Source organism: Rutilus rutilus (assembly GCF_951802725.1).
Source record: "Rutilus rutilus genome assembly, chromosome: 15".
In the NCBI taxonomy this organism is placed as follows: Eukaryota; Metazoa; Chordata; class Actinopteri; order Cypriniformes; family Leuciscidae; genus Rutilus; species Rutilus rutilus.
In genome coordinates, this window is record NC_140220.1 from 11,690,586 (window position 1) to 11,968,638 (window position 278,053).

A 278,053-nucleotide genomic window follows, 5' to 3' on the forward strand; every position below is an offset into this window, starting at 1 on the left:
AATTCAGGTGTTCGATTGCTGTTGACTGGTGCGCAACCAATACTTATTTGTGCTTGCAGTTTGTGTCATTGTCATTTATTTTGAAACAATCCTTTTTTATTGCAGGGTACTGTACTTCCATTCAATATTTGACCCTAATGTAGATATTTACAAATTAATGGATAGAACGATCAAACATAGTTCCTCTGATTTTTAAGGAATTTTGTTTTGTAAGTCACGGAAAGTCATGTTATCATGACAATTTCTGCTGATTTGTGACTAATAACACGAAAAGTTGTCTGTTTTGAGCACTGAACATTACAAAAGACCTTAAACATCTTTAATCAAAATGTAGTCTTATCATTGTCCACTGATTATCTATGACAGAATTTCCTATTTTACAGATATAAGGTGTCTGGATGAGCCATATAATTGCCTTTTGTTCTGAAGAAATATGTTGAAGTGATTTTGACTTAACACACATCATTGAGAAACATGGCCGGTCAAGGTACGATCAGCTAAATTATTTTTGGTTCACTGTAACTACGTTTGTCACAAAAATGCTGTAATGCAAGTCATTGTAGTCAATTATCTCTAACCACTTGAGCCTTTAGGTTTTAGATCTTTTATAATGCCAAATATTTTCTGGGTTTGTTTACGATATCTCACTAAAACATTGATCGAATTTAGTGCTCTTACCCTGCAAAAATGCTCACTGTTGAAACTATCAGTTTACATACTTGCATTGAAGACAGAATTCATGCAGTAAATTTTATTATCTTTTCCGAGACTGTGCTAATAAATGTTTGGTTTATCTGATATCTGTTTATATGCTATATATTTATGTGTATGTTTTATTTCTCAGGTACAGGAAAAATATTAAAGTACTTTGCAGGAATCATAATGACGCTCCTGCTGACCCATGAATGTGTTGTGGAAACACTTGATTTCCCAGAAACAAGTATAGATTTAGAGGTAGGGGAAGGTTCTATTTTTTCACTGCGGGAACATAAACACAAATCATGTACTGTATGGAAAAACAACAGATTCCTATCTTTTTAAGATTAACTTGCTATAATATAGTTTTCACTAATAATTATATATATTTTAACCATTAAAAGCACATTTTAAATGTTTAACATGTTTAAAAATTTTCAATTGGCCCAAATGAAATTCTGTAAATTATAATTGATTTATTTTAGTTCAGATTTAGTTTTATTTTGTGTTAGTTTTTATTTATTTCTAGCTAATAATTTTAGTACTTCAACCTAAACTTGTGTCAGATTATTGCCACGGCAACATTTCTAGTGTCCGTTTAGTTTGTTTTTCAACTAATTAATATTTGATTTTATTTCATTTAGTTAATGTTATTAACCGTGCCATGATCGCATGATCAACTCGCATGCTAAAAGTTTATATATAAATAGATAAATGTATTTTTGTGTTGTTTTTATTTTTACAGTTTAGCTACATTGATGGGCAACTGCATCATAGATTACCAAGAAGCGCAGGTCGGATTCACTGTTTTGTCCTCTTCTTACACACTGTTATAATAGTTGTTTGATGTTATTTATATAAGAATCAAGACACATTACCTTAATATGCTTTGTTATTTTTGTCTGGGATTTTGTCTGTCAATGGTTTTGTCTTGTCCTTTTATTCAAGAGGCCTCCTTATGACCGCATGATGATTAAAATCTCATTCATTTTCTCATGTATAGAGCTATTGGAGTTCATTGTGGTTGTGGAAGTGAATGCATCCCAAGCTGTGGTGATTGAACAGATCAGAGCGTCATTGGCCTCCATGACATTCCCTCTTCAGTTGGACAACAGTACTGAAATTACTGCTGCGAACATCACAACAGGTGAGCCTGTTAAACCGGTCATCAAAAGCTATTTACGTAATTCTTACTGCTTAATTTTCATCTTTAATGTTGTGCAAACATTCTGTTATAACCAGTTCTGTTATATTTACATTAGTGTGCCAGCCAATTGTGACCGAATACCAGTGTGTATGTGAAGATGGTTATGCATGGACATACAACAACTGCAAGACGTATGAGGCCTGTGATGACATCAGTTTGGGCTCATGTGGATGTATCAGTGGTATTCCGAGTGATGGAGAGATGTGTGTGCTGGAGAGTGGTAAGAATCATGACCAAACAAGCCAACTGCAAATTTACTCTTAAAAAGCTGTATTAATGTTTGTTAAAAATGCTACAGTAAAAAAAATGTTAAATGGTATACTGTAAGGTACCTTAACATATACAGTAAAAAGTATGATATTTATATCTTTATATAAATATATAATATATAATTATATTTGCATATAATTTAGTGAAAATCTATATTTTATTTAACAAGACAATATACTGTGTGCATGTTTACGTTAAATATATTTTTAAGTAAAAAATTGAGTCACCTTATCATTTATGGTGAAAAGCAATTTAAGAATGTTCCCAAAAGTCCCTGTGTCATGCATCATTTCAATATAATTTTTTTAAATAGTTCTGATCAATTATGTAAACCTTGATAGTGTTATGGTGGTTTTTAAGGTAAAAAAATAGACTAAATAAAAAAAATTACTGTAGGTTGTACATTAACATATCAGTTAACAAAATGTACAAATATATACTGTGAAATATATGGACACCAAAATGCCTCTCATGATGCTTAGAAAGTTTTAAAGTGAAATTGCACAGTCGCTAGTTTAAGTTTTGTGCTTTAAATTGAACAAAGAAATGTAGTCTATTAACATCTGTTGGAACTACTTTAGATTTATTATTATTATTTTTTTTTTTTTATGTATTACACATTGCTATTGATAATATAATTAATTACATAATCATGTATATTGTAATAAAACATACAAAGTACAATAATATGCTTGTTGTCTCTGTCACAGAAATTCCCTTCACAGACTTATTGTTTGAAATTGAGATGGAATCATCAAGCATCTCTGTGATCGATGAGATGAGGAGATATTTTCAGAACATCACATTTCCACTTAAGTTAGATGAGCTGGTTGAAGTATTAGATGTGGACATCACGACAGGTTAAGAATATCACATGACCTTCATGAGCTTCTGAACACAAACGTTCTGATCTGTTAAAAATGACCATATGTTTACGTTTTATTCTTTCTTAGTGTGCAATTTCAATGACAGTGGATACAAGTGTGTATGTGAGGATCAGTATTTCTGGCCGTGTGAAAAGTGCACAGAATATGGGAGCTGTGATGACATCACTAACAACACATGCAGCTGCATCAATGATATTCCAAGTGATAGACAGTTCTGTCAACCAGTCAACGAGATAACAAGTAAAATAGTTTTACACATTTCTGTTTGCAATCTCACAGAAGACCTCAGTTATTGTTACAGATTATTTCTAATCCATTCTCATCCTTTTCTTGGAAGATAACACTGCATGTGTGCAACCATCAACAGGTACGTAAAAACATATGACACATTTACATCCCAAAGTACATATAAATGCTGCATTTTCATGAATATTGGAAGAGAAGAGTGAATATTCCTAACTCTTTTTATCTTTCCTACACTCATTCCAGTTCCAGCTGAATATCTAACTGAAATTCAGATAGATGCCGAGAATACTTCCATCATTGATCAGCTGATGAGCTATTTGATGTCTTTCAGTTTGCCCTACAAAATCAGTGACAGCACTAACATCACAGAAATCAACATAACTACTGGTATGAGCTCTGTCTCTGCTTTGACTTGTACTTTATACATCATATATACTGCTATAAATGAATGATAAACTTGTTGATTCTGCTTTCCAGTGTGTTCATTGAACCAAACTCAGTATCAGTGTAAATGTGAGGGTCTTTTTGTTTGGCCAAATGACACGTGTCACTCATATGAGGCCTGTGATGACATCATTGATGGTTCATGTACATGTATCAATGCCCTTCCAGTGGATGGACAGTTCTGCCAGTTAAAAGAAGGTGAGCCATTACATTCATAAATCTGAAAAACAACAGAACAACAAAATATAACTTTTTATATTTGACATTTGACTTGTAGCAACCCAATGCAATTAAATATCATGGACAGTGATTTCACACTTTTAATTTAAGCACACTTTTAATCTTAAACTTAATTGGTTATCTTTTCTTTATATCTGGTATACCGATAATTGTAACTATTTTAGTGAGTCTCTAAAGAAAAGTTTCCAACAACAGTTTTTTTAATGAAGTGTTTCTCGACTTGAAAAAAAACAAATACAATGTTATAACCAAAAACATATATGAAAATGAATTCATTAATAAAATATTGGTAATGGATATAATGTGTTTTTTTTATATTGGTAGTCAAATGATCATTTCATATTCAAGCAGAAATCACATACAAATTTAATCAGAATCGGCTGATCTCCATTGCAGAGTAAGAACTTTCATAAAAATACAGCAACACAACAACATTCCAAAAGCAGGCCGTGGCATCAAGAAAAACCTGTTTTTGACAGTGAGGGTACATAGTTTTACTTTTGTTCTGCTATACTTGCTTCTGTTCTTTTTTTTTTTTTTTTTAGCACCACCTTCTAACTACGAGATTGACATTGATGTGAGATTCTTTGACTTGTTCCTGGTGAACTACTTAAGAAGTCTAATCAGGAACATCAGCCTGCCTCTCATTCTGAGCAACAGCATAAATATCACAGATGTTGACGTGACTACTGGTGAGAGCAGAAAGCTTTGTTACGTCAGTGTTTGCACAAATATTAGTAATTTTAATACGATTAGTTTTATATTTCTTATCAGGTATGTTAGATAGACTTCATAAAATCATCAAATGTGGGGTATTTTGAGCTGAGACTGTACATTTCCTTCTGCGCCTTGGATATAAACCTGCAAATAAACACAAATTTACTCCCATAATATATTTTTACCTACAAATGCAAAGATTCAGAAATGCTTTCTTGGTTTTACACTTAACACTAATAATTTTAAGTGACTTCTATTGATTGTATGAATATAGCCAAAAAGTTGCCATAATTTCTTTTTTTCACAGTGTGTGGGTTAAATGGAACACAATATGAGTGCAAGTGTGAGGAGCGTCATGTTTGGCCCAATGACACCTGCAGGGCCTATCATGAGTGTGATGAGATTGTGGGAGGCACTTGTGGATGTATTCAAGCTCTCCCTTCAGAGGGTTCGCTTTGCCAGAGAGGTAAGAAATCACATTAGATCACAAATGTACTGATTGTAATTGTAGTAACATGACCAGTATGGTTTTACTCAGTGACACTTGACACATTTGGTGGTTTGGAAACCTGTGTTGAAAATCAAGTTTTTAAAGTTGTTAAATTGTCTATTAAGTGTTCCCTATCGATACGGTTCACTCGTATTGTGTCGCTAGACACTATGGGAAAAACTCATTTTTCTCTGAATATTGAAGCCTTTTATTGAATAATGCAGTGAAACTGCACAAGCCATAATAATAGTGCAGGGATATGCATGAGCTTATTGGCTGAATACAAACCTATGGTGATGTGGCATATCTGCACAAACCAATCGGCACGCATCCCGTTGAATCCAGCGCAGAGCCCGCTAGAATAAGCGGGGCATCTGCCTATATAACTTACATAATTCGTTATCGCCATCGGATTAGACCGCCATAGGATTAGACCGATTCACGAACGCGCCCGAAAACAAGAGGCAGGATTTTTCACACAAACCAATCATATCCAATCATAACCAATCACATCCAATCATAGCACGATGGTAGCGTTGCCTCCTCTCACGTGATTTTCCACCAATTCATTCTCAATTACCCCCCACCAAATCCACTGCATGCTTTAGGGCAGGGGTGTCAAACTCATTTTCACAGAGGGCCTCTTCAGCATTATGGCTGCCCTCAAAGGGCCGGTTGTAACTGTAAGACTTTTAAAATGTTAATATATTGTCTCTTTATTTGATTACTTAAGTTACAAATATTGTATATGCATTTGCAGGGGTGTTTCTAGGTTTTAAAAACATCAGGGGATGAGCCCGAAACATCAGGGGCTGGGTAATAATGATTTGATACAGAGAATAATGTATATTGTATATAAGCAGGGGCAAACTGGCTCAAAAATTCAGCCTAGGCACTGTAGCCACACCAGCACACAGTCATGCGTATTCAAATGTGAGGTAGTTAGGGGGTTCGGGGACATGCTCCCCGATAAAATTTGGATTTCTCGGACCTACATATGTGCATTTTAAGGTGTTTAAAGGCCAAACAATTTGGATAACAATAGCTTTAAAAGCATGTCAGTGGGCAGCAGCATAAATTATTTGTCAAGATAACAGATTCTTAAAAATGAAAATGAGGATAAATGTTGCAATGAATGATCCACACTACAAAATCGAAATGCAGAATGTTTCTGCTTATTGTTGACAATACACAATCACATATTCCAAACAGGAATGGCCTTAAATGAGAAATCTTTCAAGAATTATTTTGCATAGATGTTACATTTCAATCAAAAACCAGTGCAATCTTTGTGTGTCCAGAGGCAAATGAGCAATTTATATTAGCATTAAAGATTGGTTTCAGCAACTTGTTTCTTTCCTGAGTTAATCAATGTTTTTGGCACTAATCAGTTTAAAGTTCAATTGTTCACTCATAAAGACAGTCACTTGTCGCCACCTACTGGTTTAATGATGCAAGTGGCGCAAACACAGACAAGCGGAGTGATACAAATGGTGAAAAGGCTAATACTGGTACCTATATTAAAATAATATAAAATATCAATATTATTCTTCAATCAGTTCTATGCAGCAGAATCAGATTTAACAGATTTTTTTTTTTTTTGACCAAATGTCAAAATAAAGTAGGCTATTCCTACAAAGCTATTTTTATCAGTGTATGAGCAGAGCAGGGAGAGGACCAGTGAACGAGAGGATCGTGATTCGTGTAATTTTACCAGTGTTGCCCAGCATGGCTATACACACCATGTTACAGCACAGTAGTGCTATTGCAAAAAGAAACAAGTCCAGAGAAATTTCATGTCGGCACGTTTTTTTTTTTAGCGGACTTTGCCTTTCCGGTGAGCGTGAGCAGAGCTCGCAACACAAACACACACACACACACGGAGGTTGCTTGCGGAACATTGAGCAGAACGCGCTGTGAACACGGAGCGGAGAGCACAGCGCACACACACAGCGGAACGCGCTTCGAAGTTATATGCATCTTCGGAAGCGGACTCGCACGCAAAGTCATAAAACATGCTGAGCCAGAGTCAAACCATCGCCGAATACGGAGGGGCGCGGCGGCTTTTTAGTATCTTTCGGCCAAAAACCGAAAATTTTCGCCAGCCTAAATTTCGTTGCATCCCTAATTTTAAGACACCCATATGCTCTCGCGGGCCATATAAAATAATGTGGCGGGCCGGAATAGGCCTGCGGGCCTTGAGTTTGACACATGTGCTTTAGGGGGTCTGTTAAAACTCAATGGGCTCAGGGGAGGCAAGAGAAATGCAGCGTCCCGCTGTAACTTTATCCACTGGTGTCGCTGTTGGACAGTGTTACTTTTGAAATACTAGTTATTTATACACTTTTTAATGTAATATTTTGTAATATATGTGTGGTTTTATTATTGTAATATAGATTCTTTTCTTTTGCAATTTTTTGAGGAGGTACTGCCTCCCTTGCCTTCTCTGGAGAAACACCTCTATTTTATTTTATTTGCTCAACATGCTAATGAGAGGCTGTCAATCAAAAAATCATTCTGTAGGTGGGATTCATAACACCATTGGCTTATCATTGTAAAAGTACTGTGCTGGACTGATTGCCTGCAAAACAGAACGTTTTCTTCTGATTAAATGCTGGGCCTAAATATATATATATTGTATATATAAAAGCTTTAAAGATTACAATGTAGTTTTGACTTAATACTGATTGGCTGAGCTCTGTCGCAACTTGCGTTACGCAACGTTGCTTGGCAACTGTAAACTGCCATATGCGAACATACCTGAATGTAAGAGTGATATTTCAACACCTAATTCTCTGATAAATGTCAGGTAAAGTGGATATTTTCATTCCAATAAAAACCATTTACAGAATGATGTTAGTCCTTTGAACAGATACAAACAGGTTAGTCAGATGTTCCCTCAAAAACTCAAGCAGCGTAACAAAATTACAAAAAAGGAGATGGCAAAAAGCCAAAGTACACAGAAACCAACAAAAAAGCAACAGTGGTCAGAAAAGTCAGAACGACTCCCCCTGTGGACAAAATCGCAATTGTCTGAAAGAGAACTTTAATCAAATATTGTTTCTACTGGAAGCTGTATCTAAGATTTGGATTTTAGTCAATATATATGCGACAAATGAGCAATTAAGTATTTGCCTAGGGCCTAACAAATGTGAAAAGATCTACTATTGGTGGTTTGAAAATCTTTGATTTTAGCATTAATGCAAAACCATCTCCCTCTTTTCAGACATCAATGAATGTGAAGATGCGGTGTCAGTTTGTGGTCAATACTCAGATTGTATTAACATCATTGGGAGTCACATGTGTTCATGCTGGAGTGGATTTAATACCTCCAATAAAGACAATCCTGTGAGCCGCAACAATTCATGTCAGGGTGAGTATTATCAACTGATTTTGTTTTCTGTTTTTGTCTCATAAAATTGAGTGTACAGAGCTGTTATATCTTTACAGTTTGTGTGAATACTATTGTGAGCTATTATACCTATAATATTTTTCATTTGTTTTTGTCATAGATATAAATGAATGTGTGTTCAGTCCATCTGTATGTGGTCCAAATTCCGACTGTGCAAATCAATTAGGAAGTTACAATTGTTCATGTTTGGATGGATTCACTTCAGCAAACTCAAGTCTCCCCGTTAGCATCAATAACCCATGTACAGGTAAATCATGGAATTTAGTGTGAAAATCATTTTTGAAGTTAACAGCATGTTTTTTTTCCAGCCATTTAATTTTTCAAATTGTATTTAACACAGTTTATTATTTAATGTCTTTGAAAAGTAACGTATAGGTGCACATAATTGACAATTAATATGCATCATCTAATTTTAAAGTTTGGCACCCATACAAAAAAAAAAAAAGATTTACATTTAAAATTAAATCTTCACATTAGCATGAAAGTTCCTGATTGCAGCAATACGTTGTTGTTGTTTTTTCAACTCTTCTTTTCATAAAGACGTGCATGAATGTCTAAAGTCATCAGAGTTTTGTGGTCCAAACTCTCGTTGCACCAACTCAATTGGGAGTTACAACTGTTCCTGCTTGAGTGGGTTTACTGTAACAAATATGAATCAACCAATCAGCATCAGTAACCCATGCAATGGTAAGCAATTGTGAAGTTTGATTGATTTGATATCAGTTTTGATATCAGTTTTGATATCAGTTGATGACAGTTGAACCAAACCTGTCTGTCACGTGACAAATCTTGGTCTTTGAGAACCAAGTTTTGACAAATGGTGTTGCAGGGTATCAGTCATAATTTCTGGATTTTTTTCTACAGTGACTCTACCTTTGACTGAATATCTGATTGAAATTCAGATAAATAGTGTGGATAGTAGCGTCACTGATCAGCTGAGGACCCTTCTGATGTCTTTTAATTTGCCCTACATAATCAGTGACAGCACTAACATTACAGAAATCAACATAACTACTGGTACGAGCTCTGTCTCTGCTTTGTAATCTTAAATAGCTAAGAATAAACTCTATACATCATGAATACTGACATAAATTATTTAATGTTTGGACTCTTCTTGTGCTTTTCAGTGTGTTCATTGAATCAAACGCAGTATCAGTGTAAATGTGAGGGTCTGTTTGTTTGGCCAAATGACACGTGTCACTCATACGAGGCCTGTGATGTCATCACTGATGGATCATGTACATGTATCAATGCCCTTCCAGTGGATGGACAGTTCTGTCAAGGTGAGACACTGGTGTCAATCTACAACATCAGTTTCATCCCTTTAATTAATTTGATCTGGTTTTCTTGCTTTTATGTTCCTGCATTTTGCTACTAGGATTGACAGACTGATTATGTGCTTGTTTTTGATTGCAAATAACTCTATTAACAACACATTAATGTTCTTTTAAATTTTACACCACAGGCTACAAAGGTCATTTAAAAAAAATATATATATATATATATATTTGTAGTTATTTTAAGAATTGAATTACTTGGACTAATTGTTCGGCTCAACCTGCTTCTGTTTTTTTTTTGTTTTTTTTGCAGTACTGCCTTCTAACTACATGGTTGACATTGATGTGAGATTCTTTGACTTGTTCCTGGTGAACTACTTACGAAATCTCATCAGAAATATCAGCCTGCCTTTGAGTCTGAGCAACAGCATAAATATCACAGATATCGACATGACTACTGGTGAGAGCTGAATGTTTTATCATGTCACATACTAAGATGAGTTCAGTATTAGGACAAATTGACAGTTTGAACACAGATTAATAAATCCTATTGTATTACAGTGTGTGGGTTAAATGGAACACAATATGAGTGCAAGTGTGAGGAGCGTCATGTTTGGCCCAATGACACCTGCAGGGCCTATCATGAGTGTGATGAGATTGTGGGAGGCACTTGTGGATGTATTCAAGCTCTCCCTTCAGAGGGTTCGCTTTGCCAGAGAGGTAAGAAATCACATTAGATCACAAATGTACTGATTGTAATTGTAGTAACATGACCAGTATAGTTTTACTCAGTGACACTTGACACGTTTTGGTGGTTTAGAAATCTTAACATTATTGCAATAGCTTCTCACTCTTTTGTTTTTTTTTCCAGACATCAATGAATGTGAAGATGCAGTGTCAGTTTGTGGTCACTACTCAGATTGTATTAATATCATTGGGAGTCACATGTGTTCATGCTGGAGTGGATTTAATACCTCCAATAAAGACAGTCCTGTGAGCCGCAACAATTCATGTCAGGGTGAGTATTATCAACTGATTTTGTTTTCTGTTTTTGTCTCATAAAATTGAGAGTACAGAGCTGTTCCCTTTCAAGGGAACTCGAGCTGCGTCGAGACGCGGTGGGAACGCTCTGCGTGATTGCGTCGTGAAGCACGTGTATAATCAGTCCAATGGAAAGACGAGACGTCATAGGCGGGTGACGTCATCGACCAGGAAGCTATAAAGCACCCCTGAAAACAGACCGCGACAGCTTCTGTGCCTTCAGCAAGCGATCTGTGTATTCTGTCCTTGTCATATTTATTGTTGTCTGTCAAGTTGCAATATATATATATATTATGGCAAAAGAGAGCAAGCAAGCATTGTGTTGTTCCCTGCCCGCGTTATATCACGGGTGGGGACACACACTCCAGAGTAAAAGCTTTGTGTTGCTTGTTTGGGAGTGGAGCATGCCAACAGTCAGTTCTCGAGGGGGCTGACTGTGAGCATTGCGAGAAGCTGTCCGTGAGGACGCTCCGCTCCCGCCGGCCGTTCTTCGAGGAGGACGGTTCGGTGCGCGCGCCCCGAGGCGCGGGTCCCGCTGCTGCCGAGGCACGGCGTCGACGCGCATCTTGGGGATCGCAAATGGTTCTTACAAACACCTGTTAGATCCAGTGTTTTATCTCGGGGAGAAGCACGCTCTGCGGTTTCTCCTCCCCGGGATGAGGCATTCATCCTGCGATTTCCAGTTCCGAGGAATTGGTATCGTTAGTGTGTTTTAAAAAAAAAAAAGAGAAAAAGAAAATAAGGCAGATGTTTTTGAGTTTTAATAATAAATAAATAAATAAATAAGTGAGCTCATAACTCTGTTGAATAAAGAGGAGCTTATAAAGGAGGTTTTATCCTGTGCTGTTGCTAAGTTAAATATTTCTGGCCAGCCAAACATATATGAGAGGGAAAACTCTACATCTCAGCCTCCTCGTCGGGGAGTGCCGTTTTTTCCCTATCTCCACACTGAGGTGTCGAGATCGTGGAATAAACCGGTTTCTATTTGTGTTTATCCCTAAACTTCTACTATAGTAATGTTATGGGTATAAAGTATCATGGTATGACAGTGCCTCGGGTTAAAGAGACGCTTGCGAGCTATCTCTCTCCCGGGTCGTCATCATAACCCCGATGTTACCCACCAGCCATCATAAATATTAGATAAATATTATTAGGTAGCACTGGTAGGTAAAGTATATAAGGACATGGATGAATGCGAGGATGTAACAGCACTGACGCTATTCGAGAATTGCGTAGTGCAACAGATAAACTATACCGGGGAGGGACGGTTTCGAGAAATCGTTTCTTCTCGGCGTCCTCTGGGTGGCGACTCTCTGAGGAGGGTCGCAGCGCTGTCAGTTCGGTTGTTTCCTGCTGGTGGCCACGGAGTGATATATATTTATATGTATATATATATATATATATATATGTATAGTTTTTTCTGATGTAAAGAGAAATTAAAATATGTCTGTTCTTCTGGACGCTCCGCTTTCAAAAAAACGAAGAAATAACTCTTCAGCGGCGTTCCAGAGGTTTCTTCCTCACCGATCTAATGTTCCTGAGACTGCTGGGCGGGAGCAGTCTCAACCTACTAAAGCTCCTCGCAGCATAGAGTGCTGCAAAACAGAGATTCGCCATTCGGGTTCATCCACAATCGAAGGTGACTTGGGTGGCGGTCGCAGTCTAGCCAGTTAGAGATATGCAAGATCTGAGGACTGTTTTATCTCTAAAATATCTTGGAAGAAGAAGCCCTGACGCTGAGGCTGCAGGCTTCTGAGGGTGGTCCCCTCCGGGGTAGGGACGGTTTTGAGAAATCGTTTCTCCTCGGCGCCCTCTGGGGTGCGACTCTCTGAGGAGGGTCGCAATGTTGCCAGTTCGGTTTTCCTGCCGGTTCGCCGTTTCAGGATACCGAGGTGTCAGCATCCCCAAACGATCCTCCGAGGAGGGTCGTAGAGCAGTCAGTTCGGTTTCCCTGTCGGTTCGCCGTTTCAGGGCACTGAGGTGCCTGCTTTTTCCAACGATCCTCCGAGGAGGGTCGTAGGAACAAAGCTAGTTAGAGGTAGGCAAGATCTGAGGACTGTCGTTATCTCTAATAAAACTTAGACTAGAAGTCGTGACGCTGAGGCTATCAGGCTTCTGAAGGTTCCTCCGGGGCAGGGACGGTTTTGAGAAATCGTTTCTCCTCGGCACCCTCTGGGGTGCGACTCTCTGAGGAGGGTCGCAGCGCTGCCAGTTCGGTTGTTCCCTGCCGGTTTTCCGTTCAGGGCACCGAGGTGTCAGCGTCCCCATACGATCCTCCGAGGAGGGGCGTAGAGCGGTCAGTTCGGTTGTTCCCTGCCGGTTCGCCGCTTCAGGGCACCAAAGTGACTGTTCAACCAAATCCAGAGGCCAGTCTTGAGAGACTGGTTCCCCTATTAGAATTTCTGGCAGCGTGGAAACTACTGCCATATATTTCTCAGTGGGTCCTGCACACTATAGAAAAGGGCTTCAGAATTCAGTTTGGTTCTCGTCCGCCCAGATTTCTAGAGGTCCTCCCCACAGTGGTGGACCCCGAGCAGGCTCTGGTTATGGAGCAGGAAGTACTGACACTTCTGCAAAAGGAGCTATAGAAGGGGTTCCTCCTCCCATCAGACAGTCAGGGTTTTACAGCCATTACTTCATTGTTCCGAAAGAGGATGAGGGGTTGCGTCCTATTCTAGACCTGCGTCAATTAAACAACAGGCTTCAGAATCTCAAGTTCAAAGTATGCTTACGCTATATATGATTGTGTCACAGTCTCAGTCCGAGGACTTGTTTGTCACAATAGACTTGAAGGACGTGTACTTCCATGTATCTATCCATCCTCATCACAGGAGGTTCCTGAGGTTTGCTTTCGGGGGCGAAGCATACCAGTATCAGGTTCTTCCCTTCGGCCTAGGTTTATCACCCCGCACCTTTACAAAATGTGTGGATGCAGCTCTGGCTCCTCTGAGACTCCAGGGCATTCACGTATTGAATTATCTCGACAATTGGTTGATTTTAGCTCAGTCCGAGCAGATGGCAGTTCGGCATCGAGATGTCGTTCTGTCTCTATTAAAGAGGTTGGGGTTGTGGCTCAACGCCAAGAAGAGTGTGCTCCTCCCAGCTCAGAGGACCACTTTTCCGGGTGTTTTATCTCACAGCCATAAAGGGGGTAAAACTAGGCCAGTCACTCACTGTGAAACAGTTTCAGAGACTGTTGGGGCTCATGGCAGCTGCGTCCAACGTATCTCTTTTGGCCTTCTGTACATGAGACCTCTGCAGTGGTGGCTCAGGACCAAGGGGTTTTCTCCGAGGGGAAATCCGTTTCGCATGATCAAGGTCACGCGGCGATGCCTTCGTGCCTTGGTCATGTGGAAGAAACCTTGGTTCCTCGCCCAGGGCCCAGTGCTGGGGGCTTCTTATCGACGCGTATGCTTTCGACGGATGCTTCCCTCACGGGATGGGGGGCGGTCATGAGTGGCCGCTCGGCGAAAGGTCTTTGGGACCATCAACATTCTTGGCACATAAATCGGCTAGAAATGATGGCAGTATTTCGAGCTCTCAAATACTTCCTGCCAGACCTGAGAGGTCACCATGTGCTTGTCCTTCTGGACAACGCACTGATGGTCTCGTATTTCAGAGCAGATATCCTGTTGAGGCAGGGGCTGAGGCCCGGGGAATGGAGACTTCACCCCGAGGTGGTGGAGCTCCTTTGGGAGAACTTCGGTCAAGACTCAAGTCTACTTTTCGCATCGTTTTATACAACGCATTCCTCTACGTGGTTCTCCCTGACGCGTCCAGCTCTGCTTGAACTGGATGCAACGTATTAGGTGTGGTTGAGGCTTCACCTGTACGCATTTCCCGATATCTTTGCTCCCGGGAGTTACACTCATCTAGAGTTATGGATACTGTGGGCTCGGTCTCTGAGGGGGCCCAGCTCATAGATTCAGGTCTCTCGACTGAGGTCTTGGAGACCATTCTCCAGTCTAGAGCTCCCTCCACGAGAAGACTGAATATGCATTGAAATGGAAACTGTTCTCTGCCTGGTGCGGAGAACGCCTTCTGAATCTTGCTATCTGCCCTATGGTACAGTACTTGATTTCTGCAATGAATGTTTCTTTGCTGGGTTATCTCTGAGGAGAGATCCTTATTTCATCTTCTCCGTGGTACATGAGGCTGAGGCCTGCACGTACTTGGATTTGCACCTGGTATGGTGGTAGTCTTTCCTCACCCCTTGCCGGGTTGTATTCCTAGGTCCCTATTAAATTTGTGGGTCTTTTGTGCTGCAGGCCTTCTGTCCTCCACCTTAATACCCCAGATCAGGAAAAACTTAATCTGTTATGCCCTGTCCTTTGGATGCTTATGTCCACAGAGCTCCCTGTGGCGTATATATAAGAGCAATTATTTGTTTGCTTCGGGTTACCTAAGTTGGGTTGCCCTGCATCTAAACAGATAATGAGCAAGTGAGTAGTTGAGGCTATCTCACTTGCTTATGAAGCGGCTGGACAGCCTTCACCTTTGGCTGTCCCGGCCCATTCTACCAGGAGTATGGCGGCCTCTAAGGCTTTATTATCAGGAGTTTCACTCTATGACATCTGTAATGCGGCAGGCTGGTCCTCACCGCATACATTTGTTAGATTTATAACTTGGACCTAGGCTCCACTCCAGGGTCTAGGGTGCTTGTTTCCTAGTGTGCGCATGGTCTTCATACAGAACAGGCATTTGTCATATGGCGTCGTGGGTATAGGGTTCCCACCGCGTCTCGACGCAGCTCGAGTTCCCTTGAAAGGGAACGTCTCAGGTTACGTATGTAACCCTGGTTCCCTGAGAGGGAACGAGACGCTGCGTCGCCTTGCCATACTCCCTGCATGCCTGTGATCGACTTGCTTCGGCTTTTCAGAAGCTGTCGCGGTCTGTTTTCAGGGGTGCTTTATAGCTTCCTGGTCGATGACGTCACCCGCCTATGACGTCTCGTCTTTCCATTGGACTGATTATACACGTGCTTCACGACGCAATCACGCAGAGCGTTCCCACCGCGTCTCGACGCAGCGTCTCGTTCCCTCTCAGGGAACCAGGGTTACATACGTAACCTGAGACGTTATATCTTTACAGTTTGTGTGAATACTAGTGCGAGTTTTAGCTGTTCCTGTTTGAGGTGTAACATCACCGAACAAATAATTATTTTTTCTTTTTTACCATCTTGGAATTATAATATCAATACTTTTGTTTAAATACCAGAAGTCTTTCATGTCTTTAGACTTTTTACCTCATTTAATACTGTAAACGTAATAGTTTTAATTATTTTATTTTTTTCTCCATAGATATAGATGAATGTCTGGTCAGTCCATCTGTATGTGGTCCAGATTCCAACTGCACAAATGAAATAGGAAGTTACAATTGCTCATGTTCGGATGGATTCACTGCAACAAATTCAAGTCTCACCATCAGCATCAATAACACATGTAGAGGTAAATCCTATAATCGCATTTATACAGAGTCTAATGTTTGGAAAATAACCTAGTTTTTTAGACTTAATTTTTTGCAATAAAATCATATTTAACACTGTTTGTTGTTTAATTAACAATTGGAAGCAATTAGGTGTTTTTTTAACTGTTGCATACTACATTTTATTCGTCCTCTATTTATACTTACCAAAACATAAGAAAACATAGATTTGCATTAAAGTGACATTCATATTTCAGTGTTCCTATAACAACAATACCTATTTTCATATCGTCTTGTAATATAGATGTTAATGAATGTCTAAAGTCATCAGAGTTCTGTGGTCCAAACTCTCGTTGCACCAACTCAATTGGGAGTTACAACTGTTCCTGCTTGAGTGGGTTTACTGTACCAAATATGAATCAACCAATCAGCATCAGTAACCCATGCAATGGTGAGCATGTAGAAAATATACTTCATGATGTATTTGATTTATATTGTAAGTAAATTTGACAGAAATATCAATTCAATCTATTATATGGTTTGGTGTGTGTTTCTGTCGTTTCTGTTTTCAGCCATGATAAAAGCTGCTTAAATACATAATCAAGTTGTTTTAAAAAAAACTGTTATATGAAATCCTATTGGTCTGAAAAAAAAAAATCATTGTCTGTTAATAATTTTATTTTGTGAACTTTGATTATTGTATTTGTAGGTAAAAGGGATTATCATGATTTCTTTTTTTTATCTTTTTTCTACAGTGACTCTACCTTTGACTGAATATCTGATTGAAATTCAGATCAATAGTGTGGATAGTAGCGTCACTGATCAGCTGAGGACCCTTCTGATGTCTTTTAATTTGCCCTACATAATCAGTGACAGCACTAACATTACAGAAATCAACATAACTACTGGTACGAGCTCTGTCTCTGCTTTGTAATCTTAAATAGCTAAGAATAAACTCTATACATCATGAATACTGACATAAATTATTTAATGTTTGGACTCTTCTTGTGCTTTTCAGTGTGTTCATTGAATCAAACGCAGTATCAGTGTAAATGTGAGGGTCTGTTTGTTTGGCCAAATGACACGTGTCACTCATACGAGGCCTGTGATGTCATCACTGATGGATCATGTACATGTATCAATGCCCTTCCAGTGGATGGACAGTTCTGTCAAGGTGAGACACTGGCGTCAATCTACAACAACATCAGTTTCATCCCTTTAATTTTTTTGTTCTGGTTGTTTTTCTGCTTTGATTTTACTGCATTTTGCTACTGGTATTTCAGACTGATTATGTGCTTGTGCATTATTATTATTATTATTATATGTATTATTAATATTTTCTTTTTCTTGCAAATAACTGTAAGACACATGGTCTATTATATGGAGTTTTTGTCATAAAAATATTAACATCACATTACACAACAACTCAACCTACTTTGTTTGTTCTTGCAGTACTGCCTTCTAACTACATGGTTGACATTGATGTGAGATTCTTTGACTTGTTCCTGGTGAACTACTTACGAAATCTCATCAGAAATATCAGCCTGCCTTTGAGTCTGAGCAACAGCATAAATATCACAGATATCGACATGACTACTGGTGAGAGCTGAATGTTTTATCATGTCACATACTAAGATGAGTTCAGTATTAGGACAAATTGACAGTTTGAACACAGATTAATAAATCCTATTGTATTACAGTGTGTGGGTTAAATGGAACACAATATGAGTGCAAGTGTGAGGAGCGTCATGTTTGGCCCAATGACACCTGCAGGGCCTATCATGAGTGTGATGAGATTGTGGGAGGCACTTGTGGATGTATTCAAGCTCTCCCTTCAGAGGGTTCGCTTTGCCAGAGAGGTAAGAAATCACATTAGATCACAAATGTACAGATTGCAATTGAAGTAACTAGGGATGCACCGAATATTCGGCCACCGAACATTTTCGGCCGAAAATGGCCCAAAAGTGCATTTTCGGTTTTCGGCCGAAAGACTTTTATCACCGAAACAATACGGCCGAAATGTCGTGATGACGCAAACAGCAGACACCGCGACCTGCACGTGCTTGTCTGAAGCAACATTACATATCTGCGGTGTGGACGTATTTAAATATATCTAAGAGTGACCCACGGACAGCGATTTTCAAAACACAGACATCCCAAGTCTTCCGGAAGTTCCGGGAGTCTCCCGCGTATTGATACCGGCTCCCTAATGCCCGCAAATTAGTTTAAATCTCCCGGAATCGCGAGCGAGCATGAGCGCGCATACGTAGCGCGCGCGGCAGAGAGAGGGAGCGAGAGACCTTTGCGTGTGTGTGCAGAGCAGCCGTCATTTCTCAGAGGTTTACCTGAGCTGTTTATGGTTTTTGCAACTCACGTCCATGAGCATATAACTGCAGATATTATTTTGGGCTATGGCAGTATTGACCTAAATGCACTTTGTTTTTATGAGAGAACATTTCATTTTTAAACCTTTCTCCAGGCCAGTAGGCTTTTACATTATTATTTAATGTACACATGAGTGGGGTCAAGTTAAACATTTAATTTTATACTTTGCAAATGCTAAATAAATATTTGCATAAAATTTTAATGGATTTATTCTTTGAAACTTTAATATTAATTTATGCAATTGCAATGCCTTGATTTTAGTAAACTTAGTACACAGTCATAGCCATAAATGCAATGGTACTAACAATAATTGGCATAATTTCTTTCGGTGTTTCGGTTTTCGGTTTTCGGCCTTGGTTTCCTCTTTTTCAGTTTTCGGTTTCGGCCAAGAATTTTCATTTCGGTGCATCCCTAGAAGTAACATGACCAGTATGGTTTTACTCAGTGACACTTGACACGTTAGGTGGTTTGGAAACCTATGTTGAAAATCAAGTTTTTAAAGTTGTTAAATTGTCTATTGAGTGTTCCCTATCGATCTATCGTGTCTATCGATACGGTTCACTCGTATTGTGGCACTAGACACTATGGGAAAAACTCCTTTTTCTCTGAATATTGAAGCCTTTTATTGAATCACGCAGTGAAACTGCACAAGCCATAATAATAGTGCTGGGATCTGCATGAGCTTATTGGCTGAGCAGTGTAAACTGCACAAACCAATGGTGATGCGGCATATCTGCCCGAACCAATCGGCACGCATCCCGCTGAATCCAGCGCAGAGCCCGCTAGAATAAGCGGGGCATCTGCCTATATAACTTACCCGTCTCGCCATAGGATTAGACCGATTCACGAATGCGCCCGAAAACAAGAGGCAGGATTTTTCACACAAACGAATCATATCCAATCAGGGGTGATTCTAGGATTTTTTCAACTGGGGGGCACAAGAGGGGCCACAATTAATACAGTGGGGCCAATCTTATGTTGTGTTTATATGTAAAACTGTAGATATCCAAATAATTTAAAGTTCAGCAAGCTTTAAAATCAGCAATAAACAGTGATACCTTATTTTCTTTTAATTGCATTTATTCACTGCTGTAAATAAGAAGAGTTAAATTAAATTAAATAATCCAATCTGTGAATAGAGTACAACTCACTAAAATAATAAATCTTAACATTAGGTTAAATAAACTTAACACAAATCCTCACAACCTTATACATGGGCAAAAATAAATAAATAGAACAGCATTATTTATACTCATGCATAAGTATATTATTCATATAATAAATACACAATTAATTAATATACCTTTATTAATTAAATACAATAATAACTTGTATCTACATCCTATTAAATTTGCATAGCAGCAGTTGCAGTAAATTTGCATTGATGAATAGACAAAAAATATAAATATGCGCAATATCATATATCCACTTTCTGTTAGATAGCTACTTTTTCAAAAGGGTGCCTTTAGTTTAACTATAAATTATATGAATCTTATAAAAAACTGTTTAAAATAGCTTAATTAGTCCAGTGTTATTTTAGTATTATTTATTTATATATAGGCTGTTATACATTTGAGTAATATTTTATTTACATTGCTATTTATATTTATGTTTTTTATTTGAGAATGTATCTGGAAGTCATGACTTTTTGTCACTAACTTCTGTGAATTCTATCTTTATAGAAAACATATACATTACACACTAAATTTAATTTGAGACTCATATTGTTCACTTTGCTTGACACAGAATTCAAGAAATTAGCCAGATTGTGCCACACAGCATTACAAAACTACAAGATATTTGAAGAAAAATACCATCTATTTTATGTTTCAGACAGCAAGAAAACTCAACGTCAAATATCTTAAGAGACAGTTACATACCATGTCCGGGTTGCAAATAGTGCATACACCATAATTATTTTTATGACGGCGCCACTGCTTCCTTGGCTTGCAGTTTGTAAATTAGCTAATGTCGCAATCATTTTTTATAGATTTTTTGAAGTTTAATTACAATTCTTATAAAGTCATTATCGAGTCATGCGGTACGACACTGGTTTAATTTAGAGTATTCACTCTCTCAAGTCAAAGTCAAGTATTTTATTAATTTATTAGAAATCTTTAAATTCACGTGCAGTCACGCAACTCAAGACATCCACTCCACCTCTGATATTTACAGCTTTCAAAGTGTTGAACGTGAGATTAACATCATACGATTTGATTCGGCATCTCGCTTGCAATATCACTTGTGTATTGACCAAAAACAAAAAAAATCACAGCACAGGAAAACGTACTCGGTTACTAACGTAACCTCGGTTCTCTCTAGAAGAGGGAACAAGTACTGTGTAAGTATCTTACGCTAGGGGAAAATCTCTTTTCCGCGAGATATTGAAGCCAAAAATTATCCTTAAATTTATAATAATGTAAAACGCGTTGCGGCAGCATGCAGACATAGGCAAGACAGCTCGCGTGCCTATTGGCTGACCTGCGGCAACTGCAGCAGCCTATCGAGAGAGGCCTCTCTTCGCGCCCACTGCGTCACGTCCCGCCGAAACAGGCGTGGCTTAGGCCTATAAATACTGCTCGACAGGCTGATATAATCTGGTTTTTCATCGCCGAAGCGAACCAGAGCATGTTGCGTGCACGGCTAAGATACGCAGTACTCATTCCCTCTTCTAGAGAGAACCGAGGTTATGTTAGTAACCGAGTACGTTCTCTTACGAGAGGTCTCTCGTACTGCGTAAGTATCTTACGCTAGGGGAACTCAATGTAAAATGCCGTGCGTGCTGAGATCCAACACCTCATATAGTGCACGATCACCAGGGAACTCACAGAGAGTCCGGGAAAAAAGGGGCTAGAACAGCATTTTTTCCCAGATTTAGTAGCATCCTATAAGGCGCAAATTACATTAATAGTATTCCATACAGACAGGGCGAAAAACTCGGCCTGAACTGATGAATATTGTGGGTCTTACACACTGCCCATAGAGTTATTCAGTCGATCAGCGAGCAGCGCTCAGCAGTTTCAGTATTCTGAGCCGATAGCATCAGAACAGACAATACTGATTTATTAGACCGACAGCAGCTTAGCCTGTAAGGCGGAAACCTCTAGGTTATAAAACCTTATAAATGTAGACGGGGAGGCCCAGCCTGCCGCCATACATATATCTTGCAAGGCAATCCCACTGGACCAGGCCCACGACGAGGCCATGCCTCTTGTGGAGTGCACTCTGACACCTAACGGGCATTGCAGGCCCTTAGAAGTGTAAGCCAGCGCTATAGCATCAACTATCCATCTGGATAGACTGTTTTGATGCAGCTAGTCCCTTAGAACGTCCGCTGAACGAAACAAAGAGCTGCTCCGTCTGTCTGAAGACAGTCGAGCGAGACACATAAGCCCTTAATGCCCTGACCGGGCAAAGGAAGCTCGCGTCCTTCTCCTCATTAGAGACCGGCAGGACCGACAGGGAAATCACCTGTGCCCTAAACGGTGTGTTGAGGGATTTTGGAACGTATCCGTGCCTTGGTTTGAGTATGACTTTCAAGTCATTTGGCCCAAATTCCATACACGTCGCGCTCACTGAGAGCGCTTGTAAGTCCCCTATGCGCTTCACTGAAGCGAGAGCCAGAAGAAACACTGTCTTGAAAGACAAGTGTTTAATATCTATCGTTTGGATTGGCTCGAATGGGGCACCTTTCATGGCTTCCAAAACCGTAGAAAGGTCCCACACGGGGACTGAAGGAGGTCTAGGAGGATTCAGCCTCTTAGCTCCCTTAACCCTCTGGGGTCTGAGCTGTTTTCTGGGCCCTGGAGGTGTTCTGACATGCTCTGACATTTGTGCTTATTTCTGTTACTTGTGACATTTTCATGGCTAAAGTCTAATTACACTGTATTCAGCACAAACTCTGCTACAATAATATATCAGCAGCATGTGTGTAAAAGTTTGTAGTTTTGAGATAATGACATTTATGCGTGGTTTGTAAAAAAAAAAAAAAAAAAATTCTCACTGAAATAAGGTCATGAAACCCATACTGATTATTTCTTCACAAGACTTTTGAAAATTGTATGACGTAGCCTAGAATATTTGCTCTACAACTATGTGAAAATCACCCTGACTGCTCATTCAGATAAGACAATATATTGATTTAAAATTTTTACGACGTGTTTTGTGCGACAAAGCTTTATGCGGGAGTTCATTAATATGTAAGCTTTTCACACCTGAGAAAGACAAAGACCCTCCCCTAACGGCCCTATTATGAGCTATCAGGCCCTATCATTCTGAGCAACCTTGCACAAAGAATGAGGAGATTTAAAAAAGAATGGCTTTTAGATTGTTTGATTTATTTACAACAAAACATAATCCAAAGATACACAACAAATGACAAAAAAGCACTCATTGAAACCAATGATCCAAAGACAGAGACCTTTGTGCCATTCCTAAAAACATTGTACATACCTTTCATTTCCAAGGTGTTTGATTTTCACTTTACCAGGTTCATGCACAGAGACTCATGTGAATGTTGAAGTCAACAGGACTCAGTGGCATCTGGGCCCTGAAAAAAAAAAAAAAGTGAACATACTGATATCAAGAGAAAGGCCTGCACGATTTTGGGAATACATTTTAGATTTTTCTGGTTAAAATTGCTTTTTAAAATTCACAGAATACACACACACACACACAAATGTTTCCAACAATATATAATATAATGAACACCAGGTTTGTTGTGCCTTGTAGGCATAGGCTATGCACAGTGCTGCATAAAATAATAATAACAATAACCATAGCAGCCTATAAATCTTCCAAAATATTTCAGTAACAACTAAGCTAGAGAAAAATATATTGATTATCATGTTACTTCAAATGTTTCCATTCGTTATGATGATATGAAATGAGATAATAGTAAAAACATGAAGCTGTTTGGTGCATTTTGCTTTTCGAATGTATAAAATATGATACATTGAAACGCGATCGCGATCCAAAATATGATACATTCAAACGCGATCGCGCTCAAATATAAAACATTATGGTTACCATATACATATCTACATTTGAGCAGATACCCACAAACACAGTAACAGTAAACACGGGTCTAAATATTATAATATTCACCATATATCTAGCAACAGTTCAACTGCAATGTGAAATTTATGCAACAATAACAAACTAATATGTAAGAATTTCTTACCTTACATCTTTCTTGTCTTCAAATCGCGTTCTTCTTCTTCTGAGGTAATTCCAATGTAAGCTCACGGCGCATCTTTCAAACTCGACGAAAAGCAGAGACTTGTGAAGTGTTTTGGTGTTTTGTTTTTGAGGTAATGAGCGCGTTCGCGTTCCATGTGGAGATTTGCATGTGAATCTCTTTTGCGCGAGTGGGCGTGTTCAAATTAAAAATAATTAGGAAGCGTTTGAGAAGCTGGACATCTTGTTGGTTTTATACAAATTACTTAAACAGAGAATATTTGTTTTCAGTTTGAATCCGATCATTTAAAAGTACACACTTAAATGTTTAAAAAGGTATATGGCTCATAAATGTGTGACAAGTATTCGCTGAGTTTTGTTTCAGTTTATAGACGTGCTCAAGAAAAAAAAGTTCACCGCGACGGAGAGGCAGAACGCACTCCCTGTTTATTTTCTTTATTTTACAAAAGCACAATGTTTTGATTTGATTGTAAGTGGACACATACAAAAGTAGAAATATCACAGATTCTTTTTTTATATTTCTTTTTTCTGTATGACCATAAATGACGGAGTAATTTAAGTTTATAGTTCTACAATGTGAAGAAAATCCAGCAAAACGCGGGGCACGTTTGCCGACCTCAGAGGGTTAAGGAAGCGGATGACTAAATCGTTCCTTCCAAGTGACTGGCCGAGCACCGGTTTAGTAAACGCTGCGATGGCCGCCACGTAAACCTTGAGCGTGGATGGGGTCCTGCCCTTATCCAGCAGCTCTTGTAGGAAGGAGAGAACTTCCGTCACCCCACAGTCTGGGGGTGATATGCCACGAGCTGTGCACCAGCTAGAGAACACCAGCCATTTTGAGGAATAGAGCCGTCTGGTAGACGGGGCCCTAGCCTGCGTGATCGTGTTTAACACTCCCACCTAGAGATGCACCGATTGATCGGCTGGTGACCGGAATTGGCCGATTTTCACGTGATCGGCCATGACCGGCCGGTCAGTCTGACATATGCCGATTTTATGCCGGTCAAATGCACATGTAGGAAACCTCGTGAATTACGGCCGTTTCGTGAGCAGCGAACGCATTCTGGCTGAGAGGGGAGCGTTCCATGACTTAGCGACTTCTTCATGAAGCTCAGGAAGAAAAGGCGCGGGTCTAGAAGTTGGTGAAGCGCGGTCCCCTTGCCGGTGGGGGCCATCCAGCCGGTTGTGCGCAGGCTGCTCAGGCGTTGAGCACTCTAGGCCGAGGCTTGCCGCGGCCTGTGTGAGTAGACACATCAGCTCTGCTTCGATGCTGGCTCTTTTTCCAGACGGCTCGCGAGCAGAGGGCGCGAGATCCACAGAGCTCGCCCAATCCTCACTGCCCTACGCCAGGATAGAGCAGGTATCATCCCCCACAGACGCAGCTTCTTCGTCGATATCCACGACGGAAGCGGCGGCAGATGGCGGCCGCTGTCCATCAGGAAAAGACTCTAGCGAAGCGGGTGAAGCAGGCGGGTGAACCGGCGAGCTTTTGCGGGTTGGGGGAGGTTCCGGGACCTGTTGAGCACGGCGCTTTTTATGGCGCGGTACCGCGGCGGGCGGAGGTGCAGTCTCAGAGAAGGATGCCAGGCGAGTCCTCAGAGTCACCATAGGCAGTAGCTCGCAGTGAGGGCAGCCGCCATCAGCGAGCGCGAGAGCTGCGTGATCCTCACCCAGGCAGGAAACGCAGATCACGTGGCGATCCCCGTCGCTGAGTGGGGCTCGAAACGAGCCACAGGAAAGGGGCATCTTGAAAAAGACGCCCGGCTCTTTTAGTGCAATGAGAGTGTGTGTCGCGGCGGCGAACACACACACACACACACACACACACACACACACACACACACAAAACACAGTAGCAGAGAAAAGGATATAACACCGGATAGCGCAGCAGGAACAGCGACTGAAGACAGCGCGGCCAGCGGCTTCAGGTGCAGTGGCTCGTCCCGCTGAAAAGGCTTTCTCAGATGGCGCGGCTTCTTTCTCTCCAGATCCAGTGATGCGTGAGCTTCGCTGAAGAGATGAAAAATCAGATTCTATCAGCCTGTCGAGCTGTATTTATAGGCCTAAGCCACGCCTGTTTCGGCCTCTCTCGATAGGCTGCTGCAGTTGCCGCAGGTCAGCCAATAGGCACCCGAGCTGTCTTGCCTATGTCTGCATGCTGCCGCAACGCGTTTTACATTATTACAAAATTAAGGATCATTTTTGGCTTCAATATCTCGCGGAAAAGAGATTTTCCCCTAGCGTAAGATACTTACGCAGTACGAGAGAGCTCTCGTAAGAGAACCCTGATTGTGTTATTATGTATTACATTAATTCAGCCACAGAGCATTGTAATGACATCAAACCTGGTCTGTCCTAACACTGGAAGATGGTACCAAAATCTTGCTAACTCGCTAATTAAAAATAAGCTCAACTTACCATGTGTTTTTTTTTTTTTTTTTTTGGAAAACAGAAGCTCGCTATTCTTAGCCCGGTTTTTGAGAAGCATCGCAGAATTGTTAATTATTCAAATGCAAGCCGAAATATGTCATTTGAATTTTTGAGTGACAGACAAGTAGAAGGGTGGGGGCACCTTGGGGGGCCAATCAGTTTTCAGGAGGGGCCAGTGCCCCCATGGCCCCTCCCCTGTCTACGCCACTGTATCCAATCATAACCAATCATATCCAATCATAGCACGATGGTAGCATCGCCTCCTCTCACGTGATTTTCCACCCATTCATTCTCAATTACCCCCCACCAAATCCACTGCATGCTTTAGGGGGTCTATTAAAACTCAATGGGCTCAGGGGAGGCAAGAGAAACGCAGCGTCCCGCTGTAACTTTATCCACTGGTGTCACTGTTGGACAGTGTTACTTTTGAAAAACTAATTATTAATACACTTTTTAATGTAATATTTTGTAATATATGTGTGGTTTTATTATTGTAATATGGATTATTTTCTCTTGCAATTTTTTGAGGGGGTACTGCCTCCCTTGCCTTCTCTGGAGAAACACCTCTATTTTATTTTATTTGCTCAACATGCTAATGAGAGGCTGTCAATCAAAAATCATTCTGTAGGTGGGATTCATAACACCATTGGCTTATCATTGTAAAAGTACTGTGCTGGACTGATTGCCTGCAAAACTGAACGTTTTCTTCTGATTAAATGCTGCGCCTAAATATATATATTGTATATATAAAAGTTTTAAAGATTACAATGTAGTTTTGACTTAATACTGATTGGCTGAGCTCTGTCGCAACTTGCGTTACGCAACGTTGCTTGGCAACTGTAAACTGCCATATGCGAACATACCTGAATGTGAGACTGTTATTTCAACACCTAATTCTCTGATAAATGTCAGGTAAAGTGGATATTTTCATTCCAATAAAAACCATTTACAGAATGATGTTAGTCCTTTGAACAGATACAAACAGGTTAGTCAGATGTTCCCTCAAAAACTCAAGCAGCGTAACAAAATTACAAAAAAGGAGATGGCAAAAAGCCAAAGTACACAGAAACCAACAAAAAAGCAACAGTGGTCAGAAAAGTCAGAACGACTCCCCCTGTGGACAAAATCGCAGTTGTCTGAAAGAGAACTTTAATCAAATATTGTTTCTACTGGAAGCTGTATCTAAGATTTGGATTTTAGTCAATATATGTGACAAACGAGCAATTAAGTATTTGCCTATGGCCTAACAAATCTGAAAAGATCTACTATTGGTGGTTTGAAAATCTTTGATTTTAGCATTAATGCAAAACCATCTCCCTCTTTTCAGACATCAATGAATGTGAAGATGCAGTGTCAGTTTGTGGTCAATACTCAGATTGTATTAACATCATTGGGAGTCACATGTGTTCATGCTGGAGTGGATTTAATACCTCCAATAAAGACAGTCTTGTGAGCCGCAACAATTCATGTCAGGGTGAGTATTATCAACTGATTTTGTTTTCTGTTTTAGTCTCATAAAATTGAGTTGTACAGAGCTGTTATATCTTTACAGTTTTTGTGAATACTAGTCTGAGCTATACCTATATTATTTTTCATTTGTTTTTGTCATAGATATAAATGAATGTGTGTTCAGTCCATCTGTATGTGGTCCAAATTCCGTCTGTGCAAATCAATTAGGAAGTTACAATTGTTCATGTTTGAATGGATTCACTTCAGCAAACTCAAGTCTCCCCGTTAGCATCAATAACCCATGTACAGGTAAATCATGGAATTTAGTGTGCAAATCATTTTTGAAGTTAACAGCATGTTTTTTTTTCCAGCCATTTCATTTTTTCAAATTGTACTTAACACAGTTTATTATTTAATGTCTTTGAAAAGTAACGTATAGGTGCACATAATTGACAATTAATATGCATCATCTAATTTTAAAGTTTGGCACCCATAAAAAAAAAAGAAAAAGATTTACATTTAAAATTAAATGTTCATATTAGCATGAAAGTTCCTGATTGCAGCAATACATTGTTTTGTTTTTTCAACTCTTCTTTTCATAAAGACGTGCATGAATGTCTAAAGTCATCAGAGTTTTGTGGTCCAAACTCTCGTTGCACCAACTCAATTGGGAGTTACAACTGTTCCTGCTTGAGTGGGTTTACTGTAACAAATATGAATCAACCAATCAGCATCAGTAACCCATGCAATGGTAAGCAATTTTGAAGTTTGATTGATTTGATATCAGTTTTCACACTTCTGCTTTTTTCAAAATCCGGGGACAGTTGAACCAAACCTGTCTGTCACGTGACAAATCTTGGTCTTCAAGAACCAAGTTTTGACAAATGGTGTTGCAGGGTATCAGTCATAATTTCTGGATTTTTTTTCTACAGTGACTCTACCTTTGACTGAATATCTGATTGAAATTCAGATCAATAGTGTGGATAGTAGCGTCACTGATCAGCTGAGGACCCTTCTGATGTCTTTTAATTTGCCCTACATAATCAGTGACAGCACTAACATTACAGAAATCAACATAACTACTGGTACGAGCTCTGTCTCTGCTTTGTAATCTTAAATAGCTAAGAATAAACTTTATACATCATGAATACTGACATAAATTATTTAATGTTTGGACTCTTCTTGTGCTTTTCAGTGTGTTCATTGAATCAAACGCAGTATCAGTGTAAATGTGAGGGTCTGTTTGTTTGGCCAAATGACACGTGTCACTCATACGAGGCCTGTGATGTCATCACTGATGGATCATGTACATGTATCAATGCCCTTCCAGTGGATGGACAGTTCTGTCAAGGTGAGACACTGGCGTCAGTCTACAACATCAGTTTTATCCCTTTAATTTATTTGATCTGTTTTTCTTGCTTTTATTTTCCTGCATTTTGCTACTAGGATTGACAGACTGATTATGTGCTTGTTTTTGATTGCAAATAACTCTATTAACAACACATTAATGTTCTTTTAAATTTTACACCACAGGCTACAAAGGTCATTTAAAAAAATATATATATATATATATTTGTAGTTATTTTAAGAATTTAATTACTTGGACTAATTGTTCGGCTCAACCTGCTTCTGTTTTTTTTTGTTTCTTTTTGCAGTACTGCCTTCTAACTACATGGTTGACATTGATGTGAGATTCTTTGACTTGTTCCTGGTGAACTACTTACGAAATCTCATCAGAAATCTCAGCCTGCCTTTGACTCTGAGCAACAGCATAAATATCACAGATATCGACATGACTACTGGTGAGAGCTGAATGTTTTATCATGTCACATACTAAGATGAGTTCAGTATTAGGACAAATTGACAGTTTGAACACAGATTAATAAATCCTATTGTATTACAGTGTGTGGGTTAAATGGAACACAATATGAGTGCAAGTGTGAGGAGCGTCATGTTTGGCCCAATGACACCTGCAGGGCCTATCATGAGTGTGATGAGATTGTGGGAGGCACTTGTGGATGTATTCAAGCTCTCCCTTCAGAGGGTTCGCTTTGCCAGAGAGGTAAGAAATCACATTAGATCACAAATGTACTGATTGTAATTGTAGTAACATGACCAGTATGGTTTTACTCAGTGACACTTGACACATTTGGTGGTTTGGAAACCTGTGTTGAAAATCAAGTTTTTAAAGTTGTTAAATTGTCTATTGAGTGTTCCCTATCGATACAGTTCACTCGTATTGTGTCGCTAGACACTATGGGAAAAACAAAATTTTCTCTGAATATTGAAGCCTTTTATTGAATAATGCCGTGAAACTGCGCAAGCCATAATAGTGCAGGGATATGTATGAGCTTATTGGCTGAGCAGTGTAAACTGCACAAACCTATGGTGATTCGGCATATCTGCCCGAACCAATCGGCGCGCATCCCGTTGAATCCAGCGCAGAGCCCGCTAGAATAAGCGGCGCATCTGCCTATATAACTTACCCGTCTCGCCATAGGATTAGACCGATTCACGAACGCGCCCGAAAACAAGAGGCAGGATTTTTCACACAAACCAATCATATCCAATCATAACCAATCACATCCAATCATAGCACGATGGTAGCATTGCCTCCTCTCACGTGATTTTCCACCCATTCATTCTCAATTACCCCCCACCAAATCCACTGCATGCTTTAGGGGGTCTGTTAAAACTCAATGAGCTCAGGGGAGGCAAGAGAAACGCAGCGTCCCGCTGTAACTTTATCCACTGGTGTCGCTGTTGGACAGTGTTACTTTTGAAAAACGAGTTATTTATACACTTTTTAATGTAATATTTTGTAATATATGTGTGGTTTTATTATTGTAATATAGATTCTTTTCTTTTGCAATTTTTTGAGGAGGTACTGCCTCCCTTGCCTTCTCTGGAGAAACACCTCTATTTTATTTTATTTGCTCAACATGCTAATGAGAGGCTGTCAATCAAAAATCATTCTGTAGGTGGGATTCATAACACCATTGGCTTATCATTGTAAAAGTACTGTGCTGGACTGATTGCCTGCAAAACAGAACGTTTTCTTCTGATTAAATGCTGCGCCTAAATATATATATTGTGTATATATAAAAGCTTTAAAGATTACAATGTAGTTTTGACTTAATACTGATTGGCTGAGCTCTGTCGCAACTTGCGTTACGCAACATTGCTTGGCAACTGTAAACTGCCATATGCGAACATACCTGAATGTAAGAGTGATATTTCAACACCTAATTCTCTGATAAATGTCAGGTAAAGTGGATATTTTCATTCCAATAAAAACCATTTACAGAATGATGTTAGTCCTTTGAACAGAAACAAACAGGTTAGTCAGATGTTCCCTCAAAAACTCAAGCAGCATAACAAAATTACAAAAAAGGAGATGGCAAAAAGCCAAAGTACACAGAAACCAACAAAAAAGCAACAGTGGTCAGAAAAGTCAGAACGACTCCCCCTGTGGACAAAATCGCAATTGTCTGAAAGAGAACTTTAATCAAATATTGTTTCTACTGGAAGCTGTATCTAAGATTTGGATTGTAGTCAATATATATGCGACAAATGAGCAATTAAGTATTTGCCTAGGGCCTAACAAATGTGAAAAGATCTACTATTGGTGGTTTGAAAATCTTTGATTTTAGCATTAATGCAAAACCATCTCCCTCTTTTCAGACATCAATGAATGTGAAGATGCAGTGTCAGTTTGTGGTCACTACTCAGATTGTATTAACATCATTGGGAGTCACATGTGTTCATGCTGGAGTGGATTTAATACCTCCAATAAAGACAGTCCTGTGAGCCGCAACAATTCATGTCAGGGTGAGTATTATCAACTGATTTTGTTTTCTGTTTTAGTCTCATAAAATTGAGTGTACAGAGCTGTTATATCTTTACAGTTTGTGTGACTACTAGTGTGAGCTATTATACCTATATCTTTTTTCATTTGTTTTTGTCATAGATATAAATGAATGTGTGCTCAGTCCATCTGTATGTGGTCCAAATTCCGTCTGTGCAAATCAATTAGGAAGTTACAATTGTTCATGTTTGGATGGATTCACTTCAGCAAACTCAAGTCTCCCCGTTAGCATCAATAACCCATGTACAGGTAAATCATGTAATTTAGTGTGCAAATCATTTTTGAAGTTAACAGCATGTTTTTTTTCCAGCCATTTCATTTTTTCAAATTGTATTTAACACAGTTTATTATTTAATGTCTTTGAAAAGTAACGTATAGGTGCACATAATTGACAATTAATATGCATCATCTAATTTTAAAGTTTGGCACCCATACAAAAAAAAACAAGATTTACATTTAAAATTAAATGTTCATATTAGCATGAAAGTTCCTGATTGCAGCAATAGATTGTTTTGTTTTTTCAACTCTTCTTTTCATAAAGACGTGCATGAATGTCTAAAGTCATCAGAGTTTTGTGGTCCAAACTCTCGTTGCACCAACTCAATTGGGAGTTACAACTGTTCCTGCTTGAGTGGGTTTACTGTAACAAATATGAATCAACCAATCAGCATCAGTAACCCATGCAATGGTAAGCAATTGTGAAGTTTGATTGATTTGATATCAGTTTTCACACTTCTGCTTTTTTCAAAATCCGGGGACAGTTGAACCAAACCTGTCTGTCACGTGACAAATCTTGGTCTTCAAGAACCAAGTTTTGACAAATGGTGTTGCAGGGTATCAGTCATAATTTCTGGATTTTTTTCTACAGTGACTCTACCTTTGACTGAATATCTGATTGAAATTCAGATCAATAGTGTGGATAGTAGCGTCACTGATCAGCTGAGGACCCTTCTGATGTCTTTTAATTTGCCCTACATAATCAGTGACAGCACTAACATTACAGAAATCAACATCACTACTGGTACGAGCTCTGTCTCTGCTTTGTAATCTTAAATAGCTAAGAATAAACTCTATACATCATGAATACTTACATAAATTATTTAATGTTTGGACTCTTCTTGTGCTTTTCAGTGTGTTCATTGAATCAAACGCAGTATCAGTGTAAATGTGAGGGTCTGTTTGTTTGGCCAAATGACACGTGTCACTCATACGAGGCCTGTGATGTCATCACTGATGGATCATGTACATGTATCAATGCCCTTCCAGTGGATGGACAGTTCTGTCAAGGTGAGACACTGGCGTCAATCTACAACATCAGTTTTATCCCTTTAATTTATTTGATCTGGTTTTCTTGCTTTTATGTTCCTGCATTTTGCTACTAGGATTGACAGACTGATTATGTGCTTGTTTTTTATTGCAAATAACTCTATTAACAACACATTAATGTTCTTTTAAATTTTACACCACAGGCTACAAAGGTCATAAAAAAAAAAATATATATATATATATATATATTTGTAGTTATTTTAAGAATTGAATTACTTGGACTAATTGTTCGGCTCAACCTGCTTCTGTTTTTTTTGTTTCTTTTTGCAGTACTGCCTTCTAACTACATGGTTGACATTGATGTGAGATTCTTTGACTTGTTCCTGGTGAACTACTTACGAAATCTCATCAGAAATATCAGCCTGCCTTTGACTCTGAGCAACAGCATAAATATCACAGATATCGACATGACTACTGGTGAGAGCTGAATGTTTTATCATGTCACATACTAAGATGAGTTCAGTATTAGGACAAATTGACAGTTTGAACACAGATTAATAAATCCTATTGTATTACAGTGTGTGGGTTAAATGGAACACAATATGAGTGCAAGTGTGAGGAGCGTCATGTTTGGCCCAATGACACCTGCAGGGCCTATCATGAGTGTGATGAGATTGTGGGAGGCACTTGTGGATGTATTCAAGCTCTCCCTTCAGAGGGTTCGCTTTGCCAGAGAGGTAAGAAATCACATTAGATCACAAATGTACTGATTGTAATTGTAGTAACATGACCAGTATGGTTTTACTCAGTGACACTTGACACATTTGGTGGTTTGGAAACCTGTGTTGAAAATCAAGTTTTTAAAGTTGTTAAATTGTCTATTGAGTGTTCCCTATCGATACGGTTCACTCGTATTGTGTCGCTAGACACTATGGGAAAAACTCATTTATCTCTGAATATTGAAGCCTTTTATTGAATAATGCAGTGAAACTGCACAAGCCATAATAGTGCAGGGATATGTATGAGCTTATTGGCTGAGCAGTGTAAACTGCACAAACCTATGGTGATTCGGCATATCTGCCCGAACCAATCGGCGCGCATCCCGTTGAATCCAGCGCAGAGCCTGGATTCAACGGCTCTGAGCTCTATATAACTTACCCGTCTCGCCATAGGATTAGACCGATTCACGAACGCGCCCGAAAACAAGAGGCAGGTTTTTTCACACAAACCAATCATATCCAATCATGACCAATCACATCCAATCATAGCACGATGGTAGCATTGCCTCCTCTCACGTGATTTTCCACCCATTCATTCTCAATTACCCCCCACCAAATCCACTGCATGCTTTAGGGGGTCTGTTAAAACTCAATTGGCTCAGGGGAGGCAAGAGAAACGCAGCGTCCCGCTGTAACTTTATCCACTGGTGTCGCTGTTGGACAGTGTTACTTTTGAAAAACGAGTTATTTATACACTTTTTAATGTAATATTTTGTAATATATGTGTGGTTTTATTATTGTAATATAGATTCTTTTCTTTTGCAATTTTTTGAGGAGGTACTGCCTCCCTTGCCGTCTCTGGAGAAACACCTCTATTTTATTTTATTTGCTCAACATGCTAATGAGAGGCTGTCAATCAAAAATCATTCTGTAGGTGGGATTCATAACACCATTGGCTTATCATTGTAAAAGTACTGTGCTGGACTGATTGCCTGCAAAACAGAACGTTTTCTTTTGATTAAATGCTGCGCCTAAATATATATATTGTATATATAAAAGCTTTAAAGATTACATTGTAGTTTTGACTTAATACTGATTGGCTGAGCTCTGTCGCAACTTGCGTTACGCAACGTTGCTTGGCAACTGTAAACTGCCATATGCGAACATACCTGAATGTAAGAGTGATATTTCAACACCTAATTCTCTGATAAATGTCAGGTAAAGTGGATATTTTCATTCCAATAAAAACCATTTACAGAATGATGTTAGTCCTTTGAACAGATACAAACAGGTTAATCAGATGTTCCCTCAAAAACTCAAGCAGCGTAACAAAATTACAAAAAAGGAGATGGCAAAAAGCCAAAGTACACAGAAACCAACAAAAAAGCAACAGTGGTCAGAAAAGTCAGAACGACTCCCCCTGTGGACAAAATCGCAATTGTCTGAAAGAGAACTTTAATCAAATATTGTTTCTACTGGAAGCTGTATCTAAGATTTGGATTGTAGTCAATATATATGCGACAAATGAGCAATTAAGTATTTGCCTAGGGCCTAACAAATGTGAAAAGATCTACTATTGGTGGTTTGAAAATCTTTGATTTTAGCATTAATGCAAAACCATCTCCCTCTTTTCAGACATCAATGAATGTGAAGATGCAGTGTCAGTTTGTGGTCAATACTCAGATTGTATTAACATCATTGGGAGTCACATGTGTTCATGCTGGAGTGGATTTAATACCTCCAATAAAGACAATCCTGTGAGCCGCAACAATTCATGTCAGGGTGAGTATTATCAACTGATTTTGTTTTCTCTTTTAGTCTCATGAAATTGAGTGTACAGAGCTGTTATATCTTTACAGTTTGTGTGACTACTAGTGTGAGCTATTATACCTATATCTTTTTTCATTTGTTTTTCTCATAGATATAAATGAATGTGTGTTCAGTCCATCTGTATGTGGTCCAAATTCCATCTGTGCAAATCAATTAGGAAGTTACAATTGTTCATGTTTGGATGGATTCACTTCAGCAAACTCAAGTCTCCCCGTTAGCATCAATAACCCATGTACAGGTAAATCATGGAATTTAGTGTGCAAATCACTTTTGAAGTTAACAGCATGTTTTTTTTCCAGCCATTTCATTTTTTCAAATTGTATTTAACACAGTTTATTATTTAATGTCTTTGAAAAGTAACGTATAGGTGCACATAATTGACAATTAATATGCATCATCTAATTTTAAAGTTTGGCACCCATACAAAAAAAACAAGATTTACATTTAAAATTAAATGTTCATATTAGCATGAAAGTTCCTGATTGCAGCAATACATTGTTCTCTTACGAGAGGTTCTCTCGTATTGCGTAAGCTAGCTTACGCTGCGGGAAAGTCTCCTTTCTCGAGATACTGAAGCCAAAAATTATCCTTAATTTTTTAAATCTTGTCAACGCAGTGCGGCAGCCTGCAGACCTAGGGCAGGCGAATCGCGTGCCCATTGGCTGCTCTGCGGCAACTGCAGCAGCCTATGACTGAGCCTTGCGCGTGACGTCACGTCCAATGAGCGCGCTTGGCGCGCTTAATGCGTCACAGCCCGTCATTAGGGGTGTGGCTTAGCGTATATAAGCAAGGTACAGAGGCTGCTTCGCTGATTTCTGTCTCTTCAGCGAAGCTCTTCGCATCGCTGATCTCTGAGGAAGCCGCCGTCGAATCAAGCGACCAGCAAGCCGAGGATTTCAGCCTGAGGACGCCGGCCGGCCGCTCGCCGCTCGCCGCCTTCAGCCTTCCCTGCCTGCTACGCTATCCGGCATATATATCCTTTTACTTGCTCTGTGTTGTGTGTTTTGTGTGTCCGCCGCGACACACTTGCATCTAAAAGAGCGCGAGGCGTTGTTGCAAATGCCTCGCTCATCCTGTGGCTCGTGCAGAGCCGCGCTCAGCGACGGAGACCGCCACGTGGTGTGCGCTCTCTGCCTGGGCTTCTATGACAGCTGAGCGCCCGCCGGAGCCCCTCCCGCGAGCCTCGCTATTTCCTTCTCCCCCCCACCTCCCGACGCGCAGCGGCCGGCTTCGCCCGCACTGCCGTCGCCTCAGGGGATGAAGCAGACAGCGCTGTTTTCTTAGACAGCTGCTTTCTCCCCTCTGTCAAGCCGCGCAAACGGCGCCGCTCACAAGGGATGTCAGAAACGGACGGTCTTGGGCTATAGCTTCCTTTACGTTACAAGAAAGCTACCCCCGGACGACGCACGCCCCTCCCTGCGCTCTCCCCCTCTGTTCGAGCCGCGCAAACGCGCCGCTCACAAGGGATGTCAGGAGTAGACGGTCACGGGCTGGCTTCCTTTACGTTATAAGAAAGCTACCCCGCGTCTCGGTCGCGCGCGTCACTCTCCGGCCACCTCCGTTTCTCACACATTTCTCAGTCCCCTCCTAAGCTCAGGCGACTAGAAATATCAATATTGCAGTAAACGAGCCTGTTTTAATACACGCACGCCTGCAAACATACGATGTCATAGCACATGATGACATCTTCCCGCTCTCTCTCCCTTGTTCGAGCCGCGCAACTGCGCCGTTCTCAAGGGACATCAGAGCGGACGTCACGAGCACCGGCGAAAAGAGGAAGAGAGAGTGTTTTCGTCCTCGTATATTCTCAGTCCCCTCCAAGTTCAGGCGGCTGGAAATACTATACTGCAGTAACGAGCCTGTTTTATTACACGCGCGCGTCTGCAAACAAACGCCGAAACGAAACATCGCTCGGTCATATGCTCGCACTAACTACAAGTTTATGTGTGCTCCTGTGGCTCAGTGGCAGAGCATTGGACTTCCACACGGGAGACCCGTGTTCGAATCCTGCTCTGGCGGCAGATAAATATTTTTTCTGCTGGCTTCTCCGAGCTCGCGGCCAGCTTTCTCACATACAGAAAGCGAACCCGTATCTCGCAGGATGGTGCTTGAGTATTTATGAGCGTCTAAACTTATGAGCCATCAAAGCTTCTCGCTCTATCAGTTTCCTATAACACTGATGGTGTTATACGTGTAGAAAATGTGCCCACTCCCACGTGCTCACTGCTACACACAAACACGGTCTCCCCGGTAACGTCCACAGAGCGCACTCTCTTAAAGCGGTCACACGCCGCTTGAGTACTAAGTGTAGGAAATGTGCCCACAACTCTGTGCTCACACCTACCCGTTGCTCGCTCTGCCACTCAGTTACCCCGGGTTGCAGATCCTCTAAAGCTCACTAACATTCCAGCTCTAGCCGAAGATAAGTGTAGAAAATGTGCCCACTCTCATGTGCTCACTGCTTCACACAAACACGGTCCCCATGGTAACGCGCTCAGAGCGCTCTCTCTTAAAGCGGACACGCGCCGCTCGAGTACTAAGTGTAGTAAATGTGCCCACAACTCTGTGCTCACACATACCCGCTGCTCGCTCTGCCATTCAGTTACCTCGGGTTACAGACCCTCTAAAGCCCCGAAACACTCCGGCTCCGGCCGAGGGTGTCATAAGTGTAGAAATGTGCCCACTCCCATGTGCTCACTGCTTCGCACAAACACGGTCCCCATGGTTACGCGCTCAGAGCGCTCTCTCATAGGCGGACACTCGCCGCTCGAGTATTAAGTGTAGTAAATGTGCCCACAACTCTGTGCTCACACCTACCCGCTGCTCGAGTTGCAACGGCTCAGGCCGAGGGGATATTAAGTATAGAAAATGTGCCCACTCCCATGTGTTCACTGCTTCACACAACATGGTTCCCATGGTAATGCGCTCAGAGCGCTCTCTCATAAAGCGGAAACACGCCGCTCGAGTATTAAGTGTAGTAAATGTGCCCACAACTCTGTGCTCACACCTACTCGCTGCTCGCTCTGCCATACGGTTACCCCGGGTTACAGACCCTCTAAAGCTTCCAAAACACTGGCCGTGTTATAAGTGTAAACCCTGCGCCCGCTCACGAGCACGCGCACTCACTTTCAGACACTATATCCCCCACGCCGCTCTCGCGCCAGGGGTGTTTGACAGCAAAACGCGCTCCATCCTTCAGGACCGAGCTACTGAACGCTGTACAGCCGGCCAATACTGTTTATCAGCCCCCGTGTTCGAGCACCGGCGGCGCGCCCCATCCAACCGCCCCATCCTCTCTGATACAGGTTCTCCATCCCGCGCAGCGCGGCGATCTGAACCCAGAGACCATTCGACCCCTAGCTATGCGTGCAAAAGCATGGGAAGCTATTCAGGGCGCATCAGAATGGGTGTTGAACACTACAAAACACGGCTATTCGCCTCAATTCGCTCGTCGCCCCCCGCGCTTCTAGCGCAGACGGAGACGAAAGTGGGTTTAGAAGCAGCGCACCTGCTTCGAGCAGAAATAGCGAAGCTGCTGCGCAAAGGGGCCATAGAACAGGTTCATCCTTCCTTGAGCGAGTCAGGCTTTTACAGCCGTTACTTCCTCGTTCCCAAGAAGGACGGAGCATTAAGACCTATTTTAGATCTGAGACATCTGAACACGGCTCTCATGAGACGGCCGTTCAAGATGATTACAACCAGACAGATCCTTGCGCAGATCCGCCCAGGAGACTGGTTTATCTCTCTCGATCTGAAAGACGCGTATTTCCAGATCCAGATAACCCCCCGTCACAGGCCATTCTTGAGATTCGCCTTCGACGGTCGAGCTTATCAATACACAGTCCTGCCGTTCGGCCTGTCTTTAGCACACCGTACATTTACGAAATGCATGGACACGGCTCTCGCGGCCCTGAAAAGTCAGGGAATGCGAATTCTGAACTATCTGGACGACTGGCTTGTTCTAGCGCAGTCAGAGACGGAACTTGTGTCTCACAGAACAGCGCTTCTCAGCCATCTGGAAGGTCTGGGTCTAGCGGTCAATTGGACCAAGAGCTCGCTCTCGCCCCGTCAGTCAATTTCCTTTCTCGGAATAGAACTGGACTCGGTGGCGATGACGGCCAGATTGTCGGAGCAGCGCGCGCGCCGCATCCGGCGCCTCGCCGCATCCTTCAAAGAAGGCAATCGGGTTCCTCTGAAAGCATTTCAGCGCATCCTGGGGCATATGGCCTCAGCTGCAGCAGTGCTTCAGCTGGGTTTACTGCGCATGCGCCCGCTTCAACGCTGGCTAAGAGCGCGCGTATCCCATCGAGCCTGGGCGACCGGTGGCTCGCTAATCAGAGTGACTCAGGGCTGTGTCTCAGCCCTGCAGCCCTGGCTAGCAGCTGAATGGTATCACACTGGAGTGATTATGGGAGTGATTTCACACCGGAAAGTTGTCTCAACAGACGCGTCCAACCTAGGTTGGGGAGCGCTCTTCGAAGGCAGACCGGTCTATGGCCGCTGGTCAGACCAGGAGAATCTCCTACACATAAACTGTCTAGAGATGCTCGCGGTCGAGAAAGCGCTCATGCACTTCCTCCTATTCCTCCATGGTCACCATGTTCTAGTCCGCACGGACAACACATCAGTAGTGGCCTATGTGAACCACCAGGGCGGTGTCAGATCAAAAAAAAAAAAAAAAAAAAAGCTCTGCGCCCTGACGGAACGCCTCCTCGTATGGGCTCAGCACTCTCGGCGCTCTCTGAGAGCATCGCATGTGCCTGGCCATCTGAACGAGGGCCCCGACAGACTGTCCAGGAACAACGTTCCCCTGGGGAGTGGTCTCTACACCTCCAAACAGTCCAGTCGCTGTGGCGCCGCTTTGGCAGAGCGAAAGTCGACCTCTTTGCGTCAAAAGACAACGCACACTGCCCAGTATTCTTTTCAAGAGCGAGGACGCGCTGGCCCAGACGTGGCCCAGCGGCCCGCTATATTCTTTTCCCCCGGTCTCTCTGCTGCCTCAGGTCATCGAGAGAGCCAGGAAAGCGCGCCACACAGTGCTCCTCATAGCCCCGTTCTGGGAGAACCAAGCTTGGTTCCCGGAACTCATACAATTGGCAGATTCAGCCCCTTGGCCGATCCCGGTGCGGAGAGACCTTCTCTCTCAAGCCCGCGGCTCGATTTGGCATCCCCACCCAGAGCGCTGGTCTCTGCATGCGTGGAGCCTCAACAATTACATGCTGATCTACCAGAAGGGGTGATGAACACGATCATACAATCTAGAGCTCCCTCCACGAGGCGGCTCTACACGTCTAAATGGTCGGTGTTTAACAAATGGTGCACTGCCAGAGGGCTCGATCCACAGACATGTGGGGTCTCGCAAGTATTGTGCTTCCTTCAAGAGCTACTGGACGCGGGCAGGTCCCCCTCCACGCTCAAAGTCTATGTCGCGGCCATTTCAGCGCTCTCTGTCTCAGAGCCGGGCCGCGCATTAGGAAGGAACGAGTTTGTCATCCGCTTCCTTAGAGGAGCGAGAAGGATGAACCCCCCGCGACCCCCTTCGGTTCCTATGTGGGATCTTTCACTGGTCTTAGACGCCCTGAAAGCACATCCCTTTGAACCCCTGGAAACTGTGGATATGAAATACCTCACGCTCGAAACCGTTTTTCTGATAGCACTGTCTTCAGTAAAACGTGTGGGAGACCTTCACGTGTTATCCACTAACGCTGCGTGCCTCGAGTTCGGACCCAATGACTCTAAAGTTATTCTCAGACCGAGGCATGGGTATGTCCCCAAAATTTTGGGCACTCCCTTCAGAGCGCAGGTCATTTCCCTTTCAGCCCTGCCGAATGCTGGCTGCGAGGCAGATAGTAATCTCCTCTGCCCAGTCAGGGCGCTGAGAAGCTATATTTCACGCTCCGCCGCCTTCAGGCGTTCAGAGCAGCTCTTTGTTTCGTTTGGTGGGCGCACAAAGGGTCTCGCCGCCTCGAAACACACCCTATCCAGATGGATAGTTGACGCTATCGCAGCTGCTTACGCATCTAAAAACCTGCAGTGCCCTTTGGGCATTCGGGCGCACTCCACCAGAGGCATGGCCTCATCGTGGGCGTGGTCCAGTGGGATTCCCATTCATGACATTTGTGCAGCGGCAGGCTGGGCCTCCCCTTCCACATTTGTTAGGTTTTACAACCTGGAAGTTCCCGCTTTGCAGGCCAAAGTGTTATCAGCCTAAGTCTCGCGTAGCCAGCCCACTGTCTGTGCGCGGGCTATGTTGCTGATTTAGCTCTACTGGTTGAGCTGCACTATGTGGAAAGTGTCAGTTGGACCGGCTGTGCCGCTCCCTGCCCCATATTATGTGCTTGTGTACTGTGGTATCTTGGCCGCCCAGCTCCGCTTCGCGTTCCCTGGGCTCCCCATGGGATTCATTCAGGATGCTGGGCGCGCGCACGGCGTTGACAAGGGTGTTCCCGCAGCGTAAGCTAGCTTACGCAATACGAGAGAACCTCTCGTAAGAGAACGTACTCGGTTACTAACGTAACCTCTGTTCTCTCTAGAGAGGGAACGAGTATTGCGTAACCCGCCGTGCTCTCGCCACGAGCTCATTTCGCTTCATGCGACAGAAACCAGCGAAGCAGCCTCTGTACCTTGCTTATATACGCTAAGCCACTCCCCTAATGACGGGCTGTGACGCATTAAGCGCGCCAAGCGCGCTCATTGGACGTGACGTCACGCGCAAGGCTCAGCCATAGGCTGCTGCAGTTGCCGCAGAGCAGCCAATGGGCACGCGATTCGCCTGCCCTAGGTCTGCAGGCTGCCGCACTGCGTTGACAAGATTTAAAAAATTAAGGATAATTTTTGGCTTCAGTATCTCGAGAAAGGAGACTTTCCCGCAGCGTAAGCTAGCTTACGCAATACTCGTTCCCTCTCTAGAGAGAACAGAGGTTACGTTAGTAACCGAGTACGTTTTGTTTTTTCAACTCTTCTTTTCATAAAGACGTGCATGAATGTCTAAAGTCATCAGAGTTTTGTGGTCCAAACTCTCGTTGCACCAACTCAATTGGGAGTTACAACTGTTCCTGCTTGAGTGGGTTTACTGTAACAAATATGAATCAACCAATCAGCATCAGTAACCCATGCAATGGTAAGCAATTGTGAAGTTTGATTGATTTGATATCAGTTTTCACACTTCTGCTTTTTTCAAAATCCGGGGACAGTTGAACCAAACCTGTCTGTCACGTGACAAATCTTGGTCTTCAAGAACCAAGTTTTGACAAATGGTGTTGCAGGGTATCAGTCATAATTTCTGGATTTTTTTCTACAGTGACTCTACCTTTGACTGAATATCTGATTGAAATTCAGATCAATAGTGTGGATAGTAGCGTCACTGATCAGCTGAGGACCCTTCTGATGTCTTTTAATTTGCCCTACATAATCAGTGACAGCACTAACATTACAGAAATCAACATAACTACTGGTACGAGCTCTGTCTCTGCTTTGCAATCTTAAATAGCTAAGAATAAACTTTATACATCATGAATACTGACATAAATTATTTAATGTTTGGACTCTTCTTGTGCTTTTCAGTGTGTTCATTGAATCAAACGCAGTATCAGTGTAAATGTGAGGGTCTGTTTGTTTGGCCAAATGACACGTGTCACTCATACGAGGCCTGTGATGTCATCACTGATGGATCATGTACATGTATCAATGCCCTTCCAGTGGATGGACAGTTCTGTCAAGGTGAGACACTGGTGTCAATTTACAACATCAGTTTTATCCCTTTAATTTATTTGATCTGTTTTTCTTGCTTTTATTTTCCTGCATTTTGCTACTAGGATTGACAGACTGATTATGTGCTTGTTTTTGATTGCAAATAACTCTATTAACAACACATTAATGTTCTTTTAAATTTTACACCACAGGCTACAAAGGTCATTTAAAAAAAAAAATATATATATATATATATATATACATATATATATATATTTGTAGTTATTTTAAGAATTGAATTACTTGGACTAATTGTTCGGCTCAACCTGCTTCTGTTTTTTTTGTTTCTTTTTGCAGTACTGCCTTCTAACTACATGGTTGACATAGATGTGAGATTCTTTGACTTGTTCCTGGTGAACTACTTACGAAATCTCATCAGAAATATCAGCCTGCCTTTGACTCTGAGCAACAGCATAAATATCACAGATATCGACATGACTACTGGTGAGAGCTGAATGTTTTATCATGTCACATACTAAGATGAGTTCAGTATTAGGACAAATTGACAGTTTGAACACAGATTAATAAATCCTATTGTATTACAGTGTGTGGGTTAAATGGAACACAATATGAGTGCAAGTGTGAGGAGCGTCATGTTTGGCCCAATGACACCTGCAGGGCCTATCATGAGTGTGATGAGATTGTGGGAGGCACTTGTGGATGTATTCAAGCTCTCCCTTCAGAGGGTTCGCTTTGCCAGAGAGGTAAGAAATCACATTAGATCACAAATGTACTGATTGTAATTGTAGTAACATGACCAGTATGGTTTTACTCAGTGACACTTGACACATTTGGTGGTTTGGAAACCTGTGTTGAAAATCAAGTTTTTAAAGTTGTTAAATTGTCTATTGAGTGTTCCCTATCGATACAGTTCACTCGTATTGTGTCGCTAGACACTATGGGAAAAACAAAATTTTCTCTGAATATTGAAGCCTTTTATTGAATAATGCCGTGAAACTGCGCAAGCCATAATAGTGCAGGGATATGTATGAGCTTATTGGCTGAGCAGTGTAAACTGCACAAACCTATGGTGATTCGGCATATCTGCCCGAACCAATCGGCGCGCATCCCGTTGAATCCAGCGCAGAGACCGCTAGAATAAGCGGGCGCATCTGCCTATATAACTTACCCGTCTCGCCATAGGATTAGACCGATTCACGAACGCGCCCGAAAACAAGAGGCAGGATTTTTCACACAAACCAATCATATCCAATCATAACCAATCACATCCAATCATAGCACGATGGTAGCATTGCCTCCTCTCACGTGATTTTCCACCTATTCATTCTCAATTACCCCCCACCAAATCCACTGCATGCTTTAGGGGGTCTGTTAAAACTCAATTGGCTCAGGGGAGGCAAGAGAAACGCAGCGTCCCGCTGTAACTTTAACCACTGGTGTCGCTGTTGGACAGTGTTACTTTTGAAAAACGAGTTATTTATACACTTTTTAATGTAATATTTTGTAATATATGTGTGGTTTTATTATTGTAATATAGATTCTTTTCTTTTGCAATTTTTTGAGGAGGTACTGCCTCCCTTGCCTTCTCTGGAGAAACACCTCTATTTTATTTTATTTGCTCAACATGCTAATGAGAGGCTGTCAATCAAAAATCATTCTGTAGGTGGGATTCATAACACCATTGGCTTATCATTGTAAAAGTACTGTGCTGGACTGATTGCCTGCAAAACAGAACGTTTTCTTCTGATTAAATGCTGCGCCTAAATATATATATTGTATATATAAAAGCTTTAAAGATTACAATGTAGTTTTTACTTAATACTGATTGGCTGAGCTCTGTCGCAACTTGCGTTACGCAACGTTGCTTGGCAACTGTAAACTGCCATATGCGAACATACCTGAATGTGAGAGTGATATTTCAACACCTAATTCTCTAATAAATGTCAGGTAAAGTGGATATTTTCATTTCAATAAAAACCATTTACAGAATGATGTTAGTCCTTTGAACAGAAACAAACAGGTTAGTCAGATGTTCCCTCAAAAACTCAAGCAGCGTAACAAAATTACAAAAAAGGAGATGGCAAAAAGCCAAAGTACACAGAAACCAACAAAAAAGCAACAGTGGTCAGAAAAGTCAGAACGACTCCCCCTGTGGACAAAATCGCAATTGTCTGAAAGAGAACTTTATTCAAATATTGTTTCTACTTGAAGCTGTATCTAAGATTTGGATTTTAGTCAATATATGCGACAAATGAGCAATTGAGTATTTGCCTAGGGCCTAACAAATGTGAAAAGATCTACTATTGGTGGTTTGAAAATCTTTGATTTTAGCATTAATGCAAAACCATCTCCCTCTTTTCAGACATCAATGAATGTGAAGATGCAGTGTCAGTTTGTGGTCACTACTCAGATTGTATTAACATCATTGGGAGTCACATGTGTTCATGCTGGAGTGGATTTAATACCTCCAATAAAGACAGTCCTGTGAGCCGCAACAATTCATGTCAGGGTGAGTATTATCAACTGATTTTGTTTTCTCTTTTAGTCTCATAAAATTGAGTGTACAGAGCTGTTATATCTTTACAGTTTGTGTGAATACTAGTCTGAGCTATACCTATATTATTTTTCATTTGTTTTTGTCATAGATATAAATGAATGTGTGTTCAGCCCATCTGTATGTGGTCCAAATTCCGTCTGTGCAAATCAATTAGGAAGTTACAATTGTTCATGTTTGGATGGATTCACTTCAGCAAACTCAAGTCTCCCCGTTAGCATCAATAACCCATGTACAGGTAAATCATGGAATTTAGTGTGAAAATCATTTTTGAAGTTAACAGCATGTTTTTTTTCCAGCCATTTCATTTTTTCAAATTGTATTTAACACAGTTTATTATTTAATGTCTTTGAAAAGTAATGTATAGGTGCACATAATTGACAATTAATATGCATCATCTAATTTTAAAGTTTGGCACCCATACAAAAAAAAAAACAAGATTTACATTTAAAATTAAATGTTCATATTAGCATGAAAGTTCCTGATTGCAGCAATACATTGTTTTGTTTTTTCAACTCTTCTTTTCATAAAGACGTGCATGAATGTCTAAAGTCATCAGAGTTTTGTGGTCCAAACTCTCGTTGCACCAACTCAATTGGGAGTTACAACTGTTCCTGCTTGAGTGGGTTTACTGTAACAAATATGAATCAACCAATCAGCATCAGTAACCCATGCAATGGTAAGCAATTTTGAAGTTTGATTGATTTGATATCAGTTTTCACACTTCTGCTTTTTTCAAAATCCGGGGACAGTTGAACCAAACCTGACTGTCACGTGACAAATCTTGGTCTTCGAGAACCAAGTTTTGACAAATGGTGTTGCAGGGTATCAGTCATAATTTCTGGATTTTTTTCTACAGTGACTCTACCTTTGACTGAATATCTGATTGAAATTCAGATCAATAGTGTGGATAGTAGCGTCACTGATCAGCTGAGGACCCTTCTGATGTCTTTTAATTTGCCCTACATAATCAGTGACAGCACTAACATTACAGAAATCAACATAACTACTGGTACGAGCTCTGTCTCTGCTTTGCAATCTTAAATAGCTAAGAATAAACTTTATACATCATGAATACTGACATAAATTATTTAATGTTTGGACTCTTCTTGTGCTTTTCAGTGTGTTCATTGAATCAAACGCAGTATCAGTGTAAATGTGAGGGTCTGTTTGTTTGGCCAAATGACACGTGTCACTCATACGAGGCCTGTGATGTCATCACTGATGGATCATGTACATGTATCAATGCCCTTCCAGTGGATGGACAGTTCTGTCAAGGTGAGACACTGGCGTCAATCTACAACATCAGTTTTATCCCTTTAATTTATTTGATCTGTTTTTCTTGCTTTTATGTTCCTGCATTTTGCTACTAGGATTGACAGACTGATTATGTGCTTGTTTTTGATTGCAAATAACTCTATTAACAACACATTAATGTTCTTTTAAATTTTACACCACAGGCTACAAAGGTCATAAAAAAAAAATATATATATATATATATATATATATATTTGTAGTTATTTTAAGAATTGAATTACTTGGACTAATTGTTCGGCTCAACCTGCTTCTGTTTTTTTTGTTTCTTTTTGCAGTACTGCCTTCTAACTACATGGTTGACATTGATGTGAGATTCTTTGACTTGTTCCTGGTGAACTACTTACGAAATCTCATCAGAAATATCAGCCTGCCTTTGACTCTGAGCAACAGCATAAATATCACAGATATCGACATGACTACTGGTGAGAGCTGAATGTTTTATCATGTCACATACTAAGATGAGTTCAGTATTAGGACAAATTGACAGTTTGAACACAGATTAATAAATCCTATTGTATTACAGTGTGTGGGTTAAATGGAACACAATATGAGTGCAAGTGTGAGGAGCGTCATGTTTGGCCCAATGACACCTGCAGGGCCTATCATGAGTGTGATGAGATTGTGGGAGGCACTTGTGGATGTATTCAAGCTCTCCCTTCAGAGGGTTCGCTTTGCCAGAGAGGTAAGAAATCACATTAGATCACAAATGTACTGATTGTAATTGTAGTAACATGACCAGTATGGTTTTACTCAGTGACACTTGACACATTTGGTGGTTTGGAAACCTGTGTTGAAAATCAAGTTTTTAAAGTTGTTAAATTGTCTATTGAGTGTTCCCTATCGATACGTTTCACTCGTATTGTGTCGCTAGACACTATGGGAAAAACTCATTTATCTCTGAATATTGAAGCCTTTTATTGAATAATGCAGTGAAACTGCACAAGCCATAATAGTGCAGGGATATGTATGAGCTTATTGGCTGAGCAGTGTAAACTGCACAAACCTATGGTGATTCGGCATATCTGCCCGAAACAATCGGCGCGCATCCCGTTGAATCCAGCGCAGAGCCTGGATTCAACGGCTCTGAGCTCTATATAACTTACCCGTCTCGCCATAGGATTAGACCGATTCACGAACGCGCCCGAAAACAAGAGGCAGGTTTTTTCACACAAACCAATCATATCCAATCATGACCAATCACATCCAATCATAGCACGATGGTAGCATTGCCTCCTCTCACGTGATTTTCCACCCATTCATTCTCAATTACCCCCCACCAAATCCACTGCATGCTTTAGGGGGTCTGTTAAAACTCAATTGGCTCAGGGGAGGCAAGAGAAACGCAGCGTCCCGCTGTAACTTTATCCACTGGTGTCGCTGTTGGACAGTGTTACTTTTGAAAAACGAGTTATTTATACACTTTTTAATGTAATATTTTGTAATATATGTGTGGTTTTATTATTGTAATATAGATTCTTTTCTTTTGCAATTTTTTGAGGAGGTACTGCCTCCCTTGCCGTCTCTGGAGAAACACCTCTATTTTATTTTATTTGCTCAACATGCTAATGAGAGGCTGTCAATCAAAAATCATTCTGTTGGTGGGATTCATAACACCATTGGCTTATCATTGTAAAAGTACTGTGCTGGACTGATTGCCTGCAAAACTGAACGTTTTCTTCTGATTAAATGCTGCGCCTAAATATATATATTGTATATATAAAAGCTTTAAAGATTACAATGTAGTTTTTACTTAATACTGATTGGCTGAGCTCTGTCGCAACTTGCGTTACGCAACGTTGCTTGGCAACTGTAAACTGCCATATGCGAACATACCTGAATGTGAGAGTGATATTTCAACACCTAATTCTCTGATAAATGTCAGGTAAAGTGGATATTTTCATTTCAATAAAAACCATTTACAGAATGATGTTAGTCCTTTGAACAGAAACAAACAGGTTAGTCAGATGTTCCCTCAAAAACTCAAGCAGCGTAACAAAATTACAAAAAAGGAGATGGCAAAAAGCCAAAGTACACAGAAACCAACAAAAAAGCAACAGTGGTCAGAAAAGTCAGAACGACTCCCCCTGTGGACAAAATCGCAATTGTCTGAAAGAAAACTTTAATCAAATATTGTTTCTACTTGAAGCTGTATCTAAGATTTGGATTGTAGTCAATATATATGCGACAAATGAGCAATTAAGTATTTGCCTAGGGCCTAACAAATGTGAAAAGATCTACTATTGGTGGTTTGAAAATCTTTGATTTTAGCATTAATGCAAAACCATCTCCCTCTTTTCAGACATCAATGAATGTGAAGATGCAGTGTCAGTTTGTGGTCACTACTCAGATTGTATTAACATCATTGGGAGTCACATGTGTTCATGCTGGAGTGGATTTAATACCTCCAATAAAGACAGTCCTGTGAGCCGCAACAATTCATGTCAGGGTGAGTATTATCAACTGATTTTGTTTTCTCTTTTAGTCTCATAAAATTGAGTGTACAGAGCTGTTATATCTTTACAGTTTGTGTGAATACTAGTGTGAGCTATTATACCTATATTATTTTTCATTTGTTTTTGTCATAGATATAAATGAATGTGTGTTCAGCCCATCTGTATGTGGTCCAAATTCCGTCTGTGCAAATCAATTAGGAAGTTACAATTGTTCATGTTTGGATGGATTCACTTCAGCAAACTCAAGTCTCCCCGTTAGCATCAATAACCCATGTACAGGTAAATCATGGAATTTAGTGTGAAAATCATTTTTGAAGTTAACAGCATGTTTTTTTTCCAGCCATTTCATTTTTTCAAATTGTATTTAACACAGTTTATTATTTAATGTCTTTGAAAAGTAATGTATAGGTGCACATAATTGACAATTAATATGCATCATCTAATTTTAAAGTTTGGCACCCATACAAAAAAAAAACAAGATTTACATTTAAAATGAAATGTTCATATTAGCATGAAAGTTCCTGATTGCAGCAATACATTGTTTTGTTTTTCAACTCTTCTTTTCATAAAGACGTGCATGAATGTCTAAAGTCATCAGAGTTTTGTGGTCCAAACTCTCGTTGCACCAACTCAATTGGGAGTTACAACTGTTCCTGCTTGAGTGGGTTTACTGTAACAAATATGAATCAACCAATCAGCATCAGTAACCCATGCAATGGTAAGCAATTGTGAAGTTTGATTGATTTGATATCAGTTTTCACACTTCTGCTTTTTTCAAAATCCGGGGACAGTTGAACCAAACCTGTCTGTCACGTGACAAATCTTGGTCTTCAAGAACCAAGTTTTGACAAATGGTGTTGCAGGGTATCAGTCATAATTGCTGGATTTTTTTCTACAGTGACTCTACCTTTGACTGAATATCTGATTGAAATTCAGATCAATAGTGTGGATAGTAGCGTCACTGATCAGCTGAGGACCCTTCTGATGTCTTTTAATTTGCCCTACATAATCAGTGACAGCACTAACATTACAGAAATCAACATCACTACTGGTACGAGCTCTGTCTCTGCTTTGTAATCTTAAATAGCTAAGAATAAACTCTATACATCATGAATACTGACATAAATTATTTAATGTTTGGACTCTTCTTGTGCTTTTCAGTGTGTTCATTGAATCAAACGCAGTATCAGTGTAAATGTGAGGGTCTGTTTGTTTGGCCAAATGACACGTGTCACTCATACGAGGCCTGTGATGTCATCACTGATGGATCATGTACATGTATCAATGCCCTTCCAGTGGATGGACAGTTCTGTCAAGGTGAGACACTGGTGTCAATCTAAAACATCAGTTTTATCCCTTTAATTTATTTGATCTGTTTTTCTTGCTTTTATTTTCCTGCATTTTGCTACTAGGATTGACAGACTGATTATGTGCTTGTTTTTTATTGCAAATAACTCTATTAACAACACATTAATGTTCTTTTAAATTTTACACCACAGGCTACAAAGGTCATTTAAAAATATATATATATATATATTTGTAGTTATTTTAAGAATTGAATTACATGGACTAATTGTTCGGCTCAACCTGCTTCTGTTTTTTTTTGTTTCTTTTTGCAGTACTGCCTTCTAACTACATGGTTGACATTGATGTGAGATTCTTTGACTTGTTCCTGGTGAACTACTTACGAAATCTCATCAGAAATATCAGCCTGCCTTTGACTCTGAGCAACAGCATAAATATCACAGATATCGACATGACTACTGGTGAGAGCTGAATGTTTTATCATGTCACATACTAAGATGAGTTCAGTATTAGGACAAATTGACAGTTTGAACACAGATTAATAAATCCTATTGTATTACAGTGTGTGGGTTAAATGGAACACAATATGAGTGCAAGTGTGAGGAGCGTCATGTTTGGCCCAATGACACCTGCAGGGCCTATCATGAGTGTGATGAGATTGTGGGAGGCACTTGTGGATGTATTCAAGCTCTCCCTTCAGAGGGTTCGCTTTGCCAGAGAGGTAAGAAATCACATTAGATCACAAATGTACTGATTGTAATTGTAGTAACATGACCAGTATGGTTTTACTCAGTGACACTTGACACATTTGGTGGTTTGGAAACCTGTGTTGAAAATCAAGTTTTTAAAGTTGTTAAATTGTCTATTGAGTGTTCCCTATCGATACGGTTCACTCGTATTGTGTCGCTAGACACTATGGGAAAAACAAAATTTTCTCTGAATATTGAAGCCTTTTATTGAATAATGCCGTGAAACTGCGCAAGCCATAATAGTGCAGGGATATGTATGAGCTTATTGGCTGAGCAGTGTAAACTGCACAAACCTATGGTGATTCGGCATATCTGCCCGAACCAATCGGCGCGCATCCCGTTGAATCCAGCGCAGAGCCCGCTAGAATAAGCGGCGCATCTGCCTATATAACTTACCCGTCTCGCCATAGGATTAGACCGATTCACGAACGCGCCCGAAAACAAGAGGCAGGATTTTTCACACAAACCAATCATATCCAATCATAACCAATCACATCCAATCATAGCACGATGATAGCATTGCCTCCTCTCACGTGATTTTCCACCCATTCATTCTCAATTACCCCCCACCAAATCCACTGCATGCTTTAGGGGGTCTGTTAAAACTCAATGGGCTCAGGGGAGGCAAGAGAAACGCAGCGTCCCGCTGTAACTTTATCCACTGGTGTCGCTGTTGGACAGTGTTACTTTTGAAAAACGAGTTATTTATACACTTTTTAATGTAATATTTTGTAATATATGTGTGGTTTTATTAATTGTAATATAGATTCTTTTCTTTTGCAATTTTTTGAGGAGGTACTGCCTCCCTTGCCTTCTCTGGAGAAACACCTCTATTTTATTTTATTTGCTCAACATGCTAATGAGAGGCTGTCAATCAAAAATCATTCTGTAGGTGGGATTCATAACACCATTGGCTTATCATTGTAAAAGTACTGTGCTGGACTGATTGCCTGCAAAACAGAACGTTTTCTTCTGATTAAATGCTGCGCCTAAATATATATATATATATTGTATATATAAAAGCTTTAAAGATTACAATGTAGTTTTGACTTAATACTGATTGGCTGAGCTCTGTCGCAACTTGCGTTACGCAACGTTGCTTGGCAACTGTAAACTGCCATATGCGAACATACCTGAATGTGAGAGTGATATTTCAACACCTAATTCTCTAATAAATGTCAGGTAAAGTGGATATTTTCATTTCAATAAAAACCATTTACAGAATGATGTTAGTCCTTTGAACAGAAACAAACAGGTTAGTCATGTTCCCTCAAAAACTCAAGCAGCGTAACAAAATTACAAAAAAGGAGATGGCAAAAAGCCAAAGTACACAGAAACCAACAAAAAAGCAACAGTGGTCAGAAAAGTCAGAACGACTCCCCCTGTGGACAAAATCGCAATTGTCTGAAAGAGAACTTTAATCAAATATTGTTTCTACTGGAAGCTGTATCTAAGATTTGGATTGTAGTCAATATATATGCGACAAATGAGCAATTAAGTATTTGCCTAGGGCCTAACAAATGTGAAAAGATCTACTATTGGTGGTTTGAAAATCTTTGATTTTAGCATTAATGCAAAACCATCTCCCTCTTTTCAGACATCAATGAATGTGAAGATGCAGTGTCAGTTTGTGGTCACTACTCAGATTGTATTAACATCATTGGGAGTCACATGTGTTCATGCTGGAGTGGATTTAATACCTCCAATAAAGACAGTCCTGTGAGCCGCAACAATTCATGTCAGGGTGAGTATTATCAACTGATTTTGTTTTCTCTTTTAGTCTCATAAAATTGAGTGTACAGAGCTGTTATATCTTTACAGTTTGTGTGAATACTAGTCTGAGCTATACCTATATTATTTTTCATTTGTTTTTGTCATAGATATAAATGAATGTGTGTTCAGCCCATCTGTATGTGGTCCAAATTCCATCTGTGCAAATCAATTAGGAAGTTACAATTGTTCATGTTTGGATGGATTCACTTCAGCAAACTCAAGTCTCCCCGTTAGCATCAATAACCCATGTACAGGTAAATCATGGAATTTAGTGTGAAAATCATTTTTGAAGTTAACAGCATGTTTTTTTTCCAGCCATTTCATTTTTTCAAATTGTATTTAACACAGTTTATTATTTAATGTCTTTGAAAAGTAACGTATAGGTGCACATAATTGACAATTAATATGCATCATCTAATTTTAAAGTTTGGCACCCATACAAAAAAAAAAAAAAGATTTACATTTAAAAATAAATCTTCATATTAGCATGAAAGTTCCTGATTGCAGCAATACATTGTTTTGTTTTTTCAACTCTTCTTTTCATAAAGACGTGCACGAATGTCTAAAGTCATCAGAGTTTTGTGGTCCAAACTCTCGTTGCACCAACTCAATTGGGAGTTACAACTGTTCCTGCTTGAGTGGGTTTACTGTAACAAATATGAATCAACCAATCAGCATCAGTAACCCATGCAATGGTAAGCAATTTTGAAGTTTGATTGATTTGATATCAGTTTTCACACTTCTGCTTTTTTCAAAATCCGGGGACAGTTGAACCAAACCTGACTGTCACGTGACAAATCTTGGTCTTCGAGAACCAAGTTTTGACAAATGGTGTTGCAGGGTATCAGTCATAATTTCTGGATTTTTTTCTACAGTGACTCTACCTTTGACTGAATATCTGATTGAAATTCAGATCAATAGTGTGGATAGTAGCGTCACTGATCAGCTGAGGACCCTTCTGATGTCTTTTAATTTGCCCTACATAATCAGTGACAGCACTAACATTACAGAAATCAACATAACTACTGGTACGAGCTCTGTCTCTGCTTTGCAATCTTAAATAGCTAAGAATAAACTTTATACATCATGAATACTGACATAAATTATTTAATGTTTGGACTCTTCTTGTGCTTTTCAGTGTGTTCATTGAATCAAACGCAGTATCAGTGTAAATGTGAGGGTCTGTTTGTTTGGCCAAATGACACGTGTCACTCATACGAGGCCTGTGATGTCATCACTGATGGATCATGTACATGTATCAATGCCCTTCCAGTGGATGGACAGTTCTGTCAAGGTGAGACACTGGTGTCAATTTACAACATCAGTTTTATCCCTTTAATTTATTTGATCTGTTTTTCTTGCTTTTATTTTCCTGCATTTTGCTACTAGGATTGACAGACTGATTATGTGCTTGTTTTTGATTGCAAATAACTCTATTAACAACACATTAATGTTCTTTTAAATTTTACACCACAGGCTACAAAGGTCATTTAAATATATATATATATATATATATTTGTAGTTATTTTAAGAATTGAATTACTTGGACTAATTGTTCGGCTCAACCTGCTTCTGTTTTTTTTTGTTTCTTTTTGCAGTACTGCCTTCTAACTACATGGTTGACATTGATGTGAGATTCTTTGACTTGTTCCTGGTGAACTACTTACGAAATCTCATCAGAAATCTCAGCCTGCCTTTGACTCTGAGCAACAGCATAAATATCACAGATATCGACATGACTACTGGTGAGAGCTGAATGTTTTATCATGTCACATACTAAGATGAGTTCAGTATTAGGACAAATTGACAGTTTGAACACAGATTAATAAATCCTATTGTATTACAGTGTGTGGGTTAAATGGAACACAATATGAGTGCAAGTGTGAGGAGCGTCATGTTTGGCCCAATGACACCTGCAGGGCCTATCATGAGTGTGATGAGATTGTGGGAGGCACTTGTGGATGTATTCAAGCTCTCCCTTCAGAGGGTTCGCTTTGCCAGAGAGGTAAGAAATCACATTAGATCACAAATGTACTGATTGTAATTGTAGTAACATGACCAGTATGGTTTTACTCAGTGACACTTGACACATTTGGTGGTTTGGAAACCTGTGTTGAAAATCAAGTTTTTAAAGTTGTTAAATTGTCTATTGAGTGTTCCCTATCGATACGGTTCACTCGTATTGTGTCGCTAGACACTATGGGAAAAACTCATTTATCTCTGAATATTGAAGCCTTTTATTGAATAATGCAGTGAAACTGCACAAGCCATAATAGTGCAGGGATATGTATGAGCTTATTGGCTGAGCAGTGTAAACTGCACAAACCTATGGTGATTCGGCATATCTGCCCGAAACAATCGGCGCGCATCCCGTTGAATCCAGCGCAGAGCCCGCTAGAATAAGCGGCGCATCTGCCTATATAACTTACCCGTCTCGCCATAGGATTAGACCGATTCACGAACGCGCCCGAAAACAAGAGGCAGGATTGTTCACACAAACCAATCATATCCAATCATAACCAATCACATCCAATCATAGCACGATGGTAGCATTGCCTCCTCTCACGTGATTTTCCACCTATTCATTCTCAATTACCCCCCACCAAATCCACTGCATGCTTTAGGGGGTCTGTTAAAACTCAATTGGCTCAGGGGAGGCAAGAGAAACGCAGCGTCCCGCTGTAACTTTATCCACTGGTGTCGCTGTTGGACAGTGTTACTTTTGAAAAACGAGTTATTTATACACTTTTTAATGTAATATTTTGTAATATATGTGTGGTTTTATTATTGTAATATAGATTCTTTTCTTTTGCAATTTTTTGAGGAGGTACTGCCTCCCTTGCCTTCTCTGGAGAAACACCTCTATTTTATTTTATTTGCTCAACATGCTAATGAGAGGCTGTCAATCAAAAATCATTCTGTAGGTGGAATTCATAACACCATTGGCTTATCATTGTAAAAGTACTGTGCTGGACTGATTGCCTGCAAAACAGAACGTTTTCTTCTGATTAAATGCTGCGCCTAAATATATATATTGTATATATAAAAGCTTTAAAGATTACAATGTAGTTTTGACTTAATACTGATTGGCTGAGCTCTGTCGCAACTTGCGTTACGCAACGTTGCTTGGCAACTGTAAACTGCCATATGCGAACATACCTGAATGTAAGAGTGATATTTCAACACCTAATTCTCTGATAAATGTCAGGTAAAGTGGATATTTTCATTCCAATAAAAACCATTTACAGAATGATGTTAGTCCTTTGAACAGAAACAAACAGGTTAGTCAGATGTTCCCTCAAAAACTCAAGCAGCGTAACAAAATTACAAAAAAGGAGATGGCAAAAAGCCAAAGTACACAGAAACCAACAAAAAAGCAACAGTGGTCAGAAAAGTCAGAACGACTCCCCCTGTGGACAAAATCGCAATTGTCTGAAAGAGAACTTTAATCAAATATTGTTTCTACTGGAAGCTGTATCTAAGATTTGGATTGTAGTCAATATATGCGACAAATGAGCAATTAAGTATTTGCCTAGGGCCTAACAAATGTGAAAAGATCTACTATTGGTGGTTTGAAAATCTTTGATTTTAGCATTAATGCAAAACCATCTCCCTCTTTTCAGACATCAATGAATGTGAAGATGCAGTGTCAGTTTGTGGTCACTACTCAGATTGTATTAACATCATTGGGAGTCACATGTGTTCATGCTGGAGTGGATTTAATACCTCCAATAAAGACAGTCCTGTGAGCCGCAACAATTCATGTCAGGGTGAGTATTATCAACTGATTTTGTTTTCTCTTTTAGTCTCATAAAATTGAGTGTGTAGAGCTGTTATATCTTTACAGTTTGTGTGACTACTAGTGTGAGCTATTATACCTATATCTTTTTTCATTTGTTTTTGTCATAGATATAAATGAATGTGTGTTCAGTCCATCTGTATGTGGTCCAAATTCCATCTGTGCAAATCAATTAGGAAGTTACAATTGTTCATGTTTGGATGGATTCACTTCAGCAAACTCAAGTCTCCCCGTTAGCATCAATAACCCATGTACAGGTAAATCATGGAATTTAGTGTGAAAATAATTTTTGAAGTTAACAGCATGTTTTTTTTCCAGCCATTTCATTTTTTCAAATTGTATTTAACACAGTTTATTATTTAATGTCTTTGAAAAGTAACGTATAGGTGTACATAATTGACAATTAATATGCATCATCTAATTTTAAAGTTTGGCACCCATACAAAAAAAAAACAAGATTTACATTTAAAAATAAATCTTCATATTAGCATTAGGGATGCACCGAATATTCGGCCACCGAAAATTTTCGGCCGAAAATGGCCCAAAAGTGCATTTTCGGTTTTCGGCCGAAAGACTTTTATCACCGAAACAATACGGCCGAAATGTCGTGATGACGCAAACAGCAGACACCGCGACCTGCACGTGCTTGTCTGAAGCAACATTACATATCTGCGGTGTGGACGTATTTAAATATATCTAAGAGTGACCCACACGGACAGCGATTTTCAAAACACAGACATCCCAAGTCTTCCGGAAGTTCCGGGAGTCTCCCGCGTATTGATACCGGCTCCCTAATGCCCGCAAATTAGTTTAAATCTCCCGGAATCGCGAGCGAGCATGAGCGCGCATACGTAGCGCGCGCGGCAGAGAGAGGGAGCGAGAGACCTTTGCGTGTGTGTGCAGAGCAGCCGTCATTTCTCAGAGGTTTACCTGAGCTGTTTATGGTTTTTGCAACTCACGTCCATGAGCATATAACTGCAGATATTATTTTGGGCTATGGCAGTATTGACCTAAATGCACTTTGTTTTTATGAGAGAACATTTCATTTTTAAACCTTTCTCCAGGCCAGTAGGCTTTTACATTATTATTTAATGTACACATGAGTGGGGTCAAGTTAAACATTTAATTTTATACTTTGCAAATGCTAAATAAATATTTGCATAAAATTTTAATGGATTTATTCTTTGAAACTTTAATATTAATTTATGCAATTGCAATGCCTTGATTTTAGTAAACTTAGTACACAGTCATAGCCATAAATGCAATGGTACTAACAATAATTGGCATAATTTCTTTCGGTGTTTCGGTTTTCGGTTTTCGGCCTTGGTTTCCTCTTTTTCGGTTTTCGGTTTCGGCCAAGAATTTTCATTTCGGTGCATCCCTAATTAGCATGAAAGTTTCTGATTGCAGCAATACATTGTTTTCTTTTTTCAACTCTTCTTTTCATAAAGACGTGCATGAATGTCTAAAGTCATCAGAGTTTTGTGGTCCAAACTCTCGTTGCACCAACTCAATTGGGAGTTACAACTGTTCCTGCTTGAGTGGGTTTACTGTAACAAATATGAATCAACCAATCAGCATCAGTAACCCATGCAATGGTAAGCAATTGTGAAGTTTGATTGATTTGATATCAGTTTTCATACTTCTGCTTTTTTCAAAATCCGGGGACAGTTGAACCAAACCTGTCTGTCACGTGACAAATCTTGGTCTTCGAGAACCAAGTTTTGACAAATGGTGTTGCATGGTATCAGTCATAATTTCTGGATTTTTTTCTACAGTGACTCTACCTTTGACTGAATATCTGATTGAAATTCAGATCAATAGTGTGGATAGTAGCGTCACTGATCAGCTGAGGACCCTTCTGATGTCTTTTAATTTGCCCTACATAATCAGTGACAGCACTAACATTACAGAAATCAACATAACTACTGGTACGAGCTCTGTCTCTGCTTTGCAATCTTAAATAGCTAAGAATAAACTCTATACATCATGAATACTGACATAAATTATTTAATGTTTGGACTCTTCTTGTGCTTTTCAGTGTGTTCATTGAATCAAACGCAGTATCAGTGTAAATGTGAGGGTCTGTTTGTTTGGCCAAATGACACGTGTCACTCATACGAGGCCTGTGATGTCATCACTGATGGATCATGTACATGTATCAATGCCCTTCCAGTGGATGGACAGTTCTGTCAAGGTGAGACACTGGTGTCAATCTACAACATCAGTTTTATCCCTTTAATTTATTTGATCTGTTTTTCTTGCTTTTATGTTCCTGCATTTTGCTACTAGGATTGACAGACTGATTATGTGCTTGTTTTTGATTGCAAATAACTCTATTAACAACACATTAATGTTCTTTTAAATTTTACACCACAGGCTACAAAGGTCATTTAAAAAAAATATATATATATATATATATATATATTTGTATTTATTTTAAGAATTGAATTACTTGGACTAATTGTTCGGCTCAACCTGCTTCTGTTTTTTTTTGTTTCTTTTTGCAGTACTGCCTTCTAACTACATGGTTGACATTGATGTGAGATTCTTTGACTTGTTCCTGGTGAACTACTTACGAAATCTCATCAGAAATATCAGCCTGCCTTTGACTCTGAGCAACAGCATAAATATCACAGATATCGACATGACTACTGGTGAGAGCTGAATGTTTTATCATGTCACATACTAAGATGAGTTCAGTATTAGGACAAATTGACAGTTTGAACACAGATTAATAAATCCTATTGTATTACAGTGTGTGGGTTAAATGGAACACAATATGAGTGCAAGTGTGAGGAGCGTCATGTTTGGCCCAATGACACCTGCAGGGCCTATCATGAGTGTGATGAGATTGTGGGAGGCACTTGTGGATGTATTCAAGCTCTCCCTTCAGAGGGTTCGCTTTGCCAGAGAGGTAAGAAATCACATTAGATCACAAATGTACTGATTGTAATTGTAGTAACATGACCAGTATGGTTTTACTCAGTGACACTTGACACATTTGGTGGTTTGGAAACCTGTGTTGAAAATCAAGTTTTTAAAGTTGTTAAATTGTCTATTGAGTGTTCCCTATCGATACGGTTCACTCGTATTGTGTCGCTAGACACTATGGGAAAAACTCATTTTTCTCTGAATATTGAAGCCTTTTATTGAATAATGCAGTGAAACTGCACAAGCCATAATAGTGCAGGGATATGTATGAGCTTATTGGCTGAGCAGTGTAAACTGCACAAACCTATGGTGATTCGGCATATCTGCCCGAACCAATCGGCGCGCATCCCGTTGAATCCAGCGCAGAGACCGCTAGAATAAGCGGGCGCATCTGCCTATATAACTTACCCGTCTCGCCATAGGATTAGACCGATTCACGAACGCGCCCGAAAACAAGAGGCAGGATTTTTCACACAAACCAATCATATCCAATCATAACCAATCACATCCAATCATAGCACGATGGTAGCATTGCCTCCTCTCACGTGATTTTCCACCTATTCATTCTCAATTTCCCCCCACCAAATCCACTGCATGCTTTAGGGGGTCTGTTAAAACTCAATTGGCTCAGGGGAGGCAAGAGAAACGCAGCGTCCCGCTGTAACTTTAACCACTGGTGTCGCTGTTGGACAGTGTTACTTTTGAAAAACGAGTTATTTATACACTTTTTAATGCAATATTTTGTAATATATGTGTGGTTTTATTATTGTAATATAGATTCTTTTCTTTTGCAATTTTTTGAGGAGGTACTGCCTCCCTTGCCTTCTCTGGAGAAACACCTCTATTTTATTTTATTTGCTCAACATGCTAATGAGAGGCTGTCAATCAAAAATCATTCTGTAGGTGGGATTCATAACACCATTGGCTTATCATTGTAAAAGTACTGTGCTGGACTGATTGCCTGCAAAACAGAACGTTTTCTTCTGATTAAATGCTGCGTCTAAATATATATATTGTATATATAAAAGCTTTAAAGATTACAATGTAGTTTTGACTTAAAGGTAGGGTAGGTAATCATTTTTCTAAAAAAAAAACATTCCAGATTTGTTTAAACTGTCTTTATATACCAATACATAATTAAAATGTAAGTACTCTGAAAAAGAAAATATAAAAATCGAGTGACTGTAGACCTTTTAATCTGCAATAAACACAGCTCATTATTTCCATTCACTCCCACCCTCTCCCTTCTGAGCTCCTTCCAAAGCCACGCCCCCAAAACACATGAACGCGCGACGCCAAACGCTCAGGCTGGAACAAGACGCATTTATTACCTGAGACGAGTGGAGAGGAAGGAGCGCAGTGCATACAGTGACATCATGTCAGAATCACATGTAATAAAATACCTAACTTTATCACTATGAATATAAACAAATAAGATTTCTTTTAGTACTCACTATCAAGCTAGCATATCGATAATGGTAAAGTTTCATTCGGTAACGAGCTATATTTATAAGGCAAACCTAAAAACAGGTTGCACTGATACACGTTTTTCCATTACCATCAGTTACACTGTGATGAAGGTGAATTTCGTGTAAGATTCATAACATATACGGTGTTTTGCATGTAAGAGTTTCCATGATGAAAACATTGTTGACTCTAATGAAGACTAACGTACACTCCGAGTCCGGAGACAAGTACCGCATCGTCGGTTCGAGGACAGGTCCGGGGTTGAGGGCGAAGCAGAGGAGGTCGTTCAAGAGTGCGGGCAGGGTCCGAGGAAGTAGTTTTTGCCTTGTTTGCCTTCGCTGACTGCATGCAGGTGCTTTGAGCTGAATATTTCCGGGAACGGTGACATGTGATGAGTGCACGCAGGGCAGCGCGCGCAGTGGGGCTCGGGGCGGGCACGAGACATGAAGGCATCTGATTGGTTCTTTACATTCTCACCGAATGGCAGTGATTGGTCAGAGTTTTTACTGTCCTGCAGCTGCTACAGAGGTCTGATTTTTTTCATTCCTTTTTCTAAACACATAATGTATTGACTACTATCAGGATGGAAGGACCATTTCACCCAGTATAAAAAAAAGTGTTTCTGAACAGGATTACCTACCCTACCTTTAATACTGATTGGCTGAGCTCTGTCGCAACTTGCGTTACGCAACGTTGCTTGGCAACTGTAAACTGCCATATGCGAACATACCTGAATGTAAGAGTGATATTTCAACACCTAATTCTCTGATAAATGTCAGGTAAAGTGGATATTTTCATTCCAATAAAAACCATTTACAGAATGATGTTAGTCCTTTGAACAGAAACAAACAGGTTAGTCAGATGTTCCCTCAAAAACTCAAGCAGCGTAACAAAATTACAAAAAAGGAGATGGCAAAAAGCCAAAGTACACAGAAACCAACAAAAAAGCAACAGTGGTCAGAAAAGTCAGAACGACTCCCCCTGTGGACAAAATCGCAATTGTCTGAAAGAGAACTTTAATCAAATATTGTTTCTACTGGAAGCTGTATCTAAGATTTGGATTGTAGTCAATATATATGCGACAAACGAGCAATTAAGTATTTGCCTGGGGCCTAACAAATGTGAAAAGATCTACTATTGGTGGTTTGAAAATCTTTGATTTTAGCATTAATGCAAAACCAACCATCTCCCTCTTTTCAGACATCAATGAATGTGAAGATGCAGTGTCAGTTTGTGGTCAATACTCAGATTGTATTAACATCATTGGGAGTCACATGTGTTCATGCTGGAGTGGATTTAATACCTCCAATAAAGACAGTCCTGTGAGCCGCAACAATTCATGTCAGGGTGAGTATTATCAACTGATTTTGTTTTCTCTTTTAGTCTCATAAAATTGAGTGTACAGAGCTGTTATATCTTTACAGTTTGTGTGAATACTAGTCTGAGCTATACCTATATTATTTTTCATTTGTTTTTGTCATAGATATAAATGAATGTGTGTTCAGCCCATCTGTATGTGGTCCAAATTCCGTCTGTGCAAATCAATTAGGAAGTAACAATTGTTCATGTTTGGATGGATTCACTTCAGCAAACTCAAGTCTCCCCGTTAGCATCAATAACCCATGTACAGGTAAATCATGGAATTTAGTGTGCATATCATTTTTGAAGTTAACAGCATGTTTTTTTTCCAGCCATTTCATTTTTTCAAATTGTATTTAACACAGTTTATTATTTAATGTCTTTGAAAAGTAACGTATAGGTGCACATAATTGACAATTAATATGCATCATCTAATTTTAAAGTTTGGCACCCATACAAAAAAAAAAAAAGATTTACATTTAAAATTAAATGTTCATATTAGCATGAAAGTTCCTGATTGCAGCAATACATTGTTTTGTTTTTTCAACTCTTCTTTTCATAAAGACGTGCATGAATGTCTAAAGTCATCAGAGTTTTGTGGTCCAAACTCTCGTTGCACCAACTCAATTGGGAGTTACAACTGTTCCTGCTTGAGTGGGTTTACTGTAACAAATATGAATCAACCAATCAGCATCAGTAACCCATGCAATGGTAAGCAATTTTGAAGTTTGATTTGATATCAGTTTTCACACTTCTGCTTTTTTCAAAATCCGGGGACAGTTGAACCAAACCTGTCTGTCACGTGACAAATCTTGGTCTTCGAGAACCAAGTTTTGACAAATGGTGTTGCAGGGTATCAGTCATAATTTCTGGATTTTTTTTCTACAGTGACTCTACCTTTGACTGAATATCTGATTGAAATTCAGATCAATAGTGTGGATAGTAGCGTCACTGATCAGCTGAGGACCCTTCTGATGTCTTTTAATTTGCCCTACATAATCAGTGACAGCACTAACATTACAGAAATCAACATAACTACTGGTACGAGCTCTGTCTCTGCTTTGCAATCTTAAATAGCTAAGAATAAACTTTATACATCATGAATACTGACATAAATTATTTAATGTTTGGACTCTTCTTGTGCTTTTCAGTGTGTTCATTGAATCAAACGCAGTATCAGTGTAAATGTGAGGGTCTGTTTGTTTGGCCAAATGACACGTGTCACTCATACGAGGCCTGTGATGTCATCACTGATGGATCATGTACATGTATCAATGCCCTTCCAGTGGATGGACAGTTCTGTCAAGGTGAGACACTGGCGTCAATCTACAACATCAGTTTTATCCCTTTAATTTATTTGATCAGTTTTTCTTGCTTTTATTTTCCTGCATTTTGCTACTAGGATTGACAGACTGATTATGTGCTTGTTTTTGATTGCAAATAACTCTATTAACAACACATTAATGTTCTTTTAAATTTTACACCACAGGCTACAAAGGTCATTTAAAAAAAAATATATATATATATATTTGTAGTTATTTTAAGAATTGAATTACTTGGACTAATTGTTCGGCTCAACCTGCTTCTGTTTCTTTTTGCAGTACTGCCTTCTAACTACATGGTTGACATTGATGTGAGATTCTTTGACTTGTTCCTGGTGAACTACTTACGAAATCTCATCAGAAATATCAGCCTGCCTTTGACTCTGAGCAACAGCATAAATATCACAGATATCGACATGACTACTGGTGAGAGCTGAATGTTTTATCATGTCACTTACTAAGATGAGTTCAGTATTAGGACAAATTGACAGTTTGAACACAGATTAATAAATCCTATTGTATTACAGTGTGTGGGTTAAATGGAACACAATATGAGTGCAAGTGTGAGGAGCGTCATGTTTGGCCCAATGACACCTGCAGGGCCTATCATGAGTGTGATGAGATTGTGGGAGGCACTTGTGGATGTATTCAAGCTCTCCCTTCAGAGGGTTCGCTTTGCCAGAGAGGTAAGAAATCACATTAGATCACAAATGTACTGATTGTAATTGTAGTAACATGACCAGTATGGTTTTACTCAGTGACACTTGACACATTTGGTGGTTTGGAAACCTGTGTTGAAAATCAAGTTTTTAAAGTTGTTAAATTGTCTATTGAGTGTTCCCTATCGATACGGTTCACTCGTATTGTGTCGCTAGACACTATGGGAAAAACTCATTTTTCTCTGAATATTGAAGCCTTTTATTGAATCATGCAGTGAAACTGCACAAGCCATAATAGTGCAGGGATATGTATGAGCTTATTGGCTGAGCAGTGTAAACTGCACAAACCTATGGTGATTCGGCATATCTGCCCGAACCAATCGGCGCGCATCCCGTTGAATCCAGCGCAGAGCCCGCTAGAATAAGCGGCGCATCTGCCTATATAACTTACCCGTCTCGCCATAGGATTAGACCGATTCACGAACGCGCCCGAAAACAAGAGGCAGGATTTTTCACACAAACCAATCATATCCAATCATAACCAATCACATCCAATCATAGCACGATGGTAGCATTGCCTCCTCTCACGTGATTTTCCACCCATTCATTCTCAATTACCCCCCACCAAATCCACTGCATGCTTTAGGGGGTCTGTTAAAACTCAATGGGCTCAGGGGAGGCAAGAGAAACGCAGCGTCCCGCTGTAACTTTATCCACTGGTGTCGTTGTTGGACAGTGTTACTTTTGAAAAACGAGTTATTTATACACTTTTTAATGTAATATTTAGTAATATATGTGTGGTTTTATTATTGTAATATAGATTCTTTTCTTTTGCAATTTTTTGAGGAGGTACTGCCTCCCTTGCCTTCTCTGGAGAAACACCTCTATTTTATTTTATTTTATTTGCTCAACATGCTAATGAGAGGCTGTCAATCAAAAATCATTCTGTTGGTGGGATTCATAACACCATTGGCTTATCATTGTAAAAGTACTGTGCTGGACTGATTGCCTGCAAAACTGAACGTTTTCTTCTGATTAAATGCTGCGCCTAAATATATATATATTGTATATATAAAAGCTTTAAAGATTACAATGTAGTTTTGACTTAATACTGATTGGCTGAGCTCTGTCGCAACTTGCGTTACGCAACGTTGCTTGGCAACTGTAAACTGCCATATGCGAACATACCTGAATGTGAGAGTGATATTTCAACACCTAATTCTCTGATAAATGTCAGGTAAAGTGGATATTTTCATTCCAATAAAAACCATTTACAGAATGATGTTAGTCCTTTGAACAGAAACAAACAGGTTAGTCAGATGTTCCCTCAAAAACTCAAGCAGCGTAACAAAATTACAAAAAAGGAGATGGCAAAAAGCCAAAGTACACAGAAACCAACAAAAAAGCAACAGTGGTCAGAAAAGTCAGAACGACTCCCCCTGTGGACAAAATTGCAATTGTCTGAAAGAGAACGTTAATCAAATATTGTTTCTACTGGAAGCTGTATCTAAGATTTGGATTTTAGTCAATATATGCGACAAATGAGCAATTAAGTATTTGCCTAGGGCCTAACAAATGTGAAAAGATCGTCTCGGTTACATATGTTAACCCTCGTTCCCTGAGGGAGGGAACGGAGACGTACGTCTTGTTGAACGACGAATAGGAATCTCGCTAGAGAGGCCAATCTACTTAGAGTGAAACTAAAACAAGCCAATACACATTGGCGTGCAATCATTTGCATCAGCTGCGCAGCCTCGCAGCGCGGGTATTCAACAAGCAGCTGGTGTGATTGCCCTTCAGTTTTTTGCTGAGGAGCCAAGCCTGAAAGCTGGTCGCCCCGGCGGGTAGCAGCAGATGTGGCGACGGGACGTACGTCTCCGTTCCCTCCCTCAGGGAACACATATGGGTCCAGCCTAGACCCGGTTCTCAGGGATTCAGCGGATAAAGGCCTGGCACTGGACGCTCCGCCATGTCCGGGCCGAGGGTGTTTGGAGGACTCAACAGGTTTTGACTCTGGAGCAATAAGGGTGCACAGTAGGGTGCAGCAAGCCGACAGAACCGGTACTCACAGTGCTTCTACCCGTTTAGGTCGAGAACGCGGGAGGACACAGGCTCTACACGTAGGCTATAGAATCTAGCGAACGTGTTAGGTGTCGCCCATCCTGCAGCTCTACAGATATCTGTTAGCGAGGAGCCACGTGCCAGCACCCAGGAGGAAGCAACGCCTCTCGTGTAGTGTGCATGCAACCTGAGCGGGCAGGGCACGCCTTGAGCTTGGTAAGCCAAGGCGATGGCATCCACTGGGCCATCCTCTGCTTAGAGACAGCCTTTCCCTTCTGCTGGCCACCATAACAGACAAAGAGCTGGTCTGAGGTCCTGACGCTTTGAGTTCTGTCCACGTACATACGCAGAGCGCGAACGGGACAGAGCAAAGCCAGGGCTGGGTCTGCCTCCTCCAGGGGTAGCGCTTGCAGGTTCACTACCTGATCTCTAAAGGGAGTGGTAGGAACCTTGGGTAGCCAGGCCGGGGTCTCAGTACAACATGGTTGTCACCCGGCCCGAACTCTAGGCACGATTCGTTGACCGAAAATGCTTGCAGGTCCCCTACCCTCTTGATTGAGGCCAGTGCAATCAGCAGCAAAGTCTTCAAGGAGAGAAGCTGTAAGTCTGCTGACTGCAAAGGCTCAAAGGGAGCATCCTGAAGTGCTCGGAGCACCAGGGAAAGGTCCCAAGAGGGTATGGAGGGGGGACGAGGAGAATTTAATCGTCTCGCCCCCCTAAGGAACCTGACGACCAGGTCGTGCTTTCCAACTGTTTTGCCATCTATGTGGTCATGATAAGCTGAAATAGCAGCAGCATGTACTTTAAGGCGAGACACTACAGGTGAATAGGGTAAAATATTTAACTAGCAGATATCACCATGAAACTTTCCCAGTTGATTACCTACATTAAGATGAGAAAAAAATATATTACAAGTTTTCTGTAATTTAATGTTAAAATATGCAAATCAGGCAACATCTAATCAAATATGCACTAATTTGCATATATTTTAAAAAACGATATCTGAGTATTGGATAAAGCCAGGTTAAAAAAAAATGTTTCATTGTGTTCACATATTAGATGGGAAAAAAATTACAGAGGGATTTATGGATATCTACTTTTGTTATCCTGTAAATCAGAAAATACTGTCAATAGCCTTAAAAAAATGATTTTCGCCATGTTTTTTGGAATAAAATGTTATATAAATCAGGCTAGGAATAATATATTTACAAATCCCTCTGTAAATGTCTTCATAATATAACTAGGTACAAGTCTGGAAAGTTTGGTGTATATAGGTGCTACTGAAGTGGAGATTTCGGACTTGAAAAAACGGGCTTTAAAGATTTTTCATCAGCCAATGACATTCAGCCCTTTTACTTTCACGATTGGTTGCTGATAAAAAGGAAATGACCATATTTCGATCCGACAGGATTGTACACAAGAGAGAGAGCTTCCTAACGGTGCTTGTGATGAAAGGGTGCCGGCAGAGATCGCGGAGCAGCATGTTGATTTAGAACGCCAACTTTTGTTGAATTTATGAGAAATCTACAGACGCAAACAGACAAAGTGTAATAAAATAAAGACCTAAATGTGTATTTCGGACTTTTTTTCAACACAAGTCTGAAAGAAGACATGTTATTGAAGACAAATATCCCAAAATCTCAAAATTGACCAGTAAAAAAAAAACGATGTTTTTGCCTGCCGTGTCTCGCCTTAAGGGTGGAGGGAGACAGCCTTCGCTCCAACCCTTGCTGCAAGAAGGAAAGCACTGAGCCTATCGAACATCTTCGGCGGTCCTCTCTGCAGGAGGAACACCACTCGACGAACAGGTTCCACTTCAAGGTGTACGCACGTCTCGTAGACGGCGCTCGCGCAGAAGTTATGGTGTTCAGTACCTCTGGGGGTAAGTCACCTAGAACCTCCGCGTCCCGTCCAGGGACCAGACATGGAGTTTCCAGAGGTCTGGACGCGGGTGCCATAAGCCAGAAGATCCTTCCTCAGAGGAATGGGCCAGGGAGGGACTGTCACGAGGAGCATGAGTTCTGGGAACCAAGTCCGGGTGGGCCAATAAGGAGCCACCAGAAGGACCTGCTCCTCGTCCTCCCTGACTTTGCACAGGGTCTGTGCAAGTAGGATCACTGGGGGAAATGCATATTTGCGGAGGCCCCGGGGCCAGCTGTGTGCCAGTGCATCCGTGCCGAGTGTTCCCTCGGTCAGGAAGTAAAACAACCGGCAGTGGGAGGTTTCTGAGGAGGCAAACAGGTCTACCTGAGCCTCTGCGAACTCTCTCCAGATCAGCTGAACCACCTGGGGGTGGAGTCGCCATTCTCCCGGGAGCACAGCTCGTGATAGCTCGTTGGCCACACGGTTGAGCACACCGGGGACATACATGGCTCGAAGCGACCTCAGATGCTTCTGACTCCAAAGGAGGAGATGGCGGGCGAGTTGTGACATGCGACGGGAGCGTAGACCACCTTGACGGTTGATGTACGCAACGGTCGCAGTGTTGTCCGTACGGACCAGCACGTTTCTGCCCTGTAGCGGCCTTTTTAGGCGGCTCAGAGCGAGACGTACTGCTAGCAACTCGAGGCAGTTGATGTGCCAGTGCAGTTGGGGGCCCGTCCACACCCCTGACACTGCATGCCCGTTGTACGTGGCACCCCAGCCGGTGGCAGAGGCATCTGTGAATACCACAGCATGCCTGGACACCTGTTCCAAGGGGACTCCTGCCCGAAGGAACGAGGGGTCTGACCACGGGCTGAAGGTCTGGCGGCACGCCGGTGTGATTGTCACCCGGTGAGTGCCGTGATGCCACGCCCATCTCGGGACTCAGCCGTGAAGCCAGTGCTGAAGCGGTCTCATATGGAGCAGCCCGAGTGGAGTTACCGCTGCTGCCGCTGCCATATGCCCCAGGAGCCTCTGAAAGAACTTCAAGCAGTTCAGGACCGACTGAGCGCGTTGGTCTGTGATTCGCGCTGTCAGTGCGACCGAATCCAACTCCATACCGAGATAAGAGATCCTCTGCATGGGGGCGAGTTTGCTCTTCTCCCAGTTGACCTGAAGGCCCAGCTGGCTGAGGTGCCTGAGCACGAGGTCCCTGTGTTCGCATAACTGATCTCGAGAGTGTACTAGTATGAGCCAGTTGTCGAGATAGTTGAGAATGCGAACGCCCTGTTCTCTCATGGGAACAAGGGCCCCCTCCGTGACTCTCGTGAAGACACGGGGAGACAGGGCCAGCCCGAAGGGTAGGACCTTGTACTGATATGCTCGACCCTCGAACGCAAAGCGCAGAAACGGCCTGTGTCGAGGAAGAATCGAGACATGAAAGTACGCGTCCTTCAGGTCGATCGCTGCAAACCAATCTTGGGGACAGATGCATTCGAAAATGCGTTTCTGCGTGAGTATTTTGAACGGTAGCTTGTGAAGGCTCCGATTCAAAACTCGCAGGTCCAAGATCGGTCGTAACCCACCACCTTTCTTGGGCACAATGAAGTAGGGACTGTAGTGCCCTGACCTCATATCGGCTGGAGGGACCGGCTCTATCGCGTCCTTCGCCAGTAGGACTGCGATCTCCGCGCGCAAGACATGGGCATCGGCTGCTCTCACTGTAGTGGAGTGAATGGCCCGAAACTTGGGGGGACGCCGGGTGAACTGAATCGCATAGCCGAGCCTGATAGTCCGAATGAGCCAGCGAGACGGACTGGGGAGCGCTAGCCAGGCTCGCAGAGACCGTACAAGCGGGACCAAAGGGACCGTAGGCGTACCCGGAGTGGGGCAGCGAGGTGGAACACAGGGGCTCGGCTCGGGAGGCTCTCTTTGGGAGGTGGCCCGTAGCGGAGTCTGAGTGTGCTGTGCAACACTTACCTGGTTCCACGAGGCCGGAGGTGCAGGAGGCGGCTTGGTTGCGTTCTCGAACTGCACACTGCTGCCTGCTGGCGATAGAAGAGGCGGATGAGAGTGGTGAGGATTCTCTCCCCCCACTGCTCTCCGGGCCCTCTTCGGACCCAGAGACGGAAGAAACTGCTCTTTTACTGAAAATTTGGGTACCGCTGGTTTTGAGGCCAGCGGCGGAACAAAAACAAATGGAAAACAAGGATTTTCCACCCGGCCCTCTTCCGGGGGATTGAGCGATGCGGTCATCGTCTCATGGAGAGCAGTCCCTGCCATCTCTGGGTCGCCCGTCCTAGGGCCGCTTGTTCCTGGCTTTGCCGCCCTTCTTAGCGGGGTCCTGGACGGGCGGGGCGGCCCGCCTGCGACTGGCTCCACGGCGCCATTTAGATGGAGGTGGCCGCCGCGGCAGTATATGTTTGATGGCCTCAGTCTGCTTTTGTACAGCCGAGAACTGCTGGGCGAAGTTCTCGACCGCGTTGCCGAAGAGGCCGGTCTGGGACACGGGGGAGTTAGGGAACCGGAGCTTGTCGGTCTCCCTCATGTCGGTCAGACACAGCCAGAGATGGCGTTCCTGGACCACCAAGGTGGACATCGCACGACCCACCGACCGCGCGGTCACCACAAGCTCGAGGTCCGTCGCGATGCGAAGTTCCTGAAGAACTTGGGGATCGTGACCACCCTCGTGCAGGTCCTTCAGTGCCTTGGCCTGATGGACCTGCAGCAACGCCATAGCGTGCATGGCAGAGGCAGCTTCCCCACAGGCCTTGTAAGCCTTGCCGGTTAAATCCGACTAGTACTTACAGGCCCGGGAAGGAAGACACGGTTTTCCACGCCAAGTGGACTTAGGGCACAGCTGCATAGCAACGGCCCGTTCCACTGGCGGGATACGCGTGTATCCCTTAGCCGCCCCGCCATCAAGGGTGGTGAGGGAGGAGGAGCCACCGGGACGGTTTCTGGCAGTGAAAGGTGCCGTCCATGTCCCCGTAAGCTCCTCATGCACTTCCGGGAAGAAAGGCACTGGGGTGGGTTGCTGAGAACCAGCACGCGCCACCCCGAGATACCAGTCGTCCAACCTCGAGGGTTCGGGACACGGTGGAGGATTCCACACGAGCCCGACCCCGTTGGCAGACCGGGAAAGCATGGCCATCATCTCTGGGTCCGTCTCAGGCACCGCTGGCACACCCGAAGGAGGCAGCGGTGCCGAGTCGTCATCCGCGGAGAAGTCTGACCCACCCTCTGATGCAGCGATCGACATCTGATCTTCACAAGGAGCCCCAAAGGAGACAACCGGTACACACCGCGAGGATGGTCCAGCTCTCTCCAATGGGGGCTCAACTGGCTGCGGAGCGTGAGAGGGGTGAGGGCTCCTAGGGGGTTGGTTCCCCGAAGGAGACGCGCTCACCTTGATCCTCAGGTCACCCGTGTCACTGCCCGAAGCAACCCTCTGAGGAGGATTGGATCGAGGCAGAGGCACGGGGACTCCGCCCCTTTGCAGGAACGTGAGTCTCGACCGCAGCTCCGCGATGGTCATCTTCCCACAATGGGTACATGACTCACAAACGCTGCCTCAGCGTGTTTAATGCCCAGACACACGAGGCAGCGTTCGTGACCATCCCATGAACCCAGGTAACGACCGCATCCAGAAACACACAGATAGAAAGTCATCTTTAAAAAGACGCTCTCTATCTGTGTAAGCTCTTTTAGGGACTGCTCTCACTGGTGCTGAAACACGCAGGGGAACAGTCACTGTGAACACAGACAGGAATGTGCACCTGTCTGTGCGCTGTCTCTCTCTCTCTAGCTGGCAGGTCTTACCAGCTGTAAAAACAGCTTTTGAGCGCTCTGATGGCGCACCTTACCAGCTGTTATAACAGCTTTTTTGTTTGCTCAGTATGTAAACAAAAAAGACAGAGAAAAAGAAGAGAGAAAGAAAAGAAGACTGCTCGCGCTGCCGTGTTGTCACGCCCGCACCGGGAAGGAAAGGTCCAAATAAGGCTCGTCTCATCAAAGTCACACTCTGTAGAACGCATCGAAGTGCTTGGCTCCGAAGCAAAAAGCTGAAGTGCAAACACACCAGCTGCTCGTTAAATACCCGCGCTGCGAGGCTGCGCAGCTGATGCAAATGATTGCACGCCAATGTGTATTGGCTTGTTTTAGTTTCACTCGAAGTAGATTGGCCTCTCTAGCGAGATTCCTATTCGTCGTTCACCACAACGTACATCGTAGTGACCGGACGATAGGGAACTACTATTGGTGGTTTGAAAATCTTTGATTTTAGCATTAATGCAAAACCATCTCCCTCTTTTCAGACATCAATGAATGTGAAGATGCAGTGTCAGTTTGTGGTCAATACTCAGATTGTATTAACATCATTGGGAGTCACATGTGTTCATGCTGGAGTGGATTTAATACCTCCAATAAAGACAGTCCTGTGAGCAGCAACAATTCATGTCAGGGTGAGTATTATCAACTGATTTTGTTTTCTGTTTTAGTCTCATAAAATTGAGTGTACAGAGCTGTTATATCTTTACAGTTTGTGTGACTACTAGTGTGAGCTATTATACCTATATCTTTTTTCATTTGTTTTTGTCATAGATATAAATGAATGTGTGTTCAGTCCATCTGTATGTGGTCCAAATTCCGTCTGTGCAAATAAATTAGGAAGTTACAATTGTTCATGTTTGGATGGATTCACTTCAGCAAACTCAAGTCTCCCCGTTAGCATCAATAACCCATGTACAGGTAAATCATGGAATTTACTGTGCAAATCATGTTTGAAGTTAACAGCATGTTTTTTTTCCAGCCATTTCATTTTTTCAAATTGTATTTAACACAGTTTATTATTTGATGTCTTTGAAAAGTAACGTATAGGTGCACATAATTGACAATTAATATGCATCATCTAATTTTAAAGTTTGGCACCCATACAAAAAAAAAAAAGATTTACATTTAAAATTAAATCTTCACATTAGCATGAAAGTTCCTGATTGCAGCAATACGTTGTTGTTGTTTTTTCAACTCTTCTTTTCATAAAGACGTGCATGAATGTCTAAAGTCATCAGAGTTTTGTGGTCCAAACTCTCGTTGCACCAACTCAATTGGGAGTTACAACTGTTCCTGCTTGAGTGGGTTTACTGTAACAAATATGAATCAACCAATCAGCATCAGTAACCCATGCAATGGTAAGCAATTGTGAAGTTTGATTGATTTGATATCAGTTTTCACACTTCTGCTTTTTTCAAAATCCGGGGACAGTTGAACCAAACCTGTCTGTCACGTGACAAATCTTGGTCTTCGAGAACCAAGTTTTGACAAATGGTGTTGCATGGTATCAGTCATAATTTCTGGATTTTTTTCTACAGTGACTCTACCTTTGACTGAATATCTGATTGAAATTCAGATCAATAGTGTGGATAGTAGCGTCACTGATCAGCTGAGGACCCTTCTGATGTCTTTTAATTTGCCCTACATAATCAGTGACAGCACTAACATTACAGAAATCAACATAACTACTGGTACGAGCTCTGTCTCTGCTTTGCAATCTTAAATAGCTAAGAATAAACTCTATACATCATGAATACTGACATAAATTATTTAATGTTTGGACTCTTCTTGTGCTTTTCAGTGTGTTCATTGAATCAAACGCAGTATCAGTGTAAATGTGAGGGTCTGTTTGTTTGGCCAAATGACACGTGTCACTCATACGAGGCCTGTGATGTCATCACTGATGGATCATGTACATGTATCAATGCCCTTCCAGTGGATGGACAGTTCTGTCAAGGTGAGACACTGGTGTCAATCTACAACATCAGTTTTATCCATTTAATTAATTTGATCTGGTTTTCTTGCTTTTATTTTCCTGCATTTTGCTACTAGGATTGACAGACTGATTATGTGCTTGTTTTTGATTGCAAATAACTCTATTAACATTAACTTTTAAATTTTACACCACAGGCTACAAAGGTCATTTAAAAAAATTATCTTATTTGTAGTTATTTTAAGAATTGAATTACTTGGACTAATTGTTCGGCTCAACCTGCTTCTGGTTTTTTTTGTTTCTTTTTGCAGTACTGCCTTCTAACTACATGGTTGACATTGATGTGAGATTCTTTGACTTGTTCCTGGTGAACTACTTACGAAATCTCATCAGAAATATCAGCCTGCCTTTGACTCTGAGCAACAGCATAAATATCACAGATATCGACATGACTACTGGTGAGAGCTGAATGTTTTATCATGTCACATACTAAGATGAGTTCAGTATTAGGACAAATTGACAGTTTGAACACAGATTAATAAATCCTATTGTATTACAGTGTGTGGGTTAAATGGAACACAATATGAGTGCAAGTGTGAGGAGCGTCATGTTTGGCCCAATGACACCTGCAGGGCCTATCATGAGTGTGATGAGATTGTGGGAGGCACTTGTGGATGTATTCAAGCTCTCCCTTCAGAGGGTTCGCTTTGCCAGAGAGGTAAGAAATCACATTAGATCACAAATGTAATGATTGTAATTGTAGTAACATGACCAGTATGGTTTTACTCAGTGACACTTAACACGTTTTGGTGGTTTAGAAATCTTAACATTATTGCAATAGCTTCTCATTCTTTTTTTTTTTTTTCAGACATCAATGAATGTGAAGATGCAGTGTCAGTTTGTGGTCACTACTCAGATTGTATTAACATCATTGGGAGTCACATGTGTTCATGCTGGAGTGGATTTAATACCTCCAATAAAGACAGTCCTGTGAGCCGCAACAATTCATGTCAGGGTGAGTATTATCAACTGATTTTGTTTTCTGTTTTTATCTCTTAAAATTGAAAGTACAGAGCTGTTATATCTGTACAGTTTGTGAATACTAGTGTGAGTTTCAGCTGTTCCTTTTTTAGGTGTAACATCACCCAGCAAATTTATATTTTTTTATAGTCTTTTCCATCTTCTTTTAATTATAATGTTTATGAATGTTTTTAGATACGAAAGGTATTTCATGTCTTTAGCTTTTTTTGCCCAATGTAAAACATTAAAATAGATTTTTCTTTTGTTTGTTTTTTCTTTTGAAGAGACCATTCACACAAAAAATTAATACTGTAAAAAACTAGTAGCTGTCAGAATTTCACTGTAAAAAATACTGTGACAATGATAAATTATATATATATAATATTATTATTATTTCTTATTATTATTATTATTATTTTTATTATTTTTTGTTTTTTTTTTATTATTAAATTATTTTGTTAATATACCTACTTACTACCAAAATCTGCATTTTAACCTTGAAATATACCGATAACCACCACAATAATACTGGTGGCACAACAGAAAGCCAAATGATCATTCATCGGAAGTGGTCTGTTCATTATTGAAAATCAATAAAAAAAAATTCAATGTACTGAAATGCTAATTTGTACATTTTGTCTTGAATTGTAAACTTACACAGCATCGTAATTTCAGTGTTTCGGACTTGGGACATAATTTTTGACCTTCATATACAGCAAGAATGAGTGATTCAAACTATTTTTTTCCTGTATATTCTGTTAACTAAAGATGTGGATGAATGTGTTGAGAGATCAGAGGTCTGCGGTCCAAACTCAATCTGCAACAACACTGTTGGGAGTTACAATTGCTCGTGCAAGAGTGGATATAATGTAACAGACCCAAACCTCCCTATAAACAGCAGTAACCCATGCAGAGGTATGATTGACAGCTGAAGCTCTGAACACTTTGTTACTGTTCGCACTTCCTGAACCTTCTGTTAACCTTTCACTTTATTAATTATTTTATGTCAGATATTCAAGAATGTTTTGACTCACCATCAGTGTGTGGGTCGAACTCTTGCTGTTGTAAATATAATAGCAGGAAATTAATGTTCTTTTTTAAATAATTGCTTCTTTTAATAATATTGTGTTTCCCTCCCATAGATATAGATGAATGTCTGGTCAGTCCATCTGTATGTGGTCCAGATTCCAACTGTACAAATGAAATAGGAAGTTACAATTGCTCATGTTTAGATGGATTCACTGCAACAAACTCAAATCTCACCATCAGCATCAGTAACCCATGTAGAGGTACATTTTACATTCAGATTTGTTTACTCTAATTTTTTTAATATAATAAGCTAGAGTTTTTCCATGTAATTGTTCTTTTATATCATTTTTGTAAACATATCATTCGCATTTATTTACATATGAATGAGTGACCCAAACTGTTCTTTCCCTCGTAACTTCCTTTTTCTAAAGATGTGGATGAATGCGTTGAGAGATCAGAGGTCTGTGGTCCAAACTCAATCTGCAACAACACTGTTGGGAGTCACAATTGTTCGTGCAAGAGTGGATATAATGTAACAGACCCAAACCTCCCTAATAACAGCAGGAACCCATGCAGAGGTATGATTGACAGATCAATAATTCTTTTATGTCAGATATTCTTAAATGTTTTGACTCACCATAAGTGTTTGGGCTGAAATCGTACTGTTGTAATTATAATTGCATAAAATAAAACTGTTTTTAAATATTTGCTTGTTTTAATAACATTATGTTTTCCCCCATAGATATAGATGAATGTCTGGTCAGTCCATCTGTATGTGGTCCAGATTCCAACTGTACAAATGAAATAGGAAGTTACAATTGCTCATGTTTGGATGGATTCACTGTAACAAACTCAAATCTCACCATCAGCATCAATAACACATGTAGAGGTACATTCTATATTCAGATTTTTGTGTTCTCTAACATTGAATAATAAACTGGATGTTTTCTGTACATCACGAGTCTAATTAATTTTACTAAAAAAAATAGCAAATATGTTTTTAATGCTAACATTATGAAGGTTTAGTGTTTCCTACTTTGGATAAAAAATTCTAAATGGAATATTAGATTGTAATGTTAGCCATTTAATGAGTTGACCCCCACATTCTGTACCAGTTAATTAAAGAGGATCTGTTATTTTTTCTATAATTTTCTTTTAATAAAGATGTGGATGAATGTGTTGAGAGATCAGAGGTCTGTGGTCCAAACTCAATCTGCAACAACACTGTTGGGAGTCACAATTGCTCGTGCATGAGTGGATATAATGTAACAGACCCAAACCTCCCTATAAACAGCAATAACACATGCAAAGGTATGATTGACAGCTGAAGCTCTGAACATTTTGTTTCTGTTTGAACTGCCCGAACCTTCTGTTAACCGTTCACTTTATAAATTATTTTATGTCTGTATTCATGAATTTTTGGACTCAGCATCAGTGAGTGAGTTGAACTCTTGCTGTTATAAATATAATAGCAGGAAATTAACATTTAAAAAAAATAATTGTTTTGCTTATTTTAATAATTTGTGTTTCCCTCCCATAGATATAGATGAATGTCTGGTCAGTCCATCTGTATGTGGTCCAGACTCCAACTGCACAAATGAAATAGGAAGTTACAATTGCTCGTGTTTGGATGGATTCACTGTAACAAACTCAAGTCTCACCATCAGCATCAGTAACCCGTGTAGAGGTAAATCCTATAATCACATTTATATACAGTCTGATATTTGGAAAATAACCTTGTGTAGTTTTTTAGACTTTTCAATTTTTGCAATAAAATCATATTTAACACTGTTTGTTGTTTAATTAACAATTGGAAGCAATTAGGTGTTTTTTTTAACTTTTGCATACTACATTTTATTTGTCCTTTATTTATAGTTACCAAAACATAGATTTGCATTAAAGTGACATTCATATTTCAGTGTTCCTATAACAACAATACCTATTTTCATATCATCTTGTAATATAGATGTGAATGAATGTCTAAAGTCATCAGAGTTCTGTGGTCCAAACTCTCGTTGCACCAACTCAATTGGGAGTTACAACTGTTCCTGCTTGAGTGGGTTTACTGTAACAAATATGAATCAACCAATCAGCATCAGTAACCCATGCAATGGTGAGCATGTAGAAAATATACTTCATGATGTATTTGATTTATATTGTAAGTAAATTTGACAGAAATATCAATTTAAAGGTTGTATCAGTGATTTCAGGCCCCCCAAAAAAAGATCACATTCATCTAATCTTTCCTAACGATCCGCTAGCTGCCCGCCCCATAAGCAGGCCGTCAAAAAAACGCGTCTCTGTAGGCAGCCTAGGCTCTGAGATCTGCACAAAGATTTTGGTTTTGAGTGGTTGGTGAAACCTACTCGGTTACTATCGTAACCTCAGTTCCCTGAGATAGGGAACGAGTATTGCGTAGCTATACGCAGTGGGGAAACTCCTTTTCCTCGATTTACTGAAGCTTTTATTTAAAACGCATTTGCAGCTGCACAGCTAGCACATTGAGCGTGGCTCGCTCATAGGCTGTGCTGCAGCAACTGCTTAAACCAATGGCGCGGGCGCCTCAGACAGGCCACCAATGAACAACATTGTACGTCAGAGCTCCCAAAGGGGGCGTGGCCTTAGTCTATATCAGAGCCCCGCATTCGCCATTATAGCAGGTTCCACGACTGAAGCGACAACTCAACAGGTTACTATAGTGCGGCCGGCTACGCAATACTCGTTCCCTATCTCAGGGAACTGAGGTTACGATAGTAACCGAGTAGTTCCCTTTCGAACGGTCACTTCGTATTGCGTAGCTATACGCAGTGGGGACGCCATGCAAAACGCCGCACCGACAGTAACTGGTTGCCACTGAACTCAGGACCCCTGAGCTCAACAAGTCCGAACCATATAAAATATATTTATATATATAGACCAGACACCGTCGGGCCTTATAAAATATATATGTCAGTATCAATACCAACCCAATATACTAATGAACCCGGACACCGTCGGGGCTATTTAGTAAATTAGAAATTAACCAGCAAGCGGGTTTTATATATATATGTGAATGATTATGCACAGTACACTGTAGAGAAGACCGGGCACTGCCGGGTCTTCATCATACTGAAAACACCTTCGCATGCAGAGAAGGAACTTCCATGTTATAGAATTTCATAAATGTGGAAGGCGAGGACCAGCCGGCCGCATCACAAATATCCTGAATAGGAAAACCAGATGACCAAGCCCACGAAGAAGCCATGCCTCTAGTCGAATGGGCTTTAATACCTATGGGGCAAACCTGACCCATTGAAGTATAAGCCATAGATATAGCATCCACAATCCATCTAGACAGCCTTTGCTTGGTGACTGGATCGCCTTTGGATCAGCCACCAAAGCAGACAATAGCTGTTCTGACTGCCTGAAAGACGCAGAACGCTCCAGATAAATTCTCAGTGCCCTGACAGGACACAGAAAATTCACCTCCCCATCTTCGGCAGAGGGGGGAAGGGCTAATAACGTAATGACCTGTGCTTTAAACGGAGTTGAAAGCACTTTAGGCACATAACCATGCCTGGGTTTGAGGACGACCTTAGAGTCACCTGGGCCAAACTCCAAACATGAAGGGCTCACAGAGAGCGCCTGCAGATCCCCTACTCGCTTGATAGATGCCAGTGCCAGCAGGAGAGCAGTCTTTAGCGCGAGAGGTTTCAAATCAACCGACTGTAGCGGTTCAAATGGTGGGCCCTTTAAGGCCCCTAAGACCCTGGAGAGGTCCCATAGGGGCACAGAAGGGGGTCTGGAGGGGTTAATCCTCCTAGCACCCTTCAAAAACCGCACCACCAAATCATCCCTTCCTATCGACTGGCCAGCTATCGGGGCATGATGCGCTGCAATAGCTGCCACATACACTTTGAGCGTGGACGGGGAGCGGCCCGCATCCAACAGCTCCTGCAGGAAGGATAATATTGTATCTACCTCACATGACTCTGGGTCCAGACAGTTTTTCGAGCACCAGCTGGAAAACACTGACCATTTCAAAGCATATAGGCGCCTAGTAGACGGGGCCCTGGCTTCGGAGATAGTGTTTAGGACCTTCCTTGGAAGGTCCCCGGGTACCCGTTTAGGGGCCACACATGGAGGGCCCATAAATCGGGACGCGGATGCCATATCGTCCCTTTCGCCTGGGAGAGGAGGTCTTTCCTCGTCGGAACAGGCCAAGGGACTGTGTCTGATAACTGAATCAGCTCCGGAAAACACGGTCTGGATCTCCAGAGAGGGGCCACCAGCAGGACTGGGCACCCGCTCTCCCTGACCCTCTTTATGACCTGTGGAATCATCGAGACAGGGGGAAAAGCATATAGGGGGCGATTGGGCCAACGATGGGTCAACGCATCCCTGCTTTTCGAGAAGAACATCTTGCAATGAGTGTTGGATCTCGAGGCAAAAAGGTCTATTTCGGCCTCTCCGAACACACTCCATATCAGACGAACCGTCTGAGGGTTTAGGGACCACTCGCCTGGGGGAGTGTTGCCCCGTGAGAGCATATCCGCGCCCAGATTCTGAACGCCCGGGATATGCATTGCTCTCAAAGAGCGCAGATTGCTCTGTGCCCATATAAGGAGTTCTCTCGCTAGGGCATACAGGCTGCCTGACCTGATGCCGCCCTGGCGATTTATATAGGCCACCACTGACATGTTGTCCGTGCGGACCAGGACATGGTGGCCTTTTAGGTTTGTTAGTAATGCTTTCAGGGCTAAACCAACCGCTTTCATTTCCAGACAGTTGATGTGTAAGCTCTGCTCCGTGCTCGACCAGAGGCCGGAGACAGGCTTGCCCTCGTGCAGAGCACCCCAACCTAGGTTGGATGCATCTGTAAACACTACTTTCCTTCTGGAAACTACTCCCATGGTCACACCCTTGATGTACCAGTCCTGAGCTCGCCAGGGAATCAGGGCTCTTATACAACCGTGATTCACCATGATGCGCAGGCTGCCGGACTGCCATGCATAGGTTGGCACACGGCGTTTCAGCCAGTGTTGCAGCGGGCGCATGCACAGTAATCCCATACAGAGTACTGGCGATGCTGCTGCCATGAGGCCGAGAAGTTTCTGAAATTTTTTCAGGGGCGCGCGCTCTCGCGCACTGAACGAGGCTGCTAGCGTCTGCACTGCGAGCGCGCGCTCTCGTGTGAGCCGCGCTGTCATCTCCACTGAGTCTAAAACTGTGCCCAGAAAAACTACAGTCTGGCTGGGTGTCAGTTTGCTTTTGGCAACATTGATTGTGAGACCCAGGCATTTCAAATGGCCGAGAATCAAATCTCTGTGAGCTACCAGCTCTGCTCTCGACTGTGCTAGCACCAGCCAGTCGTCGAGATAATTCAGCACGCGCACTCCCTGATGTCTCAGGGGAGAGAGCGCTGCCTCCATACACTTTGTGAATGTACGGGGTGCCAGGGACAGGCCGAAGGGCAGGACCGTGTACTGATAGGCTTGACCCTCGAAGGCGAATCTCAAAAATGGCCTGTGACGAGGGTTTATCTGAATATGAAAGTACGCGTCTTTCAGATCCATTGTTACAAACCAGTCTCCCGGGCGAATTTGCGCTAGGATGTGTTTGATAGTCAACATTTTGAACGGCCGTCTCATGAGAGCTTTGTTCAAATGTCTCAAATCTAGTATGGGTCTGAGACCGCCGTCTTTTTTCGGAATTAGAAAATAACGGCTGTAAAACCCTGAATAAGTTTGCGCTGGAGGGATTAATTCTATCGCCCCTTTTGCTAACAAATTCTGTACTTCGGCGCGAAGCACGTGACCCACGCTGCTTCTCACTGAAGACTCGACTACCGCCTGAAATTTTGGGGGTCTGCGAGCGAATTGGAGCGAGTAACCTCGCTTTATAATGTTTATGACCCAACTCGACACACCGGGGATGGCTTGCCAGGCCTGCACCCGTGTGGCTAGGGTTTGATACACAGTTTGGGATGGGCCGCCTAACACAAGGGGACCTGATACCCTTACATTGTGATTTGTGCACATACTGAGTGTTGGACTGACTGTACAGGCTTTTGCCTGGGGAAAAGTCAGTGTAACAACTGGGAGGGGGCCGCCTAGCGAAGGGGGACCGTGAACCCGTGTGTTGTGATTGTGAAACATACTCTTTTTGTGCTTTACGTGGGTCGCCGTGAAAAGGCGTTTGTTTGTAGAGGCGCACACAGTGCAGTGGGCCTGTTGACAATAATAAAATCTCCAGCCACCTGAATTAGACAGGGAGCTGTGAGAAGTGTCATGGGATTTTGAGCAGTGACTATCTGTGGCGGCGCACGCTTCATAGCGGGCGCGCTGACTGCAGTGATAGTGTGCGGCATGAGTGGCACGCTTGTAACGGGCCTAATGACTGATTTGAGAACGTTCCCAGCTACCTGTGAGCGGGGGCTGTGGGGGAACATTTATTTCTCACTCTGTTTGAGCTGCTGTGAGAACAGCGATAGTTTGCAGCAGTGCACGGTTTACCGGGCCCCTAGACTGCAGTTATAGCTTTGTTAGAATCGTGATTCAACATGACTAGCTGGCCATTCTTCTTCCAATTGCACTCCTACTGGGTTTAGATGGGGGCGGGGTCAACGTTGAGCCCGATCAACCCCTTTCCCGGACGTTGCCAACGAGGGTGAGTCACGCGGGGGCGGAGCCGACGTGAACTCGTTCGCTTTGGTGAAAAGATTTAGTCCAGCCGAGAGGTGAGAGTCTCAGAATCCACCACTGACAGAGGGGGATTGACAGAGAAAAACTCTTATAATGCTTAGAATGGCAGCTTGTTCTTGCAGTGAGAGAGAACGGTTTCAGCGTGGTTGATTCCAGGCATGAAAACGCGCTGTTGTGTCTGAATCACGGAGAAGGTTCTGCGTGATGAACAGAATGTAAGGGAGCGGTAGCTCTCGTGTCGTAAAGAGAGATAGCCGCGTGCACATCTGACCGCGCGCTTCTTGCGTTGCTGCTGCACGAGAGAGCATTTTCAGAGAAAACGCGCTTCTGTGTGACATGCAAAACAGAGGGCGGGGTAGCTCTCTTGTGTCGTAAAGAGAGCTAGCCGCTCGAAACATCTACCCACGCGCTTCTTCCGTCGAGGCTCGACGAGGGAAGAAACGGGGGGAGCGCGAGAGGCGGTTTGCCGTCCCAAAGGAGAGCTAGCCGCGAGCGCATGACGTAATAAGCCGATCCGCACATCTGACCGCGCGCTTCTTCCGTCGCTGCTCAATGAGGGAAGGAAGCGGGCAAGCGCATGAGAGCATTTTCAGAGAAAACGCGCTTCTGTGTGACGTGCCAAACCGAGGGCGGGGTAGCTCTCTTGTGTCGTAAAGAGAGCTAGCCGCTCGAACATCTACCCACGCGCTTCTTCCGTCGAGGCTCGACGAGGGAAGAAACGGGGGGAGCGCAAGAGGCGGTTTGCCGTCCAAAAGGAGAGCTAGCCGCGAGCGCATGATGTAATAAGCCTCATGCAGATGCATCCACACGTGGCACACATCCGCCGGCAGAGAGTGCATTTTGCGTGGAGAACTCCCAGGCAAGAAATGCAGCTCGCGTGTCCATCGGCCTCGTGCAGCTTACCTCCGCACGTGGCACAAGATGAACCAGGCATATCAGAAACATTAATTGCTAGTAAAAGGATATGTATCGTCGTCGTCGCCGGATAGCCACAGGTGAGACGGCGTCAGGGGAAAACGGCAGAAAGGGCGTAGTCCGCTGAATAGATGCTCGCTCAGGCTGAAGGGCTTGTTCAAACGGCGAAGCTCAGTAAAACAGTCAGAGACATGCAGTTGTCGCTGAAGGAGTGAAATCTGCTATAATGGCGAATGCGGGGCTCTGATATAGACTAAGGCCACGCCCCCTTTGGGAGCTCTGACGTACAATGTTGTTCATTGGTGGCCTGTCTGAGGCGCCCGCGCCATTGGTTTAAGCAGTTGCTGCAGCACAGCCTATGAGCGAGCCACGCTCAATGTGCTAGCTGTGCAGCTGCAAATGCGTTTTAAATAAAAGCTTCAGTAAATCGAGGAAAAGGAGTTTCCCCACTGCGTATAGCTACGCAATACGAAGTGACCGTTCGAAAGGGAACAATTGTTTTTGTGTGCAGATCTCAGAGCCTAGGCTGCCTACAGAGACGCGTTTTTTTGACGGCCTGCTTATGGGGCGGGCAGCTAGCGGATCGTTAGGAAAGATTAGATGAATGTGATTAAAAAAAAATTGGGCCTGAAATCACTGATACAACCTTTAATCTATTATATGGTTTGGTGTGTGTTTCAGTCGTTTCTGTTTTCAGCCATGATAACAGCTGCTTAAATACATAATCAAGTTGTTTAAAAAAAAAAAAACTGTTATATGAAATCCTATTGGCCTGAAAAAAATCATTGTCTGTTAATAATTTTCTTTTGTGAACTTTGATTATTGTATTTGTTGGTAAAAGGCATTGTCATGATTTCTTTTTTTTAATCTTTTTTTCTACAGTGACTCTACCTTTGACTGAATATCTGATTGAAATTCAGATCAATAGTGTGGATAGTAGCGTCACTGATCAGCTGAGGACCCTTCTGATGTCTTTTAATTTGCCCTACATAATCAGTGACAGCACTAACATTACAGAAATCAACATAACTACTGGTACGAGCTCTGTCTCTGCTTTGTAATCTTAAATAGCTAAGAATAAACTCTATACATCATGAATACTGACATAAATTATTTAATGTTTGGACTCTTCTTGTGCTTTTCAGTGTGTTCATTGAATCAAACGCAGTATCAGTGTAAATGTGAGGGTCTGTTTGTTTGGCCAAATGACACGTGTCACTCATACGAGGCCTGTGATGTCATCACTGATGGATCATGTACATGTATCAATGCCCTTCCAGTGGATGGACAGTTCTGTCAAGGTGAGACACTGGCGTCAGTCTACAACATCAGTTTTATCCCTTTAATTTATTTGATCTGTTTTTCTTGCTTTTATTTTCCTGCATTTTGCTACTAGGATTGACAGACTGATTATGTGCTTGTTTTTGATTGCAAATAACTCTATTAACAACACATTAATGTTCTTTTAAATTTTACACCACAGGCTACAAAGGTCATTTAAAAAAAAATATATATATATTTGTAGTTATTTTAAGAATTGAATTACTTTAACTAATTGTTCGGCTCAACCTGCTTCTGTTTTTTTTGTTTCTTTTTGCAGTACTGCCTTCTAACTACATGGTTGACATTGATGTGAGATTCTTTGACTTGTTCCTGGTGAACTACTTACGAAATCTCATCAGAAATATCAGCCTGCCTTTGACTCTGAGCAACAGCATAAATATCACAGATATCGACATGACTACTGGTGAGAGCTGAATGTTTTATCATGTCACATACTAAGATGAGTTCAGTATTAGGACAAATTGACAGTTTGAACACAGATTAATAAATCCTATTGTATTACAGTGTGTGGGTTAAATGGAACACAATATGAGTGCAAGTGTGAGGAGCGTCATGTTTGGCCCAATGACACCTGCAGGGCCTATCATGAGTGTGATGAGATTGTGGGAGGCACTTGTGGATGTATTCAAGCTCTCCCTTCAGAGGGTTTGCTTTGCCAGAGAGGTAAGAAATCACATTAGATCACAAATGTACTGATTGTAATTGTAGTAACATGACCAGTATGGTTTTACTCAGTGACACTTGACATGTTTTGGTGGTTTAGAAATCTTAACATTATTGCAATAGCTTCTCACTCTTTTTTTTTTTTTTTTTTCAGACATCAATGAATGTGAAGATGCAGTGTCAGTTTGTGGTCACTACTCAGATTGTATTAACATCATTGGGAGTCACATGTGTTCATGCTGGAGTGGATTTAATACCTCCAATAAAGACAGTCCTGTGAGCCGCAACAATTCATGTCAGGGTGAGTATTATCAACTGATTTTGTTTTCTCTTTTAGTCTCATAAAATTGAGTTGTACAGAGCTGTTATATCTTTACAGTTTGTGTGACTACTAGTGTGAGCTATTATACCTATATCTTTTTTCATTTGTTTTTGTCATAGATATAAATGAATGTGTGTTCAGTCCATCTGTATGTGGTCCAAATTCCGTCTGTGCAAATCAATTAGGAAGTTACAATTGTTCATGTTTGGATGGATTCACTTCAGCAAACTCAAGTCTCCCCGTTAGCATCAATAACCCATGTACAGGTAAATCATGGAATTTAGTGTGAAAATCATTTTTGAAGTTAACAGCATGTTTTTTTTCCAGCCATTTCATTTTTCAAATTGTATTTAACACAGTTTATTATTTAATGTCTTTGAAAAGTAATGTATAGGTGCACATAATTGACAATTAATATGCATCATCTAATTTTAAAGTTTGGCACCCATACAAAAAAAAGAAAAGATTTACATTTAAAATTAAATGTTCATATTAGCATGAAAGTTCCTGATTGCAGCAATACATTGTTTTGTTTTTTCAACTCTTCTTTTCATAAAGACGTGCATGAATGTCTAAAGTCATCAGAGTTTTGTGGTCCAAACTCTCGTTGCACCAACTCAGTTGGGAGTTACAACTGTTCCTGCTTGAGTGGGTTTACTGTAACAAATATGAATCAACCAATCAGCATCAGTAACCCATGCAATGGTAAGCAATTTTGAAGTTTGATTGATTTGATATCAGTTTTCACACTTCTGCTTTTTTCAAAATCCGGGGACAGTTGAACCAAACCTGTCTGTCACGTGACAAATCTTGGTCTTCGAGAACCAAGTTTTGACAAATGGTGTTGCAGGGTATCAGTCATAATTTCTGGATTTTTTTCTACAGTGACTCTACCTTTGACTGAATATCTGATTGAAATTCAGATCAATAGTGTGGATAGTAGCGTCACTGATCAGCTGAGGACCCTTCTGATGTCTTTTAATTTGCCCTACATAATCAGTGACAGCACTAACATTACAGAAATCAACATAACTACTGGTACGAGCTCTGTCTCTGCTTTGTAATCTTAAATAGCTAAGAATAAACTCTATACATCATGAATACTGACATAAATTTTGTGCTTTTCAGTGTGTTCATTGAATCAAACGCAGTATCAGTGTAAATGTGAGGGTCTGTTTGTTTGGCCAAATGACACGTGTCACTCATACGAGGCCTGTGATGTCATCACTGATGGATCATGTACATGTATCAATGCCCTTCCAGTGGATGGACAGTTCTGTCAAGGTGAGACACTGGCGTCAATCTACAACATCAGTTTTATCCCTTTAATTTATTTGATCTGTTTTTCTTGCTTTTATTTTCCTGCATTTTGCTACTAGGATTGACAGACTGATTATGTGCTTGTTTTTTATTGCAAATAACTCTATTAACAACACATTAATGTTCTTTTAAATTTTACACCACAGGCTACAAAGGTCATTTAAAAAAAAAAAATATATATATATATATATATATATATATATTTGTAGTTATTTTAAGAATTTAATTACTTGGACTAATTGTTCGGCTCAACATGCTTCTGTTTTTTTTTTTTGCAGTACTGCCTTCTAACTACATGGTTGACATTGATGTGAGATTCTTTGACTTGTTCCTGGTGAACTACTTACGAAATCTCATCAGAAATATCAGCCTGCCTTTGACTCTGAGCAACAGCATAAATATCACAGATATCGACATGACTACTGGTGAGAGCTGAATGTTTTATCATGTCACATACTAAGATGAGTTCAGTATTAGGACAAATTGACAGTTTGAACACAGATTAATAAATCCTATTGTATTACAGTGTGTGGGTTAAATGGAACACAATATGAGTGCAAGTGTGAGGAGCGTCATGTTTGGCCCAATGACACCTGCAGGGCCTATCATGAGTGTGATGAGATTGTGGGAGGCACTTGTGGATGTATTCAAGCTCTCCCTTCAGAGGGTTCGCTTTGCCAGAGAGGTAAGAAATCACATTAGATCACAAATGTACTGATTGTAATTGTAGTAACATGACCAGTATGGTTTTACTCAGTGACACTTGACATGTTTTGGTGGTTTAGAAATCTTAACATTATTGCAATAGCTTCTCACTCTTTTTTTTTTTTTTTTTTCAGACATCAATGAATGTGAAGATGCAATGTCAGTTTGTGGTCAATACTCAGATTGTATTAACATCATTGGGAGTCACATGTGTTCATGCTGGAGTGGATTTAATACCTCCAATAAAGACAGTCCTGTGAGCCGCAACAATTCATGTCAGGGTGAGTATTATCAACTGATTTTGTTTTCTGTTTTTATCTCTTAAAATTGAAAGTACAGAGCTGTTATATCTGTACAGTTTGTGAATACTAGTGTGAGTTTCAGCTGTTCCTTTTTTAGGTGTAACATCACCCAGCAAATTTATATGTTTTTGTCTTTTCCATCTTCTTTTAATTATAATGTTTATGAATGTTTTTAGATACGAAAGGTATTTCATGTCTTTAGCTTTTTTTGCCCAATGTAAAACATTAAAATAGATTTTTCTTTTGTTTGTTTTTTTCTTTTGAAGAGACCATTCACACAAAAAATTAATACTGTAAAAAACTAGTAGCTGTCAGAATTTCACTGTAAAAAATACTGTGACAATGATAAATTATATTTATTTATTTATATTAAATTATTATTATTATTATTATTATTATTTATTATTATTATTATTTATTTATTTGTGTTTTTTTTTTATGTTTTTTTTTATTATTAAATTATTTTGTTAATATACCTACTTACTACCAAAATCTGCATTTTAACCTTGAAATATACCGATAACCACCACAATAATACTGGTGGCACAACAGAAAGCCAAATGATCATTCATCGGAAGTGGTCTGTTCATTATTGAAAATCAATTAAAAAAAATTCAATGTACTGAAATGCTAATTTGTACATTTTGTCTTGAATTGTAAACTTACACAGCATCGTAATTTCAGTCTTTCGGACTTGGGACATAATTTTTGACCTTCATATACAGCAAGAATGAGTGATTCAAACTATTTTTTTCCTGTATATTCTGTTAACTAAAGATGTGGATGAATGTGTTGAGAGATCAGAGGTCTGCGGTCCAAACTCAATCTGCAACAACACTGTTGGGAGTTACAATTGCTCATGCAAGAGTGGATATAATGTAACAGACCCAAACCTCCCTATAAACAGCAAAAACCCATGCAGAGGTATGATTGACAGCTGAAGCTCTGAACACTTTGTTATTGTTCGCACTGCCTGAACCTTCTGTTAACCTTTCACTTTATTAATTATTTTATTTTAAGAATGTTTTGACTCACCATCAGTGTGTGGGTCGAACTCTTGCTGTTGTAAATATAATAGCAGGAAATTAATTTTCTTTTTTAAATAATTGCTTTTTTTAATAATATTGTGTTTCCCTCCCATAGATATAGATGAATGTCTGGTCAGTCCATCTGTATGTGGTCCAGACTCCAACTGCACAAATGAAATAGGAAGTTACAATTGCTCATGTTTGGATGGATTCACTGCAACAAACTCAAATCTCACCATCAGCATCAATAACCCATGTAGAGGTACATTTTATATTCAGATTTGTTTACTCAAATTTTTTGAATATAATAAGCTAGAGTTTTTCCATGTAATTGTTCTTTTATATAATTTTTGTAAACATATCATTCGCATTTATTTACATATGAATGAGTGACCCAAACTGTTCTTTCCCTCGTAACTTCCTTTTTCTAAAGATGTGAATGAATGCGTTGAGAGATCAGAGGTCTGCGGTCCAAACTCAATCTGCAACAACACTGTTGGGAGTCACAATTGTTCGTGCAAGAGTGGATATAATGTAACAGACCCAAACCTCCCTATAAACAGCAGTAACCCATGCAGAGGTATGATTGACAGATCAATAATTATTTTATGTCAGATATTCTTAAATGTTTTGACTCACCATAAGTGTTTGGGCTGAAATCGTACTGTTGTAATTATAATTGCAAACAATAAAACTGTTTTTAAATAATTGCTTGTTTTAATAACATTATGTTTTCCCCCATAGATATAGATGAATGTCTGGTCAGTCCATCTGTATGTGGTCCAGATTCCAACTGTACAAATGAAATAGGAAGTTACAATTGCTCATGTTTGGATGGATTCACTGTAACAAACTCAAATTTCACCATCAGCATCAATAACACATGTAGAGGTACATTCTATATTCAGATTTTTGTGTTCTCTAACATTGAATAATAAACTGGATGTTTTCTGTACATCACGAGTCTAATTAATTTCATTAAAAAATAATATGTTTTTAATGCTAACATTATGAATGTTTAGTGTTTCCTACTTTGGATAAAAAATTATAAATGGAATATTAGATTGTAATGTTAGCCATTTAATGAGTTGTCCCCCACATTCTGTACCAGTGAATTAAAGAGGATCTGTTATTTTTTCTATAATTTTCTTTTAATAAAGATGTGGATGAATGTGTTGAGAGATCAGAGGTCTGTGGTCCAAACTCAATCTGCAACAACACTGTTGGGAGTCACAATTGCTCGTGCATGAGTGGATATAATGTAACAGACCCAAACCTCCCTATAAACAGCAATAACACATGCAAAGGTATGATTGACAGCTGAAGCTCTGAACATTTTGTTTCTGTTTGAACTGCCCGAACCTTCTGTTAACCGTTCACTTTATAAATTATTTTATGTCTGTATTCATGAATTTTTGGACTCACCATCAGTGTGTGAGTTGAACTCTTGCTGTTATAAATATAATAGCAGGAAATTAACATTTAAAAATTTTTTTGTTTTGCTTATTTTAATAATATTCTGTTTCCCTCCCATAGATATAGATGAATGTCTGGTCAGTCCATCTGTATGTGGTCCAGACTCCAACTGTACAAATGAAATAGGAAGTTACAATTGCTCATGTTTGGATGGATTCACTGTAACAAACTCAAGTCTCACCATCAGCATCAGTAACCCGTGTAGAGGTAAATCCTATAATCACATTTATATACAGTCTAATATTTGGAAAATAACCTTGTGTAGTTTTTTAGACTTTTCAATTTTTGCAATAAAATCATATTTAACACTGTTTGTTGTTTAATTAACAATTGGAAGCAATTAGGTGTTTTTTTTTTTAACTGTTGCATACTACATTTTATTCGTCCTCTATTTATAGTTACCAAAACATAGATTTGCATTAAAGTGACATTCATATTTCAGTGTTCCTATAACAACAATACCTATTTTCATATCATCTTGTAATATAGATGTGAATGAATGTCTAAAGTCATCAGAGTTTTGTGGTCCAAACTCTCGTTGCACCAACTCAGTTGGGAGTTACAACTGTTCCTGCTTGAGTGGGTTTACTGTAACAAATATGAATCAACCAATCAGCATCAGTAACCCATGCAATGGTGAGCATGTAGAAAATATACTTCATGATGTATTTGATTTATATTGTAAGTAAATTTGACAGAAATATCAATTTAAAGGTTGTATCAGTGATTTCAGGCCCCAAAAAAAAAGATCACATTCATCTAATCTTTCCTAACGATCCGCTAGCTGCCCGCCCCATAAGCAGGCCGTCAAAAAAACACGTCTCTGTAGGCAGCCTAGGCTCTGAGATCTGCACACAAAAACAATTGGTTTCACCAACCACTCAAAACCAAAACAAATAGTGTTCCAACCAATCACCGACGGGGAGGGTGTTGTGAGGTTCTGAGCCAGCTTCTTCTTCAGCTCCGACTTCGCATGCAGCCGTGCACGAGCACAAAACCTCACAACACCCACCCCCTGTCGTTGATTGGTTGGAACACTATTTGTTTTGGTTTTGAGTGATTGGTGAAACCAATTGTTTTTGTGTGCAGATCTCAGAGCCTAGGCTGCCTACAGAGACGCGTTTTTTTGACGGCCTGCTTATGGGGCGGGCAGCTAGCGGATCGTTAGGAAAGATTAGATGAATGTGATAAAAAAAAAATTGGGCCTGAAATCACTGATACAACCTTTAATCTATTATATGGTTTGGTGTGTGTTTCAGTCGTTTCTGTTTTCAGCCATGATAACAGCTGCTTAAATACATAATCAAGTTGTTTAAAAAAAAAAACTGTTATATGAAATCCTATTGGCCTGAAAAAAATCATTGTCTGTTAATAATTTTCTTTTGTGAACTTTGATTATTGTATTTGTTGGTAAAAGGCATTGTCATGATTTCTTTTTTTTAATCTTTTTTTCTACAGTGACTCTACCTTTGACTGAATATCTGATTGAAATTCAGATCAATAGTGTGGATAGTAGCGTCACTGATCAGCTGAGGACCCTTCTGATGTCTTTTAATTTGCCCTACATAATCAGTGACAGCACTAACATTACAGAAATCAACATAACTACTGGTACGAGCTCTGTCTCTGCTTTGCAATCTTAAATAGCTAAGAATAAACTCTATACATCATGAATACTGACATAAATTATTTAATGTTTGGACTCTTCTTGTGCTTTTCAGTGTGTTCATTGAATCAAACGCAGTATCAGTGTAAATGTGAGGGTCTGTTTGTTTGGCCAAATGACACGTGTCACTCATACGAGGCCTGTGATGTCATCACTGATGGATCATGTACATGTATCAATGCCCTTCCAGTGGATGGACAGTTCTGTCAAGGTGAGACACTGGCGTCAGTCTACAACATCAGTTTTATCCCTTTAATTTATTTGATCTGTTTTTCTTGCTTTTATTTTCCTGCATTTTGCTACTAGGATTGACAGACTGATTATGTGCTTGTTTTTGATTGCAAATAACTCTATTAACAACACATTAATGTTCTTTTAAATTTTACACCACAGGCTACAAAGGTCATTTTAAAAAAATAATATATATATTTGTAGTTATTTTAAGAATTGAATTACTTTAACTAATTGTTCGGCTCAACCTGCTTCTGTTTTTTTTGTTTCTTTTTGCAGTACTGCCTTCTAACTACATGGTTGACATTGATGTGAGATTCTTTGACTTGTTCCTGGTGAACTACTTACGAAATCTCATCAGAAATATCAGCCTGCCTTTGACTCTGAGCAACAGCATAAATATCACAGATATCGACATGACTACTGGTGAGAGCTGAATGTTTTATCATGTCACATACTAAGATGAGTTCAGTATTAGGACAAATTGACAGTTTGAACACAGATTAATAAATCCTATTGTATTACAGTGTGTGGGTTAAATGGAACACAATATGAGTGCAAGTGTGAGGAGCGTCATGTTTGGCCCAATGACACCTGCAGGGCCTATCATGAGTGTGATGAGATTGTGGGAGGCACTTGTGGATGTATTCAAGCTCTCCCTTCAGAGGGTTTGCTTTGCCAGAGAGGTAAGAAATCACATTAGATCACAAATGTACTGATTGTAATTGTAGTAACATGACCAGTATGGTTTTACTCAGTGACACTTGACATGTTTTGGTGGTTTAGAAATCTTAACATTATTGCAATAGCTTCTCACTCTTTTTTTTTTTTTTTTTTCAGACATCAATGAATGTGAAGATGCAGTGTCAGTTTGTGGTCACTACTCAGATTGTATTAACATCATTGGGAGTCACATGTGTTCATGCTGGAGTGGATTTAATACCTCCAATAAAGACAGTCCTGTGAGCCGCAACAATTCATGTCAGGGTGAGTATTATCAACTGATTTTGTTTTCTCTTTTAGTCTCATAAAATTGAGTGTACAGAGCTGTTATATCTTTACAGTTTGTGTGACTACTAGTGTGAGCTATTATACCTATATCTTTTTTCATTTGTTTTTGTCATAGATATAAATGAATGTGTGTTCAGTCCATCTGTATGTGGTCCAAATTCCGTCTGTGCAAATCAATTAGGAAGTTACAATTGTTCATGTTTGGATGGATTCACTTCAGCAAACTCAAGTCTCCCCGTTAGCATCAATAACCCATGTACAGGTAAATCATGGAATTTAGTGTGAAAATCATTTTTGAAGTTAACAGCATGTTTTTTTTCCAGCCATTTCATTTTTCAAATTGTATTTAACACAGTTTATTATTTAATGTCTTTGAAAAGTAATGTATAGGTGCACATAATTGACAATTAATATGCATCATCTAATTTTAAAGTTTGGCACCCATACAAAAAAAAGAAAAGATTTACATTTAAAATTAAATGTTCATATTAGCATGAAAGTTCCTGATTGCAGCAATACATTGTTTTGTTTTTTCAACTCTTCTTTTCATAAAGACGTGCATGAATGTCTAAAGTCATCAGAGTTTTGTGGTCCAAACTCTCGTTGCACCAACTCAGTTGGGAGTTACAACTGTTCCTGCTTGAGTGGGTTTACTGTAACAAATATGAATCAACCAATCAGCATCAGTAACCCATGCAATGGTAAGCAATTTTGAAGTTTGATTGATTTGATATCAGTTTTCACACTTCTGCTTTTTTCAAAATCCGGGGACAGTTGAACCAAACCTGTCTGTCACGTGACAAATCTTGGTCTTCGAGAACCAAGTTTTGACAAATGGTGTTGCAGGGTATCAGTCATAATTTCTGGATTTTTTTTCTACAGTGACTCTACCTTTGACTGAATATCTGATTGAAATTCAGATCAATAGTGTGGATAGTAGCGTCACTGATCAGCTGAGGACCCTTCTGATGTCTTTTAATTTGCCCTACATAATCAGTGACAGCACTAACATTACAGAAATCAACATAACTACTGGTACGAGCTCTGTCTCTGCTTTGTAATCTTAAATAGCTAAGAATAAACTCTATACATCATGAATACTGACATAAATTTTGTGCTTTTCAGTGTGTTCATTGAATCAAACGCAGTATCAGTGTAAATGTGAGGGTCTGTTTGTTTGGCCAAATGACACGTGTCACTCATACGAGGCCTGTGATGTCATCACTGATGGATCATGTACATGTATCAATGCCCTTCCAGTGGATGGACAGTTCTGTCAAGGTGAGACACTGGTGTCAATCTACAACATCAGTTTTATCCCTTTAATTTATTTGATCTGTTTTTCTTGCTTTTATTTTCCTGCATTTTGCTACTAGGATTGACAGACTGATTATGTGCTTGTTTTTTATTGCAAATAACTCTATTAACAACACATTAATGTTCTTTTAAATTTTACACCACAGGCTACAAAGGTCATTTAAAAAAAAATATATATATATATATATTTGTAGTTATTTTAAGAATTTAATTACTTGGACTAATTGTTCGGCTCAACATGCTTCTGTTTTTTTTTTTTGCAGTACTGCCTTCTAACTACATGGTTGACATTGATGTGAGATTCTTTGACTTGTTCCTGGTGAACTACTTACGAAATCTCATCAGAAATATCAGCCTGCCTTTGACTCTGAGCAACAGCATAAATATCACAGATATCGACATGACTACTGGTGAGAGCTGAATGTTTTATCATGTCACATACTAAGATGAGTTCAGTATTAGGACAAATTGACAGTTTGAACACAGATTAATAAATCCTATTGTATTACAGTGTGTGGGTTAAATGGAACACAATATGAGTGCAAGTGTGAGGAGCGTCATGTTTGGCCCAATGACACCTGCAGGGCCTATCATGAGTGTGATGAGATTGTGGGAGGCACTTGTGGATGTATTCAAGCTCTCCCTTCAGAGGGTTCGCTTTGCCAGAGAGGTAAGAAATCACATTAGATCACAAATGTACTGATTGTAATTGTAGTAACATGACCAGTATGGTTTTACTCAGTGACACTTGACATGGTTTGGTGGTTTAGAAATCTTAACATTATTGCAATAGCTTCTCACTCTTTTTTTTTTTTTTTTTTTTCAGACATCAATGAATGTGAAGATGCAATGTCAGTTTGTGGTCACTACTCAGATTGTATTAACATCATTGGGAGTCACATGTGTTCATGCTTGAGTGGATTTAATACCTCCAATAAAGACAGTCCTGTGAGCCGCAACAATTCATGTCAGGGTGAGTATTATCAACTGATTTTGTTTTCTGTTTTTATCTCTTAAAATTGAAAGTACAGAGCTGTTATATCTGTACAGTTTGTGAATACTAGTGTGAGTTTTAGCTGTTCCTTTTTTAGGTGTAACATCACCCAGCAAATTTATATGTTTTTGTCTTTTCCATCTTCTTTTAATTATAATGTTTATGAATGTTTTTAGATACGAAAGGTATTTCATGTCTTTAGCTTTTTTTGCCCAATGTAAAACATTAAAATAGATTTTTCTTTTGTTTGTTTTTTTCTTTTGAAGAGACCATTCACACAAAAAATTAATACTGTAAAAAACTAGTAGCTGTCAGAATTTCACTGTAAAAAATACTGTGACAATGATAAATTATATTTATTTATTTATATTAAATTATTATTATTATTATTATTATTATTATTTATTATTATTATTATTTATTTATTTGTGTTTTTTTTTTATGTTTTTTTTTATTATTAAATTATTTTGTTAATATACCTACTTACTACCAAAATCTGCATTTTAACCTTGAAATATACCGATAACCACCACAATAATACTGGTGGCACAACAGAAAGCCAAATGATCATTCATCGGAAGTGGTCTGTTCATTATTGAAAATCAATTAAAAAAAATTCAATGTACTGAAATGCTAATTTGTACATTTTGTCTTGAATTGTAAACTTACACAGCATCGTAATTTCAGTCTTTCGGACTTGGGACATAATTTTTGACCTTCATATACAGCAAGAATGAGTGATTCAAACTATTTTTTTCCTGTATATTCTGTTAACTAAAGATGTGGATGAATGTGTTGAGAGATCAGAGGTCTGCGGTCCAAACTCAATCTGCAACAACACTGTTGGGAGTTACAATTGCTCATGCAAGAGTGGATATAATGTAACAGACCCAAACCTCCCTATAAACAGCAAAAACCCATGCAGAGGTATGATTGACAGCTGAAGCTCTGAACACTTTGTTATTGTTCGCACTGCCTGAACCTTCTGTTAACCTTTCACTTTATTAATTATTTTATTTTAAGAATGTTTTGACTCACCATCAGTGTGTGGGTCGAACTCTTGCTGTTGTAAATATAATAGCAGGAAATTAATTTTCTTTTTTAAATAATTGCTTTTTTTAATAATATTGTGTTTCCCTCCCATAGATATAGATGAATGTCTGGTCAGTCCATCTGTATGTGGTCCAGACTCCAACTGCACAAATGAAATAGGAAGTTACAATTGCTCATGTTTGGATGGATTCACTGCAACAAACTCAAATCTCACCATCAGCATCAATAACCCATGTAGAGGTACATTTTATATTCAGATTTGTTTACTCAAATTTTTTGAATATAATAAGCTAGAGTTTTTCCATGTAATTGTTCTTTTATATAATTTTTGTAAACATATCATTCGCATTTATTTACATATGAATGAGTGACCCAAACTGTTCTTTCCCTCGTAACTTCCTTTTTCTAAAGATGTGAATGAATGCGTTGAGAGATCAGAGGTCTGCGGTCCAAACTCAATCTGCAACAACACTGTTGGGAGTCACAATTGTTCGTGCAAGAGTGGATATAATGTAACAGACCCAAACCTCCCTATAAACAGCAGTAACCCATGCAGAGGTATGATTGACAGATCAATAATTATTTTATGTCAGATATTCTTGAATGTTTTGACTCACCATAAGTGTTTGGGCTGAAATCGTACTGTTGTAATTATAATTGCAAACAATAAAACTGTTTTTAAATAATTGCTTGTTTTAATAACATTATGTTTTCCCCCATAGATATAGATGAATGTCTGGTCAGTCCATCTGTATGTGGTCCAGATTCCAACTGTACAAATGAAATAGGAAGTTACAATTGCTCATGTTTGGATGGATTCACTGTAACAAACTCAAATTTCACCATCAGCATCAATAACACATGTAGAGGTACATTCTATATTCAGATTTTTGTGTTCTCTAACATTGAATAATAAACTGGATGTTTTCTGTACATCACGAGTCTAATTAATTTCATTAAAAAATAATATGTTTTTAATGCTAACATTATGAATGTTTAGTGTTTCCTACTTTGGATAAAAAATTCTAAATGGAATATTAGATTGTAATGTTAGCCATTTAATTAGTTGACCCCCACATTCTGTACCAGTGAATTAAAGAGGATCTGTTATTTTTTTCTGTAATTTTCTTTTAATAAAGATGTGGATGAATGTGTTGAGAGATCAGAGGTCTGTGGTCCAAACTCAATCTGCAACAACACTGTTGGGAGTCACAATTGCTCGTGCATGAGTGGATATAATGTAACAGACCCAAACCTCCCTATAAACAGCAATAACACATGCAAAGGTATGATTGACAGCTGAAGCTCTGAACATTTTGTTTCTGTTTGAACTGCCCGAACCTTCTGTTAACCGTTCACTTTATAAATTATTTTATGTCTGTATTCATGAATTTTTGGACTCACCATCAGTGTGTGAGTTGAACTCTTGCTGTTATAAATATAATAGCAGGAAATTAACATTTAAATTTTTTTTTGTTTTGCTTATTTTAATAATATTCTGTTTCCCTCCCATAGATATAGATGAATGTCTGGTCAGTCCATCTGTATGTGGTCCAGACTCCAACTGTACAAATGAAATAGGAAGTTACAATTGCTCATGTTTGGATGGATTCACTGTAACAAACTCAAATCTCACCATCAGCATCAGTAACCCGTGTAGAGGTAAATCCTATAATCACATTTATATACAGTCTAATATTTGGAAAATAACCTTGTGTAGTTTTTTAGACTTTTCAATTTTTGCAATAAAATCATATTTAACACTGTTTGTTGTTTAATTAACAATTGGAAGCAATTAGGTGTTTTTTTTTTAACTGTTGCATACTACATTTTATTCGTCCTCTATTTATAGTTACCAAAACATAGATTTGCATTAAAGTGACATTCATATTTCAGTGTTCCTATAACAACAATACCTATTTTCATATCATCTTGTAATATAGATGTGAATGAATGTCTAAAGTCATCAGAGTTCTGTGGTCCAAACTCTCGTTGCACCAACTCAGTTGGGAGTTACAACTGTTCCTGCTTGAGTGGGTTTACTGTAACAAATATGAATCAACCAATCAGCATCAGTAACCCATGCAATGGTGAGCATGTAGAAAATATACTTCATGATGTATTTGATTTATATTGTAAGTAAATTTGACAGAAATATCAATTTAAAGGTTGTATCAGTGATTTCAGGCCCCCAAAAAAAAGATCACATTCATCTAATCTTTCCTAACGATCCGCTAGCTGCCCGCCCCATAAGCAGGCCGTCAAAAAAACACGTCTCTGTAGGCAGCCTAGGCTCTGAGATCTGCACACAAAAACAATTGGTTTCACCAACCACTCAAAACCAAAACAAATAGTGTTCCAACCAATCACCGACGGGGAGGGTGTTGTGAGGTTCTGAGCCAGCTTCTTCTTCAGCTCCGACTTCGCATGCAGCCGTGCACGAGCACAAAACCTCACAACACCCACCCCCTGTCGTTGATTGGTTGGAACACTATTTGTTTTGGTTTTGAGTGATTGGTGAAACCAATTGTTTTTGTGTGCAGATCTCAGAGCCTAGGCTGCCTACAGAGACGCGTTTTTTTGACGGCCTGCTTATGGGGCGGGCAGCTAGCGGATCGTTAGGAAAGATTAGATGAATGTGATAAAAAAAAAATTGGGCCTGAAATCACTGATACAACCTTTAATCTATTATATGGTTTGGTGTGTGTTTCAGTCGTTTCTGTTTTCAGCCATGATAACAGCTGCTTAAATACATAATCAAGTTGTTTAAAAAAAAAAACTGTTATATGAAATCCTATTGGCCTGAAAAAAATCATTGTCTGTTAATAATTTTCTTTTGTGAACTTTGATTATTGTATTTGTTGGTAAAAGGCATTGTCATGATTTCTTTTTTTTAATCTTTTTTTCTACAGTGACTCTACCTTTGACTGAATATCTGATTGAAATTCAGATCAATAGTGTGGATAGTAGCGTCACTGATCAGCTGAGGACCCTTCTGATGTCTTTTAATTTGCCCTACATAATCAGTGACAGCACTAACATTACAGAAATCAACATAACTACTGGTACGAGCTCTGTCTCTGCTTTGTAATCTTAAATAGCTAAGAATAAACTTTATACATCATGAATACTGACATAAATTATTTAATGTTTGGACTCTTCTTGTGCTTTTCAGTGTGTTCATTGAATCAAACGCAGTATCAGTGTAAATGTGAGGGTCTGTTTGTTTGGCCAAATGACACGTGTCACTCATACGAGGCCTGTGATGTCATCACTGATGGATCATGTACATGTATCAATGCCCTTCCAGTGGATGGACAGTTCTGTCAAGGTGAGACACTGGTGTCAATCTACAACATCAGTTTCATCCCTTTAATTTATTCCAGTTTTAACTACTTTGATTTTTACTGCATTTTGCTACTAGGATTAACAGACTGATTATGTGCTTGCTTTTGTTTGCAAATAACTCTTTGTAAGACACATGGTCTATAGTATGGTGTTTTATCATAAAAAAAAAAAAAAATTAACAACATAGGTAATGTTCTTTTAATTTATAAAGCTTAGGCTACAAAGAAGGTCATTTTAAAAAAACTGACATTTTTGTTATTTTAATAATTTAATTAATTTGACTAATTGTGCTCTACTTCTGTTTGTTTTTGCAGTACTGCCTTCTAACTACATGGTTGACATTGATGTGAGATTCTTTGACTTGTTCCTGGTGAACTACTTACGAAATCTCATCAGAAATATCAGCCTGCCTTTGACTCTGAGCAACAGCATAAATATCACAGATATCGACATGACTACTGGTGAGAGCTGAATGTTTTATCATGTCACATACTAAGATGAGTTCAGTATTAGGACAAATTGACAGTTTGAACACAGATTAATAAATCCTATTGTATTACAGTGTGTGGGTTAAATGGAACACAATATGAGTGCAAGTGTGAGGAGCGTCATGTTTGGCCCAATGACACCTGCAGGGCCTATCATGAGTGTGATGAGATTGTGGGAGGCACTTGTGGATGTATTCAAGCTCTCCCTTCAGAGGGTTCGCTTTGCCAGAGAGGTAAGAAATCACATTAGATCACAAATGTACTGATTGTAATTGTAGTAACATGACCAGTATGGTTTTACTCAGTGACACTTAACACGTTTGTTTGTTTGAAAACTTTAAATTTAAACATGTATTCAATACTGCTGTTTTTTTCCCCAGACATCAATGAATGTGAAGATGCAGTGTCAGTTTGTGGTCAATACTCAGATTGTATTAACATCATTGGGAGTCACATGTGTTCATGCTGGAGTGGATTTAATACCTCCAATAAAGACAGTCCTGTGAGCCGCAACAATTCATGTCAGGGTGAGTATTATCAACTGATTTTGTTTTCTGTTTTAGTCTTATAAAATTGAGTGTACAGAGCTGTTATATCTTTACAGTTTGTGTGAATACTAGTGTGAGTTTTAGCTGTTCCTGTTTGAGGTGTAACATCACCCAACACATTTGAAATGTTTCTCTTTTCCATCTTCTTGGAATTATAATGTTTATGAATGTCTTTAGATATGAAAGGTATTTCATGTCTTAAGCTTTTTTTGGCCAATGTAAAACATTAAAATTGATTTTTCTTTTGTTTGTTTTTTGCTTTTGAAGAGACCATTCACACAAGAAATTAATACTGTAAAAAACTAGTAGCTGTCAGAATTTCACTGTAAAAAAATACTGTGACAATGATAAATTATATATATATATATATATAATATTTTTTATTTTTTATTTTTTTATTATTATATATATATAATATTATTATTATTATTATTATTATTATTATTACATTATTTTGTTAATATACTTACTACCAAAATCTGCATTTTAACCTTGAAATATACCGATAACCACCACAATAATACTGGTGGCACAACAGAAAGCCAAATGATCATTCATCGGAAGTGGTCTGTTCATTATTGAAAATAAATTTAAAAAAAAATCAATTCAATGTACTGAAATGCTAATTTGTACATTTTGTCTTGAATTGTAAACTTACACAGCATCGTAATTTCAGTGTTTCGGACTTGGGACATAATTTTTGACCTTCATATACAGCAAGAATGAGTGATTCAAACTATTTTTTTCCTGTATATTCTGTTAACTAAAGATGTGGATGAATGTGTTGAGAGATCAGAGGTCTGCGGTCCAAACTCAATCTGCAACAACACTGTTGGGAGTTACAATTGCTCATGCAAGAGTGGATATAATGTAACAGACCCAAACCTCCCTATAAAGAGCAAAAACCCATGCAGAGGTATGATTGACAGCTGAAGCTCTGAACACTTTGTTATTGTTCGCACTGCCTGAACCTTCTGTTAACCTTTCACTTTATTAATTATTTTATTTTAAGAATGTTTTGACTCACCATCAGTGTGTGGGTCGAACTCTTGCTGTTGTAAATATAATAGCAGGAAATTAATTTTCTTTTTTAAATAATTGTTTTTTTTTATAATATTGTGTTTCCCTCCCATAGATATAGATGAATGTCTGGTCAGTCCATCTGTATGTGGTCCAGATTCCAACTGTACAAATGAAATAGGAAATTACAATTGCTCATGTTTAGATGGATTCACTGCAACAAACTCAAATCTCACCATCAGCATCAATAACACATGTAGAGGTACATTTTATATTCAGATTTGTTTACTCAAATTTTTTTTTATATAATAAGCTAGAGTTTTTCCATGTAATTGTTCTTTTATATAATTTTTGTAAACATATCATTCGCATTTATTTACATATGAATGAGTGACCCAAACTGTTCTTTCCCTCGTAACTTCCTTTTTCTAAAGATGTGGATGAATGTGTTGAGAGATCAGAGGTCTGCGGTCCAAACTCAATCTGCAACAACACTGTTGGGAGTTACAATTGCTCGTGCAAGAGTGGATATAATGTAACAGACCCAAACCTCCCTATAAACAGCAATAACCCATGCAGAGGTATGATTGACAGCTGAAGCATTACCGATTGACCTGCCTGAATCTTCTGTTAACTGTAACCTTATATTTTATCATTTTATATTTTATGTCAGATATTCATGAATGTTGTGACTCACCATGAGTGTGTGGGCGGAACTCTTACTGTTGTAATAATTGTAGCAAATTAGCTCTAAGAAACATTAATGATAAATCGTAACTTGTTATAATTGATTATGAATATTTGGATCAGTTAATCGGATTAACTTGATGTAGCTACATTAACATTACAACCAATTTCTCAGTTCATCCTGTGAACCCTCAATATTGGTTATCAATTGATTAATAGAAATGTACATTTCCGGGGTATGGGAAATGTCTTTCTTACTGTACAGTACTATTCAGAGCCTGTAGTCAAAATCTGCATGATTAATGACTCCAGTATATGAGCTTGAGACACAGACTATTTTACGTGTGACATGAACAAGACTTTATTAACTAGACTAAACACTTAAACTTCTCTAACATACACATACATACATGCATACAGTTTACCAAGGGAAAGAGAGCTGAAGCAGAATACAGGAAAGCAAGAAGTTATAGCATTGTTTGAAATTCAGCAGATCAACAGCCTTGAGCAAACCATCAGTTTAGTTCTAACACGCCCTTCTTTAAAAGTAAGGTAAGCTAAGGATACTTAATGTATCAAATAATGAGACTAAGTTTGATACTTGCATGTCTCGCCCATTTGAATTAATCTGCCCTGATGCAATTTGTTGAGGCTCCAGTTGATCTTTGCTGATGTTGTCTTGATGAGAGAGAACCAGTGTGAGTCAGAGGATCTTTGGTGAATGGAAAGACAAGGCCGCAGCCTAGCACAAGCTTGGGGGTCCTTAGAAAACTTCTAGTTCAGCATCATCTTCACATCAGGATTACAGAAAGGGACTAAGAGGCGTGATCTTGTGATCAGTGATTTTTAAAGCGTGAAGATGTCACACCCTCTGGAGGATTGTGAGCCAATAAGAAGTTGTTCCCTTTGGAGGGAATTTCTTTACAACCTTTTGTTCAAGCAGGCCTTTGAACATGTACTTTGATTGGGTGTTTAACAAAAGAATCTTCAAGATTCTTATAATACTAATGCGTCACAAAGTTAGCAAAAATTTAATGTTAATTAATAAATGGGGGACGAAGATTGGAGTTTATAGAGACTAAACATGCTACGCATATGATTTTGGTTAACCATAGTATGCAAGTCTGAAACATTAATCCAAAAGAGTTTAAAAGAGAGAATGAATACATAGACCAAACCACATAAAAGGAAAATCATGAGATGGGGAAATTAGATACATGTTTATACATTTCTCAAGTGGTTATATATAGAATATATAGGATTAAAAGGGTTTATTTCTCCTTCTCAGCAAGAATTAAGTGAGAGTCACGATTCTCTGCAAATTCCTTTTGGGGTTGTAAAAAGTCTTATCCGTCTTAATGTGTCCTGTAACAAGACACCGGGTTCTGCCAATGTGTTAGCTTCATTTGGGATGTTAGTTTTGGGGGAAGTTTCATAGACCTTTGTTGGGAGAGTGAGTTTGCTGGATTATTCATTAAATATAATGGTAACACTTTACAATAACTGCTTCCTTTGGGAGCTTCATTAGCTTCATTTGGGATGTTAGTTTTGGGGGAAGTAATATAATGAATAATTTGTGTGTGTCTGATTGGTCCAGATGCTACATTATAATTACAGGAATTGAAACTGTTTAAACAATTGCTTGTTTTAATAATATTGCGTTTCCCCTCCATAGATATAGATGAATGTCTGGTCAGTCCATCTCTATGTGGTCCAGACTCCAACTGCACAAATGAAATAGGAAGTTACAACTGCTCATGTTTGGATGGATTCACTGCAACAAACTCAAATTTCACCATCAGCATCAATAACACATGTAGAGGTACATTTTATATTCAGATTTGTTTACTCTAACTTTTTGAATAATAAGCTACCATTTTTCCATGTAACTTTTTTATGTGATTTTTGTAAACAAATCATTCTATTTATTTATTTACATATGAATCTCATTATCAGCATCAATAGCACAAGTAGAGGTGGATTTTATATTCAGATATGTTTACTCAAATTTTTTGAATAATAAATTAGTTTTTCCATATTAGTTTTCTTTTATTTCATTTTTGTAAACAAATTATTCTCATTTATTTATTTACATATGATTGAGTGACCCAAACTGTTCTTTCCCTCGTAACTTCCTTTTAATAAAGATGTGGATGAATGTGTTGAGAGATCAGAGGTCTGTGGTCCAAACTCAATCTGCAACAACACTGTTGGGAGTCACAATTGCTCGTGCAAGAGTGGATATAATGTAACAGACCCAAACCTCCCTATAAACAGCAATAACACATGCAAAGGTATGATTGGCAGCTGATCTGTTATTTTATGCCAGATATTCATGAATGTTTTGGCTCACCATCAGTGTTTTGGCAAAACTCTTACAGTTGTAATTATAATTTGCAGGAAAGAAAACTGTTTTTAAATAATTGCTTATTTTAAGAATATTGTATTTCTCCCCCATAGATATAGATGAATGTCTGGTCAGTCCATCTGTATGTGGTCCAGACTCCAACTGCACAAATGAAATAGGAAGTTACAATTGCTCATGTGTGGATGGATTCACAGCAACAAACTCAAGTCTCACCATCAGCATCAATAACCCATGTAGAGGTACATTCTTTTTTATAATCAAATCTTCAATAAAAAGAATGTTTTTGTTTAGATGTTTTTTTTTTTTTTTTTTACTGATGGTTTTCCTATTACAATCTTCTCATGTAATGCACCGAGTGATTTCCTGGTATCTGTCATTTTTCATAATTTTGCTTTATTTCAAAAAGAGGACACAAATAAACAGGGAGGTGTTCAAAACAACAGGATGGGCAAAATATCAAACAACAACCCTATGTCTAACACAAAATATCAGAGCTAAAAAAAAAAAAAAAAAAAAAAAAACTGCAATAGTATAAGCTAACTCCCTAGCTTAACCAAAAACAAAACAGAAATATGTATTAGAAAATAACAGGCAGGTTGCGTATACAACCTGGTTCCCTGGAAGGGGAATGAGATCCTGTATCTTGGTGTTTTACGCTATGAGAAATGCCCTCTGTGTGATTGGTGTCTGAGCATGTGTAAACACACACCAATTTTATTGGCAGATGGCAGTACATGACGTCATACATGCAGTGCATATGCTTACAAAAGGGTGCCCGATTTACGTGTCATCAACTCTTTTGTCTGAAGGAAATGTACAGGCATGCCTTAAGCATGGCAACAAGACAGGAAAATTATGAGATGGGAAAATTAGATACATGTTTATACATTTCTCAAGTGGTTATATATAGAATATATAGGATTAAAAGGGTTTATTTCTCCTTCTCAGCAAGAATTAAGTGAGAGTCACGATTCTCTGCAAATTCCTTTTGGGGTTGTAAAAAGTCTTATCCGTCTTAATGTGTCCTGTAACAAGACACCGGGTTCTGCCAGTGTGTTAGCTTCATTTGGGATGTTAGTTTTGGGGGAAGTTTCATAGACCTTTGTTGGGAGAGTGAGTTTGCTGGATTATTCATTAAATATAATGGTAACACTTTACAATAACTGCACGCTATTAATCATTAGTTAAGCATTAGTAAACAGTTAATTCGTCATTTATAAAGCATTAATAGACATTAATAAGCAGTTTATAAATACAGTTATAAATGCTTTGCTCTTGGTTCATAAGCATATCTATAATGTGTTTAATAATTGTATTTTCATACTTTATTAATGATCAATTTATCATTTCTAAATGAAGTACTGCATTATTTACAAACCGGTTATTTAGGAGCTGTCAGTGGTTCATAAGATCACTTAGAAAGTGTAAGTAAATGATGAATAAACTGTTTAAATACATTTTATTATTCAGACATATAGTAATAGTTACTTAGTGTGTTAATAAATGCTTTATTAACATGTATTTCTACTGTAATTCAGGGTTAATTCAGGTAGTTATAAAGCATTTAGTAGTGGTCAGTTAACTATTTGTGTGAGCTCATCTAAAGTGAGGACTAGTTATGCCTTGTAAGGAAGTTATAAAGGTGATTTAAAGGCTGTTAAATATTTCTATGTTCTGTATCACTGTGTTGTGTTTGTTTCCTTTTTCTGTTTAGAAGATAACTGAGTCTTTAAATCTCCTTTATAAATGCTTTATAACTACCTGCATTTACTACATTTACTTACACTTTCTAAGTGGTCTTATTAATCAATGACAACACCTAGTTTGTAAATAATGGTAAATAATGTAACTGGTTTGTAAATAATGCTATACTTCATTTAGAAATGATAAATTGATCATTAATAAAGTATGAAAATACAATTATTAAACACATTATAGATATGCTTATAAAATAAGAATAAAGCATTTATAGCTATATTTATAAACTGCTTATTAATGTCTATTAATGCTTTATAAATGATGAATTAACTGTTTAGTAATGCTTAATTAATGATTAATAGTGTGCAGTTATTATAAAGTGTTACCAATATGGTAAATAATTTGTGTGTGTCTGATTGGTCCAGATGCTACATTATAATTACAGGAATTGAAACTGTTTAAACAATTGCTTGTTTTAATAATATTGTGTTTCCCCTCCATAGATATAGATGAATGTCTGGTCAGTCCATCTGTATGTGGTCCAGACTCCAACTGCACAAATGAAATAGGAAGTTACAATTGCTCATGTTTGGATGGATTCACTGCAACAAACTCAAATTTCACCATCAGCAACAATAACACATGTAGAGGTACATTTTATATTCAGATTTGTTTACTCTAACTTTTTGAATAATAAATTAGTTTTTCCATATTATTTGGATCATTTTTATGTCATTTTTGTAAACAAATTATTCTCATTTATTTATTTACATATGAATGAGTGACCCAAACTGTTCTTTCCCTCGTTACTTCCTTTTAATAAAGATGTGGATGAATGTGTTGAGAGATCAGAGGTCTGTGGTCCAAACTCAATCTGCAACAACACTGTTGGGAGTCACAATTGCTCGTGCATGAGTGGATATAATGTAACAGACCCAAACCTCCCTATAAACAGCAATAACACATGCAAAGGTATGATTGGCAGCTGATCTGTTATTTTATGCCAGATATTCATGAATTTTTTGACTCACCATCAGAGTTTTGGCAAAACTCTTACTGTTGTTATTATAATTGCAGGAAATTAAACTATTTTCAAATAATTGCTTATTTTATAGAATATTATGTTTCTCCCCCATAGATATAAATGAATGTCTGGTCAGTCCATCTGTATGTGGTCCAGACTCCAACTGCACAAATGAAATAGGAAGTTACAATTGCTCATGTGTGGATGGATTCACTGCAACAAACTCAAGTCTCACCATCAGCATCAATAACCCATGTAGAGGTACATTCTTTTTTATAATCAAATCTTCAATAAAAAGAATGTTTTTGTTTAGATGTTTGTTTGTTTTTTAAACTGATGGTTTTCCTATTAACAATCTTCTCATGTAATGCACCGAGTGAAAAGAGGACACAAATAAACAGGGAGGTGTTCAAAACATTAGGAGGGAGTATAGGCAAAATATCAAACATCAACCCTATGTCTAACACAAAATATCAGAGCTAAATACACTAGGGGAAAAAAAACTGCAATAGTATAAGCTAACTCCCTAGCTTAACCAAAAACAAAAGAGAAATATGTATTCCAAAATAACAGGCAGGTTTTGGGTATACAACCTGGTTCCCTGGAAGGGGAATGAGATCCTGTATCTTGGTGTTTTACGCTATGAGGAATGCCCTCTGTGTGATTGGTGTCTGAGCATGTGTAAACACACACCAATTTTATTGGCAGATGGCAGTACATGATGTCATACATTCAGTGCATATGCTTACAAAAGGGTGCCCGATTTACGTGTCATCAACTCTTTTGTCTGAAGGAAATGTACAGGCATGCCTTAAGCATGGCAACAAGACAGCTTCTTGTTCCCTTTCTCAGGGAACCGGGTTGCATACGCAACCTGAGACGTTCTCTTTTTAAGTGGAACTTCAACGCTGCGTGTTAATGCTATAGGGAACCCAATACCTACTACACCATGCTGAAGCAATGCCTAAAAGTTTCATTGTTTCATGTTTTTAGAGATAATTTTGTAAATGTGGCATTAGATTGTAAACATTGCAACTCAAAGCAAGATTTAACCTGATCTGTATGAGTAAAAAAACTTTTTTTTAAAGATGTGGATGAATGTGTTGAGAGATCAGAGGTCTGCGGTCCAAACTCAATCTGCAACAACACTGTTGGGAGTCACAATTGCTCGTGCAAGAGTGGATATAATGTAACAGACCCAAACCTCCCTATAAACAGCAATAACACATGCAAAGGTATGATTGACAGCTGAAGCATTACTGTTTGAACTGCCTGAATCTTCTGTTAACTGTAACCTTACATTTTATCATTTTATATTTTATGTCAGATATTCATGAATGTTTTGATTCACGATTAGTGCCTGGGCTGAAATCTTACTTTTGAAATGATAAATGCAGGAAACTAAATGTTTTTAAACAATTTCTTGTTTTAATAATATTCCGTTTTCCCCCATAGATATAGATGAATGTCTGGTCAGTCCATCTGTATGTGGTCCAGATTCCAACTGCACAAATGAAATAGGAAATTACAATTGCTCATGTTTGGATGGATTCACTGCAACAAACTCAAGTCTCACCATCAGCATCAATAATGCATGTAGAGGTACATTCTATATTCAGATTTGTTTACTCTAGCTTTTAATAATAAGAGTTTATGCATGTACATTTTTTGATGTAACTTTTGTAAGCTAACCATTCTCATTCTCATTATTCTTATTATGTATTCACACATTTATGAGTGAACCAAACTGTTATTTTTCCCATAACTTCCTTTTAATAAAGATGTGGATGAATGTGTTGAGAGATCAGAGGTCTGTGGTCCAAACTCAATCTGCAACAACACTGTTGGGAGTTACAATTGCTCGTGCATGAGTGGATATAATGTAACAGATCCAAACCTCCCTATAAACAGCAGTAACCCATGCAGAGGTATGATTGATAGCTGAAGCACTGAGCAGTTTATATTTGTACTGTCTAAATCTTTTGTCAAATCAAATTTAACCTTTCTCTTTTTTAAATTCTTTTATTTCAGATATTTATGAATGTCTTGACTCAGTATCAGTATGTGGACCGAACTCTTACTGTTACAATTACAATGGAAGCTTCTCATGCTTTTGTTGGGAAGGATATAACGTCTCAGATGGGAATAAGGCGAATACCAAAAGTAACCCATGCATCGGTAAGTTTGCACTATGTAATATTCTCTGCACTATGTAATATTCTCTGTCATGATTGTTGCATTGTTCATGCCTTTATGTGTTTGTGTTAATGAATTTTTTTTTATTATTACTTAAATATTTTTCCATAGATATAAATGAATGTCTGTTCAGTCCATCTGTATGTGGTCCAGATTCCAACTGTACAAATGAAATAGGAAGTTACAATTGCTCATGTATGGATGGATTCACTGCAACAAACTCAAATCTCACCATCAGCATCAATAACACATGTAGAGGTACATTCTGTGTTCAGATCTCTTTGTTCTCTAGCATTGAATAATAAACTAAATGTTCCCTTTCATGTCGGTCACTCCAACATTCGTCGGAGGGATCCGACAGAAATGGGATCTTCGCAGAGAGACCAATCTACTTGGAGAGAAACTAAACGAGCCAATGCACATTGGCATGCGATAATTGCGTCAGCTGCTTCTTCTGGGTATATAATGAGCAACAGGTGTAACGCATCTTTGCATTTCGCTTCGGAGCCCAGCTGATTCATGTTCTGTTCCAGCAGTCTTACTTCTAAAGAAGAGACAACTTTTCGAGTGTTCTTTTTGGAAGAAGCCCTCTCCTTCGTGTTGGTGTCACGATGCTACAGCAGGATCACCTCAGAAAAAACCCCAGCTAATTTCTCAGCTTTAAGTGTGGCTTTTCTCTGTCCCGTCTGCTCCTTGAGGTTATACGTGGATAGAACGCAAAGCTTAGGACCTCAGACCAGCTCTTTGTCTGTTACGGAGGCCAGCAGAAGGGAAAGGCTGTCTCCAAGCAGAGGTTAGCCCACTGGATAGTGGATGCTATTGTCTTGGCGTATCAATCCCAAGACGTGCCTTGCTCATTCGGGTTGCGAGCGCACTCAACTAGAAGTGTTGCTTCCTCCTGGGCGTTGGCTCAAGGCACCTCGCTGGGCGACAATCAACACGTTTACTAGATTCTATAGCCTTTGTGTAGAGCCAGTATCATCCCGTATATTCGCCCCAATTGGCCAGTAGCGCAAGCACCTGCTCAAGTGTCGGCTTGGTATGCCGTTCTCGGCTGGTCGGCCAGATACGTGCGTCTATTGCTCCAGTGTGTTCCCCAGAGATGGCTAACCCTGTTGAGTTCCTCCGTCACCCCTACGCCAGTCAGACGTTGCGGAGCGTCTGACGCCAGGCCTAACACTCGTATGCATTGAGGAACCTGTGCTAGACTAGGTGTCCATATGTATCGGTCCCTGCGGCGAACCCATATGTGTAAATTTCATGGTACGGCTACCTTGTCGGCTAGCCAGTGTCTTTCTCCTGGCAGAGCCCTCTTTGCCGTCTCTGCCGGTGCGCTTCCCCACTAGGATTAGGCCGGAACCACCCCAGAGACTTCCATATGTTGCGCTACCCTGCTTGGCTTGTCCATATGGGTTTTCTCCACATGTTACCACCCTCCCATCCCATTTCTGTCGGATCCCTATGACGAACGGTGGAGTGACCGACATGAAAGGGAACATCTTGGTTCTGTATGGTAACCCACATTCCCTGAAAGAGGGAATGGAGATGTTCCGTCCCGTCGCTATGTTGTTGTACCATCACTGCAGACGGCCGGGTCCCTGGCTCGGCTCCTCAGCGAAAACCAAAGATGCGTTGCACCTGCTGCTCATTATATACCCGTACTGCGTGATAGAAGCAGCTGGCGCAATTATTGCATGCCAATGTGCATTGGCTTGTTTAGTTTCTCTATAAGTAGACTGAGTAGAAGATTTACTAAGTAGTCTCTCTGCGAAGATCCCATTTCTGTCGGATACCTCTGACGAACGTCTCCGTTCCCTCTTTCAGGGAACGTGGGTTACCGAGATGTTTTTGTACACCCTTAGTCCAACCAATTTTATTAAAATAAATAGCAAATATGTTTTTAATGCTAACATTATGAAGTTTCAGTGTTTCCTACTTTGGATAAAATATTCTAAATGGAATATTAGATTGTACTGTTAGGCAATTCATTAATTGACCTCCACATTCTGTATAAGTGACCTAAAGAGGAAACTGTTATTTTAATGTCTGTAAAATTTTCTTTTACTAAAGATGTGGATGAATGTGTTGAGACATCAGAGGTCTGTGGTCCAAACTCGATCTGCAACAACACTGTTGGGAGTCACAATTGCTCGTGCAAGAGTGGATATAACGTAACAGACCCAAATCTCCCTATAAACAGTAGTAACCCATGCAGAGGTATGATTGGCAGCTGATACTCTAACCTTTTGTTAGTGTTTGTAGTGTCTAATCTTCTGCCAACTGCTCACTTTATCAATTACTTTGTTTCAGATATTCATGAATGTCTTGACTCGCCATCAGTGTGTGGGCCGAACTCTCACTGCTACAATTACAATGGAAGCTTCTCATGCCTATGTTGGAATGGATATAGTGTCACAGATAGTAATCAAGCTATTAATAAAAACAACCCATGCATCGGTAAGTTTTTGTTTATTTGATATTCTGAACTGTAATTTACAAGTAATTTGTATGTTTTTAAACTTTCTGTTATTACACAATTATAAATATATTTTCTTTTAAAAGATTTGTATTAATTTTTGGTGACGGGGGGGGGGGGGGTAACATTACTACTTAATTTGTATATTCCTTGTATAGATGTCTTCCATACCTTTTGTTGTTTTTATAAATCTAACTGTTTTTAAATAATCACTTTTTATTTTATTTTTTTATAGATATAAATGAATGTCTGTTCAGTCCATCTGTATGTGGTCCAGATTCCAACTGCACAAATGAAATAGGAAGTTACAATTGCTCTTGTTTGGATGGATTCACAGCAACAAACTCAAGTCTCATTATCAGCATCAATAACACATGTACAGGTAGATTTTATATTTAGGTTTCTGTTGACGCTATCCTTGAATAATAATGCTTGCATGTTTTGTTTTGTAAGTGAAGCATTCTGTTGTAAAGATGCCAATGAATATGTTTACCTTCACAGTATGAATGAGTGACCCAACTGTTCTTTTCTTCTGAACTTTCTTTTACTATAAAGAAAGAAAGATCAGATGCCCAGGATATGGGCAGAAATGTGGTATGAATATAATTAATTTGGCTGCTGTTCATAACTAATAGTTCATTTGAATTATAATAATTTATGCACATCAATGCACAGCCACAGAGATGGAAGAGAGTGATCATGAACAATAAGGCTGCGTGGCGTGAGCGTGGCGTTTCTGTTGCGTGTCTGCGTGGCGTTTTCTATGTCTTTGCATATCAGAAACGTGTCTGAAGCGGCACTGCTACTGCTAGGTGACGTACAATGAGGGCTATCTCAGGATTTGGATCACCCTTGTTCGACATATGGGGAGAGAGTTGTGGAAGGCCTATAATTCATGTTAAACATAAATATATAGCCTACTGATACAGCAAAGACTACGTCGGCAGTATTGATGGTAAAATAGGCTACAGAATATTTCATTCTGTATTGACAGGTGCAATATTTGAATAGCGATAATTATATATATTTTTTTAAATTACTATATCTGCATTTATGTCAAAACCTCCAAAAATCTAAATGTCATTTATGAATACTAGTGCAAAATGCCCGTGCAAAATCAGTGTTTTTAGTAATTGTTGGTTTGGTGTGTTTGAGTGCTCATTGTTACAATTGCACAGCAAAAGTTCAGTGACTTTTTTTATTTGTGCATGGTAGAAAGCACACAGTGAACTCTGAGAAAACGCTATGCTTGAGCAAACAGTTTGTGAATAGGCTACTACAAATGATGGCCGTGAAAGAGACTGTGAACGCACTGAATAGGATATGTTTAGTTGGTGAATAGCATAGGCTACTATTACACAGCAGCGATAACGTTAAGCGCACCAGAATGAAATATAATATTCAGAAGTAAACAGCATAGCTGACTTACAGATTCAGTTAACATCCACAAATGAATAAGCGTGTCGATTCAGGGAGCAGTGCAAAGTGCCCATGCAAAATCAGTTTTTGTGTGTGTTTTTAGTAATTGTTGGTTTGGTGTATTTGAGTGCTCATTGTTACAATTACACAGCAAAAGTTCAGTGACATTTTTATTTGTGCATGGTAGAAAGCAAATACTGATACTGACATAATGACATACAATAAATGTGGAACATTGAACTACACGATTCAGGGAGCAGACTACACAGTGAACTCCAAGCTAACAATGTCAAACTTGGCACTGCACTTACTCATGCCCGTAGCGAGACACCTGTCAAGTTTGAAATCCATAGGAATAACAGTTCGAGAGATATGCGAATAACACACACACACACACACACACAGACAGACAGAGAGAAAGATGTTCCCGTAATTTATAGATAGATATAATATACAAAAGTAAACGGCGTAGGTGACTTACAGATTCAGTTAACATCCACAAATGAATAAGCACGACGATTCAGGGAGCAGGCTACACAGTAAACTCTGAAAAAATGCTACGCTTCAGCAAACAGTTTGTGAATAGGTTACTACCATAGACTGTAAAAAAATATGGACGTAGTGTCCGTGACATCACCCGTAGGTTTCTGAAGACCGTTTTTGAAGCCTAAAGTGGGCGTGGCCGACCGTCGCCATCTTGGCAGCGCGTCACTCCCGAATTTATTTATTTTTACAGCCAGACAATGAGCTGAGGTAACATGACAGCTAACAGACAGCAGACAAACGACTAATGATGACTAATGACCACAGCAGCAGGAATCCACCTGTCACTCAAAAGTGGACACCCTTAATTATGCAGAAATTTAAGGCTTAATATAATTTAAACGGATGAGTTATAAAAAAATTCCCCCCCCTCACAGTTGTCATGAAGGGCAAAATTAGCTGTATAGACCAAAGCCACTTTTTGCACCAGGCTGTAAACATGTTTTTTTCTGCTGTAAAGTTGGGCATTTTAACATGGGGGAGGTACAGATTTGACTCACTTTTGCAGCCAGCCTCAAGCAGCCAGTCGATGAATTGCCGTTTAATTCACTGGTTTCAAGAGAGAGACAGGGAGGTTGCCGCTTGGTTACTACAAATGATGGGCGTGAATAAAATATAATATTCAGAAGTAAACAGTGTAGCTGACAGAGTGTTTATGTCAGAATGTTTATTTTTAAACCACAACCTTCTTGTGGCTTCTTTGACCACTACAACCCTCTAATGTCAGAATGTTTATTTTTAAACCACAACCTTCTAAGTGCTTCTTGTACTGATATTTTTAACGATATATTTTGCATTTCTAATCCAAACAACGTCAAACTTGGCACTGCACTTACTCGTGCCCGTAGCAAGACACCTGTCAAGTTTGAAATTCATCGGACTAACGATTCGAGATATATGCGAATAACAGTCACACACACAGACATACAGACAGACATTACGTTTCTGTAATTTATAGATAGATGTGGATGAATGTGTTGAGAGATCAGAGGTCTGCGGTCCAAACTCAATCTGCAACAACACTGTTGGGAGTCACAATTGCTCGTGCATGAGTGGATATAATGTAACAGACCCAAACTCCCTATAAACAGCAATAACACATGCAAAGGTATGATTGACAGCTGAAGCACTTATTGCAAATAAATTCATGACAAAGAAAAGGAGTTTTTTATTATTAGTTTGTTTTATTAGTGTTAACACTGTGTATATATTCTAAAACAAAATCTGAGATGTTGCTTAAGGCTGTAAATGTTTTATTGTGGATGTCTGTTGCATGAAGATTTTCAAAAAACTCTTTTGGGAGTTTTCCACATTTCCTCAGTTATTATTTTCATCTCAGTGCATGTTATTTTTTTGCTATGTTATTGTATGCAAGTGTTTTTGAACATACATTAGCCCAATTTTTTGTTTTATTCTTTTTCATTTTCTTTAAAGGGGTGGTATAATGCCCTTTTCACAAGATGTAAAATAAGTCTTTGATGTCCCCAGAGTGTGAATTTGAAGTTTTTGCAGAATGAATGGAAGTCTATGGCGCTATACCCCTCAAAATCCACTTTTCTCAGGATATAATTTTTTGTCTAGTAATTTGAATGTTGTATTCGAAAGGAGATGCAAAGAAATGACACATTGCTGGATGTTAGATTTGTTAGTCACTTATTTTCTTTAAAAAGTCTTTTAAAATGTCAATGACGTCATACACATCGTACGACCAGAGATACTGCCTACGGCAATCCTTCAGTCACTTTGGTGCTTTCGCGCTCTGCACTTTCTTTTTTCTCGAGAAATAGGACAACCCTTTGTCCACTATTAGAACAATTTATCATTGCACACCTGCGAGGCATTTTTCTCCTTTTTCAATTTTTATTGATATTTAGCACTATTGAGCAGGACATTAGTTGTGTCACATGTTTTTTGTTTTTTTTAAGGTGGCAATACTATACCACATGTATCCTGTATTTCCTAACACAAGAATAACACAAGAAGTACTCAAATTCAATTTATTTTCACAGTACATTTCACAGTACATACATAACCATAGGCAGATAAAAGTGCCAGCAACCAAAAAAAAAAAATTTGCTGTGTTGAAAAAAAACTTTCAAAAAAGTCCGCCTTAACATTCTGGTCCCGCTTCGGATGCCATGATGCCATCAAGCGGTATCTCTGGTCGTAATCAGTGATTCACTGACCAATCAGCGTTCATTAGCAGAATGCTAGCGTGTTATGGGCAACAACAACTCAACCTGTAAGAAATCGAAAGGACATAAGTACTCGTTCATTCAACTTTCAACCTATAACCCATGTTGAAATTGCAAAACCTACAATCAAATCTGAGATTTCTCAACGGCAATCGGGTGAAAGAGACAAATTTAGTCTAGCTCCATAGACTGCCATTAATTTTGAATTGAATCAAAATGGGGTTTATTTTTATGTAAATTTTAGGGTTCAAGATGTCACTAACCCTGGAGGAATGTCTGTTCAAGCAGAGGTGGACCATAACAAAGTACATTTACTTGAGTACTGTACTTAAGTACACTTTTTGAGTATCTTACTTGAGTATTATTTTTTCTGGAAACTTTTTGCTTTAACTTCACTACATTTGAAAGACAAATATCGTACTTTTTACTCCATTACTTTTCTGTCAAGGTCCTTGAGTAGAAAGTAGTAATGTAAGTCATGGGATGATTTTGGTTGCAGGGGTTTGATTTTATTTGGAAATGAAAGTCGGGTTGACGTCAGAACCCGACTGATGTTGGTTTCTGACGTCAACCCGATTTTCATTTTTTTTAACCACAATACATCTGTCCAACGTTGGAGATTAACGTCAATCTGACGTTGGATTCTGACATCAGCCTGATTTTCATTTTCAGCATTGGGTTTGGTCTTCTAAATGCGAATGTTGTCATTGTTTTGGAGCACACTAGCTTATAGATAACAGTAAGGCTAACATATTCATTCTAAAAGCCAAAATAGGGCACTATTTGAGGGAACAGCCATTTGGGTGTCCGAAACCATTGTGGACATCATTGAGTGCACTTATTCAATCTCACATTCAGTCCCACAACTGGAACTGTGTTCTAGATATAAATTTGATATTGATATGAGGGTAGGTAGTCAAACATAGATTCAGAGGCATAAGGTACTGTAAGTATTACATGCAACAATGCAACAATAATAAAACAATGCATTGACATTTACTTTTTACTTTTGATACTCAAGTACTTTTAAAAACGAGTACTTCTGTACATTTACTTAATGTACCATATTGTACACCTTTATGAAGTTTTATTTTAGGTTTTGATGTCCTTAAGAATATATGTTTGCGGTATAAGTACCAAAAACCAACCCAATATATTTTCTCTTTCTCCTTTCTCAGGAGCTTTGCTAAGAAGAACAGGTCGATTTTGACCTTTCTAATTAATATTCATGAGCCTCTCTTCTGATTGGCCTGTTGTTTTCTGAGTGACGCACGGCCAGGCCAACCACAGGTAACGTCTCCGTTCCCTACTCAGGGAACGAGGGTTACATACATAACCGAGACGTTACGTCGTGACGACGAATGGGGTTTCGCTTAGAAAGCCTCTCATCTTCGAGAAATAAAATGGCAGGCAAATGCCATGGGTCTGCGGAATTTGCATAACGTAACTCCGCCCCACCTCGTGGGTATATAAGGAAGTACGCTGGCAACATGCAGATATGTTTCTTCGCTGAGGAGCCGAGACTGAACTCAGGCATTCCAGCAGTACAGCGGAAGTGGCAGGGAGACATAAGCAGAAGTGGTTCAGGGAATGAGGGTTACATACGTAACCGAGACGTTCCCTTTCGTGGTCACTACGAGTTACGTTGTGACAACGAATGGGGTTCCCAGTCTAATCATGCCACCTCGGCTGTCTTCCAGTGCCCTGTGTAAATCTGAGATCCCTGTCGTGAGACTAGCACGGACGAAGGACTCCTACTTAAAACAGGAATACCAAGGTACACTGGGAAGCATATCTCAGTGGAAATATGCAATTAGTACCTGCCTGAAGGGGGGGACTTGGAATACACATATGACCCGAGAGGGGGCTGCATATGGAGAAACACTGGGGTGTCCAGCCTGCAGGGTGGAATGTTTCAACCCCAGGGGGGGGCAAGGTGGCTTGCCAAGGCAAAGACACATGCTCAGAGAGGCTTACAGTGGAAATACACATGTGGGGGTCGCCCGGAGGGGGAACCATGCACATTGCAGCACCTAGCCAAGCACGAAAGCTGGCAGTGACATAACTCTGGCGTTGACGTCAACAGTGGAGGAACTCAGGGCCTCTCAGGGAGGCTCACCTGAGGAGAATATCGCACGTATCCAGTCCGTGGAGTGGAATGGCGAGCAAGCGAAGACACCTGAGCAGGTCCTAGTACCGGCTGGTTGAAGCGAGTACGTGAGAGGACACTGGCTCCACTCGGAGGTTATAGAACCTGGTAAATGTGTTAGGTGTCGCCCAGCACGGAGCTCTGCAGATGTCTGTTAGCGAGGCGCCATGCACTAGAGCCCAAGAGGAGGCCACACTCCGGGTGGAGTGGGCCTTCACACCAAGGGGGCACGGTCGACCTTGCTGCTGGTATGCCAAATCAATGGTGTCCACTATCCAGTGAGACAACCTTTGCTTGGAGAGAGCCTTTCCCTTCAGCTTCCCACCATAACAGACAAAGAGCTGGTCTGAGGTCCTGAAACACCGCGTTCTGTCTACGTAAGCACAGAGGGCGCATACTGGACGGAGCAGTGCCAAGGCTGGGTCTGCCTCCTCCAAGGGCAGCACTTGCAGGTTCACCACCTGTTCTCGAAAGGGAGTGGTGGGAACCTTGGGCACATATCCAGGCTGTCTGTTAACTGTAACCTTACATTTGACCAACTATTTTATGTCAGATATATTTTGACTCACCATCAGTGTTTGGGCTAAACTTTTACTATTGTAATTATAATTGCAGGAAGGAAAACTGTTTTTAAATATTTGCTTGTTTTAATAATATTGTGTTTTACCTCCACAGATATAGATGAATGTCTGGTCAGTCCATCTGTATGTGGTCCAGATTCCAACTGCTCTAATGAATTAGGAAGTCACTATTGCTCATGTTTAGATGGATTCACTGTAACAAACTCAAATCTCACCATCAGCATCAATAACACATGTAGAGGTACATTTTTATATTCAGATTTATTTACTCTATCTTTTTGAATAATAAGCAAGAGTTTTTCCATGTAATTGTTTTTTTATGTAATTTTTGAAAACATATTATTCTCATTTATTTACATATGAATGAGTGACCCAAACTGTACTTTCCCTCGTAACTTCCTTTTACTAAAGATGTGGATGAATGTGTTGAGAGATCAGAGGTCTGTGGTCCAAACTCAATCTGCAACAACACTGTTGGGAGTCACAATTGCTCGTGCCAGAGTGGATATAATGTAACAGACCCAAACCTCCCTATAAACAGCAGTAACCCATGCAAAGGTATGATTGACAGCTGATGCATTACTGTTTGAACTGCCCTAATCTTCTGTTAACTGTAACCTTACATTTGACCAACTATTTTATGTCAGATATGTTTTGACTCACCATCAGTGTTTGGGCAAAACTCATACTATTGTAATTATAATTGCAGGAAGGAAAACTGTTTTTAAATATTTGCTTGTTTTAATAATATTGTGTTTTACCTCCATAGATATAGATGAATGTCTGGTCAGTCCATCTGTATGTGGTCCAGATTCCAACTGTACAAATGAAATAGGAAGTTACAATTGCTCATGTTTAGATGGATTCACTGCAACAAACTCAAATCTCACCATCAGCATCAATAACCCATGTAGAGGTACATTTTATATTCAGATTTGTTTACTCAAATTTTTTGAATATAATAAGCTAGAGTGTTTCCATGTAATTGTTCTTTTATATCATTTTTGTAAACATATCATTCGCATTTATTTACATATGAATGAGTGACCCAAACTGTTCTTTCCCTCGTAACTTCCTTTTTCTAAAGATGTGGATGAATGTGTTGAGAGATCAGAGGTCTGCGGTCCAAACTCAATCTGCAACAACACTGTTGGGAGTCACAATTGCTTGTGCAAGAGTGGATATAATGTAACAGACCCAAACCTCCCTATAAACAGCAATAACACATGCAAAGGTATGATTGACAGCTGAAGCATTACTGTTTGAACTGCCTGAATCTTCTGTTAACTGTAACCTTACATTTTATCATTTTATATTTTATGTCAGATATTCATGAATGTTTTGATTCACGATTAGTGCCTGGGCTGAAATCTTACTTTTGAAATGATAAATGCAGGAAACTAAATGTTTTTAAACAATTTCTTGTTTTAATAATATTCCGTTTTCCCCCATAGATATAGATGAATGTCTGGTCAGTCCATCTGTATGTGGTCCAGATTCCAACTGCACAAATGAAATAGGAAATTACAATTGCTCATGTTTGGATGGATTCACTGCAACAAACTCAAGTCTCACCATCAGCATCAATAATGCATGTAGAGGTACATTCTATATTCAGATTTGTTTACTCTAGCTTTTAATAATAAGAGTTTATGCATGTACATTTTTTGATGTAACTTTTGTAAGCTAACCATTCTCATTCTCATTATTCTTATTATGTATTCACACATTTATGAGTGAACCAAACTGTTATTTTTCCCATAACTTCCTTTTAATAAAGATGTGGATGAATGTGTTGAGAGATCAGAGGTCTGTGGTCCAAACTCAATCTGCAACAACACTGTTGGGAGTTACAATTGCTCGTGCATGAGTGGATATAATGTAACAGATCCAAACCTCCCTATAAACAGCAGTAACCCATGCATAGGTATGATTGATAGCTGAAGCACTGAGCAGTTTATATTTGTACTGTCTAAATCTTTGGTCAAATCAAATTTAACCTTTCTCTTTTTTAAATTCTTTTATTTCAGATATTTATGAATGTCTTGACTCAGTATCAGTATGTGGACCGAACTCTTACTGTTACAATTACAATGGAAGCTTCTCATGCTTTTGTTGGGAAGGATATAACGTCTCAGATGGGAATAAGGCGAATACCAAAAGTAACCCATGCATCGGTAAGTTTGCACTATGTAATATTCTCTGCACTATGTAATATTCTCTATCATGATTGTTGCATTGTTCATGCCTTTATGTGTTTGTGTTAATGAATTTTTTTTTATTATTACTTAAATATTTTTCCATAGATATAAATGAATGTCTGTTCAGTCCATCTGTATGTGGTCCAGATTCCAACTGTACAAATGAAATAGGAAGTTACAATTGCTCATGTTTGGTTGGATTCACTGCAACAAACTCAAATCTCACCATCAGCATCAATAACACATGTAGAGGTACATTCTGTGTTCAGATCTCTTTGTTCTCTAGCATTGAATAATAAACTAAATGTTCCCTTTCATGTCGGTCACTCCAACATTCGTCGGAGGGATCCGACAGAAATGGGATCTTCGCAGAGACACCAATCTACTTGGAGAGAAACTAAACGAGCCAATGCACATTGGCATGCGATAATTGCGTCAGCTGCTTCTTCTGGGTATATAATGAGCAACAGGTGTAACGCATCTTTGCATTTCGCTTCGGAGCCCAGCTGATTCATGTTCTGTTCCAGCAGTCTTACTTCTAAAGAAGAGACAACTTTTCGAGTGTTCTTTTTGGAAGAAGCCCTCTCCTTCGTGTTGGTGTCACGATGCTACAGCAGGATCACCTCAGAAAAAAAACCAGCTAATTTCACAGCTTTAAGTGTGGCTTTTCTCTGTCCCGTCTGCTCCTTGAGGTTATATGTGGATAGAACGCAAAGCTTAGGACCTCAGACCAGCTCTTTGTCTGTTACGGAGGCCAGCAGAAGGGAAAGGCTGTCTCCAAGCAGAGGTTAGCCCACTGGATAGTGGATGCTATTGTCTTGGCGTATCAATCCCAAGACGTGCCTTGCTCATTCGGGTTGCGAGCGCACTCACCTAGAAGTGTTGCTTCCTCATGGGCGTTGGCTCAAGGCACCTCGCTGAGCGACAATCAACACGTTTACTAGATTCTATAGCCTTTGTGTAGAGCCAGTATCATCCCGTATATTCGCCTGAATTGGCCAGTAGCGCAAGCACCTGCTCAAGTGTCGGCTTGGTATGCCGTTCTCGGCTGGTCGGCCAGATACGTGCGTCTATTGCTCCAGTGTGTTCCCCGGAGATGGCTAACCCTGTTGAGTTCCTCCGTCACCCCTACGCCAGTCAGACGTTGCGGAGCGTCTGACGCCAGGCCTAACACTCGTATGCATTGAGGAACCTGTGCTAGACTAGGTGTCCATATGTATCGGTCCCTGCGGCGAACCCATATGTGTAAATTTGATGGTACGGCTACCTTGTCGGCTAGCCAGTGTCTTTCTCCTGGCAGAGCCCTCTTTGCCGTCTCTGCCGGTGCGCTTCCCCACTAGGATTAGGCCGGAACCACCCCAGAGACTTCCATATGTTGCGCTACCCTGCTTGGCTAGTCCATATGGGTTTTCTCCACATGTTACCACCCTCCCATCCCATTTCTGTCGGATCCCTATGACGAACGGTGGAGTGACCGACATGAAAGGGAACATCTTGGTTCCTTACGGTAACCCACATTCCCTGAAAGAGGGAATGGAGATGTTCCGTCCCGTCGCTATGTTGTTGTACCATCACTGCAGACGGCCGGGTCCCTGGCTCGGCTCCTCAGCGAAAACCAAAGATGCGTTGCACCTGCTGCTCATTATATACCCGTACTGCGTGATAGAAGCAGCTGGCGCAATTATTGCATGCCAATGTGCATTGGCTTGTTTAGTTTCTCTATAAGTAGACTGAGTAGAAGATTTACTAAGTAGTCTCTCTGCGAAGATCCCATTTCTGTCGGATACCTCTGACGAACGTCTCCGTTCCCTCTTTCAGGGAACGTGGGTTACCGAGATGTTTTTGTACACCCTTAGTCCAACCAATTTTATTAAAATAAATAGCAAATATGTTTTTAATGCTAACATTATGAAGTTTCAGTGTTTCCTACTTTGGATAAAATATTCTAAATGGAATATTAGATTGTACTGTTAGGCAATTCATTAATTGACCTCCACATTCTGTATAAGTGACCTAAAGAGGAAACTGTTATTTTAATGTCTGTAAAATTTTCTTTTACTAAAGATGTGGATGAATGTGTTGAGACATCAGAGGTCTGTGGTCCAAACTCGATCTGCAACAACACTGTTGGGAGTCACAATTGCTCCTGCATGAGTGGATATAACGTAACAGACCCAAATCTCCCTATAAACAGCAATAACCCATGCAGAGGTATGATTGGCAGCTGATACTCTAACCTTTTGTTAGTGTTTGTAGTGTCTAATCTTCTGCCAACTGCTCACTTTATCAATTACTTTGTTTCAGATATTCATGAATGTCTTGACTCGCCATCAGTGTGTGGGCCGAACTCTCACTGCTACAATTACAATGGAAGCTTCTCATGCCTTTGTTGGAATGGATATAGTGTCACAGATAGTAATCAAGCTATTAATAAAAACAACCCATGCATCGGTAAGTTTTTGTTTATTTGATATTCTGAACTGTAATTTACAAGTAATTTGTATGTTTTTAAACTTTCTGTTATTACACAATTATAAATATATTTTCTTTTAAAAGATTTGTATTAATTTTTGGTGGTGGTGGTGGGGGGGGGGGGGGGGGGGGTGGTAACAGCGGTGCTAACGGTTTTTAAATAATCACTTTTTATTTTTATTTTTTATAGATATAAATGAATGTCTGTTCAGTCCATCTATATGTGGTCCAGATTCCAACTGCACAAATGAAATAGGAAGTTACAATTGCTCTTGTTTGGATGGATTCACAGCAACAAACTCAAGTCTCATTATCAGCATCAATAACACATGTACAGGTAGATTTTATATTTAGGTTTCTGTTGACGCTATCCTTGAATAATAATGCTTGCATGTTTTGTTTTGTAAGTGAAGCATTCTGTTGTAAAGATGCCAATGAATATGTTTACCTTCACAGTATGAATGAGTGACCCAACTGTTGTTTTCTTCTGAACTTTCTTTTACTATAAAGAAAGAAAGATCAGATGCCCAGGATATGGGCAGAAATGTGGTATGAATATAATTCATTTGGCTGCTGTTCAATAGTTCATTTGAATTATAATAATTTATGCACATCAATGCACAGCCACAGAGACGGAAGAGAGTGATCATGAACAATAAGGCTGCGTGGCGTGAGCGTGGCGTTTCTGTTGCGTGTCTGCGTGGCGTTTTCTATGTCTTTGCATATCAGAAACGTGTCTGAAGCGGCGCTGCTACTGCTACGTGACGTACAATGAGGGCTATCTCAGGATTTGGATCACCCTTGTTAGACATATGGGGAGAGAGTTGTGGAAGGCCTATAATTCATGTTAAACATAAATATATAGCCTACTGATACAGCAAAGACTACGTCGGCAGTATTGATGGTAAAATAGGCTACAGAATATTTCATTCTGTATTGACAGGTGCAATATTTGAATAGAGATAATTATATTTATTTTTTTAAATTACTATATCTGCATTTATGTCAAAACCTCCAAAAATCTAAATGTCATTTATGAATACTAGTGCAAAATGCCCGTGCAAAATCAGTGTTTTTAGTAATTGTTGGTTTGGTGTGTTTGAGTGCTCATTGTTACAATTGCACAGCAAAAGTTCAGTGACTTTTTTTATTTGTGCATGGTAGAAAGCACACAGTGAACTCAGAGAAAACGCTATGCTTGAGCAAACAGTTTGTGAATAGGCTACTACAAACGATGGCCGTGAAAGAGACTGTGAACGCACTGAATAGGATATGTTTAGTTGGTGAATAGCATAGGCTACTATTACACAGCAGCGATAACGTTAAGCGCACCAGAATGAAATATAATATTCAGAAGTAAACAGCATAGCTGACTTACAGATTCAGTTAACATCCACAAATGAATAAGCGTGTCGATTCAGGGAGCAGTGCAAAGTGCCCATGCAAAATCAGTTTTTGTGTGTGTTTTTAGTAATTGTTGGTTTGGTGTATTTGAGTGCTCATTGTTACAATTACACAGCAAAAGTTCAGTGACATTTTTATTTGTGCATGGTAGAAAGCAAATACTGATACTGACATAATGACATACAATAAATGTGGAACATTGAACTACACGATTCAGGGAGCAGACTACACAGTGAACTCCAAGCTAACAATGTTAAACTTGGCACTGCACTTACTCATGCCCGTAGCGAGACACCTGTCAAGTTTGAAATCCATAGGAATAACAGTTCGAGAGATATGCGAATAACACACACACACACACACACACACAGACAGAGAGAAAGATGTTCCCGTAATTTATAGATAGATATAATATACAAAAGTAAACGGCGTAGGTGACTTACAGATTCAGTTAACATCCACAAATGAATAAGCACGACGATTCAGGGAGCAGGCTACACAGTGAACTCTGAAAAAATGCTACGCTTGAGCAAACAGTTTGTGAATAGGTTACTACCATAGACTGTAAAAAAATATGGACGTAGTGTCCGTGACATCACCCGTAGGTTTCTGAAGACCGTTTTTGAAGCCTAAAGTGGGCGTGGCCGACCGTCGCCATCTTGGCAGCGCGTCACTCCCGAATTTATTTATTTTTACAGCCAGACAATGAGCTGAGGTAACGTGACAGCTAACAGACATCAGACAAACGACTAATGATGACTAATGACCACAGCAGCAGGAATCCACCTGTCACTCAAAAGTAGACACCCTTAATTATGCAGAAATTTAAGGCTTAATATAATTTAAACGGATGAGTTATAAAAAAATCCCCGCCCCCTCACAGTTGTCATGAAGGGCAAAATTAGCTGTATAGACCAAAGCCACTTTTTGCACCAGGCTGTAAACATGTTTTTTTTCTGCTGTAAAGTTGGGCATTTTAACATGGGGGAGGTACAGATTTGACTCACTTTTGCAGCCAGCCTCAAGCAGCCAGTCGATGAATTGCCGTTTAATTCACTGGTTTCAAGAGAGAGACAGGGAGGTTGCCGCTTGGTTTCTACAAATGATGGGCGTGAATAAAATATAATATTCAGAAGTAAACAGTGTAGCTGACAGAGTGTTTATGTCAGAATTTTTATTTTTAAACCACAACCTTCTAAGTGCTTCTTTTACTGATATTTTTAACGATATCTTTTGCATTTCTAATCCAAACAACGTCAAACTTGGCACTGCACTTACTCGTGCCCGTAGCAAGACACCTGTCAAGTTTGAAATTCATCGGACTAACGATTCGAGATATATGCGAATAACAGTCACACACACAGACATACAGACAGACATACGTTTCTGTACTTCCTTTTAATAAAGATGTGAATGAATGTGTTGAGAGATCAGAGGTCTGCGGTCCAAACTCAATCTGCAACAACACTGTTGGGAGTCACAATTGCTCGTGCAAGAGTGGATATAATGTAACAGACCCAAACCTCCCTATAAACAGCAATAACCCATGCAGAGGTATGATTGACAGCTGAAGCATTACCGATTGACCTGCCTGAATCTTCTGTTAACTGTAACCTTTTATTTTATCATTTTATATTTTATGTCAAATATTCATGATTGTTGTGACTCACCATGAGTGTGTGGGCGGAACTCTTACTGTTGTAATAATTGTAGCAAATTAGCTCTAAGAAACATTAATGATAAATCGTAACTTGTTATAATTGATTATGAATATTTGGATCAGTTAATCGGATTAACTTGATGTAGCTACATTAACATTACAACCAATTTCTCAGTTCATCCTGTGAACCCCCAATATTGGTTATCAATTGATTAATAGAAATGTACATTTCCGGGGTATGGGAAATGTCTTTCTTACTGTACAGTACTATTCAGAGCCTGTAGTCAAAATCTGCATGATTAATGACTCCAGTATATGAGCTTGAGACACAGACTATTTTACGTGTGACATGAACAAGACTTTATTAACTAGACTAAACACTTAAACTTCTCTAACATACACATACATACATGCATACAGTTTACCAAGGGAAAGAGAGCTGAAGCAGAATACAGGAAAGCAAGAAGTTATAGCATTGTTTGAAATTCAGCGGATCAACAGCCTTGAGCAAACCATCAGTTTAGTTTTAACACGCCCTTCTTTAAAAGTAAGGTAAGCTAAGGATACTTAATGTATCAAATAATGAGACTAAGTTTGATACTTCCATGTCTCGCCCATTTGAATTAATCTGCCCTGATGCAATTTGTTGAGGCTCCAGTTGATCTTTGCTGATGTTGTCTTGATGAGAGAGAACCAGTGTGAGTCAGAGGATCTTTGGTGAATGGAAAGACAAGGCCGCAGCCTAGCACAAGCTTGGGGGTCCTTAGAAAACTTCTAGTTCAGCATCATCTTCACATCAGGATTACAGAAAGGGACTAAGAGGCGTGATCTTGTGATCAGTGATTTTTAAAGCGTGAAGATGTCACACCCTCTGGAGGATTGTGAGCCAATAAGAAGTTGTTCCCTTTGGAGGGAATTTCTTTACAACCTTTTGTTCAAGCAGGCCTTTGAACATGTACTTTGATTGGGTGTTTAACAAAAGAATCTTCAAGATTCTTATAATACTAATGCGTCACAAAGTTAGCAAAAATGTAATGTTAATTAATAAATGGGGGACGAAGATTGGAGTTTATAGAGACTAAACATGCTACGCATATGATTTTGGTTAACCATAGTATGCAAGTCTGAAACATTAATCCAAAAGAGTTTAAAAGAGAGAATGAATACATAGACCAAACCACATAAAAGGAAAATCATGAGATGGGGAAATTAGATACATGTTTATACATTTCTCAAGTGGTTATATATAGAATATATAGGATTAAAAGGGTTTATTTCTCCTTCTCAGCAAGAATTAAGTGAGAGTCACGATTCTCTGCAAATTCCTTTTGGGGTCGTTAAAAGTCTTATCAGTCTTAATGTGTCCTGTAACAAGACACCGGGTTCTGCCAGTGTGTTAGCTTCATTTGGGATGTTAGTTTTGGGGGAAGTAATATAATGAATAATTTGTGTGTGTCTGATTGGTCCAGATGCTACATTATAATTACAGGAATTGAAACTGTTTAAACAATTGCTTGTTTTAATAATATTGCGTTTCCCCTCCATAGATATAGATGAATGTCTGGTCAGTCCATCTGTATGTGGTCCAGACTCCAACTGCACAAATGAAATAGGAAGTTACAATTGCTCATGTTTGGATGGATTCACTGCAACAAACTCAAATTTCACCATCAGCATCAATAACACATGTAGAGGTACATTTTATATTCAGATTTGTTTACTCTAACTTTTTGAATAATAAGCTACCATTTTTCCATGTAACTTTTTTTATGTAATTTTTGTAAACAAATCATTCTATTTATTTATTTACATATGAATCGTACTCGGTTACTAACGTAACCTCGGTTCTCTCTAGAGAGAGGAACGAGTACTGCGTAGAATACGCTAGGGGAAAATCCTTTTCCACGAGAATACTGAAGCCAAAAAATTATCCTTAATTTTGTATTAATGTAAAACGCGTTGCGGCAGCATACAGACATAGGCGGGGCAGCTCGTGCGCCTATTGGCTGGTCTGCTGGCAACTGCTTAAGCCTATCGAGCGAGACCTAGAGTGACGTCAGACCCAATGAGGGCGCTTCGCGCCCCCTGCGTCACGTCCCGCCGAAACGGGCGTGGCTTAGGTCTATAAATACCGCTCGCAGGCCTTATATCTCTGGTTTTTCATAGTCGAAGCAACCAGAGCGCGTGCATGCACGGCAGGATACGCAGTACTCGTTCCTCTCTCTAGAGAGAACCGAGGTTACGTTAGTAACCGAGTACGTTCTCTTACGAGAGATTCTCTCGTACTGCGTAGAATACGCTAGGGGAACCTACTGTAAAACGCCGTGCGTGCTGGGATCTGATACTATAGACTCAAGGGCGACAGCCCGGAGTTCATACAGTACACAATCACCCAGGGGACTCACAGGGAATCCTGGAAGAGGAGGGGTTTAGCCACTATCTTCCTTTATGGTAGCATAGAGCAAGGACTGCAATACTCAATAGCTGCATAACTGACAGCGTCAGTTTATGAGATTTGGCCATACTAGACCGACAGTAGTCTGGCCTGTAGTGCGGGAACCTCTAGGTTGTAAAACCTTATAAATGTAGACGGAGAGGCCCAGCCTGCCGCCATACAAATATCTTGCAAGGCAATCCCACTTGACCAGGCCCACGATGAAGCCATGCTTCTCGTGGAGTGCGCTTTGACACCCAGCGGGCACTGCATGCCCTTGGTTGTGTAAGCTAGCGCTATTGCGTCCACTACCCATCTGGATAGGGTTTGTTTCGAAGCGGCTAGTCCCTTAGAACGCCCGCTGAACGAAACAAAGAGCTGCTCCGTCTGTCAGAAAACAGACGAGCGAGACACATAAGCTCTTAATGCCCTGACTGGGCAAAGGGAGCTTTCGTCCATATTTCCTTCAGTGACCGGCAGAGCAGACAGGGAGATGACCTGTGCTCTGAACGGTGTATTGAGGGATTTAGGAACATAACCGTGCTTAGGTTTGAGTATAACTCTAGAGCCATTCGGCCCAAATTCCATGCACGTCGCGCTTACTGAGAGCGCGTGTTAGTCCCCTATGCGCTTCACTGAAGCGAGAGCCAGAAGAAACGCCGTCTTGAAAGACAGGTGTTTAAGATCAATCTTCTGCAAGGGCTCGAATGGATGACCTTTCATGGCTTCCAGTACCGTAGTAAGGTCCCATATAGGGACTGTGGGAGGTCTGGGAGGATTCAGTCTCTTAGCTCCTTTAAGGAAGCGAATGACTAAATCGTTCCTTCCAATAGACTGGCCAAGCGTGGTCGAAGAGAACACTGCTATGGCCGCTACTAAGACTTTGAGCGTGGAAGGGGACCTGCCCTTATCCAACAGCTCCTGTAGGAAGGAGAGAACCTCCGTCACACCGCAATGCAGGGGTGACACACCACGAGCTGTGCACCAGCTAGAGAACACTGACCATTTTGAGGCATAGAGACGTCGCGTAGACGGAGCTCTGGCCTGTGTGATAGTGTTTAGCACTCCCTGTGGGAGGTCAGCGGGTACCCGTTGATGGCCCACACATGGAGGGACCACAGCTCTTGGGTGAGGATGCCAGATCGAGCCGTTGGCTTGAGAGAGGAGATCCCTCCTCAGAGGCACTGGCCACGGGGCGGTGCTCGCTAACTGCATCACAATTGGGAACCAAGGTTGGCTCATCCAAAGTGGGGCTACAAGCAGCACTGAGCATCCTTCTTCCCTGACCCGTTCTACCACCTGAGTCAGGAGGGAGACGGAGGGAAAAGCGTAGAGAGGACGGCGAGGCCACTCGTGGGTCAGCGCGTCCTTGCTCTTCGAGAAAAATTCTGGACAGTGAGCGTTTTCTTGAGATGCGAACAGGTCTACTTCCGCTCTGCCGAATTTCTTCCACAGCAGCTGGACTGTCTGTGGGTGCAAAGACCATTCCCCTGTCGGAACCTGGTTCCTGGACAGTCTGTCTGGTCCTATATTTAGGAGCCCTGGCATGTGCGCCGACCAAGCTACTTGGTCGGCGCAAGGACTCGCTGAGAGCAGGTTGCTGCGGGCCCATATCAGGAGGCGCTTGGTTAGCCTGTACAGAGTCAGGGACCTGAGGCCGCCCTGGCGATTTATGTAGGACACCACTGAGACGTTGTCTGAACGTATTAGCACGTGGTGTCCCTTTATGAGGGGACAAAAGCGCGTGAGCGCTTTGCTCACTGCCAACATTTCGAGGCAGTTGATATGTAAGAGCTTCTCCTGCTTTGACCATTGGCCAAAAAGCGGTCTGCCCTCGAGCAGCGCTCCCCATCCCGAGGTGGATGCGTCCGTGGACACCACCATCACTCTCGAGGAAGTCCCCAGGCTTACACCTGATTGGTACCAGTCTTTTGCCTCCCAAGGTTTCAAAGCTGCAATGCACGCTTGATTGACCTTGAAGCGAAGCCGACCGGAGGCCCACGCTGTGCGTGGTACTCTCTTTCTGAGCCAGAACTGCAGTGGGCGCATGCGCAGAAGGCCCAACTGGAGAACTGAAGATGCTAAGGCCATCAGACCTAGCATCCTTTGAAATGTTTTGAGAGGGACTATCGCGCCGCAGCGGAACGAGCCGGCTGCGCGCCGAATGTCCAGTGTGCGCTGAGATGACAGGCGTGCTGTCATTAGCAGCGAGTTCAGCTCTATTCCCAGAAAAGATATAATCTGACTGGGGAATAGCGAGCTCTTTTCCCAGTTCACTGCGAGACCGAGATTCTCGAGGTGATCGAGTAAAATGGTCCTGTGCTCTACAAGCTCCGAGTGAGATTGGGCTAGAATCAGCCAGTCGTCCAGATAGTTCAGCACTCGTATACCCCGTAGTCTGAGGGGTGCGAGCGCTGCGTCCATGCACTTCGTAAATGTACGGGTGCCAGGGACAAGCCGAAAGGCAGGACTGTGTACTGATATGCCTGGCCCTCAAAGGCGAATCTCAAAATTGCCTGTGACGTGACGCTATCTGTATTTGAAAATACGCGTCCTTCTTGGGCACCAGGAAGTATCTGCTGTAAAGCCCCCCTTCGCTTTGAGCTTGAGATAGGGGTTCTATAGCCCCTTTGCTCAACAGTTTCAGAATCTCGGCTCGAAGTAGATGAGCTACTTTCGATTCTACCGTGGTCTCGACGCGCGCCATGAAGCGGCGAGGGCGCCGGCGAAACTGCAGCGAATAGCCTTCTTTTATGATGTTCAGCACCCATCTCGAAACCCCGGGAAGCTTTTCCCACGCAAGTGCGCGAGTAGCTAGGGGCTGGATGCGAAGCACGCTCTGATCGGCTCGCGATACAGCGGCTTTTGTGTGCTGTGACATAAGCGTCGCGCTCATGACATCTGAGGCAGGGGGCGCGCTGATAACAGCGGGCAGAATGCCCGCGTTCGACTCCTCTGCAGTGTCTAACTGAGAGGGGGAGGGCTGGGCTAGTTTCATGTCTGTGTGTGGGCGTGGGCGCAGAGCAGCGGGCACATACACCACTTTTACAGCATTGCTCGCGTGAGCTGAGCGTATGCATACTGGTCCTGTATTTACAGAGACCGTGAGACATGTGGGAAGTAGCTTTTGTGGGCACTGGGTAGTGGGCACGTTTGCTACGTTTAAAGCGCAATCGATCTGAGTCGATTTTATGTGCGCGAGCCCTGTGTGAAGGGCTGTGCTTGTGTGTAGGAATGGGCACTGAGTAGTGGGCATTTTTTCTACACCATCGGCCGTGGCCGGGACACCAGAAAATACACTCTTTAAGGGATTTATCTGGGTAGCCGTAAAAATGGCTTTTTTGTGCAGGCAAGCGGGCAATGGAACCGGCTTTTTGGCTGCTAAATACGCTGGACCAGTCACATTTCTTGGAACTGGATGAGCGGCAAGGTTTGGGTGCAGGCGAGGGGGTTGTACAACGCACTCGTTGGCTGCAAAATACACATCTGCAGTCGCCTCTTCAGGGAACTGACAGAGCGAGCATTGACGGCATAATTTTATTCGCTGGTAGACCCGGGATCTAACACGGGTCTCTCGTGCGGATATCTGTGAATCTGCCACTGGCCCACAGGGGAAGACACATAGGATTTCAGTCAGCGCGAGTATTATCAGAGAGCGTCAACATGCTGGCGTTTGTTTGCAGGCGTGCGTGTAACAACAGGCTCGCTCACTGCAATAAAGACATTTCCAGTCGCCTGAATTTCAGAGGGGAATGAGAAATGTGTGAGAAATTGAGATCGGCCCGGCCGCAGCGGGACTAGAACACTCTTTTCTCCTTTCGCCAGTGACGCACGGGAACCATAGAAACGGTGTCTGGGTGCAGGCGAGCGGGTTGTACAACGCGCTCGTCGGCTGCAAAATGCACGTCTGCAGTCGCCTTCCAGGGAACTGACAGAACGAAGCATTGGCGGCATAATTTATCTGCCGTTAGACCGGGATTCGAACACCGGTCTCCCGTGTGAAAAAAAACCAGGATTCCGCCACTGAGCCACAGGGGGGAAACACAAAGGCTTTCAGATGCACGAGCATATAAAAGAGCGTCAACATGTTTTCTTCGGCGTTTGCTTGCAGGCGTGCGTGTATTAAAAAACAGGCACGTTTGCTGCAGTATAGACATTTCCAGTCGCCTGATCAGGGAACTGAGACATGTGTGAGAAATGAGGTCAGTCCGGTTTCGACGGGACTGTAAACACTTTTCTCCTTTCGCCAGTGACGCACGGGAACCATAGAAACGGTGTCTGGGTGCAGGCGAGCGGGTTGTACAACGCGCTCGTCGGCTGCAAAATGCACGTCTGCAGTCGCCTTCCAGGGAACTGACAGAACGAAGCATTGGCGGCATAATTTATCTGCCGTTAGACCGGGATTCGAACACCGGTCTCCCGTGTGAAAAAACCTAGGATTCCGCCACTGAGCCACAGGGGGGAAACACAAAGGCTTTCAGATGCACGAGCATATAAAAGAGCGTCAACATGTTTTCTTCGGCGTTTGCTTGCAGGCGTGCGTGTATTAAAAAACAGGCACGTTTGCTGCAGTATAGACATTTCCAGTCGCCTGATCAGGGAACTGAGACATGTGTGAGAAATGAGGTCAGTCCGGTCTCGACGGGACTGTAAACACTTTTCTCCTTTCGCCGGTGAGTGACGCGTGAATGGGGTGCAGGGGTAGGGTAGCTTTCTTGTAACGTAAAGAAAAACTAACCCCGACCATCCGCTTCCAGCCTCCCTTGTGAGCAGCGCAGTTTGCGCGGCTCGAACAGAGGGAGAGAGAAAGCCAGCCCCGTGACGGTCCGCTCCAGACATCCCCTGTGAACGGCGCGGTTGCGCGGCTCGAACAGAGGGCGAGCAGGTATCATCCCCCAAGCAGGCAAGGCAAGCGGGCGAACCGGCGAGCTTTGCGGCTTGGAAGGGCGGAGAAGCAGTCTCGGAGAAGGATGCCAGGTGAGTCCTCAGAGTCACCATAGGCAGTACCTAGCTCGCAGTGAGGGCAGTCGCCGTCAGCGAGCGCGAGAACTGCGTGATCCTCAGGAAAGGGGCGTCTTGAAAAAGACGCCCGGCTCTTTTAGTGCAATGAGAGTGTGTGTCGCGGCGGCGAACACACACAAGGCACAGTAGAAGAGAAAAGGATATAACGCCGGATAGCGCAGCAGGAAGGCGATGAAGGCGGCGCGGCCAGCAGCTTCTCGACTCGTCCCGCTGAAGTGCTTCTTCAACAGCGCGGCTTCTTCTCGGATCCAGCGATGTGAGTTGCTTCGCTGAAGGATGAAAAATCAGAGATATAAGGCCTGCGAGCGGTATTTATAGACCTAAGCCACGCCCGTTTCGGCGGGACGTGACGCAGGGGGCGTGAAGCGCCCTCATTGGGTCTGACGTCACTCTAGGTCTCGCTCGATAGGCTTAAGCAGTTGCCAGCAGACCAGCCAATAGGCGCGCGAGCTGCCCCGCCTATGTCTGTATGCTGCCGCAACGCGTTTTACATTAATACAAAATTAAGGATAATTTTTGGGCTTCAGTATTCTCGTGGAAAAGGATTTTCCCCTAGCGTATTCTACGCAGTACGAGAGAATCTCTCGTAAGAGAACTCATTATCAGCATCAATAGCACAAGTAGAGGTGGATTTTATATTCAGATTTGTTTACTCAAATTTTTTTAATAATAAATTAGTTTTTCCGTATTATTTTTCTTTTATGTCATTTTTGTAAACAAATTATTCTCATTTATTTATTTACATATGATTGAGTGACCCAAACTGTTCTTTCCCTCGTAACTTCCTTTTAATAAAGATGTGGATGAATGTGTTGAGAGATCAGAGGTCTGTGGTCCAAACTCAATCTGCAACAACACTGTTGGGAGTCACAATTGCTCGTGCAAGAGTGGATATAATGTAACAGACCCAAACCTCCCTATAAACAGCAATAACACATGCAAAGGTATGATTGGCAGCTGATCTGTTATGTTATGCCAGATATTCATGAATGTTTTGGCTCACCATCAGTGTTTTGGCAAAACTCTTACAGTTGTAATTATAATTTGCAGGAAAGAAAACTGTTTTTAAATAATTGCTTATTTTAAGAATATTGTATTTCTCCCCCATAGATATAGATGAATGTCTGGTCAGTCCATCTGTATGTGGTCCAGACTCCAACTGCACAAATGAAATAGGAAGTTACAATTGCTCATGTTTGGATGGATTCACAGCAACAAACTCAAGTCTCACCATCAGCATCAATAACCCATGTAGAGGTACATTCTTTTTTATAATCAAATCTTCAATAAAAAGAATGTTTTTGTTTAGATGTTTTTTTGTTGTTTTTTTAACTGATGGTTTTCCTTTTAACAATCTTCTCATGTAATGCACCGAGTGATTTCCTGGTATCTGTCATTTTTCATAATTTTGCTTTATTTCAAAAAGAGGACACAAATAAACAGGGAGGTGTTCAAAACAACAGGATGGGCAAAATATCAAACAACAACCCTATGTCTAACACAAAATATCAGAGCTAAAAAAAACTAAAAAAAAATATACTGGCAGTAAAATAACAGGCAGGTTGCGTATACAACCTGGTTCCCTGGAAGGGGAATGAGATCCTGTATCTTGGTGTTTTACGCTATGAGAAATGCCCTCTGTGTGATTGGTGTCTGAGCATGTGTAAACACACACCAATTTTATTGGCAGATGGCAGTACATGACGTCATACATGCAGTGCATATGCTTACAAAAGGGTGCCCGATTTACGTGTCATCAACTCTTTTGTCTGAAGGAAATGTACAGGCATGCCTTAAGCATGGCAACAAGACAGGAAAATCATGAGATGGGAAAATTAGATACATGTTTATACATTTCTCAAGTGGTTATATATAGAATATATAGGATTAAAAGGGTTTATTTCTCCTTCTCAGCAAGAATTAAGTGAGAGTCACGATTCTCTGCAAATTCCTTTTGGGGTTGTAAAAAGTCTTATCCGTCTTAATGTGTCCTGTAATAGGACACCGGGTTCTGCCAGTGTGTTAGCTTCATTTGGGATGTTAGTTTTGGGGGAAGTTTCATAGACCTTTGTTGGGAGAGTGAGTTTGCTGGATTATTCATTAAATATAATGGTAACACTTTATAATAACTGCACGCTATTAATCATTAGTTAAGCATTAGTAAACAGTTAATTCGTCATTTATAAAGCATTAATAGACATTAATAAGCAGTTTATAAATACAGTTATAAATGCTTTGTTCTTGATTCATAAGCATATCTATAATGTGTTTAATAATTGTATTTTCATACTTTATTAATGATCAATTTATCATTTCTAAATGAAGTACTGCATTATTTACAAACCGGTTATTTAGGAGCTGTCAGTGGTTCATAAGATCACTTAGAAAGTGTAAGTAAATGATGAATAAACTGTTTAAATACATTTTATTATTCAGACATATAGTAATAGTTACTTAGTGTGTTAATAAATGCTTTATTAACATGTATTTCTACTGTAATTCAGGGTTAATTCAGGTAGTTATAAAGCATTTAGTAGTGGTCAGTTAACTATTTGTGTGAGCTCATCTAAAGTGAGGACTAGTTATGCCTTGTAAGGAAGTTATAAAGGTGATTTAAAGGCTGTTAAATATTTCTATGTTCTGTATCACTGTGTTGTGTTTGTTTCCTTTTTCTGTTTAGAAGATAACTGAGTCTTTAAATCTCCTTTATAAATGCTTTATAACTACCTGCATTTACTACATTTACTTACACTTTCTAAGTGGTCTTATTAATCAATGACAACACCTAGTTTGTAAATAATGGTAAATAATGTAACTGGTTTGTAAATAATGCTATACTTCATTTAGAAATGATAAATTGATCATTAATAAAGTATGAAAATACAATTATTAAACACATTATAGATATGTTTATAAAATAAGAATAAAGCATTTATAGCTATATTTATAAACTGCTTATTAATGTCTATTAATGCTTTATAAATGATGAATTAACTGTTTAGTAATGCTTAATTAATGATTAATAGTGTGCAGTTATTATAAAGTGTTACCAATATGGTGAATAATTTGTGTGTGTCTGATTGGTCCAGATGCTACATTATAATTACAGGAATTGAAACTGTTTAAACAATTGCTTGTTTTAATAATATTGTGTTTCCCCTCCATAGATATAGATGAATGTCTGGTCAGTCCATCTGTATGTGGTCCAGACTCCAACTGCACAAATGAAATAGGAAGTTACAATTGCTCATGTTTGGATGGATTCACTGCAACAAACTCAAATTTCACCATCAGCAACAATAACACATGTAGAGGTACATTTTATATTCAGATTTGTTTACTCTAACTTTTTGAATAATAAATTAGTTTTTCCATATTATTTGGATCATTTTTATGTCATTTTTGTAAACAAATTATTCTCATTTATTTATTTACATATGAATGAGTGACCCAAACTGTTCTTTCCCTCGTTACTTCCTTTTAATAAAGATGTGGATGAATGTGTTGAGAGATCAGAGGTCTGTGGTCCAAACTCAATCTGCAACAACACTGTTGGGAGTCACAATTGCTCGTGCATGAGTGGATATAATGTAACAGACCCAAGCCTCCCTATAAATAGCAATAATACATGCAAAGGTATGATTGGCAGCTGATCTGTTATTTTATGCCAGATATTCATGAATTTTTTGACTCACCATCAGTGTTTTGGCAAAACACTTACTGTTGTTATTATAATTGCAGGAAATTAAACTATTTTCAAATAATTGCTTATTTTAAAGAATATTATGTTTCTCCCCCATAGATATAAATGAATGTCTGGTCAGTCCATCTGTATGTGGTCCAGACTCCAACTGCACAAATGAAATAGGAAGTTACAATTGCTCATGTGTGGATGGATTCACTGCAACAAACTCAAGTCTCACCATCAGCATCAATAACCCATGTAGAGGTACATTCTTTTTTATAATCAAATCTTCAATAAAAAGAATGTTTTTGTTTAGATGTTTGTTTGTTTTTTAAACTGATGGTTTTCCTATTAACAATCTTCTCATGTAATGCACCGAGTGAAAAGAGGACACAAATAAACAGGGAGGTGTTCAAAACATTAGGAGGGAGTATAGGCAAAATATCAATCATCAACCCTATGTCTAACACAAAATATCAGAGCTAAATACACTAGAAAAAAAAAAACTGCAATAGTATAAGCTAACTCCCTAGCTTAACCAAAAACAAAAGAGAAATATGTATTCCAAAATAACAGGCAGGTTTTGGGTATACAACCTGGTTCCCTGGAAGGGGAATGAGATCCTGAATCTTGGTGTTTTACGCTATGAGGAATGCCCTCTGTGTGATTGGTGTCTGAGCATGTGTAAACACACACCAATTTTATTGGCAGATGGCAGTACATGATGTCATACATGCAGTGCATATGCTTACAAAAGGGTGCCCGATTTACGTGTCATCAACTCTTTTGTCTGAAGGAAATGTACAGGCATGCCTTAAGCATGGCAACAAGACAGCTTCTTGTTCCCTTTCTCAGGGAACCGGGTTGCATACGCAACCTGAGACGTTCTCTTTTTAAGTGGAACTTCAACGCTGCGTGTTAATGCTATAGGGAACCCAATACCTACTACACCATGCTGAAGCAATGCCTAAAAGTTTCATTGTTTCATGTTTTTAGAGATAAGTTTGTAAATGTGGCATTAGATTGTAAACATTGCAACTCAAAGCAAGATTTAACCTGATCTGTATGAGTAAAAAAACTTTTTTTTAAAGATGTGGATGAATGTGTTGAGAGATCAGAGGTCTGTGGTCCAAACTCAATCTGCAACAACACTGTTGGGAGTCACAATTGCTCGTGCAAGAGTGGATATAATGTAACAGACCCAAACCTCCCTATAAACCGCAATAACACATGCAAAGGTATGATTGACAGCTGAAGCATTACTGTTTGAACTGCCTGAATCTTCTGTTAACTGTAACCTTACATTTTATCAACTATTTTATGTCAGATATTCATGAATGATTTGATTCACGATTAGTGCCTGGGCTGAAATCTTACTTTTGAAATGATAAATGCAGGAAACTAAATGTTTTTAAACAATTTCTTGTTTTAATAATATTCCGTTTTCCCCCATAGATATAGATGAATGTCTGGTCAGTCCATCTGTATGTGGTCCAGATTCCAACTGCACAAATGAAATAGGAAATTACAATTGCTCATGTTTGGATGGATTCACTGCAACAAACTCAAGTCTCACCATCAGCATCAATAATGCATGTAGAGGTACATTCTATATTCAGATTTGTTTACTCTAGCTTTTAATAATAAGAGTTTATGCATGTACATTTTTTGATGTAACTTTTGTAAGCTAACCATTCTCATTCTCATTATTCTTATTATGTATTCACACATTTATGAGTGAACCAAACTGTTATTTTTCCCATAACTTCCTTTTAATAAAGATGTGGATGAATGTGTTGAGAGATCAGAGGTCTGCGGGCCAAACTCAATCTGCAACAACACTGTTGGGAGTTACAATTGCTCGTGCATGAGTGGATATAATGTAACAGATCCAAACCTCCCTATAAACAGCAGTAACCCATGCAGAGGTATGATTGATAGCTGAAGCACTGAGCAGTTTATATTTGTACTGTCTAAATCTTTTGTCAAATCAAATTTAACCTTTCTCTTTTTTAAATTCTTTTATTTCAGATATTTATGAATGTCTTGACTCAGTATCAGTATGTGGACCGAACTCTTACTGTTACAATTACAATGGAAGCTTCTCATGCTTTTGTTGGGAAGGATATAACGTCTCAGATGGGAATAAGGCGAATACCAAAAGTAACCCATGCATCGGTAAGTTTGCACTATGTAATATTCTCTGCACTATGTAATATTCTCTGTCATGATTGTTGCATTGTTCATGCCTTTATGTGTTTGTGTTAATGATTTTTTTTTATTATTATTACTTAAATATTTTTCCATAGATATAAATGAATGTCTGTTCAGTCCATCTGTATGTGGTCCAGATTCCAACTGTACAAATGAAATAGGAAGTTACAATTGCTCATGTTTGGATGGATTCACTGCAACAAACTCAAATCTCACCATCAGCATCAATAACACATGTAGAGGTACATTCTGTGTTCAGATCTCTTTGTTCTCTAGCATTGAATAATAAACTAAATGTTCCCTTTCATGTCGGTCACTCCAACATTTGTCGGAGGGATCCGACAGAAATGGGATCTTCGCAGAGAGACCAATCTACTTGGAGAGAAACTAAACGAGCCAATGCACATTGGCATGCGATAATTGCGTCAGCTGCTTCTTCTGGGTATATAATGAGCAACAGGTGTAACGCATCTTTGCATTTCGCTTCGGAGCCCAGCTGATTCATGTTCTGTTCCAGCAGTCTTACTTCTAAAGAAGAGACAACTTTTCGAGTGTTCTTTTTGGAAGAAGCCCTCTCCTTCGTGTTGGTGTCACGATGCTACAGCAGGATAACCTCAGAAAAAAACCCAGCTAATTTCACAGCTTTAAGTGTGGCTTTTCTCTGTCCCGTCTGCTCCTTGAGGTTATACGTGGATAGAACGCAAAGCTTAGGACCTCAGACCAGCTCTTTGTCTGTTACGGAGGCCAGCAGAAGGGAAAGGCTGTCTCCAAGCAGAGGTTAGCCCACTGGATAGTGGATGCTATTGTCTTGGCGTATCAATCCCAAGACGTGCCTTGCTCATTCGGGTTGCGAGCGCACTCAACTAGAAGTGTTGCTTCCTCCTGGGCGTTGGCTCAAGGCACCTCGCTGGGCGACAATCAACACGTTTACTAGATTCTATAGCCTTTGTGTAGAGCCAGTATCATCCCGTATATTCGCCCCAATTGGCCAGTAGCGCAAGTACCTGCTCAAGTGTCGGCTTGGTATGCCGTTCTCGGCTGGTCGGCCAGATACGTGCGTCTATTGCTCCAGTGTGTTCCCCGGAGACGGCTAACCCTGTTGAGTTCCTCCGTCATCCCTACGCCAGTCAGACGTTGCGGAGCGTCTGACGCCAGGCCTAACACTCGTATGCATTGAGGAACCTGTGCTAGACTAGGTGTCCATATGTATCGGTCCCTGCGGCGAACCCATATGTGTAAATTTCATGGTACGGCTACCTTGTCGGCTAGCCAGTGTCTTTCTCCTGGCAGAGCCCTCTTTGCCGTCTCTGCCGGTGCGCTTCCCCACTAGGATTAGGCCGGAACCACCCCAGAGACTTCCATATGTTGCGCTACCCTGCTTGGCTAGTCCATATGGGTTTTCTCCACATGTTACCACCCTCCCATCCCATTTCTGTCGGATCCCTATGACGAACGGTGGAGTGACCGACATGAAAGGGAACATCTTGGTTCCGTATGGTAACCCACATTCCCTGAAAGAGGGAATGGAGATGTTCCGTCCCGTCGCTATGTTGTTGTACCATCACTGCAGACGGCCGGGTCCCTGGCTCGGCTCCTCAGCGAAAACCAAAGATGCGTTGCACCTGCTGCTCATTATATACCCGTACTGCGTGATAGAAGCAGCTGGCGCAATTATTGCATGCCAATGTGCATTGGCTTGTTTAGTTTCTCTATAAGTAGACTGAGTAGAAGATTTACTAAGTAGTCTCTCTGCGAAGATCCCATTTCTGTCGGATACCTCTGACGAACGTCTCCGTTCCCTCTTTCAGGGAACGTGGGTTACCATACGTAACCGAGATGTTTTTGTACACCCTTAGTCCAACCAATTTTATTAAAATAAATAGCAAATATGTTTTTAATGCTAACATTATGAAGTTTCAGTGTTTCCTACTTTGGATAAAATATTCTAAATGGAATATTAGATTGTACTGTTAGGCAATTCATTAATTGACCTCCACATTCTGTATAAGTGACCTAAAGAGGAAACTGTTATTTTAATGTCTGTAAAATTTTCTTTTACTAAAGATGTGGATGAATGTGTTGAGACATCAGAGGTCTGTGGTCCAAACTCGATCTGCAACAACACTGTTGGGAGTCACAATTGCTCCTGCATGAGTGGATATAACGTAACAGACCCAAATCTCCCTATAAACAGCAATAACCCATGCAGAGGTATGATTGGCAGCTGATACTCTAACCTTTTGTTAGTGTTTGTAGTGTCTAATCTTCTGCCAACTGCTCACTTTATCAATTACTTTGTTTCAGATATTCATGAATGTCTTGACTCACCATCAGTGTGTGGGCCGAACTCTCACTGCTACAATTACAATGGAAGCTTCTCATGCCTTTGTTGGAATGGATATAGTGTCACAGATAGTAATCAAGCTATTAATAAAAACAACCCATGCATCGGCAAGTTTTTGTTTATTTGATATTCTGAACTGTAATTTACAAGTAATTTGTATGTTTTTAAACTTTCTGTTATTACACAATTATAAATATATTTTCTTTTAAAAGATTTGTATTAATTTTTGGTGGGGGGGGCGGGGGGGGGGGGTAACATTACTACTTAATTTGTATATTCCTTGTATAGATGTCTTCCATACCTTTTGTTGTTTTTATAAATCTAACTGTTTTTAAATAATCACTTTTTATTTTATTTTTTTATAGATATAAATGAATGTCTGTTCAGTCCATCTGTATGTGGTCCAGATTCCAACTGCACAAATGAAATAGGAAGTTACAATTGCTCTTGTTTGGATGGATTCACAGCAACAAACTCAAGTCTCATTATCAGCATCAATGACACATGTACAGGTAGATTTTATATTTAGGTTTCTGTTGACGCTATCCTTGAATAATAATGCTTGCATGTTTTGTTTTGTAAGTGAAGCATTCTGTTGTAAAGATGCCAATGAATATGTTTACCTTCACAGTATGAATGAGTGACCCAACTGTTCTTTTCTTCTGAACTTTCTTTTACTATAAAGAAAGAAAGATCAGATGCCCAGGATATGGGCAGAAATGTGGTATGAATATAATTCATTTGGCTGCTGTTCATAACTAATAGTTCATTTGAATTATAATAATTTATGCACATCAATGCACAGCCACAGAGACGGAAGAGAGTGATCATGAACAATAAGGCTGCGTGGCGTGAGCGTGGCGTTTCTGTTGCATGTCTGCGTGGCGTTTTCTATGTCTTTGCATATCAGAAACGTGTCTGAAGCGGCGCTGCTACTGCTAGGTGACGTACAATGAGGGCTATCTCAGGATTTGGATCACCCTTGTTAGACATATGGGGAGAGAGTTGTGGAAGGCCTATAATTCATGTTAAACATAAATATATAGCCTACTGATACAGCAAAGACTACGTCGGCAGTATTGATGGTAAAATAGGCTACAGAATATTTCATTCTGTATTGACAGGTGCAATATTTGAATAGCGATAATTATATATATTTTTTAAATTACTATATCTGCATTTATGTCAAAACCTCCAAAAATCGAAATGTCATTTATGAATACTAGTGCAAAATGCCCGTGCAAAATCAGTGTTTTTAGTAATTGTTGGTTTGGTGTGTTTGAGTGCTCATTGTTACAATTGCACAGCAAAAGTTCAGTGACTTTTTTTATTTGTGCATGGTAGAAAGCACACAGTGAACTCAGAGAAAACGCTATGCTTGAGCAAACAGTTTGTGAATAGGCTACTACAAACGATGGCCGTGAAAGAGACTGTGAACGCACTGAATAGGATATGTTTAGTTGGTGAATAGCATAGGCTACTATTACACAGCAGCGATAACGTTAAGCGCACCAGAATGAAATATAATATTCAGAAGTAAACAGCATAGCTGACTTACAGATTCAGTTAACATCCACAAATGAATAAGCGTGTCGATTCAGGGAGCAGTGCAAAGTGCCCATGCAAAATCAGTTTTTGTGTGTGTTTTTAGTAATTGTTGGTTTGGTGTATTTGAGTGCTCATTGTTACAATTACACAGCAAAAGTTCAGTGACATTTTTATTTGTGCATGGTAGAAAGCAAATACTGAGACTGACATAATGACATACAATAAATGTGGAACATTGAACTACACGATTCAGGGAGCAGACTACACAGTGAACTCCAAGCTAACAATGTCAAACTTGGCACTGCACTTACTCATGCCCGTAGCGAGACACCTGTCAAGTTTGAAATCCATAGGAATAACGGTTCGAGAGATATGCGAATAACACACACACACACACACACACACACACACACACACACACACACAGACAGACAGACAGACAGAGAGAAAGATGTTCCCGTAATTTATAGATAGATATAATATACAAAAGTAAACGGCGTAGGTGACTTACAGATTCAGTTAACATCCACAAATGAATAAGCACGACGATTCAGGGAGCAGGCTACACAGTGAACTCTGAAAAAATGCTACGCTTCAGCAAACAGTTTGTGAATAGGTTACTACCATAGACTGTAAAAAAATATGGACGTAGTGTCCGTGACATCACCCGTAGGTTTCTGAAGACCGTTTTTGAAGCCTAAAGTGGGCGTGGCCGACCGTCGCCATCTTGGCAGCGCGTCACTCCCGAATTTATTTATTTTTACAGCCAGACAATGAGCTGAGGTAACATGACAGCTAACAGACAGCAGACAAACGACTAATGATGACTAATGACCACAGCAGCAGGAATCCACCTGTCACTCAAAAGTGGACACCCTTAATTATGCAGAAATTTAAGGCTTAATATAATTTAAACGGATGAGTTATAAAAAAATTCCCCCCCCCTCACAGTTGTCATGAAGGGCAAAATTAGCTGTATACATGAATATCAGATGATGTCACCAACGTCTTCTCACTGACGTCACTCACTTCTAAAACTTGTCTGCCGCCATCTTGAGTACCTGATTCGGCAAGATTGAAATGTCAGTTGCAGAGGAACTAGCTAGCTATGCTTTCACAACACGGTAACATAAATATAACATAAATGTAACATAACATAAATCTGCAACGGTCGTTATTTTAAATAGAAATCATCACTCAAAAAGCATTCATTCACGTCTTCTCCGGTTTATTTGTGTTCAAATACATGCAATACAGTATCCGCCAGGGCTATTAGTCCAATGGTAATCAGTGTTTGGTGTAGGCAATCAGTACAGTGATTGATATGACCAATGAAAACTTTAGAATCAGCTGCAGGGCGGGATTTCCGCTGAAGTGGTTTAAAAAAAAAAAAAAAAAAATCACGCTTCTGTTCTGCCTGCGGTCCTGCATGACTTCCTCATTCTGACATCCATGATAACAAAGCTAAAGTAACATCTCTTCACCTGAAACAAGAAGCTAATAAATGCACGGTTTGAAGTATATGTGATTTGTGTGTGATTTTCGTGCGATTAGGGTATTTTCATATGAATAAAGAATGTTTACAGTATGCATGCTAGGTAACGTTAAGGATAGGCCATAGCTTCATATAAAATGTTAAATATAACATATTTCAAATTATTTTTTTGACTTGAAACCATTTTAAACCGCGACCGGAATATGATACAAATACTCTACAGTGTTTTAAAGTGAGTTAAAAGTAAAAGTGTAATATTAATCAATTAAATTGTGTCATGTAGCTTTATGCTACATGTTGTGCTAATGCACCTGCTGCAGGAGCTATTCTATTCCATACAATACATTTTTTTAAAGAATTCAAATAATGTTTCAAGAATAGTTATTTTTTTGTTTGTTTTCTAACAAGACTTGAGATAATAAGTTTGTCAGTACTATAGACAGTACTCGGTAGGTACTCAAGATGGCGGCAGTCAACTGGAAAAAGAGCGGATGACGTAAGAGGTCACGTGACTGATATTCATGTATAGACCAAAGCCACTTTTTGCACCAGGCTGTAAACATGTTTTTTTCTGCTGTAAAGTTGGGCATTTTAACATGGGGGAGATACAGATTTGACTCACTTTTGCAGCCAGCCTCAAGCAGCCAGTCGATGAATTGCCGTTTAATTCACTGGTTTCAAGAGAGAGACAGGGAGGTTGCCGCTTGGTTACTACAAATGATGGGCGTGAATAAAATATAATATTCAGAAGTAAACAGTGTAGCTGACAGAGTGTTTATGTCAGAATGTTTATTTTTAAACCACAACCTTCTTGTGGCTTCTTTGACCACTACAACCCTCTAATGTCAGAATGTTTATTTTTAAACCACAACCTTCTAAGTGCTTCTTTTACTGATATTTTTAACGATATCTTTTGCATTTCTAATCCAAACAACGTCAAACTTGTCACTGCACTTACTCGTGCCCGTAGCAAGACACCTGTCAAGTTTGAAATTCATCGGACTAACGATTCGAGATATATGCGAATAACAGTCACACACACAGACATACAGACAAACATACGTTTCTGTAATTTATAGATAGATGTGGATGAATGTGTTGAGAGATCAGAGGTCTGCGGTCCAAACTCAATCTGCAACAACACTGTTGGGAGTTACAATTGCTCGTGCATGAGTGGATATAATGTAACAGACCCAAACTCCCTATAAACAGCAATAACACATGCAAAGGTATGATTGACAGCTTATTGCAAATAAATTCATGACAAAGAAAAGGAGTATTGGGAGGGTAATAACTCTGTTTTTTATTATTAGTTTGTTTTATTAGTGTGTTAATTTTGCTATGTTATTGTATGCAAGTGTTTTTGAACATACATTAGCCCAATTTTTTTTTTTTTTTTTTGTTCATTTTCTTTAAAGGGGTGGTAAATGCCCTTTTCACAAGATGTAAAATAAGTCTTTGATGTCCCCAGAGTGTGAATTAGAAGTTTTAGCTCAAAATACCCCACGTATATTTTATATACTGTAGCACGTTAAAATTGTCTCTTTTTGAGGGTGAGCAAAAACGCACCGTTTTGTGTCTGTTCCTTTAAATGCAAATGAGCTGCTGCTCGTGGCACAGAGGGCGGAGCTTCAAGAGCTTGCACCAGAGAATGTCTAATAAGGAGAGAACTTCCACTCTCAGTAAACTTCCGGCTTCTGAACTGGTTGCAGTTCCACTCTGGTTCCATATGAGGGCGCTCACAGGTGCAGAATGAATGGAGGTCTATGGCGCTATACCCCTCAAAATCCACTTTTCTCAGGATATATTTTTTTGTCTAGTAATTTGAATGTTGTATTCGAAAGGCAATGCAAAGAAATTACACATTGCTGGGTGTTAGATTTGTTAGTCACTTATTTGCTTTAAAAAGTCTTTTAAAATGTCAATGACGTCATACACATCGTACGACCAGAGATACTGCCTACGGCAATCCTTCAGTCACTTTGGTGCTTTTGCGCTCTGCACTTTCTTTTTTCTCAAGAAATAGGACAACCCTTTGCCCACTATTAGAACAATTTATCATTGCACACCGCGAGGCATTTTTCTCCTTTTTCAATTTTTATTGATATTTAGCACTATTGAGCGGGACATTAGTTGTGTCACATGTTGTTTTTTTTAAGGTTGCAATACTATACCACATGTATCCTGTATTTCCTAACACAAGAATAACACAACAAGTACTCAAATTCAATTTATTTTCACAGTACATTTCACAGTACATACATAACCATAGGCAGATAAAAGTGCCAGCAAGCAAAAAAAAAAAAAAAAGTTGCTGTGTTGAAAAAAAACTTGGGCGAAAAAGTCCGCCTTAACATTCTGGTCCCGCTTCGGATGCCATGATGCCATCAAGCAGTATCTCTGGTCGTAATCAGTCCTTCACTGACCAATCAGCGTTCATTAGCAGAATGCTAGCGTGTTATAGGCAACAACAACTCAACCTGTAAGAAATCGAAAGGACATAAGTACTCGTTCATTCAACTTTCGACCTATAACCCATGTTGAAATTGCAAAACCTACGATCAAATCTGAGATTTCTCAACGGCAATCGGGTGAAAGAGACAAATTTAGTCTAGCTCCATAGACTGCCATTAATTTTGAATTGAATCAAAATGGGGTTTATTTTTATGTAAATTTTAGGGTTCAAGATGTCACTAACCCTGGAGGAATGTCGTGTAGTCCCTACCAGCCGTTTATAGTAGTCCTTAAAAAGCAATTTCATTAAAAGCAAATATCTCCCTTTGCTTTGAAATTTGAGCATTGTAACTTTGCAGATGTTGTTTATGCTCAAACAGCAACATTACACACTAACTAAAGTTTAAAAAGTGAAATCATAATCAACTACCCCTTTTAACAATATTTTAGACATAGATCAAACTCTTTTGGATTTCTACTTATTTGTACAAATCTTAGATTTAAAAATGCTGATATTGTTCTTTCTCAGTTCCCTGTCAATCAGTCACCTTCACGTTAATTGTCATTGACTGACGAATTGGGATCTCGCCTGAGAGCCCAATCACCTTCAAGCAGAGGTGGACCATAACAAAGTACATTTACTTGAGTACTGTACTTAAGTACACTTTTTGAGTATCTTACTTGAGTATTATTTTTTCTGGAAACTTTTTGCTTTAACTTCACTACATTTGAAAGACAAATATCGTACTTTTTACTCCATTACTTTTCTGTCAAGGTCCTTGAGTAGAAAGTAGTAATGTAAGTCATGGGATGATTTTGGTTGCAGGGGTTTGATTTTTATTTGGAAATGAAAGTCGGGTTGACGTCAGAACCCGACTGATGTTGGTTTCTGACGTCAACCCGATTTTCATTTCTTTTAACCACAATACGTCTGTCCAACGTTGGAGATTAACGTCAATCTGACGTTGGATTCTGACATCAGCCTGATTTTCATTTTCAGCGTTGGGTTTGGTCTTCTAAATGCGAATTTTGTCATTGTTTTGGAGCACACTAGCTTATAGATAACAGTAAGGCTAACATATTCATTCTAAAAGCCAAAATAGGGCACTATTTGAGGGAACAGCCATTTGGGTGTCCGAAACCATTGTGGACATCATTGAGTGCACTTATTCAATCTCACATTCAGTCCCACAACTGGAACTGTGTTCTAGATATAAATTTGATATTGATATGAGGGTAGGTAGTCAAACATAGATTCAGAGGCATAAGGTTCTGTAAGTATTACATGCAACAATGCAACAATAATAAAACTGACATTGACATTTACTTTTTACTTTTGATACTCAAGTACTTTTAAAAACGAGTACTTCTGTACATTTACTTAAAGGTCCCATATTGTACACCTTTATGAAGTTTTATTTTAGGTTTTGATGTCCTTAAGAATATATATTTGCGGTATAAGTACCAAAAACCAACCCAATATATTTTCTCTTTCTCCTTTCTCAGGAGCTTTGCTAAGAAGAACAGGTCGATTTTGACCTTTCTAATTAATATTCATGAGCCTCTCTTCTGATTGGCCTGTTGTTTTCTGAGTGACGCACGGCCAGGCCAACCACAGGTAACGTCTCCGTTCCCTACTCAGGGAACGAGGGTTACATACATTACTGAGACGTTACGTCGTGACGACGAATGGGGTTTCGCTTAGAAAGCCTCTCATCTTCGAGAAATAAAATGGCAAGCAAATGCCATGGGTCTGCGGAATTTGCATAACATAACTCTGTTTCAGTAATGTTTCAACCCCAGGGGGGGGCAAGGTGGCTTGCCAAGGAAAAGACACATGCTCAGAGAGGCTTACAGTGGAAATACACATGTGGGGGTCGCCCGGAGGGGGAACCATGCACATTGCAGCACCTAGCCAAGCACGAAAGCTGGCAGTGACATAACTCTGGCGTTGACGTCAACAGTGGAGGAACTCAGGGCCTCTCAGGGAGGCTCACCTGAGGAGAATATCGCACGTATCCAGTCCGTGGAGTGGAATGGCGAGCAAGCGAAGACACCTGAGCAGGTCCTAGTACCGGCTGGTTGAAGCGAGTACGTGAGAGGACACTGGCTCCACTCGGAGGTTATAGAACCTGGTAAATGTGTTAGGTGTCGCCCAGCCTACAGCTCTGCAGATGTCTGTTAGTGAGGCGCCATGCGCTAGAGCCCAAGAGGAGGCCACACTCCGGGTTGAGTGGGCCTTCACACCAAGGGGGCACGGTCGACCTTGCTGCTGGTATGCCAAAGCAATGGTGTCCACTATCCAGTGAGACAACCTTTGCTTGGAGAGAGCCTTTCCCTTCAGCTTCCCACCATAACAGACAAAGAGCTGGTCTGAGGTCCTGAAACACTGTGTTCTGTCTACGTAAGCACAGAGGGCGCGTACTGGACAGAGCAGTGCCAAGGCTGGGTCTGCCTCCTCCAAGGGCAGCACTTGCAGGTTCACCACCTGTTCTCGAAAGGGAGTGGTGGGAACCTTGGGCACATATCCAGGCTGGGGTCTCAGGATCACGTGAGAACAGGCCGGCCCGAATTCCAGGCACGCTTCGTCCACGGAAAATGCGTACAGGCCCCCTACCCTCTTAACCCTCTGGGGACCAAAAACGCGCCCGCGCGTTTTGCTCGTTTTTTTTTTTTAGCAATGAAAATAAACACTAAATGCTCTGTTAATTTTGATCTTTCATTTTCGTGTAATACATCAATCGATCCTGTTCAGTTTCTATTTTTTTTCTGTATACTCACAATAAAAATAAAGTGTTTTGCTTTTTGACAAATAAAGAAAAATTAAGATGATGCGATTTCTGCCTTCTCTCTGTCAGTAAACTCCCGTTTGAAACGCGTTCGAAAATGATCTATAACTCCGCGAAAATTCAGTCAAACAGGCAAACAGACCCACGGGCATAAAGCTTGAGATCGCATCTTTTAATTGAAGTCATTTATATAAAAAACAAATATTCTTAGTTTCTGTAATCTGTATACAAAGAGAGCGACTCCAGTCGAGCTCATTACGAGATGATTCACAGTAATTTGACCACTCCCCGGAGAGCACGCGCTATTCAAATGCAAATTCCGAGAACCATTTCAGTCTGTGAAACGCCCACATCAGCTGTAAACAAAGCGCGTCGCGAGTGAGACATTAGCCTTTATGGAGAAAAGTTTCCACAGTGCTGATGAGGAGAAACATCTCCTGATATGAGCAGCAGATCGCGCTGAGGAGTGAGGTAGGCTGTTTTCTTTTCTCAAGTGTGGAATAACGTTATGGAATAACGTTAGTGTAGGCCTATAAACCGCAAAAAGATGAATCGCATTTCTATAATATGACTCGCGTTTCTGTGAGATGAATGAAGGGTACATATTTGTAAAGAGTGTTTAGCCTAAATATGAATCGCGTGTCTGTGTGTGAAAGAATAAACTGCTTTGCCATAGCCTACTGAGATGAGTAAAAATCGACTGGAATATGTTGAAATAAAATGTATTTGTATAAGCAACGTAAATTAACATTTATATGCCCTGATATTTCAATAAAACAACGTTAGTCAGGCGTTAGTCACACTATTTTTGTCAAAAATAAAGTCATAGACTAAGATGTTAGATGTTCCAATGTTGGCTATATTCAAACTAATGAATACATATGATAAAATGTAGGCCTATAATCTTTTTTTTCTTTCTTTTTTTTTTTTTTACAAAGAAAGAGTACACTTGAAATATTGTTGAAATTGTAATTATTGTTGTAATTGTAACATTTTTAATAAAATAGCTAAACATATTTACAAGATAGATGTAAGCGAAATCTTAAATGGTCAATATAAGTATTCTTCTAAATACATTGTCCTTGCATTGTGGCTCAGTCAGTGTCACACCTGAATGAATGGCTAATTAGGCTATGCAGAGTCATTATGCAGAGTGGGTGGGACACTGTAATCTAAGGTGTAAACTACTCCTCCCCCTCGCATATTGGCTTTCCAAGCAAAACCTGTTTTACACCATTTAAATCAATGTATTTTTTTTTTGTGAACGATAAAGCAAGACTATTTTCACATAATTTTGAAGCCAGTACTCAAAGGTACAACATCAATTAGACAAAAGTCTTGTGGACACATATTTAATATGTGTTTTGTGGTCTTAATTCAGCCACTTTCATTTTTATTTTTTCCAATAACCACGCATAAACATTATTCTCTTAAAAATACAAACATCTACATACACGTTGCCCGCATATTTTGGTAGCCCTGTTTGTGCTATATAGAGTGATTTTACACCTTTGCCATTAACATGTTTATAAATAACTGAAAAAAGCACAAATTTCAAGGCATGTCAGAACATCTCAAGGGCTCCAAAAACACCTTGGTCCCCAGAGGGTTAATGGAGGCCAATGCAACCAGGAGCGCTGTCTTAATTGACAGGAACTTAAGCTCCACTGATTGCAAAGGTTCAAAGAGACACCCTGCAGGGCAGTTAAGACCACTGAGAGGTCCCAAGAGGGAACGAGAGGAGGGCGAGGAGGATTCAGTCTCCTCGCTCCTCTCAGGAACCTGTTGAGGTTGACAGGAGACAAACACCTCCTTACTTTCGCCGTTATTGTTAGAGTATTATAATTACCATTACATCAGTGCTGCACGCAGATTTTAACATTAATGCTAATTTAAACTGTCTGTAAACAAACTCAGACTTTTTTTGGGGTCAAATTCGATTTAAATCTCCAAAATATGTACATTAATAGCTAGTAATACACTGATTTTAAAACACTTAACTGCTTTATAATATAACGTTAGCAGACAGACACTGAATGCAGTAAGCTATGTAACTATTGCTTTCCTACTAATACAATAAGTTGACGTGCTACAATTTCTTTTACAATGTTACTTTTTCTGGAAAAGGTGTACTTGTGGTAAATGTGCAAAGATGCCTACAGAACGCAAGAACATATCTGGAACCTCCATGTGTGGTCTCTGGACGGGACGCGAAGGGTTTAAGTGACCTACCCCAAGCTGTAGTTGATACTATCACTTCAGCGAGAGCTCCCTCTATGAGGCAAGCCTATGCTTTGAAGTGGAACCTCTTCGTTTTTTTGTGTTCTCGCAGGGAAGACCCCCATAGAAGCCCCATCAATGTCGTGCTTTCTTTCCTGCTGGATGGGTTGGAGCGAAGGCTGTCTCCCTCCACCCTGAAAGTGTATGTCGCCGCAATTTCCGTACATCACGATGCAGAATACGGTTAGTCTCTCGGAAAACATGACTTGGTAGTCAGGTTCCTGAGAGGCACCAGGAGGTTGAATCCCCCTCGGCCATGCCTCATCCCCTCTTGGGACCTCTCCATGGTCCTGACGGCCTTACAGAGAGCACCATTTGAGCCAGGGCATCAGTTAGAGGTGACTGTTCAGTTAAAATTTACTATCTTTTGGACAGTGAGCTTTTTCATTTAGAGCAGCAGAAAGATGGAACTCAGTGCCTGTTAATATTAGAAAGTGTGCATCATTAGTATTTTTAAAACTGCATTTAAAATATGGCTTAAGAAAAATCAATTGTGATCATTCATTTGGATTTTCTTTTTTTTTGTGATTTTGATATTGTGATATTATTATTATTTTCTTCTTTTTTTCTGGATTGTAATGGAGTGCTGTAATTTTATGTAACAACATCCTGCCCAGGTACTACATATGCAAATTTGCTATCTAGCTAACTCTGGCACAACATTTGTTAAATAAATTAAATTAAATCTTCCCTATGTAGTACTGCCCTAACGGTCAGTCCATATGTGCACTCTAAAAAATGCTGGGTTGTTTTAACCCAATGTTGGGTCAAATATGGACTAACCCAACGTTGGGTTAAAAATGCAATTTAAAAATGGACAAACCCAGCCGTTGGGTTACATTTTTAATGTAACCAATGCAATTTGTCCATTTTTTAATTGCATTTTTGTCCATTTTTGATTTTGTCCAAAATGCAATTTGTCCATTTTTAAACTGCATTTTTTAACCCAACGTTGGGTTAGTCCATATTTGACCCAACATTGGGTTAAAACAACCCAGCATTTTTTAGAGTGCACTCCACATGTTACCTCCCTACGGGCAGGATGTGGCCTCTGCAGCGTCCTTTCCAAAACTGTAATAGGCACGCTTTCCCAGTGTTATCCAATAATCTCACTGTAAAGGGTGAAAGGAACTCACTGATTGACAAAAGGGGGACCAGCCAGCTGGAAGGAGTCAGTAGTTGTGGCCTTTTCCATAGAGATCCCAATTCGTCAGTCACTGACGATTAATGTTGAACATGACTGATGATGAATGTCTAGGTTACTAATGTAACCGCTGTTCCCTGAAAGAGGGAATGGAGATGTTAATACCCATCATTACAACTCCTGTACCTCGGCTGACAGCCGGGACACCTTCTTGGCTCCTCACCGAAAACTTGATGTGAGTATTGCATACAGGCCCTTATTTACCCGGAAGCGGGAGTGCGGTTTGCGATGCAATTCTCACCTGCCAACGTGCATTGGCTTGTTCTGTTACCACTTGAAGGTGATTGGGCTCTCAGACGAGATCCCAATTCATCAGTCACTGACGATTAACATCTCTCGCCTTCAGTCAAGTCACCTTCATTTTTATAGCGCTTTTAACAATATCGATTGTTTCAAAGCAGCTTTACAGTGATAATAGGAAATTGCAGTAACAGAGATTGTTTTGGCTTTACAGCAGCTCTAGAATAAAGTTATTGTCTAGCTAAAGTTAGTTTTGATTGATTAATTTACTTCCATTGCAAAGATCATTAGTTATTAACTAACAGAAAACACTCAATGGGCCCTATTTTAACGATCTGAAACGCAAGTATCAAGCACGAAACGCAAGTAATATCAAGCGCGGGTCTTGGGCGCTGTTGCTATTATAACGGCGGGATAAATGACTCTTGCACCCGACTCAAATCTAAAAGGGGTTGGTCTGAAGTAGCTTCATTATTCATTGGTGTGGTTTGGGCGTAACGTGAAATAAACCAATCAGAGCGACATCTCACATTCCCTATAAGAGCAGGCGCGCTTGTTCCATGGTGGATTGCTATTATAACGGCGGATTTGCCAGGGCGCGCCAGGAGCCGAGGAGACCGATGTTCTCATCAGGGCCGTAAAAGACAGAGAAGTGACATTGGGGATGGGAGAAACCCACCCAAATTAGCTTCGGTTAAACATGCGTATAATAACTTGGGTAAATGTGTAAGCTAGATTTATGCCTATTTTTTCACATCTTCATGGACACAACAATAATTTCCCTCGTGTGTTAATATTTTTTCCTTGTAATAATGTATGGTTTTCTAAAAATGAGAATGTCTGTGTGTAGATGAGATAAGCAAAGTGTATGCAAGTTGTGCACACGCTACATTGATTATGGCCAAGCATGCGCCCTTAAAATAGCATATGAATAACATGCGCAACGCGCCACTGACTTTAGACTAGGTTTTTCCTGGTCAGTGATTTGTTTTGTTTGTCGGAATTGTTTTCTAAACCTGCAAAATAGCACCAGGGAACGTTTGCGCCGGAACATGCCGCCTCTTTGCGCTGAACCGCCCCCGGGACGCAAGTTCATTTCTTAATTTGCCGACGTGCGTCTGTGGAGGGAAAAGTCCGCTGTGCGCGGGTGCAAAATAGGAATGATACATGCGTCGGTGTACAAAGTCAATTACGCTGGCTGCAAGATAGGGCCCAATGTGTCTTCTCCGCACAAAACAGTGCGTGGTGGCTCGAGAACGCAAACCCTTCGGGCTTATTTTGCAGACACCACTTAGACAAGCAGCCATTGAGTGAGGACAGTCTACTAAGCATCTCATCACTCCGGCGAACAGGAAGGGGGCCAGAGCAAATTATAGTGCCTGACATCGTACTTGAGAGTTCACACACCTCTTTAACATTAATTTTAGTGAAAATTTGCTTGTTTTTTCCTCTCTAGATATAGATGAATGTCTGGTCAGTCCATCTGTATGTGGTCCAGATTCCAACTGTACAAATGAAATAGGAAGTTACAATTGCTCATGTTTAGATGGATTCACTGCAACAAACTCAAGTCTCACCATCAGCATCAATAACCCATGTAGAGGTACATTCTATGTTCAGATTTTTTTTACTGTAACCTTGAATAATTAGCAAGAGTTTATCCATGTAATTATTTTTCTTTGGATATAATGTTTTTGTAAATAAAGCGTTCTGTTGTAAAGATGCCAAAGAATATATTGACATTCAGGTATGAATGAGTGACCCAAACTGTTCTTTTTCCGATAACTTTCTTTTAATAAAGATGTGGATGAATGTGTTGAGAGATCAGAGGTCTGTGGTCCAAACTCAATCTGCAACAACACTGTTGGGAGTCACAATTGCTCGTGCAAGAGTGGATATAATGTAACAGACCCAAACCTCCCTATAAACAGCAATAACACATGCAAAGGTATGATTGACAGAAAGAAAGAAAAAAACTCATTTTACAAATTCATGACAAAGAAAATTCGTTTTGGGATGCGTATAATACATTTTTGTTAGTTTGTTTCTGTTGCACATGATGCTTTTCCAAATCTTAATTTTGTGGTCGTTTGTGTTTAAAAAGTTGATATTTTACTTTTTCAATCTGTATTCTTCTTGTATAATTATTATGTTAGTGTATTATGTTGTAAGACACCATTTGTCTTTCATGTTTTATGTGTTTATATTTATATTTATTAAAACAGATTTAAATTATTTTCCCCCTATAGATATAAATGAATGTCTGGTCAGTCCATCTGTATGTGGTCCAGATTCCAACTGCACAAATGAAATAGGAAGTTACAATTGCTCATGTTTGGATGGATTCACTGCAACAAACTCAAATCTCACCATCAGCAACAATAATACATGTAGAGGTACATTTTATATTCAGATTTGTTTACTGTAACCTTGAATAATTAGCTAGAGTTTATCTATGTGATTTTTACTTTGGATATTATTTTTAAGTTACAATTGCTCATGTAAGAGTGGATATAATGTAACAGACCCAAACCTCCCTATAAACAGCAATAACACATGCAGAGGTATGATTGACAGAACAAACTCTTAGTGCAAATTCATAATAGAAAATAAGCATTGGCTTATATCACACACAAAAAATCCAAATAATGTTTTTACAGTAACATTACCAATATGTATTTATTTAAAAACAAAATCTGAGATGTTGCTTAAAACTGTATCTGTTCTATTGTGGAGGTCTGTTGTTTAAAGAAGCACAAAAAAAATCTTAGTTTTAAAAATGTTGATGTTGTTTTGTGTTCAGATTTGAGTTTACTATAACCTTGCATAATTGTCCAGAGTTTACCCCTTATCATTTTTACTTTGCATTTTGCAAGTGAAGCATTTTGCTGTTACAATGATATTAAACTGACCCAAACTGTTCTTTTCCCCATAACTTTCTTTTACTAAAGATGTGGATGAATGTGTTGAGAGATCAGAGGTCTGTGGTCCAAACTCAATCTGCAACAACAGTGTTGGGAGTCACAATTGCTCGTGCAAGAGTGGATATAATGTAACCGATTCAAACCTCCCTATAAACAGTAATAACACATGCAAAGGTATGATTGACAGCAAAAGCTTCTATTAAAAAATGAGTTTTGGGAGGTGTATAATTGTTAGTTTGTTTCTTTTGTACATGCTGCTTTTCAAAATCTTAATTTTGTGGTCGTTTGTTTAAAACAATTTTGATATACTTTCTCAATCCGTATTCTTCTTGTATAGTTATTATGTTAATGTATTATGTTGTGAGACACCATTTGTTTTTCATGTTTTATGTGTATATAATTGTATGTATTAATACAAATTTAAATTATTTTCCCCTTTAGATATAGATGAATGTCTGTTCAGTCCATCTGTATGTGGTCCAGACTCCAACTGTACAAATGAAATAGGAAGTTACAATTGCTCATGTTTGGATGGATTCACTGCAACAAACTCAAATCTCACCATCAGCATCAATAACACATGTAGAGGTACATTCTATATTTATATTTTTGTTTACTCTAACCTTGAATAATTAGCAAGAGTTTATCCATGTATTTCTTTTTCTTTGGATATAATGTTTTTGTAAATAAAGCATTCTGTTGTAAAGATGTCAAAGAATATATTGACATTCAGGTATGAATGAGTGACCCAAACTGTTCTTTTTCCCATAACTTTCTTTTAATAAAGATGTGGATGAATGTGTTGAGAGATCAGAGGTCTGCGGTCCAAACTCAATCTGCAACAACACTGTTGGGAGTCACAATTGCTCGTGCAAGAGTGGATATAATGTAACAGACCCAAACCTCCCTATAAACAGCAATAACACATGCAAAGGTATGATTGACAGAAAGAAAGAAAAAAACTCATTTTACAAATTCATGACAAAGAAAATTAGTTTTGGGATGCGTATAATACATTTTTGTTAGTTTGTTTCTGTTGCACATGATGCTTTTCCAAATCTTAATTTTGAGGTCGTTTGTGTTTAAAAAGTTGATATTTTACTTTTTCAATCTGTATTCTTCTTGAATAATTATTATGTTAGTGTATTATGTTGTGAGACACCATTTGTCTTTCATGTTTAAGTGTTTATATTTGTATTTATTAAAACAAATTTAAATAATTTTCCCCCTCTAGATATAAATGAATGTGTTTTCAGTCCATCTGTATGTGGTCCAGATTCCAACTGTACAAATGAAATAGGAAGTTACAATTGCTCATGTTTGGATGGATTCACTGCAACAAACTCAAATCTCACCATCAGCAACAATAATACATGTAGAGGTACAGTTTTATATTCAGATTTGTTTACTGTAACCTTGAATAATTAGCTATAGTTTATCTATGTGATTTTTACTTTGGATATTATTTTTAAGTTACAATTGCTCATGTAAGAGTGGATATAATGTAACAGACCCAAACCTCCCTATAAACAGCAATAACACATGCAGAGGTATGATTGACAGAACAAACTCTTAGTGCAAATTCATAATAGAAAATAAGCATTGGCTTATAACACACACAAACAAATCCAAATAAAGTTTTTACAGTAACATCACCAATATGTATTTATTTAAAAACAAAATCTGAGATGTTGCTTAAAACTGTATCTGTTCTATTGTGGAGGTCTGTTGTTTAAAGAAGCACAACAAAATCTTAGTTTTAAAAATGTTGATGTTGTTTTGTGTTCAGATTTGAGTTTACTATAACTTTGCATAATTGTCCAGAGTTTACCCATATAATTTTTACTTTGCATTTTGCAAATGAAGCATATTTTTTTATTACAATGACACGGAATGTTATTCAACTTATCCAAACTGTTCTTTTTACCATAAATTTATTTTCCTAAAGATGTGGATGAATGTGTTGAGAGATCAGAGGTCTGTGGTCCAAACTCAATCTGCAACAACACTGTTGGGAGTTACAATTGCTCGTGCAAGAGTGGATATAATGTAACAGACCCAAACCTCCCTATAAACAGCAATAACACATGCAGAGGTATGATTGACAGGAAAAAGCTTATATTACAAATTCATGATAAAGAAAATGAGTTTTGGGAGGTGTATAATTGTTAGTTTGTTTCTTTTGTACATGCTGCTTTTCAAAATCTAAATTTTTTAGTCGTTTGTTTAAAAAGAATGTTGATATACTTTCTCAATCCGTATTCTTCATGTATAGTTATTATGTTAATGTGTTATGTTGTGGGATACCATTTGTCTTTCATGTTTTATGTGTTTATAATCGTATGTTTTAATACAAATTTAAATTATTTCCCCCCTCTAGATATAAATGAATGTCTGTTCAGTCCATCTGTATGTGGTCCAGATTCCAACTGTACAAATGAAATAGGAAGTTACAATTGCTCATGTGTGGATGGATTTACTGCAACAAACTCAAATCTCACCATCAGCATCAATAACACATGTAGAGGTACATTTTATATTTTATATTTTTGTTTACGCTTACCTTTAATAATTAGCAAGAGTTTATCCATGTAATTATTTTTCTTTGGCTATGATGTTTTTGTAAATAAAGCATTCTGTTTTAAAGATGCCAAAGAATATATTGACATTCAGGTGTGAATGAGTGACCCAAACTGTTCTTTTTCCCATAACTTTCTTTTACTAAAGATGTGGATGAATGTTTTGAGAGATCAGAGGTCTGTGGTCCAAACTCAATCTGCAACAACACTGTTGGGAGTCACAATTGCTCGTGCAAGAGTGGATATAATGTAACAGACCCAAACCTCCCTATAAACAGCAATAACACATGCAAAGGTATGATTGACAGAAAATAAACGTATATTAGAAATTGATGAAAAAGAAAATTAGTTTTGGGATGTGTATAATACATTTTTGTTAGTTTGTTTCTGTTGCACATGATGCTTTTCAAAATCTTAATTTTATGGTCGTTTGTGTTTAAAAAGTTGATATTTTACTTTTTCAATCTGTATTCTTCTTGTATAATTATTATGTTAGTGTATTATGTTGTGAGACACCATTTGTCTTTCATGTTTTATGTGTTTATATTTGTATTTATTAAAACAGATTTAAATTATTTTCCCCCTCTAGATATAGATGAATGTGTTTTCAGTCCATCTGTATGTGGTCCAGATTCCAACTGTACAAATGAAATAGGAAGTTACAATTGCTCATGTTTGGATGGATTCACTGCAACAAACTCAAATCTCACCATCAGCAACAATAATACATGTAGAGGTACAGTTTTATATTCAGATTTGTTTACTGTAACCTTGAATAATTAGCTAGAGTTTATCTATGTGATTTTTACATTGGATATTATTTTTAAGTTACAATTGCTCATGTAAGAGTGGATATAATGTAACAGACCCAAACCTCCCTATAAACAGCAATAACACATGCAGAGGTATGATTGACAGAACAAACTCTTAGTGCAAATTCATAATAGAAAATAAGCATTGGCTTATAACACACACAAAAAATCCAAATAAAGTTTTTACAGTAACATCACCAATATGTATTTATTTAAAAACAAAATCTGAGATGTTGCTTAAAACTGTATCTGTTCTATTGTGGAGGTCTGTTGTTTAAAGAAGCACAAAAAAATCTTAGTTTTAAAAATGTTGATGTTGTTTTGTGTTCAGATTTGAGTTTACTATAACCTTGCATAATTGTCCAGAGTTTACCCATATAATTTTTACTTTGCATTTTGCAAGTGAAGCATTTTGCTGTTACAATGATATTAAACTTATCCAAACTGTTCTTTTTCCCATAACTTTCTTTTACTAAAGATGTGGATGAATGTATTGAGAGATCAGAGGTCTGTGGTCCAAACTCAATCTGCAACAACACTGTTGGGAGTCACAATTGCTCGTGCAAGAGTGGATATAATGTAACAGACCCAAACCTCCCTATAAACAGTAATAACACATGCAAAGGTATGATTGACAGGAAAAAGCTTCTATTAAAAAATGAGTTTTGGGAGGTGTATAATTGTTAGTTTGTTTCTTTTGTACATGCTGCTTTTCAAAATCTTAATTTTGTGGTCGTTTGTTTAAAACAATTTTGATATACTTTCTCAATCCGTATTCTTCTTGTATAGTTATTATGTTAATGTATTATGTTGTGAGACACCATTTGTTTTTCATGTTTTATGTGTATATAATTGTATGTATTAATACAAATTTAAATTATTTTCCCCTCTAGATATAGATGAATGTCTGGTCAGTCCATCTGTATGTGGTCCAGACTCCAACTGCACAAATGAAATAGGAAGTTACAATTGCTCATGTTTAGATGGATTCACTGTAACAGACTCAAATCTCACCATCAGCATCAATAACACATGTAGAGGTACATTCTATATTTATATTTTTGTTTACTCTAACCTTGAATAATTAGCAAGAGTTTATCCATGTATTTCTTTTTCTTTGGCTATAATGTTTTTGTAAATAAAGCATTCTGTTGTAAAGATGCCAAAGAATATATTGACATTCAGGTATGAATGAGTGACCCAAACTGTTCTTTTTCCCATAACTTTCTTTTAATAAAGATGTGGATGAATGTGTTGAGAGATCAGAGGTCTGTGGTCCAAACTCAATCTGCAACAACACTGTCGGGAGTTACAACTGCTCGTGCAAGAGTGGATATAATGTAACCGACCCAAACCTCCCTATAAACAGAAATAACACATGCAAAGGTATGATTGACACCAAAAGCTTATATTATAAATTCATTAAAAAAAAGAAATTAAAAAAAAGAGTATTGGTAGGTGTATATATAAATTTTTTTGTTAGTTTGTTTCTTTTGCACATGCTGTTTTCCAAATCCAAATGTTGATGATATACTTTCTCAATCTGTATTCTCTTTGTACAGTTATTGAGTTAGTGTATTATGTTGTGAGATTCCATTTGTCTTTCATGTTTTATGTGTTTATATTTGTATTTATTAAAACAAACTTAAATTATTTTCGCCCTCTAGATATAGATGAATGTGTTTTCAGTCCATCTGTATGTGGTCCAGATTCCAACTGTACAAATGAAATAGGAAGTTACAATTGCTCATGTGTGGATGGATTCACTGCAACAAACTCAAATCTCACCATCAGCATCAATAACACATGTAGAGGTACATTCTATATTCAGATTTATGTACTGTAACCTTGAATTTATCCATGTGATTTTTACTTTGGATATTATTTCAGTAAGTGAAGCAGTCTGTTGTAAAGATGCCAAAGAATAGACACTCACATATGAATGTGTGACCCAAACTGTTCTTTTCCTCTGAACTTTCTTTTACTAAAGATGTGGATGAATGTGTTGAGAGATCAGAGGTCTGCGGTCCAAACTCAATCTGCAACAACACTGTTGGGAGTTACAATTGCTCATGCAAGAGTGGATATAATGTAACAGACCCAAACCTCCCTATAAACAGCAGTAATTCATGCAGAGGTATGATTGACAGCTGAAGCTCTGAACAGCTAACATTTGTTGTGCTTAAATCTTTTGTCACATGAAACCTTTCCCTGTACCAATTCTTTTTTCAGATATTGATGAATGTCTTGACTCAGTATCAGTGTGTGGGCCGAACTCTCACTGTTACAATTACAACGGAAGCTTCTCATGCTCTTGTTGGGAAGGATATAACGTCTCAGATGGGAATAAGGCGATTACCAAAAGTAACCCATGCCTAGGTAAGTTTGCTTTGTCATATTCTTTCTCTGTCATGTTTTTTGAGGTATTGTTTATTGGAAACTGCTCAAAAAGATGTCATCTTTAGATTGCTACATAATTTCAAATATGTATTTTATCAAGTATGTCAATAATCACTGTTTCTTTATTTGTATATTTTTAGGAAAAAAATATTTTTCATTCTCCTAAAAAATTATACATACTTAAAACTCTTTGCGATTCATACTAGTTATTTTTTTGTTATTTGTTTTTTGCACATGCAGTTTGGACTTATTCATTTAGGGCTGAAATACTATTTTTATCCAGCATTTATTCTTTCTGATATAAGTTTCCATTTGTTCTGGCCTTTTGTGCTTTAAATATTCCAAGTTCTGCCTTCTTGGTTTATATTTTCCTTTTATATAGACAGATGAATGCCATGAGATGATAAACGTTTTTCATGTCTTTGTGTTTGTGTTAATGAAAACTGTTCCCTTTCAGTCGGTCACTCCTACGTTTGTCGGAGAGACCCGACAGAAATGGGATCTTCGCAGAGAGACCAATGTACTTTGAGAGGAACTAAAGGAGCCAATGCACATTGGCATGTGATAATTTGCGCCAGCTGCTTCTATCACGCAGCATGGGTATATAATGAGCAGAAGGTGCAACGCATCTTTACATTTCGTAGCCGAGCACACTGATGTTCTGCTCTTGCAATTTTCTTTAGAGTAAAGACTTTTCGAGCATTCTTTCTGGGAAGAAGCCTCTCAACGTGTTGGTGCCACGGCATGCTGTTGTGGAGATAGATTTCAGAGCAAAAACAGCTGTTTTGTTTCAGTTTGAGTGCCTCAGCGGGCTGCACTATTCCTGTTGTTGGCCGCGGACATCCCCTGTGTGCTTCAGCACTAGAGAGAGCATATTTTCCTAAAAGAGCTTACACAAGTCTGACATTCCACTCGTGCGTTCTGCATGTGGTCGTTTCCTATCCTCATGTGACAGCCACGATCACTCTCTCATAAGCCTGGGCTTAAGCATGCTGAGACTGTGTTCTTGGGTGGTTCATGTTCTTTCAGAGTAAGAGCATGACCACGACGGCACGTTGTTCGTCTTGCCTTTCTCGTAAGGGCTTGAGCGCTCAACGCGCCGTGTGCTGCCGAGCTGTCGGCTGATTGTGTGGGGTGTCACGGCAACCCAGCGCAATCAATCAATCATTTAGATTGTTGAAATATCTGATACACATCTAATTTACAAACATTACCCATTATAAACATCTTAAAGATAGCCTAATTCATAAATGTCTGTAATAATAAACAGCAAAGTTCTTAAGAGACGTATAGTAAATGAGCAAATTCTGGAAAAAAAAGAAAAAAATTCAACAAAATCATGCACACCATAGATGTCTATACTGTATGTGTGCTATATTAATCTGTCTATTCTATTTACCTTTCTATATTGAGTTGAGTTGTTTGCTCGTGGGCCAGGGAAAGGTTGTCAAAAACACTTTTAAATGAATTGCCATCGGCACCAAGAGCCACTACAACTACATCCCATGCTTTTTCCTTTGCCTGCAAGTCTTTATAAAGCACATTATGTGGATCATAAATAACTTTATGCTTCTCAACCTCCACGATGAGACGAGTGTCATCCATTATTGTCGTCTTTTCAGGTGCACTCTGAAGACCACCGCCTGTGATACCACGTGCTTTTGTTTATGATTGTCAGCATGATGTTCTTATGCCTATATATATATATATATATATATATATATATATTTATATTTATATTTATATATATACAATAAGAAGAAGAATTATACATATATATATATATATATATATATACACATAATTAAATTAAACTGGCAGTATAAATTGTTTAGACTTGTTGTAGTTCGGGCAAAAAGTTTGTTTTTGGACATTTGTTTTCTTTTTAAATTGCTGAAGGTCATTTGATTGACTGTTTAAAACACAATAGATATCATCAATGCGCTTTTGGGGTAAAACTGCTGTGTATTTTGGCCATGATCAATACATTGTCACTTTAATTCAGTGTGAGCGGCGCAGCAAAAATAGACTCGCCGCCGAAACGATCGCGGCACTGCTGCTCCTGCTACACGTTGCCGCGCCGCCTCTGCGTGCAGTTTGAATGCTCTAATGATTAGAGCATTCAATTTTTTCCGGCGGCCATGTCAACAGATTAGAGTCTAATCTGTTTACATGGCTGCCGGAAAAAATATGCTCTGCTAACGCGTGCTGTGTGAAACCGGCATCAGAGTTGACAGCCATGCTTTCCCGGGCGGCTCAGGGGTGCAGCATGACGCGTAAATTGCCTTGCCCGCCCCCGTGCCTTTTTCCCAGATGTGCGTGAAGAACTTTGGCAGTATGGAGGCATGTTGGCGCCAATATGGCAAGCCAAAAATGCCTTAATCTGCAGAAAAACCTTTTCCTCTCTCACTACCCTCGGTGGTGGGGTGGCAGTGCTACAGGCAGGCCGCCTCTACCCTGCATGTGATGGCCACCCTGAAACTATGGAAGGCAAAAACACTCATAATGCAGGAGGGTAGTTCTGAGCTGGGGTTGAGCTGCGCATATTGACTGAGATTTAGTCACAGTGTTGGCCCTCGGCCAGACGATGTCCACTCTGGTGGTCCAGAAGCGCCCCCTGGCTAAACCTTGCAGAGCTGCGAGATATCGCCAAAGTGTGCTTTCTCGATGCTCTCATCTCACAAGGTGGTCTTTTCGGCGACACTGTTGAGGACTGGGCCCAGCAGTTTTCCACAGTTCAGAAGCAGGCTGAGGCAAAACAAGAGCGTGCCCCGTTGTGCTACAAGAGCACTTGTGGGCTGCCCCTCAGCCTGCTCGTCGTGAAGGACGTCGTTTCCCTGCAAAAAAAGAAAAAAAGGGGACTCCGCCACAGCCAGCTTTACTGTGACGTTGAGCTTTGCAGGAAGACAACACTACTGCCCTACAAAGGCAAAAGACCTAAACTCGCTAGAGTGTGGAACTGAGAAAAATGACTTTAAAGATTTTTAGTTGTCCCGCCAAATTAATTATAGGTAGGACACTGGAAATCTGGCAAATAGATGCTTAAGTAATGAAAATTATATACATAAAAAAATCTTGAGCTTAAACTTGACTTTTGACCACTATTTTAAAGTTACTGTACTCTGCCTTTGTATTGTCAGCAAAAAGTGAGAAGTCATGCCAAGGCAAAAGGCAGTAACTTCCACATGATCAATATTTGGTTGCTGATCACCATTAACAAAATCATTATAGTAACACCTGTATAAAATCTAGTGATCATGGCATTTATTTTGTATGATTTACAATTATTTATAGCCATCTACTTATTGCTATCCTGTGCTTTGGTTGCATTCTGATGGCATTATTAATACATTTGACATGACAAAATACCTCCATAGATATATTAGTCCAGCGTTGGCTCGACCGTGTTTAGGGCGGGGCTGAAGAGGCCGGCGAAGTTTTGGCACTCTGCCAGCTAGATGCATGAGTGTTTCAACCAGGTCAATTACCCGAACTGAGTGAGGCGGGGATTTAATTCTTGGTTGTATTCATCTGATACAGCAATGTGTAACGTTTTTCTGTTAACTCTGCATAATCCTTCGCGATAGATATCGCACGTTTGTCGATGGAGCAGTTTCAAACCATAGCCTACTAAATATTCTGACCGCATTTGTGCAGGACAAAGCTCTGAGGACATCAGAAGTTAGAGTGAATGATGGCAGCTGTACAAAGTACACAGGCTACACTATAATTTTAATTTTAAAGGACAGTAAAACAAAGGCAGATAATCGTACAATCTGGTAGGTAGCATTATTTGATAGAACACCGGCACAGTAACTTCATATTGACGCGCGGCTGAACAAAGGCAGAGTACCGTAACTCAATTTGAGCGTTCCAAAACAAAGCCAAAGAACTGGTGTTACGGTGTTCTGCCTTGGTTTCTCACGGGCTTTTGGAAGTTACTGTTAAGACAACTCATTATTTTCTCGAAAAAACAACGGAATTGATTCAAGATACTCATCCACATGATAAAGGAGGTCTTGAATGTGCCAAAAATATAAATAACTCATTTTCGAAAAACGAAGTTACGGTCTTTTGCCTTTGCACGGCAGACTACCCGTCTCAGAGGTGATTTTTCACTGACCTCTCAGCGGTTGAGATGGGTAGTCTGCCGTGCAAAGGCAAAAGACTGTAACTTCGTTTTTGGTCGAAAATCAAAAATCAAGAGATTTGAATCAATTCCGTTGTTTTTTCGAGAAAATAATGAGTTGTCTTAACAGTTACTTGGACAGGGATTAAGCTACTCTTTCCCCGGAGGAGGGGCAGGCGGAGAATTATTTTTATTTTTTTACAAAAAAAATGTATGTTCCGCCACTGGCCCAACACCCAGCGGTACCCACACCTTCAATAAAAGAGCAGTTTCTGAAATCTCTGGGTGCCACAAGGGTGGAAATGACAGCATGCGCTGCCATGCCTCACCGCTCTCGTTCCTCTCTCCCCAAGAGGACCTGAATGGCAGCTTGCAACGCTATGCCTTGCAGCTCTCGTTTCCCTCTTTGCAAGAAGGCGAGGTTGACAGTGTGCACCGTTACGAAACCTCGCCACTCTTATCCCCTCTTCAGTCACCAGCGGACAGCAGCATGCGGTTTGAGAACGCAGTTCAGCTTTCTCACGCATTCTCTGTCCAACCGTGGAGCCAGGTGAGTGTTGCACCGCACACCCAGACCCAGCCTCTTGAGTCAGGTACCTGCCCTCCACCTTGCTGCCCGCCGCGGGTACGTCTGTGGTTCCATTGGTCCCGCTGGTGCGGTCTCTGGGGGCCTGGCTGGCGCTTCCCAGACCGTCCCACTGGCTCATCCGCACTATCAGACTTGGCTATGCGATTCAGTTCGCCCGGCACCAAGTTCAAGGGCATCCGGTTCACCTCTGTGCTGGCCAGTGGTGCTCCTGTCTTATGGGCAGAGATCGAGATCCCACTGGTGATTAGTTTCTTTCGAAGTAAATTGGTCTCTCTGCGAAGATTTCTGTCAGGTCTCTCTGACGAACATCTCTGTTACATTAAGTTTTCAATTGTCACTTTAATATTTTTTTCCATAGATATAAATGAATGTCTGGACAGTCTATCTGTATGTGGTCCAGATTCCAACTGTACAAATTTTATTGGAGGTTACAATTGCTCATGTGTGGATGGATTCACTGCAACAAATTCAAGTCTTTCCATCAGCATCAATAACACATGTAGAGGTACATTCTATTTTCAGATCTGTCTATACTAAGCGGAAGTCCACTAAAGGCAAGTTGATTTGAGAATCCATGTGCAGCTTTTATTACCAAAACTTATTTTTTTTAACAAAAAATAAACAGTGACTTGAATTTAATTTGATTTAATTTGAACAGAAACATAAAACTCACCAAACAGCAGTAACAAAACATCAAAGCTACACAGGGAACAATGGGACTATTTATACAGAGAGACTAATGACTAACAAGAAACACCTGAGAACAATCAAACAATGAACTAATGAGAACACCAGACACATGACTAGAACAACCAATCAGATCATGACATAATAGGTTTATTCGACATCGGCTGCGGCTGCTGTAACCGATTGGCGAGAGTTGTCCTCCCCTGGTAAGTGGGGAGGACACTTTCTGCTTCCCGTAGTGACGGTCACGCTGTGGTTGCATACTTTATGACAGCTGAAGTGAAATAAATGCAATATTTGTCAAATACACAGACGTTTCCGATACTTTTCTATTTAATACTTTATGTACTGCGTACAAGAATAAAGTTCAACATAAGCAAACTATTTAAATACCAATGAAGTTTGGTCTACGTTTTTTATCAGTTTTATTTTGATTAACATGACAATATAACATCGCGACTACATGAAAAGTGCTGTTATAAAAAAACAGATTTGTGAACCATTAGGACCGTTGTCATGCGGTGAATCCGGCCAATTGTGAAACAGCTGTGTCGTCATCAGAGCTTGTGCAGCCGCTCTTAAGAAGTCATCCAGGCTGCTCTCGAATCGCTCTTGCGGTACTTTGATGGCATACGTCACAATCACGTGGAGTCGGAGCTGTCTCAAATCGGATAAGATTTCTAACTGGCATGCACTGCTTCAAGTCAGCCACCGATCGGTCTGCGCAGAGCTGAATGAAGTCGAACAAGCCTACTGACAAGGGAAGCGCATGACAAACAGGAAGCTGACAGTGAGAATTACAAGATAAAAGACATGAAATTAAACTTGAACCAAAACCAAATGTAACAACTAACTGTTTGTATTAAATGGGTAGTTCTATTCTTGACTTTTCATGCTGAAGTCCACTTTATGACAGCTACAGTACTTGAAACACCTGTTCATCATACAACACCATAATGTTCTGAGGATTCATTTTTAGAGATCATTTTGTAAATGTGGCATTAGATTAAAAAGATAAGAACTCAAGGAATGATTTATTCTTTACATATGAATGAGTGACACATATAGTTCTTTTTCTCACATTTTCTTTAACTAAAGATGTGGATGAATGTGTTGAGAGATCAGAGGTCTGTGGTCCAAACTCAATCTGCAACAACACTGTTGGGAGTTACAATTGCTCGTGCATGAGTGGATATAATGTAACAGACCCAAACCTCCCTATAAACAGCAGTAACCCATGCAGAGGTATGATTGGCAACTGAAGCTCTGAACATCTAATATTTGCAGTGCCTAAATCTTTTGTCACATGAAACCTTTCCCTTTACCAATTATTGTTTCAGATATTTATGAATGTCTTGACTCAGTATCAGTGTGTGGGCCGAACTCTCACTGTTACAATTACAACGGAAGCTTCTCATGCTTTTGTTGGGAAGGATATAACGTCTCAGATGGGAATAAGGCAATTACCAAAAGTAACCCATGCATCGGTAAGTTTGCTCTGTCATATTCTCTGTCATGGTTTTTGAGGTATTTTTTATTGGAAACTGCTCAAAAATATGTAATCTTAAGATTGCTACATAATTTCAAATATGTCTTTTATCAAGTATGTCAATAATCATTGTTTGTTTATATATATTTTTAATTTTCCGTAAATAAAAGATGCATACTCAAACCTCTTTGTGAATTATTCTGTTTTCAATTGTCACTTTAATGTTTTTTTTTCATAGATATAAATGAATGTCTGGACAGTTTATCTGTATGTGGTCCAGATTCCAACTGTACAAATGTTATTGGAGGTTACAATTGCTCATGTGTGGATGGATTCACTGCAACAAATTCAAGTCTTTCTATCAGCATCAATAACACATGTAGAGGTAAATTCCATTTTCAGATCTAATGTCACAGAAGTCCACTGAAGGCAAGTTGAATTGAGAACCCATGTGCATCTTTTATTAACAAAACTTGAACAAAATAAACAATGACATGGACTTGGACAAAGAGCAGTAACAAAACAGCATCTAAGCTAGATAGGGAACAATGAGAACATGAGGGTTATTTATACAGAGAGACTAATGACTTACAAGGAACACCTGAGAACAATAAAAAAAATGAACCAGTGGGGACACAGGACACATGACCAGAACAACCAATCAGAACCTGACACAATGACAAGGGAAGCACATGACAAACAGGAAGCATGACAGTGAGAATTACAAGATAAAAGACATGAAAACATAAACTTTAACCAAAACCAAATGTGACAAATAACCAGTGGTGGACAGTAACGAAGTAAATGTAATTCGTTACTGTACTTAAGTAGCTTTTTTGCGTATCTGTACTTTACTGAAGTATTTAAATTTGGGAAGACTTTTACTTTAACTCCACTACATTTCAAAGTCAAATATCTTACTTTTTACTCTACTACATTTTCAAAATCAGTCGTTCCTTTTTATTTATGAGTGGATAAAAACTTAACTGGTCAAACAAGCCACCAATCACAGTAGCCTACAACGTGCGCGCTTTGTTTTGAACTTGCCTTGGCGGTATCTACTAAGCGCGAACCAGAGCCGTTAAATATGAGAGTTGCGACCATAGACAGTATATAAGAGGTTGTATATACTGAGGTTGTATATATAAGAGGTCGACTTGAACCGGCGCTGCACAGACCGATCAGTTTATGACATCAAAGTAAAGAGCGAAATCGCTGTCTACTCTCTAATCGCTCTCGCGGTATTTTAATGTCATTCACCGATTGGTCTGTGCAGTGTGCAGCGCCGGTTCAAGTCGAACAAGCCTACTGTGATCTCGCCACCGCGCAGTCACGTGATTCGTGTAGCTCTCAATAATTCCAAACAAATCGCGTTGCCAATGATTTTAAGCGGGGCAGAGAGCAGCAGCTATTATTGCAGCAATTATCGGTAAATATTTACGCATAATGGACATTGCTTATTACGTTGACACTAAAATTACTTGCATATAATAGCATTTTTTTCTGGGGAGTAGCAGAAACACTGCATTAATACGTTTTGGTGTTTATATATGTATGTGTGTGTGTGTGTGTGTGTATATATATATATATATATATATATATATATATATATATATATATATATATATTTAATGGCATTGTGCAGGTTTATGTGAATGTATCATAACATTAGGATGTTTATAATTATGACCATAGATGCTCGTGAAAAATATATACAGTAACTGTAAATGTATTATACCTTATGAGAACAGTCCCCTTCCGTCCAAAACTAAACACACAAAAATGTATTCAATTCAAATATATATATATATATATATATATATATAGACTAATTAATGTCATTTTATTAATAGATTGATGTGCCAAGAGTGACATTAGAGTCTTCACGTAGACTGAGTTAAACAAGAGTCTTGTGACAAAAATTATAATAGGACATTAGCCATAAAAAAATTTCGATTGCAAGTAAAGAGTATCTTTACTTTAACTCAAGTACATGGTATGTGTACTTCGTCCACCACTGCAAATAACTGTCTGTATTAAACGGGTAGTTCTAGTCTTGACTTCTTATTGGTCAATACAGTGTTCAGTCATGCTGAAATACACTTTATAGTAACAGCCACTTGAAACACCTATGCATCATACAACACCATAACATTTTGGTGATTCATTTTTAGAGATAATTTTGTAAATGTGGCATTAGATTGTTAAGATAGGAACTCAAAGAATGATTTAATATTTACATATGAATGAGTGACACAAATAGTTATTTTCTCATATTTTCGTTTCCTAAAGATGTGAATGAATGTGTTGAGAGATCAGAGGTCTGTGGTCCAAACTCAATCTGCAACAACACTGTTGGGAGTCACAATTGCTCGTGTATGAGTGGATATAATGTAACAGACCCAAACCTCCCTATAAACAGCAATAACATATGCAAAGGTATGATTGACAGCTGAAGCTCTGAACAGCTAATATTTGCAGCGCCTAAATCTTCCGTCACATGAAACCTTTCCCTGTACCAATTATTTTTTCAGATATTTATGAATGTCTTGACTCAGTATCAGTGTGTGGGCCATACTCTCACTGTTACAATTACAATGGAAGCTTCTCATGCTTTTGTTGGGAAGGATATAACGTCTCAGATGGGAATAAGGCGATTACCAAAAGTAACCCATGCATCGGTGAGTTTGCTCTGTCATATTCTCTCTCATGGTTTTCGAGGTATTGTTTATTGGAAACTGTTCAAAACGATGTCATATTTCGATTGCTACATAATTTCAAATATGTCTTTATCAAGTATGTCAATAATCATTGTTTGTTTATATTTTATTTTAGGGGAAAAAATAATAATTCTCCTAAAAAAACATTATACATACTCAAGCCTCTGTGATAATTTATTTTATTTTATTTTATTTATTTATTTATTTGTGCACATGCAGTTTGGACTTATTTGTTTAGTGCTTAAATAAAAATTGTATCCAGCATTTATTCTTTGGGAGATAAGTTTCCATTTGCTCTGGCCTTTTGTGCTGTAAATATTCCAAGTTCTGCCTTCTTGATTTATATTTTCCTTTTATATAGACAGATGCATGCCATGAGATGATAAATGTTTTTCATGTCTTTGTGTTTGTGTTAAAGAAAACTGTTTTCAATTGTCACTTTAATGTTTGTTTTTTGTTTTTTTCATAGATATAAATGAATGTCTGGACAGTTTATCTGTATGTGGTCCAGATTCCAACTGTACAAATGTTATTGGAGGTTACAATTGCTCATGTGTGGATGGATTCACTGCAACAAATTCAAGTCTTTCCATCAGCATCAATAACACATGTAGAGGTAAATTCCATTTTCAGATCTTTGTATTCCATTGTCACGGAAATCCAGTTGAATTGAGAACCCATCTGCATCTTTTATTAACGAAACTTGAACAAAATAAACAATGACTTGAGCTTGATTTAACTTGAACATGAACAGAAACATAAAACTCGCCAAACAGCAGTAACAAAACAACATCAACCCAATTCGCCTACTTATACTACGCCCTAAAAGTATGTACTTGTTTCTGAAGAAAAAGTACATACTTTTGAGTGTGTAGAAAAAGAGTAGACAAGCTTTGAGACTCAGTGCCGTCGCTGGTGGGGTGCGAGGCCCTGTGCGAACATGAAATGCGACGCCCTGCTCTTTGATGTGTATGCTCAATTGCGCATGAATTACTGTCACACAGACGTAGCTGTTCTAATTCTTTTGCATGCATAATCTTGCTGCAATACGTTTTTATCAAGTAGAATAATACAGCATAATCATGCACATAGTCTCAGCTATGACTTTTTGCTATTTATTTCAGAGGGGAAAAAAATCAACTGTGCAACCAGTGGCTTTACATCAAGTCAGCTCGAGAATTTCATCGAGAATCCGCATATTTAACTCAACGTGTATCTTAATGGTCCAGTGGTAGAACTTTCGCCAAGCGTGTCAGAGGTTCTGGGTTCGAATCCGCTCTCGTATGGTTTTATTTTTCTCGTATAACATTAGTTTTTTTTTTTCTCATCAAAACCGATTATGTTAATCAGTGGTTGTATATCAAGCAGGGACACATTTGTGTGCATTATGTTAGAGTATCCACAACGGATTGAAGCACGCGTCCAAATGAAGACAGTGCGGCGTGTGCGCAATTAAGCCACACGAGAAAACACTGTATCCGCGCCACTGATCGCAGCGGCAACGAGCACTTTGATCACTTGATTTAAAAAACACATTTCAGCGCTAGATCTTCTCTTAATTTAAAAAAAAACGAACGAAATGAATGCTCTGCCAGTTAACTGGATATGTTTTATTTATTTGTAGAATTGTTACATTCGTGCCGCGAGATGTTTTAAAAAGTGGTAAAAAAAAACACAGCAGGATTGCGAGGCCCCCTATTGGCGCGAGGCCCTGTGCGGTTGCACAGTTCACACAGTCTATGCGACGGCTCTGTTGAGACTTACTATCACGTCATACAATTGCATCTTTTTAATGGTTGCTCGCTGTTGCATCCTGTCACCGTAAACTGGCCTGTCAGTCATCTTGCCACTGTTAAAATCCTCCTCATTTAAGGCGAGACACTACAGGTGAATAGGGTAAAATTTTAAAATAATAGATATCACCATGAAACTTCCTCAGTTCATTACTTACACAAGTTCATAAAAAAAATGTTTTACAAGTTTTTGAAATTTGTATGTTTAATTATGCAAATTAGGTATTATCTCATTAAATATGTGCAATTTTGCATATTTTTTCAGTAGATATATCTGAAAATATGATAAAGCCAGAAGCAAAATTATTTTTTCATTTTGATTACACACAAGATGGAAAAAGATGTTCAGAGGGATTTCAGGATATATGCTTTCATTAACTAGGAAATCAAAATATACTGTCCATAGCCTTAAAATATCGATTTTCACCATTTTTTTTTTAATTAAAATGTCACATAAATCAGGCCAGTAATGATTTATTAACAAATCCCTCTGAACAGATCTTCAGAATACTGCTAAGTGTATAACTGGAAAGTTTGGTGTACACAGGTGCTACATAGGCTGAGATGTTTCTACTGGAGAATGACAAAAAACGCAAAAAAATAATTTTGCGAAAATGGCAGTTAAAGATTTAATAGTTCTAAATGAGATTTCGTCGTTAGCTTTAAATCCCCCTTTGGACATTCACGATTGGTTACTGATAGAAAGGAAATGCCCATATTTGGTTTACATAGCGTTGTGCGGGAGACTCAGAGCTTTACAACGATCCCGGACATGACAGACTTCAGTGAACAGACGGAGCTCGGCATGTCGCGTTGGAATACTAACTTCCTGGTAAATTCGGGAGAAACTTACTGCCGCAAGTAAACAAAATGTAATAAAATAAACATCGTAATGTATATTTTCAGCGTTTTCTTTATAGCAGCTTGAAAGAATACATATTGAAGGAGTAAACTCGGCCAAAATCTCAAAACTGACCACTGCATGAAAAATCGATGTTTTTGCCTGCCGTGTCTCGCCTTAATTGAATTCCCTACCGTATCGGAGACAAATGTAGAAGCACGTTAATCTACAGTATTTGGTCTTTCATGCGTACACTCTTCTTGGGCCCTATCTTGCACCCAGCGCAATTGACTTTGTACACCGACGCATGTATCATTCCTATTTTGCACCCGCGCACAGCAGACTTTTCCCTCCACAGACGCACGTCGGTAAATTAGCAAATGAACATGTGCTCCCGGGGGCGATTCAGCGCAAAGAGGAGGCGTGTTCCAGCGCAAACGTTCCCTGGTGCCACTTTGCAGGTTTAGAAAACAATTCCGCCACTGACCAGGAAAAACCTAGTATAAAGTCAGTGGCGCGTTGCGCATGTTATTCAGATGCTATTTTAAGGGCGCATGCTTGGCCATAATCAATGTAGCGTGTGCAAAATGCGCATGCACTTTGCTTATCTCATCTACACACAGACGCAGCAGTTCTCATTTTTAGAAAACCATACATTATTACAAGGAAAAATATTAACACACGAGGGAAATCATTGTTGTGTCCATGAAGATGTGAAAAAATAGGCATAAATCTAGCTTACACATTTACCCACATTATTATACGCATGTTTAACCGAAGCTAATTTGGGTGTGTTTCTCCCATCCCCAATGTCACTTCTCTGTCTTTTTTACGGCCCTGACGAGAACATCGGTCTCCTCGGCTGTGAACCGCTTCTGGCGTATGTCTGGCAAATCCGTCGTTATAATAGCAATCCACCATGGAACAAGCACGCCTGCTCTTAAAGGGAATGCGAGATGTCGCTTTGATTGGTTTATTTCACGTTACGCCCAAACCATACCTATGAGTAATGTAGCTACTTCAGACCAACCCATTTTAGATTTGCATCGGGCGCAAGAGTCATTTATCCCGCCGGTATAATAGCAACAGCGCCCAAGACCCGCCCACAAAGTTACTTGCGTTTCGCGCTTGATACTTGCATTTCAGATCGTTAAAATAAGGCCCTAGATGTTTTTGTGCACCATTAGTCCAATCAATATTACTAAAATAAATATCAAATATGTTTTTAATAGTAACATTATGATTTTTTTATGTTTCCTACTTTAGATAAAATATTTTAAATGGAATATTAGATTGTAAGGTTAGGCAATTAATGAGTGACCTAAAGAGGAAACTGTTGTTTTTTTTTGCCTGCAATTTTCTTTTAATATAGATGTGGATGAATGCTTTGAGAGATCAGAGGTCTGTGGTCCAAACTCAATCTGCAACAACACTGTTGGGAGTCACAATTGCTCGTGCAAAAGTGGATATAATGTAACAGACCCAAACCTCCCTATAAACAGCAGTAACCCATGCAAAGGTATGATTGACAGATGAAGCACTTAGTGCTAATAAATTCATGTACTGGGAGGCTAATGTGTTAATGTGTGTTAACAGTAACATTGCCAATGTCTATGTATTCTAAAACAAAATCTGAGATGTTGCTTAAAACTGTGAATGTTTTATTGTGGAGGTGTGTTGTGTGAAGATTCACAAAAACACTCAGAGTTCCCCACATTTCCCCAATAATTATTTTCATCTCAGTGCATGTTATTGTTTTCATAACGCAGGAGTTATGCAAGTGTTTTAGACATACAGAAGACAGAATTCTTTTACAATTCTTTCTCAGTTCTTCTTAACACTGTATAGATACAGATGTCTTTCATGTTTTAGGTATTTATTTCTGTGTGTTATACAATACATTTGTTTTGTTTTTTCCACTCTAGATATAGATGAATGTCGGTTCAGTCCGTCTGTATGTGGTCCACATTCCAACTGCACAAATGAAATAGGAAGTTACAATTGCTCATGTTTGGATGGATTCACTGTAACAAACTCAAATCTCACCATCAGCATCAATAACACATGTAGAGGTACAGTTTAGATTTGTGTTTAGTCTAACCTTGAAAAATAATTTAAAATGTATACATATAATATTTACATAGAATTTTGTAAATTAAGCAGTGTATTGTAAAGATGACAAGGAATGAGCTTAAACTGACCAAAACTGTTCTTTATCCCATAACTTCCTTTTAATAAAGATGTGGATGAATGTGTTGAGAGATCAGAGGTCTGCGGTCCAAACTCAATCTGCAACAACACTGTTGGGAGTCACAATTGCTCGTGCAAGAGTGGATATAATGTAACAGACCCAAACCTCCCTATAAACAGCAGTAACCCATGCAAAGGTATGATTGACAGCTGAAGCACTTAGTTCTAAGTTCATGACAAAGAAAATGAGTACTGTGAGGCTAATAACTTTTTTTATTATTATTGTTTTGTTTCTCTTTTTTACAAATGAAGTGTTAACAGTAACATTGCCAATGTCTATGTATTCTAAAACACAAATCTGAGATGTTGCTTAAAACTATGAATGCTTTATTGTGGAGGTGTGTTGTGTGAAGATTTACAAAAACACTCAGAGTTCCCCACATTTCCCCAATAACTATTTTCATCTCAGTGTATGTTATTATTTTCATCAAGAATGAGTTATGCAAGTGTTTTAGACATACAGAAGCCAGAATTCTTTCACAGTTCTTTCTCAGTTCTTGTTAACATTGTATAGATACAGATGTCTTTCATGTTTTAGGTATTTATATCTGTGTGTTATACAATACATTTGTTTTGTTTTTTCCACTCTAGATATAGATGAATGTCGGTTCAGTCCGTCTGTATGTGGTCCAGATTCCAACTGCACAAATGAAATAGGAAGTTACAATTGCTCATGTTTGGATGGATTCACTGTAACAAACTCAAATCTCACCATCAGCATCAATAACACATGTAGAGGTACAGTTTAGATTTGTGTTTAGTCTAACCTTGAATAATAATTTAAAATGTATACATAATATTTACATAGAATTTTGTAAATTAAGCAGTGTATTGTAAAGATGACAAGGAATGAGATTAAACTGACCCAAACTGTTCTTTATCCTATAACTTCCTTAATAAAGATGTGGATGAATGTGTTGAGAGATCAGAGGTCTGTGGTCCAAACTCAATCTGCAACAACACTGTTGGGAGTCACAATTGCTCGTGCAAGAGTGGATATAATGTAACCGACCCAAATCTCCCTATAAACAGCAGTAACCCATGCAAAGGTATGATTGACAGCTGAAGCACTTAGTTCTAATAAATTCATGACAAAGAAAATGAGTGCTGTGAGGCTAATAACTTTTTTATTATTATTGTTTTGTTTCTCTTTTTTACAAATGAAGTGTTAACAGTAACATTGCCAATGTCTATGTATTCTAAAACACAAATCTGAGATGTTGCTACTATGAATGTTTTATTGTGGAGGTGTGTTGTTTGAAGATTTACAAAAACACTCAGAGTTCCCCACATTTCCCCAATAACGTACTAGGTTACTTACGTAACCTCGGTTCCCTTAGAGATAAGGGAATGAGTAGCAGCGCTTGGCGCCCTGCCAGACTCGAGCGCCAATTTAAATGCATCAGGAGAGTAAATTCGGAGAAAACTCGCCATATGACAGGTCTATTTGACTGAAGCGAAGCACCCGATATGGGCGAATAGCACGGCAAGGCAATGCAGTACTCGTTCCCTTATCTCTAAGGGAACCGAGGTTATGTAAGTAACCTAGTACGTTCCCTTACGAGAACGTTCTCTCGTACTGCGTTGTAAACACTGTAGGAACCCAATTTAAAACGCTGTGCTATTTGCCTCTGACCATTCTGAGAATCCAGGGAGCCCCGGGACTGTAACAGAGCAGTCTGAATATCACAGACCAGAATGTCAGGTCTAAGATGATATGTAAACATGTAGTGAAGCGCAAAGGCCACTCAGAATATGCATAGGGCTGGGTCAAAAGAGCCAGGGACCTAGAATATCATTCCCACGTAAACAGTGAAGTCACAGCAAGTGTCTGAGTTATACACTGGCCTGGGTCATAGAGCCAGGGCCTAGATGGAGAGAACTCGTGCCTGCAGAGCAGGGACCTCAAGATTATAAAACCTTACAAATGTGGACGGAGCGGACCAGCCGGCCGCCGCACAAATGTCTTCGATAGGGACTCCACTGGACCATGCCCAAGAGGAAGCCATGCCTCTTGTGGAGTGAGCTCTTAAACCTATGGGACACGAAAGGCCCAGAGAGGTGTACGCTAGAGCAATAGCATCCACTATCCATCTAGATAGCGTGAGTTTCGTGGCCGGTAACCCTTTGGTGCGGCCTCCGAAACAGACGAAGAGCTGTTCCGACTGTCTGAAAGAGGCCGAACGCTCCAAATATATTCTCAGAGCTCTGACGGGGCAGAGCGTGAGAGCATCACTATCTTCTCCCGAGACTGGGAGGGCTGATAGAGAAATAACCTGGGCTCTGAACGGTGTTGAGAGCACCTTAGGTACATATCCGTGTCTTGGCCTAAGGAAGACTTTAGAGTCGTTAGGTCCAAACTCAAGACAGGAAGGGCTCGTGGAGAGCGCTTGTAAGTCGCCTACTCTCTTAACTGACGCCAGTGCTAACAGCAGAGCGGTTTTAAGAGAGAGAGGTCTTAAATCAGCCGACTGAAGTGGCTCGAAAAGGGGGTCCTTTAAGAGCCCGTAGAACCAGAGAAAGGTCCCAAGCCGGCACTGAAGGTGGTTGAGGCGGGTTAAGCCTTCTGGCTCCTTTAAGGAAGTGAACTACAAGGTCGCTCTGCCTAAGGAAGAGCCATCCACCTGGACATGGAAGGCTGCGATAGCTGCCACATACACTTTGAGCATGGAGGGGGAGCATCCCGTGTCCAGCAGCTCCGGGAGAAAGGAAAGCACCGTTGGTACTTCGCAAATGTGTGGGTCGAGGTCCCGAGCTAAACACCAGCTGGAGAACGCTGACCATTTAAATTGGTAGAAGCGCCTCGTAGAAGGGGCTCTAGCCTCCATAATAGTATTCAGGATGCCTTCCGGAAGGTCCTGGGGTACCCGTTGAGTGGCCACACATGGAGGGCCCACAAGTCGGGACGGGGGTGCCAGATAGTCCTGTTCGCCTGCGCAAGGAGGTCGCTCCTTAGCTGGATTGGCCACGGAGCTATCACTGACAGCTGCATTAACTCTGGGAACCAAGTCTGAGTTCGCCAGAGGGGGGCTACAAAGAGTACTGCACAATTCGTGTTCCTGATCCGTTCGATGACCTGAGGGAGCATCGAGACCGGGGGAAACGCATAGAGGGGGAGGCTGGGCCACTCGTGAGCCAGCGCATCCCTGCTCTTCGAGAAAAAGATTGGGCAGTGACAGTTGTCTTGTGAGGCGAAGAGATCTACCTCTGCCTTGCCGAAGACCTCCCATAACAGGAGAACCGTCTGGGGATGGAGTGACCATTCTTCTGGGGGAACATTGCCCTGAGAAAGCATGTCTGCTCCTACATTCATCGTGCCTGGCACTTGAGCTGCCCTGAGCGAGTGCAGGTTTGTTTGAGCCCATAGAAGTAGCTGTGTGGCTATGGCTAACAGGTTTGGGGACCTGAGGCCGCCCTGGCGATTTATGTAAGATACCACTGACATGTTGTCCGTGCGGACCAAGACATGGTGTCCCACCAGATATGGGAGGAAGGTTTTTAGGGCTAGAAAAACCGCTCTCATCTCGAGGCAGTTGATGTGAAGGCGTTGCTCTGCCCTCATACAGGGCTCCCCAACCGGAGTTGGAAGCATCTGTTGAAATGACCCTCCTCTCTGAGACCAAGCCCATACTCACACCCTGCTGGTACCAGCCGGTGTTTTTCCAGGGGCTTTGATACAGCGCTGATCCACCCTGATATTCATAAGGCCCGAGCGCCATGCATGGGATGGTACTTGAGGTGCTAGCCATAGCTGAAGAGGACGCATACGCAGTAGGCCTAGTTGGAGGATTGATGATGCTGAAGCCATAAGGCCCAAGATCCTCTGAAACGTTCGGAGGGGTACATAGGTGCCCTCTTTGAACGACGCGGCGAGCTGCTGAATTGACAGAGCCCGGACCGTTGTGGGCCATGCTCTCATAAGTACGGAGTCGAAAACCGTTCCCAGGAACGTGATATGTTGGCTGGGGGACAGTATACTCTTGGCAAGATTTACCCTGAGCCCTAGACATTCCAGATGGCTGAGGAGCCAGGCTTTGTGAGTATGGGACTCCGCCTCTGACTGAGTCAGTATGAGCCAGTCGTCGACGTAGTTCAGAATGCGCATTCCCTGTTGTCTTAGGGGAGAGAGAGCCGCATCCATGCATTTCGTGAAAGTACGAGGCGTTAGCGCCAGTCCAAATTATTAGGACTGTGTACTGATATGTCTGCCCCTCGAAGGCGAATCTCAAGAATGGCCTGTGGTGGGGGTTCACTTGGATGTGAAAGTACACGTCTTTTAGATCCACTGAGAAGAACCAGTCTCCTGGCCAAATTGCGCTAGGATGTGTCATTGGTTGTAAGCATTCTGATTGGCCGTCTCATGAAGGCCTTGTTCAGATGTCTGAGATCTAAAAAAAGATCTAAAATGGGCCTCAAGCCGTCGTCTTTCTTCGGAACGAGAAAATAACGGCTGTAAAACCCAGACTCGCTTTGAGACTTGGGAACTAACTCGATAGCCCCTTTCGCCAGCAGACATGAAACTTCGGTGCGGAGGACATGAGCTGTTGTGCTCCTTACTGAAATTTGGATAACAGCGCGTAAGATCATATCTGACGGTGGAACGCCCAGACTCGGGGGCCCGAACCGACTGGGGAAAAAATTGAGACTGTGGAAACAGTGTTTGTGTCTAGGGGTGCATACATCACAGTAGGCACACGCGCTACATTTATTAAACTTCCAGCCTGAGTCAGGGGAATATTGAAACTGTGGGAACAGTGCCTGTGTGTGGGGGTGCGCACTTTTTAGTGGGCATGTAACCTACAAAATAGAAATGTGCGAGAAATGGAGGTTGGTCCTGCCTCGGCGGGACTAAAACACTCTATTTCCGCCTTTCGCCGATGAGTGACACAGATATGAAACTCACTCAGTGTCCGTTCTAGGTCATGCAGAAAGACCCAGCGCGAGAAATGACGCGGAGAAGCTCGGCGTAAAAGTTCGCTCAGGTGTCGGTTTCGTTCAGATACTGGTGTGGGCGAGGCATGCGGGGAGGGACCCGGTGTGCACGCGCTAGATCACCGCGCTCGTGGGTCCTCTGCTCGTGCCGCTTCTTCCTTCGGGGCTCGAGGGGAGCCGAAGACGGAAGGTGGGCGGGCTCGCTCTCTGACGTAGCGAGAGCGAGTCTGGATAGGAGCATTGCGACAGAATACTGTCACAGGAAAGGCAGCCGCCTTTAGTGAGCGCTGCCTCGGCGTTGGTCCAGCCTCGGCGGGACTAAAAGGCCGAGACAAACAACGCACAGGGTGTCTGTAAGACACAGGGGAGCGCATTTGCAACAACGCGCTCTGCTCTTTTAGAAATGGAAGCGTTTATAAAGGATATTCGCCAGATGCCGCAGGGAAACGTTCAGCTGGGCGAGGCCTGCCAAGGCGCTGAAGCTGTTCGGCGGTGCTTTTCGACGGCGAGAGAGGTTTCTGAATCCAGAGAAGTCAGCGACGAGGTGAGTCTCAGAGCTGAAGGAGAATAGATCTGTCATATGGTGAGTTTTCTCTGAATTTATACTCTCCTGACGCGTCCAAATTGGCGCGCTCGAGTCTGGCAGGGCGCCAAGCGCTCCTATTGGATTGCGTGCTCCTGCTCACTCGCCATAGGTTTATGCAGTTGCCGCAGCACAGCCAATCAGCTCGCTTCGCGGGCTATGATGCTCTCGCTGTGCAGTTGCAATGCGTTTTAAAATAAAGGCTTCAATATTCTCGAGAAAAGGAGTTTTCCCAGAGCGTTTGCAACGCAGTACGAGAGAACGTTCTCGTAAGGGAACTATTTTCATCTCAGTGCATGTTATTGTTTTCATCACGCAGGAGTTATGCAAGTGTTTTAGACATACAGAAGCCAGGATTCTTTCACAATTCTTTCTCAGTTCTTGTTAACCTTGTATAGAATACAGATGTCTTTCATGTTTTTGGTATTTATATCTGTATGTTATATATTAAATTTGTTTTGTTTTTTCCACTCTAGATATAGATGAATGTGAGTTCAGTCCGTCTGTATGTGGTCCACATTCCAACTGTACAAATGAAATAGGAAGTTACAATTGCTCATGTTTGGATGGATTCACTGTAACAAACTCAAATCTCACCATCAGCATCAATAACACATGTAGAGGTACAGTTTAGATTTGTGTTTAGTCTAACCTTGAATAATAATTTAAAATGTATACATATAATATTTACATAGAATTTTGTAAATTAAGCAGTGTATTGTAAAGATGACAAGGAATGAGATTAAACTGACCCAAACTGTTCTTTATCCCATAACTTCCTTTTAATAAAGATGTAGATGAATGTTTCGAGGGATCAGAGGTCTGTGGTCCAAACTCAATCTGCAACAACACTGTTGGGAGTCACAACTGCTCGTGCAAGAGTGGATATAATGTAACCGATCCAAACCTCCCTATAAACAGCAGTAACCCATGCAAAGGTATGATTGACAGCTGAAGCACTTAGTGCTAATATATTCATGACAAAGAAAATGAGTACTTTGAGGCTAATAACTTTTTTATTATTATTGTTTTGTTTCTCTTTTTTACAAATGAAGTGTTAACAGTAACATTGCCAATGTCTATTTATTCTAAAACAAAATCTGAGATTTTGCTACTATGAATGTTTTATTGTGGAGGTGTGTTGTGTGAAGATTTACAAAAACACTCTAACAATAACTATTTTCATCTCAGTGTATGTTATTATTTTCATCAAGCATGAGTTATGCAAGTGTTTTAGACATACAGAAGCCAGAATTCTTTCACAATTCTTTCTCAGTTCTTGTTAACAATGTATAGATACAGATGTCTTTCATGTTCCCTTTCGAACGGTCACTTCGTATTGCGTAGCTATACGCAGTGGGGGGAAACTCCTTTTCCTCGATTTACTGAAGCCTATAATGTAAAACGCATTTTGCAGCTGCACAGCTAGCACAGTGAGTTTCTAAATGCCTCGCTCCTCTTGTGCCACGTGCGGATGGATGCATCTGCACGAGGCCTACGGGCTTATTACATCATGCGCTCGCGGCTAGCTCTCCTTTGGGATGGCAAACCGCCTCTCGCGCTCCCCCCGTTTCTTCCCTCGTCGAGCCTCGACGGAAGAAGCGTGCGAGTAGATGTTCGCGCGGCTAGCTCTCTTTACGACACAAGAGAGCTACCCCGCCCTCTGTTTTGCACGTCTCACAGAAGCGCGTTTCCTCTGAAAATGCTCTCTCTTGCGCTTGCCCGCTTCCTTCCCTCATTGAGCAGCGACGGAAGAAGCGCGCGGTCAGATGTGCGGATCGGCTTATTACATCAAGCGCTCGCGGCTAGCTCTCCTTTGGGACGGCAAACCGCCTCTCGCGCTCCCCCCGTTTCTTCCCTCGCGAGTCTCGACGGGAGAAGCGCGCGGGTAGATGTTCGCGCGGCTAGCTCTCTTTATGACACGAGAGCTACCCCGCCCTCTGTTTTGCACGTCACACAGAAGCGCGTTTTCTCTGAAAATGTTCTCTCATGCGCTTGCCCGCTTCCTTCCCTCATTAAGCAGCGACGGAAGAAGCGCGCAATCAGATGTGCACGCGGCTATCTCTCTTTACGACACAAGAGAGCTCGCTCCCTTACATTCTGTTCATCACGCAGAACCTTCTCCGTGATTCAGACACAACAGCGCGGTTTTCATGCCTGGAATCAACCACGCTGAAACTGTTCTCTCTCACTGCAAGAACAAGCCGCCATTATAAGTACTATAAGAGTTCTTCTCTGTCAATCCCCCCTGTCAGTGGTGGATTCTGAGACTCTCGCGCCAGAGACCCAAGTTCGAATCTCGGCTGCACTGAATCTTTTCACCAAAGCGAACGAGTTCACGCCGGCCCCGCCCCCACGTGACTCACCCTCTGTGGCAACGTCCAGGAAAGGGGTTGGTCAGGCTCAACGTTTGACCCCGCCCCCCATCTAAACCCAGCACAAGTGCAATTGGACAAAGCATGGCCAGCTAGTCATGTTAAATCACGATTCTAACAGAGCTATAGCTGCAGTCTAGGGGCCCGTTAAACCGTGCACCGCTGCAAACTATCGCTGTTCTCACAGCAGCTCAAACAGAGTGAGAAATAAATGTTCCCCCACAGCCCCCGCTCACAGGTGGCTGGGAACGTTCTCAAATCAGTCATTAGGCCCGTTACAAGCGCGCGCCACTCATGCCGCACACTATCACTGCAGTCAGTGCGCCCGCTATGAAGCGTGCGCCACCACAGATAGTCACTGCTCAAAATCCCATGACACTTCTCACAGCTCCCTGTCTAACTCAGGCGGCTGGAGATTTTATTATTTGTCAAGAGGCCCGCTACAAACAAATGCCGTTCTCATGGCGACCCACGTAAAGCACAAAAAGAGTATGTTTCACAATCACAACACACAGGTTCACGGTCCCCCTTCACTAGGCGGGCCCCTCCCAATTGTTACACTCACTTTTCCACAGACAAAAGCCTGTACAGTCAGTCCAACACTCAGTATGTGCACAAATCACAATGTAAGGGTATCAGGTCCCCCTGTGTTAGGCGGCCCATCCCAAACTGTGTGTCAAACCCTAGCCACACGGGTGTTGGCCTGGCAAGCCATCCCTGATGTGTTGAGTTGGGTCATAAACACAATAAAGCGAGGATACTCGCTCCAATTCGCTCGCAGACCCCCAAAGTCAGGCGGTTGTACGGCAGAGTACGGTCTTTTTGGGAACAGTTGTCGACTCTATAACGAGTGCGCTCTCTGTGCGAACGCTAGCAGCCTCATTCAAGGCGGGCGAGCGCGCACCTCTAAAGAAATTTCTAATTTCTTGGTCTCATGGCAGCAGCATCGTCAGAACTCCGTATGGGATTACTGCGCATGCGCCCGCTGCAGCCTTATTGAAAGGATAGCCCCTTGAGATGTAACATCTCATTTTCAAGAGGGTCCTAAGAACATGAGCAAAATATACAGCACAAATAATAATAATAATACAACACCAAACAAAACAACTTTACAAAAACAAAACTACAAAAAACAAAACAAAATAAATGCTCAACCTGCTTCCCGCACCAACAAATCAGTTGGGATACAGAATCCCAACATCATACATTATCAACATAGAACCAAATAGTAACAGAAAATCATCAAATTTATCTCAAGAAAAAAAAAATATCAAAAATCAAAAACATGAACAAGTTATTTTAAGATAAGAAAATAAAGATAACCTAAAGCGATAAAGGGAAGTAATAGATTTCAAAGAAACAGAAAGATTATTCCAGTCAGAAGGGGCTTTATACTGAAATGACCTACGTCCGGCTACACTGAAAATTCTAGGAACAAGAAAAAAAGGATATTGAGTATGCCTAAGTGAGTAAGATGATCTATATGGAATCAAGATTTCATTCAAATAAAAAGGACAAACAAAATAAACACATTTAAAAATAAACAGAAACCAATGGAATTGTCTTCTAGATTTAAGATGCAACCAATTAAGCAATTCATACATATGACAATGATGAGTGCGATATGAACACCTTAACACAAATCTGCACAAAGAATTGTAAACGACATTAAGAGGCTTAAGATGAATATCGTGTGTCTTTTGATAAACAATATCACCATAATCAATAAGAGGTAATATTAACTGAGAAACAATTCTTTTCCTATCCTGAAATGTAAAACAATTAATTGAACGATAAAGTGAACGTAGGCAATAATGTGTTCTATTAACAATAGAATCTATATGGGGCTTAAAAGAAAGTTCAGAGTCAATCCAGAGGCCAAGATATTTAAATGAATCAACATTCTGAAGAGATAAGCCATCATCAAAAATAATATTCAAATCAAAAGTGTTGAAATGACAACGACGCGTCCCAAAAATCTTGCAACAAGATTTCCTCTTATTTAACATAAGCATATTGTTATGACACCATTTTTGAACCAAATTAAAATCGGATTGTAAAGAGTTCTGAATTTGAAACAGATCAGAGTTAGTGGTGTAAATTACAGTGTCATCAGCATAAAGATGCACAGAACAATTTAAGCATAACTGAGGTAAATCATTAATAAAGATAGAGAAAAGCAATGGTCCAAGAGTAGAACCTTGTGGAACACCTTTTTCAACAATTACATAATCTGACTGATAACCCTGGAAAACAACACATTGACGTCTATTATGAAGATAAGCATTAAACCAAAGGAGAGCATTTCTATCTAAACCAATAGAGTAAAAATTTTCAAGAAGAAGATAATGTTTGACCATATCAAAAGCCTTAGAAAAAATCAATGAAAATAGCACCTGTTGCTTGGCCTTTGTCAAAGGATGAGAACACATCATTTGTGAATTTTAAAAGAGCAGTTGTAGTAGAAAAATTAGGCCTATACTGATAGACCCGACAGTGTCTGGTCCTATTAGTATATTATGTTGGTTAAGTTACTGACATATATATATATATATATATATATATATATATATATATATATATATATATATATTACTAGACCCGACGGTGTCCGGTCTGTTCATTATATATACTTGGGTTCTGGCTTGTTTCTGTGAGCTCAGGGGTCCTGAGCTGCAGAAGGCAACCAGTTACTTATAGTGCGGCGTTTTGCATGGCGTCCCCACTGCGTATAGCTACGCAATACGAAGTGACCGTTCGAAAGGGAAGTACTCGGTTACTATCATAACCTCAATTCCCTGAGAGTAGGGAACGAGTATTGCATAGCCGGCCGCACTATAGTAACCTGGGAAGTTGTCGCTTCAGTCGTTTAAACCTGCTAAAATGGCGTTTTTCGGGGACTAATATGGGCTAAGGCCACGCCCCCTTGGCGGGCTCCCTGGCCCCTTGGCGCCCGCGCCATTGGATGTGCAGTTGCCACAGCACAGCCAATGAGTGAGCCAGACACTCACTGTGCTAGCTGTGCAGCTGCAAAATGCGTTTTACATTATAGGCTTCAATAAATCGAGGAAAAGGAGTTTCCCCCCACTGCGTATAGCTACACAATACTCGTTCCCTACTCTCAGGGATCTGAGGTTACAATAGTAACCGAGTAGTTTTAGGTATTTATTTCTGTTTGTTATACAATACATTTGTTTTGTTTTTTCCACTCTAGATATAGATGAATGTCGGTTTAGTCCGTCTGTATGTGGTCCACATTCCAACTGCACAAATGAAATAGGAAGTTACAATTGCTCATGTTTAGATGGATTCACTGCAACAAACTCAAATCTCACCATCAGCATCAATAACACATGTAGAGGTACAGTTTAGAGTTGTGTTTAGTCTAACCTTGAATAATAATTTAAAATGTATACATATAATATTTACATAGTGTATTGTAAAGATGATTAGGAATGAGATTAAACTGACCCAAACTGTTCTTTTTCCCATAACTTCCTTTTAATAAAGATGTGGATGAATGTTTTGAGGGATCAGAGGTCTGTGGTCCAAATTCAATCTGCAACAACACTGTTGGGAGTCACAATTGCTCGTGCAAGAGTGGATATAATGTAACCGACCCAAACCTCCCTATAAACAGCAGTAACCCATGCAAAGGTATGATTGACAGCTGAAGCACTTAGTGCTAATAAATTCATGACAAAGAAAATGAGTACTGTGAGGCTAATAACTTTTTTATTATTATTGTTTTGTTTCTCTTTTTTACAAATGAAGTGTTAACAGTAACATTGCCAATGTCTATGTATTCTAAAACAAAATCTGAGATGTTGCTTAAAACTGTGAATGTTTTATTGTGGTGTGTTGTGTGAAGATTTACAAAAACACTCAGAGTTCCCCACATTTCCCCAATAATTATTTTCATCTCAGTGCATGTTATTGTTTTCATAACGCAGGAGTTATCCAAGTGTTTTAGACATACAGAAGCCAGAATTCTTTTACAATTCTTTCTCAGTTCTTCTTAACACTGTATAGATACAGATGTCTTTCATGTTTTAGGTATTTATTTCTGTGTGTTATACAATACATTTGTTTTGTTTTTTCCACTCTAGATATAGATGAATGTCGGTTCAGTCCGTCTGTATGTGGTCCACATTCCAACTGCACAAATGAAATAGGAAGTTACAATTGCTCATGTTTGGATGGATTCACTGTAACAAACTCAAATCTCACCATCAGCATCAATAACACATGTAGAGGTACAGTTTAGATTTGTGTTTAGTCTAACCTTGAAAAATAATTTAAAATGTATACATATAATATTACATAGAATTTTGTAAATTAAGCAGTGTATTGTAAAGATGACAAGGAATGAGCTTAAACTGACCAAAACTGTTCTTTATCCCATAACTTCCTTTTAATAAAGATGTGGATGAATGTGTTGAGAGATCAGAGGTCTGTGGTCCAAACTCAATCTGCAACAACACTGTTGGGAGTCACAACTGCTCGTGCAAGAGTGGATATAATGTAACAGACCCAAACCTCCCTATAAACAGCAGTAACCCATGCAGAGGTATGATTGACAGCTGAAGCACTTAGTGCTAATAAATTCATGACAAAAAAAAAAAGAGTACTGTGAGGCTAATAACTTTTCTATTATTATTGTTTTGTTTCTCTTTTTTACAAATGAAGTGTTAACAGTAACATTGCCAATGTCTATGTATTCTAAAACACAAATCTGAGATGTTGCTTAAAACTATGAATGTTTTATTGTGGAGGTGTGTTGTGTGAAGATTTACAAAAACACTCAGAGTTCCCCACATTTCCCCAATAACTATTTTCATCTCAGTGCATGTTATTGTTTTCATAACGCAGGAGTTATGCAAGTGTTTTAGACATACAGAAGCCAGAATTCTTTTACAATTCTTTCTCAGTTCTTGTTAACATTGTATAGATACAGATGTCTTTCATGTTTTAGGTATTTATATCTGTGTGTTATACAATAAATTTGTTTTGTTTTTTCCACTCTAGATATAGATGAATGTCGGTTCAGTCCGTCTGTATGTGGTCCACATTCCAACTGCACAAATGAAATAGGAAGTTACAATTGCTCATGTTTGGATGGATTCACTGTAACAAACTCAAATCTCACCATCAGCATCAATAACACATGTAGAGGTACAGTTTAGATTTGTGTTTAGTCTAACCTTGAATAATAATTTAAAATACATATAATATTTACATAGAATTTTGTAAATTAAGCAGTGTATTGTAAAGATGACAAGGAATGAGATTAAACTGACCCAAACTGTTCTTTTTCCCATAACTTCCTTTTAATAAAGATGTGGATGAATGTTTCGAGAGATCAGAGGTCTGCGGTCCAAACTCAATCTGCAACAACACTGTTGGGAGTCACAACTGCTCGTGCAAGAGTGGATATAATGTAACCGACCCAAACCTCCCTATAAACAGCAGTAACCCATGCAAAGGTATGATTGACAGCTGAAGCACTTAGTGCTAATAAATTCATAACAAAGAAAATGAGTACTGTGAGGCTAATAACTTTTTTATTATTGTTGTTTTGTTTCTCTTTTTTACAAATGAAGTGTTAACAGTAACATTGCCAATGTCTATGTATTCTAAAACAAAATCTGAGATGTTGCTTAAAACTATGAATGTTTTATTGTGGTGTGTTGTGTGAAGATTTACAAAAACACTCAGAGTTCCCCACATTTCCCCAATAACTATTTTCATCTCAGTGTATGTTTTCATCACGCTGGAGTTATGCAAGTGTTTTAGACATACAGAAGCCAGAATTCTTTCACAATTCTTTCTCAGTTCTTGTTAACATTGTATAGAATACAGATGTCTTTGGTATGTATATCTGTGTTATATATTAAATTTGTTTAGTTTTTTCCACTCTAGATATAGATGAATGTCGGTTCAGTCCGTCTGTATGTGGTCCACATTCCAACTGCAAAAATGAAATAGGAAGTTACAATTGCTCATGTTTAGATGGATTCACTGTAACAAACTCAAATCTCACCATCAGCATCAATAACACATGTAGAGGTACAGTTTAGATTTGTGTTTAGTCTAACCTTGAATAATAATTTAAAATGTATACATATAATATTTACATAGAATTTTGTAAATTAAGCAGTGTATTGTAAAGATGACAAGGAATGAGATTAAACTGACCAAAACTGTTCTTTATCCCATAACTTCCTTTTAATAAAGATGTGGATGAATGTGTTGAGAGATCAGAGGTCTGTGGTCCAAACTCAATCTGCAACAACACTGTTGGGAGTCACAATTGCTCGTGCAAGAGTGGATATAATGTAACCGACCCAAACCTCCCTATAAACAGCAGTAATCCATGCAAAGGTATGATTGACAGCTGAAGCACTTGAGGCTAATAAATGAGTACTTTGAGGCTAATAACTTTTTTATTATTATTGTTTTGTTTCTCTTTTTTACAAATGAAGTGTTAAAAGTAACATTGCCAATGTCTATGTATTCAAAAAAAAAAAAATCTGAGATGTTGCTTAAAACTATGAATGTTTTATTGTGGTGTGTTGTGTGAAGATTCACAAAAACACTCACAGTTCCCACGTTTCCCCAATAATTATTTTCATCTCACTGCATGTTATTATTATATAGAATTATATATATAATATATATATATATATTATATAATTCTTTTACAATTCTTTCTCAGTTCTTGTTAACATTGTATAGATACAGATGTCTTTCATATTTTAGGTATTTATATCTGTGAGTTATACAATAAATTTGTTTTGTTTTTTCCACTCTAGATATAGATGAATGTCGGTTCAGTCCGTCTGTATGTGGTCCACATTCCAACTGCACAAATGAAATAGGAAGTTACAATTGCTCATGTTTGGATGGATTCACTGTAACAAACTCAAATCTCACCATCAGCATCAATAACATATGTACAGGTACGTTTTATATTAATATTTTTTTACTCTAGCCATGGTTAATATTTTAACCATGCAATTCACCCTTGTGAATTGCATAAATCCGGTGGTTGGTTGGTTGCGAGCGAGGGAGGGCTGATCCCTGTAAGATGATTGAAATTGCGAAATGGCCTTAAACAGCTTCTGAGTCTGACAGCGCTGACTGAGCTCATGGCAGCATCTGCTGGACACCCTTAGCATTTTACCCAAGGTTTAAATCGCCAAATGCACGTAAAATTTACTTGAAACTGTAACTTGCCAGTTGGTTAGTAACTTTTTTTAAAGAATTTTGACAATACATGATTGTAAGAATGTGATATGGCTCAGTGCGTTCATCAAATAGGGGTTATGCGGAACGCCCAACGTTCGAACCGGAAAACGGGTATAAACATTTCCGGTTTGCATTACCGTACGCATCTGCAGCGGTAAGTTATCTCTGAAGTAACTTATTTTGCGCTTTTTTTAGAATACAATTCTTATTTCTGTTTTAATAAAAATGTCACGAATGCTTAAGTATCAGAAAATAAAATTTTATAAAAAAAATAAAATGCAGTCTTCATTTGATTGTTTTAATCGTCTGCAAGCAAATATAAAAGGTTAAACTACTATGATAGCATACAAGTCTAAACTAACTTACTGATAGTTAGCTAACTCTACATCGGGTGCCATTAGCAAAAGCTACATAATAACTTACATACCTTCATAATCATGAATAAATGAGGAGGCGTAAAAACTTAAATCCTTTATCTACCGAAGTACTCGGGGCTCTGGACGTCCGTTTGGCAATACGATGTACATCTGGAATGGATAGAATGGGTAGCTCCTGTAAACACCGGCTATAAAAGGTCGCCATTCCTACGCTGTTTACACCTCAGTAGCTGACGACCGGAAGTAGTTATACCCGTTTTGTAGAACCCGGAAGTATGTTCCGCATAACCCCTATTGCAATGGTTGTGATGAAATTTTATAAATCTGATGCAATGCATGTTTCAGAGTACTGTAACAGCATTGTGTTCATTTTCAGTTTTGATTAACAGTAAATGTTATTTACTGTTTGAGTTTGAGTCACTTATAATTTACATTTGGGAACACAACATGCTTCCCAAATTCATAACCAGAGTCTTTTATAAATCTGTTGTCAACCAAAACAAGGTTAAGGTCTCCCTGCGGTTTTCCGCCAAAATAAAAGCTCAATGGTTTAACATTCGAAAGCAAAGAAATTAAGATAACCATAAATGTTAGTATTATAATCTAAAAATAAAATAAAATAAAATAATAATGATAATAATAATTATTATTGTTGTTGTTATTATGTTTCACATGCCTGGTCTTGCACGCTAATCAAGTATTTGTTGTTTAGGAATACAAAATCTAGGCAGCCAAAGATAAACATTTAATTCCTTAGTGCTATCTAAGCACTATCATTTTAGTGCCTTTAGCACTATCATTTTTTAAATTTGAATATAAATTACATTGTACAATTATGTATTTTCTATTTTATTTTGTGTAAAAGAAAGAGAAATGATTAATGCATTATTAATTTAACTACAAACCCTAACTACAGCACGCCCTACAACTTCTATAACTACGATCCCTACCACAACTACTACAACTACAGCACCCACTACAACTACAACTTCTATAACTACGATCCCTACCACAACTACTACAACTACAGCACCCACTACAACTACAACTTCTATAACTACGATCCCTACCACAACTACTACAACTACAGCACCCACTACAACTACAACTTCTATAACTACAATCCCTACCACAACTACTACAACTACAGCACCCACTACAACTACAACTTCTATAACTATGATCCCTACCACAACTACTACAGCAACGCCTATAATTATACCACCTGCTACAATAGTTATACCTACTACAACACCAGGTATGTTCTGAAAAGAAGAATGACAAAATGAATGTAATTTTTATCTGTTCAGGAAAACGAATTGTAGACACAACCAAGACTGTGTGTGTGTGTGTGTGTGTGTGCGCGGCTTCTCACTCTACTTTATGAGCACGCTGTTATATTTTTTATGTGAATTCAGAAAATCATAGAAAAAATGTAATATGAGGTTTATAATTATTATTATTAATTATTTTTTTTTTTTTTTTTTTTTTTTGCTGAATTATTCTAAACTGATGACAGCACCAGAAGGTATGTACAGCAAAATGAGACTGCTTGAAAAAAAAAAAAACTAATATTTGAAATTCTATTATTATTATTACTGTATTTTTGTTAATTGTTCCATAAAGCTATTTAAACAACAATTGTATTAATCTGTTTCATTAATGTGACTTTTTTCGTTCATCCGCCATATTTTTTAACATCAACAGGGCAAAATAATGACAGTGAATACAAAAACACATGAACAGAGATGCTAATAATCAATTGATTTTATCCAGGCCCCAGGTATACAGAGATGCTTGGTTCTTTGCTCATGTGTTTTTGAATCCATCACCATTACTTTATCCTGCTGATGGTCATAAAGGCGGTGGGTGAACGGAAAAAGTGACAGAAAAAGATAAATAAATGCACTTTTTTGTCTTGTTTAGTCTTGTTTACAGTTAAAATGTCAATGAAATTAGATGAAACTTATGATACCAGTCTCAGCAACACCAGTGATGAGAAGTACAAGCGCTATGCTCGTGACATTAAGTCAGCGGTGAGTGTTTCATATTTTGTGTCGAAAATTTGTTGATTGTTTATGCTTAAAGTTTAATTAAATTGTATATAAAAACATTCTAAAGATACTGTGAAGAACAAGATACTTAAACAAACAATAACAGTTAGGGGAGACGTTGATGTATCCATCTCCAGACCAAGAGTCACAACTTTTTTGTTTCTCAAACATGATAACCATAAAGCGAGAAGCAAATAATAAAGTGTAATTAAAATTTAATACAAATTGCCTCAGGAATTGGGAGCCCAAAAATAACAAACAAAATAATCTGCTAACTAATTGGGGAAAAGAAAGCTAACTTGCCTAATAAAAGTAAATACCCAAAAGAAAAACAATCCACTAACCTTTCTCCCTTGTCTATGAAGGTAAAAGAGTAGCAAAACTCGAGAGCACATACATGTGAATTTGGGAACTTGTACAATAAATATTTGTACTTGTACGTGAACATTTACACTCACAGCTCCAATGTGAAATCTGAAGTTGAATGTTGAAAGTCGCAGACAATAGTCACAAATTCTGAATTTGAAGCTGCAGACAAATGTGTAAAATGACATTTATTTGCATTTTATTTGCATTTAATCTTACATTCACATTCGTAGTACAACCTCAATTAGGCACTTGCAACATCTCAAATCTGTCACTGCGATTTCAAATTTCGCGCCTTGACTTTTGCTACACTTTTCACAAGATATTAGGTGCAAAACTAACTTGTGCACTTGAAACTCAGTGGCGGTGAGAGAGAAAGGGGGGCGGGAGCAGGGGTGTTCAAAGGAGCTGTTTTATTGGTTTGCGCCTAGCTAATGAAATGGGACTTTTATTGTAAGCCTATTCTATTATCAAACTCAGTAAACACCATACTAATAATGCATACAGATAAGCAGATGAGCACAGAATATGACGAAAGAAAGAAAATGTGTGTTCAGTGCAAATAAACCTGCTGCCTGTGTTTTATTAATAATGTAACGAATAGACCCCTTTTGCGCCGACGTCACAATTACGTCACAGCGTTAGCTGGACGCAAAACAAACGGAAAACTGGAGGTGGCCAATACAAACCAGCACAGATTCGGCTACATAATACGGAGCTTAAATTATTATTATTGTTATTAAATGTCATCTTGTTGTGTTGTTGGGTGCAAGAATCGACGGAGTACAGGCTCCAATTTGAAATTTTATCGCATAATGTTTTCTAAATGATTGTGATTATTTGTGAATCATCTATGATTGTATACATTGTTTTGATTGATCGTGACTAGACTTTTTGAAGAACCTGGTAAGAAAGTGTAATCAAATACATAGTTCAAAAATGAATATGCTGTATCTGGAATTGTTATTTCTAGAAAATATTCACATCATTAAAACTGCACCGTAATGTCACTCTTTACATTGTCGTCTTCTGTCTGGCCTCGGCGCTGGCTAGGCAGAACTGCGGATCATAGGCTACCACACAAGTCTTGTACGTGACCATTTAGTACAGTTATAGGCATCTGAATATGTATATGAATATGCCCTCAGTTTCTCTTTACCCTCGGTTTCTCTGTCAGGTAGGTGTAGAAGTCAGGTCACTCAACCGGAGGTAGCGTTGACGTTAATCCTGTCAGATCGTCCATCCATTGAATGAGCGTGTATGGGTCAGCCAATCTGGGATGTCCATTTAAATTAACTTTTGCAAATAACAATCGCGGTCCTGGACTCTGAGTGACCTTGCACATTAAGATAAAATCGGATTTTCTCCAGTCATTGTTAAAAAACAAGCTAACAAAACTAGTGAAGCGGCCAGAGAGATCGTTCTGCCTCCACCTAAGCTCCGCCCACAAAAAAAGTCACCATGTTTACCAACTGAAAAGGGGTCTATTGTGTGTGTTTTTTTATTATTTTTTATTTATTTTTTATAACTGTTGGTCCATTAAGCCTCATTAAGCGTTTTCTTGGTTTTCTATGGGAGGAAAATGCTTAACGTACCATTAAATGCGTTGCGTTCATATTCTGTGCTCAATTGCTTTTCTGTAGTATGCATTATTGGTATGGTGTTTACTGAGTTTGATAATATCGTTTATTTCTTTTAATATCAGTCTAATGCATTAAGCCATGTTAGCGTTTCAGTGCGCGCGGGTTTCGTGACATCATCGCGTACAATAGAAGTCCCATTTCATTGGCTAGGCGCCAACCAATAAAGGAAAGGGGGGCGCCCCCCCTTTCTCTCGCACCACCCAGGGGGGCAATGTTTCATAAAAAATTGAAGCTTCCCTGGGTGCCACCATTGATTAGCAGACCATCACCTGCTGTTAGCATTCCATTGACTCCCATTCATTTTGGCGTCACTTTGACAGCAAATAACTTTACATCTGAGGTGTCTAAAGACTCCATTTGTCCATTATTTATTTCTAAAGAAACACGAAAATGTAAAAAGGGTCCATTACCTTGTATCTTACGTTATGGCCCCGTAGAAGCAGTTTTTGTAAAAATAGGCTAACGATTGTGTCATAACCACGCGACTCTCTGTCGCACAGTAGAGAAATGACCGTATGGACAGGAGGAGAAGCTCGCGGGCAATCGGGGGGACATGGAGGCAAAATGACAAAATAATTAATCAGAATACTTAGCAAAAGTTGCTCCTAGCTCATGGACACCTCCTACTCACACTCTCCGTCTCTGCAAGTTTCGGAAGGGAATGATTCAGATTTCTCTTGGCACAGCTACTAGAAGACAGACAGGTTGCTCACGTCACATCTACGTCGCCAAGCTCAGGTTGAGTCTGCGCAGTACGGTTAGCCATCAGGAAGTGAGTGCTTCTAATTGACTTCACTTTTCTCCATTGAATCCAATGGGGTTGCTGGGTCCATTTTTACTGTCTATGGCACCACCACTGAGTTGCAAGTGCACAAGTTAGTTTTGCACCTAATATATCGCGAAAAGAGTAGCAAAAGTCAAGCCGCGAAATTTGATTCAAAAAATATATTTTACAAGTTTGTGTCTGTCATTGTATTTCTGTGAATTGCATGTTACACATTTGTGACTACTTGTCTGCAGCTTCAAATTCAGAATACAGGTTTGTGACTATTGTCTGCGAGTGCAAATTTCAACATTCAACTTCAGACTTTTATTTTACAGGTTTTCACATTGGAGCTGTGAGTGTAAATGTTCACGTACAAGTACGAATATTTATTGTACAAGTTCTCAAATTCACATCTACGTGCTCTCGAGTTTTGCTACTCTTTTATCTTCATAGTTACCTGCTGCTATATATTGATGCTCCTCCACTATGAGCCAATCGGATAACTCGAAGCGCCTGGTAATCAGCAAGAGTTGTCAGCAATCTGCACAGACAAAAACAAGCAAACACCAGAATGCAAAAACACATAAAAAATTTAAATAAAAAAAAACATGCGTCACATGACGTAACACATTAGATACATAAATAACTATCCAGATGACATAAAGATATCTGTCTAATGACAGGAGAGCAGCCCAAAGAATGGTCATTTTCTGTATGGTCAGGTTTAGTCTATATATCTCTGGTTCTTGCCACAGAGTAAGAGTTCATCTTAGACTGCATACGTTCATTTCAATTTTATCAGAGCTACAGTAGGTACACTTCCTAATGTACAGTGGTTACTCTTACTTTGTACAGATTGAAGAAAATTACAAAAACTTTGTGCCTAACTTCAAAGGTCAAGTATTTGTCACTGCCTTCAGGTAAGGTCTACAATCGAAACTTTGACTCAAAAGGTCCATTTTGGTTTTTATTGCTTGTGTTAATACTCATTGTTGTGGTTTGTGTGTTGCTCCAAAGGCCTGGTAGCATTATAGCAGACTATGAAGTATCTTCAACAATCAACAAACCAGAAGATTTTGTACAAGCAAACAATAAGGTTGCCAAAACACTTGAAACCTTTGGATATACTGTTGCTGAAAATGCTTTTGCTGAAAGTGGTAAGGTAGTCAGTTTGTAATCTGAAAAAAAAAACTTTTTTTTAAGTTGTACCATTTTTATATTTTTATGAGCATGATTATTGCTACTAGCCTTTAAAAAAAATGAGAAAGATCAACAAAAAAAATGTTTATGAAAGTTCTGAAAGTTTATGGATTTTACTTTCAGAAAAAACTGATTTTTCCCCTACAATAAAATGGTATCCTAAGCAAAATATGAGACTGGAATGTAAACCCCCAGTTTCTGGTGAAATTAGTTGGACTGTGAATGACAAAGTTATACAACAGGATGAAAAATACTCGCTAAGTGGTAGCATTCTCACTGTGAATAACGTTGAAGAGAAAGACAAAGGTGAGTCACATGTATCTTTTTCCTATCAATAATATCTTACATGTTGACTGTTCGTAGGTTAAGATTAAAGCTACGTGGCAATTGTGCGTATATGTAATCTGACCTAAAGCTGTGGAACAGTCTACCTTTATTTATTAGGTCTGCTTCCACTATACTTAGATGTAAGTCAAAGCTTGAGACATGCAGTATTTGTTTGCTCTGGCTTGTGAATCATGATCAACTCTGTACTTTGTATTCATTAAAAAATTAAGTAACTTCCTTCCATGAAGCACGAAATAAGAAATAATTGGCTGCTCTTTTCCATACAGTGAAAGTGACCAGGGATCTGGGCTATCAGACTACAAAATTACTAAAGAAAAAGAAACACAAAAGTATCATAGACTCTTCAATCCTGACAATGTCACATTGTGGTGTCAAATATTGTGGTTGTCTACCGATATTTGGCTTTTTTTTTTTTTTTTTGCATCAGCCAGTATAGTTAGCATTACTTAATCTTTATCTGATAAAATGCTATCCCTATATGTGCAAATACTTACCATATTATCCAGTATTGGTTCGTTTTTTATTTTTTATTTATATGTTGTTTTAATTATGTTTAAAATACTTTATAGCAGAATCAGAAAATTGCTATCTAAAGTATAAATCTTTGTTCACAATGGTGAACATCAGCAGGGCATTTGATTCATTGATTCAACAATCTAACAATGTCAATCCGCGTTGCAAACAAGTACATTTATTGGAATATTACAATGACTTCAACTTTTTATTAATTGTTGCTAAGCTATGTTGAATTACCAATTTCGAAAGGGAACCCTTAAACTAATCTTAATCAAAAGCCAGGGAGAACAAATAAGATTTAAGAGCTGATTTAAAACTGGCTAAGGAGCAAACCTCACATTTACGGGCAAACTGTTCCAAAGTTTAGGTTCTGCAGCAGAGAAGGTCTGGCCATCCTTAGTTTTACAGCGACAACATGGGACAGTTTCATGCTCTAAGTGATGTTGGGTGACGTTACTTCTTATTGACATTCGAAGTATTGTCAAACAAAACGGAGGCTAGCTAGACCCTCCCTCCTCCTCATCCGCACACTAACCCCCCCCAAACCCCATCCCCAAATCCTTCTTGTCGGTTATTGGCTGGAACAGTTTGTTATGTTTCGTGGTGCGGGTTAGCCCAGTCTGTTTTTGTTGCTACTGTATTTGTGGAGCCTGGGGTGTCTGCAGAGATGCGTTTTTTACAGTGTGTTCAGGGGACAGGCAGTAGCGGATAGTGAGGAGATGTTTGCTGTGTGTGACAAAAAATGTTTTGGCCTAAAAAACGTGTGACCGTGCTCTTTGGGGAGAGTAAAAATCAGAAGGTCACTTATGTATTTTGGTGCGACACCAGATAAAGCCTTGTACACAAAAAACGCAATTTTAAAAATCAAGTCTAAACTTTACAGGAAGCCAATGTAAAGTCGCTAAAATGAGAGAAATGTGATCCCTCTTTTTTGTTCCGGTAAGAAGTCTCGCTGCAACATTTTGGACATTTTGCAGGTGAGATTGCAGTTTGAGGCAGGCCACGGTATAGGAAATTACTGTAGTCCAGGCGTGATGTTATGAGAGCGTGGCTTACAGTCTCCAAATCTTTCGGGGGTTGAAACTGTTTTAATTTCGCAACTGATTGCAGATGAAGAGGGCGGAAGCGCATCCAAAACATAACTAATGTCAGTTTTAGCTGGTAGATAAAATTGTGTATTCCGTACTGTGCATTGATCTAAAACCCGACTGAAAAGTATTTAAAATATTGAACATACTCATATAGGAATTCAACTGACAGTACACAACTCTTTCTAAGAGATTTGAAATAAAGGTAATTTGTAGATTGGTCTGAAATTGCTATGGATAGATGGTTCAAGATTAGGTTTCTTAAGCAGAGGGAAATATGTATAAATATATACATATCCAGACTGATTTGTGGTCTGGAGGAGTCTATAGTTGTCAAAAATCTGAGCTTTTAGCTTCAGACTTTTGATCATCCCGTCAAAGGATATCGAACATGTTTGATATTTTTAGCTGATTTTAGAACACATTATTTTCATTGGCTGTGTGTCTACTATAGCAACAAGGAACATGTTTCTGCAATAATTCATTATTTATTTATTTTTACTTGCAGGTAGATACGCATGTATCATTCAAAGGAAAATAAATTACATTCTGTGGCAAGATATAGTTATTCAACCACTTCCCAATATCAAAGTGGGTAAAACCGAAAGACAGTTTCAGTGTACGGATCAGATTGTGGAACTGACATGCTGCGAATCAAATTATGAGGTTGAGTGGACTTCTGGTGATCAAGTGCCATCTCAAGGTTGTACTTACAGACAGACAAAATATTCTTACAAAAGTTACTAATTTCAGTTGCAGTGACAAGTTTTATTGAATTCACCATGGTGAATGTATGTTTTAGTTTTTCAATGATTCTATTTACCTTTTATGGAATTAGATGGATGCAGCACACTAAAACATCAAATCAAGAGCACAGATTGTAATATTGAAGAATTGACATGCCGACTCAAGATGACGGAACTTCAAAGCCTCTCTTATGGCCAGAGAAAAGTCCAAATTCAGAAAGTCAAAGATGGTAAACCTTCAGTTTATCATAATTTGATGCAGCAGAATGTTATTTTATCTGTTCAGCTGTCTAAAAGAAATAATTGTTTTTCTGAAACTCAATCAAATATTTTCTCCAGAATTTCCCTGTAAGGATAAAGCACTTGGAGATGGAAAAATAGGTGACAAATTGACAGGACCCTGTGAAAAAGGCAAAGAAGGCACTATAACTTATGAATGTAAATCAGCTGTATGGGAGGAGATTGGCAGGAACTGTATACTTCAAGTTATCATAGACATTGAAAAGAAAGTTGAGGTAATCTTTAACATCTATGTATTAGTGAAAAAATAAATCAACTGTCCATTTAAAATATTTCTGATATTTACATTTCTTCTTTTCTTTATTTAGATTTTGGTTCCACAGGACATACCCGCGGTTATTAATGACCTTAGTAATGCTACAGTTGAAAATACACAAGCGATAACACAGTCTTCTGCGAATGTCCAAAAAATTGTTGACATACTTGTAAAAATTGCTAGTATCTCACAATCCATTTTCATCAATGAGCCTGTGATGACGGTATGTACATTATGTATGCATGAAAGACATCCATCAAACTGTGGCTAGTCACTGTAACTTTAACTTTTTTTTAAAACTTTTTGGTAACACTTTCTATGAAGACCGTGCTTATTAATGAATTATATATATGAATATATACTTAAAGGGATAGTTCACTTTGAAATTAATTTTTGATATGTTTTAGCTTACCTCAAGGGCATCCAAGATGTAGGTGTCTTTGTTTCCGCAGTAGTTTCAATTTTGATATTTTTAGGTCAAACCGTTCTTGTCTGTCAGTCATATAATGCAGGTCTATGGTCACTGTCTCAAAACACAAGCACAGAGTCCAAATTAAAACAATTCCCCATCATAAGTACACATTGATGGCCTAAGACACGAAACGAGCGGTTTGTGTGAGAAAACGAACAGTATTTATATCGTTGTTATCTCTTGAAAACAGCACACGTCCAAATGATCTGACGGCGCGGGCGGGTATAGATATATACATAGATGTCGCCTTGGCTACGGTTTCGTTCCAATGAACTGCAGTAGCGAAGGCGACATCTAGTGTATACATCTATACCCGCCAGCGGGCGGGTATAGATATATACACTAGATGTCGCTTGGCTACGGTTTCGTTCCAATGAACTGCAGTAGCCAAGGCGACATCTATGTTTATATCTATACCCGCCCGCGCCGTCAGATCATTTGGACGTGTGCTGTTTTCAAGAGATAACAACGATATAAATACTGTTCGTTTTCTCACACAAACCGCTCGTTTCGTGTCTTAGGCCATCAATGTGTACTTTTGATGGGGAATTGTTTCATTTGGACGATGGGGAATTGTTTTAATTTGGACTCTGTGCTTGTGTTTTGAGCCAGTGACCATCGACATGCATTATATGACTGACAGACAAGAACGGTTTGACCTAAAAATATCAAAATTGAAACTACTGCGGAAACAAAGACACCTACATCTTGGATGCCCTTGAGGTAAGCTAAAACATATCAAAAATTAATTTCAAAGTGAACCATCCCTTTAAGTATTACTCTTCTATAAATATATTTATAAAGACTCATTAAGACCTATACTGCATTAAAAGAACAGTAATAGTTACATTTATATTATTTTTATAATTACTTGAGTCTTGCATTTGCTTTTTCAATGTGCATTTAGAAATGTATAGATTTATAAATGATCAAATATAAAAGAGTTCCAGAGACCTATGTTTGCTGTACCAATTAGTTATCAATTATGTCTTTAATGCCTAATGTTTGCATTAGAGATCATGAATGGTCATTTTGATTTGTTAAAATCTATATCTCCTCAAATGTGACCCTGGACCACAAAACCAGTCACATGGTTCAATTTTTAGAAATTGAGTTGTATACATCACGTGAAAGCTGAATAAATAAGCTTTCCATTGATGCATGGTTTGTTAGGATAGGATCATATTTGGCCGAGATACAACTATTAGAAAATCTGGAATCTGAGGGTGCAAAAAAATCTAAACATTGAGAAAATCGCCTTTAAAGTTGTTCATTTATGTTCGCGATTGTGCTGCATTCACTCACAAAAATAAATGTTTTTATGTATTTACGGTTGGAAATTTACTAAATATCTTCATGGAACATATTTACTTAATAGCCTAATGATTTTTGTCATAAAAGAAAAATCGATAATTTTGACCCATACAATGTATTGTTGGCTATTGCCACAAATATACCCATGCGACTTGTGACTGGTTTTGTGATCCAGGGTCACAAGTAAACAACTTAAAATGTATGATGAGCACATCTTCATGATTTCTTAAAATTTGCATCCTATGTTTTCACTTTACTTAAAGCCATCAATGATGCATTTATAGAGGTTAGTAACTGTTTTATCACTCACAATAAGTATTTATAAGAACACAACACGGCTATTAATAACAAAATATCCATCACTTATTTGACAGAATTTGTAACTGTAATATAGAACATGATAGCAATGCAGGTTGCATCTTTATAAATACATTCATGGAACTAAATGACTGACTAATTAATAAATAAATAACTTATAAATCAGTCTATAATTGATTATGAGCATGCACATTGAAAAAGTAATGCATGACTTATAATTATAAAAATAATATAAATGTAACTATAACTGTTCTTATAATGCAGTATAGGTCCAAATGAGTCTTTATAAATAAATTTATAAAATAGTAATACTTACTTATAAATAAGTATACATGGAGCTATAATTCATTATAAGCATGGTCTTTATAGAAAGTGTTACCAACTTTTTTTATCACAATATAATATTTGTACATTATCTTCGATATCCCATCTGATGAAAAATGATTTCTACTAAACATTATTTTCAATTTAATTTCCAGGATTTCCTTAAGACAGTGAATGTCCTTGTTTTAGATGAAAGCAGTACATCATGGACAAATCTGAATAACAACAACACATCAAACGCCAGCGTTGCACTTCTGAGCGCTATTGAGAATATAAGTGACCGTCTCACAGATAGCAATTTTACAATAATTGAAAGATCTATTGAGTTGAATAAAATTGTAACAAACAGCTCATCGTATAGTAGACAATCAAAGCTGGAAAACTCAACTACTGAGATTCTGATACCACAGATTCCTGTAAAAACCCCCATAACCATCATAATCTTCACATCTCTTGATAATGTCCTACCAACTCGTAATGCTAGTAATAAAAATGACACTACTAATAATCAGCGCATCAATGGAGACGTGGTTGTTGTTAAGGTGAACCAAACACTTAACAACATTTCTTTTGCGTTTGACATAACTAATCAGTCTTTGGGAAATCCTCAGTGTGTCTTTTGGAACTTCAGTCTTGACGCATGGGATTCCACTGGATGTAAAGTAAAACCCTCAGGGAACGAAACTGGCAAGATCACATGTGAATGCGACCACACAACCTCTTTTTCCATCCTGATGTCCCCATTCGCCATTGATGTTAATGATGTCTTGGCTTTGGCTTATATAACTTACATTGGTGTAGCTATTTCAATGGCCAGCTTGATTTTGTGCCTCATTATTGAGATTATCGTGTGGAAGTCAATGACAAGAAATGACACATCCTACATACGACATGTCTCCATAGTCAACATTGCCGTGTCCCTGCTGATCGCAAACATCTGTTTTATCATTGGAGCCGCAGTCGCAGAACAAGAGCAACCAACATCAGTGGGTCGCTGCAGTCCAGCGGTTTTCTTCATGCACTTTTTTTACCTGGCTCTTTTCTTCTGGATGTTAATTTCTGCGCTGCTGCTCTTTTACCGTACAGTAATGGTCTTGTCCCAAATGTCAAGGGCCAAAATGATGGCTATTGCCTTCATAGTCGGTTATGGTGCACCTTTGCTCATAGCGGTCATTACTGTTGCGTCGACAGCTGGACCTCAGAAATATATCACGAAACAATTAGCATGCTGGCTGAACTGGAATGAATCTAAGGCACTGCTGGCATTTGTGATTCCAGCTCTCACTATTGTAGCCATAAACCTTGTGGTTTTGATTGTGGTTCTGTATAAGATGTTGAGGAGAGGAGTTGGTGCCACAACTCAACCGGATGAGAGACATGCCCTGGTGGTCATTGCCCGATGTGTGGCCATATTGACTCCTATCTTTGGTCTAACTTGGGGATTTGGAATTGGAACCATGGTGTCCAGTGCATTAGGCATTCATGTGGTGTTTGCACTCCTCAATTCACTACAGGTATCACTTTCTGTCTTTGTATTTTGACTTTATATTAAAGTTATATTTTGTATGTAAACATTAAAACAATAATTGTAATGCAAATAATTTAATAATTATGATCTATACTTCTAACAAATCATTATAAAGCCTCACAAAACCATAAAATAATGCAAAATAAGTCATTTTCAATGTTATGAATATGAAATTAACAGTATGATAATAAGTATTATTTACTCATACCATTTTCCTCATTTATTTGTAACACTTCTGCAGGGATTCTTTATTTTGGTGTTCGGAACGCTTTTAGACAGCAAGGTATGAATTGATTTGTGTCACTTTGCAAGTTGTCAATTTGTTAAAATGATCTTAGAGGCATTCAGTTCTACTGCAGTGCTTTAACTCATTTTGTCACATATGGTTGCAGATCCGTGAGGCACTGGCAGGAAGGCTGTCACTAAGGAACCTTACCAGCTCTAACCGTACCAGGGTAAATGCCAACTAAATACATCTTGATCCATGAGTTCTTCCTAATGATAGATGTACTCAGTTTACAGCTGATATCTTAAATCTCTGTATTACAGAGTACTAGTGCAGGACCAACATCTTCAACCGGGCTGGGTTTCTTTCAAAGGATGCGTGGGAGAAGAAGTAAGTATTGCTATTAAAATTGATACATTATTGGCCAATTTCACAAACCAGGCTTAAGCCTAGTCCCAGACCCAGCTGTCTGAACTGAAAGCAACTTCCACTGACATATCTTAAAATATGACAGTGCTATTGTTTTGTCTCAAGATGAGACGGGGGGAAATAAAGAGTAATGTTTTGTCAAAAAAAAAAAAACAGTAATGTTTTATTCTAAGGCACATTTATAAAAGCTTCTTAAATGTCTTAATTGAACTAAGGCCTGGTTTAGTGTAAGCTATGTCTGTGAAACCTGGCCTATATATATATATATATATATATATATCATATGACATGACAAGAATATTTTAAGTAACATAAAAATAAAAATAACTATTTACAGATGTGTACAACGTATCTGAAGCAGCAACATCTTCAAACATGTCCAGTGGCTCAGAAACCTTTATGAATGCATAATCAGATACTTCATTAGGGATTAGTTTGCTTTATATTTAACAGCCTTTTCTGAACACATTTTTAACACTGCAAGTATATGTAAACTGCACTATCTGTTACTGATTCTGGGAAGAAGTTTTTCTATGTTCTGAAGTATTAATAAAAATGGCCAATAATCTACAGATCTAATGTTTAATTAAGGATACATTTTATTATAAGGCTGTGATTTGTATGATTGGATGCACTTTCATTTATAACAGAATAATTATATCAATAATATAGATCTAGAGAAATAGCTTTATTTGTGTTTTCTGGTGTATTTGATGTATTTTTTCTTTGCCATTTTAAATCATCAGTTTTCTTGTCCAGTTGGTGTCATTACATATATCATGCTGTTCTACACTTTATGGATTATTAAAAAATAATAATAATAAAATTTGTATTTTTAGCTACTCCAGAAATTAAATGCCTCTTTATTTTACATTTATTTTGGAGTTGATTATCATGGCTTTGTAGCTCTCTTGTTATTTTTCATTGCATTTGGCAATAATGATGAAATAGATCATGTTTCCAAATAATTGATTATTATTTTAAGCCATCACAGTTTTAAGGTTACAGTTTCATATTCATTTCAACAATTCTTTGAGCTTGGTCAACCTCACCTGCGTAATATTATACATTATACAAGTATAAGGAGGACTTTGATTCTGAATCCTTTGCATCTCTTTCAGTTCCTGTACTGTACGTATTCAGCAACCATTGTTTCCCTAAAGCAAAACTAACACTTTTGATCAAATTTGATGAGCAAATATAAAACAAGTTAGCCTAAAAGCTTTGTCAATTATAATAAGGTAAACATTTTTATAGAATATCATTTTTTACAGTTGTGCTAGAAAGTTTATGACCTTTACAAAATGTAAGTATACTTTGGCATTAGATCTTTATAAAACAATAAGCATAGGAATATTTTTATATATTTTAATTAAAGAAAACCCTTGTGAAAAAGAACTGTGCTTAATTGATTAATTAAATGGATTTTTGAAAATGACCTTTTGTGCAGTGTGTAATGTAGCTGTATGTGAAATGTAAACAGTCTGCGAAGTTGTAAAGCTGAAAGTGCATCATAAATAAAGTTAGTTTATCTCAAAAGAAAGAGTCTGAACCGCTCAAACGAGTCATTTATTTTTGCGAAGGTATCTTTATGAAGGTAATATGATGCCATAAAGAATCACATGTGCAGGGTAAGATTTGTGAAAGTGTACATAAGATTGCAAGTGTAAATAAAATTTGCATGCACAAGAGAAGATTTGTAAAGGTGTAAATCGCCTTTCAAGTGTAAGAAAAAAATATTTGCAGCATTTTACTGTTATTAAAGAGTTAGTTCACCCAAAAATGAAAATTATGTCATTAATGACTCACCCTCATGTCGTTCCAAGCCCGTAAGACCTCCATTCATCTTAGGAACACAGTTTAAGATATTTTAGATTTAGTCCAAGAGCTTTCTGTCCCTCCATTGAAAATGTATATACGGTATACTGCCCATGTCCAGAAAGGTAATAAAGACATCGTAAAAATGGCAACTGCTGCGTCTGTGTGTAGATGAGTGTATGCGCGTTGTGTACACGCTACATTATGGCCAAGCATGCGCCCTTAAAATAGCATCTGAACGCGCCACTGAACGCGACGAAGGCTGTCCCAAGTCGAAGGCTCCTTCTAATGCGAACTACCATTAGTGTTGGCAAGTCCGAGGTTTCCCGCGGAATTGGGCTACTTTTAAGTTGTTGCTGCGGGTAAACATTTTATCCGCTGGTTGATATCCATCCAATGGAAATGGACAGATTGTTTTCTCTTCTTGACAGATTGGTAGAGAAATAAACTTTTGGTTATGTGAATTAAAATTAGGATTTTCACTTGGGCCAATTGAAAAATTTAGATGTTATCGGTCACTTGAAATTTTTGATTTGGGAGGGTTAGAATTTTTTTACAGTGTATTGATTATTTGACTGTCAAGTGTGTTTAAACAGTGCGGGTCAATTTGACCCATAACATAATGGATGTAATTATTTTTTAAAACAAATGTTTGGTAACGTAAATATATTTACATTTGAAAGCATCCGTTAAAGCTCCGACTCCGTTAACGTCCAACATTTTGAATTTTTTTAACAAGATAGCAAAGCTGCGCGCATAGGATTGTGGGTGATTTGAGAGCGCGAAGGGTAAACATATGCATCCTTTCCTGTATATGGGATATTTTTCGAACGAAGGACTCTCCGAGGGAAATTCCGAGGATCCTCGACATTGGAGCAGTCCTTCGACGGATGTCGATGACGTAGCATCCTCGAAATTCTGACTTCCGAGGATCCTTCCTTGACATTGAGAAACGCCTTCTGTCTTCACTTACTTCATCGCCTGGACGAAGTTATTAAGTGCACGATATTGAAGAAAAATGCGACATGCGATAACTCATTAAACAATGCGATATTCGATACGATAATGCTTAAAGTATATAAAATTAACTTAAATTAGATTTAAAATTAAATAACCAACATATGTGTTTCACATTCTTTTTGTGACAAGAAAACATCCCTTCAACTTGTGAAAGTGAACAGCAGTGTTTTACTGTATACTGTAAGAAGTGTTATTTTAACATCATTGTAAACCACGGGGTTCAGGTTATCCTACATTAGGTCTATTTAACAACAGAAACTGAATAATCAAATGTAAAAATAAAACACTGCTTAGTTTTTACTGTATGAATTAAATTATTAAAGATAAAAAAGTTATGCATATTGCGATATATACAATTGCGATATTTTGATATATTGTGTAGCCCTACATGTTACATGTATTTGGAAATTCCTCTGAAACACTTCTTCTCCATGATGTCAAGCCAACGCGAAATCACCTTGCTTACAATGGACTGAGAAACACCAAACCTTTCAGCAAGATCACCCTGCAATAAATTAAGACGCAGCTTCATCAGAGTCATCAGGAGCTGATCCCAAGTGTGTAGCTGAAAGCTGTTGGTGTATGAATTGGTAAGGTGCTCAGCAACTGAATGGAATGCATCCAATGTCGATCCTGTGTAGAGCTGACAAAGGTGGTCGTTTCTCAGCAGAGTTGTGTTCTATGGCACTGGCTCAACGCATTGTGTTCCCATTTCAGATGTAGGTGGCTTCAGGTTGAGTTGAGATTTTGGAGAGTAGTTGTGGTCAGAGACAGATGGATCCTCCCATTGTGTTTCTGCATCACAGGTCTGGGGCATGTGGCTGTGATCATCCTCACAGTTGTCCACTGCAACACTGACGTTCATCGATGATCTATGGAAGTAATATAACCATAAACATTTTTACATTAGTACTTAAAATAGATCATGAGAATTCATTTATGATGGCACTCATACTTAGAATATTGTGAAAAAGAGAGATGCATTAAAAACGAGACAGTATATAGACAATCTCCTAACTCTACGTAGGTCAATATCAATATCTGAGTGAGATGTAGCTAGCTGGCCTCCTTACAGGAATAATGTGAGACTGTATTGGAATAATGTATTGTAAGACTGTAATGTAAGTTACCATAATATATTGTACTATCGTGAATATTCATTCATTCATTCATTCATTCATTCTTTATTTCAGACCCTTAGGTCCATATCACAAAGTAAACGAAATATAAGAAATATGGCATATAGGTGGCCAATGCTAATCATGCAAGATTCGTTGTATTTTGTTAACGGCTCGTTACTAACCTTAAATGTATTCATAGAATGGACTTCACGAATCTAACGTTAGGCTAACAAGCACATAGATGGGTAAGTTAGGTAACAACAGTTAGGTAAGTTAGCTTACCTGTATATGACAACCTGTTCAGCACCCGGCGGGACTTCTTTACCAGAACATCGTAGCCGAGCCTTTACTCGGGGTAAGGGTGTTCGTCAGTCGACTGCTCCCCGTCCATAAAATGGTACGAACACACATAAAATCGCTTGGGTGAGCACTTCAAGTTTAGCGCCTTCCGCCACTGCCTCAGATGCTCCTCGTCTTTAGGTGGTGGTGGGTGTAAATCGTAAAGTGCACCGCAACACCCCGATCACTTGACATTGTGTTCGTAACACCGTTGGTTAAATTGTTCTATCCTCTTAATCCAATTGTTATGGCAGCCCCTAACTGAGCATATAATACTTTACATATTTTACCGTTACAACTATAGAATTACGCTAGAAACTAGCGTAGGTCCTTTCAGCCGGAAGTTGAAGTCTCTCAGCCGGAAGTAAGATGACAAAATGAGCGTAATGGCGTCACCCTTGTTGTCGTGGAAAATAAGGTGAATAAACTGACCTATAGAGTGTTTGCACCTACGTCACAGTTTGGTCAGTTACCCGGATGCGCGGCCATATTGGATATACTCGGTTGTAAACAACAGCATGATTGCACTGTTTATGTACTACTGAACACATTGTTACACTAATTTATGACATCTAAACCACGGAAAAAACACATGGAAGTTGCTAAATCATCTAGAGAAGGACTTAGTAAGCAGGAAAGAGCGCAACATTTTTACAAACTGAAGTTAATATATGGTAAAGATCCGAACGAGCTAGCTTCTTAGTCATGGACTGACGACCCTACAATTCTTCCTTCTATTTTTTGCCGATATAGGCTACGTTAAAGATTGTCAGTCCAAATCCGATTTTTGTTCATATACAATTGAAATCTGATCAGAATTAGCTAATGTGAACAGCAAAAAAATCACATATCAGGAAATCTGCTTCAGTCTGAACGCTCTGATCGGATTTCGCGTGGTTTATGTGACTTTCTCGCGCCACGTAAAATGTGAACGTCAGACGTTGTTATAGTAATATGCTGAAAGTCGCTGCCGAAACAAGGCTGTGTTGTTGCAAAGTGCCGGACGAGCAGAAAATTATTATTTTTGAATTTTGAAACCGGCGGAGACAAGAGCACGAAAAAAAACTGTGCATACCAGCATCCTACAGTTCTGCAGCAGGCTAAAGACGCAGTAGTCCTTTCATCAGTTTTTTGCACTCTTCTCTTTAACTTTTGAGAGTCTATAGAACTCCAAATGTTTTTCCTAGTGCGACCGATTAGTACAGACCAAAACACGACCATTTTTCAGCAGCAATAATAAGCCAAATTTGCGAGTACATTCGGTTCAGTGGCATTGTTTACGTTCAGTGCCTCCAATATGGCTGACTTCCGAATTGATGACGTGTTGTGAAAACCCTCTATATCAAATCACATACTGGTAACATATAAGTCAACATTTGAACCTTTATTGAATTTTTTCTTTAATTTTTATCATTAGATACATCTGATTACTCAATTAAATTGAAACCTAATACTTACATTCAAAAGTGTAATCTGGCAATTTCGTCTCCAGCGCGCAATGAATTTTGGGGTAGGCAAGGCTGCGAAGGATCCTTCTGATGTATCCTGCATTCACGGGAAAAGAAGGACGCATTTGCAGCATTTTGAAGGAGCCTTTCGAAGGATCTTTGAATTGGGACTGCCTTCTTCGTGCCGCTTTGACGCAATCGGATATACTTTACCCTTTAAACAAGTCTCGGTGCGTCCTCCGAAGGCTGCGTTGGCCGCGCACTTCGAAGGATGCGGCCTTCAAAGGATGCAGCCCCTGAATTGGGACATAGCTTGTTTGTACCCTGGAAAAGTGCTGATGATTTTGGTCCTCTGTCAGTTTTAGAGGCTCAAGCACGATTGTGTCATTTTAAATACTGGCTATTTCCTGTGTTGTAACCTGAATGAAATTAGCCTGACAAGCCAGACCTACATCAAGATGTTGGGTCTGGGAACACACCATTGGCAGGGCTCAATCCGAGAGGCGGGATAAATGGTTGTCTTTCAAATTCCCTCTGCACGCAATAGGATAGCGCTACTACAACCAACCAGAGTGTTTTCCCACCAGTGGAGCTAGGTGATAGATTTAACTTTTGCCGTATCCAGTCGGCAAAACTCCGAACACATCTTCCTTTTTTAGGAATGACTTCAGTGCCATTCTTTGTTCTTTTCTCAAAGAAAAGCTTAACTCTAAGTCTTCCAGAGTCGCGGCCGAAGCCGATTTGAAAGACCCATCTTCTTTGTTTTCAAGTCGCAGGAAATTCACGCGGAACCATCGCAAATCTGCTGTCATTATGTTAAGGCCGCCCACCGACTCTATACATGATGTGATTGGCCTGACTAGAGTTTGGTTTTTCCAGCTCGCAAGCCAATGGAGAGTTGCTAGACGACCCTGGCTGCAAATTACATTTGCTGCCGCTAGGGTGCGTCTAGATTTCTAGGATAGAAGGGAATATGATTTTTTTAGTTTTTTTAACTGTTAAAATTTTTGCCCTTTTCCTCTCTAATGAGGCTTGGTCACTTTTTTTTTTTTTCTTGTGTAAGCAAGATTCAGTAAAGACTGACAATTTGAAGACCGCTTTGCTCCCTGTTTTGTGGCGATGGACTAATTTTTTTGTTGTGATTTGCTATAGGGTCATGGCAGATCCATCACACTCTACCCTCACCAATTAGGCTACTCTTCCTGTTCCTTCAATCCCTTTACCATGCTCCATTCTTTATTTTCTACTCTGCTTATTTCTAGTATCTACTGCTTCAACATACGTTATTTAATTTTTTATATTTTCCTCTTGTACTTCCACAGCCTTTTCCTCGCCTCACAACCCGTTTGCCGCATTATGACCACATCCGCAATTACAACATTTCAATCCTACTCCTTCCTCACATTTCCCAAACTCATGCTCCCCACCACATCGTGCACATCTAATTTTGGATTTACACACTGACCCAGTAGCTGTGTCCCAATTCAGGGGCTGCATATACAGCATTTAATAAAATGTAGAAATTAAATCAAAGCACGTTATAATTGTATTGAATTGTATTGTACAGATTTACACACTGACCCAGTAGCTGTGTCCCAATTCAGGGGCTGCATATACAGCATTTAATAAAATGTAAAAATTAAATAAAAGCACGTTATAATTGAATTCAATTGTATCAGTATTGAAGTCAATGTCAATTTCATGTTTTGTTATATTATAGCACCAACAAGAGGCACAGTCCCACAATTGGTATTATGTGTCCTCAGAGTGAGCCCATACATGTGTGTCAAATTTGGAGAAAATATCTAATTTCGCTTTGGAGTTAAAGACATTTATATGTATAAACACATAAAAAATGACCCACAACTGACTTTGTTTACATTTTCTTGCCACTTACTATTAATATTTTGACATTTGTGTGCAGCCAACGACCTGTTTCCAAACTTCCTACAGTGGTTTTGTCTCGATCGGTCTAACGGTTTCGAAGATATTGGCAAATGTTTTTTAAGTGCTAAATCACAATGCTACACAAACTGTAAGGCAAAACCTAGCATATTTGGTATCGTTGGACTTGGCAAGGATTCAGAAATCTAAGGAGATGACTCCCGTGAAAATAAGTCAACCACACCCAGATTTATAAGCATTTGAAAATTTAATTTTAAATCTAGGTCGCGCTGGTTCGAAACTTCTCAGGCTCCTTCAGGGCATGATGTCCCAAACCGAGTTTCATAACAATACGCTCATGCGTTCATAACATACAGCATTTTGGTACAAAATTAAAAATGGACGAGGCCTAAAATGTTCGATATGGAAAAATTGGATATCAGTCGACTCGGCATGATGCCCTGAATCTAGCGAGACCACTTTTATGATTTTTGGACAAAGCTCTCAGAAGTTATAATCAAAAATAGCGTTTTTCGTATCTCCGGACCAGTAGGTGGCGCAGCGGCGAAACGCAGCATGTAGCCTCAAGTCATGCTTGTGATGACACGTGCCAAGTTTGGTCTGAATACGACTTTGGTCTGAATGTCAACTTTGAACAGTTGGTGATGCTAGAGGGATGAGTTGGTGACTCCAAATTTGCTATGGTGACAGTTCAGACTGTCCTCTATCAAGTGTGCCAAATTTCATAACTTTCCCGTAAGTGGTTCTATGGGCTGCCAATAGACTTCCAGAGCGGAATAATAATAATAATAAGAACGCCAACTATTTCAATAGGTGCCTATGCACTTTCAGTGCTTGGCCCCTAATTATTGCCTGCCTCCAGTTCACTCACTTGGCACCATAGACTGTAAAAAAATATGGACGTAGTGTCCGTGACGTCACCCGTAGTTTTCTGAAGAGCTTTTTTGAAGCCTAAAGTGGGCGGAGCCGGCCATCGCCATCTTGGCCTTGCGTCACTCCCGGATTACAGAAAATGGGCAAAGAGGCGGGGCGTGAGTGGAGCTGAGGAGCCTGGCTATCTGACGTGATCAAGTTAGCTCAGGCTGGGGAGGTAATGCTATAACGTTATGCTACTGACAGTACCAAGTCTGCAACTGCACAGGGCCTCGCGCTAAAGTGACAGTTGATGATGTAAAGCAAATTAAAAGTTCCTATTTTTGCCCTTCGAAATATTATAATAGTTAAAAGACATGGCTATATGTGAGAATGTGTATCGTGATTCTGTACTATTCTGCTAGTTGAGAATGTATAATGTATGCAGTAACTTAATATTACTCTGAGAGAGTGTGTGTGACACTGATTTATGAGCATAACGTTACATGTCAGTCACTCTTTTTTTATAGTCTATGGTCCGTCAGCGCGGCATCGCTTGTCAAGTTCGTAGAGAGCTTATTCAGTCCATTTTAAATTCTGATTTTGGCCGCCTCTCAAATGGGTTAAACCATAGATATATTGCCTATGAAGTTCAAGTAAATGCGCTAGAAAATCCGCGCTCATTCAAGGATGTGCATTTATTGCATTAACGGAGAAAGCGCCGACACATGCAGGATTTCACCTGACGGTACATAATCATATTATAATCTAGGCTATCTAATCCGTGAGAGCAGAACGAACGAGCTATTGACTCCAAAAAGCAACGAAATTGTCAGACATCCATTAGTGCATGTTCACAGAGGAAAACAACTGAAATACAGCGCTGGTTGTTCTCTCGAACGATACTCGACGACAACAACGGAATAACTAAGCCGTGGGCGAAGTAATGGGTGTATTAAATTGTATGAAATAATCCAGAAAAAAAGCACAAAACACTGCAGAGATGGCAAGTTCAGCAGCTAACATTTGCTGAGGTGAAGTGACGGCTAACAGCAGGCAAACGGCTAGCATTGACATCAGCGGCAATCCACCTGTCACTCAAACGTGGACACACCCTTAATTATGCAGAACTTAAAGGATTAATCAACTAAACGGATGAGTTATAAAAAAAATCACCCCCCTCACAGTTGTCATGAAGGGCAAACTTAGGTGTATAGACCAAAGACACATACAGACACCAGGCTGTAAACAAGTTTTTTTCTGCTGTAAAATTTGGCATTTTAACATGGGGGAGATACAGATTTGACTCACTTTTGACACCAGCCTCAAGCGGCCAGTCAACGAATTGCAGTTTAACTCACTTCCGTGTTGGTTTCAAGAGAGAGACGGGGAGGTTGCCGCTTGCTTGGCACTCTTCACGAAGGTGAAATGTCATGTGCAGCAAGTTGCATTGTGGGAAACAGAAATCCTACTCTCTAAATACAAATTCCTGCTTAAATTACATGCACCGTTTCATGTGTTGTCATGGGCAAGTATTGCATTTAAGATATGATAACGCCACAAATTTTATTGGAACAAAGAGAGACCTTAGAATGCTTTGAAGACATCGGATCATGATAAAATTCAGCGTACTTTCCCATCAGAAGGAAAAAAAATTACCTTTAATCCCTCCGCTGGATCACATTATGGAGACGTGTGGGAAAGGCTCATTCGCCTTGTAAAGAAAGTGTTGTACTCCACTCTTCGACAACAATCCTTGGATGATGAGAGCTTTCACACTATTATTTGTGAAGCTAAAGCTATTCTTAATGGCCGCCCAATCACAAAGCTTTTTGATGATCCAAATGACTTGGAAGCTCTCACACCCAAGTCATATCTTGCCGTTAAGATCAAAACCACTTCTTCCACCAGAATAAAAAAAAAAAGTTATTTGTATATCAGACGTAAATGGAGAAAAGACCATTATCTGTCTTATCTCTTTTGGAAAAGGTGGATAAGGGGGTATCTCCCGTTGCTTCAGGAACAACAAGAATGGATGGAACCACATAGAAACTTTGCTGTTGGTGATATAGTGGTCATCATGGACCCAACTGCTCCACGTGGTTCCTGGTCATTAGAGACTGGGGTAGCTGCAGCTTGGAGTAATGGGCATTTCGAAAGGTAGGAGCGTGTCAAAAGGTAGGGGGGCGTGTCGAAAGGTTTCTCATTGGTGAAAGGAGTTTCCTCCTGGCAACTGCGTTGGCCAATCAGCAGTAACTTATACGTCATTTCCTTTAGCTAAAAAATGTCCTTTAGACTGAAAGAAGATGGCGGATGTACTGCATGAATACCATATCAATAATTGTTGTTTTCTTTGCGTTACATCTTTCAGCTTTGGTAATTATTTAATTGTTATTGACAGACACATATTACAGTGAGACGAAGCAATGACTGCGTTTGCATTGAAGACTTCAGAGTCGGCGATTTATATCGATGTCCTTTTTGTGCAATCAGTGTTTTTAGACTATGTGAAATACACAAGATACATAGTCATTTGCAAAGCCACAGACTTCGCGCGACACAGCTCCGAAGTTGGTCCAGTGTGCGTCTTTAGCTCCTTAGTGTAGTGACACAGCTCCGAAGTTGGTCCAGTCAGTGCCTTTTCCTGCTCAAAGTGACGACACCGCTCCACAGACGATCAAAACGGTGTCTTTTGCACCTCAGTGTGGTGACACTGATAAAACCTGCTTGAAATATGTTCGTAGAAAGCAGGGGCAAAGATTATGTTGTCCCCACTGTAATCTGTGTGTGTGTTTTTTTTTAAATCTCAAGAAACATATACAAAGGGCACACTTGAATATTGAACCTGATATCACTGCACAGTCTCACCTTCAAAGTCAGTGTATTGACCCAAAAAATTTAGTTTTTGCTGTTGCAAAATCGTCTAAAGGCCCTTGTATACCCATTCATGTTATCAAAAAAACATGGGGAATTTCCCACAAGGTGACTTGTGAACTTGATGACTGCAATTCTGTAATGGATTTAAAAAAAAAAGAAGTGGCATGCAATCTTAACAGATGATTAACAGTACACACTTAAAATCAGTGGATTACTGCAGATCTGATGCTGGAAATGTTGTCCTGCATGAAGAGGTTTTAAGACAAATGGTACAGCACAAATGGTTTTCAGAGGAACGCAAAAGACAGTGCTTAAATGCTCAGAAAAAAAGCTGAAGAACAGAATGTGTGTTTTGCATCCTATGTGACTCTTGGAGGTCCATCCTGTATGCACTATGTGTCAGTTTTTGAGCCAAAAGTTTCATTCTATTACCGATTGGGAAGAATCATGGTTGTTTATAATGCAAAAAACAACACATGGCATTGCCCTTGTACTTGGCCAAGGCACTCCTGTATACACATAGTCCAGTCATTTTAAGCCAAAATGGGGGTCAACCTTGAACAAATTGCAACAGAAGCAAACTCAACTGATTTTGTATCCTCAATATGTCCTGAGTAAGGAAAAAAAAGTCCCAAAGAATCCCATTAGGGGAAAGTTTCGAAAAAGACCCAAATATAGCCTATTCATACGCCTATTCATTCTTTCTGTCACGTGAATAGGGTAAAAAAAATTTAACCTTTAGATATCACCATGAAAATTACTGAGTTGATTACTTACATCAAGACAAACAAAAAATGTATTACAAGTTTTTTTTAAATTGTTTGTTAACATGGACAAACAGTGCATAATCTAATTACGTATGTGCTAATTTGCATAAATACCACAACAGATCTAAACATTGGGTATAGCCAGGTGAAAATGTCTTGTTGAATCTTGTTGACACATAACAGTAAAATACTTAATGCTAAGGTCTGAATGGAGCCCATTTAGGCTACCCATGAGCATTAATACATAGAGGCAGAAAGAAGTACTTTAGAAACCAGCCTTTATTAAAGGTCTCGTTCTACGTGATCCCATGTTTCAAACTTTAGTTAGTGTGTAATGTTGTTGTTAGAGTATAAATAATATCTGTAAAATTATAAAGCTCAAAGTTCAATGCCAAGCGAGATATTTTATTTAACAGAAGTTGACTACAAAAAACGGCTGGATTGGACTACACCCCTCTACATCCTGCTTTAATGATGTCACTAGAACCGTAACCTCCGCCCACAGGAACACAGGCGTATTGATGGCGAAATGTCAACAGATGTGGTTGATGTTTATCTATAATCGGATACCGCAAAAGTTTAATTCGAAGTTAGTTTGCTCTGTCCATTTCACCACGGACTGTTTTTCTAACCTGGGATAATATCAAGCAGGCTTCTCTCAGCGTTTCATACTGACGAAGGGGGCAATTTCAACTATATTCCAGCAAGCGGTAAGTACAAGTAGTGATTTAATATGGAAGTAGCGATCAACTTCACATCGTTTCTCTTAGTAGGATGAAAATAATCTAACTTAAACTGTGATTAATATACAGAAAGCGATCAAAGAACAATCCCTTTCCAATCGTCCAAGCTGTCAATCACACAGCGCGAGTTTATATGGACACTTGCCAACACTCGTTATGAAATCAATGACGCTGTTACACTGCACAACGAAGCTCTTACTGTATTTATATGCCTCATGTTTGCATTGGTGAAATCATTAGTGAGTGCAGAAACTGCGTTGCAATGATAAGATCTTTGGCTGTTACGATCAACAGGCTGTCATCTGCTCAATGCTCGTCACTGCAATTTTTTATGTGATTGAAAGAGATCTAAATACTTAAAAAACTTCTCATGATTCGTTAATCCCGATAGCTGTAATAGTAAAAACGTATAATAGCTGTAATAGTAAAAGTTTTCCAGATAGTTCCACATGTAATACCAGATATTTCATATGCAAGCATTTCAGCCAATCACAGCAGAGGGCGTTTACACTGAAGTCTCTCAGCAGACACGCCCCTTCAAACAGAGTGTTCAAACCAGGGAATGAAATCAGGCTAGGAAATATGCCTTTTATTTCTAAATTATAACAATTTTTGATCTAAAAAACATACTAACATTATAAGGGCACCCCTGGAAACATGATAAAATAATAAAAATAATCCATGGAATGGGACCTTTAATTTTTAAAAGATTGGGTTTGGGGCTGGGTCCGTAGGACTGTTTCTGGGGGACAAGTCTGAGGGAAGAACAGGAGACAATGGTAAGGAGAATGCAGAAGACAAAAGGTAAGTAAAATAAAAAGTGAATCCCCATAAACAGTCCCATGGACCCAGCCCCAAACCCCATCTCTGCAATAATAATTAATAAAGGCTGGTTTAAAGGACTTCTTCCTGCCTCTATGTATTAATGCTCATGGGTAGCCTAAATGGGTTCCATTCAGACCTTAACATTAAGTATTTTACTGTTATGTGTCAACAAGATTCAACAAGACATTTTCACCTGGCTATACCAAATGTTTAGATCTGTTGTGGTATTTATGCAAATTAGCACATACATAATTAGATTATGCTCCGTTTGTCCATGTTAACAAACAATTTAAAAAAAACTTGTAATACATTTTTTGTTTGTCTTGATGTAAGTAATCAACTCAGTAATTTTCATGGTGATATCTAAAGGTTAAAGAGAGAAGAAATGAATGAGAGAAAGAATGAATAGGCGTATGAATAGGCTATATTTGGGTCTTTTTCGAAACTTTCCCCTAATGGGATTCTTTGGGACTTTTTTTTCCTTACTCATATTGAGGATACAAAATCAGTTGAGTTTGCTTCTGTTGCAATTTGTTCAACCTTTTTTCATAAAATGACTGGACTAACAAGGCTGTGCAATGGTACCTTTTCCAAACCAACACAAAAATGTTCCAAAGAGTGAAGAGCACAGAGGTGGAATTGACCTGCAAGATTCCATTGCCAGTGGAGACTGGACTTTCTAATTCAGAAAAAGATTATACTGAGAACATTGTGTACCCTCCAAAAAATGAGGACCTCAAGAAAATGGTTCAGTATATCTTTACAAAGAAAACAATACCTTCTTCCCTACCCATCTCAGCAACCAATTTAGATGAAAAGGAATGCACTGCTCATCATGTTCGGAACATGTACCCCTTAGTGATCCTTTGCTCATCTCTAAAAAAGCTAAAATTGTCACAACAGTTGGAATAATTGAAGGTTAGTATTTATTTGTTAGTAGTAAAATCTTTCTTCAATAATGTGTTTAAGATTAGCTGCTTATTTTTTTATTTATTTTTTAGGTGTTGAAACCTATTGCAAGACATGCCCAGTGTGTGGACTTGCATATCGCTATCAAGAATGGAGCACTGGTGTGCATAACTATGATGATGACCACATCATACTCAGTTTGAAATTTTGTCTTCTGCTTCGAAGTTTTTTGTAGGTATTATGGATTGCTTTATTTATTGCAGCACTGTAAAAAATTTCTAACCCTCCCAAATCAAAAATTTCAAGTGACCGATAACATCTAAATTTTTCAATTGGCCCAAGTGAAATTCTGTAAATTATAAAATTAAATTTACAGATTTTCACTTGGGCCAATTGAAATGTACAGAATTTCACTTGGGCCAATTGAAAAATTTAGATGTTATCGGTCACTTGAAATTTTTGATTTGGGAGGGTTAGAAATTTTTTACAGTGAGGTTGTCCAAACTCTGTCCTGAAGGGTCGTCCTGCAGTTTAGCTCCAACTTGCCTTAACACACCTGCCAGGAAGTGTTTTGTATTCCTAGTAAGAGGTTGATCAGCTGGACCAGACTTGATTAATTAGGTTTGGAGCTAAACTCTGCAGGACAGAGTTTTTTTTTGTTTTGTTTTTTATCAAAATACAGGAAAAAACAGTAATACAAAATATTTATATGTTAAATAAATGCTGTCTTTTTATTCATCAAAGAATCCTGAAAAAGCTTCACAGGTCATAAAAAATGTCATAAAGTCATAATAAATTAGAATAAGATCATGTGACACTGATGACTGGAGTAATGGTGCTGAAATTTGTTTTGCATCACATAAATAAATTATATCTGAAAGTATAATAAAATAGAATGCCATCATTTTAAATTGCAATTTCTGCTCAAATAAATGCAGACTCGAAAGCATTAAAAATAGTGATGTTTCCAAAGTTGTGACTGGCACTGTATTTATAATTTTATTTTTAGTAAGTGAAATTGAAGAACCACCCTCAAACTTTGATGGACAGGTGGATGTGGAGGCTTTTTGGAATTCACTGTGACTGGAGATTATTGCAAGAGGTCTTGTGGAGAGTAAGTTATTTATTTTATTAATTTGGATCAAAGTACTACACAGACACAGGTATGTGTTTTATCTTGTCTTATGCCTAAACTTTTACACCAGGAGACATTACACAGGAATGCAACACACAAAAAAATAGGCGAAAACATCCCAGAAACGCCAGGACGTCTCACCTATCTTCTCACCCCATGACATTATCTGTTATTATTACTTTATTATATTTATTATATATATTAATTAATTAATTTATATTTATTTATAACTTTATTTTTTTGTTTAACTTTAGAAATAAAAGTTGAGTCATCACTGGCAACAACATAATTACTTGTTGTTGCTACACTTTTTTTTTTTCTTTTTTTTTTTGCAGCTGTCAAACCAAGTTATCACCTTTGGGCTCCCTGGATTGGACAGAATAATAGGAAGTCTGGCTCTGTCTTAAATACAGAATGGGAGAAAGTACATTCATCAAATCCTAATCCTGCATCTGAAGTTCCAGTAACTGAGTCAAGTCAAGTCAAGTCATCTTCATTTATATAGCGCTTTTAACAATGTAGATTGTTCCAAAGCGGCTTTACAGAGATACAAGGATAGTTTAAAGTAACAGAGATTGTTTTGGCTTTATAGCAGTTCTTGAATAAAGTTATTTTCCAGCTAAAGTTAATTTGATTGATTCATTAGTTATTAACTTAGGGACTTAGGGAACTTAGGGACCGCTGTGAAATCTGTGATTTCACAGAACATCAAAGATGTGGGCACAGAGGAAAGATCCTCAATTTACATTTAAGACAGAGTTTCAGCCTCATGTTGAGAGGGAAGACGAATCTGTTATTCTTAAATTACACTTAAAAACAGAGCTTCATTTACATGTTGAAGGGAAAGACGATGTGCTTAATTTACATGTACAGGGGGAAGACAAACGAAATAGAGGATAAATGTTTGAGCTGAGAGGATGAGATTCATTCGGTATGACTCCGCTGAATCCGAAGTGCTGTCTGTACTTTGTTACTACTTTGCTGTAATAAACTCCATTTTTGAGATCTTCGACATCCACATCATTTTTTTCTTATAGTGTGCTACAGAAAGGAATGACAAAGAGATAATACAATTAATGACAGTGGTCAATTAACACAAATTGAACAATTCTACAAATAAACAAAGGAGATGGAAATTTACTAATCACAACTGTGAACAGGCTTTAAAACAATTCAAACAATCTTCCCACATGGCTCATGGCACATGTCTAGAAAACAAAGGAATCAATCAACAGTGCACATGTTAGCAGAGTGACAGTAAATCATGAAAAAGCATAAAAAAAGACAATCAAATAGTGATGTGGCGTTCGGCACCAAGGCTTCGAATCTTGTATCAAAAAAACAAAACATCACACATTGAAGCAGTGTATCGGAGCTTGATTCGTTTTGCCATAACCACGTGATCTGTGACGTCCGAAGCTTCGTTACCACACACAGTCACGTGACTGCTTCGTATTCAGATTCAAAAATAGCGCGAACCCCTTGAGCAGGTTTCGAGTGTCATGCCCTTCGGTAGTAGTAAATAAAAAAAGAAATAGTCCTGTTCCTTAATAAAAAACTTTAATTTATTAAATTACCCACAAAATAAAATGTTAGCTCCCCAGTTCACAAGCACTTTCACTACTCAGTTCACAAGCACTTCACCATTCCACACAATTTTATTTTATTTTGATTATATATGCCTACATGAGCCTTGCCTATTAACTCGTAGGATTAGGACTGAGGCTAAAGTTTATGTGAATAAGGCTGCATTTGTAGATCAAAGCAGACTCATAAGAATTGTTTGTGAAGAATTATGTCTCATTTATTATGTAAATTAATTCATACAGTTGTTTGTTCATACATTGTATAAGAACTACATCAACACTAACATATGAATGATGAGGATTAATTGTATTGATTTGTGGTTTACAGAGCACAAAGTGATTTATTAAATGAAAAAAAAGAAACAAAAAAAAGAAACAAACAAAAACGGTCTTCTGGGACAGAAAGGCAGCTTTTCCACCTTTTGACCACAAGATGTCGTTAGTGTGCAATGTGTTGAAAAGCTTCGAGTAATGAACCATTTTATGATACAGTCGAGGGGGAGAGCCCCAGTGCTTCACAAAGCTTCATTTCACCATCACTACAATCAAATGATAAATTGACTCACGTTAAATCATAAAGACGCACAAAGGATGCATCGGAGTGCCGGTAGAGAGTGCAAAGAATGAGCCAAAGTGTTCACAATCAATTTATAGGCAACAGGTGAGGCGGGCGTGGTCAGCTGGCAGATTGCAAAAGTATCCTTGAAAGAGCGAAATGGAGTAGAAAGAGAATGGAATGGCAGGAGTCTCTTCAGTGATGAGTCTCTATGTGATGCGATTTATCTGACCTTGGTGATGTGAGACAGCTAGCAGACGGTCGGTTAAGCCAGTCTGTCTGCTTCCTGACCTGAGCCCCAGATTGTCATGTTTTGTCTCTAAGACTATGAGCCATATTACTAGAGAGAAGAGCAGCACCATCCCAGGAGGGATGAATACCATCTCTTTTCAACAGGTCAGGTCTGCCCCAAAAACATTTCCCAATTGTCTATGAATTCTATATTATTTTGCGGACACCACTTCGACAGCCAGCCATTGAGTGAACACAATCTACTGACTATCTCATCACTCCTGCAAACAGGAAGGGGGCCAGAGCAAATTACAGTGCTTGACATCGTACTTGCAAGTTCACACACCTCTTTAATATTAATTTTGGTGATCTCCAACTGGCGGAGTTGAACATCATTTGTGCCGACGTGAATAACAATCTTAGAGAATTTACGATTAGCATTAGCCAGCACTTTTAAATTTGCCTTGATGTCAGGCACTCTGGCTCCCGGCAAACATGTGACTGTGGTGGCTAGTGTCTCTATTTTCACGTTCTGTGTAATAGAATCACCAATAACTAGGTCACAATCAACAGGATTCTCAGTGGGTGTTTCACTGAGTGGGGAGAACCTGTTGAATGTTGTTATTGGAATGGAAGAGCGGTGTTTTGTCCCGCGACTATAGCGTCTCACCGTCACCCAATTGCCCTGCTGCATGGGCTCTACTTTAGCCGGAACCGAACAGTGTACAGAGTTCACTAAGCTAGTCGCATCCAAAGCAGTATCTAAAGCCCTTGCATTCTTACTATCCTCGATTAAAGTTTGGATGCGTCTCTCTAGTTCTGAAATCTTCCCCGTCAGCTTTACTATCTCCCTGCATTTATCACATGTAAATCCTGTGCTGACAGAGAAGGATATGCTAAACATGTTGCATGAGGTGCAAGTAACAATAAGAGGAGATGACATGACTTACCGTGTTTGTTGACTGATCCTACTCACCTAAGGAGGAAAGTCTTATTGATGAGCTGGTGAGGTGTTGTCTTGTTTACCTTTTTATAACAGTATTCTATTGTCATTGTTTATTTCTAATAAATTGTTATTGTTTTTCGTTGTTGTTGTTGTTGTTGTTTTTTAATTCATAGGTGGCTGCTGTCCGACGGTTATGTGCATCTTGTGGGTTAGATACCAAGGGTTCAAAGATGGACCTCATAATGAGACTGAGGAGTGACATGCAAAGCAGATCATCATATGACAAAAATTTTCAAAAGGTTTTGGGTGCATCAGGTTTGTATGCACTGATATATCTTAATTTATAATAGAAAACATGAACATTGATTTCTTTATTTCTTTAATGATTACAGCACTTAAAGTAAAAAATAATAATGTTAAACAATCTATCACGTGGCTGGGCAGTTGTTATGTGCCCCTGCGGTGTCGTTAACAGCATTAAAGTCCTGGTGAGGGCCACCACTGTCCAAGGGACTTCACTGGCATTTTGCTGTCCTGGAAACACCTTCCCAACATAACCATTTATGACTTTGCAAGAGGACTTTCCTCTCATGCAAATCTCCATAATCCAAACACGATTCCCTTCAGCCCACATGAGGTTCGGCTTTTGGAGCCAAATGATACCAATATTGCAGCAGCAGAAGAGGAAAGACTTAAAATTTCATTGAAATGGCTCAAAGAGAAGAAAAATGCCTGCTGATGTGAATGGGCATCCATTAACTGGCTCATCTGATCACTACTTTCTGACAGATTCCATGAAAACAACACAAAGGATCCCTGTGATAAACTTCGTAAAATACAGCCTGTGCCTGAGTTGGCTGGAAGAGCTAATTCTCAGTGTGCTGAGCAGTTGTTTTCTCAAATGAGAAAAACCAATTACTTCCTAAATGTTATGAAGCCAACAAACCACGTGTTCCTTATGCGAAACCTGTTGCACCACTACAATGTTGCAATAAACACTAGGTTTGCTGAACAGCTTACCAAGGCTGTTGGTTGCACTCAGGTTGTCCTGGACAAGCATGGCCAAGCAGTTGCAGGTAAACTTGTTTTTTCATAATGCAGTTTATGTCATTATCACATTTATTGGCTTTTCCAGAAATGTTATTTGACACTGGTGTTAGATGACATGCTTTATTGCTAGGGACTTTAAGTAAAAGCACAGTTGAAATGGATGATGAGCCAAGTACAGACAAGTCTGACATGGCTGAAGGATGTAATGCCCAACAAGACCGGCTGGGAGCAACCATTCAGCGAAGAAAAGGTGATTGCTCTATGAAGGTTGAAATCTTATAAGCTGAGGAATGAGTAGCCTCAAACATTTTGTAATGAATGTTGATAATGTTTTTGTTTGTTTTTTCTAAATAGCTCACACGTGTTTTAGACCCAGAGAAAAATGGGAGTGAACGTGTTTATTCTACAACCCTGATGCGAAAAGATTTTCAGACCTTGAGATTGCAATGCAATCTTAATTTTCCTTGATCAAATTTACTTTTCCAAATTTTTCCTGTTTTTAAGTGAATCTGTGGTATCTTAACATATTCTGAATTGCTGTTTCAAGAAAATTGAAGACCTCAGCAAACCTTGCAGGTAAAATTTATTTGCGTGTAGGAAAAAAAAAAAAAAATGCAAAAGGCTAGAAACGTGTATGTTTCTGTTATTAGGGCATGTAACTATGTGAATTCAATGCTGGTTCCCCCACTTTGTGCAGATTCCATGTTACATATCCCTGTAAGCAATCATACTTTGTTTCAACAGTGTAATATTTTAGTTATGATTTGTAGATGTTGTTTATCATACATACTTTGGATTTCATTGACTGTTTCGATGTATTATTGCTATTGACATTTTATATGTTGCAAGATGTTGTAAGCATTCTTTCAAAGCAGCCAAAAAGATTTCACAGAGCAAAATGAACATTATGCACCATTTTGTATTATACAGTATTTATTTGTGATAGGTTGATGCTTCTGCAAAAGACTGCATTCTATTTCCATCGTGGAGCATGTCACACTGGATGCTTTGTGTAAGTCATCAAGACATTTTGATGCATGTCAAATTGATTTCTGTATTTTGTGTTTTTAACAACCATTTTCAGATTTTGTGTCCAAAGCTGAAACAGGTGTTTTTTCTTGATTCACTCTGCACGAGTGGTCTGAGTGATGGAAGATAAAGTCAAGTGTACAGGTCTTTTACATAGCTCAGTAGTTCATGTTCAGAAGTTCCAGTTGAACAGTTCTAGTTCAAATGTTCTCAGCTGCTGTATGGTGGTTCAGTTCTATTCTAAACAATTCAGTTTTTTTTTTTTTTATTATTATTTTTTTTCTTGTGGGAATGATGTCTGATGTGTATTCAAATATATGAGGTCATTTAAGTTTATTAAAGTTGAAAGCACCCAAACGCTAATAACCAATCAACAGTAAGGGGCGTACACAATCAAAATGGGGGACTGTGTTGTATAGTGTGTTCATGAGTTTGACAGCAGAGCTATAAAGATAGGGGTGTGTTTTGTTGATCTAGAATTTCAAAATAATTTCTCGGAAATCACTTCCTGCATATTTAAATGTGAATTTAAACAATGTGAATTATAAGCATAATTTTATGGTCGCTTATTTGGGTATATTTTAATAGGGGGGTTGCTCAGACTGTCATTCCTGGCCATTGGACTGAGATCTCCTGTAAGGATCTTCCAGTAAGTTTTTGAATCATCACTTATTCTTCTAGCACACAATTAAAGGGATAGTTCACTTTGAAATTAATTTTTGATATGTTTTAGCTTACCTCAAGGGCATCCAAGATGTAGGTGTCTTTGTTTCCGCAGTAGTTTCAATTTTGATATTTTTAGGTCAAACCGTTCTTGTCTGTCAGTCATATAATGCATGTCGATGGTCACTGGCTCAAAACACAAGCACAGAGTCCAAATTAAAACAATTCCCCATCGTCCAAATGAAACAATTCCCCATCATAAGTACACATTGATGGCCTAAGACACGAAACGAGCGGTTTGTGTGAGAAAACGAACAGTATTTATATCGTTGTTATCTCTTGAAAACAGCACACGTCCAAATGATCTGACGGCGCGGGCGGGTATAGATATATACATAGATGTCGCCTTGGCTACTGCAGTTCATTGGAACGAAACCGTAGCCAAGGCGACATCTATGTATATATCTATACCCGCCCGCGCCGTCAGATCATTTGGACGTGTGCTGTCGACACCTGTCCACACACTCAATCAAACAGACTCCAACCTCTCCACAATGGCCAAGACCAGAGAGCTGTGTAAGGACATCAGGGATACAATTGTAGACCTGCACAAGGCTGGGATGGACAATAGGCAAGCAGCTTGGTGAGAAGGCAACAACTGTTGGCGCAATTATTAGAAAATGGAAGAAGTTCAAGATGACGGTCAGTCTCCCTCGGTCTGGGGCACCATGCAAGATTTCACCTCGTGGGGCATCAATGATCATGAGGAAGGTGAGGGATCAGCCCAGAACTACACAGCAGGACCTGGTCAATGACCTGAAGAGAGCTGGGACCACAGTCTCAAAGAAAACCATTAGTAACACACTACACCATCATGGATTCAAATCCTGCAGCGCACGCAAGGTCCCCCTGCTCAAGCCAGCGCATGTCCAGGCCCGTCTGAAGTTTGCCAATGACCATCTGGATGATCCAGAGGAGGAATGGGAGAAGGTCATGTGGTCTGATGAGACAAAAATAGAGCTTTTTGGTCTAAACTCCACTCGCCGTGTTTGGAGGAAGAAGAAGGATGAGTACAACCCCAAGAACACCATCCCAACCGTGAAGCATGGAGGTGGAAACATCATTCTTTGGGGATGCTTTTCTGCAAAGGGGACAGCACCGTACGACTGCACCGTATTGAGGGGAGGATGGATGGGGCCATGTATCGTGAGATCTTGGCCAACAACCTCCTTCCCTCAGTAAGAGCATTGAAGATGGGTCGTGGCTGGGTCTTCCAGCATGACAACGACCCGAAACACACAGCCAGGGCAACTAAGGAGTGGCTCCGTAAGAAGCATCTCAAGGTCCTGGAGTGCTTAGCCAGTCTCCAGACCTGAACCCAATAGAAAATCTTTGGAGGGAGCTGAAAGTCCGTATTGCCCAGCGACAGCCCCGAAACCTGAAGGATCTGGAGAAGGTCTGTATGGAGGAGTGGGCCAAAATCCCTGCTGCAGTGTGTGCAAACCTGGTCAAGAACTACAGGAAATGTATGATCTCTATAATTGCAAACAAAGGTTTCTGTACCAGATATTAAGTTCTGCTTTTCTGATGTGTCAAATACTTATGTCCTGCAATAAAATGCAAATTAATTACTTAAAAATCATACAATGTGATTTTCTAGATTTTTGTTTTAGATTCAGTCACTCACAGTTGAAGAGAATCAAAACTGAATTACAGATATCTGCAATTGTCATTTAAGATGTGTGACGAGTTGAATGTCGTTTTCAATGACGTCATTGCAGATATCTGTAATTCAGTTTTGCCTAGTCAAAACTGAATTACAGATATCTCTATCTGTCGTTTCGACTAGTCACAATTACGTTACAGATATCTTGAATGACAATTCCAACTATCCAAAATGTAATTACGACTAGTCAGAAAGACGATGGCTGAGTCCCAATTCGCCTACTTATACTACGACCTAAAAGTACTTTTTTTGTGAGGAAAAAGTACATACTTTTGAGTGTGTAGCAAAAGAGTATGCACGTTCTGGGACATACTTCGATGACGTCATGCAACGTGAACGAGAACGTGGTTGCCTAGTTACGCACACCGCAACTGTTAACAAAACATTTTACATTTCATTCATTCTTATATGTCCAATATAATTTTATTTACTATTTCCATCTTTTTTTCCACAATACATTTACAATGTGTTTTACCAAATTGAGGAGTGAAGCAGGGCGTCGTCGTAGATCAACCAAACGCAGGTCGTTTGTGAGGCGGCTGGTTCTGACGTTCATGTGCAATGTGTGTAATGAAAACTACTTATTTTCTGAGTTAAAATATTTAAAGTTTATAGTATAACTATTGTTTAACGTATTTTATACTTAATTTTATACTTTATGTAGCAGTATAATACTCAAAAATACCCAGATGAAAATGACCCATGCTTTTACTATAGTAAAAGTGTAGTAACCATGTTTCTTTGGTTGGACTGATAAAGTTAACATTTGTACAGCCACAGTATTACTACAAATAAGTCAGTGTGGTTAAACTATGGTTAGTGTAGTAAAAGGTGTTTATTTTCATAAGAGTTTATAGTAAGGTAGCAGCTATAAATCTAAGACAGAAACATCAAAAGAAATACATAAAAAAAGACACTTGCATGACACTGTACTAGAGCCTTTTTATTTACCCTACAAGATAAACACGGTACTTTTTTGGCACAACATAAACCCATTAATATTACGAGACAATAAAATATTACTTTAATTAGGATTAAACATTTGAATTCTTACACTTAAAAACTGAGGGCGCATCTCCGCTTCTGCATCCGGTGTGTAAAGAAATACAGTCGTATTTTTAAATTTCGCGGTCTTTCTCCTCTGCTATTGACGCAGCTCGGACTCATCTCTTCAATCGGACTCGATTGTTCACCACACCGGCTGCCATGTTTACATCACCACCATCACCACAAAGCTCCTCCCTCCCGCACGCTGTTGGGGTTGTGGGCAATATTAGCCGTTAGAGTGTGCATTGATCTGCACTTCGAATTCTAACCGGAAATAGTAGACCATCCGGGTATCTTTGGAATACTCATTTCAACATACTACGATTTGGGACGTACTAATTCTAGTTTCGCATACTATTTAGGACGGATTGTATGCGAATTGGAACTCAGCAATTGTTGATATCTACAATGTTCCCCTTTGAGGGAACTCGCACTGCGTCGTCGTCGTGACGACACTAGGGGAACGCCCCCAGCGTAGAATGAATGAAATCCATCCAATCCTGATTGGTGCTGCGTCATGACGTAGTAGATGACGGCATACCCGGAAGATACAAGTCAAGTCAAGTCAAGTCAAGTATATTTGTATAGCGCTTTTCACAATACAGATTGTATCAAAGCAGCTTCACAGTATTAAATTAAAATAATACAACAAGGTTTGTTTCTAGTGGAATTTATTGATAAAATCAAATTAGATATCCCCAGAATATCCCCAACTGAGCAAGCCAAAGGCAACAGTGGCAAGGAACCGAAAAACTCCATCAAGTGACCTACTGGTGTCCTAAAACTCCATCAGGTGACCCAATGGAGAAAAAAAAAACCTTGGGAGAACCCAGGCTCAGTCGGGGGCCAGTTCTCCTCTGGCGTTTATTAACTAGAGGCCGGATTGTAATTTGAACTGTAAGATTAAAAATATTATATGAATGCCTGGCTGAAGAGATGCGACTTTAATCTAGTTTTAAACTGGGAGAGCGAGTCTGAGCAACGAACACTATCAGGAAGACTATTCCAGAGTTTTGGAGCTAAATGTGAAAATGCTCTCCCTCCTTTGGTGGTTCTGGATATCCTAGGTATGACCAAAAGCCTTGAATTAAGTGATCTTAAAGAGCGCGATGGATTATAGGGCGATAGAAGATCCGTTAAATAGACTGGAGCTAAGCCGTTTAGGGCTTTATAAGTAAGTAGCAATACCTTGTAATTAATACGGAACTTTATAGGTAACCAATGCAGTGATGATAAAAATCGGTGTTATATGATCATATTTTCTTGATCTAGTAAGCACTCTAGCGGCGGCATTCTGGACTAACTGTAGCTTGTTTATTGAGGATGCAGGACAACCAGCTAATAAAGCATTACAGTAATCTAGTCTCGAGGTCATGAATGCATGAACTAACTTTTCTGCATCAGAAACTGATAGCATATTACGTAGCTTAGCAATGTTTCTAAGGTGGAAAAAGGCGGTTTTTGTAACATATGAAATATGATTTTTGAAAGACAGGTTGCAATCGAGTATAACACCCAGGTCTTTTACTGTAGAGGATAAAGTAACAGGACATCCTACTATATTAAAGTTGTATTGCGAGAGGTTTTGTGGGCGGTTTTTTGAACCGATAAGTAGTACCTCTGTTTTGTCTGGATTTAATAAAAGAAAATTTCGCGTCATCCAATCTTTTATATCTTTAACACACTCTGTCAATTTGGATAATTTAGCGTTTTCATCTGGCCGTGATGAAATATATATTTGAGTGTCATCAGCATAACAATGGAAACTAATTCCATGTTTCCTTATAATATTTCCAAGTGGCATCATATATACTGAGAATAATAGAGGGCCTAACACAGATCCCTGCGGCACTCCATAGTTTACTGGAGTTATGATCGATTTTTCTCCATTTAAATAGACAAAATGGTAGCGGTCAGATAAGTATGATCTGAACCAGCTTAATGCTTGTCCTTGAACACCAGTATAATTTTGTAGTCGATCTAAGAGTATTGTGTGATCTATAGTATCGAACGCAGCACTAAGATCAAGTAAAACTAGTATTGAGATACAGCCTTGGTCAGAAGCTAAAAGTAAATCATTTGTGATTTTAACGAGCGCAGTTTCAGTGCTATGGTGCGGCCTGAATCCTGACTGAAACTTTTCATAGATATCATTTTCTTGCAAGAAAGAACACAATTGAGCGGACACCACTTTTTCTAATATTTTAGACATAAATGGAAGATTTGAAATGGGTCTATAATTTGCTAGGTTATTATGATCTAATTGTGGTTTCTTAATGAGAGGTTTTATAACTGCCAGTTTAAATGTTCTTGGAACATGACCTAAAGATAAAGACGAGTTAATAATATTGAGGAGAGGCTCTTCCACTACAGGTAACACTTCTTTCAGTAGCTTAGTTGGTATAGGATCTAATAAACATGTTGTAGTTTTAGATGAAGTGATAAGTTTATTTAACTCTCTTTGTTCTATAGTTGTAAAGCACTGTAATTGTTCTTGCGGGGTGTTAATTGAGGCTGAATTATAAGGCGCAATTGAAGATTGAACGTTTACAATTGTGGTTCTGATGCTTTCTATTTTCTCAGTGAAGAACTTCATAAAATCATTACTACTAAACTGTAACGGGATATTTTGTTCGGGTGACGTCTGTTTATTTGTTAGTCTAGCCACGGTGTTAAATAAAAACCTTGGATTATTTTGGTTATTTTCTATTAGTTTGCGGAGGTGCTCAGTCCTGGCTGCTTTTAGGGCCTTTTTATAACGTGACATACTGTCTTTCCACGCGATTCTAAAGACCTCTAAATTAGTTTGTTTCCGTTTACGCTCTAAAATACGGGTTTCTCTCTTTAAAACATGCGTAGTATTGTTGTACCACGGTGCTTTCATTTTCTCTCTGACCTTTTTTAATCTAATAGGTGCAACAACATCCAATGTTCTAGAGAGAATAGTGCTCATAGTGCTAGTTAGTTCTTCTAGTTCATCTGTTTGTTTGGGTTCAGGCAGCAGCTGAGACAGATCAGATAAGCAATTTGAGAAATTATCTATGGTGGATGGAAGGATTGTTCTGCCTGGTTGATAACGCGGCGCCGCATGACATATTACAGCAGTACGTAATATGCAAGTTACCATGTAATGGTCAGTGACTTCATCACTTTGCGGTATAATATCTATATCGGTTGGATCGGTTCCATGTGATATAATTAAATCGAGTGTATGATTAAGACGATGAGTTGGTCCGGTGACGTTTTGCTTGACCCCAAATGAATTTAATAAATCTGTAAACGCAGCCCCTAATGCATCATTTGGATTATCTACGTGTATGTTAAAATCTCCAACAATTAATGCTTTATCGACATTGACTACTAGGTCTGAGAGAAAATCTGCAAACTCTTTTAGGAAATCAGCGTAAGGCCCAGGCGGTCTATATACGGTAGCCAAGGCTAAAGATAATAGGGATGTTTTTCTAACATCTAAGAGCGTAACATTTAGTACAAGTACTTCAAACGAAATAAACTTATAACCCTCTTTCTGAGTAACATTGAGAATATCTCTATAGATTGTCGCAACACCACCGCCACGACCAATCAGACGGGGCTCATGCTTATAGGAGTATCCAGGAGGAGCAGACTCATTTAGACCGAAATAATCATTTGGTTTAAGCCAGGTTTCAGTAAGGCAAATTACATCGAAGCTATTATCTGTGACTATTTCATTTACAATAACTGCCTTAGGTGTGAGTGATCTAATGTTTAGAAGACCTAGCTTTAGAAATTGTTTTTGTTTACTAATAGCAACATTTTCTGTTTTAATAACAATTAGATTTTTCCTAGATCCTGCAGTAGATTTATTATTTGATCTCACTAAACGAGGAATAGACACGGTTTCTATGCAATATTCTACACTAGTATTTATATCAGTTAAATTGGTGCAGCAGAGACTATGATTTGGACTTTTGGTTACTAGTCAAAAGGTATTTAACATACAAAGGGATGCCGGCACACACACACGTTAGCTTTTTGCTCTTCAGCAAGCGCTCTGTGTGAAACTGTCTGTCCTATTTGGTGTTGTTTGTCCCATAAGAATTGTCCCAATAACATCTGCATTACAATATAGAATCTAATGGCTTGGATCTCGCGTTTGCCGAGGCAGCGCGCAGATTACGGTGCTACTCTGCAATAAAGATTCTGTGTGGGTGCGAGGCGAGCACAGTCAGCTCCTGAGGGTGCTGGCTGTGTTCATTGAGAAATATCTCGACGCACACAGTGCGTTCGGGTGTTTCAGCCTCGCGCCCGTTGACTTTCTTCTCGAGAGTTGAAAGCCAAATATATTGTGAACAACTCGAATCTCGCGTTTGCCGAGGCAGCGCGTAGATTACGAGTCTGATATAAAAGGGACACACGCGATCTGTGAAATAATACTGTTTGGGTGCGAGGCATGCACAGTCAGCTCCTGAGGGTGCTGGCAGTGTTCATTGAGAGAAATATCTCGGCGCGCGTGCATAGGAAAAGCCGTGCACTGTCGGATGTTTCAACCTCGCACCTGTTGACTTTCTTCTCGAGGGATGAAAGCCAAATATATTGTGACGCCTCGAATCTCGCGTTTGCCGAGGCAGCGTGTAGATTACGAAACCGTATAAATAAATATCAAACAGTATTGTCTGGTGATTATGGCTGCATTTAATTCTATGGAATTAAAATGATGGAATATTATCTGACTTTGAGAAGTTAGATATTTTAATTCAGTCTACCATCCAGACCGTGTTTCACTTATCCAGTGTTTTTTGGCTGCATTTAATTCTGAGGAATTAAAATGATGAGCGCCCCTCCCGAGGGAGCCTGGCAAAGGAGGCGGCGCTCTCGCAGCAAGCCTTCTGAGCCTAAGGTCGATCTGAGGACCGTCCTTCAGGCAAAGAAGGCTTCCGCCAAGCGGTCCTAGTTGCGGCCGGACCGCTGAGAGCTGTCCCCCCCGGGGTCGCCTCCCTCCCGGAGCTCTCGGGAAATCAGTGCTGTGTTCCCGCCGTCCAGTACGCTTCGGGCCACACTGTTTTCCCGCACACGCACGCCGCTCCAGCCACCTCTAGAAAGACCTGCGGCTGGGCAGCGAACGCGTCCACACACCGAAAATCATTCTCCACTGCTCCCTGCCGGTCAGCCGCTTCAGGGGGTCGGGAACGAGGCTCGGTTGACACCCGAGACCAGCCTCAAGAGGCTGGTTCCCTTAGTAGATTATCTCGGCGCATGGTCATGCCTTCCGAATATATCTGCGTGGGCCCTGCGTACTGTAGAGCTGGGTTACAGACTGCAGTTCAGCTCCCCTCCCCCGAAGTTCAACGGGGTGGTCTGGACTGTGGTCGGCCCAGAGCAGGTTCGGGTTATGGAACAGGAAGTTCAATCCCTGTTGGTCAAGGAGGCCATAGAACGTGTTCCTCTGCCAGACAGGGAGTCCGGGTTCTACAGCCGGTACTTCATAGTTCCCAAGAAGGATGGGGGGTTGCGTCCAATAATAGATCTCAGGCACTTTAATCGTTCTCTGAGGAGATTCAGGTTCAAGATGCTCACAATTCCAGCCATCGTGAGTCAGATCCAGTTCGATGCTGGTTTGTCACGATAGATCTGAAGGACGCATACTTCCATATATCCATCATTCCATGTCACAGGAAGTTCCTGAGGTTCGCTTTTGGGGGCGAAGCGTACCAATATCGGGTTCTTCCCTTTGGCCTAGCTCTCTCCCCTCGCACCTTCACCAAGTGCATGGATGCAGCGCTGGCTCCGCTGAGACTCCAGGGCATCCGTGTACGACTGGCTAATATTGGCCAAGTCACGCGAGATGGCAGTTCGGCATCGAGATGTCGTTCTGGCCCATATCAGGTGCCTGGGGCTGAGACTCAACACAAAAAAGAGTGTGTTGACGCCCTCCCAGAGGACTACGTTCCTGGGAGTTGTATGGGACTCCACGACGATGCGGGCACAAATGTCTCCCGCACGCGTGGAGTCCATACGGGCGATGGTCTCCAGAGCGAAGCTAGGCCACAACCTCACTGTGAAGCAGTTTCAGAGACTGCTGGGGCTCATGGCAGCAGCGTCCAACGTCATACCTTTTGGCCTGCTACACATGAGACCCCTACAGTGGTGGTTGAGAGCCAAGGGGTTTTCCCAGAGGGGAAATCGGTTCCGTATGATCAGGGTAACACACAGATGCCTTTGTTCCCTTGTCATATGGAGGAAGCGTATCTGAATCATCAGGGGGGTCTGAGGTCGCGCCCTCTATGCAGACTGGCACACCAGATCCTTCTGTGGTCCCAGGGGAAACTGTCGTCTCTCAGAGCGATGTATGTCCCCGGGGACCAAAATCAGGGAGCAGACGTCCTGTCGAGACAGGGGCTGAGGCCCGGGGAGTGGCGACTCCACCCTGAGGTGGTGGAAGCCATGTGCGTGAGATTCGGCCCAGTGGAAGTGGATCTGTTCGCGTCTCAAGAGACGTCCCACTGTCCACTGTGGTTCTCTCTCAGGCATCCAGCTCCGCTGGGGCTGGACGCTATGATGCAGACGTGGCCGAGGCTGCGTCTGTACGCATTTCCCCCGATCGCTCTGCTCCCGGGAGTCTTGGAGCGGGTCCGCCGGGAGGGGATCAGCCTACTTTTAGTAGCACCCCGCTGGCCGACCCGGGTATGGTTCTCGGACATTGTAGCACTGCTGGACGGCCTCCCGTGGCAGGTCCCTCTGAGGAGGGATCTGCTGTCGCAGGCAGGGGGCACAATATTTGGGTCTGGCCCCTGAGGGGGCTCGGTACCTAGAGGCTGGCCTGTCAGCAGGTGTTGTCGAGACCCTACTCAGCTCCAGGGCTCCTTCTACCAGGAGACTGTACAGCCTGAAGTGGAATGTGTTTTCCACTCGGTGTAGAGAGCGTGAGGTGGACCCAGTTAACTGCCCAGTGGCTGGAGTTCCTCCAAGATCGTTTCTCCGCCGGTCTTACCCCGTCCACACTTAAGGTGTATGTGGCTGCCATTGCGGCTTTCCACTCGCCTGTAGGTGATGGGCCTTTGGGAAAGAATCATCTGGTTGGACGTTTCCTCCGTGGTGCTCGGAGGATGAGGCCTGCGGCTCACTCTAGAGTCCCAACTTGGGACCTGGCGGTGGTACTTGAAGGGTTGGCTGAGGCCCCCTTCGAGCCACTGGAGTCGGCTGAGGCAAAGAACCTGACCTTCAAGGTGGCCTTTCTCCTTGCTATCACCTCTCTGAGGAGAGTGGGGATCTCCAGGCCTTGGCTATAACGCCAACTTGCCTGGAGTTTGGCCCTGGCGGAGTTAAGGCCATCTTACATCCTAGACCGGGCTATGTGCCCAAGGTGCCGTCTAGTGTGGCACGGTCAGTGGTTCTTCAGGCCTTCCATCCTCCACCTCACGTGACGGCGGAAGAGGGGAGACTTCACCTGCTCTGCCCAGTCAGAGCCCTAAGGGTTTACTTGGAGAAGTCTTCAATGATGACAAGCAAAATCAACAAAGGCCCTGAGTATCGGCATCCCTTAAATGGGACAGGGGTGCTAAGAATCTCCGAGCTTGCGTCAAAGAACCCTTTCAAAGTAGCAACTTGGAACGTTCGAAGCTTACTTCAAGCAGGAAAACTAGCCAATGTCATACAAGAAATGGATCGACTTAAAATCAACATAATTGGTCTAAGCGAAACTAAATGGCCCGGAACAAAAAAGATTATATCGAGCGAACACCACATCTTCTGCTCCGGAGGAGAAGAAAACACCAAACAAACATATGGTGTCGCCTTTATAGTACACAAGAAATTAGTAAATAAAGTCATCAACTTTACCCCAGTATCAGAACGAATAGCACTACTACAATTAGCAGGCAACAAAGTCAACGTGAACATTTTACAGGTTTATGCTCCAACAGCAGACAAACAAGATTATGAAATCGAATCGTTCTATGAGCAACTAACCGACACGCTGAAGCCGCTGAAGAAACAAGATATCACCATAATCCTTGGCGACTTCAACGCCAAGGTCGGACATGGTCGAATGCAGAACATTGTCGGAGAGCACGGACTAGGAATAAGGAATGGACGAGGCGACAGACTGGTTCAATTCTGCCAAGAAGAACGTTTCAGTATTGCTAACACGTGGTTCCAATTGCCACCTCGACGACTGTACACATGGACCTCGCCGCAAGACTCCGACAACAACATCGTCAGGAATCAAATTGATTATATCCTAATTAACATCAGGTTTAAGTCCAGTGTGCTTACAGCAAAAACCTACCCTGGAGCCGATATATCGTCAGACCACAACCCAGTAACAGCTACAATAAGACTCAAATTGCGATCAATACAATGTACAAAGACGAGACGAGCAGACCTGGAGAAACTGAAGAACAGCACCAATAAAAGACAAGTACAGCAACATCTCAACGATAGCATCTGCTCAATAACAACAGAAACAGCAGATGTTCAGGAGTACTGGCGCTCGTTCAAACAATGCATCACAGAAACAACAGAAGTCATGCTGGGACACCAGTCACCGAAAAAGAAACAACGATGGATGACACAATATATTCTCGATCTAATGAGCAAACGAAGAATGTACAAAAACAACAACTTGGAGAAGTACAAACAAATGCAACAGAAGATCAGAGAAGCAATCCGACAGGCAAAAGAAAAGTGGATGGAAGAACAATGCGCCGAGATTGAAGAACTAATTAAAAAACATGATAATTTTAATCTGCACAAGAAGCTCAAAGAAGCTGGTAACATCTACAGACCAGAGCCGTTGAAAAACAGAGTTACGACACTCCCATAGACTGCCATGGAAACTTTGGAATGCGGAAGTAACGCGTGTCGTGGAGCAGCCGATAGTTCCAAACACTGATAGTTCCAGCACTGAACCCCATTCATTTTCAGTGTTTCCAAAGTACGCTCGCTGGTAAGTTGATGAATTTACTGTATTTTTGACATTTGGTCGCATTAGTTGTCCTCTCAGGAATCTAGTAAGTAGTTGTAATTTATGTAGGCAACTTTAGTTAATGTTTATTGGAAGAGAATAGTTACTTGCAGCAAGCTTACGTGACCAACACTTCACTAACGTTAGCTACCAGTCAGAAATGTGTAAATTCAATACTGAGGTCATAGTTAAATGTAATGTTGCACTACATTGTATTCAGAGTTTTTATTTTTTTGTCAACCCTATTTATTTACATACATGACGTGGTCAGAATATTAGAAATTCATCTGGATATAAAGCAAATAAGTACAGCAGCACTCCCACAAATAAGACCTCAAAACGTGTTAAAACGTGTAAATTAATGTACACCTCTATGACAGTATAAAAAAATCCCGAACATTATAGAAAAGCAGAATTTATGGCTGAGTTTTGTATACGGTATCATAATGCAATAAAAATATAATTTGTTGGATGAGCAAAATAATCATCCAGCTTCTTCCATTATTTTGTTGTGTAAGAATAACCATATATATATATATATATATATATACATACACACACACACACATACATATATATATATATATATATACATATATATGTGTGTGATATATATATATATATATATATATATATATATATATATATATATATATATATATATATATATATGTATGTATGTATATATATATATATATATATATATATGTGTGTGTGTGTGTGTGTGTGTGTGTGTGTGTGTGTCATATTCTCATTTAATTTCAAATTATGGAGTACAGAGTCATAAGAGTAATAGAGTCATAATTATAGAAATTGTCAAATGACAATGACAAATGTCCAAATAGATATGGACCTAACTGTAGGTGTGTACTCTCACTTCTGTAATCTCAGCCTCATGAAAATGTTTAGGAAACATAGGCTTTCAATGTGTATGTGCCTATGAAACGCTCTGCTTCTGACAGGGGAATGCACTCACCCAAAAATCCAAGTAACTATAGCATTACTTATAGTGTGGAGTTTGAATGCTTGTTATCAATGTATGGCTAAGCATTTGACTGATTCTCGATTCACCACCAGGTCTCCAGATCATCCTACAGCGTCGGTGGCAGAATGTATTGGCTACTGTGAACACTTGTATTCCTCTTCTGGCCTGCTTTCTGCCATCTTTCTCTCCCCGTAGGAAGTCGAATGAGTTTCTTTGAGGACAGAACATTCAAGGAAAACTTAACTACCCTCTCCCTAGATATAATAATTAAATGTGCTGTTGAATGCAATTGGTTGCCTTGTATATTTTTTACTGTTAACCCAACTTCTTTCTTGATTTAATCTGAGCGGCTTTAACTGATATTCATTTGTTGTGCAGGTTTATGTGAATGTATTTTAACAGAACATAACATTAGGATATTTGAAAATTATGAACATAGAAGCACGAGAAAAATATATACAGTAAATACTGTAAATGTATTATACCTTATTGGGAGCAGTCCCCCTTCCCTCCAAAATTAAACACAAAATTTTATAAAATTCAAAGGGCTTTATTGACATAAAAGTTTCAAGAACAATGTATGTGTGTGTGTGTGTGTGTGTGTACACTAACAGTCAAAAGTTTTGGATCGGTAAGTTTTTTTTTTTAATGTTTTTAAAATAACTCTTCTGCTCACCAAAGTTGCATTTATTTGATTTCACTATTACTGTTTTTGTATTTTTAAAAACAAAAAAATACAAAAACATTATATATATATATATAAAAAAATAAATATTATTATAATGTAAATCATCTGTTCTCTATGTGAATATACAGTAAAGTGTAATTTATTCCTGTGATCAAAGCTGAATTTTCAGCATCATTACTCCAGTCTTCAGTGTCACATGATCCTTCAGAAATCACTCTAATATGATGATTTGATGCTCAAGAAACATTTATGATTATTATTAATGTTGAGAAAAGTTATTAACATTTTTTATTTCAGGATTATTTGATGAATAGAAAGTTTAAAAGAACAGCTTATCTGAAATGGAAAGCTTTTGTAACATTAAACACTACCGTTCAAAAGTTTGGGTCTATTTTATTTTATAAAATAAAAATAAAATAAATCAATACTTTTATTCATCAGGGATGAATCAAATTGATCAAAAGTTACAGTAAAGACATTTATAATGTTACAAAAGATCATATTTCAAATAAACACTTTTCTTTTGAACTTTCTATTCATCAAAGAATCCGGAAAAATAAAAATTACACAACTGTTTTCAACATTGAATCATCATATTAGAATAATTTCTGAAGGATCATGTGACACTGAAGACTGGAGTAATGATGCTGAACATTCAGCTTTGATCACAGGAATAAATTACATAGAACATAAAATAGAACATAGTTATTTTAAACCGTCATTATATATATATATATATATATATATATATATATATATATATATATATATTATTATTATTTTAATCAAATAAATGCTGCCTTGTTGAGCAGAAGAGATGACTTATTTTAAAACCATTACAAATCTTACTGACAGAGTATGCATGCATGTATGTATGAGTATAATAATAATTAAATAAATACATACATATATATATATATATATATATATATATATATATATGTATATGTGTGTGTGTGTGTGTGTGTGTATAGGCTATATGTATTTTATTATTATTATTATATTCAAACATATATACATGTGTGTGCGTGTGTGACTGGAGACATGGTTACTGAATGAAATAACCATGTTCCTAAATATGATCCATAACATTACTGTTAAAGGATTCGGATTCATTTTAGTATGGCTAATGTACGTACCCCTAGATCCTTTCAAACCATTCATCACACAAATACATGCATAACTGTGTACAGTATGTTTACATGTAAATGTATACTGAAATGAATCCCGTTAACATAGTTATTCCACTCATTAACCATTTCTCCAGTTTAATTTCAACTGACCACACTGCTAACGATAATGCCGTCTCTCCATCATTACAGAAATCTGCTGCAAATGGTTGTTGTTGGTGTAAATGTATTCTACGCTATGGGAGCACCCAATTTCCTTCCAAAATTAAACACAAAAACGTATTAATGCTGTGTTTCTGCTACTCTCCAGAAAATAAATGATATTGTATGTAAGTCATTTAAGTGCCACCGTAATAAGCAATGTACATTATGCGTCAATATTTACCGATAATTGCTGCAAATATACCTGCTGCTGTCTGCCCCGCTTAAAATCATAGGCAACGCGGATTTGTTTGGAACTATGCAGAGCTACATGAACCACGTGACCGCGTGGCGGCGAGATCAAAGCGTGTCGCAACTCTCATATTTAACGGCTCTGCTACAGACCAGCCCCAACAGCAACCTTGTATGTGGACAACAACCAACCAATCCTAAATAAACAAGAAAAAATGGACACCTGGACAAACTATATACACAAACTCTTTGGCGCCGTGAGAACACCTGCAGAAAAAGACCAACAGACGTCGAAAGACACTCTACACATTTTAACATCAGAGGTAGAACATGCAATCAAAACAGCTAAGCCAGGCAAAGCGTGCGGGCCCGACACAATCCATGTCGAATTGCTCAAACTATTAAACAGCAACAACATACGTCAACTGACTGACTGGTACAATCAAATATACAACGGTAACAAAATTCCATCTGACTGGCTACAATCCATCTTTGAGGCCATACCAAAGAAAGCAACAAGCCGGAAATGCGAAGACTACAGACTGATAAGCTTGATGAGCCACGTGCTGAAAGTCTTCCTGAAGGTGATCCAACAGCGCATACGCTCCACATGCGAAAATGCATTGAAGAACACACAGTTTGGCTTCCGCAAAGGACTAGGCACGAGAGAAGCAATCTTCTGTCTACAGATACTACTACAGCGATGCTACGAACATCAGAAAGAAGTGTACATCTGCTTCATAGATTACGAGAAAGCCTTTGACTCAGTAGACCACAACCGACTAGCAGCTCTATTAAAACAACTGGGACTAGATAAAAACGACACCAACTTCATCATTGCTCTTTATTGGAAGCAAACAGCCCAACTCCGATATGACAACGAACTGACAGACCCAACACCAATACAAAAAGGTGTACGACAAGGCTGCCCACTGTCACCGATCCTTTTCAACATCTACTCAGAGCAGATTTTTGATCGAACACTAGCAGACAAAAACATTGGTATTAAAGTCAATGGACAGTACATCAACAACATTAGATATGCCGACGACCAGTGTTGGGGAGTAGTTAACTACAAGTAGCGACGCTACTAACTTAACTACATTTTTCAGTAGCTTGGCAGTAGCTCAGTTGCTTTTTAAACAGTGTAGCTTTTCCAGTAGCTAACTACTTTTTGCAGCAAGTAGCGGTGTAGCGCGAGCAAAAGCTACATTGCGTTTTGTCGAGCCTGCGCGAATCAGCGCGATGCAAGGATATTCTTCTTGTTAGATTACAAACTAATTTTTTGCCATTACCGCCACCTGTTGTTTAATCACGCATCTTGCGGCTAACGGTTCACTTACGTACAGAAGTGGGTTGACAGTTGACACACCCATTTTATCCATGATGGAGCAAGACGGCAGATTTGGAGGATGGAGAAACAACTAACGTTAATTACCCATGGCCTTATTTGTCCAAGTTCATGTCTCTCAAAGAAACAAGTAAAGGTTACACTTTTGTATGCAATCTTTTTAAGAAAATGTTCTACGTGCAATTTACGTTGGATGTATATTTTGTTCTTGCAATGTTGTATTTGTTGCAATTTTGCACTTTTGACAAACAGTCTGAGATATTTGAGTGTTGTGTGTAATAAAACAATACTCTTTGAAATCATAATTGTATTGCATTGTTTTAAACACTAAATATTTTACTTAAAACATTCCGCAGACACTTATTCAGTTATTTATAATATACGTTGTTCAAAAAAAATCAAAAGTAGTTTCAATGTAGCTAGCTACTTTTTGATAGTAACTTGTAGTGTAGCTAACTACTTTTCCAAAAGGGTAGCTTGACTGTAGTTTAACTACTTTAACTTACGAGTAGCTTGTAGCTTGTCAAACTACAGTTTCAGAGTAGCTTCCCCAACACTGCCGACGACACTGCACTGCTGGCCGATTCGGAACAAGACCTACAACAAATCTTGGATGAAGTTGCCGCAGAGAGTCAAATATGGGGCTTACGAATTAACAAAAAGAAAACAAAGGTTATGAAGGTCAGCCGAACTACAAGCGAAACAACAATCAAGCTGGGCAGCGAAAAATTGGAACAAGTACACCGATTTAAATACCTTGGTGTAATCATTGACGATCAGTTGAACCATGAAGTCGAAATCAAGAGCAGAATTGAACAAGCAAGGCAAGCATTTATTAAATGGAAAACACTCCTCTCAGGCCGCAACTTGAGTACATCACTGAAACTGCGCACACTGAAATGCTACATCTGGTAAATTTTGCTGTACGGAGTAGAGACGTGGACACTGACAACAACAGCAACAAAAAGGCTCGAAGCTTTCGAAATGTGGCTGTATCGAAGAATGCTGAAAATCCCATGGACAGCCAAAACCACCAATACACAAGTTCTGCAAGACATGGGCACTGACAGGCAACTGCTGAAGACCATCATTAGCAGGAAGTGTCACTACTTAGGCCACATTGCCCGAAACGACCACAAATACCAGCTATTAAAGCAAATCCTGCAAGGAAAAATCGAAGGAAAAAAACGACCAGGACGGCCAAAAACGACATGGCTCAGTAACATCAAAACATGGCTACAATTAACAACAGCACAAACTCCACACGCCGTGCTAGACCGGGACCAATATCATCGTGAAGTCGCACACGCCGTTAGGCAGCACTAAAGAAGAAGATCAGGTGCGCAATTTGCCTTCACCTATGGTCTACTTCCTACTTCCTGCTCAGCTACTGTTCGGACGCTCTTGCTTACTGCTCCGCGCTTTGCTCTATCGCTTTTACATTTTATCTCCTATATTTTTATATTTTATTTCCTTTTATCACCTAATTTTATCTTCAGCAAACAGCACAGTGCTCAGACAACAAAGTTTGGATTCCTACAAAAACGCAGAATTCTTTTACCCGACCAGCTTACATTCCGGGAAAGGAAAACACAACTGCCTACATTCATAAGGATAAGAGAGAAAATGCCTCTTCAGGTTCAAGAATCTACTTGCTGCACTAACTGCCACAGACTTTTACAAAGGATTGCAGTTCTTGAAACAAAGTTACTTACAGGACCACCAAACCAGACGGAGCACACAACAGAGCTTCGTCATGGACACCCTCAGCATACAGCCGGTGAGTCCCATGAAACTAGTGCTCCTCGACAGGTAGAGAAACAAGCCGATCGACTTACAAATCGATGGCACAAACAGGGAGCGAGACCCAAAGGCACTCGAGACATCAGATTGTCACGAGCATCACATATTGCCGCAGTAGCATACTCTACCCCAGATACAGCTCTGACAAGGATTGCAAACACTGGTCTGCTACCACCGCCTATACATCTTGAGAACAGATTTGAAGTACTAATGAATGTAAATGAGGAATCCCCAAATGTGATGAATGTGATCGAAAACAGACTGAATGGGCCAGTAGCTAACACTGATGCTAACTGGCGCTCAAGGTCGAGCAGACAGCGGCACTCAGCTCAGAGCGCAGCCGAGCACAGGACTCTGATAGTGGGGGACTCCATAATCAGAAACATTAGCAGCAGGGATACAACTACGTGCTGCCTTCCACAAGCAACAACTTCTGATATAAACAGGGAACTTCAGAACATTCTGATGAAACATAAGACTGCAAATCGACTCATCATTCATGTGGGGAAGAATGATATTCATAAAGAGCAGTCAGAACTCCTTAAGAAGGATTTCAATGAACTTTTTGAAACACTTAAAAGACTGAAAGTTCAAACATTCATCAGTGGACCACTCCCAGTAATAGTCGAGTCCCAAAATAGATAAATAGCCCTGGATAAGATGCAGTAGGCATTTTTGAGGAAAAGTACTTCAAGTGTTGTTTCTGTATGATTTTTAGGTGCTGAATCCATTTCTGCCGTATAACAAGTTGTAAACATCACTGTTTTGGCATAAACAATTAAAACAAAATGGCTGCCAAAAAAAAAAAAAAAAACGTTTTAATGCATTTATTGCAGTTGAAACATTAAACATTATAACTAAACTATGCATTCTCAGAATATTTAAACATGTAAACAATGAAAAAACAACATTAACATGAAAGGGACAGTTTTTAATGGCTGCTGGAATTATGCCAAGGTACCAAGGTACACTGGGAAGCATATATCAGTGGAAATATGCAATTATGCCCAGCCCGAAGGGGGGAACTTGGAATACACATGACCCCAGGGGGCTGCATATTGAGAATCACTGGGGTGTCCAGCCGCAGGTGGAATATTTCAAACCCAGGGGTGGCAAGGTGGCTTGCCGAGGGAAAGACACATGCTCAGAGAGGCTTACAGTGGACTACACACGTGGGGGTCGCCCAGAGGCCGTGTTAGGTATCGCCCAGCCTGCAGCTCTACAGATGTCTGTTAGCGAGGCGCCATGCGCTAGAGCCCAAGAGGATGCCACACTCCGGGTGGAGTGGGCCGTCACACCAAGGGGGCATGGTCGACCTTGCTGCTGGTAAGCCAAAGCAATGGCGTCCACTATCCAGTGAGACAACCTTTGCTTGGAGAGAGCCTTTCCCTTCAGCTTCCCACCATGACAGACAAAGAGCTGGTCTGAAGTCCTGAAACACTGCGTTCTGTCTACGTAAGCATGGAGGGTGCGTACTGGACAGAGCAGTGCCAAGGCTGGGTATGCCTCCTCCGTGGGCAGCGCTTGCAGGTTCACCACCTGGTCTCGAAAGGGTGTGGTGGAAACCTTGGGCACATATCCAGGCCGGGGTCTCAGGATCACGTAAGAGTTAGCCAGTCCAAATTCCAGGCACGCTTCGTCAACCGAAAATGCCTGCAGGTCCCCTACCCTCTTGATGGAGGCCAATGCAACCAGGAGCACTGTCTTCATTGACAGGAACTTAAGCTCCACTGATTGCAGAGGCTCAAAGGGAGCACTCTACAGAGCAGTTAAAACCACTGAGAGGTCCCAAGAGGGAACGAGAGGAGGGCGAGGAGGATTCAGTCTCCTCGCTCCTCTCAGGAAACTGATGATCAGGTCGTGCTTTCCAATGGACTTACCATCAACTGCATCATGATGTGTGGCAATGGCGGCACCATACACTTTCAGGGTGGAGGGAGACAGCCTTCGCTCCAACCCTTCTTGCAGGAAGGAAAGCACGACACTGATCAGGCCTTTCGTGGGTTCTTGAAGTTTAGAAGAACACCAGTTGACGAAGAGGTTCCATTTCAACGCATAGGCATGTTTTGTGGACGATGCTCTAGCGGAAGTGATGGTAGCCACCACCGCTGGTGGTAGGGTACTCAAACCTGCCTCGTCCCGTCCAGGAACCACACATGGAGATTTCAAAGATCGGGACGAGGGTGCCATAGGGTGCCCCGTCCCTGAGAAAGCAGGTTCTTTCTCAGAGGAATTGGCCAGGGAGGTGCTGTCGCGAGGAGTACTAGTTCTTGGAACCAGGTGCAGTTGTGCCAATACGGGGCAACCAAAATTACCTGCTCCTCGTCCTCCCTGATGGGCGAGGCGAGTTGCGACATACGACGGGAGCGCAGACCACCTTGTCGGTTGATGTACGCTACTGTGGCGGTATTGTCTGATCGGACTAATACGTGCTGACCCCTGAGCAACGCACAGAAGCGGTGCAGGGCGAGACGTACAGCCTGCAACTCGAGGCAATTGACATGCCAAAGGCGCTGGGGTCTTGTCCAGGAGCCCGCGGCAGCATGTCCATTGCACATGGCGCCCCAGCCCATTGTGGAGGCATCTGTTGATATAACAACATGCCAGGAAACTCGTTCTATGGGCACTCCAGCCCATAGAAAACTGAGGTTCGTCCACGGGGTGAAGGTCTGACGGCAGGTCGAAGTCACTGGGACTCGGAGCGTGCCGTGTTGCCATGCCCACCTCGGGACTTGATCGCAAAGCGGTCTCATATGAAGCAAACCGAGCGACGTTACTGCGGCTGCGGATGCCATATGCCCCAGGAGCCTCTGAAATTGTTTCAGTGGAACCGCACTCTTGCCCTCGAACTGACGAAGGCAAGTTAGCAGTGACTGCGCGCGCTCGCTCGTAAGCTGCACGCACATGGCGACCGAGTCGATTTCCATACCGAGAAAAGAGACCCTCTGCACGGAGCAGAGTTTGCTCTTCTCCCAGTTGACCCGAAGGCCCAGACAAGCTAGGTGCCGGAGCACTAGGTCCCTGTGTTCGCAAACCTTGTCTCGAGAGTGAGCTAGGATCAGCCAGTCGTCGAGAGGAACAAGGGCTGCCTCGACAACCTTCGTGAAGACGCGAGGAGACAGGGCTAGCCCGAAAGGGAGAACCGCGTACTGGTATGCCTGCCCCTCGAATTATATATATACACCGGTATATATATACTGGTATGCCTCATTTGCATATGTAAACATGACATTTCAGAAAACTTGTAATACAAAAAATGTTTGTCTCTATGTAAGTGAAAAACTGGAAAGGTTTTATGGTGATATCTATAACTTAAAAATTTTACCCTATCCACCTGTAGTGTTTCGGCTGTGGATAATGCACCTATTGTTTCAATAACAATTACAAGAAAATGGGACCCTTATTTCAATGTTATACGGTGGATCCTTATTCAGGAGACATTGAACTTTCTAAAAATGTGGTATAACAACTTTTCCTCAAAAATGCCTACAGGGTTACACAATCTTGAAGATTCGGACCTGACTATAAGAGGAACAAACAGGTTTTCACGGTTGCTTGGGCTAAATACATGGCTGCAAAAAACCTACAATATAAAAGGAGTAAACTTCATTGACAATTTCAATCTTTTCTGGAGTCAGAGACAACTTTTTCATCGGGATGGCCATCACCCAAACAAACTTGGTTCAAGAGTGTTAAAGGACAATTTCTACTTCTCCCTCAATCATCCTTCTGCAATGTGTGCCAATCCACTCAATCTGAATGGCACACACACACCTGGACACAGTATGAATGACCACAGGACTTCACTTCAGCAGCAAAATGGACATGCGGTTGACATATCACACAAGGACAATGATAACACCACTCCGCCACAACAACCTCTGCTCACGGACTCAATCTCAGCTGAGCCCTGCCCACAGAGCTCACCACAGACAGACATATTAGAGCTGCTCCAAGATTCAGCACCCAAGGACGACTTCCTGGAAAACAGCCAGGGAAGCCAGGACAGCATATCACAGCCTCCTTTAACACCAGAGGAACAGCCCCTTTCACCAGACACATTTTCCCTCTCCCCAGCATCGCCACTTCTGTGCTTCTCACAGAAAATGGAAGAACTGGTGTATGCTGGAACCAAACTATCCCACTCTTTTTCTGCAAGCCCCCAGATAACAACCAAAAAACGACAGGCACCGCTGCCACCAAAGCCTGCGGGCCCAGCTCGCCCTCCCCCTCCTCCTGTGAGAGCTCTTTGGCCTCTGCCACAACGCCAGGGCCCACACCCTCCTCCATCTGCTCGAGGTGAACCAAAAACAACTGATACCAGCTCTCAGTGATATGTGTCGGGTCCCCGCTCTGATAACAGTAACTTTCTCAAATGTTTACAAAACAAGCGGGAACCCAGTGTGCCTGTATCTTTCTCTATTGCTGTTCTATTACAAGATAGAAAGTCTAAGGCCTTCAATAGCCGTACAGCAAACCCATCTAATCTGGTGCCTATTACATGTGAAAGTAAGATTGATGTGGGGACAAAAAGTACAACTGTTAAGTTAGCACTTTTAAACATTCGTTCACTTAAAAATAAATCACTTCTAGTTAACGACTTAACCACAAACAACCTAGATTTTATGCTTCTCAATGAAACCTGGCTAGAAGACAGCTACAGTGCAACAATCCTCAAAGAAGCAGACCCTCCTAACTTTACTTTTATGAGTGTCTACAGAGCTGTTAAGAGAGGTGGGGGTCTAGCTGCAGACTCTGTTGATTTTCTCCTTGATTCTTTTAACTCAAAAGTTAAAGGTGTAATTGATGATATTGCTCCTGTGAAAGTCAGGAAGAAGAGTGGCAGACAAAAAGCACCTTGGAGAAACTCAACAGCAGTGCAAAATATGAAAAGACAATGCAGAAAAGCAGAGCGCATGTGGCGGAAGACAAAACTTGTAGTCCATTATAACATCTACAAAGACAGCCTTCATGCTTTCAATATGGAACTAGGCAAAGCTAGACAGACTTTCTTCTCAAATATTATAAACAGCAATTTAAACAACACACGCACTCTTTGCTACTGTAGAGAGACTGACAAACCCCCCAAGCCAGATTCCCAGTGAAATGCTCTCAGACAACAAGTGCAGTGAGTTTGCTTCTTTCTTCTCTGAGAAAATCAATAATATCAGAAAGGTGATCAGCACATCCTTGAGTTGCACTGGGGTCAGACAGACCAGACCACCTGAGAAAGTAGTTAGGCAAGGCAAGGCAAGTTTATTTATATAGCACATTTCATACACAATGGCAATTCAAAGTGCTTTACATAGAAGAAATTCAAATAATAAAAGAAATAAGAATTAAAACAGTTTAGAAAAATAAAATAAAATACAGTACAGTACAAACAGTCGAACGAACAGTGGCACAGTGAGTGAACACACTTTGAGTTCATAAAAGCTCAGGTAAGTAATAATCAGTCAACAAACACGGTGAGTAATGTCTTGTCCTGTTATTGTCACCTGCACTTCATGTCACATGTTTAGCATAGACTTCTCTGTTGGCAATGTAGGATTTATATGTGATAAATGTAAGGAGACAGTTAGGCTGACAGAGAAGATTTCAGAATTAGAGACACGCATCCAAACTTTAATTGAGGATAGTAAGAGTGCTAGAGCTTTAGATACTATTTTGGATGCGCCTAGCATAGTGAACTCTTTACATGATTCGGTTCCAGCTGAAGTAGTGCCTGAGCAGCCGGGCAAATGGGTGACAGTGAGGGATCGCTCTAGTCGCGGATCAAAAAACCACTCTTCCGTTCCGATTACCACAACAAATCGATTTGCCCCGCTCAGTGAAACACCCACTGAGAATTCTGTTGATTGTGCCCTAGTAATTGGTGATTCGATCACACGGAACGTGAAAATAGAGACACCAGCGAACATAGTCACATGTTTGCCGGGAGCCAGAGCGCCTGACATCAAAGCAAATTTAAAAGTGCTGGCTAATGCTAATCGTAAATTCTCTAAGATCATTATTCATGTCGGCACTAATGATGTTCGACTCCGCCAGTCGGAGATCACCAAAATTAATATTAAAGAGGTGTGTGAACTTGCAAGTACGATGTCAGGCACTGTAATTTGCTCTGGCCCCCTTCCTGTTCGCAGGAGTGATGAGATAGTTAGTAGATTGTGTTCACTGAATCGCTGGCTGTCTGAGTGGTGTCCGTGTAATAATATAGAATTCATAGACAATTGGAAAAGTTTTTGGGGCAAACCTGACCTGTTGAAAAGAGATGGTATTCATCCCTCCTGGGATGGTGCTGCTCTTCTATCTAGTAATATGGCTCATAGTCTTAGAGCTCAAACATGACAAATTGGGCACCAGGTCAGGAAGCAGACAGACTGGCTAAACCAACCGTCTGCTAGCGGCCTCGCGTCACCCAGGTCAGATAAATCCCATCACATAGAGCCTCTTTCACCTAGCTATCATCATATAGAGACTGTGTCTGTTCCCCGATTTTGGAAATCCAAAAAATGTTTAAACCTATCTAAGGTTAAAAATTTAATTGATGTTCAACAAATAAAAAACAGCTATAATACAGATGAGCAAATGATAAAGCTTGGGTTGCTGAATATTCGATCGCTTACTTCAAAAGCACTCATTGTTAATGATATGATTTCAGATAATAACCTAGATGTGCTGTGTTTGACAGAAACCTGGCTAAAACCAAACGATTACATTACTTTAAATGAGTCCACCCCGCAAGATTACTGTTATAAACATGAACCCCGTCTGAAACGCAAAGGGGGTGGTGTTGCTGTAATTTATAGTAATATTTTCAAAACCACTAAGAAATCAAGTTTCGAATATAATTCTTTTGAAGTGTTAGTGCTTAATGTAAAAATATATAGTAAAAATGATAAATCACGTTTGAGATTTGTGCTGGCTACTGTATACAGGCCACCAGGGCACCATACAGACTTTATCAAAGAATTTGCGGACTTTCTATCAGAGTTAGTATTGGCTGCAGATAAAGTACTAATTGTTGGTGATTTTAATATACACATCGATAATGAAAAAGATGCATTGGGATTGGCATTTAAAGACATTGTAAACTCAATTGGAGTTAGACAACACGTGTCAGGACCTACTCATCGTCGTAATCATACTCTAGATCTAATAATATCACATGGAATAGATGTTGATGCCGTTGAAATTCTGCAGCAGAGCGATGACATCTCAGATCATTATCTAGTCTCGTGTAAATTACATTTAGCCAAGGCTGCAAAGCCGACTCCGTGTTACAAATATGTTAGACCTATCACTTCTGCTACTAAAGATTGCTTTATTAATAATCTTCCTGATCAGTTTCATCATTTTAGCATCCCGGATAGCTTAGAAAAACTTGATATTGCAACAGAAACTTTTAACTCTCTCTTTTCCAGCACTTTAGACACAGTTGCTCCTTTGCGCTTAAAGAAGATTAAAGAAAATAATCCAACGCCGTGGTACAACGAGCACACTCGGGCCCTTAAGAGAGCAGCCAGAAAAATGGAGCGCAACTGGAAGAAAACAAAATTAGAGGTATTTCGCATTTCATGGAAAGAGAGCTCGATTGCTTACAGAGAGGCTTTAAAAGCTGCTAGATCTGCTTATTTTTCAAACCTATTAGAAGAAAATAAACATAATCCTAGGTATTTATTTGAAACAGTGGCTAAACTAACGAAAAAGAAAGCTTCAAACACAGAAGGTTCCAAGCAGCACAGCAGTAATGACTTTATGAACTTCTTCACTTATAAGATTGATAATATCAGGGATAAAATTATAACTATGCAACCGTCTACTACAGTATCGCATCAGGCAGTGCATTGTAGTCTCCCTGAGGAAAAATTTGATTCATTCATTGCTATAGGAGAGGAAGAATTTACTAAACTCGTTAAATCATCTAAATCTACAACATGTATGTTAGACCCTATACCGACTAAGCTACTGAAAGAGATGCTTCCAGAGGTCATAGATCCTCTTCTTAATATCATTAATTCCTCTTTGTCTCTAGGATACGTACCAAAAAACTTTAAGCTGGCTATGATTAAACCGCTTGTTAAAAAAATGCAACTTGATCCTTCAGAATTAGTCAATTACAGGCCGATCTCGAATCTACCCTTTCTGTCAAAGATACTAGAAAAGGCAGTATCTTCACAACTATGTTCCTTTCTAGAAAGAAATGATATCTGCGAGGATTTTCAGTCCGGATTTAGACCATACCATAGTACTGAGACTGCTCTCGTTAGAGTAACAAATGATTTGCTCTTATCATCCGATCATGGTTGTGTCTCTCTATTAGTGTTACTCGATCTTAGTGCTGCGTTTGACACCATTGACCACGACATTCTTTTAAATAGACTAGAAAACTATGTTGGCATTAGTGGAATTGCACTAGCATGGTTTAAATCATACTTATCTGACCGTTATCAGTTTGTAGCAGTAAATGAAGAGATGTCTTATCAATCACAAGTTCAGTATGGCGTACCACAGGGCTCAGTACTAGGACCGCTGCTGTTCACTCTGTACATGCTGCCATTAGGAGATATTATTAGGAAACATGGAATTAGCTTCCACTGTTATGCCGACGATACTCAGCTCTATATTTCTTCAAAACCTAACGAAACTTACCAATTCACTAAATTAACAGAATGCATAGCTGATATAAAAAACTGGATGACTCGTAATTTCCTACTTCTAAATTCTGAAAAAACAGAGATTCTAATTATTGGACAAAAAACTTCCTCACGTAATAACCTAGAATACTGTCTAACACTTGATGGCTGCTCTGTTAAGTCTTCGTCGTCGGTTAGGAACCTGGGTGTGCTCTTTGATACCAATCTTTCATTTGAAAGTCACGTGTCTAGTATCTGTAAAACCGCATTTTTCCATCTTAAAAATATATCTAAATTACGTCATATGCTCTCATTGACAAATGCGGAACAATTAGTCCATGCGTTCATGACCTCAAGGCTAGATTATTGTAATGCTCTACTGGGTGGTTGCCCTGCACGCTTAATAAACAAACTACAGCTGGTCCAAAACGCAGCAGCTCGAGTTCTTACCAGAACCAGGAAGTATGACCATATTAGCCCGGTTCTGTCAAAACTGCACTGGCTCCCTATTAAACATCGCATCAATTTTAAAATATTGCTGATTACTTACAAAGCACTAAATGGTTTAGCTCCGCGGTACTTGAGCGAGCTCTTAACGCATTATACTCCTTCACGTCTATTGCGATCTCAAAATTCCGGCCAGTTGATAATACCTAGAATATCTAAATCGACTGCTGGCGGTAGATCCTTTTCCTATTTAGCACCAAAACTTTGGAACAGCCTTCCTACCATTGTCCGGGAAGCAGACACACTCTGTCAGTTCAAATCTAGATTAAAGACACATCTCTTTGACATAGCGTTCACATAATACATTATAGACTTCTATAATTCAATATTAGGCTGCATAGATTAGGTCAGCTGGAACCGGGAACACTTCCCATAAATCCTGATGTACTTGTTACATCATGAGAAGAATGGCATCTACGCTAATTTTAGTGTCTTTGTTTATCCCAAGGTTTTCCCGCAGCCTGCCGGATCCAGGCCGTTTCCAGATCTGATGAAGGACCTTCGCCTGGACCCGATGTCAATGCAGTGCTGAAGGGCCAACTAGTCTCTCCCTATGGAGGATCCCTTTCCCACTCTACAGATAACGCGTCGTCGGGAAAACTCAATTTGCGTATCTACCCCGAATTGATAAAATAAAATAAAATTCTGAATCAAAACTATAAGGAAACACCAGTAATTTGTTTAGGTTTGGTTTGTAGGGAATTCCAAACCTGCACACATATATTCAAACGCACATAACTATAGAACTCGTTCTTAATGTGCATCTGAACGCCATCAGCGTTTCTCACAGGTTCGCGTTTAAAGTCTGTGTAGAGAGAATGGTGTCGTCTTGGCGGCCCTAATTTAAAAACAAATGATCGTTGCGACGGAAGCGAATCAATCAAAACTAACTTTAGCTGGAAAATAACTTTATTAAAGAACCGCTATAAAGCCAAAACAATCTTACGTTATATTATACATTTATCTCTGTGAAGCTGCTTTGAGACAATCTACATTGTTAAAAGCGCTATATAAATGAAGATGACTTGACTTGACTTGACTTGACAGTGCTCATTCAGTAAATGCAAAGCTAAACAGAAGTGTTTTGAGTCTGGATTTGAATGTGACTACTGTAGGAGCACGTCTGATCTCCTCTGGAAGATGGTTCCAGCTGCGGCTGGCATAATAGCTAAAAGCAGACTCACCATGCTTAGAGTGAACCCTTGGTATTTCTAGCTGATATGATCCTAATGATCTGAGTGATCTGTTGGGTTTATATTCAGTGAGCATATCTGCAATATATTGAGGTCCTAGGCCATTGAATGATTTATATACCAGTAATAATACTTTAAAATCAATCCTAAATCTAACTGGGAGCCAGTGTAAAGACCTGAGGACTGGTGTGATGTGTTCATATTTTCTGGTTCTGCTCAGAATCCTGGCAGCAGCGTTCTGTATGAGCTGCAACTGTCTTATGGTCTTTTTGGGAAGGCCAGTGAGGAGTCCATTACAATAATCCACCCTGCTGGTGATGAAAGCATGCACAAGTTTCTCTAAGTCTTGTCTGGAAACAAAGCATCTTATTCTTGCAATATTTTTCAGATGATAGTATGCTGATTTAGTTATAGCTTTGACATGACTACTGAAACTAAGGTCTGACTCTAGTGTCACACCAAGATTCCTGACTTGATGTTTAGTTGTTTGACCCCTGGAGTGAAGGTATGCGTTCACCTTGAGAACTTCATCTTTGTTTCCAAACGCAATGACTTCAGTTTTGTCTTTGTTTAACTGAAGAAAGTTTTGACACATCCAACTGTTGACTTCATCAATGCATTGACACAGGGAGTCAATGGGGCTGTAATCGTTAGGCGATAGGGCTAAGTAGAGCTGTGTGTCGTCTGCATAGCTGTGGTAAGCAATTTGGTTCTTTCTCATTATTTGGCTCATTGGGAGCATATACTGGTTGAACAGGAGTGGCGCAAGAATTGAGCCTTGAGGGACTCCGCATGTCATGGATGTCCACTCAGACTTATGATCTCCTATACTCACATAATAACCTCTCCCATCTAAGTATGACCTGAACCATTTTAGGACTATCCCAGAAAGCCCCACCTAGTTTTCCAGCCTGTCAAGAAGTATGTTATGATCGACAGTGTCAAATGCAGCACTGAGGTCGAGTAGTACCAGCACTGATAATTTGCCAAAATCAGTATTTAAGCGAATATCGTTTATTATCTTTATGAGCGCTGTCTCTGTGCTGTGGTGCGGTCGGAAACCAGACTGAAAATTGTCAAAGGATCCATTCAAGCTCAAGAATTTGTTCAGCTGATTGAAGACAACTTTTTCAATGATCTTGCCTATGAAAGGAAGATTTGAGATCGGTCTATAGTTGCTTAATATGGTCTTATCCAGATTGCTCTTTTTCAGGAGGGGCTTGACAACTGCAGTTTTCAGGGAGTTTGGAAAACTCCCATAGAGAAGTGAGGCATTTACCACTTCTAGAAGATCTGCTTCTAAACTGTTTAACACACTTTTGAAAAATGATGTGGGAAGTGTGTCAAGAGCGCAGGTTGATGTTTTAAGGTGCTGTACGGTTTCTTCCAAAATTTTGCCATCAATTTCTTTGAAATCAGACATCGTAACTACTTTCTCAGGTGGATTGATCTGTCTGACCCCAGCGTAACTCAAGGATGTGCTGATCACCTTTCTGATATTATTGATTTTCTCAGAGAAGAAAGAAGCAAACTCCCTGCACTTGTTGTCTGAGAGCATTTCACTGGGAATCTGGCTTGGGGGGTTTGTCAGTCTCTCTACAGTTGCAAAAAGAGTGCGTGTGTTGTTTAAATTGCTGTTTATAATATTTGAGAAGAAAGTCTGTCTAGCTTTGCCTAGTTCCATATTGAAAGCATGAAGGCTGTCTTTGTAGATGTTATAATGGACTACAAGTTTTGTCTTCCGCCACATGCGCTCTGCTTTTCTGCATTGTCTTTTCATATTTTGCACTGCTGTTGAGTTTCTCCAAGGTGCTTTTTGTCTGCCACTCTTCTTCCTGACTTTCACAGGAGCAATATCATCAATTACACCTTTAACTTTTGAGTTAAAAGAATCAAGGAGAAAATCAACAGAGTCTGCAGATATGCTTTGTGTTAAAGATATAGCCTTCATAAATAGGACACCAGTGTTCTCATTTAAGCATCTCTTCTTGACAGACACAGATCTCGCTTCAGTGGCAGGAGAGATCAATATATCAAAGAAAATACAGAAATGATCAGACAGTGCTACATCCTTAATAACAATCAATGAAATGTTTAGACCCTTACTGATAAGTAAATCTAGAGTGTGTCCACGATTGTGTGTGGGTCCATGTACATGCTGAGTCAGATCAAAAGTTTTTAAAACAGTTTTGATTTCTTTTGCCATATTGTTTTCTGCATTATCTATGTGGATGTTAAAATCTCCAGCAATGGCAAAACAGTCAAACTCTGAGGTAATTGTTGATAACAGTTCTGTAAAGTCCTCAGCGAAGGCTGGAGAGTATTTTGGAGGCCTGTAAATAATGATAAGTAAAATGCGTGGAGCACCTTTTAACACAATACCCAGATATTCGAAAGACGGGTAATTCCCAAATGATATTTGCTTACATTGATAGATATCTTTAAAAAGAGCAGCTAGACCCCCACCTCTCTTAACAGCTCTGCAGACACTCATAAAAGTAAAGTTAGGAGGGGCTGCTTCATTGAGGATTGTTGCACTGTAGCTGTCTTCTAGCCAGGTTTCATTTAGAAGCATAAAATCTAGGTTGTTTGTGGTTATTAAGTCGTTGACTAGAAGTGATTTATTTTTAAGTGAACGAATGTTTAAAAGTGCTAACTTAACAGTCTTACTTTTTGTCCCCACATCAATCTTACTTTGACGTGTAATAGGCACCAGATTAGTTGGGTTTGCTGTATGGCTATTGAAGGCCTTAAACTTTCTATCTTGTAATAGAACAGCAATAGAGAAAGATACAGGCACACTGGGTTCCCGCTTGTTCTGTAAACATTTGAGAAAGTTACTGTTATCAGAGCGGGCACCCGACACATATCACTGAGAGCTGGTATCAGTTGTTTTTGGTTCACCTCGAGCAGATGGAGGAGGGTGTGGGCCCTGGCGTTGTGGCAGAGGCCAAAGAGCTCTCACAGGAGGGCGAGGGCGAGCTGGGCCCGCAGGCTTTGGTGGCAGCGGTGCCTGTCGTTTTTTGGTTGGTATCTGGGGGCTTGCAGCAAAAGAGTGGGATAGTTTGGTTCCAGCATGCACCAGTTCTTCCATTCTCTGTGAGAAGCACAGTAGTGGCGATGCTGGGGAGAGAGAAAAGGTGTCTGGTGAAAGGGGCTGTTCCTCTGGTGTTAAAGGAGGCTGTGATATGCTGTCCTGGCTTCCCTGGCTGTTTTGCAGGAAGTCGTCCTTGGGTGCTGAATCTTGAAGCAGTTCTAATGTGTCTGTCTGTGGTGAGCTCTGTGGGCACGGTTCAGCTGAGATTGAGTCCGTGAGCAGAGGTTGTTGTGGCGGAGTGGTGTTATCAATGTCCTTGTGTGATATGTCAACCGCATGTCCATTTTGCTGCTGAAGTGAAGTCCTGTGATCATTCATACTGTGTCCAGGTGTGTGTGTGCCATTCAGATTGAGTGGATTGGCACACATTGCAGAAGGATGATTGAGGGAGAAGTAGAAATTGTCCTTTAACACTCTTGAACCAAGTTTGTTTGGGTGACGGCCATCCCGATGAAAAAGTTGTCTCTGACTCCAGAAAAGATTGAAATTGTCAATGAAGTTTACTCCTTTTATATTGCAGGTTTTTTGCAGCCATGTATTTAGCCCAAGCAACCGTGAAAACCTGTTTGTTCCTCTTGCTGGGAGTGGTCCACTGATGAATGTTTGAACTTTCAGTCTTTTAAGTGTTTCAAAAAGTTCATTGAAATCCTTCTTAAGGAGTTCTGACTGCTCTTTATGAATATCATTTTTCCCCACATGAATTATGAGTCGATTTGCAGTCTTATGTTTCATCAGAATGTTCTGAAGTTCCCTGTTTATATCAGAAGTTGTTGCTTGTGGAAGGCAGCACGTAGTTGTATCCCTGCCGCTAATGTTTCTGATTATCGAGTCCCCCACTATCAGAGTCCTGTGCTCGGCTGCGCTCTGAGCTGAGTGCCGCTGTCTGCTCGACCTTGAGCGCCAGTTAGCATCAGTGTTAGCTACTGGCCCATTCAGTCTGTGTTCGATCACATTCATCACATTTGGGGATTCCTCATTTACATTCATTAGTACTTCAAATCTGTTCTCAAGATGTATAGGCAGTGGTAGGAGACCAGTGTTTGCAATCCTTGTCAGAGCTGTATCTGGGGTAGAGCATGCTACTGCGGCAATATGTGATGCTCGTGACAATCTGATGTCTCGAGTGCCTTTGGGTCTCGCTCCCTGTTTGTGCCATCGATTAGTAAGTCGATCGGCTTGTTTCTCTACCTGTCGAGGAGCACTAGTTTCATGGGACTCACCGGCTGTATGCTGAGGGTGTCCATGACGAAGCTCTGTTGTGTGCTCCGTCTGGTTTGGTGGTCCCGTAAGTAATTTTGTTTCAAGAACTGCAATCCTTTGTAAAAGTCTGTGGCAGTTAGTGCAGCAAGTAGATTCTTGAACCTGAAGAGGCATTTTCTCTCTTATCCTTATGAATGTAGGCAGTTGTGTTTTCCTTTCCCGGAATGTAAGCTGGTCGGGTAAAAGAATTCTGCGTTTTTGTAGTAATCCAAACTTTGTTGTCTGAGCACTGTGCTGTTTGTTGAAGTTAAAATTAGGTGATAAAAGGAACTAAAATATAAAAATATAGGAGATAAAATGTAAAAGCGATAGAGCAAAGCGATAGAGCAAAGCGCGGAGCAGTAAGCAAGAGCGTCCGAACAGTAGCTGAGCAGGAAGTTACTATGTCTGATTTCAAAGAAATTAATGGCAACATTTTGGAAGAAACCGTACAGCACCTTAAAACATCAACCTGCGCTCTTGACACACTTCCCACATCTTTTTTCAAAAGTGTGTTAAACAGTCTAGAAGCAGATCTTCTAGAAGTGGTAAATGCCTCACTTCTCTCTGGTAGTTTTCCAAACTCCCTGAAAACTGCAGTTGTCAAGCCCCTCCTGAAAAAGAGCAATCTGGATAAGACCATATTAAGCAACTATAGACCGATCTCAAATCTTCCTTTCATAGGCAAGATCATTGAAAAAGTTGTCTTCAATCAGCTGAACAAATTCTTGAGCTTGAATGGATCCTTTGACCATTTTCAATCTGGTTTCCGACCGCACCACAGCACAGAGACAGCGCTCATAAAGATAATAAACGATATTCGCTTAAATACTGATTCAGGCAAATTATCAGTGCTGGTACTACTCGACCTCAGTGCTGCATTTGACACTGTCGATCATAACATACTTCTTGACAGGCTGGAAAACTGGGTGGGGCTTTCTGGGATAGTCCTAAAATGGTTCAGGTCATACTTAGATGGGAGAGGTTATTATGTGAGTATAGGAGATCATAAGTCTGAGTGGACATCCATGACATGCGGAGTCCCTCAAGGCTCAATTCTTGCACCACTCCTGTTCAACCTGTATATGCTCCCAATGAGCCAAATAATGAGAAAGAACCAAATCTCTTACCACAGCTATGCAGACGACACACAGATTTACTTAGCCCTATCGCCTAACGACTACAGCCCCATTGACTCCCTGTGCCAATGCATTGATGAAGTAAACAGTTGGATGTGTCAAAACTTTCTTCAATTAAACAAAGACAAAACTGAAGTCATTGCGTTTGGAAACAAAGATGAAGTTCTCAAGGTGAACGCATACCTTCACTCTAGGGGTCAAACAACTAAAAATCAAGTCAGGAATCTTGGTGTGACACTAGAGTCAGACCTTAGTTTCAGTAGTCATGTCAAAGCAATAACTAAATCAGCATACTATCATCTGAAAAATATTGCAAGAATAAGATGCTTTGTTTCCAGACAAGACTTAGAGAAACTTGTGCATGCTTTCATCACCAGCAGGGTGGATTATTGTAATGGACTCCTCACTGGCCTTCCCAAAAAGACCATAAGACAGTTGCAGCTCATACAGAACGCTGCCGCCAGGATTCTGAGCAGAACCAGAAAATATGAACATATCACACCAGTCCTCAGGTCTTTACACTGGCTCCCAGTTAAATTTAGGATTGATTTTAATATGCTCACTGAATATAAACCCAACAGATCACTCAGATCATTAGGATCATATCAGCTAGAAATACCAAGGGTTCACTCTAAGCATGGCGAATCTGCTTTTAGCTATTATGCCAGCCGCAGCTGGAACCAGCTTCCAGAGGAGATCAGATGTGCTCCTACAGTAGTCACATTCAAATCCAGACTCAAAACACATCTGTTTAGCTATGCATTTACTGAATGAGCACTGTGCCAATGCTCGTCCGACTGTTTGTACTGTACTGTATTTTATTTTATTTTTCTAAACTGTTTTAATTATTCTTATTTCTTTTATTATTTTAATTTCTTCTATGTAAAGCACTTTGAATTGCCATTGTGTATGAAATGTGCTATATAAATAAACTTGCCTTGCCTTGCCTTGCCTATGGCCATGAGGGCACATTCCACCAGGGGCATGGCCTCCTCGGTGGCCCTCCTTTCTGGCGTCTCGCTTCAGGAGATCTGCGAGGCGGCCGGGTGGGCCACCCTGCACACCTTCATACGTTTCTACAGTCTGCAACTCCCTGTGACGCCTGGCGCCAGAGTGCTCGCGTCCTAAGTGTGCCTGGTCTTCCAGCTTCACACTAGGGCGGGCGTGATTACGGTGTGGCATAGTGGGCATTACGTTCCCCTAGTGTCGTCACGACGACGACGCAGTGCGAGTTCCCTCGAAGGGGAACGTCTCGGGTTATGACTGTAACCCTTGTTCCCCGAGAAGGGAACGAGAAACTGCGTCTCGTCGCCACACCTATCACGGGCAGAGCGCTTGCTTCATCGCAAGAGAGCTAACGTGTGTGTGTGCCAGCGTCCCTTTGTATCTTCCGGGTATGCCGTCATCTACTACGTCATGACGCAGCACCAATCAGGATTGGATGGATTTCATTCATGCTTCAGACGCGCTACGCTGGGGGGTTCCCCTAGTGTCGCCACGACGACGACGCAGTGTCTCGTTCCCTTCTCGGGGAACAAGGGTTACAGTCGTAACCCGAGACGTTAATTCCAGATAGTCAAAATTAGCTTTTAAATGTTAAAAAGGCTTGCCATAGTGAACACTGTGTATGGACCCTGTCGAATGGAACAACTTAGATGTGTAAAAACAAGTGGAAAGCGTGGGCGCGCCACTGTCTCCTTTCCACAAGCGCTTGCTCTCCCGTGGCGTCTGTCGTTGCTGTGCAACAATGAACTGCGCTCTCCATGATGACAAGGAAGTATCAGCAAAAGATTAATTGATTTCTAGCCCTTGCATTAGCTTTACTACTAGATATATTTATGGAGATGAAAAATAATAAGGAGCCCTGTACAGCTATGATCAACTGTTCGGCCGAGCATTCAATGTTGTTACGCTGCAAGCTGATCAGTTGGTTCGTTGCTGCCGCGCTCTATCACTCGCACACCATAAAGAGCAAATCGTTTTTTAATGTTTCAATTTCGTGATTAAAATGACATAATTTGGAAGCGGATAATTTCTTCACAAACAGCTCATTATGACTCAGTGTTAGAATGCTGCACCTACACTCGATAGTGTGAATAAGATCAGCGCAACGCAGACCACTGCATTGACAGCGTGAAACATATGATCTGTCTACGGCCAGGGCTCAGCGGAAGACAGAGAATGCCGGTCCAGCGCTGATTGAGGAATTAAATTCGAAAATTAAAGACAGTTTGACATCTTTTTTCTCGCATCTGTGATATTTTTTTTTTATCATTTGTTCTGAGATGAAGCGAATATATTTGTGCGGGAATTTCTCGCACTATAAAAGCTAACCTTGCGGGAATGGTTTAAATTATGCGCAATCCCCACATTCCCGCACCGAAATTCAAGCCCTGAAATGGCAGCGGGATGTGTAACTCTAGCATACGGCGCATATGTCATATAAATTTAGGCAAGGCCAAACAGCATTATCCATGTTGTTGCGATTGCATCGCTAGAGTAAGCTAATAGTGAAACTGATAGCGTTTTTCATTTAATTATAATATGAGGACTGACGGTAGGCTATAAAAATCAGCGTTTCTGTGTAGGTGATGACAACCATCTTGACAGCAGCAATCAAAGCATCGCTAATTACGGTAGACCTTAATTTGAGATAGTAAATTTGTTCCTCATCAAAGGGAACACTCAACCACAGAACAGCTGGGTTAGTTTTGTATTGGCTTATTGGATACAGTAAATGAAGACTGTCAACTTCTTTTCAATAGGCTACTATTTCATCACCCAAAACTCTCCCACTCTCTGCGGTATATTCATAACCAATTATTTCAAAACCAACAACCAAGCCACATAAACAATGCCATTGGCACTAGTCTACATTGCAGACATGTCTCTTAATGCATATAACTTTTCACCTTTTTGCACAATCTTGATAAAAGTACTATTGTTGAAATTCTCAGATCAAACAAACTTCAACGCACCCTTAAAGGTAGGGTAGGTAATCCTGTTCAGAAACACTTTTTTTTATACTGGGTGAAATGGTCCTTCCATCCTGATAGTAGTCAATACATTATGTGTTTAGAAAAAGGAATGAAAAAAATCAGACCTCTGTAGCAGCTGCAGGACAGTAAAAACTCCAATCACTGCCATTCGGTGCGAATGTAAAGAACCAATCAGATGCCTTCATGTCTCGTGCCCGAGCCCCACTGCGCGCGCTGCCCTGCGTGCACTCATCACATGTCACCGTTCCCGGAAATATTCAGCTCAAAGCACCTGCATGCAGTCAGCAAAGGCAAACAAGGCAAAAACTACTTCCTCGGACCCTGCCCGCACTCTTGAACGACCTCCTCTGCTTCGCCCTCAACCCCGGACCTGTCCTCGAACCGACGATGCGGTACTTGTCTCCGGACTCGGAGTGTACGTTAGTCTTCATTAGAGTCAACAATGTTTTCATCATGGAAACTCTTACATGCAAAACACCGTATATGTTATGAATCTTACACGAAATTCACCTTCATCACAGTGTAACTGATGGTAATGGAAAAACGTGTATCAATGCAACCTGTTTTTAGTTTTGCCTTATAAATATAGCTCGTTACCGAATGAAACTTTACCATTATCGATATGCTAGCTTGATAGTGAGTACTAAAATAAATCTTATTTGTTTATATTCATAGTGATAAAGTTAGGTATTTTATTACATGTGATTCTGACATGATGTCACTGTATGTACTGTGCTCCTTCCTCTCCACTCGTCTCAGGTAATAAATAAATGCGTCTTGTTCCAGCCTGAGCGTTTGGCGTCGCGCGTTCATGTGTTTTGGGGGCGTGGCTTTGGTAGGAGCTCAGAAGGGAGGGGGTGGGAGTGAATGGAAATAATGAGCTGTGTTTATTGCAGATTAAAAGGTCTACAGTCACTCGATTTTTATATTTTCTTTTTCAGAGTACTTACATTTTAATTATGTATTGGTATATAAAGACAGTTTAAACAAATTTGGAATGTTTTTTTTTTAGAAAAATGATTACCTACCCTACCTTTAATTCACTACCTGCTAACGTTAGTGAACCGCACCCGAGCAAGCACACTTCGCAGTATTTTAATGATTGATCCACTATAAGCCCTAAGATCCTCATATAACCCGCGCCATACAGAAGTTTCGAAGGTAACGTACTTCTGAATGTAATATTCTCAATATCATTATCGCTATTTTTACAGTGAAAGAAAAGTATTTGGTCTTATAGAATTATTTGTTGGCCAGAGGTGATTAAGTTTATGTCTCGCTTTTATGTGGAACAGGAAGCTTTCGCATCCAATTGTAAAGACCTTATGGCACACCCCATCCCTTTTGGCACGCCCCATCCCTTTCCTACCTTATGGCAAGCCCATTGCTCCAGCCTGCAGCTATGCTATGTATAAAATAAAAACATGTTTTTTGACTGTAAATAAATGTAATTTACATTGACATCAAAAAAAGTGATGTGATTACATAATGTATGTGACTTGTAATGCATTACTTGTTAGATCAAAAAGTAATCTGATTTCGTAATGCACGTTATTGTATTTAATTACTTGTTAGATCAAAAAGTAATCTGATTGTGTAATGCATGTTACTTGTAATACATTACTTGTAACATTAAAAAAATCTGATTACGTAATGCATGTTACTTGTAATTAATTACTTGTTAGATCAAAAAGTAATCTGATTAGGTAATGCATGTTACTTGTAATACATTACTTGTAGCGTTAAAAAAATCTTATTACATAATGCATGTTACTTGTAACATATTACTTTACTTGTAACATCAACAAAGTAATCTGAATGCGTTACTTGTAATGTGTTACCCCCAACACTGCTCATTTCAGATGAAATTGAAAAAACGTATCGCTAGTGTTGGAAAGGCGGGGCTTAGTGCACTGTCAATCATCGTCCTGAGGTAAAATGAAGCTAGAGAGAGACTCGCACGGGACCGGGAGAAATAACCCTTATTTTGTGTGCTAAAGTGTGCGTCTATTAGGGTAGAGTGGGGAAAACGCCCCCCTTAAGGAAAATGTGACATTACAGTGAAAAAAAACATAAATGTGACTAGAATTGCCATCCCGGTTTTGAGTGACTATGGCAGGAGTTATTCACTAAATATTAAAATTGCTCAGCCTTCATAATTAATTAGTATTTTCACTAAAAATATTTTTGTACAAAGGGGGCGTTTTGCCCCAGCGGTGGGGTAAAACGCCCCCCAAGGTGGGGTAAAATGCCCCCTTTCTTACCAACCAGTTTGCTTCATAGATCAACAGCAAAATTAACAGACAATAGTTTTTAATCTCTAAAGGTAAAAGGCAAGTAATGTATCAACATGTATATATATTAATATTTATTTCAGCAATGTCCAAAATAGCCAAATTTAACTACCTTCCCTCAGTGAGCTAACTTTGCTAGCAAGCTAGCTAGTTAATGCTCACTTGAGGTAATTTTTTCATGTTTTGTTCAAATATTTAGATTTTACCACTTAGTTATACTGCATTAAGTGTAAAACAAAGGATTTGATAGACAGAAATATTTTATTATAGTAATTATGATAGAGAAACTATGCCCCCAGGGGGTGGCGTTTTACCCCTCAGCGTAGGGGGGCGTTTTACCCCAGAAGCTATGAGTTTTTAAAAAAATGTTTAATTTTTAAAATATAATTATATTCCTTATAAATAATATATGATCTCAAACTACAGACTTCACTATTCATCTATCATACATCACTGCGATATCCTGCAGAACAATATTCTCTTAAACACTTATTTACTAATATCTGAAAATTATAGCATTTACCATGTAATCCTCTTCTCTTCAAATGTGTCGCTGGTGTCAGCTTCTCCGTAGAGATTTGTATCCCCGTTATCAACGTAGTGCATAGCAACAGTAAAAATGTATCTTGACTACTTTTAGTGGTTATTTTGGGAAAAACAGGTGGGGGGCGTTTTACCCCAGGGGGGCGTTTTCCCCCACTCTACCCTACTGATTGTGAGTATCCGTTTTAATCAGCAGACAATTATTATTAATCATAGTATTTCATTTCGAGGCAATTTGGTATTTGTCCGCTGTTATGGAGGTAGTTTGAGTGAACAGTGTGAGAACTAAGATAACGCGTTCGGCGCATTCACGAGCTGTGTTTACAATATAATATCACAGTTGAGGATATTGTCAGCCTGTTCCGTACCTGTTTATTCATGTTACTATAATACTATACATAATTATTTGTTAGTTCATTTGGGGAGTTCTGTATAGTGCGCTGGGTGATATTCATTGTCAGAATATGGACACTTTCGGTTCCAACGTGCCGATTATTACTTAAACAATAACAGCGCCAAATTGCTTTGTATTGGTCAACGGAAAGTTGAGTTATGTGTATATTATAACATTGTATAGTGTAATGCAATGTGATGTATAGTGTGATTTATTTTGATATAACAGTCATGTTATGCTGATTATTTCTTTATTTATGTTTTATTGTAGAACCACACGTTGTTGGCGCTGTGGGCGTGCACACCCAGCGGCTAAATGTACTCTCAAAAAGCCATGTAGTATCTGCAAAGGCAGACATCTGCAAATCCTTCATGAAGTGAATTCCAAGCCAGTGACTGAAGGATCTTGTCTGGTTAATTCAGCGACTGAGACTCTATATCTGGATAAACCTACAGGATGTAGGAAAGTTCTCCTCAAGGTTGTTAGAGTTCTGCTCCGTCACAACGACAAGACTCTGGATACTTATGCCATCCTTCCCTATACTACCAGAGCCAAGGTGATTGTGCAGCAGCTTTGGTTAAATCACAGCTCCCAGGTGAGCTCAGGCAAGCATGGACAGACTGGGAAGAGGAGCTTAAATTTTTATTGCAGGTAACAGTCCCTAGGTGCTATAACCCCTCCTATATGGATACCTCAGATGTACGCCGGGAGATTCACGTTTTCAGTGATACCTCTGAGAAGACATATGGGGCTGTTGCTTATCTGCGTTCGGAAGGTTGCCAGGGGGAACTCCACCTTGCTTTTCTTCTAGCTCGGTCTAAAGTGGCCCCACGAAAGCGGCAGTCAATACCGAGGCTTGAGCTCTACGCTGCCTTGGTAGGTGCAGAGTTGGCAAAGTTGCTCACAACTGAGCTCACTCTGAAGTGCGACAAGGTCACCTATTGGACTGACTCCACTATTGTCCTCCACTGGCTCCTTTCTGAGTCCTGCCGGTACAAAGTCTTTGTGGGCACCCGGGTGGCGGAGATTCAGGAGTTGACCAACCGGACAGAGTGCCGATACATAAATTCCGAAGGGAACCCTGCTGATGACCTGACTCGGGGCAAGAGACTGCAAGACTTTATCGGCCCCAATAGATGGCTTCAAGGTCCGAAGTTCTTACTGCAAACTCAGGAGGAGTGGCCCTCTCACCCTACCTCACACTTTCCAAACTCTGAAGATGCAGCTGAACTTAAGGGAGGAATCTTCTGTGGGATCACTAACACTGGGCCGTTAACTTTAAATGAAAGAAAATACAACCACTGGAAAGATTTGGTGGAAGCAGTTGCACAGGAGCTGCATGGGGCGGCTGCCCAGGATGAATCTCCTCCAGCAAGTACCTACAGAGAGGCAGAGACTGTTGCCCTGAGAAAGATACAGATAGATAGTTTCCCTGAGGATTTCCAGCTGCTAAAATCTAACAAGCCAGTTCAATCCAATAGTCGATTACTATGTCTTTCTCCAGAATTTGACTCCGAAAACCAACTTATCAGAGTCGGAGGACGACTGAGGAGAGTGGAAGCCCTGGACCCAGCTACTGTGCACCCTATCGTACTCGACTCTCATCATCCTAACACTCAGTTACTGATTAAGGATTATGACACTCGACTCCACCACCCAGGACCTGAGCGAGTGTTTGCTGAGCTCCGCAGGAGAGTGTGGATTCTGAGAGGCAGGGAGGCAATTAGGAAGCACCAAAGGACATGTCTCGACTGTTGTAAGTGGAGGTCAAAGCCAGCAACGCAGCAGATGGCTGATCTCCCTCCGCCAAGACTCAGATTGTTTAAGCCGGCATTTTATTCAGCCGGAATGGACTGTTTTGGGCCATTTGTGGTGAAATTGGGACGCCGGACAGAGAAACGGTGGGGTCTCCTATTCAAGTGTCTCACCACCCGTGCTGTGCACATAGAAGTGCTGGCCTCAATGAACAGTGATGCCTTCCTGATGGCACTGAGAAGGTTCATTGGTCGACGTGGCCAGCCTGCAGAACTGTACTCCGACCAGGGCACCAACTTCCGAGGTGGAGAGACAGAACTCCGGGAATCTTTCAGCCAACTCCGTCCAGACTTACAACAGCTGTTAGCCAAACAAAGGATCGGTTTCCTCTTCAATCCTCCGGCCTCTCCGCACTTTGGAGGTGTATGGGAGAGGGAGATCCGGTCTGTAAAGGCTGCCCTTCGTGCAACCCTAGGTTCAGAAACGGTGTCCGAAGAAGTGCTTCAGACAGTTTTGATTGAGATCGAAGCCATCCTAAATTCTAAGCCTTTAGGGTATGTTTCGGCAGATCTGGCGGATCTGGATGCAGTTACTCCGAATTGCCTGCTGATGGGGCGGCCAGATGGTTCCTTACCCCAAGTGGTGTATCCGGAGTCTGAACTTCTCACAAAGCGGAGATGGAGGCACTCCCAGGTATTAGCTGACAGATTCTGGACTGCATTTATAAGGCACTATCTACCGGTAATGCAGACGAGAGGAAAGTGGCAAAGACCATCACCTGACATCAAGCCTGGCACTGTAGTTAGTGGTTAGTTGACCCCCAGCTACGTCAGTCCCTATGGCAAATAGGAAGAATTCTGAAAGTCTTCCCAGGAGCCGATGGCCGTGTCAGAACAGTGGAGATACAGATAAAAGGCAGAACGTATACTCGGCCTATAGCTCGTCTGATAGTGCTTCCTGAAATCCCTGAAGGGGATGAGAATCCTGGAAGTCAAAACAACCAACAGAAAACCTGAATTAATTTCCAACGGAGCAAATTTCCAAATAAATTTGGGGGCGGCAGTGTTGGAAAGGCGGGGCTTAGCGCACTGTCAATCATCGTCCTGAGGTAAAATGAAGCTAGAGAGAGACTCGCACGGGACCGGGAGAAATAACCCTTATTTTGTGTGCTAAAGTGTTACTGATTGTGAGTATCCGTTTTAATCAGCAGACAATTATTATTAATCATAGTATTTCATTTCGAGGCAATTTGGTATTTGTCCGCTGTTATGGAGGTAGTTTGAGTGAACAGTGTGAGAACTAAGATAGCGCGTTCGGCGCATTCACGAGCTGTGTTTACAATATAATATCACAGTTGAGGATATCGTCAGCCTGTTCCGTACCTGTTTATTCATGTTATTATAATACTATACATAATTATTTGTTAGTTCATTTGGGGAGTTCTGTATAGTGCGCTGGGTGATATTCATTGTCAGAATATGGACACTTTCGGTTCCAACGTGCCGATTATTACTTAAACAATAACAGCGCCAAATTGCTTTGTATTGGTCAACGGAAAGTTGAGTTATGTGTATATTATAACATTGTATAGTGTAATGCAGTGTGATGTATAGTGTGATTTATTTTGATATAAGAGTCATGTTATGCTGATTATTTCTTTATTTATGTTTTATTGTATAACCACACATACATGCCTCACACAGACAAACAAATCCTCAGTGTTCAATAAACCCCTTTGATCGAATCAGACTGTCCTGATCCATTCCTGTGTTCTGATCGACACACCAAGAGGAAGGCTAGAGACCTTAGAACCACCCCAGAGCACAATCCTAATTTAACTATTTAACAGCTAGGTTTTCTCAGAGAAGGGCTGTGCTAGAAATGTGTCCATCTTGAACATAATCAGAATTATCAGCTAATAAAGGTAAGTTGTACCTTGACTGTAGAGATTTCTGATGGACTCACATCCTCATGTTCTGATATCAAAGATGCGCAAAGTGCAACTTGTATGAAGTTCAATTGCCTTTGCAATATTTCGCATTTATATTTTTTGTATATATTTTATAGTTTTCACATGATTTGATATAATTTTATTGATTAGTCTGTTAAATACACATTCTTTATCTGTTTGATTATTGTATTATGTTTAATACAGTATCTCTTCAGTTTAAACCATAAATGCATGCTGTCCACTCAAGTGGACATCTGAAAATTAGGGATGGCTGACGCGAAACTGACGTTCTGAAGCTTTTCGACATCCTGAAGCCCAGATATTTCGAAACACTGATCCGAAGCGTGAAAACACCCATGTCACGTAACTACGGCTAAATGAAGCTTCTGAGTGTTTCACAAGTGTTTCGACAGGTGGCATGGTCCGCCGAATCAGCATTTGATTGACAGGGTCGGGAACAGACCACACAATCGCACATCTGTATAAAAGTGAAGTCAACGTATCTTGACCTCGTGGGTTTTTGTGAGAGGAGTTTGATTTTGAGATAGCGGGTTTTTGGTGATATAGTGACATTTATAGTGCGATTTGTTTAGTTATATTTAGGCTTACATTTAAATGTACACATTGACTGATAGGCTAGAGACAGAGAGTATACATATAGGCCTAGTGACACATTAAAGGGATACTCCACTTTTTTTGGAAATAGGCTCATTTTACAACTCCCCCAGAGTTAAACAGTTGAGTTTTACCGTTTTCGAATCCATTCAGCCGAACTCCGGGTCTGGCGGTACCACTTTTAGCATAGCTTAGCATAGATCATTGAATCGGACAAGACCATTAGCATCTCTCTCAAAAAAATGACCAAAGAGTTTCGATATTTTTCCTATTTAAAACTTGACTCTTCTGTAGTTACATTGTGTACTAAGACCGACGGAAAATGTAAAGTTGCGATTTTCTAGGCTGATATGGCTAGGAACTATACTCTCATTCCTGCGTAATAATCAAGAAACTTTGCTAAGCTATGCTAAAAGTGGTACTGCCAGACCCGGAGATCGGCTGAATGGATTCGAAAACGGTAAAACTCAACTGTTTAACTCTGGGGGAGTTGTAAAATGAGCCTATTTCCAAAAAAAGTGGAGTATCCCTTTAAAGGCATGGTAGGCAGGATTTTTCTAAAAAAAACTTTTTCCCAAATTTGTTTAAACTGTCTTTATATAACAATACATAATTAAAATGTAAGTACTCTGAAAAAGAGAGTATAAAAATCGAGTGTCTGTAGTCCTCTCAGGGCTGCAATAAACACAGCTACTTATTCCATTCACTCCCACCCCCTCCCTTCTGGGCTCCTTCCAAAGCCACGCCATGGGCGATGCCGACCGCTCAGCTGGAGGACGCGTTTGCCAGCACTGAGTGGAGAGGAGCGCAGTGCATGTAGTGACATCATGTCAGAATCACATGTAATAAAATACCTAACTTTATCATTATGAATATAAACAACTAACATGGCTGTTAGTACTCACTATCAAGCTAGCATATCGATACTGGTAAAGTTTAAAATATATTGAGTTTGATTCGGTAACGAGCTAGTAACATAAGGCACAGCTAAAAACAGGTTGCATTGATACATGTTTTCCCATCACCATCAGTTACACTGTGATAAAGGTGAATTTCGTGTAAGATTCATAACATATACGGTGTTTTGCATGTAAGAGCTTCCACGATGAAAGCACTGTTGGCTCTGATGAGGACTAAAATTACACTCCGGAGACAAGTAGCCTACCTTTCTACCTTACTAGTTCCTTTTTTTGCCTTGTTTGCCTTCGCTGACTGTATATGCAGGTACTGGGAATTTTGACTGCTCTTTCTCTGCTATAATTGTGATTCTTCCTAGCTTCCGTGCCTCTCTCCTTGCCTCTTCCCCTCCTCGAGTCAAATGGGTGCGCGCATGTGGGCAGCTCCTGTGGCAGCAGGGGTGGTAGCCATGGTAGCGAGGGAGAGTGACAGTCGCCCAGCCAATCATTTCATTCGTTCCGAATGGAAATAAGTAGCTGTGTTTATTGCAGCCCTGAGAGGACTACAGACACTCGATTTTTATACTCTCTTTTTCAGAGTACTTACATTTTAATTATGTACTGGTATATAAAGACAGTTAAAACAAATTTGGGAAAATTTTTTTTAGAAAAATCCTGCCTACCCTGCCTTTAATAGATGCATAGATAGAAATATATATAGGCAGATAGATCAATAGATAGATACATACATAGACACATACATAGATTAATAGATAGATACATACATAGATACATAGATAGATTAATAGATAGATAGCCTACATAGATAGATAGATAGATAGATAGATAGATAGATAGATAGATAGATAGATAGATAGATAGATAGATAGATAGATAGATAGATAGATAGATAGATAGATAGATAGATAGATAGATAGATAGATAGATAGATAGATAGATAGATAGATAGATAGATAGATAGAAATGGAGGCTCCACAGAAGAGATGCCGTACATCTGTGGTGTGGGAGCATTTCCATTTGGAAACCCCAAATAAGGTGAGATGTAGCCTATGTATTGTGATCAGCAGCTAGCCTACTGCAACAATACATCATCCATGATGCACCATTTGAGGAGCACACATCCTGCCATTTTGCAGGGTGTAGACAATGGTAGCATTCCCCCTGTACCTAGGCCTGCTATGTCAGTCTATGTTGTGTTATGTAATCTGATTCATGTAATTTATACTTCATATATGCCGTCAGTTTAGGATTTGTTACTAATTGCTGTTTTCATTTTCATTCAGAGCCACAAATGTCAACATCAGGCCCATCATCATCATCATCATCAACACCAGTAGAAACACAGGACAGTTTATGGGAACTTTTTGATAATCGTAACTTACTGGAAAGAGAGCAATAATCTTTCCTCATTTGTATGTCCTTGCTAAAAAATATCTTTGCATGCCAGCAACAAGTGTCCCTTGTGAGAGGATTTTTTCAAAGGTTGGAGAAATTATCTGTAAAAAAAGAAGTAGGCTAAGTCCTTCCACAGCAGAGAAATTAATATTTTTGAATAAAAATCTATAAAAAAGTGAGACATTGTGACTTGATTTCTTTAATTAATATTCATTTTTCATGACCAAAATAACATTATGCACAGTGAGGAGCCTACAGGTTACAAGCTTCACATATTAGAAAAATACAATAATAAAAAAACAAAAATGTAATGGCTCTTGTCAAGGTTGTTTCAGATCAACACCTGCAAGTGACCACTAGGTGTCACCGTTGAGATGGGTGTCAGATTGTTTCGAAGCCTCGACACAATATGGCACATTTGCTTCACCTGTTTCATTGTTTTACGAAGCCTCGATCTGCCCACCACTACTGAAAATCTCTTTGAAAAATGTGTAAAAAATAAATAAAAAATTCAAATCTTGTTTTTCATGCCCTAAGGAAAAAAATCCTGACTGAGGTTATCATAACTAATGCATGAAAGGGTTATATATATATATATATATATATATATATATATATATATATATATATATATATTATATTAAAAAAGAAAGAAAAAAAGTTTAGCAACTTTTTGTCAGGGCTGAACACAGCCCTGGTAGAAACACAAGGCTTAAATAGACAGCAGACAAAGGAACTAATGAGACTAATAATGAGACACAGCTGAACTGAAACTCAAATCAAATCAGTAACCATGGAAACAAACAGGCAGGTGGCGGAGAAAGACAGGACTGAACTAGTTAACATATTAACCAAACACAGACAAGAACAGAAATCAAAACAAGCTGATAACGTGACAAATATATATATCATTTAACCAAACACAGACAAGAACAAGAATCAATTTAAACAGATCTCAATATTAAATGTGTGCATATATGTAAGCAATGAGGTACGAGAGGCTGTCGACGCGAAGC

General features: G+C 39.8%; 7 protein-coding genes across 7 annotated transcripts; all 7 read left to right on the plus strand.

The window, feature by feature from the left end:
• Positions 1 to 383: 383 nt before the first annotated feature.
• On the plus strand, positions 384 to 9,296 carry LOC311304715 (uncharacterized protein). Its single transcript, XM_084431905.1, has 14 exons — positions 384 to 487; positions 845 to 954; positions 1,442 to 1,490; positions 1,700 to 1,843; positions 1,959 to 2,123; positions 2,884 to 3,033; positions 3,127 to 3,300; positions 3,398 to 3,427; positions 3,550 to 3,693; positions 3,784 to 3,948; positions 4,536 to 4,682; positions 5,015 to 5,173; positions 8,424 to 8,570; positions 8,710 to 9,296. Exons 1-14 carry the CDS (start codon positions 475 to 477, stop codon positions 8,877 to 8,879), a joined length of 1,767 nt encoding a protein of 588 aa, XP_084288031.1. The 5' UTR covers positions 384 to 474; the 3' UTR covers positions 8,880 to 9,296.
• LOC311304445 (uncharacterized protein) lies at positions 9,260 to 28,308 on the plus strand (the record flags this gene model as incomplete). Its single annotated transcript, XM_084431438.1, has 14 exons — positions 9,260 to 9,296; positions 9,474 to 9,626; positions 9,737 to 9,892; positions 10,200 to 10,346; positions 10,448 to 10,606; positions 10,758 to 10,904; positions 16,228 to 16,374; positions 16,656 to 16,802; positions 17,107 to 17,259; positions 17,370 to 17,525; positions 17,804 to 17,950; positions 18,052 to 18,210; positions 27,693 to 27,839; positions 27,977 to 28,308. 14 exons carry the CDS (start codon positions 9,260 to 9,262, stop codon positions 28,228 to 28,230), a joined length of 2,109 nt encoding a protein of 702 aa, XP_084287564.1. The 3' UTR covers positions 28,231 to 28,308.
• A 21,800-nt stretch (positions 28,309 to 50,108) lies between these two features.
• On the plus strand, positions 50,109 to 53,798 carry LOC311304718 (uncharacterized protein). The gene is made up of 7 exons (XM_084431908.1): positions 50,109 to 50,249; positions 50,430 to 50,582; positions 50,693 to 50,848; positions 51,151 to 51,297; positions 51,399 to 51,557; positions 53,183 to 53,329; positions 53,466 to 53,798. The coding sequence occupies exons 1-7, from the start codon at positions 50,213 to 50,215 to the stop codon at positions 53,633 to 53,635; spliced, it is 969 nt and encodes a 322-aa protein (XP_084288034.1). The 5' UTR covers positions 50,109 to 50,212; the 3' UTR covers positions 53,636 to 53,798.
• A 9,689-nt stretch (positions 53,799 to 63,487) lies between these two features.
• Positions 63,488 to 73,757, plus strand: LOC311304716 (uncharacterized protein). Its single transcript, XM_084431906.1, has 7 exons — positions 63,488 to 63,628; positions 63,806 to 63,958; positions 64,069 to 64,224; positions 64,519 to 64,665; positions 64,767 to 64,925; positions 73,139 to 73,285; positions 73,425 to 73,757. The coding sequence occupies exons 1-7, from the start codon at positions 63,592 to 63,594 to the stop codon at positions 73,658 to 73,660; spliced, it is 1,035 nt and encodes a 344-aa protein (XP_084288032.1). The 5' UTR covers positions 63,488 to 63,591; the 3' UTR covers positions 73,661 to 73,757.
• A 10,525-nt stretch (positions 73,758 to 84,282) lies between these two features.
• LOC311304446 (uncharacterized protein) lies at positions 84,283 to 91,241 on the plus strand (the record flags this gene model as incomplete). Its single annotated transcript, XM_084431439.1, has 18 exons — positions 84,283 to 84,313; positions 85,116 to 85,268; positions 85,379 to 85,534; positions 85,834 to 85,980; positions 86,082 to 86,240; positions 86,395 to 86,541; positions 86,682 to 86,828; positions 87,121 to 87,267; positions 87,448 to 87,600; positions 87,691 to 87,846; positions 88,161 to 88,307; positions 88,409 to 88,567; positions 88,722 to 88,868; positions 89,667 to 89,813; positions 90,033 to 90,179; positions 90,351 to 90,497; positions 90,662 to 90,808; positions 91,078 to 91,241. The coding sequence occupies 18 exons, from the start codon at positions 84,283 to 84,285 to the stop codon at positions 91,239 to 91,241; spliced, it is 2,601 nt and encodes an 866-aa protein (XP_084287565.1).
• Positions 91,242 to 91,992: 751 nt separating this feature from the next.
• Positions 91,993 to 165,877, plus strand: adgrf6 (adhesion G protein-coupled receptor F6; the record flags this gene model as incomplete). Its single annotated transcript, XM_084431440.1, has 77 exons — positions 91,993 to 92,029; positions 92,852 to 93,004; positions 93,115 to 93,270; positions 93,570 to 93,716; positions 93,818 to 93,976; positions 94,131 to 94,277; positions 95,184 to 95,336; positions 95,427 to 95,582; positions 95,882 to 96,028; positions 96,130 to 96,288; positions 96,445 to 96,591; positions 97,393 to 97,539; positions 97,759 to 97,905; positions 98,077 to 98,223; positions 98,388 to 98,534; positions 98,805 to 98,951; positions 99,181 to 99,327; positions 99,609 to 99,755; positions 100,578 to 100,730; positions 100,841 to 100,996; positions 101,328 to 101,474; positions 101,576 to 101,734; positions 101,882 to 102,028; positions 102,819 to 102,965; positions 103,185 to 103,331; positions 103,504 to 103,650; positions 105,432 to 105,578; positions 105,904 to 106,050; positions 106,217 to 106,363; positions 108,326 to 108,472; positions 108,648 to 108,794; positions 108,961 to 109,107; positions 109,935 to 110,081; positions 110,302 to 110,448; positions 110,628 to 110,774; positions 110,878 to 111,024; positions 111,154 to 111,300; positions 113,113 to 113,259; positions 113,353 to 113,499; positions 113,754 to 113,900; positions 120,500 to 120,646; positions 120,817 to 120,963; positions 121,175 to 121,321; positions 121,493 to 121,639; positions 121,860 to 122,006; positions 122,186 to 122,332; positions 122,436 to 122,582; positions 122,712 to 122,858; positions 124,671 to 124,817; positions 124,911 to 125,057; positions 125,269 to 125,415; positions 129,690 to 129,836; positions 136,396 to 136,542; positions 136,709 to 136,855; positions 138,766 to 138,912; positions 139,088 to 139,234; positions 139,401 to 139,547; positions 140,375 to 140,521; positions 140,739 to 140,885; positions 141,065 to 141,211; positions 141,315 to 141,461; positions 141,593 to 141,739; positions 143,562 to 143,708; positions 143,802 to 143,948; positions 144,207 to 144,353; positions 157,308 to 157,454; positions 157,653 to 157,871; positions 160,724 to 160,870; positions 161,156 to 161,302; positions 161,503 to 161,649; positions 161,944 to 162,090; positions 162,645 to 162,791; positions 163,060 to 163,206; positions 163,406 to 163,552; positions 163,834 to 163,980; positions 164,157 to 164,303; positions 164,399 to 165,877. 77 exons carry the CDS (start codon positions 91,993 to 91,995, stop codon positions 164,629 to 164,631), a joined length of 11,448 nt encoding a protein of 3,815 aa, XP_084287566.1. The 3' UTR covers positions 164,632 to 165,877.
• A 4,644-nt stretch (positions 165,878 to 170,521) lies between these two features.
• Positions 170,522 to 210,011, plus strand: LOC311304714 (uncharacterized protein). The gene is made up of 36 exons (XM_084431904.1): positions 170,522 to 171,216; positions 171,312 to 171,458; positions 171,699 to 171,845; positions 173,753 to 173,899; positions 173,995 to 174,141; positions 174,650 to 174,796; positions 178,187 to 178,333; positions 178,740 to 178,886; positions 179,055 to 179,201; positions 179,656 to 179,802; positions 179,967 to 180,113; positions 185,056 to 185,202; positions 185,371 to 185,517; positions 190,169 to 190,315; positions 190,465 to 190,611; positions 191,064 to 191,210; positions 191,378 to 191,524; positions 191,983 to 192,129; positions 192,294 to 192,440; positions 192,877 to 193,023; positions 193,192 to 193,338; positions 193,770 to 193,916; positions 195,499 to 195,840; positions 196,509 to 196,618; positions 200,267 to 200,331; positions 200,429 to 200,568; positions 200,735 to 200,917; positions 203,072 to 203,266; positions 203,402 to 203,539; positions 203,649 to 203,824; positions 203,918 to 204,088; positions 206,449 to 207,807; positions 208,063 to 208,104; positions 208,214 to 208,276; positions 208,371 to 208,437; positions 208,814 to 210,011. Exons 1-36 carry the CDS (start codon positions 171,156 to 171,158, stop codon positions 208,885 to 208,887), a joined length of 6,273 nt encoding a protein of 2,090 aa, XP_084288030.1. The 5' UTR covers positions 170,522 to 171,155; the 3' UTR covers positions 208,888 to 210,011.
• Positions 210,012 to 278,053: the final 68,042 nt, after the last annotated feature.

Excerpts from the sequence above, each read along its gene's own strand:
- LOC311304715 (XM_084431905.1), top strand. Across the intron at positions 3,034-3,126 it reads AGATGTGGACATCACGACAG|TGTGCAATTTCAATGACAGT; the intron begins GTTAAGAATATC and ends ATTCTTTCTTAG. Across the intron at positions 8,571-8,709 it reads CCGCAACAATTCATGTCAGG|ATATAAATGAATGTGTGTTC; the intron begins GTGAGTATTATC and ends TTTTTGTCATAG.
- LOC311304718 (XM_084431908.1), top strand. The coding sequence starts at position 50,213 with ATGAATCAACCAATCAGCATCAGTAACCCATGCAATG. Across the intron at positions 50,849-51,150 it reads GGATGGACAGTTCTGTCAAG|TACTGCCTTCTAACTACATG; the intron begins GTGAGACACTGG and ends TTCTTTTTGCAG. Across the intron at positions 53,330-53,465 it reads CCGCAACAATTCATGTCAGG|ATATAAATGAATGTGTGTTC; the intron begins GTGAGTATTATC and ends TTTTTGTCATAG.
- LOC311304716 (XM_084431906.1), top strand. The coding sequence starts at position 63,592 with ATGAATCAACCAATCAGCATCAGTAACCCATGCAATG. Across the intron at positions 63,959-64,068 it reads AGAAATCAACATAACTACTG|TGTGTTCATTGAATCAAACG; the intron begins GTACGAGCTCTG and ends TGTGCTTTTCAG. Across the intron at positions 64,666-64,766 it reads AGATATCGACATGACTACTG|TGTGTGGGTTAAATGGAACA; the intron begins GTGAGAGCTGAA and ends ATTGTATTACAG.
- LOC311304714 (XM_084431904.1), top strand. The coding sequence starts at position 171,156 with ATGAGTGGATATAATGTAACAGACCCAAACCTCCCTATAAACAGCAGT. Across the intron at positions 192,441-192,876 it reads CAGCAGTAACCCATGCAAAG|ATATAGATGAATGTCGGTTC; the intron begins GTATGATTGACA and ends TTTCCACTCTAG. Across the intron at positions 208,105-208,213 it reads GAACGCTTTTAGACAGCAAG|ATCCGTGAGGCACTGGCAGG; the intron begins GTATGAATTGAT and ends ATATGGTTGCAG.